This window comes from Stenella coeruleoalba (genome assembly GCF_951394435.1).
Source record: "Stenella coeruleoalba genome assembly, chromosome: 15".
Taxonomy (NCBI): domain Eukaryota; kingdom Metazoa; phylum Chordata; class Mammalia; order Artiodactyla; family Delphinidae; genus Stenella; species Stenella coeruleoalba.
The window spans coordinates 22,851,191-23,100,712 of NC_137161.1; the positions used below are offsets into that span (position 1 = coordinate 22,851,191).

General features: G+C 49.8%; 4 protein-coding genes across 24 annotated transcripts in view; all 4 read right to left on the reverse strand.

Moving 5' to 3' along the window:
• Positions 1-30,182, reverse strand: part of DLGAP4 (DLG associated protein 4) — a 200,710-nt gene extending 170,528 nt beyond the window's left edge. For both annotated transcript variants that reach the window (XM_079945267.1, XM_079945266.1), the window contains exon 1: positions 30,058-30,182. The gene's annotated coding sequence lies outside the window, so the exon portion shown is untranslated. The remainder of the gene's footprint in view (positions 1-30,057) is intronic.
• Positions 30,183-77,216: 47,034 nt separating this feature from the next.
• AAR2 (AAR2 splicing factor) lies at positions 77,217-99,825 on the reverse strand. 2 transcript variants are annotated; one of them, XM_079945396.1, is made up of 4 exons: positions 99,770-99,825; positions 95,878-96,686; positions 91,976-92,205; positions 77,217-79,025 (listed from the first exon to the last, which is right to left on the reverse strand). In XM_079945396.1, exons 2-4 carry the CDS (start codon positions 96,632-96,634, stop codon positions 78,858-78,860), a joined length of 1,155 nt encoding a protein of 384 aa, XP_079801522.1. In that variant the 5' UTR covers positions 96,635-96,686; positions 99,770-99,825; the 3' UTR covers positions 77,217-78,857. The 2 variants fall into 2 exon arrangements, with proteins under 2 accessions (XP_079801522.1, XP_079801521.1); XM_079945395.1 differs by lacking the exon at positions 99,770-99,825 and adding an exon at positions 99,538-99,662.
• Positions 99,826-102,798: 2,973 nt separating this feature from the next.
• Positions 102,799-229,470, reverse strand: EPB41L1 (erythrocyte membrane protein band 4.1 like 1). 19 transcript variants are annotated; one of them, XM_079943954.1, is made up of 23 exons: positions 229,330-229,470; positions 212,027-212,077; positions 158,137-158,327; positions 157,092-157,256; positions 155,070-155,174; positions 154,423-154,465; positions 151,030-151,105; positions 145,389-145,607; positions 142,967-143,054; positions 142,276-142,428; positions 140,931-141,028; positions 140,487-140,599; positions 137,710-137,858; positions 136,840-136,875; positions 134,280-134,462; positions 123,561-123,971; positions 121,701-121,805; positions 119,566-119,649; positions 114,984-115,070; positions 114,135-114,218; positions 112,057-112,137; positions 111,635-111,751; positions 102,799-106,259 (listed from the first exon to the last, which is right to left on the reverse strand). In XM_079943954.1, the coding sequence occupies exons 3-23, from the start codon at positions 158,311-158,313 to the stop codon at positions 106,251-106,253; spliced, it is 2,583 nt and encodes an 860-aa protein (XP_079800080.1). In that variant the 5' UTR covers positions 158,314-158,327; positions 212,027-212,077; positions 229,330-229,470; the 3' UTR covers positions 102,799-106,250. The 19 variants fall into 19 exon arrangements, with proteins under 19 accessions (XP_079800080.1, XP_079800093.1, XP_079800092.1 ...); XM_079943967.1 differs by having other exon boundaries at positions 119,566-119,646; positions 137,710-137,840; positions 140,487-140,662; XM_079943966.1 differs by having other exon boundaries at positions 137,710-137,840; positions 140,487-140,662.
• LOC307197987 (uncharacterized protein) lies at positions 124,486-128,163 on the reverse strand (the record flags this gene model as incomplete). The annotated part of the gene is made up of 2 exons (XM_079944583.1): positions 125,633-128,163; positions 124,486-124,524 (listed from the first exon to the last, which is right to left on the reverse strand). Exons 1-2 carry the CDS (start codon positions 127,664-127,666, stop codon positions 124,486-124,488), a joined length of 2,073 nt encoding a protein of 690 aa, XP_079800709.1. The 5' UTR covers positions 127,667-128,163.
• Positions 229,471-249,522: the final 20,052 nt, after the last annotated feature.

Consider the following 249,522-nt stretch of genomic DNA (forward strand, 5'->3'; position numbering starts at 1 on the left):
GGAACAATAAAACAGTACGACAGTCAGAGAATTAAAATGGGCACCTGGCTTTCTGCCACCCCAGGGGGCAATTTGGGGCGCAGGCGGGAGGCACAATTTTCACCTCCAATAGACATGTCAGTTCCAGACACAGGCTGGGATGGGATGGATTCAGAGAAAGGGACCACCCTGTGTCAGGGACTCAGCTGCCCCCGGGCCACTTTGGGGACCCTCACAAGGAGGGCTTCAGCTGCGTGTCCCAGCCCCCGTCTTGGGAGTCAGTGTCCCCCTCCTGTCCCCCTACACAGCCCAACACAAAGCCAACAGGCCCTGCCACTAAAATCTAATTGGCCCCTCACCTCCACATCCAGAGCCCCTGTCCTGATTTGGTCCACTTTTATCTCCCCCGAGAAACACACCAGCCTCCTACCAGGGGTCTCCATGTTCATCTGGGTCCCTGCAACTAAGCTCAAGCCAAATGCTGCCTCTACTGTCATCCCCTCAGATCTCGCCAGTGGCACCCTACCTCCTCTGGCACCCCCGCCCCTGCCCTCAGGGACACCCCCCTCTCATCTGTCCTGAGTGAGCCCAGACTTTCTCCACCGCAGGGCCTTTGCACAGTCCACGTGGGAGACCCTGCAGCCCATACCTCCCTGACAGGCTCCCTCACCTGGTAGAGCTCAGCCTCAACACCACCTCCTGAAAGCCTCTGATACTTGCCCCCCTCCCCAGACCCCTCCCATCATTCTTTCCAATGCTGGAGCATTTCTGTCAATTTCTTGACTGCCTACGCTCCACCTCACAGGTGAGATCCCTGTGAGGGTACAGACTGGGTCCAGCTTGTTGGCAGCTTTGCCCCAGTGCCTCGCACTGTGCCTGGCACACAGTAAGTGCTCAATCAATGCTTCCTGAACGATCCAGCAACCATGACCTCCCTGCTGTCTACTGAGCCCTGCCCTCCCTCCCTCCCTGCAGTCTAAGGAGCCACTGCTCCCCAAATATCTGGTCATCCTTGTGGGTAGCTGGGGGCGGTGGCTTTCTAGCCTCCCTGGGTTTCTTGCTCCTGAGGCCTCTACAGGCGGTTCCATGAGACTTCCAAGCCTTTGCTTTCACTGTAACGGCACGGACCAGGGAAAATGGTCTCCAAGATTTCGGATCTAGGTTTTCACCCATTTCGGATCTAGGTTTTCACTGGCCACCCCGGTGCCAGCACTGAGCTGGGTACACAGGGTCCAGGGCCTGGGACCCACCCTTGGGGGGCTTACAGGCCAGCAGGGGTGATCAAGCCAGAAAGATCTGTGTTACAAAGTGCCATGGTGTGATAACGCAGGGCAGAGCGGGGAGTGGTTTGGGGGCTGGGCCACGTAGCCACACGTTCATTTGGATCCTCACCCCACTACTCACTTGCTGTGTGACTTTGGGCAAGTGACCTCACCTCTCTGAGCCTTAAGTTTCCTCATGAACATGTGGGACCACTGCATGAGGAATCAAAGCCACAGCCTGGGTAAAGAACAGAGCACAGAGCCTAAAGCACTGTTCGTGCACTGGTGGGGGCTGCTGGTGAGGGAAGATGAACAAGGGGCTCTGAGAGAGGCAGGTGTGACTGCCTGAAGGAATCAGGGAAGGCTTCAGAGAGGAGGTGACATGGGAAATGTCTTGAAAAATGAACAGGAGTTCGTGAGGCCTGAGGGGAAAGCACATGCAAAGGGTGGAGTGAAGAGGGAGTGTCAGGGAGCAGACCCTCATTTGTAGCCCCAGCACTAGAGAAGCCTGACTATGAAAGCCTGGGCTGCCACGTCCAGAAGGGGTGGCCCTCCCCCCAAAGGACATCCGCCTACAGAGTTGGGTTGTTTGTTTTTTGCTTTTAGTGTTTTTTAAAAAAACTCCTTTATTAACTTCTTATGAAAACTTTCAAACATACACGAAGGCAGGGAGAAGAGCCACATTTATGTGGTGTATTTTAAGCTGGGTGAGTAGGTAACCCTGGCATGCGGGGCCCCCTCGCACTCTGACCTCTGCTTTCTGTCACTCTAAAGAGAGACCAGATGGCCTTGGAGAGAGGACAGAGGACTCTACTCAGCCAGCAGCTCTCATGCCCTCCCAACTCCTAGAACCAACCAGGCAAAGTCTGAACCAACCATGTTCAGACGTCAGAGCTGGAGGTAGCAGTTCTCTTTTACCAACTCTGGTGAAAAAGGAAAAAGAAAGAAAGTCTTTTCCCAGCCAGACTACATTTCCTGCATCTGAGAGGGTGAGAATTTGCTCTTGGAAGGAAAGAAAAGAGTCTCCTGTCTGGAGCTTCCTCTTTGAACCTCCATGAATATACATGGCGGCAGGCAGAAGGCTCTTTGAGATGCTAACAGGATACCTTACTTTGGGAAATTGGGGTCATTGGCTTTGAGGGGACCTCGAATGGTGCGGGGGGAGCTAGGATGAGATAGCAGGTGCTGGAGAGACTGGAGACCCGGGTGGCCAGCTCTGACCTTGGGCAACTCCTTTCCCTTCTGAGCCTCCATTTTCTCACCTGTGAAATGGGGACACTCCCTCCTGGGGCTGGCAGGGACAGAAGATGATGCTAAGTGACACACCCAACATGGCACCTGGTACACAGTAGGCGCCCAACACTTGCCGGTGCTTATTTCACTGAACCCAGAGCTGGGAGGGGCCACTGGATCAGTTAATAATGGAGAAGGATGGGATTGGCAATCCATCCGACCTGAGTTCAAGTCCTTGCTCTGCTAGCCACTAGCTCTGTGCCGTTGGGTAAGAAACATCACCTCTCTGCACCTCAGTTTCCTCATCCATAAAACATGAAGACTTCTGTTTACCTACCCTGGGTGCCGTGGGGATGAAAGGAGCTAAGATATACGCAAACTCTGGTCAACACTAACATACAAAGCCAATCTTATGGTCCTTGAGGTTCACGATCATGGCTTTGGCTCCTCGCTGTAGCCGAGGCCTGGGATGGGTGGGACAAGGCACGGGCCAGGCAGCGGAAAGGCTGCAAGCTGACAGAAGAGGGGCCTTGTAGATCAGCGCACTTCTCGGTGAAGAAGATGAGGCGCAAAGACTAGGAAGGACTCACTGGAAGGACGGGAACCCTTTGCCCTGCCCAGCTCCTTGATCTGTCCTTCATCCCCATGGTAACCGCACTCCTCAACCCTCAACGCCTCCCTGGTCAGTCTCCACACTGCTGGGATGACTGGCCCAGCCAGCCTCCTCATGGCGCCCCTCCTCCAGATAAAAAGTCTCATGAAATGCAAATCTGATCACGTCGCCTCCTCGCCCCAAGCTCTCCAACGACTCTGGCTTGACTCAGGGAAAAGGCCAAGTCCTTCCTACAGCTATATGCCCCCTTATTTCTATGACCTCATCTCCTGCTACTTGCCCCCCATTCTTCCCAGCCACATGCGAAGTATATGGAAGGTGCGATCTCCTTGGCACACAGTAGGTGCTCTAGAAACAGCCTTCGAATGACTGTGAGTCAGTAAGTGAACAGAAGTCAAGGCTTCCATTTCTGCCTCCGTCTTTAGTGACGTAAGGAACTCTGCTGCTAGAGAAACCCCCTCCTCTGGCCCCCCCTCCCTGGGGACAGAGCAAGTACTGGGCAGAGGTTGGGCAGGCAGTGGGCCAGCAGCCTGGGTGACCCCTGTCCGGCTCCGACTGCTGCTCTGACTGCATGCAGGGCTAATAGCTACAACTCCAGAGGAAAGTGAGTTAATGAGGAAGATTAATGTTCCCATGTTGCTCCCGTTCCCTCCACGGCCATCAGGGAGCTGGAGGAGGGACATCTGGGGCTTTGGGGCACCGGCCTCTGGGTGGTTGGGGTGCCTGACCCCACCCAGCCTGGCCACATGGCCTCTCCTACTCTTCTCCCTGACACAGGTGTCATCCACGAAGGGAAGGAAACCAACAGTAGATGCCACTGGTGTGCAGGCATTGGACATGGGGGCCCGTTTATTATTCACATGTGGAAACAAGTGTCCCCACTGGTCAGAGGGGGAACCAGAGGCCCAGAGAGAAGGCCCAGAGAGATGGGGTGGCCTGCCCAAGGGTCTCCAGCTGGGTTGAGCTGTCTCTCTCACATCTCTCATCTTGCGAGGGAGATGGAGCCCCACTTTGGACTGACAGTCCCCACCCCTCACCACCTACACTAGAGGCAATGGTGAATGGCTATAATAAGAATAGTAATAATAACAATGACAACAGCTGACACTTACTGTTCACCGGGCACTGTGCTAAAAACTAAACAGTCACTAAAGTCTCAACAACCCTATGAGACAGAGCCTCTTATGTGCCCATTTTACAGATGCAGAAACTGAGGCACAGAGCAGCAGAGATGCTTGACTGAGGCATACCGTAAGTGGACCTTGAATTCTATCTGCTCCAGCACCTCCCTCCACAGCCTCCTTTCAGATTCCAACCCAGGCTCTGGTCTTGGAGGTGGAGGACCGGTCACCCGGCCCTTCTCCAGCCCTGCCACTCCCACCTCTAGCCTGGCCCATTGGGTTTCTCACCCCTTTCAAAAGAAGTTTTGGAAGAATGACACACATTGTGTTTTAACTGCCATCTATTTTTTTCTGCTCATTATAAAAGCAATATTTGTTCACTGTAGAAAACTAGAAGAAAACAGAAAAGCATTTAGAAAATAAAATGATTCCTCTCCCAGAGATGACCATTTTTGATATTCTGGGCATGTTATTCTAGTCTTTTTATTTTCCATATATAATCATTATCAAAACATTGCCCAGCAGCACAAGATTTGCTCTGTACTTGGCCCTGTGCTGAGTATCTGGTACACATTACCTCATTTAACCCTCATATGATCTCATTTCATCCTCACTACAGCAAGATAATACAATGATTAAAATCCCAGTTTTATAGATAAGCAAATGTAGGTTCAGAGAGGTAAAGTAATATGTCCAAGGTCACAAAGCTGATCACTGATCCAGCCAGGTTCAAACTCACATCTTTTGGCTCTAATAATCTGAACTGTTTTCTTATGATAACTTCCTGGTGCTGGAATTGCCAGGTCAAGCATATGTAAAATTCTAAGCTTTTTAAATCCTAATTTAAAAAAATTCTATACCAACCTGTCCTAAAAAAAGGGGGTCTCAATTTGCACCCTTGTGGATCTGGGGCATGACTGGCCAGGGCCTAATGTCCTCCCAGCTGGAAGCCCCATGTCTCAACACAGAAGGAACCAGAAGAGATGCTGAGTCAACAAGTTAAGAGTTGTACCCAGTTACCTGACACCTTAGCCACTCTGTCACTGTGTACTTTGATCTTAGAAGCAAGTCCTATAAGGAAAACAGAATGCCCTCAAATGCAGGTATCCCTCAGCCTACCTGACAGGGAAACTAAGTCAGAAGTGGCTTTCCCCAAGTTTTCGGCTTGGTACTTCCTCTCTGTTCCTGAGTGTCACTCTATCATGTGAAAAACTGTAAACCTTCAGATCCAGTAAATTCAATGAATCCAAGGACAAGAAGTAGGAAGAAAACTATACCAAGGTAAATCATAATCAAACTGTTCAAAACCAGTGAGAAAGAGGAAATCTTAAAAGCAATCAGGTTAAGGGACTTCCCTGGTGGTCCAAGGGTTAAGACTCCACGCTCCCAATGCAAGGGACCTGGGTTCAATCCCTGGTCAGGGAACTAGATCCCGCATGCCGAAACTAAGAGCCCACGTGCCGCAACTAAAGATCCTGCGTGTCACAACAAAGATCCCGTGTGCTGCAACTAATACCTGGTGCAGCCAAATAAATAAATAAATAAATATTTTTTTTAAAAAAAGCCATCGGATTAAAAAGAAAAGTTACATACCGAGGAAAAAAGACAAGAATGACAACAGATTTCTTGCCGAAGATAATGCAGTGAGAAAGCAGGGAACGACGTCTTTAAAGTATTGAAAGAAATAAATCTGTCAACTTAGAATTCTATGTCTAGCAAAGATAACTTTCAAAAATGAAGGTTAAAAATAAAGACTTTTTCAGACAGAGAAGCTGAAAGAATTCATCACCAGCAGACCCACACTAAAAGAAAAGTCAACGTCCCTCAGGCTTCAGGAAAACGATACCAGAGAGAAATGTGGAGCTACAAAAAGGAATGAAGAGCACTGGAAATGGTAACTACATAAATAATATGTAGGATTATTTTTCTCATTATTTAAATCTCTTTAAAAGATAACTTACTGTTTAGACGAAAATAATAATAATGTCATGTTGTATTTAAAATATGTAAAAGTAAAATGCATAATATAATAGAATAAGAATGTAAGAGTCTTATATTATACATGAAGTGATATAATATCACTTGAAAGTAGATGGTGATAAGTTAAAGATGTATACTATAAACTATACAGGAATAACTAAAATAACAAAGCAAAGAGTTATAGCTAATAATCAACAAGAGATAAATAGAATTATAAAAACATTTAATTAATCCTAAAACACGGGCAGAAGAAGAGGAAAAGGGGAACAAAGAACAGACAGGACAAGTAGAAAACAAATAGCAAGATAAAAGATTTAAACCTAACCATATTAACAATCACATCAAATGTAAATGGTCTAAATACTCCAACTAAAAGGCAGAAATTTTCAGACTGGATAAAGAAATAGACCTAACTATATGCTGCTTATAAGAAATGCACTTCAAACATAAAAATAAAACCAAGTGGGTTAAAAGTAAAAGGATGGAAAACTGTAGACCATTTTAACACTAATTAAAGGAAAATAGGAGGGGGACTTCCCTGGTGGTCCAGTGATTAAGAATCCATCTTGCAATGCAGGGATGCCAGTTCGATCCCTGGTCGGGGAACTAAGATCCCACATGCCGTGGGGCAACTAAGCCTGGGGGCCACAACGAGAGAGAAGCCCATGCACCGCAACGAAGAGCCCGTGCAAGGCAATGAAAGATCCCACGTGCCGCAACTAAGACCTCAGGCAGCAAATAAATAAATATATTTTTTAAAAAAATTAAAAGAAAAGAAAGAAGAAAACTGGAGGGCTATATTTACATTAGAAAAAGTATGTTTAGAGGATAAAGAAAGTCATCTTATAATGATTAAGAGGTCAATTCATCAAGAGGAACAATAATCCTAAATATTTGTGTATTTAATAACAAAAGTGCAAAATATATGAAGCAAAAAGTGATAGACAATCCCCAATTATAGTCAGGGATTTCAATATCACTCTCTCAATAATTGATAGAACAAGTGAAACAGAAAATAAATAAGGATACAGAAGACTTGAATAAGACCATCAACCAACTTGACCTGACATTTATAGAACACTCCACCCAATAACAGCAGAATACATATTCTTTTCATGGAACACTTACCAAAATAGACCATACTCTGGGCCATTAAAAAAGTCTCAACACATTTTAAAAGATTCGATTCACACAAAATACATTCTATGATCACAATGGAATTAAAGTAAAAACCAGTAACAGAAAAATCCCTGGAAAATCCCCAAATATTGGGAAACAGAATAATACACTTCTAAATAACCCATGGGTCAAAGGGATATCAACAGGGAAATTAGAAAATTTTGAACTGAATGAAAATGAAAACAAAAACATCACATACCAAAATGTCTGGGACGCTACAAAAGCAGTACTTCGGGGACACTTTACAGCACGAAAGGCCTATATTAGTGAAGAAGAAAGGTTTCAAACCAATGACTTCTGCTTTTACCTTAAGAAAGTAGAAGAACAAATTAAACCAAACTAAGTAAGAACAAGGAAATAATAAAGATTAGATGGGAAATCAATAAAAAAGAACACAGAAAAGTAATAGAGAAACATCAGACACACCAAAAGCTGGTTCTTTGAAAAGGTCAATAAAATTGAAAAATCTCTAACCAGATGGATCAAAGAAAGAAAATATAGAAAGAGAGGGAGAGAAGACACAAATTACCAATGTCAGGAATGAAAGAGGTGACATCACTACAGATTACACAGATATTAAAAGGATAATAAGGTTCAAAACTTATTACAAAGCTATAGTAATAATGTTATAAGGATAGATCAATGGAACAGAATTAGGAGTCCAGAAAAAAAATAACCCTCACATTTATGGTTAGCTGATTTCCAACAAGGGTGCCAAGACCATTCAATGGGGGGAAGAACAGCCTTTTCAACAAATGGAGATAGAACAACTGAATATACACATGCAAAAAAAAAACCAAAAAACGAAGTTGGACTACCTCACACCATGTACAAAAAATTAACTCAAAATGGATCAAAGACCTAAATGTAAGAGCTAAAACTATAAGGCTCTTAGAAGAGAACACAAGTGTAAATCTTTACAACCTTGAACTAGGCAATGGTTTCTTATATATGACACCAAAAGCACATGCATCAGAAGAAAAAAATAGGTAAGTTCGACTTCATCAAAATTGAAAAGGACTACAAAGGACACTACCAAGAATGTGAAAAGACAACTCATAGCATGGGATAAACATGTGAAAATCGGGGACTTCCCTGGTGGCCCAGTGGGTAAGACTCCACGCTCCCAATGAAGGGGGCCCGAGTTTGATCCCTGGTCAGAGAACTAGATCCCACATACATGCCGCAACTAAGACCCGGCACAGCCAAAATAAATAAATATTTTAAAAAATGTGAAAATCATATATCTGATAGAAGACTTATATTCCAAAGTATATAAAGAACACTCACAGCTTAATAATATAGAGATAAGTAGTCCAATTTTAACATGGACAAAGGATTTGAATGGACATTTCTCAAAAGAAGACACAAGTAGTCAATCAACACATGCTCAACACCGGTAGCCATTAAAGTAATGCAAATCAAAACCACAATGAGACACCACTTCACATCCACTAGGATGGCTGTAATTAAAAAGACAGACAGCTACAAATGTTGGTGAAAATCTGGAAAAATTGGAACCCTCATACACGGCCGTGGAAATGAAAAATGGTGTAGTCACTTTGGAAAACATCCTGGAAGTTGCTCAAAAGCTTAAACACATCATATGAATCAGTGATTCCACTCCTAGATATATAACCCCAACATGAAAGCATATGCCCACACAGAAACCTATATCCAGGGCTTCCCTTGTGGTGCAGTGGTTAAGAATCTGCCTACCAGTGCAAGGGACACATGTTTGAGCCCTGGTCCAGGAAGACTGCACATGCCGCGGAGCAACTAAGCCCGTGTGCCACAACTACTGAAGCCCGCACGCCTAGAGCCTGTGCTCCGCAACAAGAAAAGCCACTGCAATGAGAAGCCTACGCACCGCAATGAAGAGTAGCCCCTTCTCCGCAACTAGAGAAAAGCCCACACGTAGCAACGAAGACCCAACGCAGCCAAAAATAAATAAATTATTTTTAAAAAACCTATATGCAATGTTCACAGCAGCATTATTTGTAATGGCTAAAAAGTGGATACAACATAAATGTCCATAAATAGAAGAATGGATAGATAAAATGTAGTGTATCCATACAACAGAATACCATTCAGCAATAAAAATGAATGAGGTACTGTTACCCGCTACAACTTGTATGAACCTTGAAAACATCATGATAAGTGTAAAAAGACAGTCACAAAAGGCCATATATTGTATGATTCCATTTACATGAAGTGTCCGAAATAAGCAAATCAATAGAGATGGAAAGTAGATTAGTGGTTGCCCAGGACTGAGGGTAGGGGAGTGGGTAGTGGGAAAAGGGGAGTGGCTTCTAATAAGGATACAGTTACTTTTGGGGGTGATGAAACGTTCTAAACTTGATGTGATGATTGGTGTACAACTGTGTACAATGGTATTAAAACCACTGATTTTTCACAATAAATGCTGGAGAGGGTGTGGAGAAAAGGGAAGCCTCCTACACTGTTGGTGGAAACGTAAACTGGTACAGCCACTATGGAGAACAGTACGGAGGTTCTTTAAAAAACTAAAAATAGAGCTACCATATGACCTAGCAATCCCACTTATAGGCATATATCCAGAGAAAAACATGGTCCAAAATGATACATGCACCCCAATGTTCAATGCAGCATTATTTACAATAGCCAGCACATGGAAGCAACCTAAATGTTCATCGACAGAGGAACAGATAAAGAAGATGTGGTACATATATACAATGGAATATTACTCAGCCATAAAAAGGAACAAAATAGTGACATTTGCAGAGAGAGACGTGGCTGGACCTAGAGACAGAGTGAAGTAAGTCAGAAAGAGAAAAACATATATCATATAATATCGCTTACATGTGGAATCTAGAAAAATGGTAGAAATGAACTTATTTGCAAAGCAGAAATAGAGTCACAGAGGTAGAGAACAAACTTATGGTTACCAAGAGGGGAGGAGGGTGGGATGAACTGGGAGACTGGGACTGACATATGTACACTACTATGTATGAAATACACAAACTAATGAGAACCTAATGTATAGCACAGGGAACTCTATTCCATGCTCTGTGGCGACCTAAATGGGAAGGAAACCTAAAAAAGAGTGGATATATGTATATGAATGACTGATTCATTTTGCTGTACAGCAAGAAACTAACACAACATTGTAAAGCAATTTTACTCCAATAAAATTTTTTTAAAAACATTGATTTTTATACTTTAAATAGGTAAATTGTATGGTATATAAATTATATCTCAATATAATATATAATAATAAAATTTATAATATATATAAATTATATCTCAATAAAGCTGTTATTTTTTAAAAGGGATAACAAAGGAATATGATGCACAACTTTATGCCAATACATTTGACAACTTAGATAAAATGGACAAATTTCCTTGAAGATACAAATTACCAAAGCCCATGGAAGAAGCTATAGGCAACCTGAATAGCCCTATATTTATTAAAGAAGTTGAATTTTTAGATAAAACTTTCCCACAAAGAAAACTCATGGCTCAGATGGCTTCACTGGTGATTCTAAACAAACATTTGTATGCTAATTCTATACAAACTCTTGTAAAAGACTGAAGAGAGGGAAATACTTTCCACTGCACTTTATGGGGCCCTGATACCAAAACCAGACAAACTCAATACAATAAGTGAAAACTACAGACCAACAGCCTTCATGAATATAGATGTCAAAATCCTCAACAGGGACTTCCTTGGTGGTCTAGTGGTAAAGAATCCGCCTTCCAATGAAGGGGGCTCGGGTTCCATCCTTGGTCAGGGAACTAAGATCCCACATGCCGCGGGGCAACTAAGCCTGGGCGCCACAACTACTGAGCTCGCATGCCTCAACTAGAGAGCCCGGGTGCTGCAAACTACAGAGCCCACACACTCTGGAACCCACGTGCCACAACTACGGAGCCCACACACCCTGGAGCCTGTGCGCCACAACTAGAGAGAAGCCCGCGTGCCGCAACGAAAGATCCCGCATGCCTCAAAGAAGATCCCATGTGCCGCAACTAAGACCTGATGCAGCCAAAAATAAATAAGATAAATAAATAAATCTTAAAAAAAAAACCCCAAACCCCTCTGCTTTACAGTACTAAAATGCTGTGCAATGAATATGATGTATTTTTTTTTTAAATCCTGGTACTTCCCTGGTGGTGCAGTGGTTAAGAATCCGCCTGCCAATGCAGCGGACACAGGTTCAATCCCTAGTCTGAGAAGATCCCACATGCCGTGGAGCAACCAAGCCCAAGCGCCACAACTACTGAGCCTGTGCTCTAGAGCCCACGAGCCACAACTACTGAGCCCATGAGCCACAACTACTGAAGCCCACGCACCCTAGAGCCCACACGCCACAACTACTGAGCCCACTCACCACAACTATTGAAGCCTGCACGCTCTAGGGCCCATGTGCCGCAACTACTGAGCCTGTGTGCTGCAACTACTGAAGCCCACTCACCTAGAGCCCATGCTCCACAACCAGAGAAGCCACCGCAATGAGAAGCCCATGCACCGCAACGAAGAGTAGCCCCCACTTGCCACAACTAGAGAAAGTCCGCATGCAGCAATGAAGACCCAACGCAGGCAAAAAAAGAAAAAAAAAAAAATCCTAAACAACATTTCAGCAAATCTAATTCAACAATATGTTAAAAGGTCAAGTGGGTCTCATCTTAGGAGTGTAGAGTTGGCTCAATGTTTGAAAATTAATCAATGTATTTCATAACAGAACAAAAGAGAAAAACCATGGGATCATCTCAAAAGACACAGAAAAAGCATTTCACAAAATCCAGTAACCATTCCTGGTTTTTAAAATTCTCAGCAAACTGGGAATAGAAGGAAAATTCCTCAACCTGAAAAAGGCATCTACAAAAACCCCAGAGCTAATATCATATTTAAAGGTGAAAGACTGAAAGCTCCCTTCTAAGATCAGGAACAAGACAAGGATGTCCACTCTCACCACTCCTATTCAACACTGCCCTGGAGTTTCCAGCCAGGGCAATAAGGCAAGAAAATGAAACAAAAGGCATCCAGACTAGAAAGAAAGAAATAAAACTATCTTTATTTGCAGATAACATGCTCACCTATAAAGAAAATCCAATAGAAGCCACACACAAAAAAGCTATTATAACTAATAAGTAAGCTTACCAAGGTGCAGGATATAAGATCAATATACAAATATCAATTTTTCTATATACTAGCTACAAACAACCAGAAATTAAAATTTTTAAATACCATATACAACAGCATCAAAAATATGAACTAGGAATAAATATGGCAATAGATGTGAAAGACCTGGATACAGGAAACTAAATTATTGCTGAGATAAGTTTTTAAAAAACACCTAAATAAACTGAGATATCTTGCTCATGGATTAGGAGGTTCAATATTGCTAAGATGTTCACTCTCAAATTGACTTTTGACAAAGGAGCAGAGATAATCAGCAGAGCCATAAGGGTTTTTTCCACAAATGGTGCTGGAATGATAGAACATTTATGAGTAAAATGTGAAATTTAATCCATATCTCACACTATATAAATTAACTCAAAATGGATCATAGTTATAAACATAAAACTATAAAACTTCAAGAAGAAAACACAGACTAAACCTTTATGATCTTGGACGAGCTAAAGATTTCTTAGATATGACAGACAACAACAGACACAATCCAGAAAAGAACAAATTGTTAAATTGGACTTCATCGAAAATTTTAAATGCCTGTGCTTTGAAAAGACAATGCATAGACTGGAGGAAAATATTTGCAAAGCATATATCCTTTATAGGACTTGTATCCAGAATACAAAAAGAACCCACAAAACTCAAGAGTAAGAAAACAGACAACCCAGTTTAAAAATGGGCAAGGGACTTCCCTGGTGGTCCACTGGGTAAGACCCTACACTCCCAATGCAGGGGGCCTGGGTTCAATCCCTGGTCGGGGAACTAGATCCCACATGCCTGCCCCAACTAAGACCTGGCACAGCCAAAATAAATAATAAATAAATATTTTTAAAAATAAAAGATAAAAATGGGCAAAGATGTTGTACAAAGAGACACTGCACAAAGAAGATATACAGATGGCAAAATAAGGACGTGAGAAGTTGCTCAACATCACTGGTCATTAAGGAATTGCAAATGAACACCACAATGAGATACTGCAACTATTAGAATACTTAAAATTGGAAAGATTGATGCTGCAAAGTGTTGGTGTGGATGTGGAGGAACTGGAACTCCCACACGCTGCTAGTGTGAATTTTAAATGGTGCACCCACTTTGGAAAACACCTTGATAGGTTTCTTAAAAAATTAAACATACACCAACCATATCGTCCAGTCATTCCTCTCCCAGGTGTTTACTCAAGAGGAATGAAAGCATAGGTTCATACAAAGATTTGTACACACAAATTCATAGAAGCTTTATTTGTAATAGCCCCAAACTGGAAAGAAGCCCAAATTTCCATCAACAAGTAAATGAAGAAATAAACTGTGGCATATCCACACAATGGAATACTACTCAATACAATAAAAAAGAACAAACTACTGATACATGCTACAGCATGGATGAATATCCAAATAATTATGCTGAAAGAAGCCAGACAAAAAGAGTACGTATAAGTCCACTTATATAGAATTCTAGGGAACACAAATGAATACTTGCCTGGGGATGGGGAGGGGCAAGAGTAGAGTGGGAGGGGGGAAGGGGGGAAGAGGAAGGCTTACCTAGGGCCATGAGGAGACTTTTGGGAGGGATGGATATGTTCATTATCTTGATCATGGTGATGGTTTCAGGGTGTATACATCTGTCAAAACCTATCAATTTGAACACTTTGACTATGTGTGATTTATTGTTATGTCAGTTATACCTCAATAAAAGCTGTTTTTTAAAAAGGAAAATAAATCAAAGTTACACTGGAGGGCTTCCCTGGTGGCGCAGTGGTTGAGAGTCCGCCTGCCGACGCAGGGGACACGGGTTCGTGCCCCGGTCTCGGAAGATCCTACATGCCGCAGAGCGGCTGGGCTCTGAGCCTGCGTGCCCGGAGCCTGTGCTCCGCAATGGTAGAGGCCACAACAGTGAGAGTTACACTGGAAGCGGGGGGGGGGCGGGGAGAAGGATTAAACTAGAATACTTTGACTGGTTTTTTCAACTTAGAGGTTCTATCATTTTTTGAGTCTTGAAATGCTAAGTCTCATCTGTTCAAGGATTCATAATCATTTATTTCCAGAGTATAAGCATACCTCATTCTGTCATTTTGAAGATAACTATACTGAGGTTCTGAGATGCATTGATACCAAGTAAGAGGCTGTGATGCTAAATCATTTCTCCTAAAATGTAACACCCATAACCTGAGATCGTATGATTCCATCGCTTTCTCCATCTCCATTCTTTTCTTCAAACACGCATGAACGGAGGAATAGAATGGCTCCTACTCCATCATTAGAATTTAAATCACCTCTCGCTTTAGGGAGCCACTGAACATGATGTTTCGGAAGAGTTTTAAGTAATACGGGGATGTGCTTCCACCACAGGCATGAGCAGGGAGAGGGAACAGAAGTGAAACACAGAGGCATTCTGGAGTGTCAGCCCACACGGAGAAGAAAAACCTCCCCGGACAGAACGATCAATGGGACATACCTCCAAAGCTACCGCAGACACCACTAGTGATTTTTGTTTTCATCTTTTTCCTTTAAAAATTTTTTACATTTTAATTTAATTTTTCATTCTTAAATGAATAGGCTTTGTTTTTTAGAGCAATTTTAGGTTTACAGAAAAACTGAGCAGAAACTACAGAGTTCCCATATATCCTTTCTCTTTCCTCCTTGTAGTTCCCCATGATTAATACCTTGCATCACTGTGGTACCTTTGTTACAATGGATGAACCAACATTGATACATTATTATTAACTGAAGTCCATTGTTTAAACGAGGGTTCACTCTTTGTAAAGTTCTATGGGTTTGACAAATGTATAATGTCATGTATCCACCACCTCAGTATCATACAGAAGAGTTTCACTGTCCTAAAATCCTCTGTGCTCCACCTACTCATCCCCCCTTCCTCCCCTCGAATCCTTGGCAACCACTGATCTTTTTACTTTCTCTGCAGTTTTACCTTCTCCAGCATGTCATACAGTTGGAATCAGACAGTATGTAACCTTTTCGGACTAGCTTCTTTCACTTAGTAATTGTGTTTAAAGCTCCTCCATGTCTTTTTGTGGTTTGATAGCTCATTTCTTGCTATTGCTAAATAATATTGCATTCAATGGATGTACCACAATTTGTTTATCCAGTCATCCATTGAAGGACATCTTGGTTACTTCCATTATTTTCCATTATATATACATATACCCATGAATCAAGCCATACTATATATACATTAAGGTTAGTGTACTCTACCACACATATGTTACACCTCAATACAAAACTTTTAAATATAATAATACTCTGTAGTCATTGACTCAGAAAGATGGCCAGCATCAAGGGGAAAGGTAGCTACAGACAAACAGGACTCATATGACCCTATTTATGCAAAATCGTCTACACATATGCATTTCACCTGCAGATGACTTCAAAACTATATGAACTAAAATTTATGAGAGTACTTTGTGTACACCAAGCATTGGCCTAAGCACTTTTTTACATCATTTCATCCTCACAACCGTCTTATGAGGTTGGCACCATTACTGGCCCCACTTTACAGATGAGAAGACCGAGGCACAGAGAGATTAGGTAACTTGATTGAAGTCAACTAAGTAAGTGGCAGGGTGGGATCTGAACTTAGGCCTTATGGCACCAGTGCCCATGCTCTTATGTAAACCCTGACCACAACCTGACCACAGCCCCTGAGGCTGCACACAGTCTGGTCCCTGTCACAACCCTCATGCTTTAACTCATCCTCCCTCCTCATCCCAACATTCCAGGCTTCTCCTCTTCCTTTCTCTTCCCTGAAAACACCACTGCCCTCACACTGCAGGGTTTGCACATTTGCCGTTCTCTCCACTAGGAACGTCTTCTCATCCCTCCAGTCTCAGCCCAAGTGTCACCTCCTCCAGGCAGCCTTCCAGACCCCCAGCCTGGGCTGAGACCTCTCATTTGCATCCATCGTTCCCATGACTCTCCCCTGTGGACCTCATCACTGTTCTACCTGCTTTTTGAGTCCCCTGAGAGTGAGGAAGTGTCTGTTTCACTCAGATCCAGGTCCCCTCTGCCCACTGTAGGGCCTGGCGTGGATTGGGCACTCAACAAATATTTGCTGAAGGAATGAATAAGTGAATGAATGAATCCACCTGCCAGGTCAGATCGACTTGGAGGGGGCTCTGGAAGGCTGACATCAAAATGTCGACGATGGTCACCACAGGGAGGTGGATTCCGGGGAATTTTTACTCTCATTTTTGTACTTTGGGGTTTATCTGGCTGGATAGTGTTCCTGGTGGCAGATATCATCTTCCAACCCCTCAGCACTTCCCCTGTCTGGGGGACCCCCGTCTGCCACCCTCCTTGACCCCTACAGAGTTCTCCCAGCTCTGCCTGCAGCCCCAGTGGGCGGTGTATTAATAAACGGAGGGAGAAGGTCACCCAGCTTGCAAGCTCCGAGCGGAGCCGTCCTTGACCCAGGTGCACATGAAATGCGCTGGGGGCGGGGGAGGTCGGGCGAGGGGGGGAGGGGGGTGGAGCCGCTTCACCGAGCGCTGAGCACGTGTGAGCTATTTCTGATTCCCACCTGGCCGGGCACAGTGCATCTGCCGCAGGAAGCCGCAGGAAACGGGGCTGCCCGGCAGGTAGAACCGCTGGCCAGCTACCCTGCACACTCATCACACCAGACCTGGCCACTGACCTACTGAAAACCGTCCCTTAGCTCTCCAGCACCCAGGGTCGGGGGGTGGGGGGGGAAGGGGAGGGCAAGACCCTCCACCTGGCATTTGAGGCTCAGCAAGGTCCCCGCCCACCTTCCTGCTCTCCACTCTCCCAAGTGCAGCCAGGTCCTCACTCAACTCCTGGCCTTTGCACGTGCTGTTCCCTCTACCAGGAATGCCTGCTCGGCCCCAGTAGTCGGCTCGCTCCCACTTAACCTGTGGGTCTCAGCTTGGAAAACTCCTCCAAGAAACCTTCACTGATCATCCCCCCAGCCCTTGTCCCAGCGCTGCCTGCTATCACAACACAGATCCCGATGACCTGGTGGCCTGTGATCCCTCTCCCAGCCTGTGATGTGGCCACCTTGTGGGTCCTCCATAGTCATCTCCATGTCCCAGAGTCCAGCAAGGGAGTGGCCCATAGCAGACACGAATCCACGTTTGCTGACTGACTACAAGAGGGAGAAAGTGCTCCAGGTGCTGAGAGGGACACAGGAAGTCGGGGACAGGGGAGCGGGAGGAGAGCCAGTGATTGAGTGTGGCTGTGACCTGGAGGCCGAGGGTAGAGAGGTGTGGTCCTGGGGGGTGGGGCGGCATCCACCGTCAGCTGCGGGGTGGGGCGGCATCCACCGTCAGCTGCAACCCCTGTCTGATGGGCTTGCCCTCCTCTAGCCAGCCGGCCCCAGAGCTCCAGGTACCAGGTGTGGTTGCCCGCAGGCCCCGCCTCCCCAGCCCCGACAGGCGCAGTGGACGTGGAATCTGTACAGAACAGAGCGTTCTGTCTAAATATATCTAATCCCAATACAGGACACACAGGGAGGGAGTGGGGGGCACGGTGGGCCTGAGTGCTGGGAGAGCCTCACTCACTCGCCCGGCCCACGGCCCCTGCCCCGGCAGGCGGAAATCCACCCTGGGGCCCAGGGCCAGGGGCAGGCCTGGGTGGGCTTTTCCAAGCAGGGTTCCCAATGCCTGACCTCCCCAAAAGCAGCTGCCTTGAATGTGGGCCACGCACAAACCAGGCCAGCAGAGGAGGGACCTGGGGGAGGGGGACACGGAGCTGGGGGAAGAGGCCTTGGTCCCAGGCAGTCCAGACTCTCCCCACCACCTTGTAACAAAGGCACAGAGAGGGAGGCAACTCCAACAGGGTCACATGGGGGTCTGGGGGCAGTGAGGGGTGGAGAACCCAAGTGTCTTGGCTCCCAGCCACCGAGGGCTTCTAGAATTCTCTTCAGCTTCTCCCAACGATCTTTCAGAGTGGGATAGCAGAAAGAGCACTGGGTTCAGAGTCAAGAGGCTGTGGTTCGGGACTTCCCTGGCGGTCCAGTGGTTTAGGACTCCGTGCTTCCACTGCAGGGAGCCTGGGTTTGATCCCTGGTCGGGGAACTAAGATCCCGCATGCCGCATGGCACGGCCAAAGCATAAATAAATAAATAAAAAATGTTTAAAAAGAGGCTGTGGTTCAGCCCCGTCTCTACCACTGAGGCCCTCAGGCAAGTCCTCTCTGGGCCCCTGTTTCCCCATCTGTAAAATGGCCATAAGCACGCATCCCTGTGTGTGCAGGCACTCTGCGCGTAGGAGTGTCCACTTCTTGGCCCTCCCTTCCAAGCTGGTCTCATTGGGAGCCCGGGCCAACCTTCTGTGAGCTGGTCTGCACTGGGGTGTGGGGAAGGAACGCCAGAAGCCTCCAGAGTGTGTGTGTGCGTAGGGGTGGGGGAGTCATGAGAGAACACAACAGCATCAGCTGCTTTTCCTTGACCACCTGCTATGTGCCAGGCCCCGTCCTACGTACTGGGTTGGCCAAAAAGTTTGTTTGGGTTTTTCCATAACATCTTACGTCACCTCAACGTCACACCAAGCCTCCAAGGCAGGCAGTGATGTGTTATCCCACGGGGAAGAGATGGGGAAACTGAGGCTCCGAGAGGTTTCTGTGACCTGCTGAAGGTCACACAGCTGGTGAGGAGAGCCAGACTCGAACTCGAGCCAACCCTCAGAGTCGGCTGACTTCCTCCTGTGGGTGCAAGAGCTCACTGGTGGCCACGCAGGGAGGTCCGCCCGTGGCTCCAGAAAGCCTCCCAGGGTCCTCAGGGATGAGGCAGTCGCCACCTTTCCACTCAGTCTTGCTCTTTCAATTAAAAACAAAAGCAGAAAAAAAAAAACCCAAAAAAACCCTGTTTACTGAAACAGCTGGACATCAACACTCGCTGCTTCATTCTTAAACAGGCACTAAGGCCCCACACAGCCGAGCCCACCTCCCGGCCCTCACCCGCTCTCACCCTAGGCAGGATGGCGCAGAGCCTGGATGCCGAGGACAGCTGGTCTGGGTTCAAATCCTGGCTCTACCAGCTGCTGGCTGGGAGACCTTCAGATTGTCACTCTCGCTCTCTGTGCCTCATCTCCCCACCTGTGAGAGGACAGTGGGTCCCCTGACCCAGTGTCACTGGCTGTACTGGAGAGACGGCCAAGGCCAAGTTCTGGCCCACGTCCCACAGGAAACAGCCAGCATCACTCTGGTTTAACCTATCACTGATGACAGGGTAAGATTCCCTAAAAAAAGATCCCCAGATTCCCTCAGAGTGGCTCCTGGAGATAGAAAGTGTGTGTGTGTGTGTATGTATGAGAGAGATCGTAAATGTTTATTATCATTTTAAGCCATTAAGTTTTGGGATAATTTGTTATGCAGCACCAGATAACTAACACAGAGGGTCAGCCTTGAGAGGGGGTAGAGGAGAGGGCAGAGAGCAACTGGGGGCTGGTTCCAGAGGGTGCAATTTATGTCTCCCAGGCTGGGCATGCAGGGGTGCCTTCCTCTCATGCCTCCCCCCGACCTCAGCCTTCCCTCTATGGCTGCTTCCTTTGACTGTTTATAGACACAAGTACAGATCAGAAAGAACTCCTCTAACCCACAGAGCCTACCATGCGCCAGCTCAAAGCTAAAGGCTTTTGGACTTCCCTGGTGGCACAGTGGTTAAGAATCCACCTGCCAATGCAGGAGACGGGTTCGATCCCTGGTCCCGGAAGATCCCATATGCCGCGGAGCAACTAAGCCCGTGCGCCACAACTACTGAGCCTGCGCTCTAGAGCCCGCGCGCCACAACTACTGAGCCCGCACACCACAACTATTGAAGCCTGCGCGCCTAGAGCCCGTGCTCCGCAACAAGAGAAGCCACCGCAACGAGAAGCCCGCACACCGCAACGAAGAGTAGCCCCCACTCTCCACCAACTAGAGAAAGCCCGCGCGCAGCAACGAAGACCCAACGCAGCCAAAAATAAAAATTAATTAATTAAATTTAATTTAAAAAGATAAAGGCTTTCACATATCAGTTTTCATTCAATTCTTTATTATGCCCAGTGCCTAGAATAATACCTGGCACATAATAGGTGTTTGTATTACTCTGTATGGACTGGGCAGCAGTGATAAATAGACCCCAAATTTCAGGGGCTTAAAGAACAAGAACTGTACTCCTTTCAAACAATTGGGCTTCTCCCCAGGTTGGCAAAAAACAGCTCTGGTGGGTCCACAAGCTAAAAGAGGGCGACCAATCAGCCAGCTCCCCACTTGCTCAGCCCCTGGGCACCCCCATGGCGCCCCAGATGGGCTCATGCAGCCACCGCCCCCACTCCTGGTTGGGGAGGAGACGCGCGAGGGGCCACGGTGGGATGTACGGGCTGGGCTCTGGTCTGAGGCACTTGCCACGTGACCTGGGCTTGACCCGGACATTTCTGTGGGACAGGAGCCTGAGGGGCACAGGCTGCCCCTGGTCACTGGGCGCAACAGTGCTTGGCTGACACCTATGAGCTGTGCACCTACTGTGTGCCAGGCCTCAGGCTGGGCACGGCTAGGGGAACCAAGAGGCACCAGCCTGGCCCCTGCCTGGAGGGCAGGAGTGACCCACGTGGGACGAGGATGAGGCCTAAGCCGAGTAGTAAATAACAACAGGAGCTCCTGAGCAAAGACTCTGGGGAAGGGTTTTCAGGCAGAGGGAGGCTGGGGGCCAGGGGACATGGTGTGCTCTGGGAGTCCCAAGTCCTTCAGCTGATCCGTAGGTGAGGGTGTGACAGGCGCAGGTGACAGAGGCATGGACTGCTCAGGGCTCTGGGCCGTGACAGGGTGTAAGGGGCCGGGTGTGGGTCTGGATCCATCTCTTTGCCTGTGTGTGGAGGGTATACGGGCAGGAGACCTAGGAGAGGGCCGGGACAGTCACCTTGACGAGAGGCCACGACGTGCTGAAGTCAAAAGATGCCTGAGAAGGGGACATGGGGCAGGGAAGGAGCCCAACTTCTGCTTCGTAGCCAAACCCCTAGTCCCACCCCAAGGGCTCCATGCCTAAGGCTGCCTCCCCTCCCCCAGCCTCCAGGAGTGGCCTTGTCATTTATCAAACCCAGCCTGGCAAATGGTTCCTGGAAGCCTCGGGGCTGCTGGCTGTGCGGTGGTGCCCCTGCCCACCCCCCCACCCCCAAAACGGGCTGCCGGCTGCCTCTGCCCCTGCCTCGTCCAGTGGCAGCAGAGGGTGAGGACACACCGGGTCAGCAGTCAGTCGGCTTTGGCCTCAGCCTCACCAGGCAGGCAGATGGCCAACGCTCCGTGCCAGTGCCGGGAAGGCCTGAGGCGTGGCCGGCCAGGAGAACACTGTGGGTCTGCCCTGCTCCAGAACCTTCTGTGGCTCCCCAGTTTCTCTCAGTGGGAAGCACCCTTGCAGGGGGAGCCCAAGAGGCTGGGAGGAGGGGCCCAGCTCCACTCTGACTTGCTGCAGAGCCTCAGGCAAGTCACTCAAACGACCTGAGCTGGACTCAGTGAGAGCCAAAAGCTTTCCCCAGGGACCCCTCAGGGATCCAACCCACAACCGGCCAAGTTTCGAGCCCCACCTGGACAGGCTGCTTCACTTCTCTGAGCCTCAGTTTCACTGTACATCAGCAGTGCACCGTGTGCTCCTCCAGGCCCTGACTGCCCCTCACATCGAGCTCCTCCAAGCTCCCTCCAGGCTTGAGACCCTCACGCTCCCCATGCTGCCCCCAGGTCAGGGCCTTCGCACCAGTTAACTCCCACTTGCAGGTCTCAGCTTGAGTGTCCCCTCCCTGGGGCAGCCCTCCCGGACCGCCCCAGCCTAGGGCAGATCTCCTTGTGCTTCTCTGCAGCAGCCGCGCCTGTCACTGATGTGCGTTTACATTCATCTGGGAGGCTAGGTTATGACCGCTGACCTCCCAAGCGGATCGTGGGCCCCAGAGGGCTGGGACCGGGGGCTCAGTTCACTGATATGTACCTGGCACCTGCTCTGGGCACAGAGCAGGCACCTACCATGTTGTCTGTTGAATGAATACTTAGAAAAAGAAAGGGAGAAAGGGAAGGGAAGTCCAGAGGGATGATAATATCTATCTCCCAGTGTTAGGAGGATCTGACAATATGCAAAAGGCCTGGCCTGAGCGAAGGCAACGTCACACCAGCCCCACACACCCAAACATACACATATCGCACACAGGGGTGGGAAGGGGCCCACGGGCGGCCATACCTCCCTGTCCACGCCCACACCCTCCCCGAGTGCCCTGATGAACCAGACAGACAAGGGTCAGATGCACAGACTGGCAGAGGTGGGTCTGGCCCCATGACCCGCCAAGACCACCAGGCTGCCCAGAGCCAACCAGCCTCCGTCCCCGCCCACTCTGTCCCTGGGAGGCCCTGCACACTCCCAGTCCTCCAGGAATCTCTCACACCCCAAGGTGGCAGGTTTCCCCCCACTACCAGGCATGAGACACTAACACCTTCTCCCTGCCATCTCACCTCAGCTTCAAGGACTGGAGCTGCAGCTCAGAAAATTCCCAGCACAGCCAGGTGAGGGCCCAGAGATGGGCCGGGGCAGCCTCAACCCCTCCTACCCCATCCCACTCCTCCTGCACAGATGGAGAAACTGAGACCCAGAGAGGGCATGGCGGGGGCGGGGGCGGTCATGGTCACCAGGCTGGCCTCTTGCCTGGGACTTTCCTGCCTTCTCACCTGGATGCCTGAGTCACACAGACCTGGCTTCAGATCCTCGCTCTACCCGCACCAGCTGTACAGCCTCAGTATCCTCGGAGATAAGATGGGGATGTTCACAGCACCTTGCCCCCTCACTGCGGGGTGCACACGTGGAGAACAGAGGTGGCAGAGGGCCCTGTCCTCCCACAGCAGGCCGAGTCCAGCCAGGACACCTCCCGAGTTGCAGGTGACCCCCTCAGAGCCATCACTGCAAAGCTGCCTGCTCAGCTCCAGTGTCCCAAAGCCCGGCTCTCACAGTGCACCCTGCCCAGAAAAGATAGGCAACCATGCCAGGGTCACACAGCAAGACCCCAGCATGCAGACACTTGAACTTGGGCCCTGTTCAGCTGAAACTCCAGCCCCGAGCCTCCCACCCCAAAGCGGATCTGGCAGAGCCAAGGAGGTGCCAGGGCTTGGCGGCAGCCGGAGGAGGGAGGGAGGCAGGCAGGCAGGCAGCTGGAGGTGGTGGGAAGAACCTTTTTTTCCCCTGTCTTTAGCAAACTCGGGTCCCCGTTTCCAAGCTGCGCTCCAGAGCCCTCAGTTGCTGCGTCACTGCACGCAGTCAGCCCGCAGTGGGCGGAAGGGGAGGCTCCCTCCCTCTGGCAGGGGCTGGGGGGCAGGGGGGTGGTGGGGAGCCAGGCAGAGGGTCAGGGGTGAGGACAGTGAAGGCTCCCTGACTGCTCCCAGAGGGAAGCCCAGCTGGATTCACCCCTGGAATCACAGAAGGCTGAGCTGGGAGAGCCTCGGAGACTTAACCCCTAGTGTCCCACAAATAGATGGAGACCATGAGGCTCAGAGAGGGGCTGGGATTCAGTCGGTGACACACAGCAGCGAGCTAGCTCATCACTCGAATTCCAAACCCCTATCTCCTAGCAACCGCAAAGCAAAGGCCTCCTGGACCCACCTCTGTCGCCACGGGCTCATCTGTCACTGCAGAAAGAAAAATGTCTGAACTAGAGGCCTAGTTCTCACTCCCCGGCCCTGGCACCTGGAAGCACAGAGACCCCCACCTGCACGATCACAAGCACCTCAGCGGGGTGTGGTTCTGAGCCCCTGTCGTGGGGCGCAGCACAGTGCTAGGTACACAGCAGGCGCTCAATAAGTGGTCTTGTACTCCATTTATGTGCCGGGATGCTGGCCCCATTTCTACATTGTCAAAGACAGAACCCGCCCACATCATGTGTTTTCTAAAGATGACCCCCTCGCGTACCAAATGTCGCTTCAGCCACTTTTGAAGTAAACTCCGGGAGACGGATCACCTGCACAGGCCTTCTTACGCTGAAGAGAGGAATACAAATGCTGTGTCTGCTTTCTGCCTCCTCAGGAGCACCCGCACCCCTGTGACTGGGCCCTGGGGGCTGCGGTGTCTCTGTGAGATGGGTCTGCCCCGTCATTGGACGGCCCCAGGAACCAAGCGCTTTGTTCTCCCTCTGTTCTGCAGTCATGGTCACTTCTCAGGACCCATGTCACCTCCCCGTCCCCCCCGGAAGCCGGGGAGATGGGCCACCTACCGGAACTGTGTGTTAGTGGCAACTAAAGGAGCTGGGACAGGCCACGGCTCTCTTACTAACAGCATGCTTCCCCCGGGGCCTCCAGCAGGGCCTGGGAGGTGAGGTGCTGCTGAGTGAGTGACCAGTGACATCAGGCGCTCTCAGACCAGGCTGAGCTCCACCTGCAGTGTATGTCCAGGTGCCCTCAAACCAGGATCTGGCTCTGCCACCCACATTTGATTCCCACGGCCTAATACCCGCCTTCCATGCCCTCCACCCATCACTTCTGTTGAACAAATGGGAGCTTTAGAATTTCCATAACACAGGGCTAAGACTAGACTCTAAACTCTAACCCACCTGGTTTCAAATCCTGGTGCCACCACTTCACCAGTTGTGGGGCATTGGACAACCTACTATAGCTCTCTTTGCCCCAGTTTCCTCGTCTGTAAAGTGGGGAGAGTAATCATAGGGTGGGATGGGACAAAAGGAGGGCCTGGATTTACGGTGCTCAGAGGCGGTGCTCGCTCAACAGAGGGCCCAGCACTGTGCATGGCTCCTAGGCGACGGTCACTGATGCTCTGTGGCATGAATGGGTGTTAGTCAATGATCCGTTGTCATTACTATTATCATCATCAACACCAGCAGGGATCCCCAAGCCTGGTTTTGCAACTAGCCCTGCTATAGGGTGTAGCAAAAATTTCCAAACAAAATTTGCTTCCATTCATTTTTGAAAAGGCCACGTCAGACAGCTCGGCAAGGAGGAGGCGGCATTGCGAAACCCAGCACAGAGGGATCTGGGCCCCGCTCCTCGGCTCGGGAAATGATCTGCGATCCGTGAGCAAGGGGGCCCTCGGAGCCGGCACCCCCAGGGCTCGGTCCAGGGGACTCCTGGGTTTATCCCCACTCTCTGAGTGACCCTGAGCAGCCACCCAACTGCTCTGAGCCTCAGTTTCCTCATCTGTCAAATGGAGACAATTTCTGTTTTCATGCGTACCCCTCCCTGGGGGTGGTTAGAAGGTGAGGGGATTGAATGTGTTCTGCAAGCTGTAGAGCATCGCGCACACCCTACAGGCCTCAGTCCTGGCCTGGGGCAACCCAGAAGACACTGTGGAGTGGGTGTGGGAGCAGAACAGGCTCCACCCCCCACCCCCCCAGAGGCCACAACCAAAGAAAATCTAGTCACCTGAGTTTTAAAGGGTTCCCCCCACAAGAGTCTGATGAAGAGGGGAGTGGGCTTGTCTTTGGTGCAACACAGGAAGCCCCTCCTTAGTGAGAGCCTTTCCCAAAGAGGGTGGGGTGACAGTTTGCACGGCAGGGGCCCCCTCCCAGCTGAGCCGGCCTCCACACTCCCTTAAACCATCAGGATCCTCCATTAGAAGGAACTTCGGAGCCTCACGCCCAGCCCCTCAAAGCCACCAAACCCCAATGTGGGACAGCCCTCCTCACGCGCAAAGAAGAGGGAGGGCCCCTGAGGACTCCCTTCCCGGGATGTCAGGATCACAGACTCCAGACTGTGGGTAGACGCAAGGCCCCTCTGAGTTCACCAGGCCCTAGCTTTCACTTTACTAAGGCAGTCCAGAGAGGGGACATGTCTCATCCAAGAGCACACAGCAAGGCAGCAACAAGGCTCCTGGCACAGGCTGGACACCCACCATGACAGTACATTGCCCACCTCCATGGCCAGCCTGCTCAGGAGGCCCCCTCCTCCTAGAAGGACACATACCCACGCCAACCCCAAGCCTGCCCAGCACTTGGCTGCCTCCTTGCCTCTAACCATGCAGTTCTCTCAGCCAGCAGTGCCCTTCCCCGCCATTCTCCATCGACCCAAATCCCTCGAATCCTCCACAACCCACCCCAGATCCAGTGTGTGTCCTCCAGGAAGCACTCCCTGCAGGTCCTAACTAGTGGCCCCTTCCCAGCACTCGAGCAGCCCCAGCCTCCATCCCTGAGAGGGGCCTGGCAGATGACTCGAGTTTACAGAGCAGGGCCCTGTGGGGGACCTCTGGGTCCCCATGCCTGGCACAGGGGTGGGCACTCAGCAGGCCTCAGGAAGCACTGGTGGCCCAAAGACAGAATGGAGGATGAGGAACTGGAGAGGTGAAGGAGCTGGTGGCCTAGTGAAAGAAAGAAGGGATGAACCAGTAAATAGGTGATGATGTGAGCAGATGAACTGATTCAGGAATAAATGCCTGGCAAGATGGGCACAGACACACCACCGAAGATGTAGGGTCTTGCCCAAGTGTGGCCCCTCACCCTCATGGAGAGCCTCTGGGGGCTCCTAGATGTACTGGGATTTTAGAGGCCACAGGCCCATCAGAGCCCAGCCAAATGCCTCTAGGTTTGCAGACCCAGCTGGAGGCCAGGAACCCACAGGGATGGCCAAGGTGGCGACTGGGACTGGCCAAGGGTCCCACCATACCCCACCACCCAGTCCTTGACTGAGAATGGCCTAGACCTGTCCTCAGCCCCAGGGGAATGGCATGAAGAGGCAGGCATAACCCTGGCCCTCCCCACACCAACCACACTGAGCGACATCCAATAATAAGGAACGGTGACTGGGTCAGTGAAGGCAGAGGTCCGTGGGGCTGTAAAGGTGGTGACAGGGACACACCTGGCCTGGGTACCAAGGAAAGCTTTTTTCTGGAGACCTGGATGATTAGTAGTAGTTAAGTAGGAAAATGAGGGGAAGGAAGGCAGGAGGTTCAGGCAGAGGAATCAGCATGTGCAAAGGCCCTGAGGCTGGAGGGAACCTGGCCTGTTCCAGGAACTGAAAGCAGGCTAGGGGGATCGGAGCCAAAAGGTGGCGGGGAGGGGGGCAGCGGTGCAAGATGTGGCTAGAGGAGTAGCGAGTTGGGGAAGGAGGCTGGGCTTCATCCTGGGAGCTGTGGGCATTTACTGAGTACTTACTGTGTGCTTAAAAAAAAATCTGCATTCATGATTTTATGAATTCACATTCCAGAATGTTTAAGTGAAAGTGTTTAAATGCACTGTAATCAGACAGTGCTGTTTTTTAATGCTTTTTTGAATGAATGAAACTATCAATCAATCAATCAATCACAGATGTATAGGAGGGTAGAGACCACCTGCCCCCATCACACAGAGTGCCCTATACAATTCCTCAGGGCCTCCCCATCACGGAGAAACGCTGGCACCGATGAAGCCAGTGGCCCATAAACCACACAAGAACCTAACGAGATGCCAGTGGGTGCCCCCGGTACATCCAGTACGTCACTGAGTCTTCTGAAAGCTCCAAAGTACACAATCTATCCTTAGTTTCCAAGTGCTGCACAGCCTGTCTTCAAAAACACCAACTCAGCTGCCAGGCAGCCTCGCGCTCAGGGCACAGCCCTCAAACCCACAGCTCCATAGCAAGGCTGGCACTAGCGGAATGCTGCCCCGGGTCCCACATAACAGCCGTCCATCAGCCCGCTCCACCCCACACCTCCTCTCCAGTCTAGACCTTGCCTTCCGTCCCCAGTGCCCAACACAGACCGCCTCCCCCTGACAAAACAGGGGCTCCTCGAGGGTGGGGACCACATCAGGCCATCACATGTCCCCAGCGCCTTGCACAGGCCTAGCCTGGCCTCTGATGGATGAATGAGGGGCGGGTGCCAGGGACACCACACACAAGCACACTCGCTGAAGTCCAGCGGCCGTCTCTCAGCTCCAGGAGGACACAGGAGTCCCGGCGCACCCCTGGCACGGCGCAGGCACGAGCACACACGCCTGCCCCACGTGCACAGCCAGTGTCTCCAGGAGCTGCTGGGAATACAATTGGCATCTGCCGCCGACTGGCTGCCAACAGCCCAGTTCCGGGGCCTGGCGGTGGCTCCCGACTCCAGCTACCAACGGGCTAGCCGGCTCTGCGGCCCCACCCAGTCCTGGTGCCCACAGGAGTCTGGCTCCGGCCCCTCAGGCCACCCTGGGGCCAGGCAGCCCACAGTCCCCCCTGTGGGACAGAAACTGGGCTCCTCCAACAGCCTCTCTGGGACGGTCCTGTACAATCTCGCTTCACCACCTCTGGCCTGGCAGAAGACACAACCCCCTCCCACCAGCGAAGGCCCAGAGGTAGAGGGAGCCAGGACCCCAGGGAACTGGGCTGGGCTGGGAGGTGCAACCGGGTAGAGCCAGGCCAGCCCAGCCTCCCTTGAGGCTGGGGACTGCAGCCCCCTCCCCCTCTGTCATTTCCACTTCCAGGCAGGTGTGGGTGCAGGAACCCTCCCCCCCGGTTAGCCCTGCTTTCCAAGCTTGAAGCTTCCCATTCTAGGGGCACCTCCTCCGCCCCCTCATCCCCCAACTGGCCTTCCCCATCCCATAAGCCCTTCCCCTATTTCATTTTTTTCCCCACATCAACAGTCTCTGGCAGCCCCTCTGCAACACAGGCAGCACCGAGGAAGAAGGGAGAAGGGAGAAGGGAGAGGGATGAAGGGATAGAGGAATGGAAGGATGGAGGGGGACTGGAGGCATTAGGTTTGGTCGAAAGAGGCCAGAGGCCATCACATGTCCAGGTAGCACATATCCCCTCCCAGCAGGCCAGGCACATCTGAACCCAGCTGGCCTCTCGGGCCACCTGGTCCACCCGCCACCCGCTCTGAACACGATCCCCCTTTCACCGTGGGGCGCCGCACGTGGGGGCCTCCAGTAGCCATGTGAGCACCCCCCCAGCCCAGGTGCCCAGGTCAGCCCGGCCCCTCCCGGGTACGCAAACAGGGAGGGGGCGCTATGCAGCGGGGGTGGGGGGGGGGTGGCCCCTGCCCCCTCCCCAGATGCCAGGTCCGGGGAAAGAGCTCGGTAAGGGGGTAGCCGGCCGGGCAGGCTCCCGGGGCTACTGAGGCGGGATCGGAAGCAGCTGGGTTGAATGGAGGAATGCCCGGGCCGGCCGGCCGGCAGAACCCTCCGTCTCCTTAGCTCCAAGGTTGGTGGGCAGGGGAGGGGTCTACCTGACCCCCCTGTCCACCCTGCTGATGGAGGGTTGGGCCGGAGGAGAGGCTTCCCAGCTTTGGCAACCGGTTGACAAGGGGGAGTCCGCGGGAAAAAGAGGTGGAATGGGGGCCCGGCCCCGGATAGAGGGTTCCGGGCCCAGCGCCACCGCCCCCCGGCTTGAGGGTCGGGGGAGACCTAGATTGGGGGATCCCACCCAGAGAAGGGGGCTTCCCAGCCGCAGAGCCGCCCCCTCGGTTCTGGGGCTCAGAAGACAGAACTGGCAGGGGGAGGGGGCTTTTCTGCGCCAGCGCCGCCCCTCGGTTTAGGGAAGTCTGTCCGAGAGGAGACCGGATTTGGGGGTCTTGAAGAGGGACGGGGCGCACCGGCCCCGGAAAGGGGGTCCTGGCTACCGCGCGCCACCCCCGCGCCCTCACCTGCGCCCGGCGCCCCGGCCGCCTCCGGCCCGCTCGACCGCTGCGCTGCGCCGCCGCCGCCGCTCAGGTCCGCTCGCAGGTCCTCTCGCCTAGGCCCCGGCCCCGGCCCCGGCCCCGGCCCCGGCCCGCGGGCGCCCCATGCCTCTCCTCTGACCGGCGCGGCGCCCCAGATGCGGCTGCGGGAGGAGGAGCCGCGCGGCCCCGGCTCCCCGAGAGCGGCGGGGAGGGGGCGGGGGGCGGGGGGCGGGGAGAGGCGCGCGGGGGAGGGGGCCGCGCGGCTGCGCCCAAAACCAGGCGCGGATGCAGCCACCGGCCCGGGGCTGGGGGTGGGGGGGCGCCGTTTCCAACGCCCACCCCCACTCACGCCCCCGCAACCCCGGGGGGGAGGGGGAGGGTCTCCGCAGCCGGCGACGCTGGGTCGCGCGCGAGCCGGAAGGGCGCTTGGAGATCCCTGGTTGGCCGCCCAGAGAGTGCAGGCTACTGGCACAAGGTCACACAGCGCGGGCTGCGGTAGCGTGGGAACCTGGAACTCCAGGCTGCAGAGTGGGTCAGCGGGAACGTAGGTTGACGAGCGCCAGCCCCGTGGAGAAGAGAAACTGAGGCCCACAGAGGATGAGATTGGTCTGGGCCATACCGTGCGAGTCAGGAGGCCCTTGGGATTCGAACCTAGGGGTCCTGCCGCTGGGAACGTGTGCCCCCTCCTGGTGACCTGTTTCTTGCGGAAACCTCTCCCTGGTGTCTTCTTGCCTATGGTAGCACGGGGGTTAAAAACAATCCCTGAAGTCGGATGGACCGGGCAGAGTACCCATCCTACCTCTCCTGAGGCTCTGAGATCAGAGATGAGAGACTGTTCTTTTGGAGCCCCAGTTTCTTCACCTAAAATGGGAACAACACTAGTATAGTATCCCCAACTGGGATCGAGGAAACAAGGAGATAATGGATGTTAAGCTCCTTGCTGGTGCCTGGCATTCAGTAAGTGTCAAATGAATGTGTTCACTCTCCCTGGCTCCCACATCTCCCAAGAATGCCAGTTGAATGCAGAGTCAAAATGGTGTTAAAGGTTGGCATTCAAGGCTCCTTACAAGCTCTTTTTCCGGCTTGATCCACTGCCCACCCACCCTGCCTCATCCTCATCCCAGAAACGTCTGTTCCAGTGCTTCTCTGCCTTTCCCTGTGTCTGCAATGCCTTCCCACCATCTCTGCCCGGCAAACTCCTATTCATCCATCAAAGCCCTGAGCAATCAGTCACATATCCCAGTTTCTCACACTCCCTAGCTGCCCATCCATGCCTCCCTTCTCCTTTCCCACTGCCTGGTCTAGGTTTGTCTCTGTCTTCATGGGCTCTGACAACTGTGGTGAGAGGATATCACTCAGAGGAGATGACACCATGAGGTCATGTTCCTTGGAGGAGGCAGCTTTAGTAGGGCCTGGAAGGAGAAGTGAGTCTGGAGTTCCAGGGGGAGGAAGGAGAGTGTGTGGCAGACAAAGAGGTGGTTTATGTTTGGGCAGAGTGTCAATAAGGCCACAGAGAATGTGCCGCCTGGAGCAGTTGGGAAGACCTTATTGTCTGAGCTGGGAGCCAGCAAGAGCCGAGGGCTGGGCAGTGACCTGGCAACATATGGTCAGGTTGAAGATGAGCAGGCTTTGCCCTGGAGAACACCTCACACAGGGGTCCCAGGAGACTTGTACAAGGATGTTCATAGCAGCGTCATGTGTAATAGTGGAAAGTTGGACACAGCCTAGCTATCCATCAAGCAGAGATGGGGTAAATAGTGATGAACTCAAGCAGTGGGAAAGCTCTCCACACCATGATCTTCAAAATAGGTGAATGCAAGCCTCATGCGTCCATGAAAAGAAATCTCAGAAAAACACACTGTTGATGCAATTCGTGAAAATTCAGAGTTGTACACTTATGATTCGTGTACTCTTTGTATGAATTTTATACTTCAATACAATAAAAAAATTTTTTAATACATCATTGGATGAAAAAAGCAAATTGCAGAGGGAAGACACAGTTTGATGCCAGATATATAAAGTTTGAAAACCCACAATACTATATATTGTTGAGGGACACATGCATATGTAATATAAGTGTATTACATAAAAACACACATGGCAGTAATAAAGAGCAAATTCAAGAGAGTAGTGACCCAGAGGGAGAAAGGGAAGGGAATGTGATGGGGCTTCAATTACACTTGAAACGGTTTATTTCTTAAGCTGGGTGGTGGGTACATGGGTGTTTGTTATGCTGTTCTCTAGACTTTGTTGTGAACATGAAATATTCATAATGTAATAATGCTTTTTTTTAAATTAAAAATAATTCTTTATTTATTTGTCTGCACTGGGTCTTAGTTGCAGCATGTGGGATCTAGTTCCCTGACCAGGGATCAAACCCAGGCCCCCTGCATTGGGAGCGCAGAGTCTTAACCACTGGACCACCAGGGAAGTCCCTGCTTTATTTATTTATTTTTTTTAGAAAGTCAGGAGATGCCTGGGAAGGCAATGGGGAGCCACTGTTGGTTCTTGAGTGGGGTTGTGACATGGTCAGTGGACTGGAAGGGGCAAGACTAGAAAAGCAAGGTCGTGGGGAGGCTGGTGTGACAGTCCAGGGGACAGGTGTGAAGGCCTGAGGGGGGACAGAGACAGAGTTATGGGGAGAAGGAAAAGGATGGGAGAGATTTAGAGGAATAAACAACTGGTGTGCTTAGGCAAGCGTCACAAACTTAAATGCTCACAGAGCCCAGGCAGGTCATTAAGCAGGCGGTGAGCATGGAGGTGTGGGGACTGTGACACATGGTCTGGCAGGGGCAGCCCCTACTCAGCACCAGCTGATTGTTGCCACGTAGAAAAAGAGGCCCAGTGGGGTTACAGCTTGTTTTTTTGAAGATAAATCAGCAATTCCGATTTTTTAAAATACAAAATTTTTCAGCTTTTTTAAAATGCAAAATTTTCCAAATTTTAAATGATGGAACTAAGTTGAAAAAAAAAAAAAACAAAACTCTGTGGGGGCCAAGCCATAAGGTTTGCGATCTCTTTGGTGAGGAAGAGCCTCCAGGAGATGAAATGAAGGGACAGCGACACCAAGTTTTCCTGCCAGTGAGGCTGAAGAGGCTCACAGCCTGAGCAGCAGTCGTGGAGGGCTTCCTGGAAGAACTGACACCGGGCAGTGAAGGGGGAAGTTGTTTCAGGCTGAGAGAATAGCAAGTGCAAAGGCAGGGGTAGAGCTGAGTGAGCCCAGAAGAGCAAAAATCACCAACAGGGCATTTCACAGAAGGGAAACATGGCCGGTAAACACGAGTTGCCTGACCTCATTAGTCATCAGGGAGAGGTAAGTCCAGACAGTGATGAATTGCCACTTTATTCCCATTCGACTGGCAAAAATGAGAAAGTCTGACAATACCAAGTGTGGGTAAAGATGTAGATCAGTGCAGCTCTGTTGCACACTGCAACACCACTGTGACCCAGCAAATCCACTCCTGGATACGTGTGCCCAAGAGAACCCTGCACACGTAGCCTGGGCCAATGCTTCTCGAACTTCAGTGTTCATAGGAATCCCCCAGGGATCTTGTTCAAAGGCAGGTTCTGATTCGGCAGGTCTAGGGCAGGGCTGAGGAGTCTACATTTCTAACAAGTTTCCAGGTGATGCCGACCCTGGAACACAACACATTTTTGAAGAGCAGTAGGAGAAATGCAGATGAATATCCACGGCAGCACTGTTCGTAAGATCAGAAAACCTGAAAACAATCCAATTATCAATTGACGAGAGAAGGAACAAATAAATAAATTGTGGTATAGTCACACACAGCCCTTAAAATCACAACTACACACAACATGGATGAATTCTCACCAACGTGGCATTGAGGTTTTTTTTTTTTAAGACAACATTCTATACAGTATACTGTTTAAAATAATAAGTGAAAACAAATAAATTGTATAGGCATTCATACATGTAAGAAGACTAAAATCAAAGAAACTAGGGAAGGATAAACTCAAAATTCAGAATATTAGTGACCTCTGGCAGAGAGCTGGGGGATGGGATGGGCTGGAGCACAGAAATGGATGTCAGATTTTGTTTCTGTTCTAGTTCTTGGGGCGGGGGTGGGTGGGTAGGGGACAGTGGTTCACAGGCACATATGTTGTGTTTTATAGTGTATTGTATTGTATTATGTACACAGGGCCGTGCATGGACCAATCCTGAGATTGTGTCATGAGCCAAGGATGCTGTTAACTCAATCATGAGTCCCTGAGGTCCGTATTTAAAAAGAGAGAGAGAAACTCATAGAGACAGAGACTCAAAGAGAGATAGAGAGACTGAGAGAGATGGGGAGAGTTGAGGACAGGCATGGTCCATTTGGGAACGTGTGTTCTAACCCAAGCACAGCACAGAGCGGTCAGGGCTCTGAAGGGAACAGAAGTTGTGGGACTGTGGGATGTTTGCCTGACCCAGCCAGGGGCCAGAAAGGGGTTATCATGGGGAAGAGGCTGTAGCAGCCTGGGTGTCAGATTCTCTTCTGACTCCTGCCATCAGGCCACCAGCTCAGACCATGCAGAGCCACAGACTTCAGGAAAGACCCTAGGAGAGGACAGAATGACTCAAACCAAGTGGAGAGAGTCCACTTGGCAGCAGGTAACCTCCAGCCTTGGGTAAAGACCAGCTCTGGTAATGACTAGATCCGAGTGGTAACCACATCTAGCTAATGATGAGTCTTGGCTTGTGACCAAATCAGATAATGTCCATATCCGTCAAGATCAGATCTGGGGATGCCTGGCCCCAACACTGCTCTCCAGGTCAACGAGGCATCTGGTCAGCCTTGGTCAGCCCCTGGGGGAAATGGAGAGGGAGGAAAATCCCAGGGCCCCTGCAGGCAGTGAGGGTTGGCCTCTTTCTCCTCACCCTACTGCATGCGATGAACCCTCTCTCCCCTACACAGCCCTTGGGGCTGGCCCCGCCTCCCCATTGCTCTGTCTTTGCCCTGGCTCAGCCTCTGCATCCCCTGACTGGACCACTCCAGCCTCCTCCCAGGACTTCTGCTCCGGTCTCTCCCTTTCCAATACATCCTCCACACCAGCCTCAGAGAGAACTTTCTATAAAACAGATGTGTCCCTCCCTTGCTCAGAACTCTGCATTGGCTCCCTACCACCTGGGGTGAAAGTTTGAACTGGTATTCAGCGTTAGCCTGGTATTCAAAACTCTTCACCATTTGTCTTTTGTACCCTCTCCTAATTCAATTCTGGTCAAATCCCATGACTCAGGTACAGGCTCTGCAGTTTCTCCCAAAGACAAGCTGTTTCACACCTCAGCCTATGCAGGTCCTTCGACCTGGAATGCCTCTCCCCCATTGGATACTCATCTTTTGAAATTCGACTCAGATGTCACCTACTCTGGGGAAACCTTCCCTAACTTCTACGCCCCATTCCCCATTCCCAGTTTGTCACCCCAAATACTTTATTTTTTCCCCTTGGTATTACCAAGCATTTCTTTCTTTCTTTCTTCTTTAGCTTTACTGAGGTATAATCGACAAATAAAAATTGTATATATTTAAGGTGTACAACTTGATGTTTTGATATATGTATATATTGTGGAATGACCGCCACAATCAAGTTTATTAACATGTCCACACCTCACATGGTTACCTTTTTTTTCTTCTGGTGAGAACACTTAAGATTACACTCTTAGCACATTTCAAGTATACAATACAGTATTGTTAACTGTAGACTCCCCAGATGCTTTATGATTGCAAAGACACACCATGCCTCAAACACCTTATAACAAATGGTTTTGCCACCCACCTTGGGGTCCAGCAGCAGACGAGGTGGACAGCTCCCAGACACTGGTCCACTGGAGGCACCCAACAGCTCTCTCCAATTCTTCTGCCTGATGGCTTTTTTTAAATAATTGAAGTATAGTTGATTTACAATATTGTGTTAGTTTCGGATATATGGCAAAGTGATTCAGTGATATGTATATTCTTTTTCAGATTATTTTCCATTATAGGTTATTACAAGATACAGAATATAGTTCCCTGTGCTATACAGTAACTTCTAGCTGTTTATCTATTTTATATATAGTAGTGAGTATCTGTTAATTCCATACTCAGAATCTATCCCTCCCTTTCCCCTTTGGTAACCGTAAGTTTGTTTTCTATGTCTGTGAGACTGTTTCTGTTTTGTAAATAAGCTCATTTGTGTTATTTTTTTAGATTCCACATATAAGTGATATCATATAATATTTGTCTTTCTTTGTCTGACTTACTTCACTGAGTATGATCATCTCTAAGTCCATCCGTGTTGCTGCAAATGGCATTATTTCATTCTTTCTTATGGCTGAGTAGTATTCCATTGTATATATGTACCACATCTTCTTTATCCATTCATCTGTTGTTGGGCACGTGAAGGTAGCTTCCATGTCTTAGCTGTTGTAAACAGACAGCATTTTCTGAAGTCACAAGAGCTCAAGCACAGGACAACTTGGAAATGCAGCGGAGTTAATGCCCTTAGGAGCATCCTTCCATCATGCGGTCAGGAATCTCCTCCTTCAAGGAGACAGTTCTGAGGCATCTTCTCCACTGTTCTTGGAAGGTCCCCAGCAGGATGGCATTCCAGTGGCCATGTGCTAATGCACACTTTATTGACTTTCTCTCCTCTCCTGTCTCACTCTCCAGACTCCCTCCCTCCCACTTCCTAGGATCACCTCCCAAATGAACTACCTGTGCTCAAGTCACTGTCTCAGGGGCTGCTGCTTTTGGGGGGAACCCAAAGTAAAACATACCTGTTTGCTTCCATCTCTTACATAAAACTGGATATAGCTCCTTGACGTCTGAGGCCACATTGAATTCACCTCAAATTGTGGCCAGCAATCTGGGTTCACATCCTGCTACTTGCATTGTGTGACCTTGACCAAGTCACTTCCTTGAAGACAGAGGCTCAGCAAAAGAAAGTAGGAGATTCCCAGACCGTTAATGAAATATATCCCAGGGTCGACGGGGGGGCGGAATATAGGACTTCACTCTTCCTTCTCTTTTCCTATGTTTTCCAATTTTTTTGAGTATTCACATATTCCTTTGCTTTGTTTTGCTTTGTCTTGATGGTGTGGAAGGAGTGTGACCTCTGGACTGAGCAAGCCTGGGTTCAGATCTTGGCTCTGTCACGTACTAGCTGTGACTAGGCAAGTCACTCAACCTCACTGGGCCTCAGTTTCCACATCTGGAAAATGGACATAAGCATGAGCACCTACTTTGCAGGGTGCTTGTGACTTTTATGATAGAAGCTCGTTGTAAACCACAGAGTAAATTGCAAGCCTGGGTTATTGTTGTCCCTGGGGCTGGCATCAAGCCTGGCATGGAGGAGGTGCCTGGGAAATGTCTGGAGAACACAAGGAGTGAAGCTAGTAGTGGAGCCCCAGGGTGTTCCTCATCTTGTTCATTCATTCATTCCATGCTCACTGATACCACTTGGGCCAAGCCCTATGCTGGGCACCGGGGATACACAGTTGTAGGAGGAATGTCTCTGGTCTCAGGAGCCTTGCCAGCTCCAGGGGAGACCCAAGAAAACCCACCATTCCCAGAGGGGCTCTGACCAACTGTCGGGGGAGTGTGGGAAGATGTCCGGGAAGAGGTAACTCCCAAGTTGTGCAGGACTTAGTCTGATGAGCAAAGGAAGGACAGAGTGTACATTCCAGCAAGAGGGGACAATGTACACTAAGGCCTGGAGGCCAGGCTGGGCCCTTGCAAGCCACTGTGGGCAGCTCATTGGGGCTGAAGTCTCAGAGTTCAAAGATGAAGCCAGAATGCAGCCAGGGCTGGATCATCACAACCTTGAAGTCCTCTGAGGAATCAGGATTTTCAGCTGAAGGTGGTGGGGATCTATGAAAAATGAGGACAAGACTGGGAAAGAATCTTTGACTTCCTTTGTGAACCAGGGCAACTCCTTTTGCCTCTCAGAGCCTCAGCTTCCTCGTCTGTACACTGGGGGAAAAAATATCACAACAAGGATGTTCTGAGGAGGGCTTGAAATGAAGTGTGCTCAGGGCCTGGCTGAGGAAGGCGCTCCGTTCATTCATATGAATGGAATGAATGGATGAGTGAGCAAACGAATGAATGAATTTCTGCCAGGTGCCTTCCCTCACACTAGTCTCAGCCTGGAACTCAGCCTCCTCCCCGCAATCCTACCTTCTCCTTGCCCTACCCCACTCAGTGGGGCCTGCTACTTGCCCACAGGCAAGAGACGAGGGTGGGGACTTTTCTAGGGTCATCAAGTGAGTCAAAAGCACAGCCAGGTCCAGTGTTCTGTCCCTTCTCTGTGACACCAGAAATGCTTTTTCTCTGCCCCTCAACATAGATTCACCTCCAGGGCCCGTCCTGGTGCTTTTTGGGACGGGAGGTGCTTGGGTTCCACCGTCTCCTTAAAGGGCCAGACCACCTGCCTCAGCCTCCCAGATGCCCGAGCTACCATCTGCTCCCACCAGAGCCTTAGCTCTTTTCCTTAAATAGTTCCTCTCGTCTCCTTGGAGACATCTCTCACATGGAAGAAAGGAAGGGAGGGAGGGAGGGACGGAGGGAGGAGGACGAGTTGGGTCCCGTTTCCTGAGTACCTACTGTGTGTTGGCTCTGACCCTCATCACACCCCTTTGACCTGGGGATCCCCCCATCCCTTTTCAGATGAGGAACTGAGGCATGGAGACCGGTGATCACAGGCCCCAAATTTCAGAGCAAGTAAGAGCACAGCCAGGATTTGAACCCGGGTCTGTAGGGTTCAAAACCTAAAGCCTGTGTGACATAAGGGGAAGGTGCATTTGTGCTGCCCTTACCCCATGTCCGAATGCCCTGGACAGGGCACTACCTATCCCCCCAAGTCACCCTCCCTTACATGACCAATTCAGAAACACTTACGGGCACCTGTCATATGTTAGGCCCTGGGCCACACGCAGAATAGGAAGAGTATCTCAGATGTGAATGGAACAAAGTCTTCTCCCTTGAAATAGAGTGTAGGGGGAGTGGGATGGACAGAAGGACATTTATTTCCTGTGCATACACCAAAAGCTTCGGGGGGACCATTTCAGCTGATCCTCTGAATACCGCAGTTGGTAGGATTTAAGAACCCCATTTTTCAGAAAGGAAACTGAGGCCCAAAGAAGTTAATTCACTTATCCAAGGATATACAGGGAGAAAGTGGTGGAACCAGGATAAAGTCCCAGATTATGCTAAAACTTGCTGGAATGGCCCCCCGAGACCTGAACAAGGTGCTGCTGTGAGGTTGGGAAGGAGTGGTAGCTGGCAGCTCAAGGACCCTTGAGTGGAGGGGGAGAAATGAAAGGATGTGGACAGATGGGTCTCAGCCCCTTTCTGGCCTCAGTCCTCTTGAGCCGTCTCCAAGGCTGATATCACCAGGGTATCTGACACCACCAGCTCAAGCAAAGAGGTGACCAGATCCCACCTTAGTATCTAGTGAATCCCACTCAAAGCATCTCATAGACATACCTCACCCCGTGGATATCTGGTCAACCCTAAACCCTTGTGTCCTAAACCCTAAACCAGCCCATCTGGTTGATCACACTAGTCTAAATGGTGGGTTTAAGAGGCAACTCTCACATCTGATGGTTCAGCCAAGGGGAGGAGAGGCTATTTCCAAAGATTTCTGGCAAAAGTGGGGTCACTGTCATATCAAAATGCCTGCATGCTGTGTGTACACCTTTCACTCTCCTACTCTGCAGTGCACTACAGGGGCTGACAACCCCCACAGCAGGCAAGGGAAGAAGGGAGGAAATGCTGGGTGGAGGGGCTGGCATGAACAAAAGGCAGGAGGCACAGGGGATTCAGGGAAAAGCAAACAGTTGAGTGCGGGTGCGTGTGGAGAGCAGCAGAGCTGAGGCCAGAGCAGGGGTTTGATCAGGAAAGACTTTGAGTACCAGGTGAACAGCTCAGACTTCATCTGGGAGGCAAAGAGGTGCTGTTACAGGGTTTAGAGGACAGGGAGGACGTGATCCAATGTTGTTTAATCGTGGCCAGTGTAGAGGATGGCCATCAAGAGAACGTGAGACTGGAGGCAGGGAGGCTAGTGCCGAGGCCACTGCAACCATCCAGAGGAGTGATGGGCCTAGACTAGGCTGCAGCTGTGGAAAGGGAGAGGAAGGAGATAGTCTGGAGAGATGTCAAAGAGACAGAATCAAGAGTTGTTGCTGATGGATCCTGATGTGGGGCGACGGGAGAGGAGGAGGCAAAAATGAGGCTCAGGTTTCTGGTGTGAGCGGCTGATAGGACAGCCTTGAGAGGCGAGGACTGGGCAAAAGGCAAACGGGAGGAAGGCCACATGGGCACCCGGGTCACGTGAGGGATCTCAGGGCACATGGAGCTGCTCCTCCTGCGGGCTCCGTAGTTTACAGTTTTCAAAGGGCTGTCGATCCACAGACTCCCTGGAAGCCACTGCCCGCCAACAACCTGTGAGGCCAACCCCATTTCTCTCGGAGAGAAAATTCAAGGCTCAGAGAGCAGCAGTGACTGATCCAAGTGGGTGATGGAGCTAGCTCTTCTGCCTTCCATACCCAGGCCTTTCTCCTGCACCCAAGGGGCCTCCCAGTCACCAGAGGTTTGTAAGGAGATGTCCAGAGAAATGGGAAATCAGGGGAGAGGCTGGGGCTGGAGACAGAGAGAGGGAAGGCATGGAGTAGACAAAGTCACTCACGGAGAGGGCATCGAGAGAGACAAGAAAATCACCTGGGCAGAACCTTAAGAATCGGCAACCTTCAAGAGTTGAGCAGAGTGAAGACTGCTGCCACGTCCTGCCCCCAGGCCACCGCGCACGGCCGTGTGTCACGCACCAGGACTTGCTTCAGACAAGTAAGCTCTCCCATTCATCAAACCAGGGATCGAACCCATGCCCCCTGCAGTGGAAGCACGGAGTCTTAACCACTGGACTGCTGGAGAAGTCCTTGGAGGTCCACTTTAAATTAAAATTCTCAGCTTGAATTTTTTTTTTTTTTGATGTCTCTGTTGCTGACTCTGGGCTCGCTCTTTGGTCTTGAAGCTGGGCAAGCACAGGCCTTGTAGGCCTGTGGGGTGCAGCCCAAGAGGTGCACATAAACGACCATCTTCCAGAGCCCATCTAGGAGGGATGAGAAACTGACAGTCTGGGTATCCCTACATGCAGAACCCAGCTCCTGCCTACGTTCCAGCTCATCTTGCCTGGCCTCCTCATCCGTCGGTGGGGCTGTGGCCTCCTCAGCGGCAGGTGGGGCTCCCAGCCAACAGAGGAGCAGTGAAAACTCTCACGCAGCATCTCCAGAGACCCTCTGGGCTTCAATCAACAGCTCAGGCCTTCCAGCCAAAGCTGATCGTAAAATGTGAAAGGATTTTTCTAGAAATGACAAGATGCTGTACATGGAGAGTTGGATGTTACTTGGTTCCTCTATTAGAAACAGTTCGGTTACCTTATTGTGAAAGTGAGTCCTACAGTATTTCAGCAAAAGGTATTCATGGCAAAAAAAAAGAGAGGCTAAAATGATGTGAGCAGAGAAGCAGAAGAAAGACCAAGAGACTGCTGGGGGGCCGAACTGGGGAAGGCCATGCTTCCAGGAGAAAGTGGCCAACAGTGTTGTGAAGTGAGGACTGTTTTTCCTGCGCTGCCCACACCTTGGGGGCTGGGGCAAATCTCCAAGGAGACTGTGACTGTACTTCAGTACTGTGGAGTGCTGGACAAAGGTCAAGGGTAATTGTTCTGGTCCTGGCTCTGCCACCACCTCTCAGGTGACCTTGGACAAATCCCTTTCTCTCTCGAGACCCCTGTTTCTCTCTCTATCTAACAAGAGGGCTCCAGTTTCTGGAAGCATTCCTTTATTTGTTCAACTAATTCAAGAAATATTTACTGAGAACCTGCTACGTGTCAGACACTGTCCTAGGAATTTGGGAGACTTCAGTAAACGAAAAAGATAACGGTCCAGCCTTCCTAGAGCATAGGGGACTTGTCAATAAGCAAAAAACATAATGCAAGACATGATACAGTTTATTAGGTGATTATAAGTTTTATGAAAAAAGGAAGAGAAAGGTAGATATGGGTAAGAGGAGTAGGAAGTGCTAGAGTTGGAGAATTGGCACAGATTATTAATTTTAAATAGGGTAGTCAGGTAGTGCTCACTGAGAAGGTAATATGTGAGGAAAAGAGTGAAGGGGATATGACATCCTTGCAGGTATCTGGGGGAAAAGCTTTCCAGATAGAAGGAACAGCCACTGCAAATGCCCTAGGGTCTGAGATACGAAAATCTTCCTATTATTAAACATCTAAAAATCCTAGATTAAAAAAAATATGGAAATGGATAAGTCTTAAAGAAAGTAGAGAAATCCTCAAATTGGGAACATGAGACCAATGAGAAACCCACACTGAAGCTGTGAGATGCCACGCAGACACCTACAGCTCAGGTAACACAAAGTCTGTGGCCCACACAGGGCAGAGAGCCAAATGAGTCAGAGACCATCCTGCATAAATTATGGATTCAGGAAGGGCTACATCACAGAAAAAAATGGTGAATTTAAAAAGAGATTCTGCCTCACAGAGGCAGGCAGCAAAGACAACTGTCTGTCTCAGCCTGAGATCTGTGTGAGCTTAAAGAAAAATCTCACCTGCGAAGGTATGGACATTGACTGGCCCTCACATGGCTTTTAGGTCTGAACTGTAAGTATTGATGAGCTACCAAAAAAAAAAATTCAAGCTGAGAATTTTAATTTAAAGTGGACCTCCAGGGACTTCTCCAGCAGTCCAGTGGTTAAGACTCCGTGCTTCCACTGAAGGGGGGCATGGGTTCGATCCCTGGTCGGGAACTAAGATCCCACATGCTGCGCAATGCAACCAATAAATAAATAAATACATAAATAAAATGGACCTCCAAATTAACAAAGCCGAAAGTTGGTTCTCTGAAAAAAGATCAAGAAGAGACAGAGGTAAAAAGATCACACAAATTATCAACATCAGGAATGAAGAAAGGACATCACTACAGATGCTACAGACATTTAAAAGGTAACAAGATATTGTAAACAATTTTATGCCAAAAAATGGATAATTTCATTGAAGTGGACAAATTCTTCAAAAAATATTACTTATTAAAACAGACACAAAAGAAATGACAGTTTTGAATAGTCATATCTATTAAGGAAATTGAATCTGTAACTAAAAATCTTACCATATTAAGACTCCATGCTTCCACTGCACGGGGCTTAGGTTCGATCCCTGGTTGGGGAACTAAGATCTCACATGCCATGCGGCGCGGCCAAAACAAAACAAAACAAAACTTACCATAAAGAAAATTCTAAACCCAGATGATCTCAGTGGTGAATTCTTTCAAATGTTTAGAAAATAAAAAGAATCAATTCTATAAATTCTTCTAGAGAATAAAAAAGGAGGGAATATTTCGTGACTTGGTTGATGATTTCAGCCTAAACTTGTTACCAAATTCTGAAAAGGACATTACAAGAAAGGAAAATTATAAGCCAATATCTCCATGAATGTAGATGCAAAACTACTAAACAAAATATTGACATAACAAATCTAATCATGTATAAAATCACAATACATCATGAACAAATATGATTTATTCCATGACTGCAAAGTTGGTTTGGCATTCAAAAATCTATCAATGTAATTCACCACTTTAATAGAGTTTGTTAAATAATCATCTCAAAAGATGTGGAAAATATATTTGATCAACTTCAACACCCATTCATAATAAAAACTCTCAGCAATCTTGGAATAGAAGCATTTTCATTAATCTTACAAAGGGCATTACAAAACCCTACAGCTAACATCATACTTATTGGTGAAAATCTGAATGCTTTTCCCTTTAGATTAACTGTCCACTATCACCATAGTTATTCAACATTACAGGCTAGCCAGTGCAATCAGGAAGGGAAAAATGTACAAAATTGGAACAGAAGAAGTAAAAATATCCTTATTCACAGATGACATTTTGTGTATGTGGAAAATCCAAAGACCCTACAAGCAAACTATTAAAATGAGTGAATTTAGCAAGATCTCTGTATAAAAAGTCAATATTCAAAAATTAGTTGTATTTACATGTATGAGCAATAAACAATTAAAAATAAAATTTAAATAAACAATACCATTTACAATAGCACCAAAGCCTATAAAATACCTAGTAATAACTCTAATGAAAGATGTGCAAGACTTCTACACTGAAAATTACAAAACCTTTCAGAGAGAAATTAAATAAGACCTTAATAAGCTGAGAAATATACTATGTTCATAAATTGGCACACTCACTATTGGAAAGGTGTCATTTCTCCTCACATCGATCTATAGATCCCAATCCAAATCAAAATCTTCTCAAGGTTCTGATAAGCACATTCTAAAATTTATATGAAAGTTCAAAGGACTTTCTACTGTAGAGACTATATTGAAGAAGAAGAATAAAGCTGTAGGACTGACAATGCTAGATTCCATAGACTCACAGATTCAGAAAACAAACTTATGGTTACCAAAGGGGGAAGATGGGAGGGGGAGGGATAAAGTAGGAGGCTGGGATTAACATATACACACTACTGTGTGTATAAAATAGATAATCAACAAAGACCCACTGTAGAGCACAGGGAACTCTACTCAATACTCTATAATAACCTATATGGGAAAAGAATCTGAAAAAGAATAGATATATGTATATGTATAACTGAATAACTTTGCTGTACACCTGAAACTAACACAACATTATAAATCAACTATACTCCAATATAAAATAAAAATGTTTTAAATCTTTAAAAAAATACTAGATTTCAGGGTATATTGAAAACTATACTTTGGAGGACTAAGTTCTAGAGTATATAAAACTCTAACAGTAAAAAACTCAACAGTAAAAAAACAATCCAACTAGAAAATGGACAAAAGACGTGAATAGACATTTTACCAAAGAATACATGCAGATGACAAATAAACACATGAAAAGATGTTCAACATCATTAACCATTAGGAAATGCAAATTAAAACCACAATGAGCTATGACTATATACCTATCAGAATGGCTGAAGTATAACGTAGCGACACCACCAAATGCGATCAAGGACGCAGAGAAACTGGATGACCCAGACATTGCTGGTAGAAATGTAAAATGGTATAGCTCCTCTGGAAAACAGTTTGACAGTTGTTGTTGTTGTTGTTGTTGTTTTAAATAAAGCTACACATGAACTCCTGGAACTAATAAGAGAATTTAGCAAGGTTGCAGAACACAAGGTTAATACATAAAAGTCAATTGCTTTCCTATACACCAGCAATGGACAAGTGGAATTTGAAATTAAGAAATTCAACACCATTTACACTAGCATCTCCCGAAAGGAATTACTTAGGTATAAATCTAAAAATATATATATACAAGATCTTTATGAGGAAAATTCTAAAACTGATGAAAAGAAATTGAAGAACTAAATAAATGGAGCGATATTCCGCATCTATGGATAGGAAGAAAACACTGTCAAGATGTCAGTTCTTCCCAACCTGATCTATAGGTTTGACACAATCCAAATCAAAATCCCAGCAAGTTATTTTATGAATATTGACAAACTAACTCTCAAGTTTATACGGAGAGGCAAAAGACCCAGAATATCAACTCAATATTGTTGGAGAAGAACAAAGTCAGAGAACTGACACTTCCCAACTTTAAGACTTACTGTAAAGCTGCAGTAATCAAGACAGTGTGGTATTAGTGAAAGAATAGACAAACAGATCCATGGAAAAGAATTGAGAACCCAGAAATAGAACCACATAAATATAGTCAACTGGTGTTGGAGTAAAGGGAATCCAATGGAGCAAAGGTAGTCTTCAAAAAATGGTGCTGGAACAACACCCACAGGAAAAAAAAAAAAAAGAGTATATACACTGACCTTATACCCTTCACAAAAATTAAGTCAAAATGGATCATAGACCTAAATGTAAAATTATAAAACTCCTACAAGACAACATAGGAGAAAACTTAGATGATCTTGGGTGTGGTGATGACTTTTAAAATACAACATCAAAGGCATGACCTGTGAAAGAAATAATAAGCTAGACGCTATTAAAATTAGAAATATTTGCTTTATGAAAGACAGTGTCAAAAGAATGAGAAGACAAGCCACAGACTGGGAGAAAATATTTGAAAAAGACATGTCTAATAAAGGACTGTTATCCAAAATATGCAAAAAATTCTTAAAACTTAACAATAAGAAAATGAAAAATCCAATTTACAAATAGGCAAGAGGGGAATTCCCTGGCGGTCCAGTGGTTAGGACGCTGCACTTTCACTGCCAAGGGCCTGGGTTCCCTCCCTGGTTGGGGAACTGAGATCCCACAAGCCTCATGGCACAGCCAACAATAATAATAATAAATAAATGAAAATAATTAAAAATAGGCAAGAGACCTGAACAGACACCTTACCAAAGAAGATATATAGATGGCAAGTAAGCATATGAAAAGATGTTCAACATCATATGTCATTAGGAAATTGCTCATTAGAACAAGGAGATACCACTACCCACCTATTAGAATGACCAAAATTCAAAACACTGAAAACACCAAAAGCTGACGAGGATGTGGAGCAATAGGAACTCTCATTTCATTGCTGGTGGGGATGCAAAATGGTGCAGCCACTTTGGAAGACAATTTCTTACTAAACTAAACATACTCTTAGCATATGATCCACCAGTTGCACCCTTTGGTATTTACCGAGATAAACTGAAAAGTCAGGTCCACACAAAAACTCCACACAAATATTTATAGCACCTTTGTTCATAATTGCCAAAACTTGGAAGCAACCAAGATGTCCTTCAATAGGTGAATGGATGAATAACTGTGGTACATCCACACGATGAAATATTATTCAGTGCAAAAAAGAGGTGAGCTATCAAGCTCATCTCGAAAAGACATGGAGGAAACAAACGAATATTACTAAGTGAAATAAGCCACTATGAGAAGTCTTCATACTGTATAATTGCAACTATATGACTTTTTTGGGAAAGGCGACTATGGAGACAATAAAAAGATCAGTGGTTGCCAGAAGTTGGAAATGGGAGGGATGAATAGGCAGAGCACAGAGGACTTTTATGGCAGTGAAACTACTCTGTATGATACTGTAATGGTATACATGTCATGCCTTTGTCCAAACCCATAGAATGTACAACAGAGTAAATCCTAATATGAACTATTCACTTTAGGTGATAATGATGTGTCAATGTAGATCCATAGATATAACAAATGTACCATTCTGGTGGGGTATTTTGATAGTGGGAGAAGCTGTACAAATGCGGGGGCAGGGGGTATATGAGAATTCTCCGTACTTTCCACTCAACTTGCTGTGAATCTAAAATTGCTCTAAAAAATAAAGTCTGTATTTTTAAAAAACTAAACATGCTATCACCATACAACCCAGAAATTGCACTCTCGTGGGCATTTATCCAAGAGAAATAGAAACTTAGGTTCACACAAAAACCTGTATATGAATGTTCATAGCAACTTTATTGATAATAGCCCCAAACTGGAAACAATTCATGTCCTTCACTGGGTGAATGATTAAACAAAAGGGTACATCCACACCCTGGAACACTATTCAGTAATAAAAAGGAACAAGCTATCGATAGTGTAACAACCTGGGTGAATCTCAAGGGAATTTATGCAGAGAGAAAGAAGCCAATCCTAAAAGGTAACATACTATGTGATTCCATTTATACAACATTTTTGAAATGGCAAAATTATAGAAATGGAGACTAGATCAGTGATTGCCAGGGGTTAGGGATGGTTGATATTGTGGGGAGAGAGTGTGAGAGGGAGGTGGATGTGGCTAAAAAAGGGAAACACGGGGATTCTTCTGGAGATGGAACTGTTGTGTATCTCGATGGTGGTGGATACATGAACCTACACGTGTGATAAAACTGTATAGAACTGAAAACATGCACACACACACACACACACACACAAATGAGTACAAAACTGGGGAATTCTGAATAAGATTGGTAGATTGTATCAATATCAACATCCTGGTTGTGACATTGTATTATACCTTTGCAAGATGTTACCACTAGGAGAAACTTGGTAAAGAGCACACAGGATCTCTCTGCATTATTTCTTACAACTGTATGAGAACCTACAATTATCTTGCAATTAAATGTTCAATTATTTTGCAATATATATAAATATCAAATCATTATGTTGTTCACCTGAAACGAATATAATCTTATATGTCAATAAAAAGTGAATTTAAAAGTTTAATTAAAAAATAACCTATAGTAATTAAGACAGTGTACCATCAGTACACAGATAGACCAGTAGATCAGGAGTACAGAACAGAGAGTACAAAAAACAGACGCACACATATATGAACACCTGGCTATTGAGGTGACCCTGAAATTCAGTGGGGGAAAGGATATGTATTTTTCAATTAAAAAATATTTACAAAAAAAGTATATTTATTTTTTATTTTCAATAAATAGTGCTGTCAAAACTGGATATCCGTATGAAAAAGCAAAAAAGATTTTTGATCCTTACCTCACACAAAAATTAATTCAAGATGGAGGATCATAGATCTGTATGTGGAAACTGAAACAATAAAAGTTCCAGAAAAAAATATGGATACATGTTCTGAAAATCTCTATTCCACAGCAATGCTAAAATAGAAATAAAGCCAAGGGGACAATTAATGGACTATTTCATGAACTTTAAGCTGTAGACTTCCAGGGCTAGAAGGGACCTCGGAGGTCAGTTAGCTCAAAATCATTGTTTGCTGCTGTGCACACAAGTCCAAGAGGATTTCCTGACGTGCCCTAACAGCACCAGCAAACCTTCAAACAGTGGACTAGAAGCAGTTACAGATCCACAATCTTTTATGTGCAATGCGAAAATCCAAAGAGCTCTGTAAACCGAAAGTTCTTTTACAGTTAATTGGTGGTTGACTCATGTGCAGGCAAAAAAAAAACTGACCTCAACTGATGTGAGGCTTGTTTTATACCAATTACTGTGAATATTTACATATTTTGCCGCAGAAATATCAATTAGTTTCATTAGAGGTGCTATCCCAGACAGAGTGGTGTCCCAGAGCTGATCAAGGCTGGCTCATGAGAGCTGCTTGTTAAATATTCAGGAATTTTGTGAGCCATTCAGTTGGTAGCTTGAAATCGGCTATGGTTGGAGTATTTACACCACAGAAATCAGAAAATGCTACAAATCAGGCTATTTTTTACTTCCAAGAGCCAGTATCAGTGCACCACTGCCCTACGCGCTGCTGGAAGTGTTACATAAGGTGGAAAATGCACCATTTTTACTTTTCCAATGAATTCCAATTAAGCCTAAGTTCAAAAAAAGGAGGGCAACAGATTTGGACACACACCAAATAGGATATCAAAATGGCCAATAAACATAAAAGGTGTTCTACAGCATTAATCATCAGGAAAGTACAAATTAAAGCCACGGTGAAATACCACTACGTCCCCACCAGAATGGCAAGCATTAAAAACACACAAGGCCAAGGGTCGGTGAGAATGTAGAGCACTGGGAACTCTCATACATGGCTTGTGGGAGGGTAAACTGGCACAACAATTTTGGAAAACTCTTTGTCCGTATCTACTAAAACCAAACATCCAATATACTCCGTCACCCACCAATTTCATTCCTGGGTATATTTATCCAATAAAAATAAGTGCTTGTGTTCACCAAAGGTAATATACAAGAATATTCACAGCAGCTTCACTCATAATAGCATTAAACTGGAAACAACCTAAATGTCCATTATCAGGACAATGGATAAGCGAATTGTGGTATATTCATACACTAGAATAGTACACAGATTCTCACAACATACAATAGCATGAATGAATCACATCAATGTTACATCAAGACAAGGAATCCTGAATTATTCCATTTGTATAAAGTTTCACAACTAATTAGTGATGGTAGAAGTTAGAATAATGATTCCCTCTAAAGTCTTGTGGACACTACTTTTTATAGGAAATAGTTCAATTTTTGAAAGTATAAAAGTTACAAAAATAAATTCTGTGGTGCTCCCAGGTGCTCAACAGAAACAAAACTAAATCCTCCCTGGAAGAAAATACCCTCAATCTAGTCTTCAGTGAATCCCCACAGATATAGGTCCAACTGACAATTTAAAAGATTCAAAGCATTCAAGAAACATGCCACCCTGAGCAAGACGGGAGAAACCACAAACAATGGAATCAGATCCCCAAAGACTTCAGATGTTTGTATTCTACGGTTGAAAATATAAAATAAATACATTCCATGTGTTTAGAGAAGTAATAGAGCCAGTTGAAAACATGAATATGGAGAAACAGACTCTCCCAAAAGAACAAGCAGATTTGAAAGAGAACCAGGTCAAACTTCCAGAAGTGAAAAATATAATAATAGGAATTTTAAAACTCTTAGAGAGAAAACCATAATTCAAAAAGACACATGTACCCCAATGTTCATAGCAGCACTATTTACAATAGCCAGGACATGGAAGCAACCTAAATGTCCATCAACAGAGGAATGGATAAAGAAGATGTGGTACATATATACAATGGAATATATGACTCAGCCATAAAAAGGAACAAAATTGGGTCATTTGTAGAGACGTGGATGGACCTAGAGAGTGTCATACAGAGTGAAGTAAGTCAGAAAGAGAAAAACAAATATCGTATATTAATGCATATATGTGGACCCTAGAAAAATGGTACAGATGAACCAGTTTGCAGGGCAGAAATAGAGACACAGATGTAGAGAACAAACGTATGGACACCAGGGGGGAAAGTGGCAGTGGGGATGGTGGTGGTATGATGAATTGGGAGATTGGGATTGACATATATACATTAATATGTATAAAATAGATAACTAATAAGAACTTGCTGTATAAAAAATAAATAAAATAAAATTCAAAAACAAAAAGATTTTGTTCAAACATCCTACACTCACAAAGCTCTTCCTGTCCCACCACCAGAGGTCTTGTGCCCTTTGATGCTTCTTCAATTTTATACAGACTTGTATTTTAATACTGTCATGGTATTTTCCATATTACACTGTAATGATCCGTTTGCGTGCCTGTCCCATTGCACTCGCCATAGACAGAGCATACTGAGGTCAGGGACCAGGTCTTACTGTGTCTGCGCCACCAGGGACCAGCCCATTTCAGAGAGGTGGGTCCCATCCCATACAGAAAGTAGGAAAGTCAGCATGAAAGGTGAAACATGAACAGTTAAAATTGCCCTATGAGATCCAATCAATCCCCCCGAACTGTGGCATTTGTGGTTTTGCTGTCACCACCCTTTTTGGTAGCATGTTCCTGTATGATGATCTGGAAAGTCTCATGGCTCAGCTCACGTTCCCTCAGGGGCAAACACCCACTGAGTGGAATGGCAGGTAGAGTCAATTGTGCTTTTAAAATTAGTTTTCCCTCTCTCTGTTTGGCTAAGGATATGGTTGAATTTATGCAAGTTCAATGTGCATATGATCCAACTGTACTGTTGAACAAAGGAAAGGACAGGTGGATAGGAGAGTAGGTAGGTAAATGGATAAAAGGATGGATGGTTGGATGGACGGATGGATGGATGGGTGAAAGGGTGGCTGTACTGAGGCAGGGCTGGTGCATAAACAAACAAAATAATCTCTGTTCCTCTTTGCCAGATCAAGCCCTGCCTTGTTACCTCCAGCCTTGTTGCCTAGACCTCAGAAGTCAACCTCAGTCAAGCTACTTATTGTCTGACCCACTCAGGCTACCCACCTCCCATTCTAGCATTCACAACGCTGGCCCCATCTCCACTCAGGGCGGCCACTCACTCAAACGGGTCTAATAGCTTTGACAGCCAACACCCACCTACACCCTACAGTAGCAAATGATGTCTGTAGCAGATCATGTGACAGAGGTGGACACAACAGCATTTCCAATTCCACGTGCTGTCCCATCGAGAGGTAAGGTCTATGTTCCTTTCCCTTGAAACTGGGTGGGCTTGTGATGATTGCAGAAGTGACACAAGGCTATGTGATTGCCAAGGTTAGGTCATAAAAGGTGCTGCAACTTCCACTTGGCTCTTTTGGGGTGCTCACTCTTAGAACCCCGCTGCCATGCTGTGAGGAAGCCCAATCTAGTCCAGGGAGAGGTGGCATGGAAGGGCCGCAGGTAGCTGATCTGGCTCACAGCTCCACTGAGGTCCCAGCCGACAGGCAGCATCAGCCATCAGACGTGTGAGTGAAGGAATTCCAGGTGATTCCAGCCTCCAGCTGGCGAGTCACCCCCGGCTACTGAGTCTTCCCAGAGGAGGCCCCAGACATAGTGAGGCGTCCATCCTCACTGTGCCCTGTTCATATTCTTGACTTACAGAGTCTGTGAGCATAATTAAATGGATATTGTGTGCCTCTAAGTTTTAGGGTGGTTTATTTTGCAGTAACAGTAACTGGAACATCCTCCCTCCACCAGCCAGGCCCTGCCTTAACTACTCTTGGGGAGGTGAGGGGGAGGGTCTGAGCCCTGAGCCGCCCTGAATCCCGCATCAGTCGCACCTGAGGCCCAGTGAGCACGGGGAGAGGGCCTCTACCAAGCTCTCCCTCCATGACTTTTCAGGGTGGAATGAGGTCGGCTTCCAGGTGTCCTGGATTCCCTACAGACAGGGGTCAAGACCAGGCTGGGGCCCCTGTTGATGAGACGGGGCTTCTGAGCAGGAGCTCGACTCCAGCAAAAGCATGTTCTGGCTCCATCTGAGACTGGCCTGGTTTGCTCCCAGGTTTTGTTCTTTTTAAAACTGGTTCACTCAGTGGGTATTTAAGACAAAAACCACAGGCTGATTCAAGGGGAAAAAATAGTATTGGGGTCTAGGAATCGACAGATCTAGGTTGAATCCCAGCTCTGCCACTTGCCAGCCGTATGGTCTTATAAGTTATATCACGTTTCTGGGCCTCTTCTGTGTAGTGGGGATAAGAATAGCTACCTCGTCATGGGTTTGTTGTGAGAAGAAATGAGATGAACTTTGGAAGGCACCCTACTCAGTGCCTGGCACACAGGAAGAGCTCTACATTTCAGTTACCTTTCCTCACTCCTGAGTGGAGTATAGCTGTAACCCATCTCTCTTCTATCCACAAGGCCTAGTTCAGTGCCTTGTATACCCTAAGCACTCAATAAGTGTATCTTAAATCAATGGATGAATTTCTCAAAGTCCTCTCAAGTCTTCTCAGCTCCTCTCTAACCTCAGGTCACATGATGACATATCTCTTCCCCAATTGACACTGACGTCCCCAGGGGCAAGGATACTCACTCTTATTCACCTTTTTTATCCTTTTGTATCCCCAGCATACAGCAGGTGCTTAATCGGTGATTACTAAAGCAAAGCAAGTGCCTTCCTGGTTCGGCACAGAGTCCTCAGTTCAGGATCCGCCTCGGGCTCCCGACAAGGGTTTGAGGTGAAGCTGCCACAATACGGAGCTCTCTGCTACCCGGCTTTCCATTTACCATCAGCTTCTCTTTATCAGAACCATCTGCTGACCAACACGTCCCCACCTAGCGCCACAGGCTCCCACATTTTTGTCATCACAGCCCCCATGATGGATGCAGTCCCTTGAGCATCTGCAGGCCCTTGACACCTCTCAAAAATTTTTGTAGGTCAGGAAAGCACACATGATTTTGGAGGGTGTCTTAGCCCACGTTTCCCCGGTGCAGATCCTGGATGAGGACTGGGGTGCGATAGTCTGCTTGCGACGAGGAGAATGAGCCAGGAAAGGGGGGGACGTCAACAACGGGGCTAATACTCAAGTTACCGCTGTGGGCGATTGTCCCGCTGAGGGGCGAGGAAGTCTTTCTCCACCACCCCTATCCCCCACGGTTGAGAGTGGCTCCTGGGGCGTTAAGGCCCCGGCGTTTCTGGCTGAGCGTGCCCACACAGTGGAGAACACCTTCGGGCAGAGAGGCCATCAGCCGGCACCTCCGGGATCGTGGGCAGGGCACACCAGCCCCTGATGGTGCCATATTCATACACGCCCTTTTGTCACAGGTAAGTGACGGCCAGCAGACATCAGTTACTCATGGCTTGAGGTACAGGTGAGAGGCGCCAGGTCCTGCAAGCTCCAGGTAACTCTATTCCTTTATCGTCCACTCAAGGACGCAGGTGAGCGGGGCCTCACAGTTATCTCTGTGACTCTGAATCTACTCAAGTTGATCATACTTAAAGTAAATCACTTGGAGAGTCTAGGACTTTAACACTTATTTGCATAACAAACCACAGATCCCAGTGGAGAGGTTGGAAACCACTGCCCCACAGGACAGAGATGATAATGATTCCCGAACGCCCTCTGAATCACCGAAGTTTGATTCCCTTAGATCCAATCTGCTTTAAGTGGGCTGCAGGCTCCAGCCCCTCTGATCTCTCTTCAAGTCCAAAGTCCCCCAGATGACAAGAGGAAGAGGCTCTTCCAGGCACCCCCCGACCCAGGCTGTGGCTTGCTGGGTAGCCCAGAGGTTTTGTAAGCAGGTCTTTCCAGGAAACCACCCTCAGCAGGAAGCCCCTTTTCTTGTCACTTTAGCAAAGCTATATTGTAACTAATTTTTATTTTTATTTTTTTGGCTGCATGGCATGCAGGATCTTAGATCCCCAGCCAGAGATCAAACCCATGCCCCCTGCAGTGGAAGCACGGAGTCCCAGCCAATGGACTGCCAGGGAAGTCCCAGTAACTAACTTTTAAACCAGGCACCCCCATGCTCTACTCATCTCTGGCCCAAGCACACCTTTCAAATCTTTTAATCACACAATAGTTTGCCTAACTTGTCGGTTATTTCCATAGATCAAAGAAGTAGAAATGAAGAATAAGAATGACAGATGACAGATGACAGAAGAATGACATTAACAGATGACCAGATCTCTTCCCTAGATTCCCCTTCAGTAATCTCGCAAACAAACTGTGTGACCAAACTGTGTGAACAAGATAACATCTAGAGGAAGATCACAAGTAGTCCACGAGCCTGCATGCAGGGGGATGGCGATGACTCTGACCTCCCAGCTCAGTGATTAACTGAGATTACTTCCCTTCTTCCCTTTAAAACTTTCATGGCCGAGCAGAATCTTCTGAGGTGGTTTTTGAGGGACATTGAGTCCATCATCTCCCCAGATTGCCGGCATTCTGAGTAAAGGCATCTTTCCTTTCTATCAGCACCTGTGAGTATTGATTTGGTAAGTGGTGAGCAAGGGGACCCCCGATTTGATAAGATTCTGTAGTTGTGCCCTGATGACTCCTCCAGAAGCCAGGTCTCCTCCAACCTGCTCCCTTACTTCTTAGCAGCCACCTGTGGATTGAGGCTTCTTGCATTTTCTAGACCTTTCCTGAACCCGTTTCAGGAAGGACCAGCTCTAAATAACAGACTTGCGACATGACAGTGATAATAACAAAGATAACAACAATGATAACAATACCTGTCTCCTTGAATCCTTTTTACAGCAAGGCAGAACACAGAGAAAATAGTATCTAACGTTTATTTGGCATTTTGCAGCCTACCAACTGCGGGCTCAGATACAAATAATTTACCAAGTGACCGTTGCTGGGGCCACAGAGGTAAACAAGGTGGACGTAGTCCCTGTCCTCATGGAGCCCACATTCTAGTGAGAAAGATGGACAAGAAGCAAGCAGTTAGACAAATCGTGATGATAAGTAGTAGCATTTGATGAGAACTTGCTGAGTGCCAACGACTGTGTTAAATTCTTTGCATGGATTGCTTCATTCAATCCTTACAACAATACTATTTTGAAGTCATAGTATTTTGTCCTCAATATACAAATGAAGAAATTGAGGAACAGAGAGGGTAAGCAATCTGCCTGGGGCCACACAGGCAGCAAGAGGCAAATCTGGGAATTCTGAACCCAAGATTTTCTGATTCCAAAACCCACATCCTCAACCAGGCTATCTCACCCCTTTGCTCTCTGCCCCTCAGTTTCTCTATCTGTAAAATGGAAGCAAATAATGGTAATCCCCTCGTAGCACTGTCGTGATTAACCAAGATAGTGATGGGAAGACTATGTAAATGGCCAACTGTGATCTGCTGGTTTTCTTATTCCTGGCTGAAGCTCTGGCCTCCCTTGCCTGCCCCTCACCCCTGATGGCTGCCTGTGAGTGGCCTAATACACTGCCACCTGGCAGGGCTCTTGGTTCACAGAGAAATCACTGCTTCCCTCACCAGCCCCCTAATGACAACATGGTTCTGTGGCATCTGTGCTGATTTAATTATAGATTAATCAGGAGAGCCAGGGCGGGAGCTCTCCTCTTTTCTCCAGCAAGCTGGAACGTGACCTCTGAGTGCACACACACGTGAAGGACAGAGGTGATCCCCCTCTGGCTCCCTGCCTCAGGGATGAACTGAAATCAGTCCTGATCCCTCCGCCTGGGGCTCGTGGTTCTCCCAGCACCACCTGAACTACACCTCCCAAGCCGAGTTCCCATCTCCAGGCCTTTGCTGTCCCTTAGACACCAAGACACCTTCTTATTCCATCCTGTCTCTTTACAGCCACATTTTCAAGGCTCAGCCTAAATGCCACCTCCTGCAGGAAGCCTTCCCTGATGCCCCAGCTGGGGTGGCTTCTTCCACTTCACTTCTGAATTTCCACAGAAGTTGATCTGGCTTCATATGAAAGTCCTGACTATTCCCTACCCTGAGCTCACCTCCCTCACAGGATGAGATCTCTTTGAGGACGCATGTCCCCAGAGCCCAGCAGGGGTTGGCATCAGTAAACTGACAGAATGAATAGTAAACAGAGTAAATCTACAGAAAAATTCCCACGGGTAACAAGAACCTGGAGCCAAGAGCCTGGCCTCCTTCCAGAGCCGCAGCCTCCTGAGGACCTGCTGGCCCAGGGAAGGGCTCACACATCCACATGTGTGGCCTTTCCTCAGAGGCTGGATGGCTTCTTTGGGCTTCTCCTGCCTTCTTGGGGACTGGCCTCCCAATGCTGTTATCAAGGGTATCAGCAGGCAGGCACAGGCTGGGGAGAAATACAACCCCCCCCTCCTTCCCCCACCAGAACAGACCTAGGCACCACCCTGCTGCTGCCCTATTTCTCCCTGGGGAACCAGACCAGATGAACGACTGCTCAGCCGTGACCATAATGATGATGGTAGAATGTGTTGATTGCATACACCGCTCCTACCCCATCCCACCCCACCACCGTGATCACTGACGTGTATTCTCTCTTTCAAGCCTTCCAGTGACCCAGGGCAGTGCCGTTATCAGCCCCCTTTGCAGATGAGTAAACTGAGAGGTGAAGCGACTTCATTAGCGACAGCAGAGAAGGACTTAAAGCCAGTTCGACTCCAGAGCCTGCGCCCGGTGACTCCCCACACAGGCTGTACCCTAGGCCACCTGCCTCGCTCCAGTCCGGGCCCTTGACCGCTGACCCTGGGGCGCCCTTGCCGCGGGTGGGATCCGTGGGCCCAGGCCGCTGCCCACGGCGCCCGGCACCTGGCATCCTCTCAGGTGGCATGAATGAACCGGCTCATGAATATGCAGGCAGGCCCGCGCGCACAGAGCGCTCTCGGCTAAATCTGATCACAACGCGGGATAAATTAAGCGCCAGGATAAATGCATTAAAAATCACGGTCGGAGGAACACGCCGTTCAGGGAGGGGTCTGTAAAGTGGGGTGAGGAGCAGTGGGAAAAGCTCCGCCAGGCGCTGCCAGCTGCTCCCGAAAGGCCTCAAATGAAGTTCCCTTCCGTGGGAGAGGCCCCTCCCCCCTCCCCCCGCCCCCCCCCCGGTTCCTATGGAAACGCAGAACGAGTTTAGGAGGGAAAATGCCTGGCGATGAGTGATATGGGGAGGGACCAAGAATAGCTGCTGGGGCTGGGATCGGGTGTCAACAGGGCCTCTTTCCTGACAAGGGATGAAGGGGAGGGCATGGTCCAGCCCAGCAGCAGCCCCCACCCCCTACCCCAAGCCCCGGGCAGCATCCAGAGACAGGCGTGTGGGGAGAGAACCACGTTGGTCCAGACCCAAGTTCCAATATGGGCGGTAGGTGTCCTTGGGTAATAACATAGTAATAATAGCAGCTAGATATCCCCAGAGCATTTGTGCAGTGGCCCCACAAATGGGGAGAGTGAAGCTCAGAGATGTGGAGTGACTTGTCCAGTGTCACACAGGGAGGACTGGGCCAGGCAGCCTGGCTCCAGGCCTCTCTCTTAGCCGCACCGCATGCCTGCGATGGCACCGCTCCGTCAAAACAGCGCTTCTTCTCGGGGCAAGTCTTGTTCTTTCATTCAGCAAAGATTTACTGAGCAATTACTACGTTGCAAGCACTTATTCTAGGCACTGGAAATGCCAGGGAGTGAGACAGACAAAGCTGCCTTCAGGGAGCATACTGCATTGGATGGAAATGGGTGGCTTACAGATTTCCTCTCTCTGGCCCAGACAAGGGGAGGGTTCCAAGGTCTAGGCCAGAGAAAGAAAGGTTTTGGGGAGCCCAGGACAGACTGGAGGGTTTCACAGAGCTCGGATGATATAAAGCCTGATTAGCGTTCGGTTGGCTCTGGGTGACAAGCGTGGGCTCTAAATCCAGCTCTGCTACCTGCTGGCTATGAGATCTTGGGCCAGTTCCTTAACCTCTCTGTACCTCACTTTCTCCATCTATAAAATGGGCATAATAACAGGAGGCAGGGTCAATGTTCCCCTCTCTGTGCCTCCAGCTCCGCACTCACCTGAGACTGTGGACAGCTGGAGAGCAAGTGTGACATGTCTGCATTGCTCTGAGGAGGGGAAAGATGCAGCCAGGATACTGCCAGTTGGCAGCTGGTGCTTAGAGACGGTAGGGCAGATGGGAGCCGCTGGCCTTGCAGGGCATGGGGGGCCCGGGGGGCAGGCCTGAGGGGTGTATGAAGGGGGTTGAGCTCCACCAGAGGCTGAAGGTCACCCTGGGCAGAGGAGAGAATGGGGGTGGCCAACACAGAAGGGAGGTGACACTGCCTAGCTGAGGTGCTCAGAGCAGGAAGGGCCAGGAGCTGCCCTGGACAGTGGGGCAGAACAAGGCGAGAGAGCGTGGAGGGGGCTCTGCCTAGAGCTTCCTGGCTGCTGGGGACCAGGCCAGCCCAGGACTTCCTCTCCTCATTCGGTGCCCCTCCATCCCTCATGGCACTGCTCTGTTCTCTGGGGTCTCGCTCTGTTCAGACTTGGGAGAGGAAAGAGCCATCTGAGAAAAAGACAAGCTTAGAGCCAACAGGAAAGAGAGGGAGAAAGAGAGGTGGGGGAGGAAGAGGGAGGGGGAGGAGGAGAGGAGAGGCAGCCACCCAAGAGAGGAGGCCTGACTGTTCTACAGATCGCGGGGCCTTCCCTGTAGCCCCCAGCAGAGCCTGGTCAAGCCTCTGTGCCAGCTTGGTGTTTGGAGTTACGGTCAGAAATGATGCAATATCAAGGACACAAAGCCCTTGACCCAGCAAGTTCACTACTATCGAGCCTAAGAATGCATGTGGACAAGAAGCAAAGCTGCTTCTCCAAGCATGTTCATTACAGAACTGTTCATACTGGAGCAAAATCAGAAATCTGTTCCCCAGCAGTAGGAAAGCGGTTATGCCGGGGTACATACCTACAACGAAATACTATGTGGCTGATACAAGTGACGCTGTGAATGTAACTTTACTGACATGAACAAATAGTCAGAATTTTACAAAACAGCATGTTCAGTGGAATCACATTATTTATATGTGTGTATACACACACACACACACACACACACACACACACACACACGTGCATGCACGCATATGAAAAAGCCTAGTGTTTTACAGCCAAATTCTTAACCGCAGCTTGGTGGTAAGAATCAGGGGAACTTGGGCTTCCCTGGTGGCGCAGTGGTTGAGAATCTGCCTGCTAATGCAGGGGACACGGGTTCAAGCCCTGGTCTGGGAGGATCCCACGTGCCGCGGAGCAACTAGGCCCGTGAGCCACAACTACTGAGTCTGCGTGTCTGGAGCCTGTGCTCTGCAACAAGAGAGGCCAGCGATAGTGAGAGGCCCGCGCACCACGATGAAGAGTGGCCCCCGCTCGCCGCAAATAGAGAAAGCCCTCGCACAGAAACGAAGATCCAACACAGCAAAAATAAATTGATTAATTAATAAACTCCTACCCCCATCATCTTAAAAAAAAAAATCAGGGGAACTTAAGGAGTTTTTTCATCATTTGTATTTTCTAATCTTTCTTTATCACACGTTCATTGTAGGAGGAGAGAATAGAGCTATATTTTGCATTGATCGTTTTTTAAAAAGTGTAAGTCGGGCTTCCCTGGTGGCGCTGTGGTTGAGAGTCCCCCTGCCGATGCAGGGGACACAGGTTCGTGCCCCGGTCCGGGAAGATCCCACATGCCGCGGAGCGGCTAGGCCTGTGAGCCATGGCCGCTGAGCCTGCGCGTCCGGAGCCTGTGCTCCGCAACGGGAGAGGCCACAACAGTGAGAGGCCCGCGTACCGCCAAAAAAAAAAAAAAAAAAAGTGTAAGTCCTTTGACCAGTCATACCAATTCCAGAACACTGTCCTAAGGAAATAATTAGGATAAACACAAAGATTTAACTACAAGAATCAATGATTCGTTGCTTCTCATGGGGAAAAAAAAGGGACATAAGCTAAAATTTTCAGCACTGGGGATTGGTTGAGTAAAGCGTGGTGTAGTCATATGTAGCATGCTACGCAGCCACTAAGAATCATGCTGTAGAAGCTCAATTGTTGACTAGGACAGATGTTTGTGAATATATGATTGGAAGAAAAAACAGGTTTTAGAACATTATGTACTGAAATCAGCCCTTCTTTCTATAATATGTGTTTGATCCAAAATCTGGAAGGATATATGTTTAGATGTTAATGGTTGTTTCACTGACAGAAGTTGATTATAGGTGATCTTAATTTTCTTCTTTACACTTTCCCAATTATTATACGATAAATATATATTACTGCATACTTATTATTACATATGTATTATTACATACAGAGTTTTAAAAATTAATTTTTGAACAAGCAAAAATAAATAGCCTATTCTGAGAGCTCAGACAGTGAGTGGTGGGCGCTGGACCCCATCCCGACTCCCCTGCAGGGCGGGCAGGGGCTGAAGCACCTGGGGAGAGGGCTGGGAGTGGGGGCAGCCAGCTCTGCGCCTGCCCAAGGAGACTCCCTGCGCCTGCGCTAGCTAAGGAAGCGCCCCCCCCGCCACCCCCCAGGCCTGCTCTCTGCCATTCACCCTCTGGAATTAGCTTGCAGAGACCGTTTTAGGAAGCCTGTGGGCGGTTGGAAGCAGCTTGTGAGCAGAGCTGGGGGCCGGCTGAGAGCTGCAGAGAATGAGTGCCCAGAGGAAGACAAGGCAGAAAATAAAGGGAAGCCAGCACCCTTTCCCATTTTTCTTTTTGGTTTGATTTTTCAAAAACAGTCTCTGGAAAATCCTTGCTTTGGTCCAAATGTTTCCTCCTCCATCTTCCCCCACCTCCTCCAGGCCTCCATAGATGGGCCAAGTCTAAGCCTGTGAGGCCAGGAGCAGGGTTCTGGTCTCAACACTTCCACTATCTTGCTGTGCAACCTCGCACCAGTGGCTCACCCTCTCTGAGCCTCAGTTGCCACTTCCGTCAAATTGGACTAGGATGGACTCAACTTTCTCTTCCCACTCAGAGGCTCTGTGTTTGAGATCCCATCCCAGGAGTGAGGCAGCTGGACCAGATATCTACTAGGCCTCCTTACAGCTCTAAGATTCTGAGATTTGTGCTGAGATCCTTGAGAGTCTAACATACGCTGGCAAAGACTCTGGATTTTGCAGTCCATGGGTCTAGAATGCAATGGTATGAAATTGCTAGGAGTCTAGTTCAGGTTCTAACGGAGGGGTTGCTCACTGTTCAATATCAAAGAGTGTTTCTGGGGACATCCCTCTCCTAGCCCCCCAGGCCGAGCGCCACATTTGCCAGCGGCTTGGGAGCTGTCTTCACCAGGTGGGGAACACACATTCACAGTCCTGGGCCCCTGCAAGGGAGACACATGGGTTCAGACCTCAGGTAGCCTCCTGAAGGAGACGTGGAAATGACAGCTCATGAATAAGGGCCCTCACCGTATGTGGGGCTGCAAGGAGTGAGTGGCCGTTTGGTAGCTGAGCCTCTGCCCTGAACCAACAGCAATATCTCCATTTACTCCACACCACTATGTGCCAGGCCTGCAGGCTACAGAGATTACTGGACCTAAGTGGTACTATGTTTATGCCCATTCTCCAGATGAGGCAGCTGAGGCTCAGAGAGGTCCAATGACTTGCCAAGGTCACAGAGCTAGAAGGAGGTAGAGCTAAAGCTTGAACGCAGATTACCTGACTTGAGAGCCTGCTGCATTGCTCTGCCGCCTCCCTGCAGACCCCAGCCCTGCTGGCCCCGGATGCGGAGTCAGTCATGGGGAGAGGCAGGAAATGGCTTCCACAGAATCAGACCTTCCAGAACTAGGACCCAGCGCACAACCCCCCGGCCTGCCCACCTTCCCCAGCCAGGGGGTCCACGTTTGTGCCTGCACGTGGTGTCTGCGTGGCTCCGGGAGGGTGTGTCTCTGTCTCTGTGTGGGTGTCCCTGTGCCCAACGTGTGTGTGCGTCTGATGTGTGTGAGTGGTTTGGATGTGGGTGCTGCTGCGTCTGTCCCGGCACGGAGCGTGTGAGAGAGACAGATGAGTGTGAGCTCTGCGGAGCCCGCGAGAGGAAGCCGGTGCCAGAGAGTTCCGGGCTATGCTCCCTCCCGTCCTGCTCGTAGGGGTGGAAGTAGAGACCTTCAGAGGTCCATGGCATTGGGCCCCTGAAAAGCTGCCTGTCCCCCAGGTATCCCCACATATTGCCAAATTGAACCCAGAGTCCATAGTCCCCATGCCCATTGCTTTCCCTGGCCCTCACACCCAGCACCAGCGGGGGAATCTCTTGGAGATTAGGATCCCACATCAGCCTTGGACTTGATCCAGGGAGGACCAGTTAAGCCCCTGAAAAAGGGCAGCTGGGTTCCAGAATCCCTGGTTCTGAGCCCAGCTGTGTGTTCACAGACAACTTTCCTTTAGCCTCTGGACTCCCCTTTCCTCTGCCCTGAATTGGGTCTGCTATTGCTTGTGTCTGTCTTGGGGGGGGGGGCGTGGTTTGAGGAGAAAGTCCTAGAAAAAAGGAGATTTGTGGTCAAAGAACTGGAAGAGAACTTCACAACCACCTAGTGAAGCTACTCTCCTGGTGGATATCTCTGTTAGCCCCATTAAGCTGCCTAGGTTTTACTTGCATACCTCTAAGAACGGAGAACTCACGACTTCCAAAGAGCCCATTCCATTCCGGGCAGCTTTAACTGTAAATTCTACTTCATACTGAGATTTTAGATCTGCCTCCCATAGCTTCACCCCACGGGTCTCAGCCCTGCCCGCTGAGGCCCATGAGGCTCAACATTGATCATTCCTGCTGAGGTCGGGGTAAGTCAGTACAAAGCCTTGTGGAGACCCTCAGGTCCAGAGGCTGTTTCTGAGGCCAGGTGATAGGTTGAGAACCTCAAAGACACGCCAAGCTGAGCAGACACGGGGAGGCCAAGGGCTGATCATTCTGTTAGGGGCTGATCTCATGGCTGAGGAGATGAGACTCCCCAGTCCTGCCAGGCCAAGGATGCAGGGTGAGGCCGCTAATGCCTGAGGGAAGCTTGGGGGTGGCTGCCTTGGCCGGGCCTGGGTCAGGGTCTCAGGGACAGCTCTGAGCTCTGGGGGTCTCTGGGAACCACGGCTTGGAGAGAAGGGCATGTGCGCATAGTGAACAGATGATGGGGAGGGGGTGTGGTTCCCTCCACAGCGCAAGGAGGCCGCCAGGATGAGCTATGATGTGTACAGGGAGCTTGGCACACGGAGGGCGCTGGGTGAGCACTGCTGTTAGGATATTATTCATCCATCCACCCATTCATTCACTCACTCTCCTCCTCTGCGCCAGGCCCAGGGCTGAGGGCTGGTGACCTGGAGATGAAGCAGGTGCAGCCCCACCCCTGTCCCCGAGGACTAGGCGGGAGGGGACAGACCCCGCTCTGGCGAGTCATCGTGCATCAGTGCACGCCCGGCACACAGACCCCGGCTCCAGATGCAGTGCACAGAAGGGGTTGTGAGCATCTTCAGCTCAGTGCCCTGCTTGGGGAGATGCCCTGCAACCCCTTATCCTTCAGCGACTGGGCACTGGGGTTTCACGGGAGCCTGGGGCACAGCCAATACCCTATGTGACAGAGGAGGAAACTAAGCACCGGAGAAGCGGAAGGACTGGTCCAAGGATTACAGCAGGGTTAAGACTCCCGACATGCTTGCAGAGCCGCGGCTTCCTGGTGGGGAACGCAGGTGAGAATGCAGATCTTGAGCTTGCGGCAGGTAGATGAGGCCGCAGGACACTTGCCCTACTGAGCAGCCTCAGCCCCACGCTCTGCGCTGCACAGGGCAGCTGGGATGCCCACCCTGACATGAACATGCTAGGTGACCTTGGACGAAGCCTCTGCTCTCTCTGGGCCTGTCTCCCCCTTGCCGTAAGACAAGGGCACTTCAACTGGATCGGGGAAAACAAGCAGATTTCCCCTCACATGTCAGCTTCCTGCATTGGCTGGGGCTGCTTGGGGCATCACCTTGAGAAAGAAAGGGTGTCATGATCAATTCGTCACATCTCCGGTGAGGGACCGGAGCGGCAGCGTGTGTCGGGGCACAACCTGTCTGGATCAGAGAATCACCAGGAGTCCCCACCTCTGGGCAGCATCGGCGTCGAGTCCACAAGCCTGAAGCCTCCACGAATGCCCGCCAGGGACCCTCCTTACTCCATGGGAGGCAGGAAACGCGTTGAACCTCTTTCTGAGGAGCACCCAGGGCATCGTGTGCTATGGCCCAGCCCTGCCCCCAGAGGCCACTGAGCCCAGTTGGCTTGTGATCTTGGGCCATCTTCACAGTGACACAGCCCTGATGCACGGCCAGTTCCCCATCGCCTTCCCCTCTCATCGATTCTGACAGACACTGCCTGACTTCAGTGTGGACTGAATACAAGTAAAGAGTCTGCGTGGAGGCAGTAAGAACTATACCGAGAGTGAAGGGCATGAGCGAGGTCTTCCCCTTGCCTTCCTGGTTCTCGGCACTGTCCTGGACAGATCCGGAAGAAAAAGACTTATTGTGTGCCAGGCACTCCCACTTTCTGTACTTCATTTGCTCTTCACTCTTACCCTGAGAGGTGGTTACTACCCCCATTTTACAGATGAGAAAACTGAGTCCCAGAAAGGTTCAGTAACCTCCCTAGTATTATCATTATGAGCAAGGCTGGAAGTCTGTCCTTTCCAGAATCCAGGTGTTTCCTCTTTCTAGCCAAATGGCCATCAGCTGGGTAATACGGTGATAAGAGCACCTCACCTGTGGCTCAAAAGGACCTCAGATCTAGTCCCAGCTGCTCTTTCGCTGAGTTACTGTGGGATGTCGACCATTTACATTGCCTCACTTGGTCTTCCGCCCTCACCTGTAAAATTGAATAGTTAAGTCTCTTCTGCTGTCTCAGCTCCCACCCAGCCCCCACTTCTGGTGCTTCGCCTTTGAGGCATATTCGAGAGCAAATGAGTGTGGGCCCGGGCAGGGTCAGGGTCTAACAATACCAGTTCTCCCACCAGAGGATGGACAGAGACCCCTGTGGGTAAGAATATCGTTCTCCAGCCACACAGAGTAGAGTAAAGTAGAAAAGTTGCAATCCACAGGCTTGCAAATGTGCTTTTGGTTGGCTTGCACAGTGTTGTTTTTTTTAATCTGAATTTGTTGCCAACACTTAAAAATAGAGAAGTTTCATATAAAAATCCAGGTTGCTGGCTTCTCTTGAAAAACTGGAAGCTTTGATAAGTCTGCCTTGAATTGGCCGCCCCGGGCCAGAGCTGGGGAGCAGAGGTGTACTCCCGTCCACTCAGCCACGGGCCTGCCTGACCCCTTGTCAGCATCCGAGTTCGTCTCCCCTGATGCAAAGGGTGAGACCATGGGCTCTGGAGTCAGGCCGGCCTGGGTTAATCCAAGCGGGTGGCTCAATTACAGTGTGACTATCAGAAAGTTCCTTAACTTCTCTGGGCCTGTTTCCTCGCTGGTGAAATGGGGATTCCCATAGTACTTCCTTCACATGGACGCGGCAAGTCTTCCATATGAAGGCAGATGTACGTAAAGCTGCTGCTATGGTTGAAGATGCTGCCTGGCACATAGTGAGCGCTCAGTAAATGGCAACCCTGGTCTCAATCATGGCCACCCCCTCCCGACAGGGGCCGCAGGGTCTGGAACAGCAGAAACAGCAGCCCTTGACGCCCTCCCCAGCCTGGCCTGGGCCCATCCTGGAGCTCTCCCTTGGCTGCACAAATGCCTGTGGGGTGGTGGCAATCTTGGCTGGGTGATGCATCCGAAAACAACAGATCGATAGCCACTCAGCACTCCAATGCCATGGCTGAGGCCCGCGCCACGGTCCAGGCTGCTGGCCAGTGAGTTCAAGCGCTTTCTGTTTAGGCAGAAAACAACTTACCATGTAACCTTGAATGAGTTCTTTTTTCCTCCTGGGATCTTGGTTTCACTAACAGCAGGGTCAGCCTGTGGTCTGTAGTGCTCCTTTGAGCTCTGACATCTTGGGAGTTTTGCAGATGGGAAGGCAATGAAGGTCAAAGCCTCACAAATGCAAGAATGAATTAGTCAGGAAACTTCTGGTTGCAAAGGGCAGGAACCTGTCACAAAGGGGCTTAAAGAAAAGAGGTATTTGTCTTTCTGCGACTGGCTTATTTCACTCAGTATAATGTCCTCAGGGTTCATCCAGCTTGTCACATATTGTAGAACCTCCTTCTTTTTTAAGGCTGAATAATATTCCATTGTATGCATATACCACCTTTGCATTATCCATTCATCTGTGGATGGACATTTAGGTTGTTTCCACATACTATTGTGAATAGTATGAAGTATCAAAAACAGTCAAATTCATAGAATCAAAGAATGGAATAGTGGTTGCCAGAGGGTCAGGGGAGGGAGAAATGAGAAGTTACAAGTCAATGGTCATAAAGTTCCAGTTAAGAAAGATGATTAAGTTCCAGAGATCTGCTGTACAACATTGTACCTATAATCAACAATACTGTATTTTACACCTAAAAAATTCTTAAGAAGGTAGATCTCATGTTAAATGTTCTTACCACAATAAAATAAAATTTAGGGAAGAAAAAAAAGGCGTTATTTTGGCTCATTTGAAGGAATCCTGGGGACTGTGGGCTGCAGGTGGTGCTGGATCCAGGTGTTCCAGTGATGTTGTTGGCTCTCTCTCTCTCTCACTCTCATCTCTCATCTCAGCTTCCTTCTGTGCTGTCCTCATCCTCTGGTGCAAGGGCTCTTTTTTTTTTTTATGGGTATGATGAGCCCTATTAGGTCCAGGTGAGAGTCCTCTACCACCATAACTCCAAAAGCATGCAGTATCTTTCTGCACCTTCCAGAAGAAGCATCCCAGGGAAGGTGACAAGTGGCTTAGCTGAAGTTATGTGTCTATCTCTGCAGGTAGAAGGATGGAATGAGGTCCCATGATTGGCACTCCTACCAAAGATGACATGGAGTAGAAAAAGGCTTCCTCAAAGCAAAGAAGGCTTGACATCAGAAGGGCGGTGAAGAGAAATGGGTTGTGCAGTCTACAAAACAGCAACTACTGGCCATTCCAGGGCCTTTAGTGCAGGGATGGGGCCTTCTCAAGGAGGGAGAGGTAATCTTCCCATCAACAAAGCACTGAGGATAGACTCTCCCAGACTACGAGGAAGTCGGCCCACTGTTCTGGCAGCGACACTTCCCTCTAATAAATTCTATCTTCTTTACATCTGCCTTGTGTCTGGAGATTCTTTTCCAACCCACGTTTGGACCACGACATTTGGTGGCCTGTACGGGTATCTCCAGGGGGGATCTCTTTCCTCACCTCCTCTCCTCATTCCTTGGGACCCTCTGTGAACAGCCAAGTTGCTGTGGAAGCAATGGAGGAACTCTGGCCAGGGCCACACCCTGGTGTGTTCCGAAGATTCACTTCACCCCAGTAACTGCCGCCCAGAACGGGTGAGGACCCCTCTGTCTTCCTTCTGACTGAGGGCTAGGCCAAAGGGTACCGTGAGGGCACGGGTCAGGCATTTAAAAGCCATTAGGGCGCCTGCCGCTTGAAGACTCCCGTGAAAGGATAAGGGGGTCATGGAACGGACCAGGCTATTAGCGAGTCTGCCCCCGTCAAGACAACTTCTGTGCAACATGAGGCACATCATGGACAAAGCAAAACACAAAGCCCCCAGTCCCTTGGCCACCGCCTCCTCAGTAGGGTTAGAAGAGGAAACCTCAGTCCTCTTTTCTGTTGCTTCTGCTTCTTTCTCCTAGGCTCGGACTGACTCCAAAGGACTCCACCACCTCTAGATCGTCCCAAGAGCTCCTTCCCGTCTTCTAACGGTGAGTCAATTTCCCGCTGGCTTCCGGGAATTCCCTTTTCTGGTCACTGGTGCCTTAGTCACACGGAAATGTCACTGAGACAAAGAGGGATGCCTTTTTGCCCATCAGTAATTCTCAGTACCCCCATTCTATGGCACTGAGGCTAAGAATGTGTTCAGGTACGTCTATCCCCTTAGACTCACAAATTGGAAGGAATTTGACCCAGACAATCTTAAAAAGAAGAGGCTTGGGCTTCCCTGGTGGCGCAGTGGTTGAGAGTCTGCCTGCCGATGCAGGGGACACGCGTTCGTGCCCCGGTCCGGGAAGATCCCACATGCCGCGGAGCGGCTAGGCCTGTGAGCCATGGCCGCTGAGCCTGCGCATCCGGAGCCTGTGCTCCACAACGGGAGAGGCCACAGCAGTGAGAGAGGCCTTCACAGAGCAGAGCAGAGAGGCCCGCGTACCGCAAAAAAAAAAACAGAAAAAACAAAAAAAGAGGCTTATTTATTTATTTATTTATTTATTATTTATTTATGGCTGCATTGGCTCTTCGTTGCTGCACACGGGCTTTCTCTAGTTGTGGCGAGTGGGGGCTACTCTTCGTTGTGGTGCGCGGGCTTCTCATTGCGGTGGCTTCTCTTGTTGCGGAGCACAGGCTCTAGGTGCAAGGGCTTCAGTAGTTGTGGCTCGTGGGCTCTAGAGCACAGGCTCAGTAGTTGCAGCACACGGGCTTAGTTGCTCCGTGGCATGTGGGATCTTCCTGGACCAAGGATAAAACCCGTGTCCCTTGCATTGGCAGGTGGATTCTTAACCACTGCACCACCAGGGAAGTTGCCATTTTCTTTTGTAATATGGCTTGGCCCCAATACAAACTGAGAGAACAAGAACAATGGCCTCTTAATGGGACACTAAATTACAACACGATCCTCCAACTTGATCTCTATTGTCGGAAACTAGGAAAGGATTCCGAGGTTCCATATATCCAGGCCATCATGGCCCTCAGTCAGAATCCGAGCCCAAGGGACTCCTGTCGCATGTGTCTCTCCATTACCACTTTAATGCCTCGCCCTCTCCCCTCTCCTCCTCCTTCAGTTTCACTACCTCGTCCCTCCGCATCTCCCCCTCCACCAGGTATCTTGGATGAGCCTTCTTGTCCCCAGTCTCCCCAGCCTCCTCCTCAACCTTCTGCTCCCCAACCCCACCTCCATACCTGGAAGCAGACCTTCCCTCCCCTCCCGACACTCGGTCACAAGCAGCCCAACGCTCTGAATCGAGTCCCAGTATGCTTCTCCTATGAGAGGTCACTACCGGAGACCTAGGTACTATCAGAGTTCAGGTCCCCTTCCCCATGTCTGATCTCTCTCATATTCAAGGGAAACTGGGCTCCTTTAGCCAGGACCCCTCCGTGTTCATCAGGGAATTCCAGGCCCTAACTATAGCCCTTGACTTAACTTGGCAAGATATTCATGTGGTCCTAACTACCTGCTGCTCTCACGAAGAAAGGGTCAGGATCTGGGCCTTGGCTCAGGCCTGGGCAGATGAGACACATGCCCAAAATCCTAATGAGAACCGAGCGGGGGGAGTCCCATGGGCAGACCCAGGATGGAGATACCAGGCAAATGAAAATGGGCCAGCAGGAGGGCTCACTAGGAGAAATTACATGATTAGCTGTCTACTAGAAGGTATGAAAAAGGCAATCATCAAACCTGTCAATTATAATCAACTCAGAGAAGTCACACAGGAACCCTCTGAGAATCCAGCCCTTTTTCAGGCCTGATGAGTAGAGCCTATGAGGAAATATACCAACCTAGACCCTGAGACCCCTGAAGGTCAGGCTATACTTGCAGTTCACTTTATAAGCCAGGCATCCCCAGAGATAAGACAGAAATTACAGAAACTAGAGCAAGGGCCACAGACCCCATTTTCTGTCCTACTTGACACAGCCTTAAGGTCTTCAACAACAGGGAGGAGCCTTCTAGGAACAGACGAGAACTGAGAGGAGGAAAAATTAAAACGTCACGCTCAATATATGGCTCTTGCCTCAGTCCCTCCCAATCAGGGACCCACGGGAGCCCCTCTCCCGTCTCAGAAGCCACCACCAACCTGCTACCAGTGCGGTCACCAGGGGCACACTGTCAGGAACTGCTGCACCCCACCACCCATTACGCCGTGCCCTTACCGTCGCCAAAAAGGCCATTGGAAGAGGAGTTGTCCCTCCCACCCTCAAGCGGGTAGGCCAATTCCACAACCACTCAACACCCGGGGTATTTCAGGTCCCAGCCCCCTGGGCCGAGGGCAAGGCCAATTGCCCCTGTGAGTGGTAACTGACTATCAGGATCAAGAACCGGATTGCACTCTAGATCTGGGGCTCCTGGAAGCAGATGACTGAAGGTGCCCGAGGCTCAGTCTACAAGCCCCTATGTTCCCCATAAGACCAGAGGAGCCCCAGGTAACCCTGGATGTAGCAGGGGCTACTGTAAACTTTCTAATTGACACTGGGGCTACTTATTCAGCCCTGACCTCCTTCTCTGGTCCCACTTGCCATTCTTCAATCCTCCTAACAGGGATGGGAACAGGCTCAGCTGGACTTTTAAACTCTATTTTCACTGCCCGACAGCTCTCTCTTGAACTCACACAAGAGACTGCCAACCTAGCAGCTCAAATTAACATGCTACAAGAGCAAATAAATTCTCTAGCAGGAGTGGTTTTACAAAATAGAAGAGCTCTGGACCTCCTAACAGCTAATCAAGGAGGGACCTGTGCAATGTTAAAGGAGGATTGCTGTTTTCTTGTCAACCAATCGGGCAAGGTCCAGACTCAACTTCGAGCCATTATTGAAAGAGCTGAGTGGATTCTACAAGGAGTCTCAGGGGAATTCGACTGGTGGGACTTCAAGACTAATATCTGGTCCTGGTTCTCTTGGCTAACCCCTTTCCTAGGCCCTATAGTGGCTTTTCTACTTCTACTAATCTTCGGGCCATGTATTTTTAACCTCCTTGTTAAGTTTGTCTCTTCCAGAATACAACAAATAAACCTCCACATGGTGATGCAACAAGAATACCAGCCAGTCAACACTCGTACAACGCTTGAACAGGCCGCCATCACTTTCCACGGGGCCCGCACTCCTCCCTAGATACACCCTGACAGAGCAGGCAACGGGAACCCAGGGCCCCATGAGGCCTCCGCTCAGCAGGAAGCAGCCAGAGAGTTCATTGTCCCTTCTCACAAAAGGGTTCCCCGAATGCTTGAGAGGCAATTAGGCAGTTAGGTAGATATGAGCAGGGTATACAACAGGGCCAAGGAATTGGCCCTATAAATACAGGGGGGAATGTGGTGCTCCAAGGACAATGGTGCTTCAAGGACAAAGAAAACCGGCCTGAAAAAGTTTCAGCATTACACTCCCTACCGGACGCTTAATTGCCCTCCCCATCATGTTGCGATGGTTACGAAATTGCTGAGCCCACGTGGGCGATGCCCACCTGGGCAACGGGACCTGTCCCAAATAAGGAAAGGCATATGCCCTGTCCCACTCCCACCCTATAGAAGGAAGGTATATGTGCCTCGACCAATCAGTAAACAAAATTTTCACCTCGGACCATTCTTTTGTTTTCTGGCTATAAAAACTGATCTATAGCACATGTTCAGGCTCGACTCTCCCAGACTACTAGGAAGTCAGCCTGCTGCTCTGGAAGAGACCCTTCCCTCTACTAAATTCTATCTTCTTTAAAAAAAAAGAAAAAGAAAAACCCAAAGCATTGCTGCACTTAGCCCCATGTTTGGAGCAAGGCAGTATAGGATCATGAACAAATGATTCTAGCCTTGGGAAGCAACAAGAAAAGCACTCCACATCACCAGACTGTAATGCCAAGGGCCAGATATGGGCGTGGTTCTGGCTGTAGATGCTGTGAGGGGATCAGGAAGGCTTATGAGAAGCCCTCGGTGGCTGAGGAAAGGAAAAGGACAGAGGCATGAGGCGGTAGTTAGGACTTAAAATCTGGAGAGGAAAAATCGAGAACGGATGTGAGGTGTGAAAGGTAGGAGTGGGGATGGATTAAGTGGGGCCGAGGAAACATGGTTTTGACTCTGGCAAAATACAATAAAAAACCGTAACACTGAGAAATACTAGAACAAAGTATAGGTTAGTATAAATTTCATCTTGATATGGGAATAGACTTTTCAGCATTAAAGCAGTGGGAAAAAGATCAAATCAAAAAGAACAAGCTTGGCATATTTGACATAAAAAAGTAAAGTATACATTTCAAAACATCATAAAATTAAAAGGCAAATTGGGGGAAATATTTCTAATATTAAGATATAAGACAAATGTATATTAAAAAAAAAGAAGATGCAAAAGAAAAATGGGCAGAGGCCATAAATAGACAATTTCCAAAAGGGAAATCAACAATGGTGTAGCCTTCTTCATTCAAAAATCGAGAAGAAGAGACACTCCCTCCATCCCCTACATCCTGTTCTCTACCTTTGGGCTCCTAGACTCAGAACAAAACAGCTTATTGATCTACGGAGGATGTCTGGGCATTAAATCAGCCCCTCAGAGGCCTCACATATGGCAGTAAAGCAAAGACCTTTTGCAAATTCAACAGCAACTCTGGCAGGACAGGGTGGGAGAGGCCTCTACTCAGGTGCGCCCCAGACGGAGCAGCCCCTCGGGGTCCCCAGTGATCCACAGAGTCTAGAAGCAGACTCCTTCTGGACCAGATGCAGCTCCCCCTCCTACCACACCCAGGTGCCACCTCGCCTGAGCCAGTCAGTCCATTGTACCCAAGGCCAGCTCCGGACACTAAGAGTCTGGGTGGAAACATTAGCAAGCTGTCATGAACCAAGAGGCCAGTGGGGCCTGCCCACCACCCTTGCAAGTGGCTGACACTGTCAGTTATCAGGCTGGCAGCCTTGGATCCACTGGTAATTATCACAGATTATGTAACCGTTCTTATTAAGGAGAGCTGTGTGGTGGCAGGGCCGTGCCGGACTCAGACAGGCTGGGATTCTGGCTCTGAGACTTGTGAGCCTGTGCCTCACCTCTCTGAGCCTTGTTTCCTTGTCTGTACGATGAGGAATGATAAGACCTTCCTTGAAGACCTACGGCTCTGCCTGAATAACGTGAATAAAGGATCCAGCACGTTCCCAGCAGAGAAGAGGGAGCACCTCCCCCCTCCATGCCGGCTCACGTTAGTCACCTCGAAGTCCATGGACATTCCCTGGTGGAGATGGGTGTGTGAACGCTTCTTGACCAAGACAAATTAGTACCAACAGCCCTCAACTCTGTGAGTCACGAGAACCCCCGAACAGCAAGTGTGACCCTCCTCAGCACTCGCTGGCAGTGTGACCAGAGCCTGTCGCGGCCCTGACTCATTTACGGCTTCTCAACAGAGCAATCGAGTCCCCTGCCTCCACCCCGACAGCCCAGAACTCCTGTGAGTTCCTCCCCAGCCCTTCACCATTGCCTCACCTGCCCTAAGGTACCATGGACATCTGGGAACAGGCAGGGCTGGCAGATCCCTGATGGCACAGTAGACAGGGGACTTGTAGGGTGGGGGTGGGAGGACCCCACGAGTCAGTATTCTGCCCAGATTCTGAGACTTCAGAGGCGAGGTTATCAGGCTAGAAGGGCCCTTGGAAGACATCCAGTCCATCCCTGATCTGAGTCATGAATAGCCCCAGCGTGCATACCTGATATCACTCTGATTGAGCCAGCGTCATCCCTCACCTCCACTGCACTAGCCTTCTTACTCGTCTCCCTGCTTCTACCCAGCCCCCTGCAGTCTGTGTCCAACAGGACAGCTGGTGACCCTGTTAAAACAAAAGCCACTCTTCTGCTTAAAACCCTCTAATGGATCCCATTTCACTGACTAAAATGCAACATTCTTACAACAGTCCCTAAGCCCTGGACAATCTGATTGCTCTGTACCCTCCAAGATGTTCTCTCCTTCCATTCTCTTCTTGATCACTCCACTCACACCATGCTGACCCCCTGGTGCTCCTCCAACACATCAGACATGCTCCTGCCCCAGGGCCTTTGCACTCACTTCATTTTGCCTGGAACACTTCCCTCAGATAACCACATGGCTCCCTTGCTCACCCCCTTCAAATCCTTGCTCAAGCGTCACCCCATTTAAATTGCAACATGTCCCCTTACCCTGCCAGGACTCCCAACTTCCCTTATCCTGCTCTATTTTTTTCCAGAGCATTTCTCACAACTAACATACTCTTCAGTCTGTTTATTACACTTATTGCCTGTCCCTCGCCCCACTGGAATGTAAGCTCCCAGGGGCAGGAGCTCAGAGAGTATTAGTTGGGTAGAGAAGGAATGAAGCCAAGCTCTGCCCCCTGCAGTTTCTTCCACGGGTCCCAGCTCTCCCTTCTAAAGGATGCAGAGACCTCCTCCTTCAAGACAGCTCTCCCAGCTTCTCTGCTCTTTGGTGTAGGTCCCACATTTTTCTCTGCTTCTCATGGGATGGCTCCCTCTCCTCAAGATGAAACTCCATCTGTCGGCATACCCTTAGCGGTGTAGAGTCCAGACTTGAGCCAGGTAAGAACGTCTGGAGGCGGACAAAGGGAAAATGGAGAAATTGTGCGGAGGGAAGAAGCAAGACAGAGATCCAAGGAAGAGACCCCTGTGGAGTTCCTTTCGAACAGGCGTCTGACGTTGGACTGGGAAGCCACCGACTTCTCCCACCTTCCTCCCACCGAGCATTTTAACTGACAGCCTGAGAACCCTGAGGATCCCTGTTTTCCAGAGAAATCTGTTGAGTCTACACAGGTGAGCACCAGACTGAGGACACAGGACAGAAGGCCTAGCAGGTGGGGGAGGGCTGGACACACTCCTCCCCCACCCCCCAGCAGGGAGCAGCTGATGTTACCTTGGCTCTCAACCCCATCTCAGCAGGGAGGCCAGTCCAGAGCAGGAGCCCAGGGTTTGTGGGGAGAATGAACCACCTCGGAGACAGACGTTGGATGTTGAGGAGAAGGGTCTACTGACAACAAAGACTGCCTGGGCCAGATGTGGTGAACTCCAAGGTGAGGCAGTGCCGTGGTCAGCGGGGGTGGTTCTGCAGAATCACAGGACCATGCGGCCCCCAGTATTAGCACGTGGCTCAGGTGAGCTGCCCAACTCTGTCCTGCTTTAAGTCTGGCGGACGTGACTCAGCGATGGCTTTGCCACGGCATCCTCTGCATTGCCAGCCCCCGTTTCAGCAGGGGATGGCATCTTGGTCAAGCCAAAGTCTGATTAGTTGGAGAAACCAACATGTCAGAGCACCCTGAGAATATTAAATAATATTTATAAAGGGATGACGTTGGGAAAATAATTGCCGATGGTAAGAGGCAATCAGCGGCGGGAACTCCTCCACTGCTCAAGTGGTAAGAAATTAGACGGACCGGGGCTATGAGCAGCGAGGGTTTGTCACGGGGACAGCAGAAGGGGTTGGAAAGTCGCTACCTCTGCTGATTCTGTTAATAGGATAAAGCAGCCTCGCAAACAAGAGCCAGACCCCAGGAGGCCTGCATTTGAGGGGATTTTAAAATCAGGCCAGCTCCTGCCAATAGCTTCACTTTTAGATGTGTTAGAACTGGAAGGGAGCTTAGAGATCAGCAACGCCACTGGTTCTCAGTTTTCAAGGTTTCTGCTTTCCAAAAATACTGCAAGTATTAAGTAATAATTAATTTGTTTTCACATTTTTTATTCATCAAAGACACAGAGGACTGCCAGCTGGGAGAAGGAGAAGACACAGCATCTATGTCACTCTAGCCCCCAACAAGAGACCTATTGTTTTTTTTTTTTGTCAGCCCAGCCATATTATCTCATGTAAATATAGTTTCCCTTTGAAAACATTTAAAACACAAGGTTCCATTTTTAAGTGGAGGGAGCCTGAAGGAGCCTGGAGTATCTTTACCAGAAATCTTCAGTCCAAGCAAACTCTCTTACTTTATACAAAAATACACTGAAGCCCGGAGAACGTAAGTGGCTTGCCCACGGTCACACAGCTGGCTGTCAACAGGGCCAAGGCTAGATCCGGGGAAGCAGGAAGAAAGCAAGCTGTCCTGGACATGCAAGGGTAGGGAAGGAGTAAATCACAGTAGTGAATGCAGTACTGAGTGCGGACCCTGGACACCAAAGGGCTTGGTTTGACTCTTGAGCTCAATCCTTACAAGCTGTGGGACCCTAGCAAAATGACGGAAGCTCTCTGAGCCCATTTTCCTATCAGTAAAATGGGGATAATAATAGCACTTACCACGTACTGTTGTGAGGATTAAGTGAACTAACAGAACAGAGCACTTATACATTGTAGCTGCTTTTCTTTAACCCATTTGTGTGAGTGGGCGCGGTTGGGGGGTGTATGTGTCTGTGCAGACATAAGACCAACAAGCTTAGAGAACAGGTCACATGATCCAACTTCCAGATGCTGCCCTGTCAAGGCCAGTGGGAGACAAATTGTCCCAGTGGAGCTCTAGGTACTAAATTGCAATGCTGTTACTTCTAGGTAGTAACTCAAAACTGAGTGTGCCTCAGAACCCAGGCTGCACCCAGATTCACTGCCTCCGAGTTCCTGTATGGTGGGACTTGGGAGTCTGAACTTTTAAAAATTATTGAGATATAATTTACACACCATAAAATTCACCATTTTAAAGCATACACTTGTATGGGTTTTTATGATACTCATAAGGTTGGCCAACCACCACCACTACCTACTTCCAGAACCTTGTCATCACCCCAAAAAGAAACCCAGTACCCATTAGCAGTCACTCCCCCTTCCCCACTCTCCCATCCCCTGGTAACCACTAATCCCTCTGTCTCTAAGGATTTGTCAGCTCTGGACGATTCATAAGAATGCAATCGTACAACATGTGGTCTTTGCGTCCAACTTCTTTCACTCTGCACAGTGTTTCCAAGGTTTGTCTATGCTGCGGCATGGATCAGGGCTTTATTCCTTTGGAATCTGCAATTTTAACAAGCTCCCCAGTAGTTCTGATGATTGGGCTTTGGGGAGAAAAAGAACAGCAAATTCACACAAGGTGAACCTTCTGGTTGCTATATAGATACAGGGCCTCAATCATTCCTGCAGGTGTGCCCATCTCAGAAGCCCTGCTGGTGACAGGAGACATCGCTGGTCACTTGCCTCCTCCAGAGCCTGCAGAGGTTGGGCAGGGTCTCCTGGTGCCCGGTAGGGAGGACATGTGCATCTAAGGACAGTGCCTGGCTGCGGTGGGAACTGGGCAGATGAACTATGAGACTCACACAGGGGATTTAGTCTCAACTCCAAGACTTTAATGTACGTTATGCTCTTGGAAAAACAATTCCAAGGAGACAAGTGGAACCGAAAGTCTTAACCGGAGGGGATTCTTATTCAGAAACCTAGTGTGAGCCGCAGCCTTGGGAGAGAGCAGCACAGGGACTCTGATCACAGTACAACAGTGTGAGGTCAGGGTGGCAGGGCCTGTGTGTATGATGCGCGGGCCCTCAGGACTCCCAGGAAACCGGAGCACCATCACTCCTGTGGCTGACAGCCCTACAGCAGGACGGGGGGTGGACCCAGGCTGACCAGGTCATCTCTGGAGCTCTGAATAAAGGCACAGAACTTCAACAGGGCCAAAGAAGCCTGTGCAAAGCAAGAACCTTTCTCTTTTGTCGTTGAATCTCCAGGTCATCAGAAACACTCGTGCTGGCTCTGGTGAGGAATGGGGCCATTCAAAGGGTCACCAAGGCCCACTTCTGGGTCTGAGGCCTCAGAACGGAGCAGATGGGAGGGGTGTGGCACTAGCAACGCCTCTGAGGTCAGGGGCTGCAATGATCTTGAAAGATTATCCACTGGGACCTCTGGACAGGAGAAAGGGACTTAAAGCAAAAGCTGACCACTCGTCAGATTCAACCCAACTGTCTTCTGTTATGCCCTCCCCAACCTGGGGCTCCAGGGTGGTCACACACCCATGTTTTCTGTGACGTATTCCCATCCAACAAGGGGCAGGCAGAAATCCTGGCTCATCTCCCTATTACCCTCTGATTAACTTTTAAAAAGTCACCAACTGACATCTCAGACTCCTGGGCACTCCAGGGTTTCTAATCGTTCTACGGAATAAACAATCGGTTCTCCTGGGCTTTTGGCTCAACTTCTTCTCTTCTGGGAGGAAGCAGGCTGCTGCTGAGGCAGGTCTCTCCCAAGAGCTCATCTGGAATTCAGTTAGGTTATAGCACCGAGGCCAGGCTGACGGCGAACCCACAAATGCGCCTTCTAGATGGGGTACAGCCTCGCTGGCACTGAAGGAACTTATTTATTGGTGAAGGAGGGAATTCTGGCTCCATCTTTGTAGAACCTGGCAGGGCTGCTGCCCCAGTAAGTCCCAGTAGGACAGGTGAATGGAGGAGCCAGGACCGCAGCCGTGGGGAAGGGGCCTCCTCTGGCTGAGAGCTTTTCCACTTAGCCAGTCCCCACGCCCTCGGGAAGAACCACCACCACCGGGGCGCAGTCCTCAGGCTCCGCCTCAAAGTCCCACTGAAACTTCTTGGTTAGGTGAGCTTGGAACTTTTCAGCTTTCTGCCTCAGGGTGGCATCCACGGCAACGCTGCAGGCGGATGAAAAGAAAACCTACAGAGAACAGAGGATAAGTCACTCCTGAGAACACAGAGGGGCTGAGAAAGCTGTGGAAATTTCCTCGTGGCGTTCAGCTCTCCAGGGTGGGTGGATCAGCCACTGCTGGCACAGGCTCAGGACACCTACTGTGCTCCCCCCAAACCAAGAAAGAAGGTCCAAGCCCAGCTGAGAAGCTCGGGCAGGACCAGAATGGAAAATTACTATCTTGGGCAGAGATGCCCCACTGAGAGTAAGGCCAGCGGGGCCATCACCCTGGCCCTGCTCTCCGGGGAGATCTACTGGGCACCTGGACAGTAACTTAGAAAAAGAGGCAGTAATCAAAACTACAATGAGATATCATCTCACACCAGTCAGAATGGCCATCATCAAAAAATCTAGAAACAATAAATGCTGGAGAGGGTGTGGAGAAAAGGGAACCCTCTTGCACTGCTGGTGGGAATGTGAATTGGTTCAGCCACTATGGAGAACAGTATGGAGGTTCCTTAAAAAACTACAAATAGAACTACCATATGACCCAGCAATCCCACTACTGGGCATATACCCTGAGAAAACCGAAATTCAAAAATAGTCATGTACCAAAATGTTCATCGCAGCTCTATTTACAATAGCCCGGAGATGGAAACAACCTAAGTGCCCATCATCGGATGAATGGATAAAGAAGATGTGGCACATATATACAATGGAATATTACTCAGCCATAAAAAGAAACGAAATTGAGCTATTTGTAATGAGGTGGATAGACCTAGAGTCTGTCATACACAGTGAAGTAAGTCAGAAAGAAAAAGACAAATACAGTATGCTAACACATGTATATGGAATTTAAGAAAAAAAAATGTCATGAAGAACCTAGGGGTAAGGCAGGAATAAAGACGCAGACCTCCTAGAGAACGGACTTGAGGTTATGGGGAGGGGGAAGGGTGAGCTGTGACGGGGCGAGAGAGAGTCATGGACATATACACACTAACAAACGTAGTAAGGTAGATAGCTAGTGGGAAGCAGCCGCATGGCACAGGGATATTGGCTCGGTGCTTTGTGACAGCCTGGAGGGGTGGGATAGGGAGGGTGGGAGGGAGGGAGACGCAAGAGGGAAGAGATATGGGAACATATGTATATGTATAACTGATTCACTTTGTTATAAAGCAGAAACTAACACACCATTGTAAAGTAATTATACCCCAATAAAGATGTTAAAAAAAAAAGAAAAAAAGAAAAAGAGGCAGTAGCTACCCCAGCTGGTACTAAGAAAGGCATGGGGGTGCTTATAAGCCCCTGGATCCCATAAAATCCCAGGCCCTAACCCAGTGAGGGTGAATTGCTGCTCTAATCTAAATGGGCCCCAGGCTGCCAATCTGAGGTTTCTATTCCCCTTAAAAGCTTTGTTTTTTTTAAATTGTGGTAATATATACATAACACAAAATCTACCATTTTAAACATTAAAAAAATTATAATTTAAAAGACTGTACTAAATACACATAATATTCACCATGTTAAGAGTATAGTCCAGTGGCATTAAGTATATTTACATTATTACACAACCATCACCACCAACCATCTCCAGAACTTTTTCATCTTGCCCAACTGAAACGACACCCATTAACTCCCCATTCCCTGCTTCCAGCCCCTGGTAACCACCATTCTACTTTCTCTCTATGAATCTGACTACTCTAGGTACCTCATGTAAGTGGAATCATACAATATTTGTCCTTTTGTGCCTGACTTATTTCACTTAACATAATGTCCTCAAGGTTCACTCATGTAGGGAGTGCCAGAATTTCCTTCCTTTCTAAGGCTGAATGATATGCCACTGTATGTAGATACCACATTTTTTCCCCACTCATCTGTCAATGGCCATTTGGGTTGTTTCTACCTTTTGGCTATTATAAATAATGCTGCTATGAACACGGATATAAAAATATCTCTTACAGAGTCATTGCTTTCAATTCTTTGGGGTATATACCCAGAAGTGGAGTTTCTGGATCATAAGGTAATTCTGTTTAATGTTTTGAGGAACCACCATACTGTTTTCCACAGTGGCTGTGTCATTCTACATTCCCATCAGCAATGAACGAGGGTTCCAATTTCTCTAGAATCTCTTCAGTATCTGTTATTTTGTTTTTGTTTGTTTGTTTACAATAGCTACCCAAATGGGTGTGGTGTCTCATTGTGGTTTTGATTTGCATTTCCCTAAGGATTAGTGATGCTGAATATCTTTTCATGTATTTATTGGCCATGTGTATATCTTCCTTGGAGAAAAGTCTATTCAAGTCCTTTGCCCTTTTTTTTTTTTTTTTTTTTTTTTTTTGCGGTACACGGGCCTCTCACTGTTGTGTCCTCTCCCGTTGCGGAGCACAGGCTCTGGACGCGCAGGCTCAGCGGCCATGGCTCACAGGCCCAGCCGCTCCGTGGCATGTGGGATCTTTCCGGACCGGGGCACGCGCCACCAGGGAAGCCCTTTTTGCCCTTTTTTGATCAGGTTTTTTTATTTGTGTTGTTGAGTCATCGAAGTTCTTTATATATTCTGGATATTAATCCCTTGTTTTGATGTTCTTTTAAATTCAGTTTCGTCTAATATAAACATGGGCAGGGGCAAACAGAATAATTTTCCCTACCTCTGGAACTCCATTCCAGATTGTCCCGGATCTCAACCGCTTCTCTAAGAATGACAGCAAACCCATTACTCCTTCTCACACTATTTTATTGTTCTCAAAGAAGTTTCATAGAGTAGTCCAATGGATCCTCACAAGGCCCTGGGAAGACACACTAGGATGCCTATTTTATGGAAATGGAGGCTGAGGGGAGTTAAATGGCTGGGTCAAAATTACCAGAAAGGAAGGAGCAGTTTTTCCCAGACTACCTGTTGGCTCCCTGCAAGACCACCCCAGACACAGCAGCATGAGGGTGAAAGCAGCAATCTGATCCCCATCACCTTCGTGTCACAGCTGGCCCGCAGGCCACCAAGGAAGGAATCTGGGTTCCAGGGGCCTTGACCTGACAAAGGTAACAGGTGTACTCTGCAGCTGCTTCCAGGGACAACACGCCTCCTAACCGCCTCTCACTGTCTTTCTGTTAGCAGGAGTGAGGCTCATGGTCAGTGGTCTTTGCTTGGAGACACTTTGTTGGGGTGGTAGCAGGGACTGAAGTGACGGGGAGGGGAGTTCAGAAGCAGAAGGTGGGGGGTTACAGAATTTAGTTTCATTACTTGGGAATCGACTAAATACAGGAGCAGGAAGCACAGCTACAACAAAATACCAGATCAATAACTAATTAGAGGGGCTGTGTGAGCTCACTGGTGAGAGGGCAGTGGGGAAGCCGGTGGCCTGTCCATAGGCAGCTAATGGAGCTTGCTCTGGAGCATTGAACGTGAGGCTGGCTGAACCCTGGGGAGGGGCCTGGTATGGGAAGCAGAGAAGCCTTGTTTCAAACAGCATTAGTGCTGGAGGCCCTGTGCACCCATGGGTCTGCCCCCAGAGGTCCTGGGGGTGGGGGCCTGCTGGCTGAATTAGCAAAAGCCTCTTCCTGTTCTCCCTCCTTACATGGTAAATTGTACTACTCTCTACACAGCCCCTCCTCTCCTGCCACATTGAGCAGCTGCCCAAACATGCTCCATTGCCTCTTCTGTGCCTCTACTCACACAGGCTTTTCCCTCTGCTTATAACACGCTTCTCCACCCCTGCTTTCTCCTCCTTCACCTACTAATTTCTACTAGTGACCCAAGCTCAGTTCAGATGCCACCTCCTTTGGGATGTCTTCCCAGACCAAAGACGGAACAGGTGCTCCTCTGTGCTCCCCCGGTGCCCAGGGTTACTTGGGACATAGCCTCACTCTCAGTCAGTAACCGTCCATTTACCATTGAGCTCTCCCAAGAGACAAGGAGCAACCCCAAAGCAGAGACTCCTTTTCCTACCTGCATCCCACTCCCCTGGCACAGAGTCTGCCATATAAAAAGGACCCATTGGATGTTTAATGAACAAAAGAACGAAGAAGATCATACGTTCTATGAAATCTATTTCTGGGTCCCTTTTGCACAGTGCCTGTACCAAATGATTGCTCGATAATTACATGATGGTGCTGGACAGAATAAGGGACTCGTCCTGGGGAGGACGTGGCTTATTTACCAGGCCCCTGAATGCCACCGGCTCACAAGCCATCTCCTTGTGACAGTTCTCTTATAAAAGCCCAAGGTGAAAGGAACTGCTCCAACCTCTGTTCCCCCAGGACTGCGCCTGAGCATCCCTTATGGCATTTCTCACACTCTGCTTGCATCACAGGGATCTGTGCCCCTTCAGAGTAGGGGTCACTTCCTAATTATCAATGTGACCCACACAGCAGATCGCCCAGGGCCTGGCATAGAGTTGGGGCCCACAGGATGCTCCCTGAATGGATATGAATGAGATGTAGGGATGGCCAGCAGTGAGAGACTGGAACAGGCTGGGTGCATACTCGTCATTCATCCTTCCCACCCACCTCTCCAACATCGCCATGGGGGTAACATCAACTAGAGGCAGGTATAACTGAAGGCTTCAGTCTGAAAAATAAGGCTTCTAATTTGAAAAGCACTATGTCCTTTTTAAAGAACTTGTCAGTCTAATCTTTACTACAAACTGGGAGGTAGGATAGGAAATTACTATTCCCATTGTACAGATAAGGATGGTGATAAATGCTGAGCAAGTGATAAATGTCAAGCAAGATCCAGTCCCAGTAGGCAAATCGAAAGCCTTCTTCCCTACCAAAACCTTCTTTTTGTCTTGACACAGACGTAATACATCCTTGATATTTTCAGCCGTGTCCTATGGGGAACCAAGGGGCTTGGAGACCAGGTGCTTCTGGAACTGTCCCTTCTGCAGGCCTCCAGGACCCAGGTCACAGCCTAGGTTGCCCGTTTTAAAAAACCAACTTTATTGATGCATAATTTACATACAATTAAATTCATCCATTTTAAGTGTTCAATTCGTTTTGATAAATGTATACACCCATGCAACCACTATATGATGTAATCAAGATAGGTATCTGTTTATAGCTTTTTCTTTTGGTATCCAGTCTATGAGTTTAAAGGCCCATATACCATCACAATCAGGATACTGAACCGTTCCATCACTCCAAAAATATTCCCTCACACTGCCCCCTTACAGATCAAATCCTCCCCTTGACCCTAGCCCCTGGCATCCATTGATCTATTTTTGTCCCTATAGTTTACAAACTTGTTATTTTAAAAATTCACAATTCAGAAGAGATGTTTAGACAATATCTGGTTTCCAAACAACAAGTTACTTTGATTCTCTTGTTTTTAGATTAATTGTATGCCTTCTTATATAAATTTAGTAATGATCTGGTTATTTTATTTACTTAAGTGAAACAAGTAAACTTTTTAAAATCACTGAGAAATGAATCATCTTAATATGGGAATATTAATCCTGGATATTTTAAAAATACTTTTGAAAAAGGATAATAACATTTCACAAACATCTGCACTTTAGAACTAAAAGCACACCCATTGGGTATTTTTCTTCAAATTAAAAAAAAAAGGTATTAATACTTTTACCATTAAGTCTATATATTGTAAAATTGTACTTTAGTCAGAAATGTGAAAGCTTTCTTTTAAACCCCAGTTAAATAAATTGAGTTCAGTCAGGTCACCTTGAGAAATTCAAAATACCACGGTAGATAGCTGAGTCACTGCTTATCCTATTTTGTGGCTAGACCAAAAAGATGAAATTTCCTAATTTTTTCAATTCCCACATGATTATTCAACTTAGAATGAAACTAGCCAGAGGTAGTACATTTTATTTCCACTTGCAGAAGAAGTAAGTGGTGTTAAAAGCAAGACTATCACTTCACAACAATTACGAAGAAGGCGAAAAGCAGCAGAATCATGTTTTCTGAGGTCAGTTTAAAGAATTTGGGATGTTTCATCTGGGGCTCTAATCATATATGGGAGCCCACCACAGTGGGCTTTAGAATCAAAGTTCAGCCTTGCCATCCACTAGCTCTGACAAACTCAGGCAAAATTATGTGACCTGCCTGTGCCTGTCTTCTCATCTATAAAATGGGATTATATACTTAACTTCTAGCATTGTTGTGAGGGCTAAATGAAATAATGCACAGTAAGTGTGCAGAAGTGATAGTTGATGGCAGGAGGTGCAGGAGTAGGCAGGTGAAATTTATCAGAGCTGGTGTTATGACAAAAACACAGGCATATGCTGTTTTATTGCACTTCTCAGGTATTGCATTTTTTACAAAATGAAGGTCTGTGGCAACCCTGCATTGAGCAAGTCTATCAGCACCATTTTCCCAACAGCATTTGCTCACTTTGTGTCTGTGTCATATTCTGGTAATTCTCAAAATATTTCAAACCAAAAACATTACGACTATACCTAGGAATAAACCTACCTAAGGAGACAAAAGACCTGTATGCAGAAAACTATAAGACACTGATTAAAGAAATTAAAGATGATACAAACAGATGGAGAGATAGACCATGTTCTTGGATTGGAAGAATCAACATTGTGAAAACGACTATACTACCCAAAGACTCAATGCAATCCCTATCAAACTACCAATGGCATTTTTCACAGAACTAGAACAAAAAATTTCACAATTTGTATGGAAACACAAAAGACCCCGAACAGCCAAAGCAATCTTGAGAAAGAAAAACAGAGCTGGAGGAACCAGGCTCCCGGACTTCAGAGGATACTACAAAGCTACAGTAATCAAGACAGTATGGTACTGGCACAAAAACAGAAATACAGATCAATGGAACAGGATAGAAAGCCCAGAGATAAACCCAAGCACCTATGGTCACCTTATTTTTGATGAAGGAGGCAAGAATATATAATGGAGAAAAGACAGCCTCTTCAATAAGTGGTGCTGGGAAAACTGGACAGCTACATGTAAAAGAATGAAATTAGAGGGCTTCCCTGGTGGTGCAGTGGTTGAGTCTGCCTGCCAATGCAGGGGACACAGGTTCGAGCCCTGGTCCGGGAAGATCCCACATGCTGTGGAGCAACTAAGCCTGTGAGCCACAACTACTGAGCCGGCACGTCTGGAGCCTGTGCTCCGCAACATGAGAGGCCGCAATAGTGAGAGGTCTGCACACCGCGATGAAGAGTGGCCCCTGCTTGCCACAACTAGAGAAAGCCCTCGCACAGAAACGAAGACCCAACACAGCCAAAAATAAATAAATAAAAGCCATTACTAAAAAAAAAAAAAAAAAAAAAAGAATGAAATTAGAACACTCCCTAACACCATACACAAAAATAAACTCAAACTGGATTAAAGACCTAAATGTAAAACCAGACACTATCTAACTCTTAGAGGAAAACATAGGCAGAACACTCTATGACATAAATAACAGCAAAATCCTTTTTGACCCACCTTGTAGAGAAATGGAAATAAAAACAAAAATAAACAAATGGGACCTAATGAAACTTAAAAGCTTTTGCACAGCAAAGGAAACCATAAACAAGACGAAAAGACAACCCTCAGAATGGGAGAACGTATTCGCAAATGAAGCAACTGACAAAGGATTAATCTCCAAAATTTACAAGCAGCTCATGCAGCTCAATATCAAAAAAAACAAACAACCCAATCCAAAAACGGGCAGAAGACCTAAATAGACATTTCTCCAAAGAAGATATACAGATTGCCAACAAACACGTGAAAGGATGCTCAACATCACTAATCATTAGAGAAATGCAAATCAAAACTACAATGAGGTATCACCTCACACCAGTGAGAACGGCCATCATCAAAAAATCTACAAACAATAAATGCTGGAGAGGGTGTGGAGAAAAGGGAACCCTCTTGCACTGTTGGTGGGAATGTAAATTGATACAGCCACTGTGGAGAACAGTATGGAGGTTCCTTAAAAAACTAAATCCCACTACTGGGTATATACCCTGAGAAAACCATAAATCAAAAAGAGTCATGTACCACAATGTTCATTGCAGCTCTACTTACAATAGCTAGGACATGCAAGCAACCTAAGTGTCCATCTACAGATGAATGGATAAAGAAGATGTGGCACATATACACAATGGAATACTACTCAGCCATAAAAAGGAACGAAATTGAGTTATTTGTAGTGAGGTGGATGGACCCAGAGTCTGTCATACAGAGTGAAGTAAGTCAGAAAGAGAAAAGCAAATACCGTATGCTAACACATATACATGGAATCTTAAAAAAAAAAAAAAATGGTTCTGAAGAACCTTGGGGCAGGAAAGGAATAAAGATCCAGACATAGGGAATGGACTTGAGGACACGGGGAGGGGGAAGGGTAAGCTGGGACGAAGTGAGAGAGTGGCATGTACATATATACACTACCAAATGTAAAATAGATAGCTAGTGGGAAGCAGCCACATAGCACAGGGAGATCAGCTTGGTGCTTTGTGACCACCTAGAGGGGTGGGATAGGGAGGGTGGGAGGGAGATGCAAGAGGGAGGAGATATGGGGATATATATATATATGTATAGCTGATTCACTTTGTTATAAAGCAGAAACTAACACACCATTGTAAGGAAATGATACTCCAATAAAGATGTTAAAAAAAAAAAAGATTACGACTCACTGAGGGCGCAGATGACGGTTAGCAGTTTTTAGCAATAAAGTGCTTCACTAAGGTATTTTCTTTTAAGACATAATGCTACTGCACACTTAATAGACTATGTATAGAGTAAACATGACTTTTATATGCACTGGGAAACCAAAAAATTCATGTGACTCACTTTTGGTGATATTCACTTTATTGTGGTAGCCCAGCACCAAACCCACAATATCTCCAAGGTATGCCGGTACTACAGACATCATTGTCAGAGCTAGTGTTTTCCCTCGAGAGTTAAAGGTGGACACTAGTATTTCGAATACTGGCAAGAAATGAAGCTGGAGAGCCTATTTAGTGGCCTATTGCGACTAAAAGTATTAAAAAAAACCAGGTTACATGACTATAAGCCTAAATGCTATGCAATCAGTAATAAGAATTCTTATTTTGTACATAATTCACTTTATAACATACTATTAAATTCAGATTATCCTTTCATTGGTTTTAAACAAATTATGATGACTCAAGTTGCTTCAAATAAAAGAAAAAACTGTATCTATTTTTATAAAACAAATAATTTTTACTCAAGCTAATCCATGGGATTTGTAAAAATCAGTGGCATCTATTCAAAGGGGCCTCTACTGGCAGAGGGCATTATGTCGCTGATTTTACACAAGCTAATGTGGCTGTCTTTAAGTGCTCACACACAAACACCAGTCCCTCTCCATGTGTAGCAGCCATTTAAACTCTGAAGTAAGAAAGCCAGTTCCACTTACTTGATGACCTGCGGGGAGAGCAGGCGGCTGGCTAAGGAAGGCTTTTATGGGCTGATTCATTCACTCACAAACACCCGGAGTGAGTGCCTGTGTGTAGGGTGACAGGATCTCACTGCCAAGATGGCATCAGTGAAACTTGCCATCAAAAAAGAGAAAAGTTTTGAAATACCCTTTCTGCATTTTGCCCATTGAAATCTGTGTCATCCTTCAAGCTCACGATCAAATGCCCCCCTTCACAAAAACGCCATTCCTGACTCTCTGTCTCCTCAAATCTCAACTCCAGCCTGAATGAACCAACCAACCCCTCTCTGGTGCTCCTAATGCCCTTTGACCAGACTTCACTGTTTACACCTGTCATAGCAGGGTCATCTGTTCACACTGCCACAGGAATTATGCACTAAAAACACCCCATAACACAAAGTGAGATCAGTGCTAGGCCTCAAGTAGGTGTTGCATATAACCAGATGAACAAAAAATAGGCGTCTGGTAAAAGCCCATGGCTCAGTGGGGAAGTCAGGCAGACAATATATACATTTCACAAGCACAGTCTGTGCAATATAATAGTGACACGTACAAAGTAGGCTAATAGTATGGAAAGGAGGGAGATATCAGGGATGGCACCACAGAGAGGGATGCCTAGAGGGCATCCTGTAGGATCAACAAGTACAGGCGGAGGGAAAATCAGGTTCAGTTAAGAAGACATGAAACATGGGTACAAAGTTTCAGTCGTGCCAGATGAAAAAGTTCTAGAGATCCTCTCTGCTTATAGTTAACAGTACTGTACTGTACACTTAAAAAATTAAGAGGGTAAATCTCATGTTACGTATTCTTTACAATTAAAAAAAAAAGAGGAAGGCATGGAACAGCATGGCATGTCTGGCAACTTGCAAGGAGACCACTGCTGCTGGAGTTGATGGTGGAAAATAGGGAAAGGAAGGAAAAGCTGGAAAACAGATTAGGAGCCCGATCAGAATGGGTATTATCACTTAGGTTTGGGCTTTTAACTTTTTAGGCAACGAGGACCACAGAGAAATAGAATCAGAGGTGCATTTTGGTGGCAGTGTGGGAGACAGATGGACTGATGGGGGTAAACATGGAAGTTGATAAACTCTGATGCAGTCTAGATGAGACCAAAAGGCCTGGGTTAGGAAAATGGTACTGCCTTCTAAAACACTTAGGGCTACCTGGAGTTATCTGGTTAATTCATTTGTTTACTTTCCCACCAAAATCTAAACTCCAAGTCAGGGACTCTGTCTGTCTTGCCCAGAGCTACATTTCCCATCCTAGAACAGGGCCTTGTATACAACAGGTGCACAGCAAACGCCTGCTAAATCAATGAAGAGATGCTTCTGCACAAGTCCTTCAACTTTCAGAGTTTTATGTCAGCTGCCTGATCACATGGACTCTTCCAACAGTATGCTGGTTTTAGAAAAGTGCTCTGTACCTCTAAGAAACAGGCTAACTCATATACATATTCCTCAACACTCTGAGAAGAACGTTGTATATAAAGAAAGGATGCTTAAAAAACAGGTGTTGAGGGGGCTTCCCTGGTAGCGCAGTGGTTGAGAATCTGCCTGCTAATGCAGGGGACACGGGTCCGAGCCCTGGTCTGGGAGGATCCCACATGCCGCGGAGCAACTAAGCCTGTGAGCCACAAGTATTAAGCCTGCGCATCTGGAGCCTGTGCTCCCCAACAAGAGAGGCCGCGATAGTGAGAGGCCAGCGCACCGCGACAAAGAGTAGCCCCCACTTGCCACAACTAGAGAAAGCCCTCGCACAGAAACGAAGACCCAACACAGCAAAAATAAATTAATTAATTAAAAAAAAAACAAAAAAAGAATAAGGTCTTTGAATGCAGAGAATGTGCTTTAAAAAACAAAAAACAGGTGTTGATATATTTTTTTTTAAGGCACATGTCCTGGATTTTTCCAAATAATGACATCAAATTTTCTTGGTGAAAAGTCCAAAGACAAAATTCTTCTAATCATCAGCTTTGCACACCCTACCTGGACATCGAGCAATCCAGCTGGGCCCTTTCTGCTTTGTAAATCATTGCTGGCAACAAAGCCTCAGCAATGAGAGCTCAGCTGCTGGTCATGCTGACAATGGTTGGACAGCCAACGACACACTGCGGCCCTCCTATGTTTGCACGACAGCACTAGGGCATATCACAAGGGCAGCACGTATTCCCGCTGCCAGAGGCCAGTTAGCAGGCTGCTGCCTCCTACTGCTCTGCAACCCATGACCCAGTAACTGGGGCGATTTCCCCTGCAGAGGAAGGCTAAAGGGATTTAATTTCTCTGTGATATCAAGAACCAATAAAAGGGCAGTTTTATAACTCTCATGAAGTGGAATACACCAGGCTCAAACCATCAGCCTGACTGACTCATCCCCATGGTCCACACAAGTCCTTCAACTTCAGAGGTTTATGTCAGCTGCCTGATCACAGGGACTCTTCCAACAGAATGCTGGTTTTAGAAAAGTATTCTGTATCTCTGAGAAACAGGCCCCTGATAGGTATGTCCACTAATGTCAATCAAGACTCTTTTCGGTGGGGGGGGGGGGGGGGCGGGGATCTACACTGTATTCGGTATGTAGGGGCATAAGCATAGGCCTTAAACCAAGACTCAGGCCTGGGTACAAATCCTGACTCTGCCACCTACTAGCTGTGTGACCTTATATTAATGATTTAATCTTTTTGAGTCTCAGCGTTCTCATTTGTAAAATGGGAATAATCCTCCCTGTCTCACGTGCTCCAGAGAGATTAAATGAGGGAACCCATATAAAGAGATAAGCATGGTGCCTATTAAATGCCACAGGCATTTAATGACTGTTCATTCCTTCCCTTACCATGGGTGGGAGTGAGAGGTTAGTGAATAGCCACCTTTTAAGGAGCAGGCCTGTGGGGGTCTCACACACAGTGAAAAAAAAGTCATGAAACAGAAAGTATGGAAACTGACAGCCTGCAGCTTCTGCCTCTTCTATACTTGAGAAAGTTACACAATGTGAGTGACAGAGGCTGTCCCAAGAACATAAAGGAAGCTAATCTGTTTGCAAAGGGAGGAAATAGCACAGGATGGAGATTGTAAGTTGTTTGAAGCTTCTTCCCTAATTATCACTCATAATGAAAATTTAATTGCTGAGTTAAAAGCAAATTTCACTTTTTCTGTCAGAGAATCTCTGAAGAAACTGGCACATTTTGTTTGAACAGGAAATCAAAGTTACTTTAATGCCTAAATGAGATCTAAGGAGCTGCAGATGTTTCCCTGGGAATAACTAGCTTCAAAACTCTGTCCTACTGGTTTGCAGCAACTTACAGCTACAGGGAGGCAGAAATAAAAACTGTTTTGAGCCGAGTTGCTCAAGGGGTGGGGCTGACTCAAATTCCAAGTACCCCAGTGCTAGGCACCTTGGGGGGCAAGGCGGAGAGAAGGAGAGAGGGTCTCTGGAATTAAGGAGCTTATAATCAAGTAGGAGAGAGAACCAGGGAACAAACTACTATTAGGAAACTGAAATGATGACAACTTGGCTCAGGAAAGAACAGCAAAAAAAAAAAGGTAGGCCTCCAAGGGCACTTTCACACACCCTGGCCTTAATTCTGACCCACTTGGGTGTCAGCCAAAAGCCTGCTCACCTGTAAGGTGCTGGTGAGGAAGTTGTCCTGGGAGACAATGTCCACAAAGAAGTCGGCGGGGATCTCACCAAGCTGGTGGTACAGGATGGAGATGAGGTTGACGTAAAGGGTGTGGTGCTTCACCATGGCCTCTTCTGACCGGCACAGAAGGTTCAGGAGCTGCTTCCAGTGCTCGAATGCCTCGTACACGTTCCCCAGCAGGAAGCATACAAAGGCAAACTGGAGTTCACCTGAAAGGTGCAGAGAGGAGAAATGATCCTGAGGGACAGGAGTACCGGCTGACACTACTAAGCCGCCAGTTCCACTGGGCCTCAGCAATAAGTGGCTTTCTATCCTTGTCACTCTTCCAGAGCCCGGCACAGGGTTTTGCACCTAGCAGCTGCTCAATAAAAGTTTGCTGAACTGCTATAAACTCAAGCCATGAGAAACCAAACTGGTTTTGGATTTCTGTGACATCTGAGTGCAAGAGAAGAGGCACACAGAGTATCTGCCTAGCATTTAACAAGTTTACAAATGTGTCCATGGATATTATGCCAAGTGGATCCCCAAACTGGCTGCCCATCTGAAATACTAAGAGAACTTGTTAAAAATAAAGCTGCCCAAGCCTCACCACCAGAGATCCTGGTTGAGGACAGATGATGGGGCCTCAGTATCTGTAGCTCTAACAAGCTTCCCGGGTGCTTCTGATGCACACGGTCTGCTTCAGGGTCAGGGAAATGCTGCATTACACCACATAATCCTCAGCCCAACTCCGCAAGGTGATCAGGGAAGGTGGTATTTGCCTCATTTCATAGATGAGGTCAAGCAAATTGCCCAAGGTCACACATCTAATGCTTAGCAACTGAACAATGGAAAGATAAAACAGATTTCTTTTTAAAATTTATTTACTTTATTCATTTATTTTGGGCTGCATTGGGTCTTCGTTGCTGTGCGCGGGCTTTTCTCTAGTTGCGGTGCGTGGGCTCCTCATTGTGGTGGCTTCTCCTGTTGCAGAGCACCAGCTCTAGGCGCATGGGCTTCAGTAGTGTGGCTTCAGTAGTTGTGGCTCGCGGGCTTAGTTGCTCCGTGGCATGTGGGATTTTCCCGGACCAGGGCTTGAACCCATGTCCCCTGCTTTGGCAGGCAGATTCTTAACCACTACGCCACCAGGGAAGCCCTAAAACAGATTTCTGTTGGGTGGGAACAGTCCTAGAGCCTCCCTGAACAAGAAAATTCATGAGTACTTGTTCCAGGGTTAGCCTGCCAGCCAAATTATTTTTCCTAGTTTAATCACAGGGCTCTGTGATTTGATCTCTATGAGCAGCCTGTGGTTAAGAGCATGGGCTCTGGAGCCAAAATGCATCGGTTCAAATCTCAGCTCCAACCACTTAGCAGCTGTGTGACTTTGGGCACGTTACTTAATCTGTTTATGCTTCAATTTCCTTATTTGAGGGTTGTAGTGAAGATTAAATGAATCAATATAGTATACATAATGCATTTAGCATAATGCCTGGCACAAAGTATCACTCAAGAAATCTTAGTTATTATTCCCACATTCCCACCAGATCCCTGTCTCAAACAGAGACCTGGTAATCCAGAAGCCATTGTCCTTGGGCAAGCAGCTGGGTCTCTAGTTGCCAAGATAAACTGTTGCTGATCAGAGACGCTCTCTCTGGCTTCAAATTTAAGGAGGGCTTCTGTGGTATATCTACGTGTGGGCCATAAAAAGAACAGATGTACTCAACACTAATACCTCTTTAAATGCATGGTGTCTGATCTGTCACCTCTGGAGACCTGGAAAAACTAGTTCTCTGTTCCTAGGCTTGTGGAACAAAGTTTGATTTGTGTGGATAGCTACCTAGTCTAGATATTTTGAACATTTGATCAGTATTTTCAAAATATAGTTAAACTTTCTATAGGTTAGAAAATTTAACCTTTTCTAGAGGTTAATGATTTGCTTCTTCGGTTGGCTTTACCTTGTTAGTTTGTGAAAATACGAGCTTATTCTCTGAATTTAGGGCATTTGTTTAAATTCATACATTTCTGGCTCAGTCTAAAATTAAATTATGAGATCAGAAATAATTTCAAAGGACTGTCATGAAGATACAGTAATCCCTGAAACAGACCTTTTCACAAGATTACTTTGAAGAACTGAAATGTTTAAGAGGTAGAAAACAGGATTTCTGTTCATTTTTTTTTCTGTTTATTTTTAAGCCAGAATTTCAAGTGTTACTTATTAAATGAAAATAGATACACCCCATAAAATGTCCCTTTTTATCAGCTAAGCCTATTATGTAAAAGGCCCTATATTCAAAATTCTCACTGATCTTCCAATAGAAAAAGATGTAAATATTGGACAACTTATACAAGAAAAAATATTAACAACTATTAAAGATGTGACAAATGTTCGCTATCACTAGTAATCGGAGAAATATAAATTGAAACAAGATGTCATTTTTCAACTATCCAGTTGGAAGAGACCTTTGCTAAACTGCCATATCAAATGCCATGTCAAAGGTGATGGGCAACAGCCTCACCAGCTGGCAAGGATGCATGACCTTCTCCTGGCAACATGCACACTCTGATCCAACAATTTCACCCCGAAATGTATGCAGAAGGGCACACAAGGACATTCATTAGACGCCACTTATAATAGGGAAAATAGGGACATCTTAAAGATCCATCAACAGGGGTTGGTTCAATTACTATGGAACATAAGTAGCCACTAAAGAGAAGTGACCATTTCAGTGACATGGAAAAATGTTTATATTAAAGCAAATTACAGAATAATATACTGTAGTCTTGTTTTTGTAAAAATATTATATATACAAAAACACATAATTGAATAAAAAAAGACTAAAAGGAAACACAAAAATATATTAAACTGAGAAATACATATAAATATATACCTAAAAGATGGAAAATAAGTACAACAAAGTGCAAAACAATGGTTATTTCTAGGTGGTGGGATTTGGAATTTTATTTTTGTTTTTCTTCTAGGATGAATATATGTTATTTTTTTGTAATAAGGGGGAAAACAACAATAAAAACTATGACAATTAAAAGAAAATCACTGGGACTTCCCTGGTGGTCCAGTGGTTAAGAATCCGCCTTCCAATGCAGGGCACGTGGGTTCGATCCCTGGTTGGGGAACTAAGATCCCACATGCCATGGGGCAACTGAGCCCATGCGCCACAACTACTTAGCCCACGTGCTCTGGAGGCCGTGCCCACAACTAGAGGAGAGCCCGTGCACCACAACTACTGAGCCCGTACACTCTGCAGCCTGCGTGCCACAGCTAGAGAGAAGCCCACACACCACAATGAAAGAGTCCACGTGCCACAACTAAGACCTGATGCAGCCAAAATTTTTTTAAAATAAAATTTTAAAAATTTAAAGAAAAAGAATTGGACCTTTAAAAAAAAAGAAAAAGAAAATCACTGTTCTGGATGAAGCCTTGAGAGAGTCAGGAGCAAACTGAGCGGGGAGGTGGGAGGCCCCCAGGAACACGGCTGGGCCTGGGAACCAGGAGCCCTAGGCTTTGGTCTCACTTCGACTACACCACTTAGCAGCCAAATCCTTTCCCTCTATGGACCTCAATCTGTAAGACGTGGTGGCAGGGAGGCTGGGCCACACCATCAGTACACAAACACAGGACTGTCTGTATCAGGTTCACCTACAGTGCTTGTCTGTTAGGTAGACAGAGAGATAAATTGCTGGGGCCCCAATCCAGATCTCTTGAATCAGCCTCCAGGGGTAAGACCTGGGGATCTGTATCTTTAACAAGCCTTCTGGGCAAGACCGCCTCCTAGCCAGGTTTAGGAACCACTGGACTAGATAACCCAAGATGTACTCCTTGTTCTCAAGCCCTCCTACTATATACACCTCCCCTGGCCCACTCTCAAAGCCTCGTTCCTCCTCACCTAGCACGTCCTGGGGACTTTGGGGGAACTGCTTGCTGAGCACGGTCTCCAGAGCATAGCTCAGGTCCATGCTGTGCCTGGTTATCTCGGCCGGCGTGGCACCTGCCGGAAACATCTGTGTGGGCAGCTCGGAGAACCGGATCTCTGTGCCGGGTCTGGGCTTCATCTCGGGCAGCCGGGCCAGGCCTTCCTGGTAGCTTTTGCACTCAGTGCCGCAGCGGGGTAGATTCTGCTCCACCCGGTCCTTGGTGTACTTCATGGAGAGCACAGGCAGCACATCTGAGAAGGCACAGATCTGCCGACTCTCGGGCTGGAGCTTCTCCACTGTGGCCTCGCTGATGAAGTTGGTTAGTGAGATCCACTTCTTGAGTGTGGCATATGGGTAAGGTCCCAGGAACTGGTCCAGCTCCTGGAGGTTGGCCCTCATGGCCTCCACCACAGCCTCTGGGGCTGGGGACAGGTCTACCTCTTCCTGGACTGCATCCCAGCGCAGGACCTTCAGCCCCCGCTGCTGTAGGCTAAGGAAGAAGCCCATACGGGGGCCCACCTCCCTGGGATTGGCCTTGTCCACAGAGCTGTAGTGGAGGAAGTGGATGCCTGGAGGGATCATCTTCACACCCCGGAACTTGGGCCCCACCTCCCAGGAGTTGTAGTCAATGCCAAACTCTGTCCCCTTGGGCATATTCAGGATGACCACAGTGGCCCCTTCAAAGAAGAGGTGCTTGGCAAGCTCAGGATCCATCTGCATGGCAGCCATGGGACCAGTGGTGAGTGACCAAAAAGAAAACTTTTCTAGTTTTCCAGAACAGCTGAAAAAGAAATATATCAGAGTTAATCAGAACCTGGGGAAGGATGCTTCATTTGCTGAGCATTCTCTATGTGCTAGATATTGAACTAGACCCCTGACATAATTATCTCCCTTAATTTTCACCACAACCCCGCATTGTTTTACAGATGAAGAAAATAAGACTCAAAGAGAAGAGGGGTTTTGTGTTTTGGTTTAATGAGCAAGAACCCTCACTTCACAGCTGGAAAGACATCAGTTAAAGAAAAGTGACATGTTCAAGGTCACAGAGGACCCAGTTAGAACCTGGGTACCCTGCCCTCCAGGCCAGTGTTCTTTCCACTGTTCACTCAGGATCTACTCTCAGATCTCCTTCTCACAACAGAGGATGAAGGCAGAGAAAGCTTGGCTGGTCCATTCTAACTATAACTCTGCCTAAACTGTCTTAAACTCTAACTCTGTCTAAAACCTATTGCTGGAGAGTCCCCAGAAGAGTTGAGAAGCACCCACTCAGTTTCCTGTAAGCCTCAGGGAAGGCCCAGAAATGGACCAAAGGTGGAAAGTGGGTGCTCAGTATCTAAAATTCACAAAAGGTTTGGGCAGTGAAAGAGCTTTTCAACCACAACCACACCCTTCTTCTCTTACTTATAAAAAACCTGAAGTCCAGAGAGTGAAACGACTTCCCAAAGGGTTCACAGGCAGTAGCAGCTCTGGACTGCTCACCCAGAAGGGATCCAGGAAGCACAGCTGGCCTTGGATCCGAAGAGAAAGACCATAGAACATTTATTTTGTCTACCTCTGAACTACCCATGAGGACACACTGATAAAACTTCTGTAAGCAGACACACACTGCCTCTGTATTTATAAGAATGGTTCCAGGGCTTCCCTGGTGGCACAGTGGTTGAGAATCCGCCTGCTAATGCAGGGGACACGGGTTCGGGCCCTGGTCTGGGAGGATCCCACATGCCGCGGAGCAACTAGGCCCGTGAGCCACAACTACTGAGCCTGCGCGTCTGGAGCTTGTGCTCTGTAACAAGAGAGGCCGCGATAGTGAGAGGCCCGCGCACCGCAATGAAGAGTGGCCCCCGCTCGCCGCACTAGAGAAAGCCCTCACACAGAAACCAAGACCCAACACAGCAAAAAAAATAATAATAATAATAATTAATTAATTAATGAAAGGTGTTGTTATAAAAAAAAGACCTGGCACAGCCAAATAAATAAATTAATTAATTTAAAAAAAAAAGAATGGTTCCAACATGAACTAATTTAAACAGGACAATTATCTAACCCTTTAGTCCCAAGACACCTACCTATTCAATTCAACAAATAACCCTGGAATGCCTGCACTGTGCCAGGATCTTTGCCAGGCACTAACAGAAACATTCACAGAGTAAGACAGTTACTGCCCTCTAGGCACTTCCAATCTAGCCAGACATACAAACAAGGCCCCAAAACTTCACAAACAGAAGGACCAGCTGCCTGTTTAATCCTTTTTACTCATTTTATTTAAACAAACAAAACAAAATAAAACCATGAGGAAAGGAAGAGCAACCCTTTTCCAAAAATGTTAAGGACATATTTTATTGTCTTAACCCAATACCCACCACAAATGACTCTCACTCTAAATCAGCATTATTTTTCCAAACTGAAAGTCACAACCTGTTAATGGGTCAAGAGATCATTTTAGGGAATCTCAGCCAGCATTAATTTTTTAAAATAAAAGGACAGAATTTTTAAAAATCAGAGTACATCATAAATATTAAAGCTAAGTACTGTTTTCGGAAGCTTTGTGTGTTTGAATGGACTCTTGGCCACAACATAAAATGTATTTGTTACTGTAGGTCACAATCAAAAAAGTCTGAAAGCCACTGCTCTGAATAATTTATATCATTTTCCTATTCCTAATCTTGAATTCAGAAGGTACTTAATAAATATTTGCTAGATGAACAGCTATCGCATTTAGAATAACTGCTCATCAATTAGCCATCTTCCCTGGTGGCATCTGTATGCCCCTCCTTGATAATGCCATTCCTTTCCTTCTATTTCCACCAGACTGTAATTCTCCTCATTATATCTTCAGCAGCTGGCACATGGCCTGGCACAAAGAAGATGCCTTGGGAGGCAGAAAGTCACATCCACCCACTTCTCTCTACCACCTCCTTAAGCTAAGCTACCACATCCCTCACCCAGAGAGCGATCGCCCCTTCAATCCCTTCTCCATCCAATAGCTGGAGTGACCTTCTCAAAGCACTAATCTAAGCATGTCACCACCCATACTTAATATCCTCTGAGAGGCTTCTCACGTGGCTCTTGGCAAACTAAATTCCTACCATGACCTACAAGGAAGGCCTGCGCGGTCTGGTCCCTGGCAACTCCTCCAGCTTGTGTCATACCATGCTTTCCCCCACACGCTCTCTGTTGCAGCCAAACTGACCCCTTTCAGACCCTCAAACAGGAGGCTTCCCCGATAGAAAACTCTTCCCTCCCCTCTTTCTCAAATCATTTTTCTGATCTCTGCTCAATATTCATCTCCTCAGTAAAGCTGCTTTGACCGGGTCTAAGTCAGTTCTCCTGTAATTCGCTCTCACGGTGCCTCGTATCTTTCCATGTCACTTATCACAGCTGCAATTTTGCAAATGTTAATAGAGGGCTGTCATCTCCAGGAGACGTGGGTCTTTTGTATCTCTAGCACATATTAGACACTTGGTAAACATTTGTTTAATAAAAGCATGATACCCATTTTGTAGATAAGAAACAAAGCCTCGGTTCGGAGAAAAGACCTTAGCCGAAGTTACAGAGAGTAGCTCAGAACCACGTCAGGCGGAGCCACGGCCTCCGGCCCGCAAGTTCTAAAGTTACGAAAAAAAGCAAGTTACCGCGGGTGCCCCAGGAAGTCCTGGCGACGGTGTATCTGGTGACGGTTTCTCAGGGAGCAAGGCCTGTAGAGACAGGTGGGTCCCACCACCGGCCCACAGACGGGGATGTCCCAGTCCCCGCTAGGTGCCCTAGTGCAGGGCCCTCCGCGATCCCAAGCTGGGAAGAGGGGTGGCCGGACCACACAGACAAAGAAAGCAGAGGAGTTAAAAGAGGACAGGAGGCCGCGCTCACCGACTTGGGTCTTGCCTCAGGCTCAGGCACCGCGGAAGCGCACCGGAAGTTCTCCCTCTCGGGCGCCGGACTGGAGCAATGGGAAAAGGGGCCGGGCGGATCTCTCGGTCGCGGGAGGAACGGTCCGCCTCTGCAGGTTCCGCCCCATCAAATATTGCCTTTTGCTACTTTTAGTTACTGGTTTTAGCTTCTGAACAGTGGATAATAACTTTCATCAAACGATGCACTTTATATCCCGCTCCAGAAACACATCCACCAGCCATGGATTTTCGGTCTCAATCAGTCATGGTTTCTGAGGCTGGGGTCAAGTTCATGGCTGCCCAGTAGCCACAGACAGAGGCTCAGTCGTGGTTCGGTTCAGTCGATCTCTATCCGAGTGACAGTGTCACAGCTGGCCCGTTATCACCCGGTCCCAGCTTCCAACCATACTCAGCTGTAGAGGAGAGCTTCAGAAACCCAGCCCAGAGAGAACCAGTCTCACAGCAGTAGTCACCACATCGGTCCCTCTAGCTATAACCACCCAGTGTCCTCCGACAGTGCGGGCCTACTATGATATCTCAGTCAGGCTGTAAACGCACCTTGAGGGAGGAAACCTGCCTGTCTTGTTCTCCACTGTTTTCCTGGAACCTAGCACAAAGCCAGGCACAAAGGCCCAGCTCAATACATATATTATGCATTTAATTAATGACAGTAATTCTTTATTAATTAATGGCTTCTATTTTGGAGCCTAGCCCTGTGCTGGGTGGTTGTATCAGTCAGGGTTCAACCAAAGAGGCAGAGCCAACAGGAGGTATATAAGAGCTTTATTACAAGGAATTGGCTTACATGATTGTGAGGGCTGCCTAGGTAAGTGCAAGATCCATAGGGCAGGCCACTTGGTGTATGATGTCTAATCCTTGCACTAACCCTACTAAGCATGCCAATCTGTCTCAGTCAAAATTCATCCCTTAGTGGGTTACAGACTAGACCGGGCCCTGCAGTCATGGTTGATCACAACGAGCTGCTGCTGGATTAGCCAGAGATGGCCTCCATCAGTCACAGTCATGCGTGTCAATCTGTCTGTCATGTCAGTTCCATTTCCTGCATGAAGCAGCTCAGCTCCCTCCCCACCCCTCCCCATTTCCAGCCTTAGGTGCTGAGCTCCTTGGTCTGTTTTCAGAGCTCCCTATTCTAGCAGGACTCACCATCTTCTGAGACTTCAGGGCACTGAACTATGGGCACAGGAGCCATAGGTGGTAGCTCAGGAATCCCAGCTGGTGGGTTGCATGTCCACCCAGATCAGGTTTCTCAACCTTGGTACTATTGAGATTCCAGGCTAGATAATTCTTTGTTGTAGGGCTGCTGTCCTGTGTGTTGTAGGATGTTTAGCAGCATCCCTGGTCTCTACCCACTGTATGCTAGTAGCACCTCTCAGTTATGACAACGAAAAATATCTCCAAACATTGCTAAATGTTCCTCGAGGGACAAAGTCACGCGCATGCGCGCACACACACACAAGTTAAGAGTCACTGATCTAAATGAATCAGCCAGGTTATTCCTAAGCAGCTTGGAGGCTGACTCTGTATTTATGGGAGACAGAGACACAGATCCAGGGTGGGTGGGAACCCAATGTTTGCAAACCTTGTCCTATTTCAGGACCCCAGGTGTGACACATAACTAAAGGAAACCGACAGGGAAAATTCAGGGAAGGATTCACAAAACTCCGGGAAGCAATTGCCTCTGACAATGGACAGGAGTCTGGAGAGAGTTGAAGAATTGCTTTTCACTGCATAGCATCTTGTAGCATTTAATGAATTACCTTTAAAAAGAAAAGACAGTATTTAGTGTTTGAAGTTATAGGGAAATGCTCAGGATTTAAGTCTTTAAAAGTATTTAGAATGGGGGACTTCCCTGGCGGTCCAGTGGTTAGAACTCCGGGCTTCCCCCGCAGGGGGCCCAGGCTCGATCCCTGGCTGGGGAACTAAGATCCCGCATGCCTTGCGTCACAGCCTTCCCACCAAAAAAAGTGTTTAGAACAGCATGTACAAGGTGACTTCAACTCTGATAAAATACATATACATGAGAAAAGACTGGAAGAAAATGGACCAGAGAGTTAGCAGTGGTTCTTGCTTGTGAGATTTGGGGTAGTAAAGAAAGGTGGTTTGGGGTGAGCTGTCTGGTAGAATGAAAGCAAAGTCCTGGTACATGAACCTCAGGTAGCCCAAGGGACACATTTAGGTTTCACATGGATTATGGTTTTTAAGTTTTAATATTCTTGCATTTACTTATGAAGACCTCCTTCCTTTGCCAAGTGACGCTAGTTTTTCATTTGTGGAAGTAATATAGTTTCCTTTTTAAATAATTTTTTTTTTTTTTTTTTTTTTTACAGAGAGTCAATTGAAAGAAAGATGATGTCAACGTTGGGACGGGTAGCATGTATGGGGTTATGGCAACATTTGCTGTATACATTATCCACTCGGCTCCCATGAAGGAGGATGTGGGAAAAGACCCCAATGGCGGTGCTCTTCTTTCAAGTGTGTCTCCACATACCAAGCCCCTCTGTGTCCTGGGTCCGCACGCCTACTCTTCCTGCTGCCTAGAATGCTCTCACCCAAGTTCTTCACCTTACTCGATCTTTCTCTTCACTCAGCTCAAAAATCATGTCCTCAGGGAGGCCATAACTGGCCACCTTATTTAAAGTGGTCTCCTTCAGTGACGATCCCCTTCCCTGATGCACTTCTTTCCTGGTGCTGATCACTCTGGAATCATCTCTGAGTGCTCACCTGTTTTGTTATCAGCTTCCTCCACTAGCCTGTGAGCTCCTGGAGGTCAGGGGCTTTGTCTTATTTGTTGTTGTACGTGTAAAGCCAAAGCCAAGACCTGGACCACGTTGGGATCTGCAAATATTTGAATGAAAGTGTTGTAGGTTGAATGAAAGTGTCCCAGTTGGGATCTCTCCACCCAGTTTTAGCCCTTCCCACGATGCCACCTTGTACTGGTAGCCTAGGTCAGAGACAGAGAGAGAGATGCCAAGGCAGTTTGTGGTTCAGCATCAAACACATTTATTTCACTTTTATTGAGTATACAAGAACAGAGAGCACACGCATACAGCACGGAGCACTGAGGTGGGGGAGTGCGGGGACAAGAGAGGAGAGAAGGGTGCGAGTAAAAAGGACCAGGACAGCATCGCAGTTGGTTGGGAAGGTGCTTTTGGAAAAAAAAAAAAAAAGTATATATTTAGAGTGATGTTGTTCATGCAGTTTCAGGCCAGTCTTGGAATGTGCTTGCAGGATTCAAAAACTGAAACAGGTCTTGGCACTTCCTATACCCTCAGATGGAAAAGATCCCAAGAAAGCAAAAGAAGGGAAAACAAAGATCTGTAGGCTGGCAGAGTGGCAAAAGGGCATGGAGACCCTCTGCTTTCTCCTCTTCGTTTTGCACGTGAGGAAACTGAGGCCCCGAAGCGGGAATGGGACTAGCTCAGTGGCACGTGGTGAGTTAGGGGTTGAGCCAGGATAGCCACCCAGAACTCCTGACTGCCCTCCAGGACTTTTTCCACCATGCTACATGGTCTCCTGGGTGGAGAGGTGGCACAGAAAGGATGCGAAATGTAAAAAGGAAAAGTAGGTTGAAGACAGACAAGACAAACGTCTATATTCCCTATGAAGAGGAGGATGGGGAGGAAACAGTGCCCTAGATTTCAGCTTTGCAGCTCCCCTCCTCCCTGCTGGCACTGCCTGCCTCTCGGCGGAAGGTCAGAACATCTGTGGGATGGAGAGCTCCACAAACCCTGGCTGGCCCACAAGCTAAGAAGCCTGGTCACATCTTCCCTGCCCTAAAGCCACACCCTTAGGGTCTGTAGGCAGGCACAGACCCAGAACAAATATTCTCTCTCTGAGGTATGTCCAGTGCTCTCGGGACACCTGGTTCCTGCAAAGACAGGGATGCCTGAGTCCAATTCCAGGTGGCCCGGAGAGGGCGGAGCCACTCCAGCTCTTGGCCCAGAAACGCTGGGGGCTCTCAGGCTGAGGAGGACAGGAACGAGGTTCTGTGGCTTCTCTCCCAGGACTGTAAAAAGAACCTGGTGCATTCGAAGTGTGCCTTCGCTCTCAGGGGGAGTTGGAGTGGGCCACCAGCCTGCCCCAGAGGGGATGTGGCTGACTGTGTCACCTGGGCCCCAGGTGCAGGGCTCTCTCCGCCCTCTCTCCATCCCATTTTTGCCCACAGAGGCAAACACTGTTCCGGTTTCTTGTCCTGCCTCAGGTCAGCACCAGTTAAGCAGCTAAGCATATGTGTCACCGGGGTAACTAATAAGCAAGCCAAGCCCCTCTCTGGGACATCCCTAGGCAATGTCTGATAATTGGAGAGAATTCGGAAATGTTCTCAGAGCGGTTAGAGATGTAAGCCTGGCTCAGGGCTCTTCCCAGGTCCCTCTGCTCCCCCCCACGCTTTCTCCTTGAGCCTAAGGATAGTGCCTGACACAAGTAAGTACTCAATAAATATTTGTTGAGTGAATTTGCCGCGTGCTTTAGAAGCAGGATGGGGGAAATGAAATGGGACTGAGAAAGTGAAGGGCAGTGTGGAAAAACTCCCTCAGAAGGGGCCTCATTAAGCTCAGGGAAGCATCTTGTGTCAAGTAAGCCTGGGAAGGCCCACGTGTGCCAGAGGGCAATGCCAAGCTTTTGATGGGGGTCTTCTCCAAGGGCTTCTGTGGTCTCAAGGCCATTTTTGGGACTCCGAGGGCACAGGCTCAGAGCGCAGACGCCGACTGAAGGCGAGGTCTCTAAAGCCAGGGTCTTATACGTAGATCCTCCTCGGCTTACTCTGGGGCAGGCGAAGCCGTTGGGAGTGCGGTTTTGACCTATCAGGGCCTGCCCTGTGTTCAGTCTCTACCATGGCTGCTTTGGCCCAGGAAGCAGAGAATGATTCAGACAGAATACAGGAGTGGTAAAGGAAAAGACTGGGCTGGGGATGTTCAGACAGCCAGGTGGAAGCCACCATCTTCCGCGGCAGCTGGGTATGTCACCTCCCTCGGGATGGGAGTCAGCTGTCACAATGCGGTCAGGAAAAGGCAAGACGTGGCAAAACAAAGAGAGATTGAGAAAGGAGGCGAGCCTCCTAGGGAGGCGGGGGCGCTGAGCCGGGAGACCTGTGCAGCAGAATCCTAACTCTGGACCCCACGCCTGAGCACAGACCAGACCCCTGGTTGCTACTGCCCAGGGGGAGAAGGCATCTTGAACCACACCCGTGTTGCTCCCTTCTTGCCAAAATCCCTGCCTCTCCACCTGGGGACCCCGCCCCTCCCCACCAATCAGTCAGTTACAAACACCACACACTGTATTTCTACACTGAACCGTCGGCTCCTACTGTGAGCGACCCACAGCCAGAGTCCGGGTCTCCTTGGCAGGGTCGGTTCGGTGAGATCTAGGAACCTTGGGATACATCAATCACAGTCAGATAATTATAATTTTAAAATGTCAGCTTCATACTTACCAGCACTGTTTATTTTAATATTTGTTTCCTGTTATATGTAATATACATAACTTAAAAGCACATCCGTACGAATCTACGAGCTGCACCTTCATAATGAGAACCCATAACACACAATGTCTACTTCACCTCCTGCGGCTTGGTTTCACATTCTTGCTTTGCTTTGCTTTTTCTCGCTTCCAGTGAGAGTCATCTGCAGTGGCCCTCAGCAGGACCAGGACACAGAAGGTGAGGCGGGGGTGGGGTGGGGAAGAGGGAGGAGGGAACCCAGACAGAAAATGACTGACAAGATGTGTGACAGTCGACGGGGAGGGGAGGCGGAAGAAAGGAAGGTGGATTTTGCAGCCCAGTGTCAAGACCCAAAAAATAAGAATCTAGTGTTCCTCCTCCTCCTTTCCGAGCAGGGACTTTTCTCTCTTGGAAAACGTTTGACGGGGCGTGTCTTGCTGCTGCAGCTTCTCTTGCTTGGCTGCAGAAGTGTTTTCCTTTGCATTTGAGTGGGCAACAGACGCAGGAGAAGAAGAAATGGGATGCTCGTCCACTGAATGGAACATGTAGAACCCGGGTCGCATTGTACTTCTACAATCAGCGCGGTCTGGCTTGTCTTGGTTGTTCCGCGGGGCTTCAAGGGGGGGTTGGGACAGGCGCGGCGGGGGGTGGGGGGGGCGGAGCAAGGGATTATTGTTGTTATAATTTTTTTTTCCTGAACAATCCCACCAATTCTTCAATTTGTCTGCAAAGGAAATGTAGGCGTTCAGATGTTGGCCGTTGCTGTCGGCCGAATGCTCGGCCAGCCCCGGCAGCAGTGCAAGGACGTGATGTTTCCTGTATATATATCTATATCTATATATATATCTATATATATATGCTTTTCCTTTCCCAGTCTCTTGTCAGGGACAGTACGTCGCAGCTGGGACGTCGGTGTTGAGTTGGAGAATCCAGAATGAAGGCCCCTTCTTTACGGTTCTCTGGCTTGGGTTGGACCAGAAACGCCAGCATCTCTTCACAGAGGTCAGGATTCCTGAAGCCAGAGGTGTTGCGGGGAGAAGATGCAAAGGAAGGAGGAGAACAAGAAGAGTTAGTAACTTTTGTCACTCATCTTTAAATACATGGCAAGAGGTTGTCTTCCCTGTCTTTACCGTGTGCCATTTATTATGACTAGGGAAGATAGAGTGACTTGTCCAAGGCCACACAGCTTGTAAGAAAGTGGCCGCTGAGAACTGAAGCCACCTCTGTCTGACTCTCTGACTCCAAAGGCCATGCGTGTTTTCTGGGTTGTTTCCAGGCAGGTGGTATCTTTTACTTTGGCTGGAAAATTTGTCCAAGTTTCCTTGAACACTGAAAGCTAAGATTATACTTGTTTCCTTTTGTCTTTCTATCTGCTCTCAGTTCTAAGAAATGTTTAGTCATGATTGCAGATCTTCTTTTTTTGTCTTTCCCTTCTGTTTGCCACTGCCTGCTGTGTCCTGGGGGTTAAACCCCACAGAGGAGTGTTTAAGTAAAGAAACTGGAGTCTGGATTCCAACTCAGGTTTGACTCCAAAACTCAGAGGTTAAGGGGCATGGGCTCTGAAATCAGACAATTCTAGTTTCAAATCCCATTCCACAGTCTACTAGCTCTGTCATCTTGGGCAAGTTTCCTAACCTCTTTAGACCTTAGTTGCTCCCTCTGTAAAATGGGTCCCACCTCACGAAGTTGTAGGGAGGATTCAAGACAAGGCTCAGCATATAGTAAGTGCTGAGTAAATACTGGCTGTTCTTATTACTATTGTTGTTAACTTAACCACATTTGATCTCATTGAGGGCAAGGGCTGTGTTTTACTTATTGTTGTCTTTCCAGGGCCCAACACCATGACTGACACACAGCAACTACCCCAAACCATTTAACAAGTGGCCTGTTGTCCCTGCCCTTTGCCGCTTACATATGGTCAGGTGCTAACGGAGTTGTAGAAATTTGATCCTTCTCAGCTCATTTGACAAATGGGAAAACCGAAGCCCAGAGGGTTCAATGACTTAGCAAGTTGGTGGCAGAAACAAGACGAGAACCCTAGGCTCCTGCTTTGGAATAGGTCATCCCCACCCCCATTTAATTAAAAATTTGAAAGTAAGAAAGCTCTGGGAAGCTGGCTGGATGCTGCCCTCTTGCTGGCAATGTTTGGGAGACAGGTCCTGCGTGGAGGAGATGGGCCAGTGAACAAAGATGGAGCAGAAGCCACACATCTGGCCTGTGAGTTGCAGGGAGAGAAGAGAAGACTCTAAGATGGGCGTGATTTCACAGTCACAGCAAGAACTTCAAGGAGGAAGAACTTCATAAAGAAATCTACTGGAGCAGGGACAGGTGTTCCTGGAGGATTCAGGGAGGGGAGAGAAGATGACTGGCAAGATGGATGCCCACGTGGAAACAGGGCCTCGTGCACCAGGCTGGTGATAGAAGTTTAGGGTCTGACTTGCTCAGGGCTCTCATCAACCCCTCAACATGACAAAACTATTGGGACAAGGAAGCAGCTTCACATCGCCGAGCACCTTCTGTATGTGAGATACCACCTGGTACATCATTGTTATGGACTGAATGTTTATGTCCCCCTGAAATTCACACGTTGAAGCCCTAACCCTCAAGGTGATGGTATATGGAAGCGGGGCCTTTAGAAGGCACTCATAAATAGGATGAGTGCCCTTATAAAAAGAGACGTGAGACAGATAACTTCTCTCTCTGCTCTCCACCACGTGAGGATGGCTGTCTGCAAACCAGAAGAGGGTCTCACCAGGAACCAGACTGGCCAGCGCCTTGACCTTGGACTTCCCAGCCCCCATAACTGTGAGATATTAAGTGTGTGTTGTTTAAGCCACCCAGTCTACGGTGTTCTGTTATAACAGCCTGAGAGGACTCTGACACTCATAGATGTTGTTTAATTATTACAGCAGCTCCAGTTTATAGATTAACTCCATTTTGTAGGTTAGAAAACTGAGGCCCAGGCAGATTCCTCTGGGCACACTTTCTGAGTCCAAAGCTGGGTGTGTTCTTGCTACTCCATTCTGCTACTTTCTGAGGATTTTTTCCTACAGTGCCGGCTTCACCTTAAGTTTCCTCATCGATTAATAAAGTACCTGCCCAAAACTCAGTGTACACATGATTCTGGGTTTGTGGGATATCTTCTAAAGCCCACAGACACTTCAGAAGGACCGGGGACATCTAAACAATACTGTATGATCATGTATTTTTCTGTTTATTACAGCAGAGTCCAAACGGGCAGCATTTTGTTAGCTTACTTTGTGTTAATAGTAATCATGGTCATAATTAACTCTTATCGAGCACTTACTATGTGCCAGGCACGGTGCTTACTACTGTAGATGTATGATCTCAGTAACCCTATGAGATAGATACTGTGAACAGTCAGCGTGGTCAGGAGATTAAGGCCATAAGGCAGCTTTGGAGTCTAACAGATGAGGTTTGACTCTCTAACCAATTCTTTGTGTTCCCAGCTCCAAATCTGTGAGCAAATCGCCTAACATCTCAGAGCTTCAGTTCCCTTCTTTGTAAAATGAATAAGCAGGTGACAGTACTGCGCCTAGTGCACAGCCAGGTGCCTGGAAGAGTGTAAGGACTCCATAAGTTACTGCAATTGTTACTATGTCATTGTCATTTGGCTGATGAGGCAACACAGGCCGAGAAGGTTAAATAGCGTGCTCAAAGTTGCTCAGCTAATAACGGTCAGGACTGAGATTCGAGTCAGGGCTACCATCCCGGGTGCCAAGATGCATCCATCCATCAAACCAACATTTTTCAAGTACTTTAAAAAAGAGTTTTCTAATTCAGAGAAGACCTTTCCCCCAGAATCAGTGAGTTTGACTATACTAAAAGTCAGAGGTGGTTCCTACTTGGCGATAACTAATGGGAAAGCAGGTGGGCAGAAAAGGCAAGGGAGAAACTTCTGTTTCTCCAGGACAACATAGCAAGGTGACCTTTACAGAAGGATCCAAAAGAGAGAGAGAGCGTGTGTAGTGATGCGTGGGACAATGGCAACAAAGAAAGGACTAAAAGAGGGGCGAGGAGGAAGGACCGCAAAGGGAGCAGTGAGGTGGGCAGATGTGAAAGACTGCATGGGGTGGGCAGGACGTGGAGGCTGGGACGAGAGCTCCAAATGGCCAGGGAACGCGGGCGGGCAGGAGCCTGGGGGGCTGGCTGGGATGCCCCAGGAAAGACGAGGAGGAGTGAGACGGGGAATGGAGAAGATACGAGAAGCTAGGAAAGCAAACACACAGTCAGAGGACTGTGCATAACTGGAAGGGGGCTTGTCCATCTCTTCCTTTTGCAAATGAGGAAACTGAGACCCCAATGGCCACACAGCCAAGTCAGCAGGATGGCTGGGAGTGGAGTCAGGTCCTGATTCCCAGCACAGAGCTCTTTGCATCAGTGGCTCCTACACCTGGCTGCGTATGGACTTCCTAAGGACCAACGTATAAATAAAGATTCCCAGGTCCTGGCCCAGCACTTCTAAGTCAGACTTTACGGCAATAGTTTTCTAGTATTTGTGTTCCCCAGCTGATACTGCCAGCCCAGCACCAGCTTGGCAAGTGACCTACACTCTACCACTCTGAGATCTGGGGGACAGAAGCAACAGTAACTGGGCAACTGACAGGACAGGAGTGACAATTTACTTGAAAGTCTGAGGAAGGCTGGGAGGCAGGCTCTGCCCGTGATCAGTTTTTACATCTTCTAGACCAGCGCTGTCCAACAGAAATGAAGCCACAGACGGAATTTAAAATTTTTTAGATAATAGATTTTCTAGACAGTATTTTCTAAATTTTCTAGTATTTCTGGTTTTCTAAAATTTTCCAGCTATATAGAAAATTTTAATTTCTAAATTAAAATTCATATGTTTTAATTTACATGAAAAAGAGTAAAAAGAAACAGGTGAGATTAATTTTAATAATGTATTTTACTTAACCCAATATATCCAAACATTATCATTTAACATGTAATCGATATAAAAATTACTGAGTTATTTTATACTCCTTTTTCCGGCACCTATTCTACCCTCAAGGTGCATCTCATTTCAGATTAGCCAGTTTCATGTGCTCAACAGCTGCGTGCAGCTAGTGGCCCCTACACTGCACAGCACAGAAAATCATTTCCGTCACTGCAGGAAGTTCAGTGCTTCTCCTTCTGACACGAAGGGGGTGGTAATCAAAGGATGAGAAAGAAACATTCTGTATCTTCCTAGAAAACACTGGGTTTCTTCATCAGGGAAGAGGACAAAAGGGAGACCTGCTGTTTGCGGGGGACTTTGAAATGCATTTATTTTTCATTGAGGTATACGGTGTGAAGTAAGTAAAGTATACCAATCTAAGTGTGGCGCTTGGTCCACTTTTACATACATACACACCCATGCAACCCCCCCCCCCCCCAGTTCAAGACGCTGATATTTCCAGCACCCTAGAAGTTCCCTTTGCGGCTCTTCCCTGTCAATGCCACATCCCAGAAGGAACCGATATTCAGACTTTGATCATCGCTGATTAGTTTGGCCTGGTTTTGAACTTCCTATGAATAGACTCACATTGTATGTACTTTTTGTGTTTGACTTATTTCATTCAATTCAATGTCTGTGAGATTTTGTTATTATCGGTCTGACCAAATTCAGTAAACTTCCAGACGGGCCAGAACCCTTCCCCGAATTTCATCTGCTAAAAGACCTCTCTCATTCCTCATCTCATTCCTCTTATTCACGAAGGCACTGATAGCCCTTCAGTGGAAAGAGTAAGGATTGGGGTCCCTAAGATTCTCGCCCCTGGTGGCCTGAGAAGGGTTTCCAATCTAGCAAGACAGATGGGATCGAGGGCTCTGGCCATCATATTCCTCCTTGGCATCAACTATACGTCAATTTAAAAAATTAAAAAATAAAATAAAATTGGCACAACATTGTAAATCAACTATACTTCAATTTAAAAAAAAAAAAAATTCCTCCCTGGCAACATCCAGTGACCGGTGATGGAGACAGAGAGTCAGGGACAGGAATGTGGCCCTGGGCCTGGCAGGACTTTTTCCGACTTCCAGCCTACAGGCAGTGGTCAGTGAGGGTACACTTGTCTCTGTCTGTCCCACCTCAGTACCCACTGTCAATCCTCTCTCCCCTGTTCTGACCACTTCTGGATTTACTTTTCTGGGTCTGGAGCCTGAAACCCCAAAGAAACCAAGGAACCAGCCTTCCTTCCCCTCTGCACTCTGATTCGTCATATCTGAGGGAGCTACCTCTCCACTTGGAGCCCCAAACCAGGAAGCTTGGGGAGGTCAGAGCTGTGCTGGGGACCAAGCCTCTTGGTGGGTCCTCAGATGGAAATGCCCCTCGGAGGACCTTGTTCTCTCCTCCATCTCGTGGCTGCTGAACCCCATGAGCCTCACCTGTGGCTTCTTGTCCCTCTCCTCTGGGGATGGGTCTGTTTCTCTGTATACGACAGCTTTGGTTACCAGCATGTCAGGATGCTGCAGTTTGGCCTCCTTGATGGCCAAAGCCAGGGCCTGGAGGAAAAGAACCGCAAAGTGAGGAGTCAGAGCATATGGAATACGGGAGAGGCCACGGAGACCAACAGGCCCCTCCAGCACACAGCTGAGGACCAGGAGTTAAGGGGAGAGGCCAGAGCTCAGGTCTTCTGGCTCCTTCTGACTCCCAGTCAGTGCCCCTTCCTTGAGGGCTTCTCCTCTGGACAGGGTCAGTAGGAAGTGGACATCTCTGCTCACAGATGCAGCCGCCCATGGGTAAACCAATATGGGGGCGCCTGGGGCCTGGGCAGTGCCACTGGGAACCATGCTCTGCATCCCCATACCTGGTCTTGATCGACATCTTCGTCCCCGGTGATGATGATCCGCTTCTCGATCCTCGTCTCAGAAAATCCTCCTTTCACAGTCTGCAGAGGGAGAGGGAGGTGAGGTCAGCCTTGGGTCCTGCTGGGGCAGCAGCCTCGACAGGGGACCGGTCCAAAGCATCCCTCAAGGGCAAGGCTGGAACCAGCAGTCGCCTTCTCTCCTGGCTCCCTCGGTTTTCTCCTTTTTCTGGTTTTGGGACTTCAGACTGCACATCTTGCCTGGCTGCCACCACTCCCCCAACTACCAAGCTGCCCCCTCTAGCTCTTCCAAGCCCGGTTCAAATGCTGTCACCCTGACCCTGGTGAGCGGTCCTTCCTCCGTCCTGCCTCGGTACTCCCTGAGCGGCACGTTCGTATCTCTCACGGTCCTGGGCCTCTCTGCCTTGTACTGACGTTGTGTGTGTGACCTGGCCCTGCTCACTGGGCTGGGGCTCACGAGGGCAGGGGCTGTGTTTTGTTCATCTCTGGATCCCCTCCTCCCCCACTCCCCTGTCCAACCTGACCAGGGCAGGTGCTAAATGCGGATTTGTCGAATGAACACATGAATGAAATGTGAATGGTGACAAGGTTCTACTTTAAATGACTTCCAACAATACTAGAAAACTGCATTGATGATGCTTATACATATGCTTAAAACCGCCACTGTTTTCCGAAGGGCTGGGGTTCGGGTGCAAGTTTAGAAGTAGAAGATAGGGCAGGACCTACTTGCTTGGCATATTAAAGGCGGGTGGTGGCTAAGGGAAACCCCAGCTGGGGTCAGGAGTGGACAGAAAGAAGAGGGGGGCTCCCAGGTGGCAGGGCTAGGAGGGACTTTGGGAAGAAGAGTTATCTGAGCTGTATGCAGTGGGGTGTGTGACGGAACACCTTCCCATAAAGCTTTCAGTGAAGTCATCATCGCTCACTGATGCTTTTGGTAGGAGTGGGTGCTTTCTGGGGACCGTGCTGCATGGGAGTGGGCAGGGCTGGGACAGTCTGTGCTCCTCAAGGGCCAGTGCTGCCTACCAGACTCCTCCTTTGGTGCTTGAGCAAAACCTCCAACTCATCCTGGCTCTCTGGCCTCTCTCCTCCAGGCCTCCATCCCTGCCTGGGCCCTGGCCACTCAGGCATGGACATGCTGGCCAGCCTGTCCTCAGCCCTCTGTCCTCACGGGCTAAGTCATGGCTGTCTCACCAGGAATGTCTCCCTTCTTTGGCCCCGCCTCTTCCTCCCCGCACCCTGCACCAGGCCCTCCATCCCTAGTCTCTCTATGGAGAGACTCTCTCTCTCTTCTTTCTCCCATCTGCCTGCACATCCTGGTGGACCTAATCTCCTCTCCTTAAACCCCTTTTCACTGGGTCACTCTCCATCTTGAAAACCTTGATGGCTTTCCAATGGCTCTCAGACTCAGACCCTCTGTTATCACATTTGTCCTGGGATCTGTCTTTTGTCTCTATTCTGCTTCCCCTACCTCCAGTCCAACCTAATTTCCCAGTTACGTCCCCTAGGTGCTGCTTCTTCCTGACAGAGACCACTTCTCCTGTTTCCCCATGTGCATTGCTTGCAGCCCCTCCAGCAGCCCTCAGCCCAGAGGCCAGCGTGAGGTTGATGCTCACTAACATTTGCTCAGTGAATGAATAAGTAAACACACGGTTTCTGTTCCCATCTTCCCCGTGGCTTAGAACGTCTGCATCCTCCCTCATGAGTCCGCCCTGGCTTTCCAAGACCCTATACAAACCCCATTTTTTCCAGAAGACCCTTCCTCATTCTTTGAGCCTTCCTTCAATCACCCCCCTCTAAATCCCTCTAGCACTTAGGATCTATAAGGCGCAAACGCCACGGTTCACAATTTCTTCCAAGGAGATGGTCTCATCCCCCCAGCCTGGCTGTCAACGCTGAAGGGCAGGTCGGCACCTAGGACAACCCTTATCACAGAACAAAGCTCCCAGAAACTGGGAACACCGCAGGTCTTCTCTGTCCACGTTACAAGGCAGAGCCATGGCAATGACCTTCCCGAGCCCCACAGCCAGGCTGGGGGCACACGACATCCTGCTGCTACTCACTTTGGTAACATGGGTGGTGGTGGAAGTGGAGAGGGTTTCCGCGGTGGCGCCGTAGGTGCTGGTGAGGACATCTTTCCCGATGATCTGCAGAATATAACCACCCCCCACCCAGGGCTCAGGTGAGGACACTGGACTCTGCAGGACAGGGGCGGGGGTGGGGTAAACCAAGGGAGGAGTCGGGGTGTGGGGGGGGTCCCATGAAGGTGAAGTTTGGAAGCCAAGATGCTTTGAGCCACTGAGTCTAAGAACTCAGGAATACTGGAATCTTCAGAATGCTAGACCCATGATAGCCTCAAACCTTGGAATCTAAGATTCCTAGGACCTGAGATTCCTGAGGTCCAGAATCCTAACAAGACCCTAGAATTTAAGAATCCTGGCATCTTACAAGAATGAACAGAGGGATCCAAGGTGGACACAGAGCCCCCCCAATCCCCCACCCTGTCAGGGCTGGGAACGTGCTCTCTCTGGGACTAAATGACGAAAACAACAGATCTGGAGAACACAGGAGCTGCAAGAGACCTCACGGCGACAGATGTGGGCGACTGAGGCAGCCACCAACAGAGCTGGGTCCAGAGTCCAAGCTTCTGGAGCCCTCGTCCATTGCTCCTCCTGGTCAGTAAGGAGAGCAGATGCAAAGCAGCTGTCACATCACAGGCACCACCAACGGATGAGACTCTAGTGGGGACCAGGGAGCCCTGTGGGCATCTGAATGTGATGCCGTTTCCTGGTGCTGCACTTAAAGGGGCAGTCTCCCACGCTCTACGCCGTACTTGCTGCAGGCCACCTGTGGACCCGCGTCCACATTCTCTGCCTGGAGTCCGCTAGCCTGGGTTGGCCCTGCCCACTTACCGGAGAAAGAGAACGGATTTCCGTGGCCACCGTCTGTGGGCCTGGGATCATGGCAGCTGCCCCCTTCCCGGACTTGAGACTGTTCTCCTGGGGAAACAATAGTGCTCAGAGGGCCAGGTCTCAGGTGGGCAGGCCCTCAGGATGGCTGGCGCACGTGGCCATGCAGCTCTCACGGCCACAAGGTTGAATAGTGCTTCTTCTCTCAGAAGCAGAGAGCTGAAGGCATCGTTCAGTCCAGTCTGCTCTTGTTCATCCCTCGCTCGCTCGCTCACACACGTGCTTACACACTTACCCACTCATTTAACAAACATTTACTGAGTGCCTGGCATTAGGGACACTGTGGTGAACAAGACGCGGTATTGCCCCCTGGAAGCACTAACAAAGGAGTCGAGACATCCAGGTTCTGGTCCTGGCCCTGCCACGTTCCAGCCACGTGACCCGGATGGAACCACTTCCGCTCTCGGGGCCTCATGGATTCACCTACATAAAGGGACCCCTGCAGTCTGTGTTCATCAGTGGTAACAAATGTCCCATCCTAGTAGGGGTGTTGATAACGGGTTGGTGGTGGGCGCTGTATGTGTGCCAGGGCAGGGGGTCTACAAGAAATCTCTGTACATTCCTCTCAATTTTGCTGCGAACTGAAAACTGCTCTCAAAAAATAAAGTCTTAAGAAATTTTTTAAAAAGGGGACCCCTGTCCCACTCTCACAGAGATATTATGAAGATAACAGAGGAGAAAGGGCTTTGCAAATGGAAATCTGTCAGGTTAATATAGGAGTACAGGCTGGCTACTAAGAACATACTAACTACTGTTTTCTGAGTACTCGCTATGTGCTAAGCATTGTGTTAAGGCTGCATGATCTCATTTAAGCCTCTGAACAACCATAGGAAATTGTTTTAATATTCCTCTTTTATAGTTGAGAAACTGGAAGGTCAGGGCATGTGAAGTGGCTTGTTCAAGCCCCCCGAAAGTGAGTGATCGAGTCTGGATTTAGACCCAAGTTGGTCAGACTCCAAATTCAGTGCACTCCTTCTGCCATGCCATTCTGCCCTTGGAACACTTGCCCTTGAGCCAGCTCTCCTGGTCCTACCTTGGAGTCTAACTGCTAGATACTCCTGGAATTGGCCCTAGACTTACTGGCCCACATCTGGAAGGGGCCCAGCTGCTGGCCTCTACCTCCTACTTCCTGCCCCATCTTAGGGATCAGCCTTGTCTGTCCTGGGGCCCAGAAGCTGTGTCCATTCTGCAGCTCCCCAGTGGGCTGCAGGGTAGTAGATCTGGACCTCTGCCTGCCAGGCGACAGGTGAGGACAGAAGCCCTCTGTCTTCGCCCCACCTTTCCCGGAGGCCTGCCTCCAGCTGAGGCTGTCGGTGGCCTGGTTACCTGGCATTCCATGCACAAGGCACTTACTTTCTCAGAGGCAGTCCCAGAATGTGGCCCAGCAGCAGGTCTTAAAAGGGCAGCCTTCTGGGCTCAACGCTTCCTTTCTCCCAGGGTAGGAAACAGCCACTAGCCCCTTTGAATCCTATTGTCCCTCCAGGCCCTTCTCCCCTCAAGCTTCTGCTTCTCCCATTGACCCCTCTTTCCCGGAAAAGCCTCACCTCCGCCTTCACCCTGATGGGGACACAGGTCATTCCGAGGCACCACAAGGTGCCAGCTGCTCCGCCTGCCTCTCCTGTATCTTCAGCCAGTTCCCTCTCCCGCCTCTAGGAGGCGCAGCCCCTCTCCGTGGCTAAGGTGACACCGCCATCTCCGCCCCCGGCCCTTCCTCCGGCGGACTCCGGGCTCTCCTCTTCGCCGCCTCCGTCTGGGACGCCTCAGCCACTCAAGGCTTCCACTGCCTCATCGAGGCCACTGTCCCCTCTCGCTTTATCTGTAGCTCGGATCTTGCTTGAACCCTAGACTTGCCTAGACACTTTCCCTGGAAACGTCCCACAGGCGCCTCAGACTCATCAGACCCAAAATGGAATTCGCTGCCTCCCACCCCCAACACACACCTGCCGCTAAAGAGCAACCCCCCTCTGTGCTCCTTGTTCCTATTAGTGCTTCTCGGACTTGAGGGGTGTCACCTGGAGGGCTTGTGAAAACAGAGACCACCCCCTCCCCCGGGCCCCGCCCCGGAGCTTTTGAGTCAATAGGTCTGGGGCGGGGCCTGGGAATTTCCTCTCTAACAGGTTCCCAGGGCCAAGCTCGCTCTCGGAGACCAGCGGGACTGGTGCGCGGCGTCGCGGCCCGTCTTTCCTCCTATCACCTGAACGTTCTACCAGTGACCCAATCCGGTACTTTCCTCCCTCCAGGCACCCTCAACCCTGACCTCCTGGTCAGCCTCCAACTCCTCGCACCCTGGCCCTGCCCCCACCCCTAAACTAGTTCCCTGCCTGCTCTTCCGGTCTCTCCCAGTAGAATGTGGGCTCAGAGATGCTGTCTGTCTCCCGCAGAGCTGGATTCACAGCGCCTGGCACACTACTTCACACATCGTGGGTGTTCAATAAATATTTGCTGAAGGAAGGAGGGAGGGAAGGAGGGAGGAGGGGAAGGAAGGAAGGAGAAATAAAAAAAGAGGCCCACGCCCCCAAGGGAAGGAATTTTTTGCTCCAGTCATGTCCCACACGGGCTGCTAGAGTAATCTTTCTAAAACACAGAAACACATATCTGATGACATCATGCCTCTACTTAAAAAGTTGAAGTGATTCTCCATGGTCTCCAGGATGAAGTTTGAACTTCATACATGGCATTCGAGGCCCTTCAAGCCCTGGCCCAGCCTTCCTTTCCAGCCTCTTCTCCCCCTGCCCCCCCCCACACTTGACATCTTGCTTCACTGACCACTTCCTTTCCCTAAATGCTATGCTCCTTCACATCCTTGCCTTTACATCCGCTGTTCCCACAGCCTAGGAGACCTCCTCCCATGACTGCACCCTAATTTATCCTTCAAGAATAGCTCAGATGTCACCGCCTAGATAAAGCCTTCCCCAGCTCCTACAGTGTCACTCCACACCCTATGCCCCCTAGGAAAGGCAGGAAAAAGTAACGGCCGCTCACATTTACAGACCACTTGTAATGTGCCAGGCACTCTTTGGAGGGCTTTGCATAGATTACCTTAGTTTAGCCTCACGTCAACCCTTTGGGAGATATGCTATTATTTCCCCTCACCCCATTTTCCAGAAGTGGAAACTGAGGTCTGGAAAGGTTTGGGTAACTTGCCCAAGGTCATCCAGCCAGGAAGTGGGAGAGCTGGACCTTGTTCACCACTGTGTGCCCAGGACCTAAACACAAAGGCACAGCCCACTAGATGTGCCTGTGATTATTATTTCGATGAATGAGTTCTAACAGGCAGTATCTTTTCTTCCACTCCCCATACTGGGCAGAGGAGAGATTAAGAAATGTTTTTAGAACAAATGAATGGATGGATGGATGGATGAGTGAATGAATGATATGACTGCCTGCTCACCATGGTACGAATTTACATTTAGCCCGATAAGCATCCTGATGCCACGTGGTGAAGGGGTGAGGGGAGAGGAGGAACTGAGCGACCAGGGGAGAGCGTGCAAGCTGATAACTGGTTTGGGCTTATTTCTCTTAAAATCTTTGTTTACTCAAAACCTTCCTGCTGGGTCGTCTAAATTAATGTAATTTTCTTCCTATGTGCATATGAGGGGTTTGGCAAGAGAAAGCATTTGAAAACAACCTCCCACAGCTCAAGACAGATCTGGCCCAGGCACTGATACCTGCTCGGCCCCAGCCCCAGCCCCAGCCCCACGCAGCCACTGTTCACAACGGTCAGGATGAGGGAGCAGAGCAGAGTGGTTGAGGTGGACAGTGGGGCTTCGGGAATCAGAATGCCTGGGTTTGACCTGGCTCTACCACGTATTGGTTGTGTGACCTTGGGTAAGTCACTGTACCTCTCTGAACTGCATTTTCCTCATCTGTAAAGGGTGGGAAAAAGAGCATCCACTTCACAGCTCTGGTTTTACCCCATGAGCACACTGCATGGTATCATAACCTGTGGCTGAATGCTAGCTGTGCTGTGTCATCATTTGAAGAATCTGATGTTACTGAACTCTCTTAAGAGCCCGTGAACCAGGCAGAATGGGAGTACTCCCATTTTATAGATGAGGACACCTAAAGACCTTCCTTCATGGGTCAGGCAGCAAATAGGTAGCAGAACCACAGGGTCCCTCAGGACACAGTCCCAAATCCTGAGCCATGGCTGCCAGGAGGATGGACCTCACTCAGGGAGGACTTTCAGGCACAACCCTCCTGTGTTGCCGACAGTCAGTTAATCAAATAGTACCGTCCTCTCTTTATCCCTGCCGTAGCTGAGATGGTCCAGATGACTGAGACTCAGGGATGCCACCTCCTACATCATTCAATTTGCAAAGCTGAGGTCTGACTGGATGCCCTGTGGCCAGTCAATAAAAGTTGGACTGTGTGTCAGACAATAAAAGTCTGACTGTGTGTGCCACACCTGATGCTGTGAGGGCGGATGAGGACTTCCTGCCATAGCTGGCGAGGTTAGCTTGTTATCTGGCCATTTCAGGGCCAATGGGGCTGGTCAGAGAGGGAGGTCTCCGGTCCTACTTACCATGGTGGTTGATATGGTCTCTGTGGTGATGGAGGGAGTAGTTGTTATGAACTCCTTCCCCCCTGGGGCAGTCCCGTCAACCTGCTGGCCAGAGGAGGAGTCGTTAGAGAGGGGAGAGAGAGAGGGAGAGTGCCAGATACGCCTGCAACGTCTGCCACCTGGGCTCGTGGCATCCCCAGGTACCAAGTGACGGGCAGCGTGAGCAGACATGCACTTGGGGAGGGGATGCGTCCACACACAGACCAAACTACAAAGGGGTCTCACAGGTCCTCCAGCTCATTCCAATCATTTTATTTCACAAAGGGAAAATAATCCCATATAATTTGATACATCCTATCCAAATTTCAATGCCTGTATTCTTTGACTGGGCGAGCCCATTGCTAGGGATTCACCCTTCAGGCATAAACTTTGAAAATTTCGCCAGGAAGTCTGAACAACAAAGTTCACTGCAGCATTCAACATTAACTGCAAAAGACAAAAACCATCACAGGTCCATTGATAGGTGATAAAGGCATGCTAAATCAGGATCCACTCCTAAGGGGGAACAAGGAGAGTGAGGTGGGGCCACATGTGCCAACATGGAGTGATCTCCAAGGTAAGTATTAAAAAAAAAAAAAAAAGGGATTTCCCTGGTGGCGCAGTGGTTAAGAATCCGCCTGCCAACGCAGGGTACACGGGTTCGATCCCTGGTCCAGGAAGATCCCACATGACGTGGAGCAGCTAAACCTGTGTGCCACACCTACTAAGCCTGGGCTCTAGAGCCCGCGAGCCACAACTACTGAGACCGCATGCCTCAACTACTGAAGTCTGTGCGCATAGAGCTTGTGCTCCGCAACAAGAGAAGCCTCTGCGATGAGAAGCCCGTCTACCGCAACGAGGAGTAGCCCCCAATCGCCGCAACTAGAGAAAGCCCATGCGCAGCAACATAGACCCAACGCAGCCAAAAATAAAATAAATAAATTTATTTAAAAAAAAAAGAAAAAAGGTAAAGTGTAAAAGAGAATGATCTCTTTTGTGTAAAAAATTTAAATACCTAGAGATATAAGAACGTATATTGGTATATGCATATATTTTTTTTTCTGGGAGCACTCAGAAAAAAATTCATTTTGTTCTGTTTGAATTTCATAACTGTGAATATTTTGTTGTTATTTTGTTTTGATGTCAATAGGGGTTACTGAGCTGTAAAATTTGGGGCCATTTTTAGTTTTCTTTGTATTTCTTTGTATAAAAACAAAACCAACACACATTACTAAAACAAAATAGATCAGAGACGGAGTAAGTTGCCCCGGGGTCACACAGCTTGTCAGAACTCAAGAGTCTCGACAGCTGCACTAGCAGCCTCATAAACCTCTATGCATGTTATAAAAGTGAGAGAAAAAAGTCTGGAAACGGCAGAGTTGCCCACATTTTGTAGATTTACATCTTTCCTTAGTTCTTAAGACAAAGACTGGTCTCCAGGGCAAAAGAGTCCCCAGCACTGCGGTTCCTCTGGCCAGAAAGAACCAAGAGGGCATCTATCAGACCCTTAGTCTCCATTTTCAAAGCTTAAAAACCACAAAAGGAACTTGGGAAATGCACTGTAATGATGCACCCGTGTCTATTTACAACAGCGTCTCCGGGGGACTGAGTATGTTTCATCTTGCTAAGACAAATGACATTTTATCTTTTTTTTTCAGTTTGTCAATGTGATGTGGAACCCCCGTGCACACACACGAAAATGACCCAATGTGAGCTGTTCTGACCCAAGCTGAATTGGGTTCTCTCTCCTCTTCCCCTGGGATATCTTAAGAACCCTCTCCACCTCCTTCAAGCGATCTGAAAGCCATGGTCTAATCCGCTAACCGCTAGTCCTTAGAACACTCCCAGGAGGATGAAGGAGACGTGAGCCTCCCCATTTTACAGATGGGAAAATTGAGGCTTTAAGAGGTGTAGTCTGCCCAGGATAAGAACCCGTCCCACCACCCACACCCGGAGCTCAGGGAGGACAACGAAGCTCAGAAGAGCATCAGGGTTAAAATGGTGGCTCCGGGGGAGCCAAGGTAGCAAGAGCTGGCCAAGGGGCTTGGCCATGACGGAGACCCCACCCTTAAATGCCCAGTACCTAGGCCCAGCGTGCACAGGAAGGCACAGGTTACCTGGGTGGTGTCCACAGTGGCAACTCTGGTCTGCAGTACAGCCTCCGGCTCGATCTTCTTCCTGATAGCCAGGCTGCTGACTGTCATGGTTTCCGTTTTCACAGGCTGTAGGCAGATGAGGGAAGAACACTCTGTATCTCAAGCCCCGGCACGACTCCTACTCACAGGCAACTGCGGCGCGGGGTCAGCAGGCTATCTCCCGCCACTGCCGCTGACCAAGTCTCCAGAGGGGGTCGAAGGCCAGGGCCAAAGAGGCCTGGTATGATGTCACAGACAAACAGCCCAAGAGGGGAGCCAGAACCACCAGCAGCGCCAGGACAGCCTGCCCATGACCCTGCCACCATACCACCTCATGGTGGCTGCATGCTGGGTTTCAGGCTACCATTAAGAGAACATTCACCATTCAATTAACATGCTCTGTGCCGTGCCACACACTCAGCATTTTCCTGATAATACGTAGTCCTGAATGACTTCAATGGTTATGCCACCACCTCCCAGCTGCTTTCTCTGAGCTGTTCTTTAGAGTAGGAGTCACACCTGGAGGCCCGGGGGGGCCAGGCAGGAGATGTAAACGAGTGAAGCGGGCTTGTTGAGGACCGGGGTGAACTGGAGAGCACATGGGGTCCACTCAGGTTTGGCCTGAGTGACCGAATCATCTGATTTTTGTTTTTTAATGATATAAAAAAAATCCCTGGATTTTATATTCAGTGTCCTGATTTTTAAATCAAAGTCAAAGAAAACACATCTGCTAGCCAGATTTGGCCCAGGGCCACCAGTTTCCCACGCCTCCTCTAGAAGTCTTATGTTAAATGATTAGTTTCTTCTGAGTCCTCCACAGAAGCTAGTTCATGGCTATACACACAGCAGGTGCTAACATATGTGAGCTGAATAAATGAATGAAAGTTAGCTTGTTGGGAGGGTGGTTAAGAGGGGATTCTTCTAGATGGTTGTAACTCGGAGATCTAGCCGTTCATTCAGTTAATCATTAGTGCCTGGAACGTACAAGCTTAGTGGAGCTGCCACCTGGTAGGAAAGCAGACCTGTCAGCCAGTAACCTGACTACTTGTGATACCGCTGGAAGCAGAAGCATTGCAGAGCAAGGGGGCGGAGCAGGGAGCAACACTTCTGCCCAGGGTTGTCAGGAAAGCGTTTGCTAGGTAAGTGCTATCTGAACTTGGCCCTGGAAGGTGACAAGTTTGCAAGGCAGAGAAAGGGAGGAGACACCTTCTCCAGAGGGTATAGCATGGAGTGAAAGCCCAGAGTAGACGAGCTCCTGTTTCAATGCCTGGAACGTGGGAGGGAGCTGGGGCTGGAAGAGGTGGGAGAGCGAAGGAAAAATGTGATCAAAGATCCTCTGAAAGAAGGACAGGGAGCAGAGACGCCCAGACGCAGTCTACCCGTGTCCCCCCCAGGTGATGACGGTTCCTCTTCTCTAAGAGTTTCCACCACTACCCCAAGACCCCAGGCCCTGGGGAGGGGAGCCAGGGCCGCGATCAGAAAACACCATCTGGCTTTCAGAGCAGGCGGCAGGCGCCCCCGTGAGTCCACAAGCACACGGTCTCTGCAGGTGCCATGCAACACAGACAGGGGGAGGAGGAGTCGCGTAGGACCAGACTGCCTGTCATCACTTGACCTCAGGCAAGAGACGGGGTCAGAGGGTTAAAGCGCCCAGGAGTGCACGTTAGGGGTAAACCGAGCTGCCGAACATGCGAGCACAGAACCATGCTGTTCTGCGGAGGGGCGGTCATGCAACACGGAACAGAGCTTCAGGCTGGTGGCTCAGTCTTCTCACACATGGCCCAGGGCCCTCTGAACATGCAGTGCCCGGTGGGCCCGGGTCCCGATGATGCTCCACTGTACCTCGAACTGGGGCATATCCGGGGTGGAGCAGGCCCGTCGGTCTGGGCTGTCCTCGATGCCCCCAGACTCATCATCCTGGCTCGGGCCCCGTTTGTTGAGATCCCGGGAGAACACCAGGCCCTCGGTTTCTGAGTCACTTTTGTCTCGGTCAAGCTCAGGCAGGCTGCGGGAGAAGTCTTCGAAGGCGCTGCCGTGGTAGTCGCCGATGACCGTGAAGTCAACCTCGGCCTCCAGGCTGGACGTGGAGCTGACCGTGATGCTGGAGCACTTCCGCTCAATGGCCAGGTGGTTGTCCTTCAGGAACACCGCGTCCCTCTCCTGGTCCTGGTCCTCGTCTCCCGTGTCACTCTCTGGGGCCCTGGGCCGTGGCGGTTTGACTTTCTCCTCGGAGCCCTCCCTCAGCCCTGCTCTCTATGGCCAGGTAAAATCAAAGGAATGGGGGTGTGGGATGTGGGGAGAGAGAGAGAGAAAGAGAGAAATCAAGATGGTGAATGACAGAAGAAATCTCGGGGCCATTCGATGCCCCAAATGGAAGAGGAGGTCAGGAAAAGAAAAACACCCCCGGAAAGGTTCTTTGACACCATAATAAGGTTTAAAAAAAAAAAAAAGAACACTTCTCAAGAGCGAGGACACTCCTTTCCGAGGGTCTCCGGCTGACGGCAGAAGCAAGTACAAAGCAAACATCCTGCCAGTTGGTCCTGGACAGGAGGCCCCATCCAAGGTTTGGATCTGGGAGCTTATCAGAAGCGGCACTGCGCACAAGGCAGGGATGGGAGCCCGGACCCCAGGCCCATCCGTGCAGGCGGACATCAAGGAGGCAAAAACCAAGGAGGGAGACCCAGGGATTCAGGACCACCCAGGACAGGGAGGCAGAGAGGCTGGAGCCAAGAGCTTTGAGGAACAAAGAGGAAGCCAACACGGTTTGTCAATTCCACTGAGTCTCCGTGGGAGGGGTCAGCATCGTCTAGAGGGAGGAGCAACACCGGGTAATTCGTGGGAGCTGGGCGCTACATCACTTCAACCCCGAGCTCCGTGAGTGGAGGTTCTGCTCCCATCAGTGTAATTGACAACAGCAGGCCAAGGAAGTGCTGGAGGGGGACCAGCAACTCTTGTCCGACATACATACCTCTCAACTGGCCTGTCAGGGATTAAACACCACACACATTTTGGGCTGTTTTACGACATTCTTTTTTAAGACCAATCTAAGCCCCACCCAATATTTTTAAAGTACTTGGCTTCAGGCTCCAGAGACTCGGTGCACTTAGAGATTCACTTGCTAGACAAGCCTCGCTTTAGCCAGCTTCCGGAAGGTTGAGAGGTGTGAGGACTCATTCCAGACAAGCCAGAGTTGAGCTGCCACAAGAGGCGCTGCCAGAGCAGGTGGGGATCTAAGGCAGCGATGCACCCTGGCCAGGCGAAGATGACCAGGTCATCAGGGCACCGAGGGGCTGCAGAGACCTGCGGGCCTGAGGGGCTGGTGAATCTCAGGTGCCCCCCCTTTCCTGGGGGATTCGCTGCTAAGCTGGTAACGTGCTTCTCTTGCCTGACCGCGTCTCCGGATTTGTTCTGGATTAGAGAAGACAGTTAGTCTTAAGGAGGCAGAAAGGAACTTGGCACTAGGACCGAGAGGGAGCCGGAAGTGAAGGATGGAAACCTCTGGACTGTCAGCTTCCCCAAGGCAGGAGCACCAGGGAAGGGAAAGGATGAAGGAAGATCGTTGGACAAGCCAAGCAAAACGGTAGGAACCCAGCAGGTGCGGGCAGCAAGGCAAAGCAAATGTGTAGTTTGCTGGAGGCGGTGCCACTTTCTCCACCGGCGCTGCGTGACCCTCCGGGCACCAGGTCACACCAAAAGCCGAGGGTCTGTGTGGCTAAGCTAACATGGGCCAAGCAGATGAACCCGTCATTCCGCCTGGGCTACGCTCAGGCCCGTTTAGGGAAAAGAACTCATAGGGATGGACAAGCAGCCTCTGGTGGCAGTAATGACGAGGGGCCACAGAAACATGCTTTTAAAGAACTACGCGGCATGCGGTCAGCTCCCGGGCTGGGGGCAGCATGGGGGCGGGGGCTCACGTGGCCAGTTCCCCCAGTAGCTTCCTCCAGTGTAGTTTCGCAGTCTGGACTGGGGGACACGAGCTCGACGTCCATGCATCCTTCCCGGGGGGATGGGGTAGAAATGCCCTCCCAGAAGTGTCTGGTAGCTGGCGGCATCATGGAGGAATGTGTGGCTTTGGGGGCAGCAAAGTCCTCTGGGGGCTGAAACTGAGCAAATCCCAGGTCTAAACGCCTACTCCGCTGTTGCTCGACCTGCCCCACAGAGGCCTCCGAAGACAACTCGTTTGCAAAGGCCCTGGTTTCACCCTGACTCGCCCAGCGAGTTTCAGCTCCGTGGGTCTCAAAGATCCGAATCTTGTTGGCCACAGAGGTCTTGCTAATATCTTCCAGGGAGCCCTCTTGACCCCCAGCCTGGAAAGAGGTCATCTCCTTTTGCTTCCCTGAAGGGAACCGCAACCCCTGGGCTTCTTCAGGGACAACTCTGGGCTTCCTGCTGGCGATGGGAGGGGCCCTGCGCTCACCTCCGTCTGGGGTCACAGCCAGCCCTACTCGGTCCTTGGGCTCCGGGCTCTCTTTAGGAGGATGGGCATGTTTGAGAAATAGGGGGGACTGTTCTCCAAAGCGGTCCCTGAGCTGCACAGGCTCCCCCGACCCATAAGGGGCTGGGCTTGAAGAAGCTTCCTCTGGAGACGTCTGAGCCGCAAAGGGACGGGGCGAGGTTGGGAGGGGGGTGATCACCTCCTCCATCTGAAGAAACGCTGGGGCCTTGCTGTCCTCTGTCACAGGTTCTCCTGTTTGGGTGTGAACTGGTCCCCTCTCTCTGGGCAGGAAGTTGCCTCTGTCCGGCTTGGCTGGCTTCCTGACATCGCTAGGAGGGATGGCCCACGGAAGGACACAGACCTGGCTGTCTGGACGCATGCCCCCTCCTCTGTGAGGTGAGTGGTTCCATTCTCCTGGGGGACTTTTCTCAGCCTTTCCCATCAAATCTCCACTCTGGGGGGCCTCTTCCTCTGCAGCTACTGAGGATGCTGGGTGGGTAGACTCTCCTTCCACCTCCCACCGGGCTTCGTACTCAGCAAACATCAGCCCTGGAGAAGGTCCCTTTCCGAGCTGCTTGACAAAGACCTCCAGGTCATCTGGTCCTTGGTTCCTGGGGGGCCCCGCCCCTCCCTCTGAGGAAGCTGAGTGGGCTTCACCCTCGTGGTGCTTGTTTCTGCCGACAGTGGCAGCAGAGCCCCATGGGCCTGAGGAGTCCAGCTCTGAGCTCTCCGTGAGCTCCTCCGACAGCTTCCGCCTGCTCTCGCAGCCAGGTGGGGCATCTAAGTGCTCCTCTCTCTCCTCCAGGGCCGGAGGGAGGACTTGGTCTTCAGACTCTTTCTCTCCATAGTTTAAATAGAAGCTTCTCTCTGCAAAGGAAGTGTCGGTTTCATCGCTCGAGTCGGCTCTGGCTTCTGTGTAGGCTGGGTCCAGCAGAAACGACCGGAGTCCTCCCGTGTCGGAGGCTGGAGAGGGGACATCCACCTCTGCAGGGCCAGTGGCCGGGGTGGCGGGTCTTCCGCAAGCCTGGAACTCCTCCCACTTCTGCCTTAGCTCTGCCGGGCCCTCCAGCTGATCCCTGGAGGCCCGCTGCTTCCTGATGGTTGCCTCCCCAGGGTCCACCCTGAACCAGGAGCCCTCTGGGAGCGTTCCTGCCAGCCTGCGGCCTGCAGCCAGAGAAGCCCCTCCTGGGCCTTCCCTGACCCAGGGGCTTTCCTCCCACACTGACTTGAAGCCTTCAGGGCTCGTGATCATTCTTCCTTGTCGCTGTGTGTTTGCTCCTTTGGCTCCCACCTTTTCTTCTGTGGCCATTTGAAAGGTGAACTTGTCCACCAGGACGTCTACCTTGGAGAGTCTGCCGTCAGCAAGCATGTCTGCGAGGCCTGCCTCCCTTTCTTCCTGCTGTGTGGCGGTCACTTTTAGGAGACTGAGTTCTTCTGGCCTAATGTACTCTCTTTCTATAAATACCCAATGCTCTGAACCCTGCGTTTTAATTGGAGCAAGAAGAGTTAACATGAAATATCAGGCACCTTAAGAATGGGTTCACTTTTTCCCTCCGCAAGAAGGGACCAAGGTCCACCTGCCCCCTTGGTCAAGGTCAGCTGGCTGGGGACAGGAAGGCAGGTCAGCCTCATCAAGGCTACTCTTCCCATCAAGGCACCCAACAAATTATCTACTGTTGCCCTCAACCACCACCCTAACCGGGTAAAATGGGATGCGGTCTCATACCCTCCCCGTGTTAACCATCGGGGAATGGAAATCCACAGATGGTCCAGGACTCTTCCTCTTTTAATAATAGAGCTGCCAGTGTCAGAGGGGAAAGTAGCTTACATCACATGGAATCTTTGAAGGCTAGAGCCAAAAGAACTCCTAAGACTTCCTGCAGTCCAATCTCCTACTTGTGCAAATGGGTAAACTGAGGCCAAGAGAAGGTCAGTGACTTTTTCAAGGTCACAGTCAGTCGAGTCAGGAAAAGAATGCCTGAGAGCCTTGCTGACTTACAGCCAATGGAATATGGGTCCCAACTGCGATCTAATGTCGAGTTGTCGGGGAGGCACTGAGTTAAGTTTCACAGGCCACAGCCTGAAATCGGACCTTTCTGCAAGCGCTAATTGGAAGGAAAGAGATTAGACCAAAATATACCAAACGACCAGCTCTAGAGGTTAGTGCCAGTCGCTGCAGTGGCTGAAACAGCTTGAACTCTGTGGGGTTCATTCCCAAAGAAACAAATACCAAGGCCTGTTCTTGGAGAATTCTAACAAAATCCACAGAAAGACTGGAAGAGGACTGACCTGAACATATCATAGAAGGTAAAGATCTAAATATCCAAGCATCATCACTGGTCCAAAGCACTGAGAGTACAGCACTGTCAACCATCAACAAAACAGCCCTCTACCTCCCCTAGAGTTTTTCAAGCAACACTTAGGAGGGAAGGATGGACTTCTAGAATTGTTCAAAAAGCAAGAAGGCCAGGAATTCCCTGGTGGTCCAGTGGTTAGGACCCGGTGCTTTCACTGCCGGGGGCCCGAGTTTGATCCCTGGTTGGGGACCTACGACCCTGCAAGCCGCGAGGTGCAAACAACAACAGCAACGCAAGAAGGCCAATGGGATTTAAATCTTCTCGAAACTACAGAATACTTTCACACAAAATCTTGATGGCAATCCAATATGTAACACAGATACAGGGCCCCCCCCCGTGGAAGTTGGAGGCCTGGGCTGCCCTAGTGCCCCAAAGTGCCTCCCTCCTTTGAAACCACTGCTCTGACCCAAGTCCCTCATGGCACAGATGTGGAAACTGAGGGCTGGGGAAGTAAGCACCGTGCCCAAGGTCAGAGAGTGAGCCAGTGGCAAAGGCAGGCCTAGAACCCGGTCTCTGATCCTGTGTCCTGTGAAAAGCTCCACGGTAAGATGTGCCGAAAACTGCGCCTGACTGCAGCAGGGGGCAGGTTCCCACGCGCTTGGGCTCCAATGCAGGTTATGACCCGGTGAGGCGTCTGTCAGATCCCAGAAGATCTGAAGGATTCTGAAGACTCAAGGGAGCATTATAAGCCCTCTGGCCTCCCCCACCCCTCCCCCTGCTCCATTTTAGCAAAATCTCCATGATTGTCAGGGAATCAAACCTCATTAAGAGAATCTTGCCAACAGGAAAGAGAGAGAAAAGGAAGGGGGGAGGTCCAGACAAAATCTGCGTGGGTTTCGGAGATTCTACTTCAGGTTGTTAAGCTTTCAGGACAACAACACTGCAACCATCCCAGAGGGAAGAGTTCTGAGAGCCTACAAAGCCTCCTTTCTCTTCTACTTGGGAAGCAGGCGCCTTTAGCTGCTCCCATTTCAGCTTGTACTGACACCATCAGCCCGGCAAGGATGGCCAAAGATGGTCCATGAGACCCCTTGTGGAACATTCCTGCCCACGTCTAACTAGAAACTAGTTTCTAGCAACCAGAAGCTTAGAAACTAGGTTGAGTGGGGTGGGAGCTGGCACAGAACAGAAAGTTTCTGCAGAAAGAAAAAGGGAAACATGTACTTATATTTAGTTACTATGTGCCAGGCAGTGTCAGCCCTTTGGAGAAGTTATTAACTTTAATCCAAATGGCGACCTGTGAAGCAGGTCCTGTTACCCTCATTTCAGAAGGGGAAACTGAGGCTCCCAGAGGGAAGAAGAGGCTCTGCATCTAACAAGTAAAAATCCTGAAGAGAGAAAGAGCCTGAACAAAGAGAGGAAAGCGTTGGCTCTCTGACCCAATTCACAGGATAAAAGATGTCAGGGAAGCCGCCGGGCCATTCTTTCCACTGAGCCAGGGGACCTTCAGTGCCTGCTCAGAGCACCCCCTGCTGTCAGCTGGAGCCACTGCAGCAAGACTGGCCGCGAAACGGGAGCTGGGAGCTGGAGTGGGGCCAGTTCTGTTCCCACACAAGCTGACAGGAAGAAAATCTCCAGCCAGGATTCTGCTAACCCCGGGCTGTTCAGGGTCCACCTGGAGCTCTGGGTTACATTTTGGGCCCTGCTCTTTACAGGAGACCCCCAGAAAAAGGGGTCCAGGACAAGGAGCCCTCTAGAACCCACGGGAGAAGCTGCGGAAGAAAGTGGGAGTTGGGGGGCAGGGGGGACGCTGAACTCTGAAGGGCCTTCCTGGAGGAGGATGCAGAGTGGGACTACAGGCGCCAGGGGTCAGAGCGAGGCCCACAGGCAGGTGACTCGGAAGGGCAGGTTATAATTCAATACGGAAACTTCCCAACACATGACTGAAGAAGACAAAATGGACTGCTGTGAAGAACAGGGAGAGCCCCCTTGTGGAACAGGCTGGACGGACAATTTTCAGGGATGCTGGTGAAGGGCGCATGTTGCCCTCCCAACCCTGCAACCCCCCAAGTTAGGGCACCTGTGCTTGGCTCTGCGCGAATCTCTGTGCTCCAAGGCACCACTGCTTCCCTGACCTGGGGATGCTGTTGACTCCTGTCCAACTTCTCTCAAGAGTGCTCCTAGCTTTGTTTTTAATTTTACATTTAGGAAAAATTCAGAGTAGCACTGTGATTTATGTTTTACCACTTACGTAGCTGACTCACGGCTCTCTTACAGTTTCAGGACGTTTCTAGCAGCTACAAAATTTTTCTCTGGGAATGGAGAATGGTATATGCCCTCTTACACACTATGCCAACAGAACAGGGTTGGTTATCAGAGAGAAGGAATTTTCACCCAGATGATCAATCGGTCCCTTCCAATCCCGACGGTCTATGAAGTCCCAGCAAAGAGGGAGGATGCAGCCCCCTGCTCCTGGGCCTGGATTCCACCCGGCATCCACGCAGGGGCACAGGAAGTTCCGAGGACCCTCGGCCTACTGCCATCCTGGGCAGAGAAGTGATGCTCTCCTCATTTAGAATGCTTGCCGGACCGACATCTGTACAACCCCAAGGATGCTCCCTGGTGAAACACACCCACTTTTGCCTGCCTGGGGACCCTGACAGACCCAAACTCCAAGGGGAGTTTAGAGAATGGAAGCAGGGGATGGAGGGGCTAATTAGTCACTGCTAGACCTTACTCAGGCTTCTGAACAGAGACAAGACCTCAGAGCAGAGGTATTTAGGTGCCATGATCCCTGGTCCCAAGCTTAGCAGTCAGAACCTGCCTCCAGGTCACCTGCCTCAGCGGGACCTGAGAGGTCATTTCTACCTGCCCTTTTTAAGCCAGAGGTGACTCAGACCATTCCGTCTTCCTTGAATGGTTTCAGTCCTATCCTTCCTGAGAAACCATGGATGAGGGACGGGCTGGCCCATTATGGACCCCTGGGACAGGGGACGCTCACTTGTCACAGCATGGGGCCAACATGAGCTACCCACTGCTCCCACCTGCAGGGCAGTCTGGCCCACCCCCTCAGCCCAGAGAAAGGGTTTTCTTAAGATTATTAGGGTGGTTCTGGGTGGGTGGGGAGGTGACGACAGTAACCTCAGGAGATGCTGCGAGGCTTTTCTGAGTGAACACTTCCAAGCCTGTGGCCGTCCCAGGCTCAGGTGCCAAGTCCTGCTGAGAGGTGTCCTGGGTCCTCTGGGACTGCAGGGGAGGCCCAGGGCCGGAGGAGAGGGGAAGAGGGAGGAAGGGAAGGAGAGACAGAGAGGGAGGGACAGAAAGCAGGAGAGAGACACACACACAGAGTCCGTGAATAGCCCAGCTTTGTAAATCCCGCATCCTTAGGTCAGGAAGGAGCCACGCCATGAGAGCCCATATTTGAATAAGGGATTCCAGTTACCATCAGCAGTGGCCCCAGGACTGTCCAGCACTTTCCAGTTTATAAAGTGATTTTATATCCATTATTTCACTCGACCTTCCCCACAGCACTGTGGAGTGGCAATTTTGGTCCCCTTTTAGATGGACTGACAAGGCAGTGAGGCTTCCAAGAAGTGACGTCACTCACCCAAGGACCCAGTCCAGTCCTTGGCGACAGCTCCTCTCATCTCCCAAATTTTCAAGAGCCTCTAAATGCCAGTGGGACCTGTAAGCCAGTTAAAAGGTCCATCGCTCCAAGGTGAGCTCCTGGACCACACTTCTCTCCAGCAATGGACTACACTTCTTGCGGGGAGGCAGTAGGGGGGATGGGAGGTGGAACAGACTCCACCTTTTAATGAGACGCATCTTCTGGCAGTTCCAGCTATCACCAGCAGGTGGGGCACCCCCATGCCAGGCTGCTCAGAGCATCTCAGCTCCCCGGAGTCCAGTCCTCCAGGGCCCAGCTTTCCTTTCTCTGCTGGAGTCTGACCCCTTTGGAAGCCTCTACATCCACCTCACCGACTTCAGGACTGACTAGAGGCCACTCTGGTCAAGCGTCTCTCGGGGCAGGAGGAGGGGCGTGTGTAACTGGATCACTAGACCAGCCCCATGGCCCCATCCAGGGTCTTCAGTGTCTTGATTGTGCCAGCGGTGACCACAGAAGCCCTCAGTGGGTGAAGAGATTTGCCCTCCTTCCATGGCACCAGACATAGAGGCCCCCATGGCATCCCTGACGTCGTGAATCACCGGCCAAGGAGCTACCACAGCAGCCTCGCTAGACAAGGCCCTGGTACCCGGCATGTTGAGGCCACGGGAGTGCTGATTCAATCAAAGGCTCACTTATTAGATCACAGCTGCATCATCAGTTTTCAAAGCTCTAAAGGGCAGCAGAGGCACAATTGACTGTCTCCTGAGCTTCATATGATTTGGTCTTGCTCCCAGGCAGCTGTGATTTAATAGCAAATACAGTGGCCTGGGACATAAGAACATTAGGTTCTGGCCCGTCTTCTATCAGCTATGACACTGATCAAGTCCTTCCCCTTCCTGAGCTTCCGTGCCCATGTGTAAAATGAGGACCTCGAGCCAACTGGGTTCCGAGGGTCCTTCCCAACTTTAAAAAGGATTCTGCTTTGAAATTAACCTTCTGTGGGAGAGTTCCAAGGCTCTCCAAATGAAACAATAAGTAACTCACACTGAGCATCTAGGTCTTCTGCTGCCCCCTCCATGTTTTATCTCATTGGATGCTCACAACCGTCCTGGGAACTAGGTGCTTTTATTATCTCTATCTAACGGAGGCTCAGAGGGGTTAAGTAACAAGCCCAGAGTCATCCAGCTAGCAGGCAGCAGGGCCGGGATTCAAACCCAGGCACGGTAAGGCTAGACCTCAGAAGGGTTTAGGACCAGGAAGCAGCAGCACTGGAGAGAAAACACCTAATATAAACGGGGGCTGGGCTTCCCTGGTGGCGCAGTGGTTGAGAGTCCGCCTGCCGACGCAGGGGACACGGGTTCGTGCCCCGGTCCGGGAGGATCCCACATGCCGTGGAGCGGCTGGGCCCGTGAGCCATGGCCGCTGAGCCTGCGCGTCCGGAGCCTGTTGCTCCGCAACGGGTGAGGCCACAACAGTGAGAGGCCCACGTACCGCAAAAAACAAACAAACAAAACAAACAAACAAACAAAAAACGGGGGTAAAGAGTGCCAAGATTTAGCAGTGCTAAAAGTACCAGCTTGGGATTATAAATACAGGAATTCTCAAGACCCTATCTTTCTCTTTTTCAATGAGAAAACACCCCATGCTTTCTACTCTGAAAGACAGGTCATGTGGGATCTTTTTCTGGAGCACCAGGAACAGCTCTGACTTTCCTAGAGGATCTGTTCCCTTCTGGTGGGCTCTGAGGATCTTCCTAGGAAGGAACCCTCCCACCATCTGTGTTTTCACAATAGGCACAAAAGGGTCTGGTTACTGGACAGAACTACCAGGATTCTTAAAATTTTGTGTGTGTGAGAATCACCTGGGGCACTTGTTTAAAATACTGATTCCAGGGCTCTACCTCCAAATACTCTGATTCAGTAGGTCCGAGTTGGGGCCCCAGAACCTGCATTTCTAACCAGCACCCTTTCCCCATTACACTCTGGCTGATGGAAGGGAAATACACCATACTACGGTGAGTCTTCTGAGTTTTTCAAGGTGGTCCCTGGGGCCCAGGTTCCAAGAGTGAGTGAATTTGTCTTCCTCAGCTTAACCTGCTGCCCTATCTCCATCACCACTTTACGCAGCAACGGGGCGTGGAGGGGGAGGGTAAGTCAGTACATAGCAACCTTCCCCACCGTCTTTACCCAAGGCCCCAGGTGAGGGGTTCGGGTGAGACCTACCTCGTTGACCTTCTCAGGGGTGCCCTTGGGGGAGGGGGAGGCGGGAGAGGAGGGTAGCCTGCGTTCCCGCTCCCAGTCTCGGTCCCGGTGGATCAGTTTGCTGTTGGGTTCCTTCAAGGTCCTCTTGAGCTCGTTGATGCTGGCCTGGTGCTTCAGCAAGACATCCTCTGGCTTGTCTAAGAACTTGGGTGTACAGAGAGGACAGTCAGGTATCAGAGGAACAGCTCCAAGAAGAGGATGCAAGGCGTGGTGAAAATGGTAATGGTCCCCATCACCGCCCTACATCAGCAAGGTGATTCCCATCCACGGCCCTGTCTCACCCTCACAGCGTCCCATAAGCCAAGCAGGGCAGGGATGACTAGCCCCAACAGGTACACAAACCACTCAAGATTAAAGAGAAGAGCAAAAAGCACTTGAGGTTAAGGAGAGGAGACTTCTGGCCAAGTACCATCTTTTCTTCTCCCCTGCCTGGCTCCTGGTCTTGGAACACCTAAGTCAACCCAAATCCCACAGGTCTGGGTAAGTTACCTTTAGTTTCACAAGGTGCAGAGGTGACTTCCCTATGGTTACAACCAAAGCACAGTGAGAAATCACCAGTCCTGTTCACTGGGCTGCTCTGGCCCACTGCTCGGCCTCCTGGATCCTGGTACCTACCTCTGGCCACGACTTGGACCACTGTGCTTAGCAGGATCCTCGGTCTAGGCCCCTCCTAGTCCAACGTGTGCCACTGCTCAGGCCCCGTAGGGCCCTTCTAAATCCAAGGACATCCAGAGAAATGTGCCCTGCTTCCACACCAGGGCCCAGGAAGAGATGATGTTTAGCGTGCTCTGCCGTGAGCCACTACCTTCCCCAACCACCCAGGATCTTCCAGATTCCTTGTGGGTACCAACTCCTCAAGGGCAGACAGGGTGAGATACAGCCAGACAGAGAAACTAGGGCTCTGTGGGGTGTTCAGGAAGATTAGAATCAGAGACCAGGAAGAAGGGAGGTAAGTCCCAAGGCTGGACACAAGAACCGAGCCAGGTACAGCTGGAGTCATAGAAGTGTCGCTATTAAATTGCCAAGTCGGAGCTCTGGGCGGTACAGAGGTACCCTTGCCCTTAGGTCAAGTGAGGACCAGCCTTTGCACGGGAACCAGCAGTAGTCTGCCTACTTCTGGAGGCAGGGCAGGTGCGCTGGCAGCCCAAGGACCCTTATCTGCAAAGCTGTTTGAGGACTCAGGACAAGAAATAGACAACCTCAGCTCATTATAAAGTCAGATCAGTGATTCTGGAACAACTACTTGGAAGGCAGGCTTGCCCTTGGACAAGGCTAGAGTTCCCCTGGGCTTATCTCTGGCATCCGAGGATCCACTATGATTGACTCCTAAGTTAACTAAGGAAGGAAACCGATGCCACTGAGGCTCTGCTTTCCCTCTAGTCATCTGTCTGTACCTCCTGCATCCCTTCCTGAGCAGCTGTCTCAGGACAACGTCTGTCTGAGAAATCAAACCCGATGGAGGGTGCACAGGTGGGTGGGTTTGGGCCGCCACAGACCTAAGATGTGGCTGGTGACCTTCCATCTTGAACCTGCCACACTGGTCCTGTGAGCATGTGGTGTTCCCCAAGGCTGAAGGGAGCAGTGGATCCTTGAAGGATAAGGGCCTGGGGGAAACCTAGTCCAAATGCCTTGCTGTGCAGATGGGGGACTGGGGCCTGAGGGGACTTTACCAAGACCCTCAAAGAGTCAGTGGCAGAACTGGGGCTGAAACCCAAGAGCCATGCCTTTCTGACGCCCCAGCCTCTGGCCTTTCCCTCAGCAGCCCAAGAACAGACCCATTTCTCCTGCAGTTAAGTATCGAAGGAAGAGTTGGACACCATGTGAAAGGGAAGGAGAAGTGGTTAGCACAGGATGAGGGTGTTGAGAGAAGCAGCAAACGGGAGGAGGAGGCTTTCCTGGCAGAGCTGGAGCAGCAGGGGCCCCGCCCGCGGGAGATGCACCTGGGGCTGAGAAGACAGATGTGCTCTGAGGCCCCTCCCTCCCCACACCCCCCACTCCCACATCTGGTTGCCCATAGATACAAAAAGAAGCTTGGGGGGGGGGGACACAGGGGACACAGATGCGGAGGCATGACAAGACAGTGGTACAGGGAGGAGAAGAGTCAAAAGAAGGCTTTGGGGTGGGAGTGGGGGGGTGGGGGATGGGGGTGGAGATGAGCTCAGTGAAAGCACAGAATGGCCTGGAAGAACGGGGGGACACAGTGGGGGATGGTCAGTGGGTGGGAAGCAAGCACGGCGTGGTCTGGAGAGGCAGAGCATGAAGCTGGGAAAGGGAGGGAGAGGTGGGGAGGGAGGAAAACATGGGTGGTTGGTTGGGGGGGCTGGAGTCTCTCGATGAGCTTAAGTTGGGGAGGGGGTGATGGAGGGTGGGGTTGGGTGAGGGAGGAGGATGGCCGGGAGCAGAGGAGAAGCTTAAGTTGAGGTGGTGCTGGGATGTGAGCCTGGGATGGATGGTGGGGTGATGACAAATGAGCTGGGGTGGGTGAATGGCTGGGTGGGTGGGGACAGGCCCCATGCAGTACCTCCTGCTTGTGCCTCGGCGTGGTTTCCTGCTCCGGCTAGCGGGACGTGGGAGGAGGAAAAGGAACCAGCAGGGTCAGTAGAGCAAATGGATTAGAGATACCGCGACTGGCCTGGTCCAGCAGGTAGCCCAGAGCACTCTGGGAAGCTGGGTGGGCCACCAGCAGGGCAGTGAGGTCGTCAGAAGGTACGGGGCGTGAAGCAGGGAGCCCAGGAAGGCGAAGAAGGGGGCGGGAGGCCTGGAGGCAAAGCGGCCCATCACACTCGGCAGATGGGACGTGGGGTTCTGGAGAGTCATGCTTCTTGCTGTCAGTGTGTGTTCAGGGGCTTGTGCTCCCAAGGTGGGGGTGCATGATGGAAACCAGCACACCCGTGTGTGCACATGCCCGTGTGCGTGCGCACGTTGTCTGCACGTGTGGGGGCATAACCCTATGGGCGAGGGGGTACACGTCTGTGAGTGAACACCTGCGAGTCTCAGGCCACGCGGGCCTGCGTGAGCGTGCGCACAGGTTGGTGGGAAATGGGGGCGGGCGGCAGGAACTTGAACCTCACCCTTGTGGCCTGCAGGGACATCCTATCATGGGTGAGAGGGGGCTGTGCAGATCCAGATCACAGGCAAAAGGGCAAATTAGAAGTGAGCAAGAGGAGGCCAGAGTCCACCAGGAAGGGTACAGGGTGGGCAGCGTGCCCCACTCCCACCCGCGGATTCCAGGTATTGAGCACGGCCCAAGAGCAAGGCCCCGTCCATGGTGCGCCGCACAGCAAGGGTGCCCGGCCACCGCTGAGGGCACCTGAAGGTCAAAGCTGAGCCTAGACCCAGGATCAGCCTCCTGACGCCCAGGTCAGAGGGTACGAGAAAGCGGGGCTCGTACCTTTAACTCCTTGATCTTGGTGGGGGTCCTGACCTCTCCCTCCTCAGCCTCTGACCGCCGCCCCCCAGACTCGCCATCCTCCTCCCGCTTGTCACTGTCAGGTCTTGCGTCGTGGTTCTCACTGACCGAGGCTGGGCGAGAGAACTCTGCTGAAGTGGGCAGAGACGGCCGGGCGGCCATGTGAGTCACCTCCCAGGCACAGGGAACAGGAGCCAACCCACCGCCCCCCCAACCATGCCTGGTGTAGAGCAGATACCACCACAGCCTCAACACGCTGGGGATAAGGAGCCAGTGCCCAGAGGAGTGGCGTGGCCTTCCCCAGGTCACTCAGGGCGTGAGAGCCAGAGCTACCTCCAGCGCCAGGCCCTCCCCTGATTTCTACAGCACTCGAGCCTGGGTTCAAATCTCAAATCCATCTCTTCTTGGCTGTGTGATCTTGGGTAAGTTATACAACCTCTCTGGGCCTCAGTTTCCTCATCTACAAACAGTACCTAATTCAGACAACTGGGAGGAGGAACAGAGAAGCTCATGTGTCTCAGAGAAGCGGCTGGCTCAGAGTGAGCCAATTCAATCAGTGTTGGCTCACAAATGTCTTTGTTGTGGTGGTCGTAGCAGATACTCACTTGACCGTTATTTAACAAGACACAGATACTGTGAGATCAGCTTTTATTAGTGAAAGTTAAAGTCCTGAGGTTTGCACATGATTTACCTTCTTTTTAAATTAGGGAGAAATCAAGGGGATCCCTGCACTAACGTCTTTCTCACTCACTGGCATTCCAAAGTCCTTTCCTGAACAGGAAAGAAAGGGATGGAATTATAGACTTTATAACAGACACTGGGCAAAACCCAGACTATGCCCAGGGCTTGTGTCTCAGTGGAAAAAATGGCTGGAAAATACTGCATTAAAATCATCAGAGCACAGATTATCCTCAGGATGGGCACAGATTTTTTTTAAAGAATAATTATCCCTTTTATTCATATATATCACTTGACAAACTGCCCATTTATGCACATTATTTCATTAGATCCACATAATACTCTGTGTTGATGGCTAGGATGGGAATTACTATCCCCACTTTACAGAGGATAAATTGAGACCTTGAAAGGAGAAAGGTCTCACTGGTAACCTTTCAGTGAATCAGGACAGGGACCCAGGCCTCCTGGCTTAGAGTCTGGGCTTCCTAGATAATGAACTTCACCAGTTCTGGGCCAACCTTTGCTGCCCTGAACAATCTGGGTTTCATTCAGCCCCCAGCATGGTAATGGGAGCTGCAGGGGAGGACAGAAGGACAGCACAGCCCTCTTTGCCCTTTGCTTAAATCTCAGCTCTCAGCACTGTACCTACTCAAGGAGAATAGGGAGCTTCCTGAGCCCCAAATGGACCCTTGCAAAACTGCATGTCCTCCGAACACGGCCAGGGAGTCCTGGGGCGGGACTCACCTCCATACTACTGGAAACATAGCAGACTCTCCTGATCCCCTGGCAAACTCCTAAGCATCCTTCAAGACCCTAGCCCAACCCTGTCTCCACAGGGCTGCTCTGTATTCTGTACACACTTCTCCCACCAGCTGAATCATGTTGGACGCTGACAAACCTACTATTCTGTGAGCTCCTCAAAGGAGAGGGCCATACTTATACTGAAAACCGTACCCAGGACCTAACACAAGGCCTGGCACACATTTAACACTAAGAAAATATTTGTTGCCTTGCCTGGAGGCCAGCCCCAATATGTTCTGGGAGCATCTGCTGGTCCCGCACCAAAGTCCCCATCTCCTACCTTCAAGCTACCCCCTACAAACCTAAAAGCAATAATAATTTATTAGTGGTCCTACAATTTATTAAGGTCCTACTATGTGCCATGAACTGTTTTGGGTGTGGCAGAGGTATTACTTGTTCAGTTCTCCCTATAACCCAATGAAGTAGGTATTATTCATTTTGCAGAAGAAGAAATAGGCCCAGGGGAGTTAAGCTGCTCAAGGCCTCCCATGCTTTCATTCAAATATTTATGGACCACCTCCTGCATCCGTGGAGCAACTGGTGAGTATCAAGGCTGAGGCCTAACTCTGCCTAACTCCCAATGCCCCATGTGGCCTCTGACCCTCTCCTATAAACTTGTGAGCATATCCTGGGAGAGTTCTGGGCCCTAAAGGGTGCCGAGTTAGTAGGATTAGGTAAAGGCCTGGGACTTCTCATGTTTACAAGCTCACAGCTGGTTCTGATGCCACATTTTGAGAAGCCCTGGTCTGCTTGATACAGGGCAATGTATGGCCAATTCTCATGAATAGTCAGGGCACCTATCAACTCAAGAGACACGGGGGCAGTGGAGACTAACATGCAGTTAGATGTCAATCAGCCCAGAGCCCAGTGGAACCAAAAAAATGATTGGGAACAACTCCTTCGCCTCCAGTAAGGCATCACCAGCTCCACACTGCAGTTACAATATACCATTCCGGAATGGTGACAGGCTGTGAACTGCTAAGCTTCTCGGGAAGGGGGCCCAGAAAACCATATGGCTGAACCTGGGACCCCAAAAGGCCGCAACTCAGGGAAGTTGTGAGAAGCCCAGAGTGTCAGTGTCACATTCCAGCAGAAGTGGTACCGTAGGCTAGACTAACCCACGGAGAGTCCCCAGATGCAGCAGTGCTCTGGGGCCACCATGCCGGGTGCAAATCAACTATGATGTGTTTACCGCCTCCACTGCTCATTCTACAGGACCCGGCATGCTCCCATCCCCCTCGACACGCCACTCTCCCCGCCACCTCCAGCGTGGGACATACCTCCGTCAAGGCTGCGGGACATGGTGTACCGTTTGCTGGAGGAACGCTCAAAGAAGGGCGCGGGCCGGTCGATGAGGGCGCTGGCCTGGCGGGTCTGTGCCTGGGTCCTCCCACTATACCGAAATTTGGAGCCCATCACCAGGAAGCCCTTGGGTGGGGGCTCAGGGGACACCAGCCTGCAGGGGAGGGATGGAGGCAAGGAGAGAGGATCAGATGCGCAACGCCAGGCCCAAGGCTGGACTACAGCTGGCCTTCCGTCCCGCTGTCCCACCACCTACGACAACTCTAAGTGGTCCAGAAGGTGAGAGACTTGGGGAAAGAGGAGGAGGAGGGCTTTCCTAGAGTCCCTACTAACTCCTCCTACTGACAAAACACAGCCGTTACCCATATCCACTCACAGCCTCGGCCTCAGCCCCTGTTACCACACCCCAGGGGCAGGCTCACCGGAAGAACGTATGGTGCTCAATGCAGACCTTCCACAGTCTCTTGGCCGACCGGTGATTTGGGAGCTTAAAGCCAATCGTGCTCTCAAACTGCTCATACTGCAAAACCAGGGAGGGTGGGTCAGAAGGAAGGCCTGGGCCCACTCTCACCACCAGTCCATCCTTTCTGAACCTCTTTCTCAGGCCTGTATGACTCTGGCCTGTTTGTTCATTTATTCATTCATTTAATCAATCACCTGGATTAAGCCCTTACTCTGTGACAGATCCAGAGCTAAGCAACAGAGACACCAGGGTGACCAAGACAGAAGATTCTTGGGGGCGGGGGGATGATAAATGGGTAAACAAGCTCATCTCTGATACTGATAGGGCACAAAGGAATGGATAGAGATGCGTGATGTGACAGGGAACGCCTGCTACTTTAGAAAGGGTGATCAGGGAACGCCCTCTACACAGGGGATCTCTGAGCAGAGAACTGGAGGATGGGAAAGGAACCAAAGCTGTGTGAGAAGGTGGGGCAGAGGATTTCAGGTGGAGGGAACAACAAATGCAAAGGGCAGGAAAGAGTTTGCTTATTCAAGGATCTCAGAGAAGGGTGAAGGGGCTGGAGTGCCCGTGGGCGTGGGCGTGGGGCAGCGGGGCAGAGGCACGTGGGAGAGGCAGGTGGCCAGAGAGAGTTAGGACTTGAGTCCAAGAGCTAAGGAGAGCTCTCAGAAGGTTCAAGTGAGGAGTGGGAGTGGGGTGGGTTTGACATGAACTGATGCAAGGGACTTTTAAGCTCTCTCCAGCAGCTATGAGGAAAATGGCCTGGAGTGGCAGTGGAGGCCGGGGGACCAGTGAGAAGGACAGTGTAGGGATGGAGGGGAGAGACGGCGGCTGGTGCAGTGGACAGAGGGACAGAAGCAGACGGGCTCGCGTTTATTCTAGAGGTAGAACCAAGCGGACTTTGTGATGGACGGGATGTGGAGGGTGGGCATGTTCATGTTTGCACGTGTGTGTAGTCGTGTGTCTGTGTGTATCTTCGTATGAGTACCACATGTAAGCAAATCAGGGACATGGACATAACATTCCCTGATCTGTATAACCTGAATATATGTGGTTTTCTTTATGCGTATACTCCCGTGTGCCTGTGTGTGTGTGTGTGTGTGTGTGTGTGTGTGTGTGTGCAGGCACATACCTAAAGTGCAAAGTCTATGTAGAGAGCCCCAGCAAAAGAGGACTGTCTCCCCACCCAGCACCCAGCACCTCCATCCATGTATCCTGGGTAGGAAAAAACCCAGGCCCAGCTGCCGGGGTCCCCTCCGTTTTAGCTGATCCTGGTGAAGAAGGGAGTTCCAAGGCAGGCTCACCTCCCCGGGCCGAATCTTGATGTAGAAGTTACTCCTCTTGTAGGAGATCTTGAGAATCTTGGGCCAGGCAAAGCGGTTGATCCTCAGCCGGTCCCGGTAGATGAGCAGGCCGTTGGCACAGACTCCTAACATGATGTCGATGCCCTCAGAGTCCTGTGTGAGGAGGGACCGTGGAATGACCCCGAAATCCCATTCTGAGCTCTGCTTGTAATGAGCCCTCAGGAGCAGGGTTTGAGCATCCCTGCTGGAGCCCCACTGACTAATCCCTCACAGAGCCATTTGTTCATTCATTTTGTCCTTTATTCACCCACTCACTTGTTCAATCATTTTCTCTATCAATCACTCAATCATTCATTCACCCAGCAAACAGTCAGGGGTACCTATGCATACTAGGTCATATGCTATATGCTCAGGATACAGAAATAAGTTAAGGCCTATGTCTTTCCCTCATGAAGCTCTCAATCTAGCGGTGGCACAGACAGATTCATAAATAAATATAATACAAGGAGAAATTCATAAGGGTCATGGGGAAATAAAGGGTTATGGAAGGTCAAGTTATGAGAAATGAGAAGAGAAAAGGCTTCAGGTTGGAGGTAGCACAGAGTCCGGCACACCAAGCCCTCCAGAAGACCCTGGTAGCTCCTCAGAAGCATGCCCCAGAACCTAGGGGAACCCTGGCACCCAGCAATACCTTGGCATGGTGCAGGTCTACTCCGTACATAGAAAGCTTCTTGGCGTTCTCCAGGAAGTGGATTTCTGCTTCTCCTGGGGTCATGCCCCTAAGGGAAAGAAAGTGATCGCTGGTGGCCGGTGGAAGGACCAAGGCCTGAGTCCTGCCAGCCAAAGATGACCGTGAGCAGAACCTGTGATTCCAGGAAGGCAAGCATTCTGGAGCAGGAGTGCGGCTGGGCCTCCCCGGTCCCTCACCTCTGCTCTCAGTGCCGGACAGTGCACCCCTAGCCCCCGCTTCAGCCCACTGAACTCTCATCTCCTGCCAAAGCTCAGGTCCAGCCTTATTTTCTCCAGGAAGCGTTCAAGGCCTCAGCCGGGAGTCCAGATTTTTGCCTCATTCTGCCACTGGATTAAATGGGGGCCATGAATTCTGTTTCTCCACGACAGTGAAACCACTGTGGATGACACTGCTTATCGTTATCACCCGGGGCTCCTAACTTATTACCCATAAAGGCTACTTTTCGCAGAACTTTGTATCAGAAACCACTTAATCGCCCTTGAGGAAAGGAGGAATCTCTCTCCTTTCTGAAAAGAAGAGTTACGTAACTCATCAAGTTCCTTCTTGGCTTTGGCTGCCAGGAAACTGTACACTCTCACAGCGTTTACTGAGTAACATGTATTGAGTACTACCTGCTGGTTACTGTTCCAAGCACTTTACATGTATTAATTCATTTGAATCCTCATAACAGGACTATAAGGTAGATATCGCTATTCCCACTTTACAGATGAGGAAACTACGGCACAGAGAGGTTGAATAACTTGCCTAAGGGCACACAGCTATTAAGTAGCAAAGTCAGGATTTGAATCCAGACAATGTGGCTCCATGGTTCACGTTCCCAGCCACTTCGTTGACATCTGTCTCATAGCCTCAGTTTCCTGTGCTCTGTCTACCTCGGGGAGTTTTTGTGCAGAATACCTGGACACTGGTAGTCCATCTGCTTTATGTCAAAAGAGCTGTTACAGCTGAAGGGATGGCCGTTAGGATTTCTCCAGCCCATATTGATCTGAACTTCCCCCTCTGAATTATTAGGACTCTTGCGAATCCCTAACACACCTTGCTGCCTACAACAGGGATGACAAAGAACCCAGGCAGACACTGCTAACCGGCTGCACGGTTTCAGTATCCTGCTCAACACAATACAACAGCAGCCGTTACTAGCCAATCAGAGTTGGTGTGCAAGTCTCTGAGAGACACATTTGCCACCCAGACCTCGTGTCCCATCACACCCCAGCAGGCTTTCTTCCCCACGCCCATGATCCCTCCACCTCTGGACCTGGGCCTCTCTCCAGATGGCCTCTCTCCCCAGGACGCAACCCTGCTCATTCCCTCCATCCTTATTAGCAATGTGATAATACCACCATACCCGCTCCCACATGCATAGCACTTTACAGTTTACAACGCACTTCCACGTCATTTATCACATTGGGTTCCCCGACAAGCCTGGACTTAGAGTCCAAAGTACTTCCAGCTTAAAAGGATCATTTAGTTCCAAGGGTCCCCCCAGGGTGCGGGTATCACCCTCACGGCAGGGATTTGGAAATGGGGGATGCATTTTGGTTGTTACAATGACTGAGGGGGTGTTATGGGCATTTAATGCCTGGGGCCCAGGGATGCCACACATCCTGCACGGTGAATTCTCCTGCCCCGAATACCAGTAGTTGAGAAACACTGATAATCTAAGTCCTTATTAGTCCTTATACAGGTAACAAATGGGGCTGATGGGTTAAACACCCAGCCCATAATCACACAACCAGTTAACTATCTTCTAACTCCTGGCACAAGCTGCTTTCCACTGCACAATCAACTACCCAACCCCTCAAATCACAGAGCAACAGTAATAGCCACCATGCAGTGTGTCTCTAATATGCACCATTTAGCCCCTCCAGGACCCTACAGCATAGGTTTTATTAGCGCCCCCATTAAACAAATGAGGAAACTAAAGCACAGGCAAGTGAAATGACCAGCCCGAGATCCTCCGGTTAGAAATAGACAAAGCCAAAAGGTGAACCAGACGGTCTGGCTTTAGAATGTAAACTTTTGAACTTTATGCCCGGAGACATCAGGACACTTACCCAGGGACACACAATCATTATTATCATCTCCAATTGGCAGTTAAAGAGACCGATTCTCAGAGGCCAAGGACAGGGAATTACCATACCAGTACAAGAGCTTAAGAACCTGAAGTTCCAAGCAGTCATTTAAGGTCACATAGCAAGTTACCATCATTCCCATCTGATGAGATGATGTGCTCTCAGACACACCTCACATCAACGGCAGAGCCAGGTGGGGTACTTACAGCATACGATCCGGTGGCCTAGCCAGGAAGGTTCTGGCCAACAGGGCAAGGAGCAAGGGGAGGACTGGGCGGAGGCCCTCTCACCTGTACGTCTTGTGCAACTCCATGATCCTTTCTTCCAGCTCCCGGGTCTGGTTAGGGGCGAAGCGGAGCTCGCTGACATAGTTGCCCACATGTTCCTCAGCATCATAGTCACCCAGCTCAGCCTGCACGGCATAGGAGCCCAGCAGGGCATGCGTGACGAAGGAGCAGGGCAGGCGGCCTGTGATGATGTCCGCCCGCAGCTGCAGGCACAGGTAGTATCTGGACATAGGGGAGAGCTGGCATGGGCACGGGGGCCACTCCCTCCCTAGATTACCCCAGGCACAGCTGCCCACCGATCCATCAGCACCAACTGATCAACGCTCAGCGCAGCAGAAGAGAAATGTTCCCAGACACTGGCATGTCGTGTGTTAATACTTTGGGTGTATCCTAGAAGATGGTTATGTAACATTTCGTGCAACGTTAAGCATTTTTGTTCATTTCTAAGTTTGAAGGATTTTTCCTACTATAGGAACATTTTCGATTTCTAACTCATTTTCAAGCTAAATTAGGACTGCTTTGCTGGTTTAACCATTTTTTAAAAATGTGATGTATTTTTAATTATACTATTAATATATTCTTATTGTGGGAAAAATGTAAACTTTAGAGATAATTCTAAATTTCCTCTTGATGTCCATTCTCAGTCCTAATTCCCTCCCCCAGAGGTCACTCCTGTTATCCCTGTGGTGTTTAGACCTTTTTCCTCCATGGACATATAGAAATGCATGTGGTTTTCACATGATCATCTCCATGGATGTAGAAAATGCATTTGATAAAATTCAACATCGATTCATGATAAAAACTCTTATGAAACTGCGTATAGAGGGAACATATCTCAACATAATAAAAGCTACTTGTGGCAAGCCCATAGCCAATATAATACTCAACAGTGAAAGCTGAAAGCCTTCTCTCTAAAATCTGGAACAAGACAAGGATACCCACTCTCATCACTTCTATTCAACATAGTATTTCAAGTCCTTGCTACAGCAATCAGTCAGGAAAAAGAAATAAAAGGTATCCAAATTGGTAGGGAAGAGGTAACACTGTCATTATACGCAGACGACATGATACTACATATAGAAAGCCCTAGAGACGCCACACAAAAACTGCTAGAACTGACAAATGAATTCAGCAAGACAGCAGGATACAAGGCTAACATACAGAAATTGGCTGCATTTCTTTACACTTAACAATAAAATATCAGAAAGGAAATGTAAAAAAAAATCCCTTTTATTTATTTTTTTAATCTATGGTTTTTATTTTTAATTTCTGAATGCATCCAAGTGCTTCAAAATTATTAAAACTGAAACATTATACAGCAAGAAAAAAAAAGACTTCTTTCTTGCCACCATGGAACAAGTTACCAATCCTCTACATGCAGAAGCTCCATTATTGCTGAAAAAATCCCTTTTAGAATAACATCAAAAATAAAATAAAATACTTAGGAATAAACCTGACCAAGGAGGTAAAAGACTTATATGCTGAGAACTATAAAACATTAATAAAGGAAATTGAAGGTGATTCAAAGAAATGGAAAGATATCCCATGCTCTTGGATTGGAAGAATTAACATTGTTAAAATGGCCATACTACCCAAAGCAATCTACAGATTCAATGCAATCCCTATCAAATTACCCATGACATTTTTCACAGAACTAGAATAAATAATCCTAAAATTTATATGGAACCATAAAAGACCCAGAATTGCCAAAGTAATCCTGAGGAAAAAGAACAAAGCAGGAGGGACTTCCCTGGTGGGGCAGTGGTTAAGAATCCACCTGCCAGTGCAGGGGACATGGGTTAGAGCCCTGGTCTGGGGAGATCCCACCTGCTGCGGAGCAACTAAGCCCATGCGCCACAACTACTGAGGCTACACTCTACAGCCCATGAGCCACAACTACTGAAGCCCGCCCGTGCTCTGCAACAAGAGAAGACACTGCAATGGGAAGCCCGCACAGTGCAATGAAGACTCAATGCAGCCAAAAATAAATAAATTAAAAAAAAATTTTTTTAAAAAAAAAACAAAGCAGGAGGCATAACCCTCCCAGATTTCAGACAATACTACAAAGCTACAGTAATCAAAACAGCATGATATTGGCACAAAAACAGACATATGGATCAATGGAACAGAATAGAGAGCCCAGAAATACACCCACACACCTATGGTCAATTAATCTTCGACAAAGGAGGCAAGACTATACAATGGGGAAAAGACAGTCTCTTCAGCAAGTGGTGTTGGGAAAGTTGGACAGCTGCATGTAAACCAATGAAGTTAGAACACACCCTCATACCACACACAAAAATAAACTCAAAATGGCTTAAAGACTTAAATATAAGACAGGACACCATAAAATTTCTAGAAGTGAACATAGCAAAACATTCTGACATAAATCGTACGAACATTTTCTTAGGTCAGTCTCCCAAGGCAATAGAAATAAAATCAAAAGTAAACAAATGGAACCTAAACAAACTTACAAGCTTTTGCACAGCAAAGGAAACCATAAACAAAACAAAAAGACAACCTACGGACTGGGAGAAAATATTTGCAAATGATGTAACCAACAAGGGCTTAATTTCCAAAATACACAAACAGCTCATACAACTCAATAACAAAAAAACAAAACAACCCAATCAAAAAATGGGCAGAAGACCTAAATAGACATTTCTCCAAAATGACATATAGATGGCAAATAGGCACATGAAAAGATGCTCATCATCGGTAAGTATTAGAGAAATGCAAATCAATACTACAATGAGGTACCACCTCACACCGGTCAGAATGGCCATCATTAAAAAGTCTGCAAATAACAAGTGCTGGAGAGGGTGTGGCAGAAAGGGAACGCTCCTACACTGTTGGTGGGAATGTAAATTGGTGCAGCCACTATGGAAAACAGTACAGAAGTTCCTCAAAAAACTAAAAATACAGTTGCCATATGATCCAGCAATCCCACTCCTGGGCATATATCCAGAAAAAAACTGTAATTAGAAAAGATCCATGCACCCCTAGGTTCACAGCAGCACTACTTACATTAGCCAAGACATGGAAGCAATCTAAATGTCCATCGACAGATGAGTGGATAAAGAAGATGTGGTACATATATACAATGGAATATTGCTCAGCCATAAAAAGAATGAAATATTGCCATTTACAGCAACATGGATGCAACTAGAGATTATCATACTAAGTGAAGTAAATCAGAAACAGAAAGACAAATACCACATGATATCACTTACATGTGGAATCTAAAATATGACACAAATGAACTTATCTATGAAACAGAAACAGACTCACAGACATAGAAAACAGACTTGCGGTTGCCAAAGGGGAGAGGGGGTGGGGGAGGGATGGAATGGGAGTTTGGAATCAGCAGTTGCAAACTATTATATATAGAATGGATAAACGACAAGGTCCTACTGTATAGCACAGGGAACAATACTCAATATCCTATAATAAACCATAATGGAAAAGAATATGAAAAAGAATATGTATATACGTATATATAACTGAATCATTTTCTGTACAGCAGAAATTAACACAACATTGTAAATCAACTATACTTCAATAAAACAAATTTTTTAAAATGCATGTAGTTTTGGTTCATGGGTGTTTTTACCATGTAAATGTTATCAAATGCTATATCTGCCCACACAGCTTGCTTTTTCACTCCCAACTATGTGCCTTAGAGCCCTTCCCATGTCAGCACACGTGACCCCTTTATTCATTTTAACTTCTGCACCATATTCCACTGTCTGGACTAACCTGTTTGCCAATGTTTTCTCAAAACTTTTTTATTTGGCTCCAGCTCTAAATGAATTGTCCAAATTGGTTTAAAAGAAACATTTCCAACCACTAGGCCATGATTTTTTTTATAACTTTCATGCACACTTGGATGATTTTACAACTTTTAGAACCATTTCAAAGCACTTTTTATTGCTTTTTAAGTTACTGTGTAATTTTTTTTAATATTCCAGTTCACGCTCAGCCTACAATACCTCCTTGCCCACTTTGCTATGTTTCACCATTTTTTTTTTCCAATGACTTGTTTCTTTTCCTTTTAAGTGGCTTTTACTTAGTATAGTTTTTACTGCTCCACGACATTATTTTGCAGTCAGAACTGAAGCTCTGGCCAAAAGCACAATACATGTGGCCTCAGTGTGTGCTCAGAGCCACGGCAGAGGCTCAGAGCCAGCAGCTGCTCAAACATTACAGGCATCGAGTGTGGGCTTATAAGCATATCATTCAAAAGTCTCCAAATTCAGAAATCATTACCAAACACACTGATCAGTCTTTCATTTCAGTCACTTTGTCATTCTGACCAGTTTATTTGGGTTCTAAATATTTTTGACTAAATCAGCTGCTACTACCACCCCATCCTCTGAGGCCAGCCACACCGGGCAGGGCTAACTTCCTTCCTGGTGTCCCTAGAGGCCAAATGTCCAGGGACCAGCACAAAGAGGAGAGGCACCAGTGGGCAAGACCAGGGGGTGGGGGCTGTATTGGTCTAAAGCTCTCAGCCCTTTCGGGAATGAAGTTTAGACCCTGCTGCTGCCACCTTGGCCCCAAGCTGACCTCAGGGATTAGAGCGGGGCTAATGAGGCCAAGGCCTCAGGTCTGATCTATTCCAGGGATATCTGTTTTATCTCCCAAGGCCAGAGTCCGTATCTTGACCTTGGCCCATTGCCTGGCAAATGGCAGAGATTAAGAAGGGACCCAATGGGAGACAGAGGACGGCTTAGTAGCTCCCTCTCCTGCCGTAGGAATAACTCCAAGCCACATCCTATGGTTGGTGGGTGTTTAGGGCCCAGCACAAGGATGGCACAGCCCCAGGATATTGTAAAGTAAGACTATCTCTTTGGAAGGGGCTTAGATAAAGAGAAAGGCCCCTCCCTGTTTTGGATTTCAGAGGCAGGATGAGCCCCATGGAAGCTCTCATCCTGAGAGATGCTTTGCACCCCCTTCTAATCGTTAAGCCTTGTTATCTACTGGCACTGAGGCACAAGGCCTGCACCTACAACCCACGTTCACCCCAGCAGCCTGGGCTTGCCTCCCTGGGGTGGTCACATGCCTCATTTGACTCCCGCTCGCCTGCCATGTGCACAGAGTAGCACACAGGACCAAACTCCCACTTGCAAAGGCACCTGTGTTCTAATCCCTCCTATCCCCAAAGTTAAAACCTGGCGGTCCAGCCAGCACATCGGCCTTCAGACATGTCTGCTTTATCCTACCCAGAGATGGCCCACCCCATGCTTTTGAAGAGTTTAAATTAGTTGCCAATATTTAAAAAGTGTGGTTTTTACTCTCAAATCTCTAGCTTCACTCCAACTATCAGGCCTGGTTCCCACATGACAGTGACTGCCCGAGCAGAACGGCAACTGTTTTAAGCGGCATCTGTCCTCTTGAATTCACACTGAGCCCCACTGTTCCCTGTGACACCTCCCCCTCTGAAGTCAAGGGTCAGTTGCCATCGACCACTCCGTTTGCATCACTTTCTCTTGCACTGAGTTGGCTTCCCTTGTTGATGCTGTCTGCCTGGCCTCAGTAGGCATCTGGGTTTGCAGCTGCCATCACGTACCCATATACCACTTTGTGTCTCCCAGGGCTCTGTGTCCATCCCCCTCCACCACCACCCCTCCCCAGCCCTCACCTTGTGATGTCTTCTGTCAGCTGGGCAGGGTCAGGGGGGTAGAACTTGACTGTGAAGGCAAAATTCCAGGGGCTGCCTGAGAGGAGAGGATGGAGGAGAGATCAGAGAGGCCCCATCTCCCCGGTGGGTGGCCCAGATGCACCATGCCATGGGCAATTTTTCAGTCTTCCCATAACAATCATCTTAGGACAATCCAATAAGAGAGGCTGGCACATTATTCCCACTTGACAGATGAGGAGACTGAGGCCCAGATTAACAGACTTGTGAACTAGCAGTGGGAAGGAAGGTAGAAAGAAAGAAAACAATGGTGCATGCCAGACATGCTGTTAATTACTTTACAAACATTGCTTCATTAAACCTCACAACATCCCTGTAAGTAAGTCCTTGATAATGATTATCCTCATTTTGTAAATGAGGACGGTGAGGCCCAGGCAGTAAAGTGGCCAGTCCAAGGTCACAAGCTAGGAAGTGGCAATGCTGAGGTTCAGACCCAGGCCACCTGGATCCAGAGCCCATGCTCTTCCCTCTACACCAAAGTCTGTGCCCCAGGACATTCATGGGAAGATAATTAATCTAGAAAATACCACATTAAACAGGTTTCCTAACTTTGGACTTCTCAGAGCCCTCACTCTGCTACTGTGCATTGCACCTCTTGAAGGGGGACATGCGTTCAAGAGTTCCCAGAATCCATCTGACCTGTTGCATCTATTTGTCACAGGGCATCCTTCCAGATTAAAGTTTCTCAGAAAACATGTTGCAAAACTCTGCCCTATATAATGGTGACTCCATCTCAGATGGCAGAATTGGATTATAAACAAGACCCAAAAGCAAATATAATGGGCTAAAAGTAACAAAGAACATTTCCCAGGGATAAATGTTAACCTCCACGTTTAGATATGAAAAATCAATGGTACACATTTACAAGGTAGAGAAAAATAAACGCTGCGGTTTCAGCTGGAAACAAGCTCTGCAAACCAAGAAGAGGGATGACCACTTAAGAAGAGGGGGGAGGGAGGAGGCCTTGATGAAAGGCCATAATCCGGAACAACGGTCAGACCACCCCTGGGACATTTTGGGCTCCATGCTCTAAAGGGACCTCTGACAAAGTGAGAAAGAGAGACCCATCCAGGGCAGGGCTGTGGACAGGAAGGGCTGGAGGCCATGCCATCACTACCATCCTGTCCCTGCAGGCACCACCATCTTCACCCTACAGCTGTCATGTCTCCAACACTTACTAAGTGCCAGTCGCTTGGCTTGCTAAGAACTTTACACGTGTTTTTGGAATTTAATCTTTATAGTGATCCTGAGGTAGACTTTCCTTTTAATAGATGCAGGTTTTGAGAGGTTAAGTCATTCTCCCAGGATCACCCAGCTAGTCAGCGATAGAAAACAGGTCTAGCCTCTGATCATATGACTCCACAACCTAGGCTCCTGACTGCAGCTGACTCCTTGGAAACAGCAGCCTCAAGGGGAAACAATCCCTGTCTCAAGAATAACAATGGGGGAGTTCCCTGGTGGCCTAGTTGTTAGGATTCCGGGCTTTCACCGCCATGACCCGGGTTCGATCCCGGGGAGCTGAGATCTCACAAGCCACACAGCACAGCCAAGAAAAAAAGAGAGCGAGAGAATAATGGTAACAATTAATAATAATAATAATGGCTAATACAAACTGCGTGTTACTATGGGCAGGCACCTTTTAGGTGTTGAACGCCTAATAACTCATTTAATCCTCACAACAACCCTAATGATAAGGGTTACCCCCACTTTACAGATGATGAGGCACAGAGCAATTAAATAACACGAGAAGCAGTGACGGAGTCAGGATTCAAATCCAGGCAGTCTACTTCCCGCATCTGTCCTTTTAACCATCACACCAGATTGCCTCCTACTATGTGAAGCACCTACTATGTGCTGGCTGTTGTCCACACTCACATCACTGAACCTTCATCCCCACCTAGTGAGGCAGTAATCACTAATCCACGTGCTAGGGAGATGCGGGAATGCAGAGAGGTGGAGGAATTGCCCCCAGTGCCCTAGGTGATGGGCCCTGAGATTTGGGAGGAAATATACCCAACTCTGAAGGCCAGGACATAAGGACTCAGGTGCCACCTTCAGAAGGTTGGAGTTGTCACAAATCAAGACAGTGGGTAAAAAATTGCTCTGTGGGGGCCCCAGAAGCCAGAACTGGGGTGAGTGGGTGGAGACTGCAGGGGTAGGAAGAGAGACTGTGGCTTTACTAAATAAAGGAGGGAGCCCTGCTCCTTCATAACCCAAGGGGATCACTTCTTGCCCTGGGGAGGGAGTCGAGACCCAAAGATTCTGTCAGCAGTTTCTCTTTTCTAAGGTCCTGGTCCTTCTCAAACACTCTCAGCCACTGTGGGTGTTCTGATTCTTTCAGGCATGAGAGCCAGGCCTCCCAGCTGGGCTGGGGTTCCTGGGGACAGCATAAAGGCCAGGCCTAGGACCCTGTTGGCCCCAGAGAGGGGGGCTCTGTCCGTGAGCATGCTTCTTTATCTCCAACTTACAGGAGGCTACAGCCCCCTCCTGCATAGTCAGCTGGCATCCCTAGGCCCAGCTGCCTGCTATCACGGCAACAGGCTTGGCTCTAGCTTTCCAGCCAGGGGACCAGGAAGCCCAAGCACACCCAAGGGGAGGAGCCCCCAGTGGAGGCATCACTGCCTCTAGGCTCCAAGTCCCCACTCACCGCATGCCCCCTGGCTGAGGCCACCTACCTCCCCCTTCTGGCGTTGGAAGGCTGCCCCGCCCCCCTCCCAACATGCCTTTTTTCCTCTGGGCCAGAAAAGACAGGTTTTTGGCTTGCTCATCTGTCTTTGACCCAGGCCCTGAAAAGAGTGCAGGATGGTGCCAGGGGGCCAGGGCTCAAGACCTGGCGTGGCCCATACCTCACTCTGTGATCTTGGGTAAACAACTGCCTCTTTCTGGGCCTCAGTCACCCATCATTAAACACAGGACACATTCACTCCTCTCAGTTGGCAGTGGCCTAGAGTACTGTGGGGACAAGGATTCTGAGCTGAGTCAAAGGTCACTGATCACCGAAGCCTGCACTGGCCCTGGACAGAAGGTGGCTGTTTTGAGGCCATCGGTCTGTCCCCTTCCCCTAGATGACTCTGCAGGTCCCTTCTAGGGCTGACGTCCTGAAGGCAGCTGTGATCCCTCTGCTAACCTGCTGGGTGACTCCTCTTGTCCAGGCCTCAGGCTCTTCATCTCTAAAACAATACCCTGCCTTCCCCAAGATGTGCCACACACAGCAAACGAACTCAGGGTCCGAACGCACTTCCCAAAGGAGGAGGGAGCAGCGCACCTAGGGCCCTCAAGGCCCGGAGCCCCCCCGCCACCTTCCACTACCGGTTCCAACCACAGCAAGCCACTCACTCCGGATCTGCTTCTTGATTTCCTTGGAGGGGTCCAGCCAGTTCTGTAGGAGAAGATAGAGTTCATTAGAGGGAGATGGAGGAGGGGACTTGGGTAGGGCTAGGAGAGAGAAACGTCCCGAAATGGCCTGCCAACAGCCCCTTAGCTGGGAACACCCTTCCCTGGTTGAGCTGTCTGGGTCCTTTCCCCTGGGACTGGGAGGTGAGGGAATGAGGCCTGGCTTCACTCAGGGTTTGGGACCCGGGGCCCTGGGCCTGGCAGTGCTTGGAGGCAGCACGGTGAACGGGTAATGCAGCTGCAGTGGGATTGGTGGGAAGAAGGAAACTCGGGCAGGAGTTTCCCAAGGGTGGGGAAGAGGGGCTGGGGGGTGAGTGCCTCAGCTCCCACAGGAAGCCATGCCACGGCTCTCCAGATACCCATCTGGGGCTGACTTGCAGGCCCCCAAGGAAGGGGCACAGGGGAGACAGAGAACTGAGGATGGACAGGGCAGGCTGAACCCTGGAAGCGTGCAGACAGAAGGTACCTAATGAAGATCTGAGGACTGATGGAAGCCATGGGATGTGGCCAGGCCAATGGGGGCCTAAGGGAAGAGACCCCCACCACCCAGGGCAGGCCTTCCAGTCAGCCCCGCTCCCCAGTCCAGGCACCTTCTGGCTGTCGGCATCACAGAAGGTCAGGCCAAAGTAGTCCTTCTCCAGGAGGTTGAGGTGCTCACAGACCAGGTCAAACAGCACCTGGCCCCGGCCGTGTTTCTGAAGAGAAGAGCAGAGCTGCCGTGAGGCCGGAACACACCTCAGCATGGGGCGGGGAGATGCCCCAGGCTCCACCAGGACGACCTGAAAACCTGCAAGAGGTTTCCAGCATCTGGGGAGGATCTCAGCACTCCTGCCACCCACCTGGTTCTGCTCTCCAAGTCCTAAGGAATCCTGGGGGGACACTAATGCCTAGCCCATCAACTGCCTTCTTCCAAGCCCTCCTGGGGCCCTCCTGTAACTCAGACCTGCTTGGAGGGAAAGCCAGCGTGGGGTGGGGGAGTGACTGATTTTTCCTCCCTGTACAGTGATTAGGAGAAACAGGCTAAGTTGGACCCAAGGAGCAGAAAACCAAAAGTCTGAGTTTTGAGTGTGAGAGGAAGAGACAAGCCACCTGACATGTGAGGGACACGGGCAGGGGAGGAGGGGAGGGCCTGGGACTCAGGGTCACAGCGTGACTGTCCTCCACTGGCCCCTCCCCTTACACTAAGGGAGCATCACCTCTACCCAGGCAGCAAGTGAGGTTCCACAGGGGCTCACAGAGCCTAAATCAGCCTCAGTTGCAAGCAGCACTGTTCAAGCCACCTTCTCCCCCCAACTCCCATCAGCAAGGCGTGGTACCTCTCTGAACACCACCTGGGCCTGAGGATTCAGAAGGACAAAGCCCAGAACCTGGCTGGGTACCCCAAACCCACAGGGGTGAGGATGAGCATCGATAAAGGGATCACGGGGCAGGGGGTGCGTGAAGCAGTCACTACCCAAAGAGGCAGCGGACTCCAGGGAGCGGGTGAGGTCCCTGCAAGGTCTGGCTAGGTCACTGGGGACTGGCACCAGGCCTGAATGTGGGGAGCAGCTGGGAAACCAAGGGATTCCTGAGCCTGGAGGAGAGCTTCAGAGAGAGTGGCCTCAGCCAAACCCTTACGCTCTTCTAGGGTAGCTGAAACAGCACCTTGGGGCCACCATGGGCAGGAGGAAAGAGGGAGAAGATATCCCTTTGTTTTGCCCAGGAGTAGGCAAGATGTCCACCCTGCAACCTTTCTATGGAAGAAATAAACATTAAAAAAAAAAACAAAACCCAACCCGGCAAAGACGACAGAGCCAGCCTCCCAGGTCTCAGAAGTCGGTCCCTTAAGACCAGGGATCGGGGGAGAAAGGGAGGTGGGTCCTGTAACTCTCAGCAGTAAAGCCACCCTCTGGACTCTTCCATACATGTGGATGGGCCAGGAATGGTGCCTGGACCGGGGCAGAACCTCAAAGGGGGCGAGTGAGAGCTTAGAATTCAGGTGGGAGTTCCAGCCTGTACAGGAAAGGGAGATGCTACACGTGGGACCAGGAGGGCTGATCCCAGAGAGGAGGTGTCTGCCCAGCCACCCACTGTGGGCCAGAGCCATGCCACAGGGTGTCTCCACAGCCTGGGGGGGAGGGTCCTTCCAATGGGCCACCTCCCTATGCCTGGGGGACGCCTCACCATGGAAGCCTCGAGTGACCAGTTTGTCCTGGTGCCCTGGATAGGGTACTTCACAGGGAGAAGCCTTCTCCACACCCATTATATAAATGAAAATGATTCTGGTTGAAACCTCAGCGTCTGCTGGGTGAGATGAAAGAGCCCAGGTCCTACCAGGCTATAGATCAGCCCCAAAACGGTGACTCCTTGCCGAGGTACAGCCACCCTGATTCCTGGCACCAGCCCTGTGCCTCGCCTAACACTATCTGCAATGAGAAGAGCCTTCTGCGGGCCTCAGTGCCACCATCTGTGCAAAGGAGGGCTGGCCGGGTCATCTCCCCAGGACGCGGCAGTCGGTCCAGGCCTCCTTGAAGAGTGGATGCCCTCTGGCTTGGCCCAGGCTGCGTGCGCACAGAGGCCTGTCCTGGCTCTGAGGACGGTCGACCAAGGACGGGGCCTGTGGTGCTCCCTACCTCCACCTCACACTCATACTCAGAGGCATCGAGCAGAGTGACTCGGCAGACGGCACTCTTGTATTTCTTGGCAATCTTCTGGGGCGACTTCTGGGCCTTGCTGGGCGTGGTCCTCTCCGACAGGCCATCGGCCTCCCCGAAGTCCTTCTCCTCCATGTCTAGGCTCTACAGGTCCAACCAAGGGAAGGGTTTAGTCAGCGGGCTAGAAACCATAGCTTTGCGTCCAAATGAGATGCAATAAGGATGCAGCTGGGGCTCAGACAGACCCCAAAATGAGAGCCACTGCCCCCTAAGACCCCCCAGGTGACCACGGTCAATGGTGGGTGTGTGCAGGAAGAGAGCCAGAGCTTCTGCGTACAATGGGTGGGCTCATACGAGGGGTCCACTGCTCCCCTGCAGGCGGGAGCTGTCCTATCTGCTGAGAACAGTGCATGAGCGATCAGGACATGGCCTCCTCCTCCTCAGTCTGTCACTGGGTCTAGCATGGGGCTGGGACTGATCTAGTGGAGGGAAGGGAGGCCAGAGCCCTGCCCACTAGTCCTAACTCTGTCACTGACACCCTCAATGACCTTGGCCAAGTCCCTGCCCTCTCTGGTCCAGCTGTGAATTAGGGGAGGTGTGAATTCAATGGCCAGATGAACCCCCAAGTCCTCTGTCTCTTTTTAGGGTGATGAATTTTGCTCTGCAGTCACCCTGGGCTTGCCCCGCTAGAAAGGACAGCCTTGGGGGATAGGAAAATAAGGTTGAAAGAACACCGATTTTCAAAATCAGATCTAGATCTGACTTGCACTTCTGTCGCTTTATAGCAATGTGACTTTGGGTAACTCACTTCATCCTGCTGAGGCTCTGTTTCCCCAAGTGTAAAATGGGGAAATCAACAGTTACCTTCTTAGGTCTCAGAGAATTAATTATAGAAATGAACACTATGCCCCCTGCACAGTGCTTGGCATGTAATGGGTCAATAATACATCTCAGTTTCCCTGTTGCCTCCCTTCTGGAGGACTGGCTGGGCAGGAAGAGGGATCCCGTGCTCTCAGGCACACACCTGTTCGGCAGGCCGGGCGTCCTGATGGGGCGGATGCTTCTCATTGGAGTTGGCCTCGGGATGGCCGTGGCCTGCGGGGGTCACAGGGGTAGTAGCTGCAGCGGCTGCCTCAGGCTGCTGCGGGGCCTCCTCCTGAGCCTTCTTCACCTCAGAATCTGGGCCTGTCTCTGTTGTCATGGTGACCAGCACGCCTGCATTGGCACAAAGGAGAGAGCACGTGATGGGGGAGAGGGGCAGCAGTGGTACGACAGAACGGTGCGAGGGGCACAGGAACCACACGTGGCGAGAGACAGATGGAGACAAACGGACAAAAAGCCACAGAGAGAAGGAGGAGGGAGGGAGGGAGAGACAGAGGAAGTGAGGATGGGGACAGAGTCATGAGAAGTGAGGGCTCGGTGGCAACAGCCGAGGTCACAGACCCCCACCCACCCTTGTGCCATATAGCTCCTCAGGGACTCCAAGCTCTTGGCCCAGGTCTGGAATCAGGGTCCTTCCTAAGGGCGAGGAGAGTCTCTCCAGGGGACCCCACTCTGCCAAGAGCACCAGGGACAGTCAGTGACCACCTCCAGGCAGGCCCTTGGCCAGGCTGTCTCTCCCACTACAGCACCTGGCACACGGTAGCCCCTCAATCAATGTGGGATAAATGGAACTCAACCCAAAGAGCCCTGTGCTCCTGGCCTTTCCAGCCCTGACATCGGACAAGGCTCTCCATGCCCCAAGCCTCAATAATTCCTGCCCCCTGACTTCACAGGGATGCTGTCAGGATGTACTTAAAGGGATAACGCAGGAAGGTACTCTTAAAAAACGCATAGCCCTGATGATGTCAAAGTCAGGCGAACTGGACTCGGGCCCCACATCTGCCACAAATGGGCCGTTGGTTGGTCTCACTAGGACTCATCCAAAAAGCGAGGGACTTAGAAATTATCTCTGCAACCGATTATGCTTATCATTTCCCCCTCAGAGCAGGAAGTGAGGAGCTTTCAGAGAATCAAGGACCTGTTGCCCAGCTGCTCTTTGGAATAAGCAAATTGCAAAGAGAGAAAAGGAGCGAGAGAAAGAAAGAAAGGGAGAGAAAGAAAGAATGGCATGGCCCCATTTTTATATTAAAAAAAATACCAATAACCTCAACAATACATCTTTGTGTTTGTACACATGTAGTAAAAGATCTGAAAGGATAACCAAACTGTTAAGAGAGGTTAATAATTCAGAAGTAGATAGAGGACAAAGAGAGAGGGCGGGATAAGAGAGGGAGCTTCATTTGTTACTTCATACACTTTGGAATTACTTGTATAATTTAAAAAATACATCTATATATTTTTAACCCATGTTGTTTGTTTGTTTGTTTGTTTGTTTTTAGGAAGGCAAAAGCACCCATTTCTGACCCCCATTGATCAAAACAAACCTCTCAAAAAAAAAAGAAATTTGGAGCTAAAACCGGGTAACAGAGAAATGAGCAGGAACCCGCACCCCTGAGTCTAAAGCCTTCCTCCGAATCCATCATACTAAATGAGAAAGATTCAGATGAGACTTGGCAGGTCCCTCCCTCACCCCACCCACCATGGGGCCTTGGATGGGCAGTTAGACAGACAGACACAGGATTCACCCTGGGCTGTGCACATGCCCCAAGCCCCAGCCCCACGTTTCCTTTTTATTCTTCAGTTTCTCCCCCTGCCTTCCAGGGGCCACCAGCCCCACCCAAAGCAAGGGGCACTGGACAGAAAGTCAGGGGCCCTGAGCACCCCACTCAGCCACCCAACATCTCTAGGGCCCTAGAGGGGTCACGAGCATCCTCAATTCCCACCTCGTGGATAATGAGTGGAACACTTTGTAAGCTGGAGCTCATAGCACAGATGAGAGGGTCTGTTGTTACAGATGCCGCCGTTAAGAAGATGAGGAGGAAGGGAAGGTCTTGGTCCACATTGCCTCAACCCCACCCAAAAATGCTTTCCACTCACGTCATTACCCCGGGCTTTAAGGGTATAATTTAAAGCCATAGTTAAATAAAGGCTCTCTGTTGCTTATATGACACTAAGTGCTGACTCTGTGCCAGAGCTCAAAGCAAGAAGAGCTGCTCAGGGGGGCTCACAGCCTCATGGTGTCAAACTGAGACATAGCTGCCTGGCTCTGGCTTTCTTCTAAGCCCTCACTGGAGGATATCAGCCATAATGCTAGATAAGGCTTACAGGGAAGAGCCCTTAAAATAAATGCCTGCTTAATTTTGCTTCAAAAAAAAAAAAAAAAAAAAAAAACCAGAACCATAGACTAATCTGTACGTTTTGTGCTGGGAGAAGCAGAATCCACATGCCCCTCATGGGTCCAGGGAGCCCAGCGCATCTGCTCCCACCTCTGCCTCAGTCTGATTTCAGCCCGTACTCTCTGAACCTTCCCTGGGCCTGCATCATCTTGGAAATAGCCGGGAGAGTAATCTTAAATAAATATCCCAGGCTTTCACCACCCAGGTCTCTAGCAGAGGCTGCTGGCACGACTGCCTGGTGCTGGGAGAACCTCAGAGGAAAGGAGCTGGAAGCCTTCTGAGATAATTAGTCTTCTCCTCTTCTTTTACAGGTGAGACACAGAGAGCAAAAGAGGCTTGAGTGGGACTTCCCTGGTGGAACAGTGGTTAAGAATCCGCCTGCCAATGCAGGGTTTGAGCCCTGGTCCAGGAAGGTCCCACATGCCGTGGAGCAACTAATCTTGTGTGCCACAACTACTGAGCCTGCGCTCTAGAGCCTGTGAGCCACAACTACTGAGCCCATGTACCGCAACTACTGAAGCCCGAGCGCCTAGAGCCCATGCTCCGCAACAAGAGAAGCCACCACAATGAGAAGCCCGTGCACCGCAACGAAGAGTAGCCCCTCTCGCTGCAACTAGAGAAAGCCCACGCACAGCAACAAAGACCCAACGCAGCCAAAAATAAATAAATTAATTAATTAAAAAAAAAAAAATATATATATATCATGGAAGGGACTTCCCTGGTGGTCCAGTGGTTAAGAATCCACCTTTCAACGAAGGGGATGTGGGTTCAATACCTGGTTGGGGAACTAAGATCCCACATGCCGCGGGGCAACTAAGCCTGCGCCCTGCAGAGCCCGCACGCCACAACTGGAGAGCCCATGTGTCCCAACTGCTGAGCCCATGAGCTCTGGAGCCCGTGCGCCACAACTAGAGAGAAGCCCACGTGCTGCCATGAAATATCCCGTGTGCTGCAGCTAAGACCCGATGCAGCCAAATAAATAAATATATATATATATTTTTTAAATCATGGAATCATGGAAAATTTTCACCAGAGTGAGAAAGCATGATACACAACAGTTTGTACAGATTGACCCTAGTTTGATTAATGCACACATATAGTGCCAGAAATTTCAGCCAAGTATATTAACTATGGTTGCTTCTAGAAGGCAGGTCTACAAATCATTTTTTTCTTCTTTCTGTTTAACTGTAGTTCTCATTTTCTTCTACTATACTTGGAGATTTCTTGAATGATTTAAAAAAAACTAGAAGTTAAAAAATAAATTTTTCCAATGCACATGGCCTGGTATGACAGGATGAGAAAGGGATAAATAAAATCTGTTTAAATTCTAAAAAAAGTTATGAATTAAAAAGAAAAATCACATTATTATTTTTTAAACCTATGATGAGATCCTTCTGTATCTCACAAATCCAGGGATAACGGCATGGTTCTCTCACTGGGGCACAGAATGCGAGCCAAGAACCTGGCCTTGGCTTCTACCACAGCCAGTCACGTGGGCACGGTGCTGCCCAGGCCCAGGTCAGCACAGACTGATGGAGCCCGCTGTGCGGTCAAGCCGGCCAGGCACCGTAGGGGACCCGGAGGGACATGTGCTGGTTCCCGTGGAGCTCATCGCAACACGGGAGGATGATACTCACCCAGGATGTGACTTAGATTTGCCAGTGTACATTTCAGCCTCTAGAAGATTCTGGGACCTGGTGATCAGGAGTATGGCCTGGAGTTCCCAAAGAAGACTTAGAGGGTAGGGAGTGCAGGGTGAGGGAGTTAGGTTTTGAAAAAAGGGAGAATCTAGACAGGAGATGGCAGGGAGGGCATTTGGGCTGAGTCACTACGCGGGCAAACGCCCAGATGTGGGAATAAGTAGGGCTGTGCGGAGGACAAGGAGGAGCCTTGACATCCTGACTCCTTGGAACAAGAAGGCTATAAAGGTGAGCTCCACCCAGCCTGGCAGAAGGGACAGGCTGGAATCAGGGAGAAGGGAAGGAGTGCGGTGGGGGGATGGGGGCTGGCAGCTTTGCAAGAGTCAGAAGTGTTACTCTGCTGGAAAGGGTAAGACTCCCATTGCTGAGCCACTGCGGGCCAGGCCCAGCATCAGGGACCCCATACACAGTCATCTCCTGGACCCCTCCATGCAGGGCAGCAAGGCAGGGGGCAGACCCAGGTCAGTCAGACCTAGACACGGAGCCCGGCTCCACCACTAGCTCAGTCTGGGACCTTGGGCAAGAGACTTCACTCCTCTGAGCCTAGGTCACCTCACCTATAAAACAGAGATAGTCTTCCCTCCCTCTCAGGGGGGTGATGGAGATTCAGGAAAATAACATAAAGACGGCACCCAATAAAACAACCCTGAGAGGGTCCAGAATTACAAGCAGTAATGGGAAGCCAGAGTGGGGAGTGGTCTGCGAAGCAGGAGTTTAGAAGTGGCCACCCAGGGACTTCCTTGGTGGTCCAGTGGCAAGACTCCATGCTTCCACCGCAGGGGGCACGGGTTGAATCCCTGGTCGGGGAACTCAGATCCCACATGCTGCATGGTGCGGCCAGAAAAAAAACAAAAAAAAAGAAGTGCCCACCCAGAACAGATGGATAGAGGGAGACAGAGGCCGGCAAAGCCTAACTGATGACACTAACATATGAAAACCCAAATGCACAGGATTAGAAAAGGGAAAGGTCAGCCAGAGAGGTAAATTCTGACAGTGCCTGCGCCAGCCCTGTCTGGAAGAGAGGGGCCCAGTGAGGCCCAGCATGCTTGCCTGGCCCCCTCTGGGGCCAGCTCAGCAGGCTGTCAGCCTCTGATGCTCTTCAACATTGCAACCACTGGCTGGATCCCCGGGTTTGCCTTCCGGAGTCACTAAGCAGCCTTCAGACGCTGTGGCTTTCTGTCTCGGTGGCCTGAAGGGGGAGGGTGTCCTTGCCCAGAAGAGGCAACATCCACTTGGCTTGCAGTTGTACCTCTCATTAAAAATGAATCGACCGGTTTATACATCAAGCTGTCCCACCAGGGTTCGCATGACTCAGCATCTCTGAGCCCAGTAAATTGCATTTGTTCTTTTTCTCCATCCCCACTTCCGTCCAGGTCCAAGCCACTCTCAGCTCCTGCCTGCATGGCTGCCCTACCTCTTCCATGGCCTCCCTGTAGCCACTCGGGCCCTCTTAGGGTTTATTCTCCACAGAGCAGCCACAAGGATTTCTTCAAACCTCCATTGGATGCCCTCTTTAAAACCTCCAATGACCTCCCATCAAAATAAAACAGAAATTCTTTATCAAAGCTCCGAGTCCCTGCACACAGCCCCTGCTTCAGCTCCCACTACTTCCCCACCCCTATTGCCACCATCACTGTGATGACGGTGTCACACTGGCTTTCTGTCTGCACCTCAGCCACGCCAGGCTTGCCCCTGTCTTGGGGTTGCCCTTAATGGTCCCTCTGCAGGGACAGCGGACTTGTCCCCTGTCTCTTGACATCTCTCACCTTTCAGATCTCAATCTATGTGCTCCTTGACCACTCTGTCTAAAGTGGGTCCCTCCTTCTATTTTTTTTGGTTATAGCTGGTTTTTCAGTTTTGCTTTATTTTGTTTTTGCCATTTTAACCATTTTAACCACTTTTAAGTGTAACAATTCAGGGGCATTAATTACATTCACAATGTTGTACAACAACCACTGCCACCTATTTCCAAAATTTTTCATCGCCCCTCAAACAGAAACTCTGTTCCCATGAAGCAAGCATGCCGGGTTTGGTTTTTTCATAAGTTCACAAACGGAACTTATACTGATTGACTGACTGACTTATTTCTTTCTATTTCTCCTCTAGAATATAAACTCCACAAAGACAAAAATTTATCTGTCTCAGGAATTCCCTGGCGATCCAGTGGTTAGGACTCTGCGCTTCTACTGCAGGAGGCCTGAGTTTGATCTCTGGTCAGGGAACTAAGATCTCACAAGCTGTGCAGCGTGGCCCAAAAAAAAAAAAAAAAAAATTTATCTGTCTCATTTACCATTTTCCCCAGGGCTTAGCGCAGTTCTTAATAAATAACAACAATAAAGCTAACATTTATAGAGTTTGCTATTTACCAGGCACTGATCTAAGCATGTTACATCAATTAACTCATTTAATCTTCATAGTAACCTATAATAGGTACTCTTAACATCTCCATTTTACAAAAGAAGAAACTAAAGCACTGAGAAGTGACGTAACTTGCCCAAGATCACGCAGCCAGTAAATAGTGTCAGAATTCAAACCCAGGGAGTCTGGAGTCAGAGGGATGGGCAGATGGATAAATGGAAAAACACATGGGTGATGGGTGGATGGGACACCAATGAGACAAGTCTAGAGACCTGGGCTGCATTCACCTCGGGAGCCTTTCTGGCTACCAGCCAGCCAGCCTGTCCTGACAACTTATCAGACCTTACGCAGCTGACTTTTCCATCCAAACTCCTGATTATTTTCCTCCTGATTTTACTGATGAGGACACAGAGACCCAAAGAGGTCTACCGATTTGCCCAAGGTCATAAGGTGTGCCAAGTCTCTCTGGCTTCAAAGTCCATCCCACTACATGACATTTCAGCAGCCTCAGGGGGTTCGTGCTGAATAATTTCTCCCAGGGGTGAAGCTGGCTAAGGAAAAACTTCCCAAGATTGAAAGGCAAATACACTTGGAAGAGCTGAATTCAAAATCGGGACCACTGTTTCTTGTTTCAGTTCTGCCACTTCCTATCTGATGGGCCTTGGGTGAGTCACTTCCCCTTTCTGAGCATCAGTTTCCCCATTTGTCAAATAAGGACGAGAGCTCCTGTCCTCCCACTTCAGAGCAGGGCTGTGTAGAGCAAGGATGTTTCAGAGAACAAAAGGACTTTGAAACACAAAAGTTACAGTCACGCTAAAGACAAGGGAGAGTATATCACAGATGTTTACGACATGTGTACCGGAAGTGTGTCTTTGCATACATACACGTAGCAATGAAACAGCATGGGGGCACACACAGCCACGAGTGCCCGTGGTCATGAACAATCACTCCCTAGCCAGGAAGGTTCTGTTCTAAAGCTGAGACACTGACGACTTCTACCCAGGTGTTTGTGGGAATGCTGAACCAGGTACGAACTAACGGTAGGAAGGAGTGGAGAGAGAAAGAAATGGACAGGGTGTGGAAAACACCAAAACAAAGAGAATGCTAGGCAGAAAGTGAGATTCTTCTGTTCTGAATGATGTTTTCAATGATCAGAGTTACCAGGATAATCCTTTCTTTGGGGGAAACCAGGGAGTACATCTTCCCCGTCCCCCTACAACCATCTCCTGGGCTGTTGGTCCTCATCTGCACCCCTAGAACCATGCCCTGCTCAAAGAAGCGGGAGGATGAGCCCTTGGACTACCCTTTGAACTCCCTTGCCTGCTAACCTCTGATTGCCTTTGGCCAATGGGAGTCACTGGCAGGAGGTCAGAGGGTGGAAGCAGAGAGGGACAGGGGTATATCTTCCCAACTGCCCTTCCTGTGGTTCTGGTGGTGGCTGAACCCCCCCCCCTCTGTGACAGCTCCTTGCTGAATTCTGGTAACACTATTCCCTCCCTCTGTTCATTCAGGCCAAAGGGAGGTAACAGCTTCTGTCACTGTGAGTTTGCGGGTACCCCTTGTGGGTTCCCTTAACCCTGCTCGCAGCTTTATTAACTTCTCCAAGTTGAAGCATCTGAGTGGAATTCTGTTTTCTGCCAGAATCTGACTGATACACCACCTGACCCTAAATAGATATACGAATTAGAGAGGGAGGGGAGGAGCAATTGGGAAGAGGCAGTCTAGTCTAGTGGTTAAGGATAAAATAGGAGGCTGGAGACCTTGAACACTCTCTTAACTTCCCTGTGACTCCGTGTCTTCATCTGTAAAATCATGATGATAATCTCACCCACTTCACAGGTTTACTATGAAAACAGAATCGGACCATGCCCGTAAAGCACTTACATGCCAAAACCCACAGTTAGTGCTCAAGAAATATTAGAAATTCTCATCTTGAGTTCTGAGTCTAAAGGCTCAAAGGTTAACAATACCATTCCCTTAGAGCAGGAATTTTGGGGGCTTTTTAAAGGGGGTTCTCTGTGTTACACAATTTTTCTACTATGAACATGTATTACTTAGGAGTCAGAAAAGAAAAAGAAAAGAATTAAAAGAAAAAACGCCGTGAGAGAGAGAGCCTACTCTCCTTCCCCTCTGGGGATGATGGTAATTGCCACCAGGATCTCCCCAGTACGGAACATTCACTTCCTTGAGTGACAATCTCCCGGTGGACATGAATGAAATGACCGCCTGTGAGGAGGGAGGAGGGGGACTGTGCCGCCCTACCAGCCGGTCCCCTAATGGAGTCAGAGGCGTGGAAACAGGAGCTGGGCCTGCAGTCATCCCCACTGATGCTCAGGTCCGCACACGGCAGTGGGGAGACGGCAATTTGTCAGAGGCCTGCGGTACCCACGGGCACCGCATTAAATAAAACCAAGCAACGTGAAGAGGCTGCCACCCGTCAGCACTGGCTTCTTGCCCAAAGGTTTCACGTGCCACCGCGGAGCCACAGACTGACGTGCAGTTGTAGGCCGGGGACCACATGCCCAGAACTGCAGAGTAACAGCATCAGAAAGGGGAAATGCCTCCCACTTGGACCACACTGAAGACTGCAAAGGCAGACAGAGATCTCCCTCTGGTGGGACATCCTCTGAGAGCTGGACAATGAGCTTCCAGGTTTCGTCTCCTGTGAGCTCCACAAGGGTCACCCGAGATAGGTAGGTTTATTCCCCAGGCAGGCTCAGCTGGCCAAGGTCACACAACTACTCAGTTTGAGTAGAGCCAGGATGTGGACCCAGGTCTGCTGACTCACAGCCCCATGCCCTTCCCCCTCGATCCTGCTACACCCCACCACCTCCGACTTGCTGTCAACCACGTAACCAAAGCTACCGTTGCTCTGGATGTAGAAATAATAACAGCAGTATCAACCTCTCCCACATGCAGGGTGCTTTACAATCTAAAAGATCCGTTTATTGTCATCATTCGCTTGGACCTCACCAATCAGCAGTTGGTGAGAGGGAGCACGGAGCTGAAGTTACAAACATGGGCTTTGGAGCAGTGTCCTTGCCTCCTCGGGTTCCGGGCTCCGCTGAGAAGGGAGGCGAGGAGGGGAAAGAAGACGGGAGAAGCAGCAGACCTTCCTTGGCAACGCTTCGTGATCTCGCAGTTTCTGAATCTCTCTCACTTGATTTTGTTTAAACACTAGGAAATTTCATTGTCAGCGTTATTCCGAATAGAGTAAAATTGGAAACAACTTTACATGTCCATCAACCCCCTGTTGATGGCCAAATGAACTAGGATTTATCCATTGAAAAATGAATTACAGAGGCTTCCCTGGTGGCGCAATGGTTAGGAATCCGCCTGCCAATGCAGGGGACAGGGGTTCAAGCCCTGGTCCGGGAGGATCTCACATGACGCGGAGCAACTAAGCCAGTACACCACAACTACTGAGCCTGCGCTCTAGAGCCCACAAGCCACAACAACTGAGCCCACAAGCCACGACTACTGAGCTCACGTGCCACAAATACGGAAGCCCTCAGGCCTAGAGCCCGAGCTCCGCAACAAGAGAAGCTACCGCAATGAGAAGCCCGCACACTACAAAGAAGAGTGGCCCCTGCTTGCCGCAGCTTGGGAGAGCCTGCATGCAGCAACGAAGACCCAACACAGCCAAAAATACATTCATTAATTAATTAATTTAAAAAAAAAGAAAAATGAATTACAAAAGTATTACATATCTATTGTGAACATTTTTGAGATGGATTTCATATACATTGACAGGGAAAGATGTCAGCCTATAGAATGAAAAAATGTACATTGTAAAACCATAATGCAAGCTATGGTCCCATTCTGGTTTGTATGTTTATGTAGGCATAGAAAAAAATTCCGGAAGGACCCGCATCACACTGTTATCATTGGCTACTTCTGGAGAAAAGGATTTTGGTTGGGGAGCCACGGAGAGAATATGCTTCTGAATTATTAGGATTCTTCACATAAATCTTTTGTAATTAAAATGAAAGAAAAAGGGGGCTTCCCTGGTGGCGCAGTGGTTGAGAATCCTCCTGCCAATGAAGGGGACATGGGTTCGAGCCCTGGTCTGGGAAGATCCCACATGCCGTGGAGCAACTAAGCCCGTGCGCCACGACTACTAAGCCTGCACTCTAGAGCCCACGAGCCACAACTACTGAAGCCCGTGCGCCTAGAGGCCGTGCTCCACAAGAGAAGCCATCGTGATGAGAAGCCCGCGCACCGCAATGAAGAGTAGCCCCTGCTCGCCGCAACTACAGAACACAACTAGAGAAAGCCCACGCACAGCAACAAAGACCCGACGCAGCCAAAAATAAATAAATTTATAAAAGTGGAAATGTGGCCTTAAATTCTGGTTTAAAAAAGAAAGAAAAAGTAAATATAATATTTTTTAAAAAAAAGGTTTGTTTGGATCAGTCATTTACTTCCCACAGTACCTGCTGTAATGCCATTCCTGCCTGTTCTCTTCCAATCTGTATCTATGGTCAGACCTAATTTTATACCACTTTAATCTGAGTGCTCATAGTTTTATGGGTTTCTTTCTATTTAACATTCGTTGTATCAGAGGGACTTCCCTGGCGGTCCAGTGGTTAAGACTCCATTCCACTGCAGGGGGCACAGGTTCGATCCCTGGTCGGGGAACTAAGATCCCGCATGCTACATGGCGTGGCCAAAACAAACAAACAAAAAACAAAAAACTTTAATTGCATCAGAAATAGTTCCACATTATTATATCATCATTATTACACAGCTAACATTCGTGGGTGCTTCACTGTATGCTAGAATGTGCTAGAATTCCCATGCTAAGAATTTTACATGCCTAAACCTAAAATCACTTAGTCTTCACGACAAGCTTAAAAGCAGGTACTTGGACAATCCATATTACAGATGAGGAAACTGAGGCTTAAGAAGATGAACTGATTTGCCAAGACCTCACAGTCAGTAAGGACAGAAACTAGACTTAAACCCTGGTCTGTCCACAGTCCTCGCTGCAAACCTCTCCATCCTACTCCCCTCCCAGGTACTGAGTGGTGAGTGAGAAGAATGCAGCAAGTAGAGATGAGGAGACCCAGGTCCTGGGTCTTCCTACTTGCATGACCTTGGACAAGTCACTTCCCCTCTGCTTTGTCCACTCAATCAATTCTTTCACCAGACAAGCATTTGCAAATCACTTAGCCACACGCCGAAGACAGAACAATGAAGAAAACATGAACGCTGCCCTCAAAGAGATGAGAGCCTAGCCTGAATCTCTTCATGCACGGGAAGGCTCTAACCTCCGTCCCACCTCTGTCACAGGGACATGAAATGAAATGAAGAAAGGATGCAAAGGAGCTTCACAAGTGCACAACTCCATAAGTATTTCTGTGACTGTTCACGGCTGCATATTATTTTATCCACTGGATGTTCCCAAACGTTCTCAATCATCTTCCTGTTGTCGGGCACTTAGTCCCAATTTGCTACTATTATGGGAGAAGTCTGATGGGGATTCATCCAAAGGAAATTATGCAAAAAGAAAAAAAAAAACACCAGATGCACAAAGACGCTGCACAACCTTTGGAATGACTGAAGGGAGACCAGTCCTTCATCTTAAACTCATGAGGCTGCAAACCAAATGCATGACCCCCACCCCAACCTGCTCCTCCCCCAACCACTCCAGGGGACATCTCAGTGCGGTTTCCACCTTCCTTCCTCGCCAGCCCTCAAGGTCCACAGTGCAGATTTTTTTTTTTTGCGAGGGGGGTGTTACGCGGGCCTCTCACTGCTGTGGCCTCTCCCGTTGCGGAGCACAGGCTCCGGACGCGCAGGCGCAGCGGCCATGGCTCACGGGCCCAGCCGCTCCGTGGCATGTGGGATCCTCCCGGACCGAGGCACGAACCCGTGTCCCCTGCATCGGCAGGCGGACTCTCAACCACTCACTGCGCCACCAGAGAAGCCCCACAGTGCAGATGTTTTTCCTGCAAGGCCGAGCCCACCCGTTACTTATGGTCCTTACAGTCGCCAAAGGGACCTTCCCAGACATGGTTCTGTCATGCCCCAAACGCGTGCCCCAATGCAGACCAAACACCCGCAAAGGTTCCGGCAGCCTCCAGGCTCCTTGTCAAGTGGAAACACCTGTGTCTGACATTTGAGCGAGACTAAAGGAGGAGGGAACTGATGTTAGCTGTGCCCCTGTGGTGTGCCAGCACTGCTCTAGGTCCTTTATGTAACAACCCTAATGTGGTCTCAATCAGATAGGTGTGTTTGTCCACATTTGACAGATGAGGAAGCGGAGGCTCAGATCAGCTAAGTGATAGCCCGAGGGCACGTGGCTAGTACACAGTGGAGCTGGGACTAGAACTCAGGTCCCGCAGATTCCAGAGCTTTGACAAAGACCCAAACACAAGCTGACTCTGAGTCACCTCCCAGCACCCCCCAGCTCCCTGCACCATCTCCTGCATGCACACCAGACTGCCCATTCTTCAAAGACACCCCTATTTCCCTCCCCTCTGATCCAGGGGAGTGGGTGCCCTTACCCCCACAGCTATCAAAATTCCACTTGGCCTTTGGTGCCCAGCACAAAGGCCCCAATCTCCTTGAAGCCTCCCCTGATCACCAGAATAGGAATCCACGCTGAGATAGGCCATAGGACCTCCTTTACCTCCCCTGTGTCATGTCCGTGTCTCTCTAGGCTAGACTGGGAGACCCTTGAGGAGAGGATGCTTCCCCAGAGGCCATATACGACCTGCAGGAGGTACTCAGGGAATATTTTTCAAATTGAACAAAACTGAGTATGACCTCTGAGAAGAAACTGTGGGCAGCTCACATTGCCATCAGGAATGTGGCTCTGACTCACACTGCCTAGATTTGAATCCTGGCTCCCCAACGACCGACCGAGCTGTGTGACCTTGAGCAACTGTCTTTTCTTGGCTAAGCCTCAGTTCCCTCAATCTGTAAAATGGGAGGAAGAAGAATTCCTACCTCAAAGGGTTTTGGAAGATTGTATGAGTTAAGCCCTTAAAGCAGGTGCCTGGCATGTAGTAAGTGCTCGATAAATGTTGGCTGCGACTATTCTTACCCACAAGCCTCCCGCCCACAAAGGAAGCAGTGCCAGCGTGCTCCCACCCCCACCGGCCCACCCACGCTCCGTCCCCTCCCCTCAGGGCCTCCTCTTCACAGTCCCAGCTGGTGCCCCTGCATTCCCTCCCTTGCATTTTCTGGTCACTGGGTTCCTATCAAATGTGGCAGGGGTGAGTGTCAGGGCCAACCAGCCTCAGAGCCAACCAGTCTTCCCTCGTAGCCAATGGGAGCAGGGAGTCCACAGCATTCCCCACTTCCGGGGGATCCTGGCCAGGAAGCAGAAAGCCACAGCCAACCCCTCTCTCAGGCTCCCAGCCAGTACCTCTCTGCCCCCATCCCTCAGGACCACAGGAGCACTCGGGCCACAGAGCCGCCCTTGCCTCGCAAGATCCAACACGTAGACCTCTCCACCTGGACCAGCCCTGGCACATCAGGTGTCTGGCTCTGCTGGACACCGGCCTGGTATTCCCAGACACTGCCCCAGGTACAATGCCATGGTAGAGAGAGGGGTTCTGGACTCAACCACCCACTTTCCAGCTGTGTAACCTCAGGCAGGTAACTTGATCTCTCTGAGCCTTAGTTACTCATCTGTAAAAAGAAGATAATAATAGCACCTACTTGTCAGGGTTGCTGTGAGGTAATGCAAAGCATTTACTGTCCCAGTGCATGGCATACAGTAAGTGCTCAATAAATGTCCTCACACTGATTGTGTAATCATTGGTATTACTCCAGATAAAAATTATTATCCTTTTTTTTTTTTTTTTTTTGCGGTACGTGGGCCTCTCACTGTTGTGGCCTCTCCCGTTGTGGAGCACAGGCTCCGGACGCGCAGTCTCAGCGGCCATGGCTCACGGGCGAAGCCGCTCCGCGGCATGTGGGATCTTCCCGGACCGGGGCACGAACCCGTGTCCCCCGCATCGGCAGGCGGACTCTCAACCACTGCGCCACCAGGGAAGCCCCTATTATCCTTTTTTTATAAATGGGGACACAGAAGCCCAAGAGGCTCACAAGGACACCCATGCTGGAGCAAACACAGAGGCACCTCCTACCTCAGCCGGCCTAGTCAGGAGACCCTCTCTACTGCCCCCGCATGCTCAGACCCAGAACTTGCCTGGGCACCAGCATCCTCTTGGCTCTGCATCCTCCCAAGAGGGACCAGGGCTACCAGCCGCCTATGCCTCAGCCCTGGCCCATTATCTGTGAGGCAGCCTGACCTTTCTTTCCTTCTCACCTTTTGGGGGCAAGGGCTGGGAGACCAATGGAAGGCACCTCCTAAGAGGCAGACTCAGGCTCCAGGCTACAATGCCCAGCCCATCAGAGTCCTGCGTATGGAACAGCCGCAGCAGCACAGAAGCAGGCATTTGGGCTGCAAAAACCCCAAACCAGTTAGAAGAGCTGGGTACGTTAGTGCTGGCTCTCTCACCCAGTTGCCTGTGACCTTGGACAAGTCATTCTTCCTCTCTAGGCCTCATTCAACGTTTCAATATTTACTGAGTGAGGACTACAGGACCAAGTATTCCACTCATGACGGTTCTGGGAAGCAGTCCTCCATGAAGCTCACAGACCTGGGCCCAGGGAATGGCCATGTGGCCCAGGAAGGGTTTAATAGGAATCATGCCCCCTGCACTGATCTCCTTCTCCAGGATTGCCTTGAGGGGCCCCTCAAGGAACCATGCTCTGCACATACACAAATCTGGTACATGGGATCAGCAGGCAGGCATGACCTCAGACTGGCCAGCAGAAGCCAGCTTCATCTCTGCACGGAGCTGGCAGAGCCTCCCTGGGCCACAGTGGCTCAGAGAGGAGGCTGGCACAGGCCGCCACTGCCGCAGGCTCCATATGGAGGAATGGGTGGGCAGGCGGGCACACAGTCGCCTCTCTTCTCCACACCCTTGTCCGGGACAGGCAGCACCGCGATTCTTCCAGGAGCTTCTGAGGGCATCATTCGCGTCCCTAGCTCTCAACCTGGCCCAGCTGCTACTGAATCTGGAAGACTCCTAATGCTGGGAGGTGGCGGAGAGATAGAGCAGCTGAACCCCACAGGGCCTCAGAGAGGTCCTAAACCCAGCCCTCTTACACTCCCACCTCTGGGTGCAGAGGAGGCAGGAACACACGGCAGTGTCTCTCCCTCACCAATGCATTCTCAGAGCTCTGGGGGGGGAGGGGGGGGAGCTGGGAAGCAAGGACCACGGCCAGTGCCGCAAAGGAGACCAGTATCCTCAGAACTCTTTCCTCCTCCTTGTCCAGCCTCCTACGGTCCCCAGGGACCACCCCCAGCCATAGCCCTGCCAGACAGTGGCCTTAGGATCTGGTAAGTACCCTGATGGCTGTAGTCACTCGCCACCACAACCATGCCTGCCCCCAAGATCCCAGCCTCTTGGGGCCCTGGATGTCCCCAAGTGTGAAGGTGCCAGACACAACTGGGACCCACAAGTCCTCTCCCTCTAACGGGTAGGGGAAGCCTCTGGTCAGGACAACACCAGGCCAGAACCTCAGTGGTCCTAGGGCTAAGTTCTATCCCCCCAGCTTTGGGAGACTCGGAAGGGAGGTGGGATGGGAAGTGAGCCCCGAGTGGGGAAAGGACTGTAACCAGAGGGTGAGGGTGAGGGCGAGAGCTCCCCAGCACCCCAATCTTCAGCCAAGAGACTGTCCTGCAGCATCGGAAGCCTGGACGGAGATATCCGGAGCGCTCTCGGCCTCCACGGCGGCGGCAGGAGTGGTCTCGGAGAACGGAGCGGGCCAGCCCAGCACCCAGCGCAATCGTTCATCCCTACAGCAAGCGTCAGCCCCCTCGCCTGCCCACCTCTCTCTCCAGGCCTCGGGGAGGCTGCAGACCTGGGAGGTAGGGAGGAACAGCAAGGACCTCCCCCGCACTGGTCGGAGGGCCAAGAGCCTGCAAACTCAGTTCCTGCCGGTCGGTCCCGACCTCCCCCAGGGCTGGAGGCTGGGCCTCCGGGTACCGAGCCCCTAGCCCCCCGTGCCACCTGATCCCCCGCACGTGCCTACCTGGGTCTGGGGGTCCCCATCTCGGGCAGGCTGGGAGGGGGGCGCCCCCTCGGCTCCTGCGGGCCGGCAGGCCGCGGGGCGGGGCGGGCGCGCCGGGCCGCGTTGGGCTCTGCGGAGCAGCCTGGTCCGCGACACCCCCGCCCGCTGATGGATGCCGACTGCAGCAGCGGCGGCGGCGGCGGCTCGGCGTGCGCCGGGGGCTGGGCACCGTGCCTATAGCCCCGGGCCTGGCGCCCGTCGCGCGGCCAGTCCCCGCCCCCGCCCGGCCTCTGCGCCCAGCCGTGGGGCAGCCGCCGCGCGCCTGCCTGCTCCCTCGCGGCGGCCCTGCCCCTGCCTCCGCCTCCTCCCTGCCGGTCTCCCTCTCCCTCTCTCTCAGGCTCCCAGGCCACCTCCTCCCGGGCGCTGCCACAGCGGCAGTTACCGGTCCACCGCGGGACTGTGCATCGGCAGCCAAGCCCGGCGCCTCCGCTGACCCCACCCTGGCCTTGGACAGCCCCTGGCCCCGCTCAGGCCAACCCCTGTTGGGGGCTCGGCGGGGGAGGAGGGGGCGGAGGGGAGAGGAAGAGGAGAGGATCCCTGACGCAGAAGGGGTGACTCAGCCTCAGCCCACCGGGCCCAGCCGAATACCCTCGCCTCCCCTGTAGCTCACAGCGCGGGTCAGAACTTCCCTGGGACTCAGCGCTCCTCCCCCACCGTGGAGGAGGTCATGCAAATGTCTCCTGGGATCCCGTGTGTGTATGTGTGCATTTGTTCATATGTGCTTCGGTGACAATGGCCATAAGTGTAACAGTGGGGAGTGGGTCCGTGTACAGATGTTTCTGGATGTGCATCCAGGCTCCAGGAAGGTGGGGTTGGGGGGTGGCCAGCTGGCCTGTGGCACTGAGGTCCTGGCTCAAAACCAAGTGAAGCCCTGCTCCTCCCCTCCAGCAGCGCTGTCTCAGAAAGCCCTCCAGACCAACTTAGGAGATCCACAGTGAGGACCTCCAACGGCCTGGGTTCTAGTCCAGCTCTGTCATGGGTCAACCAGTACCTTTGGGCACACTGCTCTCCTGCTCTGGGCCTCACTTTGCCAACAGTGAAAAAAGAGGTGGCTGTACCTATCTCTAGGGTTCCCAGTTTGTGGGGAAGTCCTGAGAGATGGTTGTGTAACCCACAACATGATCCCCAAAGATTTCTGCCCATGGGTCCGCATTTGCAGGCCACATGACCCCTACTCCCTAGCCAGCACCGCCACCATCCCAGGCATACACATCTATTCTTTCATTCTTCAAATCATTCCTGAGGACCTACTATGTGCCAGCCACTGTTCTAGGCACTGCAGAATCCACCACACTGGAAATTACAGAGGCCCAAAGCTGGGACGCCACCACCCCCTCCCCATGGCAGGCTGCATTTCCTTCGGTGTCAGCCTCACCAGTATCCATCTGAACTCCCACACTCCAGCAACAGGCAGCACCCCCCTCCATTCCTCTCTCCCAAGGTGGATGCTCCGTCACAGTGACCTTCCACCCCAGGTCCTAGTACCAACCCTAGGGCCTCCACAGAACGAGGCTATGCCCTCTCCCCAGCCTCCCTCAGAGAACCCAAGATAGCAACCATGTCCCTTCTCCCCACCCCCAAATCAAGCCTTCTCTTCTCCAAGTTAAATGTCACGCACTCCTTCACCAAATGTTCCCAAGACACAGCTTTCACCCTCTCTGGCGCCTTCACCCTCTCTGCTGCCCACTAGGCTCAGGGGTGGTCAGAGAGCAGAGAGCCGAAGGAAACCAGATTCTCCCAGTCCTAGAGAACATGCCCTCCCTCCAGACAGGAGACAGGAAGAGGGACAAACCAGCACAGGGCCAATTCCCAGAAGGACCAGAGTCCTGCTGGGCGGACTTCCCTGTAGATGTTCTCCTTTGCCTTTGGACTTTTCGCTCCCCAGCTTCCAAAATTCAGTTCTTCCCAGGAACTCCCCAGGCCCTCAGGAGTAAGGCCTTGCGCAAGTCACTTTGCCACTCTGGGGTGCTCTGCTTGAATTCAATTCACCACACATTTCTTCAAATGAATGAGTGAAAGGACCAGTAAAACTTAGGAGTTACACCAGATGGACTTATTGTTTCATACACACATCTGCTAAGAGATTTCTGACTGCCTGCTTCAAGTATTTTTATTCCAAATTGATTCTTAGCTTCCTCTGCTTGCCGCCTTTCCCGACCCTGGGTTCCTGTGAGCAGGACAGAGCTGCCCAGCCAGAGCCCTCCATTCCTCCTAGTTCAACTCTCCTTCCCTCAACCCTCCTCCCCTTCCTTTCTTTCCCCAGGCAGGAGCCTTCCCCTCCCTCCCCTGGGGCAGGACCACTTTCCCACCCTCCTCAGCTAGATGGAGCCTCTCACTTTCCCAGAAGAATCCAGGCAACACTCCAAAAACCAAGGCAGAACATTCTTCTGGTTTTATACCCGAAGGGCCCAATTCCCTTCAGGTCAGTGGGACCACACAGAAAACTGGGCTTCTTCTACTGTTATCATTATTTCTCTTTCTATTATTATTATTGGCTAACATTTCTATTAGCACTTTCTAGTTTGCAAAGTACTTTCATGTTCCATTCTCACATCTTGTCACCCCCCCCCCCATTTTATAAACAGGCGGTCTGAGGTCCAGAGCGGTGAGTGACTTGTCCAAGGTCACACTTGCACAGTAACACTGACTCTCTGGACCAGACATCTTCCACTTCACCCCACAATAACCTTTTCCAGAGAAATCTGATTGTGGTGGGGAAGGGGGGTGGGGGAACTCTCTGAAGAACACACGGCCCCCTGTAGGCATCAGTTGAAATCACTTCCCCAGTTACTTGGCTGCCTTCATTCCCAGGGCAGGGAAACTGAGGCACAGGACCAACCCAGAACCACATCTTGTGAAAGCCCCCATGGAGAAATGCTAGGGCCCCAGGTGCAGGATGGGAGCCTCCACCCCACCCCCTGTAAAGAGGGGCTCTTCTGAATTCGGCTTCCAGCCCTGGCTCTGCCACTTCTTCCTGTGTTACTTGGGTAGATGATTTGACCTCTCTGAGCTTCAGTTTTCTCACCTATAAAGTGGGAGAGATTCTTCCTGCCCTGCTTCTGTCGCTGAGTTGCTGTGATGGGTTAGCAGATGCTGGCAGAAGAGAAAGGACAGGACTCCTCATCCCCTCTCGGGTCTGCCTGGGAAGCAGGAGAAAGTCTTTCTTCTTAAATTTTAACTGGAGGGTACTTGATGGTGCAAAAGTGCTAGGATACAGGAAAGCCAGGAATAGGATGGAAGTGATGCTGTCCCTTGGCTGGGAAGGCAAAACACATGGTGTCCGCTACAGTCCCCCAAGGCCACTGGTGGGGCAGAGACCAAACAAAATACTCCAGCAGGCCCCTCCCACCCCTCCCCTTTTATCTTTCAGATGAGGAAACCAAGGCCCAGAGCAAAGCAGCACCTCGCCGAGGTCACCCCAGGTAGTCAGTGGTCTCACAACTCCCGGACACCAGGGGCCCCTTGATTCCTGGGTCAGCAGGGTCGGGTGGCAAGCACTCGTAGTGCAAGGATTTACTCTTTCATTTAGCAATCAGTGATGTGCACGCTGAGCCTGGGGAAGGCAAGAGGAATTGGGTAGCCTCTGTCCTTGAATTCGCCGTCAGTCCAGCGGCGGAGAAAGGCACACAGACCTGCACATCAGAGGGTACTGTAAGATGAATCACCACCACTTTCTGAGTACTAGCTCTGTGCCTGGCCCCAGTCACACATTTGTTTAATCCTTAGACCAATTCTTTGGCATCGAAATTATTAACTCCTTTCATAGCTGGAGTCACTGAGGCTCGGGGTTAACGACTTCCCAAAGTTCACCCAGCTAGTAAATGGCAGGGCCAGGGTGTGACTGCCAGATCTGTCTGATGCCAAGCACTGAGCTTCAACCCTTATGCTTTTCTCCCTGCCTCTAAGGCTCTGCTGACCCGTCAGAGAGCCACTACTCACATATGGCTTCTGAGCCCTTGAAATGTGGCTCGTGCACGTTGAGATGTGCTGTAAGTGTAAAATTCACACTAGATTTTAAAGATTTTTTTTTTAATTTATTTTTTTAGGCCGCGCTGCGCAGCATCATGCGGGATCCTAGTTCCCTGACCAGGTATTGAACCCGTGCCCCCTGCAGTGGAAGCTCGGAGTCTTAACCACTGGACCACCAGGGAAGTCCCTAGATTTTGAAGATTTAATAAAAGAAATGTACTATATCTCCTTAATAACTTTTGTATTGCAATGATAATATTTTGGATGTATTAGGTTTAATAAAATATATCATTAGAATAATTTCATCTGTTTCTTTTGGCTTTTTTTTTTTCACGTGGCTACCAGAAAATTGAAAATCACATATGTGGCTCGCATGTGTGGCTCACATATCTCTTTTGGTCAGCACAGGTTTAGATTCTCTGAGGTCCTAGCCCAGCCCATGGGGCTCAGAAAAGGGTTCCTGCGGGAGGGGACACCTAAACCAAACTCGGTTAAAGGCAAGGTCATGGGGAGGAAGGTATGCCAGGGCAAGAGAGCTGCAGGGCCTCTGGCTCTGGCCCCAGAGGGCGGCCAGGCCTGGGTGGGCTGTGCTGCAGCCCCAGGAGCTGAGAGCTGGGCCAGCTCGGGGAGGGAAGTTACCAAAGCCAAATTTTCCAGATCGGCGTGATCTACAGGCCTGGGAGGTTCTGCCTGACAAGGCCGCGCTCACTGATCTTTGGTGCTCTCTGGAAGGCCCTGCAGGGCAGCTGTGTCCGGGTGTAGGTGGAGGGGTGGGCAGCAATGCCCACCTGACGGGGACCTCCCGGCTCCAGCTGCCCCTACCGCCTCTCCTTCAGTCTCCTCCAAGAAGCCTCCCAAAGCACTACAGTCCCCAGGGACCTCGCCATCCCCTCAAACCTTCCAGCCCAGACCGTGGGAACTACACACTCCTGCCTTCGGTCATGCTCTGGCCTGGAATGATGACGAAGCTGCACAGAGGGTCGCACAGCACGAAGCACTTGTCCATCCTTCGTGTGGTGAAGAGTCTGGGGGCAGTGGTTACCTCCGGGGAGGGGGTCGGGGCAGGGACAGGGGAGTTACATTAATAGTACAGGAGCTGTGTGACCTTGGGCAGGGCCTAAACCTCTCTGAGCCTCAGTTCCCACCTCTGTACAATGGGGGTAATATCCGCACCACCTCTTCAAGCTCCCATGACATGAGAGAATGCCCAGGAAGGGCTTAGCAGGCCCCTGCGGTACCCTCAGTCCCTCCAAAGCCTCCAAAGGTCACCTCTCCTCCAGGAAGCTCACCCTCCGTGCCTCTGCCACCCAGTCTGTCCCTCCTCTAGCCTGCTGGGCCCACCACACATCTCTTGTCTCTACTTCTGAATTTGGAGTTCAGTTGTGATGAGGCCCTCTGACCTCTCCAACAAGACTGTAGTTTGTCAAAGATGGGAACCTTGCCTGTCCCTTCCTTTCCATCGCTCCTCCCCTTCTCCCTCTCCCAGCACTTCCCCCACAGCCAGGCCCCTGCACAGGGCTGCGCATCCCAGAGGCTCTCACAGCCCACTCTAGTGGCTTGAACACTTGGCCACTATCTTTGGCCAAAAACAATGTGGGTCGGATGACTGTGCATATTCTAAGGAGCTGGTCCCGCTCTGCTCCCTCGTGGGAAGAGCCTTCAGTGGCCACAATTCTCTGATGAAGCAACTCCAATCTCTCTGCCTGACTCTGCAGTCCTTCACAGCCTGGTCTCACCTGCCTCTTCAGCCTCATCCTCAGGGTCCCTGAGGGGAAGCTCAGTCAGACTCAATGGTTCTGAGCCCCCAGGGCGCGGCGGTGCTGGCACTGCCCCTCTGCTTTTGCAGAGCTTCTTTTCTCTCCCTGGGCGACCCTCTTTCCCTTTCCCACGATCATTCTTTCAGCCATCCTCCAGGAAGTCCTTCCTGATCCCCTCCCCTTTACAATAAGCCCTCCCAGCTAGAAGGAACCTCTTGGCCTCCCCCCTCCCCCCTACACTCTGCCCTCCAGCCCTGGGATGTGTGAATTGCTCCCCCCAGTGCCCAGCTCAAAATACGTGCATGGTGTAGGTCCCTGGGGACACATCTGCACTCTCAGAGCCAGAGGCCAGGGAGCAAGCCGGAGTCAGGAGTTCACCCAGGATGCCAGGACCCTGCCGACGCTGAATCCTGCTGACCCAAACTCCACCTCGGCTACATTTCTTAATGGATCTCCATGCTCCTGCTGCCCCGGGTAAATCAGCCCTCCCCTAAGACGTCTGGGAGCCATACTCCTGGGGCCTGAACATAAAAGATCTGGCCACGTTCCCACTGGATTCAGACATCCACCCAGCCTCCCATCGGGTGCCTGAAGTGTCAGCTGAGGTTTGCATCATCACAGCATCACAGATCCCTTGCAGTCAGAAGAGACCTTGGAGAGGATCACACTGAGGCTGAGAGCAGTGGGAGGCAACAGGAGAAAGGCTATGTGCGTTTGTCTGTGGTCCCCTGCGCCAGAAGATGCTGCAGCGACACCATCAATCAACATCACCATCGCAGAGAGCCTTTGGGACCCCTCTACGTGCTGGCACTGTGTCTAGCAATATGCGTACATTTTCAGTTTTTAATTTCTTACTTCTCTGTAAGGCAGAGATTATATATTCCACCTTGATTTTACAGGGGAGGAAATGAAGCTCACAGCAGATAAGCCATTAGTCCGAAGTCACACTGCTCGTAGGTGGGGGAACCAGGATTCAATTCTAGGTTTGCCTGATTCCACAGCTTGTTTGTCCACCATTAATCCTGCATACATTTGATTTAACACAAATTTACTCTAAAGATGCTGGCCATGCTTTAGTTCCTGTCTGGGAAGTAGTTACATAAATATGTGTAAACTTATGATCTGTGTACTTTTCTGCATTTATATTATAACTTCAATAAGGTTTATTTTTTTAATGTTTTTGTCCCAGAGATGAATCTATGCTAGAGATTTTTGGGGTGTGAAATACTCTTAGTCTGAAGCTAGAAAGCTGGGTTTTGTTTTTTTTTCTTTCCAACCATCTTTCCATTTCAATAGGGACTGTCCTAAAGAACTCATAAACCCCCAAGCCAGACCAGCAAAATTTCACCTGCTGTCTGTCCGCTGCTCAGACTACAAACATTTTCTTGCACTTACATTCCCAGCCCAGGTGCCACCTAGCCAATATTCAACTTCCAGGAGCTGGCACTGCTCTGCAGTTTTTGCAATCCTCTCCTCATCCACCCATCTGCCCCAGACAGCTAGACCAGCCGCTGCATCACTGTTAATCCCCAGCTTCATGAAATGGCCAGGCAGCCACGTCTGGATGTTCCCATTTCCTCGCACCAGGCCAGGCTGGGCAGAGAGAAGCCGTCTGTGTATGTAAACCCAGGCTTCTGCTTGGGCGGCTCTTGCCGGACTCTCCTGGCCAACTGGGCCCTCTGTGGCTTTTACCTTCCTGCCCAAAATAACCATTAGCTTCAGTGGTCCTCTGGGCACAAATCAGACTCTCGTGAGAGCCTGTGGCAGCTTGAAGACAGGAAGGGCACGTTATCCATCTCTGTTTCCCCAAGGCACCAGGGCAAAGGTTTGTGGGATTTATTGAGCGCCTCTGTGTGCCTGGAGGGACCTGTGTTGGGGGCATGGGCTCACTAGAAAACACGGTCACGTTCTCCGGAAGCTGAAAGTTTAAGGAAAGAGAGGAAACAACAAATCAGCCAACCGCAATAGAAGGCTAAAATGCTAAAGGTTGTCAGAAAGGGAAAAAATGTTTTGGGAGTTCAGAGGGGAAAGAAATGAGAGAAGAGCAGCTGTCAAAGAAAGCTTCAAGGCAGAGGTAGCATTTAGGTTGAGCATTAAAGGCAGGCCAGAAGGACAGTCCAGACGGAGGAGATAGCATAAAACGAGGCACAGGGTTGGGAAGTACAGGGGAGACTCAGGAAACTGGCCTTTTTTTTTTTTTTTTGGCCGCACCTCGTGGCTTGCGGGATCTTAGTTCCCCAACCAGGGATTGAACCCAGGCCCTGGCAGTGGAAGCGACAAGTCCGAACCACTGGACTTCCAGGGAATTCCCAGGAAACTGGCCTTGAATGACCCAGAACCAAGGATGCCCAAGGTTGAGGCTGGGGCTGGAATGGCATATAGTGCCAATGGGAGCCTCAAATGGCACACCAAGGGTTTCCTGCACTGTCCAGCAAGTAGCCACACGTGACTATTTACATTTAAATTAGTTAAAATGGGATAAAATGTAAAAGTCATAGCCACGTGTGGTTGATGGTTACCATATTGGACAGTGCAGACGTAGAACATCTCCATCACCAAAGCCAGTTCCACTGGACAGCGCCGGTACACACAGCAGAGACACCAGAAGACTTTGAGCGGAAGTACGACATGATCGGAGCTGGGCTTTAGGAAGATTAATTTGTCCCCGGTAAAGAGTAGGTACCTGGAGGTAAGAGAGGCCTGGACCCAGGGCAGGCACTGCAATAATCCAGGTGAGATCAATAACCACGTCTATTCCCTGGGCTCCTCTCTTCCTATCAGTGAGCAGGAAAGCAGAGAGCCATGGTTCTCAAAGTGTGGTCCCTGGAACAGCAGCATCACCCAGGAACTTCCCGGTATGCAAATCCTTGGGCCCTATCCCAGATCTACTAAGTCAGAAACTGGGGGTTCAGAGCAGCAGCCTGTGCTTTTATCAGCCCTCTCCTGATTCTGATGCGTGCTCCCGGCAGAGAGGCTAGGAGCCCACTCTGGTTCCAGACTCTACACCTCTACACCCTGGAGTCAGAAGACCTGCCTCCATGTCGTGCATGTCTTGGCTCAGCTGTTTACTAGCTGTGCTTAATCCTTTGTGCCTCAGTCTTATAAGGATTAAAGGAGTTAATACATGTATTTGTCTGAGAAGAGTGCCTGGCCTATAGGAAGTGCTCAATGAATGTTAATTATTATTATTATTATTATTATTTTTTTTTGCGGTAGGCAGGCCTCTCACTGCTGTGGCCTCTCCCATTGCGGAGCACAGGCTGCGGATGTGCAGGCTCAGTGGCCATGGCTCACAGGCCCAGCCGCTTCGCGGCATGTGGGATCTTCCTGGACCGGGGCACGAACCCGCGCCCCCTGCACCGGCAGGCGGACTCTCAACCACCGCGCCACCAGGGAAGCCCAATGTTAATTATTTTTAATCCTCGTGGGCCACTTCATCTATACTCCTACGGTACAAAGTGGAATTCCTCCCACAGACAATGGACCAGCATCTGTCTCTACGTGCCTGTCCATCATACAATATTCCTAGGCCCACTCCCCATCCCACCATTTACTTTTCTCCAGGCCCAGAGTGCCAGTTCTTCTCCCGAAAGGCAGGGGCACTTCCTGTGTCAAGGGAGCATTTCCACCAGGGGAGAATGTCAAGGCAAAAGGGGCAGATTTAATGTCCTGAGCTAAGATGTCCCGGTAGGAAGCAGGTCAGGAGATGCCCCAGGAGTCTTCCCCTACAAGACGACCTGCGAATAGGATGTCTGGAGGTGAGCACCCAGCTGCCCACTGCCACTGAAAGCCTCAAGCCTTTTCATTTGGACCCATGCCAGCCAAAAGGGCATAGGAAATGGTGCCTGGGGTTCTGTCTACTGCAGGTAGCTCAGTCCTGACTCGGGGAACTAGCCAGGGAGGACAGCGTCAATAAACCTGGTTTCTGATCTCGGCTGTGAGATCTCGGGCAGTCATTTTCCTCTTTGGATTCAATTTTCTTGCCTCTAATGTGAGGGTGTTGGACTAGTGTGTTCTTAACCTTTTATGGGTCATGGTTTCCTTTGAAAATGCAATAAAAACTGCAGAGCTTCTCCCAGAAAAATGCACATGGGCACACATCCAGACACACACACACACACGCACACACGCACACAGGCACACGTGCATGCACACACACACACCTTATTATGATTTCAAGCATCAAGAAACCTCATGAAACCCATGCATAGTTCACACCTTGGGTCCGTGGACACTTGGTTAAGAAACCTTGGCTAGATGGTCACTAGTCATCATGATAAGAAGTCAGCTATATTTGTATCTAATTTAAAGGAACCCTATGTTAAAATTTTCACCAAAAAGATGAGATGTGAAATGGGCTTTCATAAGATTCAGTTGTTGATCGGCTAAATGCTATGCATCCCTCCAAGAGCCTACCTCCACCCTTGTCATTTGGCCTTAACAGTCTCTCCACACTGTCCCCCCCAACTCAGCAGAGAGTGAGCACATGGTCCTGAAAGACACCCCTGCCCCACCAGCTGTCTCTGGCCCTTCCCAAGGAGTAGACAGATTGTCCCCGGCCACGAGAAGGTAGAAGAGGAGGAGTCTGGCCTCTTGTTACCCCACCCCAAATCCTTGGCTCAGATGCCAATCCCTAAAGACGCTCCAAGATGCCACCTCCAGCCCCCCCAAAACACACACACACAGCGCCACACCCATGCCCTCCCTCACACAGCCACAGCCAAGGGACCGCACTTCCAGACACTTGGTGGTGTGGCCACTTGGAACAGGTGAGGGTTATTTTTAAAGGCTGAGTGACAGGACGGGTGAGAGCCGTTCCACTCTGTCAGAGCTCCCGCTGCCACCACCAGCTCCGATGAATCACTACCCACTACGCGAATGTCCGCGTCTGTCAGCATGGCCAGACAGGCTGCCTTGGCTTCTGGAACGAATGCCTTGGATTGGTGACCATGCTGATCACACCAGCATGAGCCCAGGATCACACCAGGGGCAAGACGCCCAGCCTGAGCTAGTGCAGCCGATCCAGACCGACAGCCTCTCCCAGCCCAGCCCAGTCCAGCCAGTGCCACCAGGCCACCAGGGGCCTCTCTCTGCACAAGTCCTTTTAGAGTGGCTGTTGATACCTCTTCCCCTGCCCAGTCTATCTGTAAGCCACCCACTCCCACACCACTGCAATCTGGTTATGAATGGGCACCCAGTCAACCAGGCAGACTTAGATAGTGTCAATGCAGCCATCAGCTGGTTTCATCTTTCTGGAGTAAAGGGGCCCTTGGCAGTGAGAGTGCAGAGTCCCAACCACTGGGCCGCCAGGGAAGTCCCCTCTGGAGGGCACTTTGGAAAAGTGCATGATAAGCCTTAAAAATGTGCATACCTTTTCATCCAGAAATTCCTCTTCTATGAATTTATCTGTGAGACCAGTGGATATACTCAAAGATGTAGCCATAAGAACATTATATTATACAGGAGTCTTGTATACCAGAGTGAAGTGGAAATTTGGAATTAATATAAATGTCCAAAAATAGTGGGTATTTTATATAAATAGTGATAACACATATCCTGAAATACTATACAGCTGTTAACATATAGTGTCACGGATCTATATGATTCTATGTAATAACGTTCGTAACATAATGCAGAGTTTTTAAAAGCATATGGGACATGTGACCCAATTTCTATAAAGTATGTGCACGCATACATAGAAAAAAGAAAACTTGGAAGGAAATATTCAAAACATAATGTTCCCAGGGATTGTTTTATGATAGCGGAATTTCTTCTGTGCTTGTTTGGGTTTGGTTTTATTTCATTGTTTATTTTCTGCTGTGTGGATGTGTGTGGACATATATTATTTATATAAGAGAGGCAACAAGAAAGGCCCATAACCCTCAGCTCACTCACAGGTTCTGGCCTGAACCATCCTAGCCCTTCCTGGAATCTCAGCAGAGCCCTCCCGCCCCCCGCCACTTCAGCCACCACTCTTATCAAGTCTCCCTCTGGCTTTGAAATTTGCTGCCTTCCTCAAGTTGCCCCCTGGGATTTCACTAACCGGGGGCCCCATCCAGCCATTGCCCAGAGTCCCCTGACACAGGCCTCCACAGTGGAAGTCCCCTCCTCCGAGGCCCCCTGTTCATGAAACTCATGCAGACAGGGAGAGTCCAATCCCGGAGAGAGTGTGTCTCATTCTACAGTAAGAGAAATAATAATTATTATAATAAAGATAAGAGTGGTAGTGAACCTTCACATTTACACTTTGTCTTCCTTTTTATAGAGCACTTTATTATACACATTTCACTGAACCCTCCCAAAGGTTTGTGAGGCAGGCATTATTATACCCATTGTACAGATGAGGCCCAGCAAGTATAGCTGCACAACATTTGCCAAAGGTCCCAGAGTGAGTCAGGATTCAAATGCAGGTCTGAGATTGACACAAAAGGAGTTAAATGGAAGAACTGAACAGGTTACCCTGAGCCCACTTCTTAGGAGCCGAATTCTACAGAGCCCCTCCGCCCAGCTGAGCTCACAGTTGCTATACCACCACCCCCTGCCCAGAACCCCACAAAAGCCCTTCTGGGGCCACATGCCCTGCATCTCCACACCAGTCCATCATTCCCTTCCAGCTCTGGCAACGGGTCCTTGCTGCCTCCTCGGGTCTCCTAGCAACGCGACATCCTGTGGCGCCTCTCTCTCCACCTCTGGGCTCTCCAGCTTGGGCCTGTCTCACTGAGGGAGGGGGCAGCCAGCAGGCTCCTCTCACAGGGGTTGTGGCACCCATGTGTGGTAGGGGCAGGGAGAGGAGGAGATGGCATCAGCCTGCATGGCCCCCACTCTGGGCCTGCTCCCAGCTCCACACTTGGGGCACTGGCTCTGGCTGTACTTCCCTTTTCTTGAGCTCCTGACTATCTGCCGACTGGGACAAAAAAAGAAGCTGAATCCTAGGGTTTGAATTCTGGTCAATTCCGATGTACTTTTGCATTTCTGAAATACATGGAATCTTCCCATCTGAATATTAATATTAAAAATAGCAGTAATAAGTACTAGTCACAAAAGAGTTACTTTATTCAGTGCTCAAAACCACCCCTGAGAAGCAGGAGCTAGCATCCCCATTTTACAGATGAGGAACCTGAGATGAAATCTGCCTAAAGACACTCAGCTAAGGAATGCACGAGATTTGAACAAGTGTGTCTAACACCAAAGTGTATGCTCTGACCACCGTACCACGCCGCAGCTCTTAGAAATCATCTGGTCCCACCCTCTCACCACACAGATAGGGAAACTGAGACCCAGAGAGGGGAAAGGATTTGTAATCATCCAGCATTTACTTATTTACTGAGCAACTACTGTGTGTGATGCATGGAGCTAGAAATGTGAATAATAAACTATTTCAATTCCACACTGTTGGATAGATGGGCAGTGACTATTTACTGAAAATTGTCAAAGCTGAGCAATGGGTTCATGGAAGTTCACTATAATATTCTCTCTAGTACTCTTCTGCATGTTTGAAATTTTCCATAATAAAAAAGTTTTTTTTTAACATCTTTATTGGGGTATAATTGCTTTACAATGGTGTGTTAGTTTCTGCTTTATAACAAAGTGAATCAGTTATACATATACATATGTTCCCATATGTCTTCCCTCTTGCGTCTCCCTCCTTCCCACCCTCCTTATCCCACCCCTCCAGGCTGTCACAAAGCACCGAGCCAATATCCCTGTGCCATGCGGCTGCTTGCCACTAGCTATCTACCTTACGTTTGTTAGTGTGTATATGTCCATGACTCTCTCTCGCCCTGTCACAGCTCACCCTTCCCCCTCCCCATATCCTCAAGTCCGTTCTCCAGTAGGTCTGTGTCTTTATTCCTGTCTTACCCCTAGGTTCTTCATGACATTTTTTTTTCTTAAATTCCATATATATGTGTTAGCATACGGTATTTGTCTTTTTCTTTCTGACTTACTTCACTGTGTATGACAGACTCTAGGTCTATCCACCTCATTACAAATAGCTCAATTTCGTTTCTTTTTATGGCTGAGTAATATTCCATTGTATATATGTGCCACATCTTCTTTATCCATTCATCCGATGATGGGCACTTAGGTTGTTTCCATCTCCGGGCTATTGTAAATAGAGCTGCAATGAACATTTTGGTACATGACTCTTTTTGAATTTTGGTTTTCTCAGGGAATAAAAAAGTTTTAAAAGGACTATAGAAATTGATTATAGATTGACTAAAGAAATTGATTGATTAATATGCAAATTTTAAGTCTAGCTGGACTAGATAATCAGTAAATCACCCAAACTTGGGGATATTTTGCTCTGTTTGGTTTTTTTTAACCAGGCTGTCCCATTTTATAAATTTACTTATTTATTTATTTTTGGCTGCATTGGGCCTTCGTTGCTGCGTGCAGGCTTTCTCTAGTTGTAGTGAGCGGGGGCTACTCTTTGTTGCAGTGCGCGGGCTTCTCATTGCAGTGGCTTCTCTTGTTGCGGAGCACAGGCTCTAGGCACGTGGGCTTCAGGAGCTGTGGCACACGGGCTCAGTAGTTGTGTCACGGGCTCTAGAGCGCAGGCTCAGTAGTTGTGGCGAATGGGCTTAGTTGCTCCGTGGCATGTGGGATCTTCCCGGACCAGGGCTCGAACCCGTGTGCCCTGCATTGGCAGGCGGATTCTTAGCCACTGCACCACCAGGGAAGTCTGCGCTGATTGTTTTGAAGTTCCGGAAAAGGCAAGTGTGCTGGAACCCACATCATAGCCTCTCTTTCTCCATTCTTCTGTAAAATTCTCTGCCTCTGTGTTGTTGCTAGGAAACCAGCGAGCCAGGAGAATCCCACTCTGACTGGCTGGGCCTTCTCTCTTCCCACACTACCCCTTTGGGGGATACAGTGCCCCTGCCCCCAGGGGAACTGACCCTACCGGGCAGGTTTTCTGTGGATCCGCAACCACATGACGCAGAAGGAGATCCCATAGGCCACTGGGAGAGAGGCAGCTATAAATCCAGAGAACCATGATTAGAAAGCAAGTTACAGGCCTCTCTCTGCAGGTTTCCAAGTCACAAAAACTTCTTAATAATCAGAGGGGCTTTACTCAAGTTGCTCAAAGTTTCCAGAGAGGGTGAACACAGTCTCGAGAGAGAATAAACACACACAAAGCAGGAGAATGACAATGTGAGCACGAATGAGAGAAACTACACAGCAGAGGCAGAAAACGTGATGGACAGGTGGAGAACAAGAGGCCACTGGGAGGCAGTACAGCACGATGGTCAAAGACTGGCGGCAGGTCAGAGCTCCAAGCCCTGCTCCAGTGCTTCCCAGCTGGGAGACTGAGCAAATAACTTCGCCTCTCTGAGCCTTTATTGCAAATTGCAGCCTCCGCTGCAAATTGCAGATAATTCTATCACTGGATTGTATTCACGATACAGAGTGAATGTAGGCACTGAATGAGGCAAGACATGTCAGTGCTTAACCCAGTTCCTGGCACATAGTAAGCACACAATAAACAGTGGCTTTCAAAATAAGTGCTGGGCTTCCCTGGTGGTGCAGTTGTTGAGAGTCTGCCTGCCGATGCAGGGGACATGGGTTCATGCCCCGGTCCGGGAAGATCCCACATGCCGCAGAGCGGCTGGGCCCGTGAGCCATGGCCGCTGAGCCTGCGCGTCCGGAGCCTGTGCTCCGCAACGGGAGAGGCCACAACAGTGAGAGGCCTGCGTACCGCAAAAAAAAAAAAAAAAAAAAAAAGTGCTAACCGTCTAATCCAGCAATTCCACTTCCAGGTAAATTTACCCAAAAGAATCGAAAGCAGGGTCTCGAAGAGATGTTCGTACATCCATGTTCATAGTATTATTCACAATAGCCAAGAGGTGGAAGCAATACAAGTGTCCGACAACAGATGAATGGATAAACAAAACGCAGTATATACATACAACGGAATATTCAACCTTAAGAAAAGAAAAGGACGTTCTGACACATGCTACAACATGGATGAACCTTGAGGACATTATGTTAAGTGAAATGAACCAATCACAAAGGACAAACACTGTATGATTCTACTTATGTGGTGTATGTAGAGTAGTCAAAATCGTAGATACAGAAAGTAGAATGGTGGTCACAAGGAGCTGAGAGGAGAGAAGAGTAGAAAGTTATTGTTTGATGGGTATAGAGTTTCAGTTTTACAGGACAAAAGTTCTGGTGAGAGATGTGATGACGGCTGCAAAACAACGTGAATGTACCCAACGCTGCTGAACTCTACTCTTAAAAACGGTTAAGATGGTAAATTTTAAGTTATGAGCATTTTACCACAATAAAAAATGTTTAACAAAAAGTGCCAGTCTGAAAACCAAGGAAGAGAGTAAAAGACTAAGAGACCAAACTAGAGAAAGAACTGAAAAAGTGAGAGTATACTAATACAGAAATGGGGTGACCCAAAGAGGAAACACACACTTTGCATGCGCACCCTTGTAAAGCCATGGAGCATAAATGGAGGAATTTTCAGTAGAGACTTGCACCTCCAGGATGCTCAGGGTCTGCTCTCTATCCTCAATTCTGTCCCCACCGCGTGGTGCTTCTCGTCATCACTGGAGCACAAGCCTGTGGGAAAATTTAGCCTCATTCCTCCACCACTGCCCAGGATCCTCAGAGAAACAGGAAGGATCAAAGCCCAGAGGAAGTGAAGGAAGAAAGAACGTGTAGAGATGGCAACTTCCAGGCAGCAGAGCAGCATGTGCAAAGGCCTTGAGCTATGTGCTACATGTGGGGAGCACTGCAGGGTGGCAGGACCCTCTGGTATAATAGAGGAAAGTGGGAAGGAGAGAGTGGGGCAAATGGTAAAAGGCCTTTAGGGACCACCGACCACATGCTGGGCATTGTCCTACATCATCATCTCAGTAACCTTTAATCTTAACAGGCAGGTATTAGTGTTTTATGGAGAAAGAAATGCAAATTCAGACAGATAAAGTAACTTACCCAAGGAAACACAGATGGTAAACATAGATGGTAAACAGAGAGTAGGGATTTAAAAACCAGCTGACTCCTAACCTCATGCTTATTCCTTCAGCCCATGGGATACCAAGACATAAGACCAAGACCAGGATTCTACAGTCAGAATCCCAAATCCCACTCTATCCTTCACTAGCTGTGTGATGTGGAGAAAATTACTCAACCTTCTCAGCGTCTGTTTCCTTAACTGTTAAGTGGGAATGACCAAGCACCTGTGTCATATGGTTTTAAGAGAATCAAACATAATAACGCAAGAAAAGTGCTTTGCATGCGGTCATCCTAAGAAACACAAAGTAGCTTTTATTATTCATTATGCTTAGGCCTCTAGGCACCCGCCAGAGAAACCACACACAGACTTGCAGCCATTGTCTGTCCCTGGCTGAGGCTAGTGCAGTCTTTGGAGCAAAGGCAGAGGCCAGACCCAGACCCCAGAGAGAGCGAAGAGCCCAAGCTGGGCAGGAACCATGCAGGAGCATCAGGAAATGACCTCCTCCACAGTGTTCTTGACTCCGTGGTCCACCTCAGTGGCTCTGCAGATGCTCTGTGGGATGAAACCTGAGCAGTCTCCGTTCTCACGGGACTGGACATAATAGAAACTACCAGGGCTGCCAACTCACCTACCCACTGGCCTACACCATGGGCTGACCCCCACCCCACGGCAACTTCCGGAACCAGGTGACCTACGGTTGCAGAGCCTCAACACCAGGAAGGCCTTTGGAGACCATCTAATTCCATCCCTTGTCATACAGATGGGAACACTGAAGCCTGGAGATAAGTGGGAACCTGCTTAAGGTCATAATGTGAGCCAGCAGCAAAGCTGGAACACAACCCTGAGGTACCTGTCTCCCTGTTCTCCTGGAGTTTCCTATTTTGCCTTCCCTATTTTTTTGTTGTGTCAACTTTGTTTAAATATTAAAATTTCAATAGGTTTAGTCACCCCGATAAGCCTAACCCTGGGGTGTTCGCTTCATGGGAAAGGCAAGAACTTTGGGGACAGATATACCTGGGTGCAAAGCCCCGCTCCACCACTTCCCAGCTGAATGGGAGGGCAGCAGCTAAGAGCAGAGCTTACAGTCCTAGCTCTGCCACTTCCTGGTGGGTAAGTCCCTATACAATCATTGCTTCCATTTCCTCTTCTGTAAAGCCTCCCTCATACAGTCATTTGAATATAGAATGAGAAAAATATTAAGAAAGGACCTGGGGCTTCCCTGGTGGCGCAGTGGTTGAGAGTCCGCCTGCCGATGCAGGGGACACGGGTTCGTGCCCTGGTCCGGGAAGATCCCACATGCCGCGGAGCAGCTGGGCCCGTGAGCCATGGCCGCGGAGCCTGAGCATCCGGAGCCTGTGCTCTGCAACGGGAGAGGCCACAACAGTGAGAGGCCCGTGTACCACAAAAAAAAAAAAAAGAAAGGATCTGGTACAGTGCTTGTTCAATAAATGATGTCTCTTGTTAGTACTGCGATCTTTAATGCTATGACTGGATCATGTTGCCAGCAGATAGCAAGAAGGTACCTCCGTCTCAAAGCTCTTGCTCTCTCAGCTCCCCTCATGGAATCATGCAATGTTAAAGCTGGCAAGGGCCCCATTTTACAGGTAAATCGAGACCCAGAGGGAAATGACTAGCTCAAGGTCATGGAGCAAGTTAATGAGAACGTTGAATGAGAGCCCAGATCTCCTGACTCCTACGGACTTAATTCCATAATCACGAGCTCTTACTCTCCAGGCAGCTGTGTTTGTGCGTGGATTTGGGGGAAAGGGAGGATGGTCTTTTAGACCCCAAATACCAAAGTATAGCTGGCTTCAGCCAGAGTGGAACTAGAGCAGCAACCCTGGCATCATGGAAGGCCCAGGGCAGAAGCAAGGCGGGGTTCCGTGCTGGCAGACCAGGCCAGCTTGGCCAGCGGAAGGGGCACTAGAGGCACAGCTCGGAGTCCTCTCACCAGTTACAGAATAAAGTAATTACAGGATTAGGGATAAAATTAGTCACTTGTGTAATTATTTTGCTTAGAACAAGAACAGAAAGGGCTTTTTTAAAGAGTTGTTCCTTGGCCCCTCCCAAGAGTATTGCTGCAGAGACGCAGATGAGATGACCAACCACACACACAAACACATATACACATGGCACTGATGGTGCTTTTTGGACGGGGCTGCTGGGCTTCCTGTGCCTCACAGCAGGCCCACACCTATCCGTGAAGGCCAGGGGCTACATCCTCTGATGCTTACATTGTGGAACACCTTTGTCACATTGCAGCAGGGTACACTGCCTCCCCTCAGGGGCCTCCACCACAGAGAACCTGGTGATACGGTCTCTTAGGCCCCTCCCCAACTGCACCATAATTAGATCTGGGTTCCCCTGACCTTTCCTCCATCGTGGAGGTTGGTGGTACAATTCCAGCAGTACCTGGGGGTCCACTAATCCAGAGATGCCTCCAGAATTGGCCACTGTGGTAGGCAGAATAATGGCCCCCGCAATGATGACCACATCTTAATCCCTAGAATCTGTGACTATATTACTTCACGTAGCAGAAGGGACTTTGTACATGTGATTAGGTTAATAATTTGGGGATGGGTAGATTATCCTGGATTATCCAAGTGGGTCCAATGCAACCACAGGGTCCTTATAAGTAAAAGAGGGAAGCGATGGAGTGAGTGTCAGAGAAGGAGGTGTGACAATGGAAGCAGAGGTTGGAATGATGCCATTACTAGGAGGGGGCCACAAGCCAAGGAATGTGGGTGGCCTCTAGAAGCTGGAAAGGGCAAGGTACGGATTCACCCCTGGAGCCTCTACAAAGAACACAACCCTGTCGACACCTTGATTTTAGCCCCATAAGGTCCACTTTCAGACTTCTGACCTCCAGAACTATAAGGTAATAAATTCAGGTTGTTTTAAGCCACTACTTCCCTGGCAATTTGTTACAACAGCAATAGAAAATTAATACAGCCTTGGGACTTCCCTGGCGGTCCAATGGGCAAGACTTTGCCTTCCAATGCAGGGCATGTGGGTTGGACCCCTGGTCGGGGAGCTAAGATCCCACACGCCTTGTGGCCAAAAAACCAAAACATAAAACAGAAGCAATATTGTAACAAATTCAATAAAGACTGTAAAAATGGTCCACATCAAAAAAAAAAAACCTTAAAAAAAAAAAAAAGAAAATTAATATAGCCTTGGAGCCCACTTTTCCCTCCAGGATTGAAACCCTCCATGAAATTTTCTCCTCAAGGGCCAGCCAGGGAGATTCCTAGGGCCAGAACATACCCTGAGTCATCTCTAGGGAATAGGCCAGAGAGACACCTTTGGTGGAAACAGCACTCCAGAAAAACGGATGGTTCTGGGAGGAAAGGGAGACACTACCTTACAGCTTCGCTCGGACTCAGCCCCTCGACCACATTCTCCAACAAAGGGACACATCCCCGTAAGGCAGACCATCTGCAGGGGTAGGGTGGCTTCAGGGAAAGAGACTTCCCGGAAAGCAGAAGGCTGAGTGCTGGCCTCAGCTCAGTCTGAGTCACTAGGTAGCTTCCTCTCTCTGAGCCACTGTCACCATGGCTCAGCATCTATCAAGTGCCAGGCTGTGTGCTTCCACACTTTACACGGATTGAAAAGGCCCCACGATGACCTTGCGAGGCGGTCACTCCCATCATGCCCATTTTACAGCCGAGGAAACAGAGTCAAGCAGGTCAAGCGGGGAGCATGGTCTGAACCTAGGCAGCCTCACTCCACAGCCCTATTCTGCCCCCATCGTAGAGTGAATGAGGGGCTGGACACCAGGAACAGGTTCTGCAGACCTGAAAGGAATCCAAAGCGATTCCTGTTCCATCACCCTGAACGCTGGGGCTGTAAAGTGGCACAGCAGTTGGGCAAGATTTACTGAGCGCCTGAAAGGCACCCACAGCCTTTGACCCAGAATTCCCCTTCTGGGTCCCCACCCTCAGAGACATCATCTGAAATGAAGAAAAAACACTTTTAGGCAATATTCATTGCCATGTTATTTACAAGAGAACAAACTGGAAACAACCTGACTATCCATCAACAGGAAAAGGGGTGAATGGATCACGTATTTAACGGAATCCTCTGTAATGACACCGAAGGCGGTTTCGCATCCACCGTTAAGTGAAAACCACAGGACAGCCCTGAAGATGAACTGGGGAGGACGATGACTGTGTAAAAAAAGAGCTGGAAGGAAACCAAACTCTCAGCAACACTCAGGAGTCATTTTTTTCCTCTTCCTGTTTTCCAAAATCTCTGTACTGTTATTACTTTGCTCATTTTTTTTTAAAAAAGGGATTATTAAAAAACAAAAAACTGCAATGGAGCCCTGAGGACGCCACACACTGAGCAGTCAAGGAGAGGAGGGGGAACAGGCAAATTCGAGCCGGCCAGGGAGGTAGTGGGGAAGCTGGAAAGAAGGGCGTGGTGTCACGGAGATGAGGGAAGAGAAGGAAGTGGGGATCCCCGGGAGGCACCTGGGAGGCGCTGGTGACCAGATGCTCGTCCCTATGTCCCCAACAGCATTCACAAGGCAACCCAGGCACCAGGAAGAATCAGTCATCCACCCGCACACGTTCCCCACTGAGGAGTCTCAGAGTGGCCAGTGTCCCAGGAGCAGGACCTCCAGTGGAAACCAGGCACCCAGGAGAAGCAGCGATGCTCTGCCCCACGGCCATCCACTCCCAGCCCAGGCCCAGCAAAGCAGAGGAGGCTTCAGGTAGAAGAGCCCGGTCAGGAGTTTCTTTGTCTTCAGGACAAGGCACTCCTGGTCCACAACCACACACCAATTCTGCCACCTGTTTCCGTGGGGACCACATTCTACACAGGCACATACACGGGTGCACTTGCACACACACACACACACACACACACACACACACACACACTCACTTCTTGGGCCTTTCCTCAGCCTCTTTGAGACCCATGCCGTAGATGCTGTGCCTCCTTGGTGTAAGCGGACACCCAGCATGCCCAGAGTCACACCACCAGCCTGCTTTCTTTGCCTGAGAAGCCCCTTCCTCTGTCCACCCACCTCATCACAGAGCCCGGCAGACCTGAGCAGAGGAGGGAAGGGCCCCCAGCAGCGCGCACATCCCACTTCACTGTCCCATCCCAGCCTCCCACCACACCCAGGGCAGGCAGCGGCCCGGCCCAGGCGGCAGCTCCCACAGCCCAGTGGTGGCGCGAGGCTGGGTCATAGAGCTAAACGCTGAACCAGCCTCTGAAGACCAATGACCTAAGAAGCCACCTCTGACCATCAATCTAGTGAGTCAACAAGAAGCGGGGCCGAGTCACCCATTACGCCCTCGTTCTGAGAAAACTGACCTTCCTTACTGTAGCCCACAGTCCAGATGCAGGGGCCACTCTCCCAGTCAGCCTGTGGTAATGAGCATGGCTGGGCGAGACAAGGCCAGTACCAATTAGGCTGCCCCCTTTCCTGCCAGTGAGCTCAGACTTATTACTTTGCTCCATTTTCAGCTCATCTGAAAAATCCTTATCTGAGGTCCCTGGAGGATCTTGAAAGTGTTATTCAAACATTAGCTCTGACACGCGGCCTCCCCCACTCAGACATCAGCCGCCCAAGGCAACGCTTTGCTCCCTGCTTTTTGGCGCTGCCAGGAAAGACCAGCGGCTACAGCCTGCCACGTGGCACCACAGGCCCTGCCACCCCCAGCCCTCCTCGGTCTGGACTTTCCCCAGCTCCCTACCTTTTTTAGGGGAGAGACCAGGGAAGGGGACTCGGTGCCTCCTGTAGGGCAGGCGTGTCATCACGTTCAACCTTTGCAAAACCCCAAGGGTGGCATTACCACTCCTGTGTCCCAGATGCAGAAACTGAAGCTGAGCAACCCGACCGACGTCACCCAGCCAGCATGTAGCTGAGTTAGGCCTGGAACCCAGGACTGCTGAGCCCCAGGGTTCTTCCAACCATCCCCACCTGCCCCAGCCCGCTCTGCCCTGCCTGATGCTCCGCCCCACCCTGAGCAGAGATGGGCATCCATCGTTAGCTACTCCTTGGCATATTACCCCGAGCCTGGGGTCCAAGTGAAAGGGATGAGACAAGAGGCACTGCAGGATTTGGGGCTTCTGGGAGAGGCTTCAGAGAACAAAATTTTCCTAGGGGAAAAAAAAAAAAAAACAATGCTAAGAGCTGGTTGCAACTCCCTATTCTGCCCTGTATCTTGCATGGGCACCTACAAAAAAGAACATGATCAGAGCTCAACAAGAGGCCAGACGGGAGGATGGGAAGTCAAAGAGGAGAAGGTATGAGCTGTGTGGTCAGGGAAGTTGGAGCTGGAAGGACCGGAGAGTTTCGCCCAATGCCTTTGTTTTTACATACAGTAGGGAAACTGAGGCCCAGGGAGGCGAAGGGAACCGCCCAAGGCCAAGAGTGAGTCTGTGGCTCTGCCAGGTCCTCTGACTCATAGGTTAGTTTTCCTAGACCTGGAAGAATGAAGGGCCCGGAGCGGATGCTGCCTGGGATAAATGAAAGAGTGAACGAACAAGGGGACCCATCGCCGCTAGACCTGAAGGAGCAGAGCACAAAAACCTATGCGGTGCTTCCATGGGGACCGCAGCCTCGCTCTAGTCTCTCACCTCCATGGAAGACGTAGGCAGGAGGGAAGCCCCTCCATTCACCAAAGCTCAAGCTCTACCAGGAGCCAATCACAGCCCCGGAAGGAGGCGGAAGCTTTGGTTCCCCTGGCAACGCAGACAAAGGCCTCTGCTCAGCACAGCAATCAGCTGAAGTAGGATGCAGACTGTATTCCACCCCATTCAGACTGGGCTCTCTGTTCCTTTTCTCATAAGGAGGGAACCAACCCAATCCTTCTGGTTTTAGCCTCCGACCTCCAGCCAGGCCTCTGGACCCATCTCAGATCAGGAGGAGGAGTAGGGATGGGCCTCTTAGTTGGGGACTTAGGACAATAGCTGAGTCCTGCCCTGTCTGCGGGGGTCCTCTCTCACCAGGTGCGTGCCCCTGAGTTGGGCTGGGGCCCTGTGTGGATGTTCCTCAGCTCATCAGCCCCATACTCCTCTGAGAGGCCGTGCCAGCTGCGGAGCCACAGGAGAGCCTGGAGCTGGAAGGGTGGCGCCTGGTCCAGGCCCAGCTCCGGCATTCATTCACAACTGGACCTGAGCAAGTCTCATCCGCTTCCCCTTGGGGCCTCATTTCCTCCATCTGTAAAGTGTAAAATCTAAGACCTATGGTTCTTTGGAATGACAGCGCCCAGTCCACACTCACCAGAAAAATTACTGAGGGCAGGGCATAGGCAGGAGCTTACCTTACACCACTTTGGGGTTTTATTTTTTAGTTTTGTTTTGGCCACACCGCACGGCTTGCGAAATCTTAGTTCCCTGACCAGGGATTGAACCCGTGCCCCCTGCAGTGGAAGTGCAGAGTCCTAACCACTGGACCGCCAGGGAAGTCCCCCTTATACCACTTTTGAAAATTTGCCTGGCCCCCGGTCCAGAGCCTTGGAATACATAAATCATTCCACTCCCCGGAATTACCTCTTTGTACACACTTTGAGAAGAAGGAAGAAAATCACAAGAAAACTGATGGATGCTGAAAAACCACTTCCAGATAAAACCCCCAGCTTTGGCCACCTACAGGCCAAGCCAGCACCCCTTCCCTTGCCCAGTCCCTAGCCCAGCAGGGACGAGGTGTGCGCAGCATCCCCACAGAAGGCTCTCTTGTCACTCAGGGAGGAATCAATTATTCAGATTTTAGAAAGATTTTCCACACCGAGAGTCAAAACAAAAAAAAAAGGTTTTTTAGGAAGCTTCTCAATTCCCAGAAAAGCCAAACTATTGACATCCAAACCCACATGCACTGGTCGTGCTTTCAGCTCTACGATCCCTCAGGCACCTAGCAAGAAACCCTAAAAAAAAAGAGGAAAAAAAGATAGAAAAGGGAATTCCCTGGTGGTCCAGTGGTTAGGATTCTGTGTTTTCACTGCCGAAGGTGCAGGTTCAATCCCTGGTCGGGGAACTAAGATCCCACAAAAAAAAAAAAGAAAAGAAAGAAAGAAAGCCTGCCACCATCCAGGACACGGCTGCTCTCCCCACCCAGCCCCATACCCATCAGGCCCTGTGCTGCATCCTCTCACCCTTGTCACCCAATCTCTCATCTGTTCCCTCTTGTCCTTCCACATGCCCAAGTTTAGGCCCATCACTTCCCACCACTGCTGCTTGCCAACAGTGGTGAGGGCCACGCCAACAGCCTGCCCACTGGCCTCCAGGCCTCAGCCTTGCCCTTCCAACCCATCCTCCCGCCACCAGAAATCACATCACACCATTCCCAATATAACACCCTGCAGTGGCCCTCATCACCCTCCAGACAAGTTCCAGCTCCTGGCCCAGTACACATGCGCTGCAGGACCTGGGCCAGCCTGTGGTCCACTTTTCTTTTCTTGCCATCCCCAGCGTGCGCGGCAAACTCCCACCACTCCAAAGCACCCTCCTGTTTCATGCCTGTGCATTTTTTTGTTTGCACTTGTGGTTCCCTTTGCCTGGAATGCCCTTTCTGAAGCCCCCACTGTTGGATGGAGATAACAGCTCACCTTTAGCTCTCTGCTAAGCACCATTTCATTTATCCTCTCCAAGACCCTATGAGGCAGGTACTTAACGCAGCCTGTTTACGGCTGAAGAAATGGGATCAGAGATGTGAATGAAGCTGGCAGAAGTCACATGGTTGTTAAGGCGATGAGCCAGAATAGCAGTCCAAGCATCAGACTCTTAGGTGGCCCCAGTCCTCTGCGACCCCGGGAACAGTGTAGTGGCAACGTGGTATCAGAAAACACAGCTTGTTCCCGGCAGTGCTCTTTCTTTCTGGGCTTTGGGAATAGCCTGCCTCAGAGAGCCTCCGGAGAGGGCCCAGCCTGTTCCTCTGGGGTTGCCTCCAACCCTACTTTCCTCCAACCACACAGCACGACCTCTTCAAGTATTAAGAGTCTGAGCCCCCAGCTCAGAAGTAGAGCTCTACAGTTCCCAGAAATGGCCCAGCTGTGACTCCCAGCAATGTCTTTCAGGAAGTCCAAACTCTTTGGCCTAGCATCAAGGAATCACCAGGATCTGGTACCAACTCATCTTTTCTTTTTTTTGGCCATGCTGAGTGGCACGTGGGATCTTAGTTCCCCGACCAGGGATCGAACCCGTGCCCCCTACATTGGAAGCACAGAGTCTTAACCACTGGAGAGCCAGAGAAGGCCCCCAGCTCACCTTTTCAACCTTAATTTCCCACTGCATCCCCTGGCCCCATGCATGCGTGCTCTAGCCACAATAAACTGGTATTTACCATCCCAGCCATGTTGGTTGTCACGAAAAGCTGCCATTTACTGAGCACCTACTAAGAGCCATGCCCTGAGCCAGGCACTTAACTAGCATCTCATTTCCCTACAACTCATTCATTCATTCATCCAACAAATACCTACTGAATATCTACTAGGTGCCATGCAATGTGGAGCGAACGTGCTGTTAAAAATAAAAGACAAATGGTTACAAATTGTGGTAAGCGTTGTGAGGAATCGAGGCGGAGGTAGAGAGCAGTGCGGTGGGGCCGGCAAGGAAGGTGTCTAACTAAGCTGAGTTGTAAAGGATAAGAAGGATCCTAGACTGCAAAGAGCCAGGGAAAGAGAATTCAAAGCAGAAAGAACAGCACATGTAAAGGTCCTGAGGTGGGGAAAAATTTGTTAAATCAACGGAAGAAATAAATGACCAATGAGGAGATACACGACTGGAGAGGGGGAAGCAGAGACAGGCTCATTCAGGGCCCTGTAGCCATGGTAAGGATTTCAGAGTTTATTCTGGGAGCAGAGGAAAGACACTGAGTGACATGGTCTGATGTGTATTTTACGAAGACCACTCTGCCTGCCACTTGGAAAGGAGACTTGAGAATATAGATATAGTATGTAATGTATGCAAAGTAACTGGCACTGTAAATGTTAATCCTCTTTTCCTTCTCTCTCTCTCCTCCCTTCCCAGGCTGGAAATGTCCTCTTTAACTCCTATTCCTTCTCCTGACCTATACATTGTCATAATTTGAATTTTCTGAGGGTATAATGATCTGTATAGATGTGGACCAGCGAGAGGATGCAATGTACCCAGTGTCACAGAGCGGGGCTGCAGCAGTGGTGGACTTTTCCTGCCTTCTCTCTTCCCCCTGAACTGGACCCCCAGTTGATGTAAAAGTCAGGAGGAAGAGGAGGCCGCAAGTGCGAAGGCCTTCCCCCTAGGTTCTCCCCCAACCTCTTCATGGAGAAGCTCTGAAAGCCTGGTTCCCAGGCAATTATGGGCTCAGGATGGCGGGGTGGTGGGTGCCCTGGAGTAAGCCCCCAGTCTAGGTACACTCTCTCCCTCTGCTTGAGCCAGATAAGGGCAGGCCAGACTATAGATGGAGACGGGCTACTTGCTAGGATGCTGGCTGATCCTATCACCTTCCCCAGGAAACAGACAAGGGTTGTGGCCCTCATTCTACCCACTCAGGACCTGAGGCACTCAGTGTGCTATGACCTGCTTAAGGATGGAAAGAACATGGCAGAGCTTGAAATGGAATCATAGTATGTGGCTGTTTGAGGATTACTGAGCTGAAAACTCTGTTGTACAGTTGAAGACATTAAGGTCCAAGAAGGGGAAGAGATGTGACATGCTGAGTAAGTGATAGAGTCAGAACTAGGAGTCTAGGGCTTCCCTGGTGGCACAGTGGTTGAGAATCCGCCTGCCAATGCAGCGGACACGGGTTCGAGCTCTGGTCCGAAAAGATCCCACATGCCGCGGAGCAACTAAGCCCACGTGCCACAGCTACTGAGCCTGAGTTCTAGAGCCCACAAGCCACAACTACTGAAGCCCGTGCGCCTAGAGCCTGTGCTCTGCAACAAGAGAAGCCACCACAATGAGAAGCCCGCGCACCGCAACGAAGAGTAGCCCCCGCTCACCGCAACTAGAGAAAAGCCCACGTGCAGCAACAAAGACCAAACGCAGCCAAAAATAAATAAATAAATGAATAAATTAAAAAAAAAAAGAACTAGGAGTCTGAGCAGCTTCTGCTTTCCAGTTCCCCGTGCAGCCTCCCTTGAGAAAGATGGCAAAGGGGGCAGAGGTGGGTGGGGAGGGAGGCAAGGACAGGGCAGCACTGCTTCCTCCGGCGGCCCTGCTCCAGCTTGCAATCCTCCCACTGTTCATGGGTGCAGCAAAACCTGCCAAACCAGTGCCTGTGCCCAGGCCAAGGGGCAGAACCCAGAGCTACAGGGGTGTGACTAGGCTGCAGACACCAGGAGCTAAGCGGCAGGGAGGACACAGAGGCCTCTTGGCCTGCCAGCCAGGCCACACAGGCACTGCCCCAGGGCCAGGGTGGGCGCTCAGTGCTGAACTGCTCCGTCACCCGGAATCAGGCACAGCTGGGACTTGCCAGGCCTCCTGTGGCCAAACAAGGGCCTGCCCTCTGCTTCCCCTCCCCCTCTGGACTCTCAATGTGTCAGCTGTCAGTGCCACCAGGGCAAGAGACCCAGGAACTTATCTGGGAGACATGACAGGAGGCAGGGAAATGTGACAAAAATGACACACAAACACTTCTCCCCTCCCAACCACAGCCACCAGGATGAAGTCCCACCCTCTCTGCTCTGTTGGGGACACACATGCTCTACCCCTTGCTCTCCCCCAACCTCAGTAACCAAGACCCAGGAAATAGCTGAGCACAAGATGTGACTGTTGGAGGAGGGGGGCAGGAGATCGGCGTTCCTAGGTAGCTCTGCAGCACTGACACTCGGTGTGGACTTGGGAAAACCTGCCCTCTCAGTCTCCAATCTTGCCACCCTTCCCTTGGAGGTGCTAGGTCAACTCCATGTTTCAGGGAGCCTTTAAGTTTTGCTCTCACCCCACCTCCACCCCACCTCTCACCACCTCCTGCCCAAAGGAAAGCATAAGAGGTTAAACCCACCAGTATGCAGGGCCCCTGCTGGACAGGGCTTCTGTGTCAGGGGCTGCCTTGCCGGAATCTGTTCTGTCAGCACTAGTGCCAGCCGGGGACACGGGGCCCACAGGCCAGACTATTTGAGGGGCTGATGATTCTATCAACTTTTCCCAAGGGCTCAGAACCCAGTTCAGAGACCACTCCCAAGGCCTGCAAGACTCAGAAGCCAACCGCTTGGCAGGAAGGGACCCTGGCATCAGTCTGGGCTTTTGTAAGCATGGGACACATGGGCCAGGCAGGTGCCCTACAAACGTCAGAGACTGTTCTTGTATCTCAACCAATCCCCTCCCTTGGTAGACAGGGAGGAGGAGGCCCAGAAAGAGGCAGGGACCAGACCAAGGTCACACAGCAAGGCCATGGCAGAGAGGGACCCCCCTCAGCCCAGGGCTTCCAGAACCTACTTCCTCCCACAGCACATTTTCCCAAATTCAAAATCATGCATCCCACGGGGCAGCCGAGAGACACCTTCCTCGCCACTGCTTGGAAACTGCCAGAGACTGCTACGAAGTTCTGCCGTTCAAAACGGATCCTGTGTATACCTGCTCTGTTTGCCTCTGTGTCCTAGCACATTGGGCAGTGCCTGGCGTAGGGCAGGAACTCAGTGCACACTGGTTGACTAAATCAAGACTCAGTGGCGGATTGACTGGAAGCAGAATCTACTTCTAGGCCCCAGCCCTGGGGGTGGGGTGGGGAGCCGGAAACAGAAGCGAGAAACGGAAGAGGCTCAGGATCCAGGCAGGCTGCATTGAACAAGCAGGGACACTGTTGGCCCACAGCTTCAGAAATCCTGGGCCCCAAAGTGAGAGACAGGTTGCCCCCAATCACCCTGAATGTATGGACTTAAAGACCTGTGGCGGGGGTGCGGGTAACTTCCCTGGCGGTCCAGTGGTTAAGACTCTGCACTTCCACTGCAGGGGGCGCAGGTTCGATCCTTGGTTGGAGAACTAAGATCCCGCATGCTGCGCGGCGCAGCCAACATAAAAGACCTGTGTGTGTGTTTCTGTGACTTGGCAAGGCCACCAAGCCAGCCACTCTGTCATTTAACTCAGTCACTTGCTCCCTCACTCTCCAAAACTTATGCGGTAAAAATGAGGGTCAGTAACAATCGTCCCCCACTTCCCTGTCGGTGCTGCCAGACCCAGAGCTGACCCCCGTAACACATTTGGCCAGGAGTCGAGCTCCCAAAGCATGAAGACCTGAGCTAAAATCAGGGGCACGCCACTTCTCCTAAAACTCACGACTGCACTTATAAAATGGAGATGGGGGACTTCCCTGGTGGCACAGTGGTTAAAGAATCCGCCTGCCAATGCAGGGGACACAGGTTCGAGCCCTGGTCTGGGAAGATCCCACATGCCGCGGAGCAGCTAAGCCCGTGCTCCACAACTACTGAGCCTGCGCTCTGGAGCCCGCAAGCCACAACTACTGAAGCCCGCGCGCCTAGAGCCCGTGCTCTGTAACAAGAGAAGCCACCACAATGAGAAGCCCCTGCTCGCCACAACTAGAGAAAGCCCGCACGCATCAACGAAGACCCAACGCAGCCAAAACTAAATAAAATTTTAAATAAATAAAATGGAGATGGTAACGCCTTCTTAAGGAATGCTCTGAAAGTCACATACAGTGATGCGTGTGAACATGCTTTGTAAAGTGTCAAAGAGATATAAGAGATTATTCATAACAATAACATTGCCACCACTAGCCCCGCTGGCCCCCAGAGAATCCCAGTCTCTAAAGGTCAGTGATCATCATCATTATGGCCACCAAAAACTGATAGCAAAATCTATCAGTTATTAAACACTTGAATCTGTCAAAGGCAGGTTGCCTGCCTTCTCTCATTTGGCCTCCATAACCTCTGAGGCAAGAATTATTATTGTGTCCATTTTACAGATGGTAAAACTGAGGCATTGAGAAATGAAATATTCAAATTCACACCATAGGTGGTGGAGCAGGGACAGACTACACCCAAGTCTGTCTGAGTCTGGAGCTCCAGCTCATTCCACTGCCCCGTGGGAGCATGTCACCTTGCTAAAGCAACTCCCCATTTGCCAAAGCCTGACATGGCCCAAAGCAACATAGTCACTTCTCTGATCCTTGCAGCAGTAACCCTTGAGATGGGTAGGATTGGCTGATTTTGTCATCCCTGTTTGACAAATGAGGCAACTGACCCCCAGGAAAACTTGGCAACCATGTATCTCAACTCACTGATCATAGAAAAGCAGGAATACAAAGGACTGTGGAGAGTGGATCCCAAGGGGGAAACTGAGGCCTGGAGAGGGAAAGGGACCTGCCCAGGTCATTCGTTCAGACCTTTCCTGAGACCTTTCTTCATATGTGAGACACACATGTGAAGAAAGCAGTGTCTGCTCTTCTAGTTTTATAATGCTGCCCCCAACTCCACGGCTAGCTGCCCCACCCCCTTTGCATCCAGGGCCAGCAACTGACGCCAATTACTTTCCTAGTCTGAGTCTTAGTCCCCAACTTACAAATGGGGAAACTAACTTGGTCAGCAAAGAGTTCTAGAGGCCAAAACAGTTGCCCCAGGCCCCCATAAAGCCCAGGAAGCCAGTCTCAGCGCCTTTGTTTCTTGCTGCCCCCAATCCAGGGAGGTCTGGAGGTAGAGAACGTGCCCACATTGTATTCACAGAGTTGTGCAACCATCACCACTAATTCCTGCCTGCACCCCATTTATACTTAGCAAGTGCTGAGCTTCAAGCCCCAATGCTCCTAGGAACACAGGGCTCCTCCCTGGTTTGGCCCAGATGCCAAAAGGCCAGGGCGCCCCTGGAAGAATTTCTCTGGGGCAGAAGTGGAGCAAAATGTAAACACTCAGTGGACACTGTGTTCCACTTAGTGAAACAAAGTTGTGGATTTTCTGGGAAAGGGGCCCACTATATCAGGCCAGCCCAAGCCCAAGCCTTTTCCCAGCCTTGCCTCTGTAGCTGCCCTGAATGCAACGATTGTGCTGCCCCTGGCCTCAGTTTCCCCATCTGCTCCCTGGGCAGCAGGCTGAAACAGGTGCCTCCAACATTCCACAGAGGGATCCTCCCCAACAAATGTCTAATCTCATCCACCTTATCAGAAGATAAAGGCCATCCTCTTATGTCAGCCGAGGATTGGCAAGAGCAGTAGGCCAGGGCTGGGTTAGGGGATGATCAAATTCAGAACTGGTGATGAAGCTTTATTCTGCAGGCCTTAGGAAGCTTGGGAAAGTTTGAACTGGGGACATGACCCCCACAGACTGGGCCAGAAAGGGGGCTGTCCTTACAGCCATTAGCAACAGGAAGAAAGGTCAGGATTCCAGACACTGGTTTCTATCTTCTAGCTCTGCTCTGCCACTCATTAGCTGTGTGACCTTGGAGAAGTCACTTACCTTCTCTGAGTCTCAGTTAACCCATCCGCAAAATGGGGATAATTCTATCCTCCCTGCCTTACCTCTCAGGATTATGGGGGAAATCTGATGAGATGATGAATAGAAAAGCCCTTATAGGAAAAATATAAGGGACTTTGATTCTAGTCCAGGTGAAAAGCCATGGCGATGAAGAACACACCACCCACCGCAAGAAAAAATTCCCCTGCCCTTTTCTACCTCTTTTCCCCCTACAGCAATGCTGGAATCCCTCCAAGAAGGGTCGGAGAAATCCAGGGATCCCAGAGACAAGAGGGGTCACAGAAGGAATACTGGACATCTGCGTCTTGTCTGTCTGACATTTGTGAAGCCTGGCCCCCTGTCCCCGAGACAGCCCCTCTAGCTCTCAGGCAGGCAGCAAACCAGGGGAAATGGTCAGTATCCATGTCGGGGAGAGGCTGGGGAACAGACAGGGGAGCCAGAGTCAGCATTTCCAAGCCACCACTGTGAGAGGAGTTTCTGGGCAAGAGCAGGGAGGAGGCTGTTGTGGGTGGGAGGTGTTCCCCTGTTGAGTCTCCCCCACCTCCATCCCTCCTGCAAGAGACAATGATGTTACCTTTCATGTGACAACTGTACCTGTGTCACTTTCCTCCTCTGTAAAATGGGGGTGATAGAGCCTCTGACACGCCGTGAGTCCAGTTCAGTAAACATGCCTGTCATTCTCCCATCCTATGAAACCTGGAGGCTCCCAGTGCTGACAGCTTCTTCCCCCAATTTTCCACCTGAGTTATTTAAAGAAAAAATCTGAAGGCACTTTCAGGACAGAGCCCAGGCCCTGAGGGCGTTATCCATCTCCTGACAAGGTAGATGAGATCTGTTGTGTGTTGAAGGGGCGGGGGGAAGGAAAGGGGGCCTCTCCGTGGGTCAGAGGTACATGTTTCAGCCTGCTGGCTGGGGAGGGGATGGGGAATACTACTGCTCACCAAGGCTCTTAGAAACAATCCTGGTTCCTTGAGCCTGTGTTGCCTGGAGGAAAGGCTGACCCCTGGGCAATGGACCACAGGGGAGCACTCTTCCCATCACTCGCCACCAGGAATGAAGGACTGACACCTGTTGGTGCCCAGATGCCCTTGTCCACCATCTATGTGGGATAAAAGGTGAAGGATCTGGACACCTGTGTGCAGCTGGAGATGATCAAACTTCTTCACATCTCTGAAGAGAATAGTATGGAAGGAGGGGTCTTTCTGGGAAGCCTGAAAGATGGGCTAGTCACCCTCCCCAACCCCAGCTCTTTAGTTCTGGCCAAACTGAACCACTGCTGCTTCTCCCTTCCACGCCTTTTCCCAGGCAGCTCCTGGAGAGCCCTCCCTGAACCAAACGTCCCAATCCAGCTCCGTCCAAGGCCTAGATCAAATGTCCCCTCCTCCCGGAAGCACATTTTGACTGCTGTGCCCCACGCTGCCCCCCCGTTTCTCTGAGCATCAGTTTCCTGTCCCTCTCCAGTGGCAATGTGCACTGTTGACTGTGTCACAGCCAACACCTGCACACATTTATTTATTCCCCTCTGGGGGGCACAGGTGATTGCAGTGGTTTCTGGCACAGGCTCAGAGCTAGGCAAACCTGAACTCAAAGGCCAGCTTTGCCATTTATTAGCCACCTGACCATGGGAGAGTCACTTCTCTCTGAGCCTCAGTTTCCTCTGGAAAATGGGGGCAATAATAGTACCTACTCCACAGAGCTGTTCTTGCAATTAAATGAGACAATGAACATTAAGTGCTCAGCACAGAGCCTGGCACAGCTTGGGAGCTCAGTAATGTGACTTATTTGTTATGGTGACCCTTCAGGCAAGTTCACAGATGAGTTTTCTTTCTTTCTTTCTTTCTTTCTTTCTTTCTTTTCTTTCTTTTCTTTCTTTCTTTCTTTCTTTCTTTCTTTCTTTCTTTCTTTCTTTCTTTCTTTCTTTCTTTCTTTCTTTCTTTCCTTTCTTTCTTTCTTTCTTTCTTTTCTTTCTTTCTTTCTTTCTTTCTTCCTTCCTTCCTGCCTGCCTTCCTTCCTTCCTTCCTTCCTGCCTTCCTTCCTCCCTCCCTCCCTCCCTCCCTCTCTTTCTTTCTTTCTTGTTTATTTTTAATAATCTGCACTTTTTAAAAAAAAGAAATATTTATTTATTTATTTGGTTGCACCGGGTCTTAGCTGCAGCAGATGGGCTCCTTAGCTGTGGCTGACGGGGTCCCTAGTTGCAGCTCACCGGCTCCTTAAGTTGCAGCACGTGGGCTCCTTAGTTGCAGCCCACGGGCTCCTTAGTTGTGGCATGCAAATTCTTAGTTGCAGCATGCATGTGGGATCTAGTTCCCTGACCAGAGATCGAACCCAGGCCCCCCACATTGGGAGCATGGAGTCTTATCCACTGTGCCACCAGGGAAGTCCCACAGATGAGTTTTCTTTACATCTCCTGAAAAGCCTACCACAGAGATACACAACGGATGAATGGATATCTATGGAGGTGGATCTGTGTGCAACATAAGGAAGACTTTCTCTACTCCCAGAGCAGAATAACCTGGGCCTGGGCTGTCTCTGCAGATCATGAGCTCCATGTCACGGAGCAGCACGCAAGTAGATGTAGGATCCACTTGAACTGCTGACGGGAGGCAGTAGACATAGTGATCAGAGCGTGAGCTCTGAAGACAGACTCCTTGGACTTGAACCCCAGCTTCTCCGCTTACTCAGTGTGTGACCTTCACTAGCTATGCCTCGGTTTTCCCATCTATAAAATGGGGAGAGTAATGGCACCTACCCAAAGGATTGTCATGAGGATTAAATGAAATAATACATGAAAAACAATAGACCATGCTCAGCATAGAGAGAGTAATTCAATAAACATTACCTATTGTTATCATTGTTGATATTTGTATTACTATTACTGAAGAGAGGAGCTATGGTGCTTCGCAGGCCTATAAGCTACTCATTCTCCTATAACCCAAGATTCCGCTAACATGTGCGTATGTTCTCATGGCTCTGTCCACTCCCCCTTCTTCTGGTGTTAGCTCTGCTCCTCCATTTGCTACACAGGTAGACAATTGACCCAGGCCGGGCCACTATAGGGAACGTCCCTATCCCCAGCAACAATGATTGAACCAATCAGAGTCCTTCCCTTGGGTTGATATATAGATCCTAGAAGAAAAATAGTTCCCTCTTTCTGTTTGGGTTGCTAAGCTGGGGCAGTGGACAGCCAGTTCCTCATAAGGGCAGAGAGGAGAGACAAGCCGTGATGGGAGAGAGATGGGGAGTCTATCTGATTCTTCATCCTTCAGTTCTATGAACTGCCCCAGGATCCACTGAAGTCCACTTTGAAGTTCAAAGCCACTTTGAATAGAGTTTTTGTCATTTGTTTCTGAACAATCCAGGCCCAATTATACAGGCTCTGACCAAGACTTAGTCTGTGCTGGCCATGGGCAGGGCAGGGCAGAGGCAGCATTATGACTGCTCCTGTGTGTTCCAGCACAATCCCTGTCATCTGGGCTGCAAAGGACAGTCCGCAAAGCATGTTCTAAAGAATCATCCTGACCCAATGGCCTTCACACACTGCTTCCCAGAGCCCTGGGAATCTGCAGAGGCACCTCCAAAAACACCCACAGAACAAAGGGCAGTAAGGAGGGCAACAAGATTCTGTGTAAATTGCTGCGAATTCAACCACAGCAGTTCTGTCGCGAATGCGTACGTATCGGGATTCTGCTGCCCCCAGAGATCTGAAATACCTTATTCTAACGGACGCTCAGAAGAGTATTAAGAAGTAACCAAGACTGCTGTGTCTACCCCCATTCTCCAAAAAAGAAAACTGAGGCCCAGAAAGGGGAAACGATGAGGCCGAGGCCACAGAGCACGTCAGTGTCAGCGCACGCACTTGAACGCAGGGCTCTGGACTCGCAGGCCAAACGAACTCCACTGCACCAGGCTGCCTGTGAAAATCTATCATCTCTCACATTTCCTGTCTCCTCCGGTAAACTGATGGTAGTTAATATCTAGAGTCTCACCTTTCTCAGCTCTGACTCCTGCAGAGCTGCCTGCCCCTGAGCCTGGCTCCTTGGAGGGCTCCAGAAGCTCAAGGAACTTGTGGAATAAATGTATGAACCGACCGCGACCTTCCCCCTACCATGTACACATACACTCAGTTCCCCTTCTCCCCACCCATTTGCCCAAACGTCAGGGAAAGCCTGGCAGGCCCCCTCCTGGGAACTCCTAATCCACCTCCTCTGTCCTGGCTGTTCCGTGACTGTGGACAGAGGATTCCTTGTTCGCAGTGCTTCCTGCCCAGAGATCTCTGTGGGGCCCATGCGCTGGCAGGAAAGAGTCAAATCTCTCCTTTAAACTGGCGTTAAAGCACCTCTGTCCCTACCACCCCCGGGAGCAACATGCTCCCAGCTCTGTTAGGCATCTGTTCTACCTGCCCTGGCCTGGCTCAGCCCCACCTCAACGTCCATAGCCTCTGCTCCCTACACATACACACACACATACGCACACACACAGGAGAGTTCCCCTAGGTACAGAGGTGCCTCACATCTAATCAACAGTAAAAACCAGAGGATTCTAGAATGACAACATCACAGCCCTGGCAGTTGTGCTAGTAACCCCACAATGACATTTGCATAATACTTCACAATTTCCCAATCAGTATAACTTCATTGGCCCAGTTCCCTCTCCACACCCTCACCCTGCCAGTGTCACGGAACCCGGGAGGTGGAAAGGGGCTCTGACATGTCCCAGGCCAGCAGTTTGCAAAGTGTCTTGCACAGAGCCCAGGACGGGTTTCCGTCATTGTCTGAGGGCTGCTGGTGCTGTGGACTTAGCCAATTAGAGTCCCCCGGCCCACCCCAACTTCGACCACGGCTGCAATCCCACCCCTCTATTGTTTTGTACACTGAGATTCTCTGGGGTTCATTTGAAAAGGGGATTTCACTGCTGGAAAGTCTGAAAGCAACTCATTTACTCTGAGCCCACCTCCCCGCCCTGACAATGTATATATGACCCTGAGGCCAACAGAGAGGGACGTGGCTGCCCCAGGTCACGCAGGAGTCAGTGGCAGAACAGAATGAAAACACCCTCTTCTGAATCTAGTCTACAACCTCACAGTGGTTAAGCAAAAGAAAACAAGGTCTGCAAGTCAGCAGATCCGGCTTCCAGGTCCGAGGCCACCCGTCCCCAGCCGTGGTGGACAGATCAGCAATTTGGGCAAAGCGTGCTGCCTAGCACAGAGGTGCTTAATGAATACCCACTGCAGTCCCTCCTCAAAACAAGCCAAAACCAGAGATGACCCTCAGCACCGCCCCGCTTTTTCAAACCCACCAGGAATCTGTGGCCTAGACAAATCCTCTCGCCTCCCCAGCAGTAAAATATATTAAAACAGCCTGAGGGCTGAAAGACCAAATTTGTCCAACCCGAGCAAAAGAGCCAGGATGAGGCTGAGCCTCTGTAACACTCACCCCTGCTGCGACCACACCGGCTCCCTGGGGGTAAGGACGGCGGTCAGGCACCTGGAAGGAGGAAACGGTGTTAGCACCTCCGAACTGAGTTCGTGGACCCAGCGTGGAGCTGGAAACTGAGAGGCTGGCATTTGACTCTCTGAGGAACCTTTGGGAAGTTGCTGAACCTGTTACACAGAAAGGCCTGTGTGACGATGCAGAGCAAAAGGGAAAGTAACAAATATGAAACTGGAGCGGCCAGGAGGGGCCAGGCCATGAAGGGCCTTGGAGGCTGAGGTAAAGAATTCAGTCCTGAGTCTAAGAGCAATGAGAAACCATTGACCTGTAGGGTCGAGAATGGACTGGAAACAGGCAAGAGTAGCTTTAGGCATGTGAGTTAGGAGGCTGTTGTGGCTGTCTGGGGACATGTGACAAGGGCCCAGGCTGGGGTGGGGACAGCAGAGCTCGGATGAGGTGGATGGATTCCAGAGCTCTTTTGAGCGGTGGTATCTCCAGACTTCGGCGGTGGACCAGATCTGGGGGGATAAGGGAGAGAGAGGTCTGCCAACCCCTCAGGTGCCTATTTCATGTCAGTCCCCTGGTCTCCAGCACCCAGGACGAGCCACACCCATTGTTCTCTCAACCTGGCCTATCCTTAACTCAGTTTTCCCATCTGTCAAATAAACATGGTTGGGGACTTCCCTGGTGGCACAGTGGTTAAGAATCCACCTGCCAGTGCAGAGGACATGGGTTCAATCCCTGGTCTGGGAAGATCCCACATGCTGCAGAGCAGCTAAGCCCGATGCACCCCAGCTACTGAGTCTGCGCTCTAGAGCCCATGAACCACAACTACTGAGCCCGCCTCCACAACTACTGAAGCCCGCATGCTCTAGGGCCCATGTGCCGCAACTACTGAGCTTGCATGCTGCAACTACTGAAGCCCACGCACCTAGAGCCCATGCTCCTCAACAAGAGAAGCCACCGCAATGAGAAGCCCACACACCACAACGAAGAGTAGCCCCTGCTCGCCGCAACTAGAGAAAGCCGGCCCGTAGCAACAAAGGCCCAATGCAGCCAAAAAATAAATTTAAAAAAAATTTAAAAATAAAATAAACATGGTTGGACTCAGGGGTCCCTAAGGTCTTTTTAGCATTAATGTTCTCTTCTGGTCTAATTCACTCACAGAGTATTTAAGCCCCTTTTCAATCATCTTTAAGCCCCAACTGCAGGCCTGGCCTAGTACACAGTGGGCAGGATCGTTGGAGGGAGCATCCTCGGGGCCCCTGGAGTCACACACTTAGAACAGTTATCTCCAGGTGAGATGAAGTATTTCCGCTTCACGTAGAACACAAGAACTGAGCAAATAGGAAGACCACCTGGGCTGAGCTTGGAACAGCAGAAGCGGAAGCTGTGTGCCCGAGCAACTTGTTCCTGCCCCCGCTCCAGAGGCCAGCAGGGGCCTCAGGACATTGTCACTGCAGCTGTAACATCCATCACCCAGCGGCTTACGACCTGGTTCCCCATCCACTGTTTCCCAGAGCCCAGGCTCACCCTGGGGGCCAGGTACCGAGGGACCCGGGAGGCAGTGCAGGACAGTGGTTTAAGCTGGGGCTCTGCAGCCATGCAGACCGGTTTGAATTCTGCCCCCACCTCTTTCTAGCAAAGTGGCCTGGGGCAAGTCACCTCACTTCTCTGAGCCTCGGTTTCCTCATTTGGAAAGGAGTCATAGTGTCTGCTTCCAGGGCTAACGGGAGGATTAAATGAGACGCTACATGTGGAGAACTCAGCGCAGTTCCCTATCACAACAATCCAGGAGGAGTCGCCATTTACGGATGTGGACACTGGGACCCAGGGAGTTGAAATGACTCACTGAAGATCATTAGAGAATCAGCACAGGGGTGAGACCCAGAGCTCAGGGTCTTAACTGCCCGGTTATATGCTAACCATTTGGGTTCCTCTTTTTTTATTATTTATTTTAAAATTTTATTTATTTTATTTTTGGCTGTGTTGGGTCTTTGTTGCTGTGTGCGGGCTTTTCTCCATTTGCAGCGAGCGGGGGCTACTCTTCGTTGCGGTGCGTGGGCTTCTCATTGCGGTGGCTTATCTTGTTGCGGAGCACGGGCTCTAGGCACACGGGCTTCCGTAGTTGTGGCGTGCAGCCTCAGTAGTTGTGGCTCGTGGGCTCTAGAGCGCAGGCTCAGTAGTTGTAGTGCTCAGGCTTAGTTGCTCCGCAGCATGTGGGATCTTCCCGGTCCAGGGCTCAAACCTGTGTCCCCTGCATTGGCAGGTGGATTCTTAACCACTGCACCACCCGGGAAGCCCCTGGGTTCCTCTTTTTTAGATGAAGATGTTGAGACGAAAAAATTACAAGTGACTTGACCAGAGCCACAGAGGGAATTCATGGTAGAAGAAGGATTTGAACCTAGGCCTTCTTGATGAAAAATCCCCTGGTCTCCCCCACGGCTATCCAGAAAGTAGATGTGTGTGGAGAAGCTTCAGATTTCAGGGCCCTTTAAACCTGGAACAGGGACAAATGCAAATCTGGGCAGATGGAGTGAGGGTGGTGGTGAAGCTACCTTGAGAGGAAACCAGAAGGAGCGGGTGAAACAAAAGCCTCTTTCTCAGCGCTCACTGGGGACTGGGCAGGAGAGGAGGGGCTGACAAGCAGGGCCATCCGTCCCGCCAGGGCCGAGCTGAGGGCTGGATCTAAACAAACAGAAACAGTTCCAGCTTGGCCACCAACTTGCTGGCTGATCCTAGGGAGGTCACACACACACATACACACACTCAGGTCTCTGTTTCTTCAACTCAAGAATAAGACAGTTGTACTGAATGGTGTCGAGATCCCTTGCAGTTATAGAAGACTATTCATAACCATTTCTCATAAGCGCCAGACTCCTGGTCAGGCCCTGCTCTCACAAGCCCCAGAGGGGGACTCTTAACGCTGGCTCCAATATTCCTACAATAGGCATGGGAAGTCCTGCATTCAGGTTCTGGCTATATAGCCAGGTCACTTCCCCTCAACAGGCCTCACCTTCCTCATCTATAAAATGGGCACACATCTTTGCCTGATCACCTATAGAACCAGAAGACCCAAGGAGCTATCCCTAAAGGCAAGCAATCCCCACCCCAGTTCCCACCCTCAATCTCTTTTAACTCCTCCTTTCCCTCTGACCCATGTCCCATTTGGACAAATGGAATAACTGAATCCAAGCTGATAGATGCAACAGCACTAGCAACAACTCCCACAACCAGGAGTAGTAGTCACCACTGCCACAGCTAAGACTCTGCCGTGCAAATGTGCAGGCACTGTGCTAAGCGTGCACTTGGATTATATCTCAGGTGATCCCCTCCATCAACGAGATAAATCCCACCCTTAGCCTAGATTTACAGATGATAGACTAAGGTTCAGCAAAGTGAAGTGACTTGCCTAAGGTCACCCACAGAGCAAGTGCATAGCATGGCCACCCAGACAGGGGCTCTTCATCTGACACCAGAAGCCCTGATCTTATCTTTGAGGCTATGGAGTTATTCTGCGTAACATTCCACCATGGAGTGTGGCCCAGGTATGGGGGGTGGTGAGTGGGGGAATATCTCGACTTCACCTTCACCCCCAAACCTCCCCGAATAACTAGGCTCTATTTTCTTGTATGATTATTCAAATGTGTCCAACTCAACTTAGGGTAGAACAGAGCTGTCCAATCAAAACATAATACAAGCCAAATATGTAATTTAAAAGTTTCCAGTAGCCACATTTAAAAGAGTACAAAGGAGCGGGTGAAATTAATTTTAATAGTATATTTATTTTTTTTTATTTTTTTTTTTTTGCGGTACGCGGGCCTCTCACTGTTGTGGCCTCTCCCGTTGCGGAGCACAGGCTCCGGACGTGCAGGCTCAGCGGCCGTGGCTCACGGGCCCAGCGGCTCCGCGGCATGTGGGATCCTCCCGGACCGGGGCACGAACCCACGTCCCCTGCATCGGCAGGCGGACTCTCAACCACTGCGCCACCAAGGAAGCCCTAATAGTATATTTATTTAACATGTCATCAATATCAAAAGTATTATTGAGGGAATTCCCTGGCAGTCCAGTGGTTAGGACTCTGCGCTTCCACTGCTGGGGGCCCAGGTTCAGTCCCTGGTTGGGGAACTAAGATCCCACAAGCCTTGAGACCCACCCCCACCAAAAAAGAAAAAATCCAAAAGTATTACTGAAATATTTTACAATCTTTTTTTTCATACTAAGTCTTCTAAATCCAGTGTACACCTTACGCTTACAGCACATCTCGATTCTCACACTAAATTTTCATCAGATATTTACAGTGTCTTAGCCTTGACAATTGAAAAAGTGTTTGCACAAATCTAAGTTCACAAACATACACAGAAGTTTTCCAATAACTGGAATATTCTTTTTAATTTTTAAATTAACTAAAATTAAATAAGATTACAAATTCAGTTCCTCAGTGACACCAGCCACATTCCAAGTGCTCAGTAGTCTCACGTGGCTGGTGGCTACTGTATGGGGCAGCTCTAACAGTCAAGTCCTAGAGGGCGGGACTGGTGGCCTCCTTGGCCCTAAGCCAGAGCTAGGCCTCCCAAAATAAAGTTGAATGTCAATAGAGTGGTGTCTACTTATTCCAACCCCCTACGGAGCCTGATATTAATATCGGCCTCTGGTGCCTTTATACTTACAGCGCGGGTGACAAAGGGACAGAGTACCCATTGCTCAGATGGCACTATGGCTCCGAGAGATGGGCCATCACTCCAAGGTCCCCCAGGTTTGACCCACAGCCTGTCTGACTTGGAAGCCTAAGCTCTGTCCCTAAAGCTTGGCAGGGGCCCGGTCTGGGGCTCAGGCTTCTAGCCTTTGCCACTAAATTCCCTCCTGTCCCAGTCTAAATGGCAAAGAATGGCCCCTAACAGGATAACCAGTGAAGAGGGGAAAGGGAAGGAAGTGGCATGGGCTGCACTGGGTGACGGTCCTGCACACAGGGCTTAGGCCGCTAGGGTACAATTCCCAACCCTCCCCACCCCTACCCAGCAAGAGGCAAAGCCAGCAAGGTTCACTGGCTGCCTGCCCTCTGGGTTGGGTCTCCTAGGCTCGTCGCCATGCCCTCCCCCACATCTCACCCAAGAACACTCACCCAGAGGCCCCTGGACTAGGGCCAGAGCCTGTACTCACCTCCCAGGGTCACCTCAGCTGGAGTCAAGGGAAAGGATCCAAGGGGCAGTCCACCTCTCACCCCCCAGGGAGGAGGGGAGGAGCAGGCCCTGGCGGCAGATTCCAGAGTAGGGACAGGGTGGCAGGTATAGGCCAGAAAAACCTGGGCAGCTCCACCCCTCTCCTGGGGGGCACAGCTAGCAGTCAGCCCTCTCCCTGCAGCCTAACCAGGTGAAACTCTCGCCAGTTATTAGGTTTAACAATTAACTCTGATTGGTTTCCATTTCAGCAGGAGGCAGTTCCAGCAAAAAGTACCATCTGGGGCTTCCCTGGTGGCTCAGTGGTTGAGAGTCCGCCTGCCGATGCAGGGGACACGGGTTCGTGCCCTGGTCCGGGAAGATCCCACATGCCGCGGAGCAGCTGGGCCCGTGAGCCATGGCCGCTGAGCCTGCGCTCCGGAGCCTGTGCTCCGCAACGGGAGAGGCCACAACAGTGAGAGGCCCGCGTACAGCAAAAAAATAAAAAATTTAAAAAAAAAGTCCCATCTGGGGTAGATGGACTTGGAAGGGGATAGAGGGGAAGGGCTTGGTGTGAAGGGAGAAAGGGGTGTTTAGTGAAGCAACCCACTTCCTCCTTCTGGTCCCAACCTACCAGTGTGGGGCAGCTAAGGGGTGACAGCATAAGTTCTATAAGGTCACAGACAGCTCCTGGCACATAGTAGGTGCTCAATAAATATTTCTAATTAACAAATAAGGGGGTGGAGTGATGGAGGAGAAATGAAGGAAGGCAAAAGTTCACTTGTCCTGGGTCCTTGCTGAGACCAAGCTGGGCTGAGAACCAGGAGGGCAGCCACCCAGGACATGCCAGGAAATGGCTTTGAAGTCCCCCAGCCCTGGCGCTGCTCTTCCTAGCTGTGACCTTTGCAGCCCTCATTCTTCCCCATAAACAAGGGGTGACAGATAACACTACGGTATCACCTACAGGGCTGTACAAGGCCAGGCCCAAGAGGCTGGGATGCTCTGTGCCGCTGTAATATAGTCTTGTCTCTCGCTGCTTGGCAACAGCCTCCTCTTCTCAGGCCACCCCCTGAACTCCCCCACATCCCAATATTCCCCTGGATCCCACCTATGTGGCCCTTTTTCCTTTCCGGGAAGGAAAGCCCGGGATGATGACGGCTCCAGCCCACTCACATCCTACTCACCTGGGATCACACACACACCCTGGCAACCGACGGCTCCTAATTTGGCATTTGTTTGTCATTTACACCCCTCCTTGGGCCCCCTCCTCGGGCCCCCTCCTCACCCTCTTCCCCTAACCCAGGCCTACAAACGACAAAAGCCCACACCAGGCTGGAGCAAAACTCACTGTGGCCCGTTCACTCTGCGTCCTTGGGCGGGGCCTCCCGCTTCTGGACCTCTGCTTCCCATCTGTGTAATGTGGTGGTGAGGGGGCGTGGATTAAGAGATCGCTTCTCCAGATATTTAGAGATTCTGACATTTCTGGGATCAGTTTGCGTTTTAACTTCAGACAGACCAGAGTTCAGATCCTGGCCAGGGAAACAGGCAGCCTTGATATTATGAGAAAGACTCCGAGAACAGGCCCGCAGACGCCCGGAGCTACAGCTCACCCCTGAGCATTCTCAGCTCAAGCCTGGGCAGAGGGACAAAGGCCCTGAGGGCTCACTGGGCTCTCCTACCTCCACCATAAATCCCCAGCTTTTTATTTCTGCCCCACCTTTCCAGTCTTCTCTCTGTCGTTCTCAGTAGCGGCATCATGAGCTACCATTCCCCCAATTTCTTCTTGGTGAAACAAGGCTTGAAGCTCCCCCTCCATCTGGGGTGCTGACCCCAAGGCCCTTCTAAGTGGAGGTTCTAGAGCTGCCTCGGCTTCCACTCTGCCCTTTCCTGCATCCTGCCCGCATCGCTCCAAGAATGCGCCCCACTTTCCCATGCCCGGCCTGGCGCTCGCCTCCTTTATCTCCACAGGGAATACCTGTCTCCCTGCTCCCCACGGCCCCCTCCCACTTCTTGCCCATCCAGCTCAAACCTCCAGCACGGAGTCTACACTGATCACTCACTCCTCAAGTCACTCAGCCATGTCCCTCCCAGACACTGCTCCCCAGAGGAGAGGCTTACCAGCCCTATGTGACCTTAAGGCCCTGCAGACCAAGGAACTCCTGCAATTATTTGTCTCTGTCCCTCACCCTTGCCCCCCAGCACCGTGAGAACACAGTAGGTGCCTGCTAAAACAACGATAATAACCATTACCTGAAAAATAATGAATTATAATTGCTTATTGACCATTCATTCTTTACAATGCTCAGATCTCAGCATTTTACACGTATCATTTCAGTTCATCCTCCCAAGCCCCCCATAGACTTGTCATTCCTACCCCTTTGTCTTCAACTGAGGAAATTGAGGCTCAGAGAGGTGAAATGATTTGCCCAAGGTCACATAGCCAGGAGATGGCAGTCATAAGACTGGAATTTAAGTTCTTATCCACCGCCCTACTTGGCCTCCCTCCAATCCACACATAAAGGAGGGGATATGTGAGAAGCTGTGACCTGCCAGTGATGGGGCTATGGGGGTCCCATAGAAACCAGCCCAGCCCAGGGCCAGAGGCAGATTCCATAAATAAAACTTCACAACCTTCTATTAGGTACCTACTCTGTGCAAAGCCCTATGCTAGGTGCTGGGAGCACAGAATATTACATGAGACATCTGGAACTCACAATCTAGCAAGAGAGACAAGCCACGTCCCAGGATAAAGTCAAGAGCAAGCAGAACTTGTCCCCAGAGGAGACCCGATAAGGTGCTAAGGGAATGCAGAGGACAGCAAGACAAATCTCCCTGTGGGGTTGGGGACGGGAGGGCTCACAAGGTTTTGGGGGACAGAGGTTGGCATCTGAGCTGAGCCTTGACAAGGCAGGCAGGATTTCAACAGTGACTGGGGAAGGACGGGGTGTGGCATTCCTGGCAGAGATGAACCCAGGAAGTTGGGGCAAAGACACAGGTAAGCACTGGGCGTGTCCCAGGAGCCACAGCAAATGCATTCTCCAAGCCCCTCCCCTTGGCACTGGTCCCAGGTGTCTGGCCCTGAAGAGAGGCCACCATGAGCGTCCCCAGACTCCCAGGCAGCTGATTCATTCTGGTAAGCGGGCGTGGAAAGGGAGAGAGTGCTGAGTGCCTGGGCGCATGGTCTGCCAGAAGGGGCTCAAGGGGCTAGAATCCAGGCTCTGTACAGACTCTCTCAAGATGGGAGATGCTGAAGGGAGGAAGTGGCCCCACCAGAAGTGGGTGATGCTGGGGAGGAAACAAGGAAAGGGGCAAAGACTGTGAATTGGGCAGCAGTAGACCTGGCTTCCAGAACTACAGATCAAAGCTGCGTGGGACCTTGGGCTTATCCTGTCCAACCCTCATTTTTACAGCTGGGAAAACTGAGGCCCAGATAGGGGAAGAGACCGGTTCGCAGTCCCTTCGCAGCAGAACCAGCCATGTGCTGAGAGGTAGGAGAAATCTGCCTTCAATGCTTCACTCTGCCATGACCCCCCAGCGACCTTCTCCAGTCATTAGGCTCCCACTCAACAAAACAGCCCTGAAGTCGGCAGTTCTGAACTTTTCTGGGTCGTGACTCAGAGACTCACGTGGTGCCTGTGGATCCTTTCCCAAGGACAGGGAACACTCTGAGAATTGTGCATGCCGTTTCGGAAGTTCACAAACATCTGAGACCAGCGTTCCCCGAGGGCAGTCTGAGAACCCTCTGTGTCCCAGTCACCTCGACTGGAACCTATTAAAACAGGCTGATTCCAGGGCCCCCACCACGTGGTGCTCAGCCGCTCTCCTTTTAGCTGGTTCACAGATTGAACATAGAGAGGGCTCTGTGGCTAGAAGTTTTAAAGCCACTGCTCATTAATCAAGGTCCCTTCTGGTTGAGCCACCTGCTCAAGCTGGCCCTGGTCATGGTCATGGTCGTGGTGAGGGTGAGAGGAGGCCCAGCAAGCTGACTGCAGCTGGCTAGGTTCTGAATTGACGTTCTGAGATCAGCAGCCCTGCCTGGGAGAGAGTCCGGACTCCTGGGCTGCACTTGGGGCGGGAGGAGGGTTCCTATCAACCCCAGCCTAAAGGCTCTTTTCCTCTCTCCAGACTCTCACTCCAGCCCTCAGCCAGGTCCGGCTCCCTTCCTTTTCCTTTCTACACAACTCTGCTCCTGAATCTCCGTTTCCTGGCTGCAGCCTCTGCCTCCCTCCCCTCCATCACCGAGCCTGACAGAGGACCTCCAAGCCCCCAAGCACCCTTCTGAGGAGATAAAACTATCATGCTTTGCAGATGATAAGCTCATTTAATTGGGAGACTCAAGATAATCAATGAAGAACTGAGGTGGCCAGTGACAAAACAACATCTAAAGAAAAAGCCAAGCGCCTGCAGTCCTGCCCTGTTACCTGCTCTTGACGCAGCATCTCTCCAACAGGTGGGCAGCTGCCTAGAACCAGAGGGGCTCAGAGCCTTGTCCTTCCTCGTAGGAAGGCCAGTCCCTGATGGGGTGACAGCATAGGTTTAGGAAGCAGGAGACCCCACTCTCTGAGCCAAGAATCTGTTCTCCAAATTTGAGCAAGTGTGCATCCCTCTGTGGACCCCTAAACGTTCTCACAGCCTCCATCCGGGGCAGTATAGGAAAGACTCCAGACCACCTGTGGGCTTTGGCTAGATCTGGCTTTAAATCCAACTGTGCCACTTGCTGGCTGAGGACTGGGTAGGCCTTGGGCAAGTTATTTAGCCTCCTTTAATAAAGTGGGGACCGTAATCTCTGCCTCACTGGGTAGTTGCAAGGATTAAAAGACGTAAGGCGCATAAACCACTGAGCACGGGGCCTGGCACATGGTGAGCCAATAAACGTAAGCACTTGTTTATCAGTCACCAGAGCGAGCCTCTGACGAGGAAGACTCTAGGCTTTCTAATTCTTAGGTGGCCTCAAGCAACCCCCAAACCACCCACCGGAACTGGGTCTGGAGGCTTTATCTTTAGAGCTTTAACCCAGAGAGATGATGGGGAGAGAGAGGAGGGGGAGGTAGGGGAAGGGAGAGAAAGAAGACTGAGAAGAGGAGGGAGGAAGGGAAAGGAAAATCAAGGGTGGGGGCGGCCTGGCTTCCCCAGCTTGGGGGAAAGGAAGATGACTTCAGGGAAGCTGCCAACACAGGATAAGCCTTCTCTCCTTCCCGGAGCCTCCCCAGGCCCGCCAAGGCAAGGCTTAAAGGGACACAGTCTGCTGAGAAGCACCGCCCTGGCTGTCAGCAGGGACACTGAAGCCTTGGGTTACCTCCAGGCTCTGGCTCCCCACGCGGCTGCTGCCTGCCCATGACGGCCTCCTCCCCTGGAGCAGGCAGAGACGGCCAGAGCCAGGCTGAGAACAAAACCACTTGCCCATTCAGCCTGCAGAGGCACTACTCGCTCACTTAGGACTCAGGGACCCCCTTGTGGATTCTGATCCTGACTCAGCAGGACTCCCCCGACTGGGTCCCCACCTCCGGGTCCCATGCGGAGCCCTCTCCAGGCCTCTACCTGCCCCAAGGTCCTGCTTCGGAGGCTGAAGTTGCAACTAGGGAAACAGCACCATTCAGACTCTAAACAGGAACCACAAACGAGGTGTTCCGATTGCCACTGACCAGCTGTGTGACCTGAGGGGTGTCACTTCCCTCAGAGCATGTTTCCTTCCTCTGGCTAATGAGGGCAACGGAGGACGAGGAGTTTCTCTAAGGTTCTCCCAACTCCGACAGCAGCTATCCTGCTGGTAGGATACCTTGGAGCACAAAGGGGCAAAGAGGACTTGCCTCAGAAGAGGAGTGTGCCGAGCTGGGCTCTGCTGAGAGTGCCGTGGATGTGGCAATGGCCAAGGGTTATTATGAAGATGACGATTATAATTTAAAAACACAGCCACAAACTCTAAAGCAGTTTACAAAGAGCTTTCTCATTATCCCCTGGGATTCACAATCTGGTGACTTAAGTAGAGCTGGACGATGATTATTCATATTTGGCAGATAAGGAAAGTGAAGCAAGATTTAAGTGGCTTGTGACTTCCCTGGTGGCGCAGTGGTTAAGAATCTGCCTGCCAATGCAGGGGACACAGGTTCGAGCCCTGGTCCAGGAAGATCCCACATGCCGCGGAGCAACTAAGCCCATGCACCACAACTACTGAGCCTGCGCTCTAGAGCCCGTGAGCCACAACTACTGAGCCCATGTGCTGCAACTACTGAAGCCCGCACACCTAGAGCCCATGCTCTGCAACAAGAGAAGCCACCACAATGAGAAGCCTGTGCACCGCAACGAAGAGTAGCCCCCACTCGCCACAACTAGAGAAAGCTCGCACATAGCAACGAAGACCCAACACAGCCAAAAATAAATAAACTAATTAAAAAAAAAAAAGATTTAAGTGGCTTGTCCAGGCTACTAAGTGCAGAGAAGGGGGAGTCAAAGCAGAAGCAGTAATTACGGGATGCCTGCTGTGCGTCACCTCACTAGGCTCACTCATATCTGTTATCTTGACCAAGTGTCACCACCACAACCCGGCACTGCAGGTGCTACTGTCCCCGTTTCAGAGAAGAGGACACTGAGGCTGAGAAAAAGCCTCATGGCTGCTCCATTGCAAAGCCTGGATTGGGACCTGGGCTTGTGGGACTCCAAGACCTGCAGTCTTTTCCATCTTCCTGTATGTACTGAGTTGAATAGTGTCCCCCCAAATTCATGTCTACACAGACGCTCAGAATGTGACCTTATTTGGAAATAGAGTCTTTGCGGAAGCAATGAGTTAAAATAAAATGAGGTCATGCTGGATACGGGTGGGTCCTAAACCCAAGATGACTGGTGTCCTTAGAAGAAGAGATGACACAGAGACACACCAGAGAAAGGGAAGAAAGCCATGTGACAACAGAGGCAGATGCAGCTGCAAGCTAAGGAGCTCCAAGGACTACTGGCCGCCACCAGAAGCTGGGAGAGGGGCACAGAACAGATGCCCCTGCCACCCCACCTCAGAGCTTTCAGAGGGAGCCAACATTGCCAACACCCTGCTTTCTGACTTCTAGCTCCACACTGCGAGAGAATAAATTTCTGCTTTTTAAAGACACCCAGATTGTGGTATTTCAATAAGCAGCCCTAGGAAATTAATACACAGTGAGTCCATTGAGCAGCAGACCTGAGACTCTTAAATTCCATTTTTCAGATTCCCACTCATTAGGCAGCCTTGGAGGTTAATGGAGTCCTGGGGCCCATGGAGGAGTCCTTCTCATCTCTCCTTCACTTCCCTGGTTCAGGCTGGCCTGAAGTCCATCAGCTGGGCTTCTTCCATGTCCCAGGTGTCTAGCCATCCCACTGGGCCCTTCCATCATGCACATAAGCACCCTTTGAGCCCCGACTCCAGATGGACCATCCTCCCCCTCCACCCAGGCCAGCCTCTACCACCACCTGGAGAGCTGTGGTTTTGAAATGCAAATCCGATCCTTCCTGGCTAGCTTAATCTTCTTCCCTAACTCTTCACAGCCTGTAGGACCCAGAGCCTGTGCCAGATCCGGCCTCAAATTCCTCTTTATCTCCAGCCACTCACCCCACCTGTCCCCACCCCTCACCGCCTTCTGCTCCAACCACATGGAACTATTTGTATTTCCCCTAACAAGTCATGGTGCCTTTGCACATGCTGCTCCAACTACCTGGAAAATAAAATCCAGCCCAACCACATTTTCCTCCATGAACAGCCATACCTTGCCACCTTGTACATTGTCCATCTTTACAGGTCTGCCCTGCACACTCAGCCTGGGAACACTGTTGTATTCATTTCTGTCACTGTAGGCCTAGGGCCCAGTATGAAGGCATTCAAGAATGTTGAACTGTGGAGTAGCCATAACAGTAGCAATTGCTACCATTTACCAAATATTTACTATGTGCTCAGCACTGTGCCGAGCATTCCACGTATGTTACTTCATTTCACTCTCAAGACAACCCTTTGAAACGGATGCTATTACTGATCCTGTTTTACAGGTGAGAAAATGAAGACATGAAGTCACTTGTCCAAGTCCACGCAACTAGTAGGTAGCGAAGACAGTGCTCCATACTCTAGCGCCAGTGCTAGTAACCGATGTTAGGTACACCATCCATCCTAATATCCTCATTTTACAGAAGAGGAAACAAGCAAGAAAGGAAGAGTGACTTGCCCACAGTCAGGTATCAAGATGTGGACCTAGATCTTTAGATTCCTTATTCATTGTTCTTCCTCTTCTCATTCTTGCAGGATCTTAATCCAGGAGGACACAGAAAACAAGGTAGGCTGTATCTCCTAGAGAGCTTTTTCCCGTCTCCCCTAGAGCAGAGCCCAGCATAGGCCTGGCCACACAACAGGGGCTCAAATCTATAGCCAGGCGACTTAGCAGTAAAAAAAACCAGATGAATCTACTTCAACAAAGTCTGAAGCCTGGGGACTTCCCTCGTGGTCCAGTGGTTAAAAATCCACCTTCCAATTCAGGAGACGCAGGTTCAATCCCTGGTTGGGGAACTAAGATCCCACATGCTGCGGGGCAACTAAGCCGCGCACCACATCTACTGAGCACACGCCACAACTAGAGAGCCTGTGTGCTGCAACTACAGAGCCCATGCGCTCTGGAGCCCACACGCCACACTAGAGAGAAGCCCGCGTGCTGCAACTAAGATCTGACGCAGCCAAAAAAGAAAAGTATGAAGCCTGCTTAGATATTACAATGTCAGGCCTCGAGAGGACAAAGGGTATCCTTTAATACCATCTCCCATATTAGAAAGTCAACCATTCAACAAATTTATTGAACACCAGTCATAAGCCAGACATGGTGTGGTGGCACTAGGAAGACTGATAAGCAAGTTTGTGCCCAGATGGCATTTTCAATCCAGTGAGGAGAGACAAACAACTAACAAGTTCATGTATAATTACTTATCTCATAAGTGTTATGAAATACAGGGAGCTATAAGAAGGTATAACAGGAAAAACTGAGTTATCTTAAAGGAGTTGTTGGTGAAGGCTCCCCTGAGAAAGTGATTCTTCAGTGGAAATCTGAAGAGTGGGAGTTAACCAACATAAGAAGCAGGGGGGGCTTCCCTGGTGGCGCAGTAGTTGAGAGTCCGCCTGCCGATGCAGGGGACACGGGTTCATGCCCTGGTCTGGGAAGATCCCATGTGCTGCGGAGCGGCTGGGCCCGTGAGCCATGGCCGCTGAGCCTGCGCGTCGGAGCCTGTGCTCCGCAACTGCAGAGGCCACAACAGTGAGAGGCCTGCGTACTGAAAAAAAAAAAAAAAGAAGAAGCAGGGGAAGGGTGTGGTAGACGGAGGGAACAGCATGTGCAAAATCCCAGAGGCAAAAGAGCTCCTGCTGCCTAGATGAACTAAAAGAAGGCCAGAGTGACTGGTTTCTAGAGAGGTGGGCAGGCCTTGTAAATCAACGTAAGAAATGGAGAAACGAAGCAGAGCAGGGAAACCCCTTGCTCAGAACCTAGCCCAGAGCAGATGCTGTCAACAAGTCATTGAATTATTTTGTGAAGGCGTGATTTGTCCAAGATCACAAGGAAGACCTGGGACTTGAAGCCAGAACCTCTACTTGCCAGGTTAGGGCTGTCAGCTACTTCAGGTATGTGTGTGGAAGGGGGCAGGAGATGCTTTCCAGGTGTTTCATCCTATAGGAGGTTCCAGCTCCCTGCCTGCACCTCTCTTGAGCTCTAATGTGAATCAGGATTTCCTGTGTTTGTTAAAACATAGACTGCTGGGCCCCACCCCCAGAGTTATTGATTCAGTAGATCTGGCGGGAGCCCCAAGAATTTGTATTTCTAACTAGATCCTAGGTAACCCTGCTGCTGCTGGTGGGGTGACCATACTTTGAGAACCACTGCTCTAGACTAGAATATACGAGGGCAAGGAGGAGTGGTGAGTGGGGCCCATGGCCAGGATCCTTGGGAGCTAAAAGGGTAGATTCCTAAATCTGGGTAACCTAAAAGGGTAGATTCCTAAATGTGGGTAACAATGAGACAAACTCTAGCACTCTGAGAAAGGGAAGGGGACTCAGAGTCTCAGAATCCAGCCTACTAGCTGCTCAGCTAGGGAAACTGAGGCTTAGGGGGTTTAGGCCCTTATATAAGAGAAGCTCAATAAAAATGTGTTGAGTGAACAGGTAAAAACATGAAAGGTTTGACCAAAGTCCAAAGGAAACCCCTGCACCAAATTCCAGGGCTCCTGAGCTGCAGACCAGAGCCTTTCCTACCCTGGGAAAGGGATTCAGGAAAGGGGACAGCAAGCTCAGCTTTCCCCCAGCTTCTGCTGCCTTCAGTAGGGAAACATTTTTAAAATTGCAAAAATCTGCTGTTGGCCCCCAATCCTATCACCCATCCACCCTCCTTCCTTTCACACTCCCAGCTCCCTCCCTTTACACTCCAAATCCTGTGCACTTTATCCTGGCAAGCTGAGTAGCAGAGGGGGAGGTGAAGTTCTAGGGAAGAAGAACTGGAAGTGGAGGGTGAATTCTTACACTTGGATAGCCTTCTTCCAGAACACTTCCTTCCTCTTGTAAGAGTCTCGGTTTCTATCCTCATATCCAGTCTAATCCCAGTCTACCTACATTTCAGTACCAGCATCTGAAACCCACAAAGCCGGGGGCTAAATTTCCAAACCACCTTTTCACCCAGTTTTTCTAAAATAGGGTGGCCCTGGACAAAATTTTTCTATCCTATTCCAGTTGGCAGCAAAATGCCACTTATCTTGCAAACCCACATGCACAGACTCACTAACATACAAACAGTTTATGTGTACATAAAAACAAATATACTAAAACTCATTAAGAAACACATACACATAGACTTCAAGAGATGCATTATTCACTGTTCACTGATAAAATACATCTGCACCCCCAAATGCACAAGAAACACACACATGCACACATCTCCAAATGCATGCGCTGCACCGATACATGAAGAACGGAGTAAGACACACCCAGAGACCTCTCTCAAAGTAGACATCTGAGGGGGCGTTCCTTGGAGGGGGGGCACTGGCCCTTTAAGAGAGTGGTTCTCCCTCCTCCCTTCAGGGCACCTAAGGTGCGGCTCTACCCCAGGGAGCTGGGAGGGGTGAGGATGGGAGTGCGGCTGAGCTGGCCAGGCCCAGTCTGGCTCTGGCCGACTGTCCCCGCACCACGACAGGAAATGGATCCCTGAACCGACTGGGTCACCAGCCTGGGGACCGCTGTCTCCACCATCACCAACACACACACCCGGGCTCCAGGCAGGACACGCCCTCCGCTCCAGCGGGCACCTCTGTCAGCCCGGCTCCCTCCGGCCCCCGGGGTGTGGCCGCCCACCTGCCGGCAAGGAGTCTAGGCCCAGCGGGGACGCTGCCGCCGCTGCCGCCGCCCTCTGCCCCGGCCAGGTGCCCGGTTCCCGGCGACGGCAGCGCTTCGGCCGCCGCCCCCACCCCTTCCTCCAGGCTGTGCGGAGACAAAGCCGCGCACACGCACACGGGGGCTACGCGGGGCTACGCGGGTGCACACCCGCCCTCACACGCGCACACACGGGGACTCACAGTGGCGCGCGCGCACACACACACACTCCGCCACAGGTTCCAGCCACAAGCGAAGCCACTGGCACACACCCTCATCCAAATGTACACACACTCGGCTACACATTCAGACACACCCTCTCATAAACACATTCACGCATAGACGCGCGCACACACACCGCCCAGCCCAGACGCGCGGAGACACACAGGGCACACACCCTCTCACACACACACAGATGCACACCCGCTGCACACACGCACGCGCGCACACACCGATCATCCACTTGCACAGACCCACGGGCACACGCGCGCTCACACCCAGCACACACCCGGCGACGTGGACCCCGACACACATACCGCGCCAGCACTGAAACGCACAAACCGAGGCCCGGGGCTCCCGGCTCGGGCGCCCGCCCCCCGCCTCCCGGCTCGGGCGCCCGCTCCCCGCCTCCCGGCTCAGGCGCCCGCCCCCCGCCTCGGTGCTGTCCAGCCCCCCGGAGCCTGCCCGCCGGCCTGTCAGTACTCGAGGACGGGAAACCGAGCCTGGAGCCCTCGGTGATCACCTCCCCACACACACCAGCCCAGACGCGGCGGGGTCCCCGGGCCCCGGAGGAGGCGGCTAACCTGGCTGCGGCGGCGCGGCTTCCGGGCGCTGTCTGTCCTCGGTCGGTCTGTCCCGCGGCCGCTCGGCGGGCTCCGAGGCGCACTTGAGCTGCGCACAAATGCCCCGCTCACTCGCTTGCTCGCTAGCTCCCTCCCTCCCGCGGCGCAGCCCCCTCCCCGCCCGCCCCCCTCACCCGGTCTCCCCCCTCCGCCCCGCCCCGGCCGGCTCCCCAAGAGGAAGCGGCGGCGATCCCGGCCGCCGCGGCAGCCACGGGCAAGCGAGCGAGCAACCGGAGGAGCGCCGCCTGAGCCGGGGCCGCGCGTAGGGAGGAGCCGCGCGGGCCCCTGGGGAGAGGAGGAAAGGAGGGGGCTGAGCCCTGCGAGCCCGCCTGGCGCTGGTGACCCGCTGCCCGCTTCCCAACGTGGGCAGGCGCCTACCTGTGTCGCCGCGGAGCTCGGAGGCTGGGGCGAGCGGCGGGGCGACGAAGAGGAGACCCCACCCTGGGCCCCCTCGCCCTTCCCGTCCCAGCCCGGTGGGCTCGGGCCCCGCCCCCCGCCTCCTCCTGGTCCCCGCCAGCGCCAACCTCGGTTTTCCCTGGCCCAGACGCCTCGGCTCTCGGCCCGGTGCCCCGGGCTAACCCCACGGCCCGGCGCCCAGCCCGCCGGCCTCCTCCACCTCCAGCCCTGACCTGGCCGACGCCCACCCGCCTCCCCGCCGCCCTCCCATTGTTCCCGCGGCCCGAGCTCGAGGAAGACCGCGTCGCGCATTCCAACCCCACCTCAGGTGGCGATACCTCTGGACCCCTGGGGAGGGGACCCCCAAGGGCTGGACCCTGGCTCTGGGCGCCGACGCCCACCCTCCACAATCGCAGGCACGCCCAAAGTAAAGAGCTTTCCTAAATTAGAGTTAAAATCACCACTGCCCTTATAGGTGCTCCTTCAGGTCCTAGTAAAGACTGAGGGTGCGGGGGTTGGGGGGGGGGGAGGAACCACCCCAAGGTCAGCAAGCCTGAGATAGCAGCGAGGAGAAGGTGGGGAACAGATTAGGTATCCACATTACATAGAAGAAGAAACGGGGAATTCCTGCCCAGGGCTCCTGGGACAGGGACAGGCCCTCCAGAGCTGCAGGGAATAATGAGCCTGACCTCCTTTGTTAGATACTACATAAAACACAGAGACGTGGAAGAAGCACTTTCAGAGGTTTTACTGGATGAAAAGGCCTACTAAGTGCAGGAACTCTCACCTACTTTGTCCCACTTAGCCCTGACCGTGGTCCTATGCAGCAGCTGTGATCATCCCCATTTTATAGATGAAAGCGTGTCCTAGGTCTCTCCAGCAGGCAGCGCAGAACCAAGATGAAGCCCAACAATTATTCAAGTTCTTCACTGCGATCCCCCCTCCAGTATAGGATACTAAGTGCCAGGTGAGCAGCTAAGAACATAAGAAATCGAGGAGGGCAGGCCTAGTTTGGGCCTGGAAAGACTTCCACAAACTAAAAGAGGGCAGAAGTGAGGGCACTGAGACCCCAAAGCAGGACTGAGTATGGCTTGTCCAGGGGAAAATTATAATTAATCATGAGAACTAATCATAGCTAATGTGTTTGGAGCACTTACTGTATTTCAGGCACTGTTCTAAGAGCTTTACTTGCACTAACTCATTTAATCCTATAACAACACTGTGGGATGGAGGTTATTTTTTAGGAAACTGAAACACAAAGATATTACATAGTTTATAAAGTGGCAGAGCCAGGATCCAAACCCAGGAAGCTGATTCCCAAGCCTGCACTTAACTACCACAGGCCAGAGAGAAGCAGGCCTGAATGCGAGGCAAAGGCATTTGAATTCTTAGGGCACCCACCGCAGCATGACTCTTTACTTGCCGTCTTCTGTCTCGCTATGTGTACCCAGTACCCAGTACACAGGGCCTGGAATATAGGCTCATCTGTTAAACTATTGCATGACTGAGGCTGGAGTGCAGAGGGCCGTGTGCAGGGCTTGGTTGCAGCTCTGTCTGCTGTGCTGGGCATTTTTATCAGTGGTTTTAGATGAAGCAGAATAAGGCATGAAACGCTAATCATATCTACAGCCATCAGGAAGTTGGGAGCGCCCTCAAACACTCCAGAAACCAAAATTAGTTTCCAAAAGGTCTCGGCAGCCTTGGAGCTGAGCTGGAACTAACAAGATGAGGTACCACAAGGGATAAATGTAAACTCCTGCCCTTCAGTCCAAACCACAGCAGTCCCACAAAACTTTCTGGGATGATGGAAATGTCCTAAATTGGCATTGTCTGATGTAGTAGCCACTAGCCACCTGTGGCTGTTGAGCCCCTAAAATGTAGCTCCTACAACTGAGAAACTAAAATTTTAATTTCAATTAATTTTAAAATTTTAACTTTTTTTTCTTTTTAAGTACTTTAAATGTAAATTGTCACATGGGGCTAGTGGCTGCCATATTGGACAAGTGCCCAAAATACAGGGTAGAAAGAATCCAGATTAAGAGCAGTTCCGGTGAAAATGACTTACAGGTTTGAATTGACCTCAAGCTCAACAATGCAATGTGGCTGCAAAAAAAGAAAGAAGGAAGGGAGGGAAGGAGGAAAGAAAAAAGGAAGAAGAGGAGGGACTCCCCTGATGGCGCAGTGGTTAAGAATCCACCTGCGAATGCAGGGGGCACGGGTTCAATCCCTGGTCTGGGAAGATCCCACATGCCGCGGAGCAGAGCCTCTGTGGTTCTAACTCTGTTAGCCTCTGTTAGAGGTTCTATGCTGCCCTGGGCTGGACCACACCTGGACCACGGGGCTCAGCTCAGCCCCACGTTCTGAGGAGTACACTGTCACACTGGAGCAAGTCTAGAAGAGACCAGATGCTGAGGACCTGGATGCCATGTTGTGTGGTGAATGAGTTAACTATCCTTGAGAAGGTAAAGCACTGGAGGATATAGTGGCTGTCTCCAAACGTCTGAAGGGCTGTCATACAGAAAGGGGATTTGATTTGTTTCTTATCATTTAGGTCTAGTAAACAAAATTAAAAACTCTGTGAACCCCTAAGCCCCCCTCTCCATGTCTAATTCCTCTTTCTGTTCCCCTCAGCACTTAATCCACCCAGGACCTGGCTCATATTAAACACAGATTTGCTGACAAATGGATGTGAAAGAATTCCACTCAGCTCAGGTGTGTGGACATCCAGGAGGAGAACTTCAGCTTATTATAAAGATCTCTAACAGTCAACACGATCCAAGAAAACAATGGACCACCCTGGGAGTGATGAACTCCCTGCCAATAAATGTATTCAAAGAAAGATTGGGTCTTCAACTGGAGGCTGAACTAGGAATCAGATGACCCTTCAAACCGAAAAACGAGCAAGTTCTATTAGAAGGGGAAAGACAAGATCAAGGCCATGCTTCCAGACAATTACCTGGCTGTATATATAGAACAGATTGATATGAAGGGACCAGAGGCAGGGAGGACCAGTTAGGAACCATTGCAGTGGTCCATTAGGTGGCAGTGGGAATGGAAGGCCAAGGACAGGTGTGTGGTGACAGAAGCACTGGCCCTGGGCTGGAAGTCAGGAGCTGCAGGTTTCAGTTCTGCCTCTGCCACTAACTTATTGTGGAGTATGGGGTAAATCCCTCCCCTTCTCTGGACTTCAGTTTCCCCATCTGTGAAATGCAGAATAATCTCCAAGTCCCTGCTAACTCTGGATTCTGTTTATGGGAAAGAGATTATGAAGGCTAACTGGGAAAATGTAGTAGACAGCCTTTATACACTTCAAAGGAACAATATCACTAGGCTCATACTATCATTGTTATTACAAAGGCTGCCTCCCCAGAACTTGGTGACTAGATTGGTAGGAATGGACAAGAAGGAGTCAATGGACTGCATGTGTAGGGGGTGGGCTCAGGGGACAAGGACCTCTGATCTTTGGGGAGCGTCAGCTAACCTCTCTACTCCTCCCCGAAGATCTGTGAAGACAGCGTGCTGTGTGCTGTCACCACATGAACTGCTTCCTCATTCCTTTGAGCCACACCTCATACTTGGCTAAGGGAAGCAATCAGTTCTAGGAAAAGTTAGACTCTGTTCCCCTCCTTTTAATGTTCCCAAATGACACCGGTTGTGGTCCTTCCCTTAAATAATAAGTATCATCTATGCATATGAAAACAGCCAATATTATTGAGCACTGTGTGCTAAGCACTTACATAGCTTTCTCACCCTGGGAGGTAGCTCTAATTATTATCCCCATTTTATAGATGAGGACACCCGTGGCTCATGGAGATTCGCAATTTTCCCACAGTTGCATAGTTTATGAAGGGGATTCCAATACAGGTCTGTGTGATGTCAAGGCTGCATTCCTAGAGGCTTCTAACATTTTACTATGTATTTTTACAACAGCTTAGGGAAGAGGGCAAGATGAGTACGGTCTCTAGGGTACAGCTGGGAAAACGGAAGCTCGGAAAGGTTAAATTAAGTCACTTGGACAAGTTAGTAAAGGCTTTCAATGTGCAGTTCACACTCTTTCCTGATCTCTGTTCCTCTCCTATGACCCAGCAGTGCTTTCCTCCTTCCCTGCACCTTCCAGGGCCTCCCCAGTCTTCCTAGGCCTGATCGGTAGGTACTTGCCCAGACCATTTAAGAGAAGGACTTTTACTTGTCCTTTTTCTGGGGCATGGGGAGGGAGGAATTTCTGAAAGGCAAAAGTTAACTCCCATCTCCTCACTCACCACCACCAGCCCACACACACCCCAGCCCAGGGCCTTGAGGTGACAGTGCTGAAGGCTTAGAGTGAGTCACGCAGAGCTGACCTGCCAGTCACCGGAGCATCAGGTGCTAAGCTTAGGTTAGAAGGGTGGAAAAGTAGGCCAAGTGTTCTCATCCCCAGGAGCACGGCCCAGTTGCAGCTCAGGCCCCCCCCCCCACATCTCATCCCCAAATACTGCAAACCCCGGAGGCAGAGGAGACGTGAGAAATCAGAATGCATTCCCACCCTTCAGAGGGGATAGGACAGTGAGTACAAAATAATATATACTTATAAAAAGTGATGGGGGTACGTGGTGACGAATTCCAAGGAGAGAAGTTCACAAAGGAGTTGAGATCACAGTGGGTAAGTTGAACATGCAGAGGTAGAGGGGCACTCCAGGCTGCAGGAACGCACAGGCAGAAGCGCTAAAGCTTAGATGTATTTGCACACCATCTAGCAGGCAATAGGGAGGTATGGAGTGCACTATGGATTTGAGAAAGACTGCCTGAGTTTGAATCCTGGCTCTGTCCCTTCTCAGCTATTTGACCTTGGGCAAGTTACTTAACCCCTCTGGGAGAGATATCATTGTCTCCTATTATTTGCTCTCCCCCTTCCCAGTAAGCTTACACATTCTAGCCAGTTGCCATGTGACTCCAGAGGAAGGAGTACACTTCCCCAGACCAATGTCAGACTTGATCACATGACTTACTTTGGCCAGTGGAATTTGAGCTGGAGAGATATATGCCAGTTCTAGGCAGAAACTTGAAGAACCATTGCATGTTTTTAGTCTAAAATCAAACTCTTTAATCTCTGCCACTGGAATGGCATGACCTGGATGGGGGCTGTGCCTTCAGCCTGGACCTTAGAATGAAAAGATGCAGAAAGCAGAGCTGTAGCCAACACACAGCTGCCCCACAGCTATCTGTGTAATCTGAGGGAGAAAACTTTGTTGGAAGACACTGAGATTTGGGGGTTGTTTGTTATCACATCATAACTTAGCATAAACTAGTGATTTTAGTAGTACTTACCTCATAAAACTGTTGTGAGGATTAAATAAGATGATCTTGTGAAAAATGTATAACCATTTCATCAGAAATTGCATTATAAAATGATCACTCTGCCCATACATATATGGACATTTGATATACAACAGAAACGACATTTGCAAAAGCCTCGCAAAGGACGGTGTCACAGGTTGAATAGTATCCCCCCACAATTCATTTCACCTAGAACCTCAGAATATGACCTTAGGACTTCCCTGGTGGCACACTGGTTAAGAATCCGCCTGCCAGTGCAGGGGACACGGGTTCGATTCCTGGTCCGGGAAGATCCCACATGCCTCGGAGCAGCTAAGCCCGAGCTCCACAACTACTGAAGCCTGCACTCTAGAGCCCATGAGCCACAACAAGAGAAGCCACCACAGTGAGAAGCCTGCTCACCTCAACGAAGCATAGCCCCTGCTCACTGAAACTAGAGAAAGCCCGTGTGCAGCAACGAAGACCCAATACAGCCAAAAAAAAAAGAATATGACCTTATTGGAAATAGGATCTTTACAGATGTAATTAGTCAAGGATCTCAAGATTAACTCATCCTGGATTTAGAGTGTGCCCTAAATCCAATGACTGCTATCCATATAAGAAAACACATAGAAACAAAAAGAAGGCAATGTGAAGATGGAGGCAGAGACTACTGTGATGTGTCTACAAGCAAAGGAACACCAAGGATTGCTGGCAAACACCTGAAGCTAGGAGAAAGGCATGGATATTTTCTCCCTCCCCCCATGAGGAACCAACTCTGTCCACACCTCGATTTTGGACTTCTGGCCTCTTGAGCTGTGAGAGAATAAATTTCTGTTGTTTTAAGCCACCCAATTTGTGGTAATTTGTTATGACAGCCCTAGGAAATTAATACAGATGGATTATTTTTAAGTGATACTGAACAATTGGTTATTCATTTGGAAAACAATTAAATTGGATTCCTATCTCATAGCATACATAGTAATAACCTGTTGGATTAAAGACCTAAATTTGAAAAGCAAAACCTTAAAATCTTTAGAAGTAACTAAAGAAAATCATATTTAGGACTTCAGGATACAGAGGAATTTCTTAAACAAGACATAAAAATCACAAATTGTATTACTCCGGGTTATCCATAGAAATAGAACCAGTAGCATATATGTTCTATATATCTATGTCTATATCAATAGATAGAGAGATAGATTTATTATAAGGAATTGACTCATATGGTTATGAAACCATGTGACTCGGATGGGACTTGAACCCATAGGCCGGGACTCGAACTCAGCCAGAACCCACCGTCTTTTTTTTTATATATATAAATTTATTTATTTTATTTATTTGTGGCTGTGCTGGGTCTTTGTCGCTGCGCACAGGCTTTCTCTAATTGCAATTAGCGGGGGCTATTCTTCACTGTGGTGCTCGGGCTTCTCATTGTGGTGGCTTCCCTTGTTGTGGAGCACAGGCTGTAGGCACGTGGGCTTCAGTAGTTGCAGCATGTGGGCTCAGTAGTTGTGGCTCGCGGGCTTAGTTGCTCCACAGCATGTGGGATTTTCTCGGACCAGGGCTCAAACCCGTGTCCCCTGCATTGGCATATGGATTCTCAACCACTGCACCACCAGGGAAGCCCAACCTACCATCTCTTAATTGAGATCACACACTTGGTCTCTGGACTTAATGAAGCTCAGGTTCTTTATGTCTCATCGCAGAAAGAATTCAGTGAGAGACAAAGTGATAGGTAAGAAGTGGATTTTTTTTTTTTTTTTTGGCCGATTTGGGTATTCGTTGCTGTGCACAGGCTTTCTCTAGTTGTGTCGTTGTGGTGCGCGGACTTATTATGGTGGCTTCTCTTGTTGCGGAGCACGGGTTCTAGAGCGCAGGCTCAGTAGTTGTGGCACACGGGCTTAGTTGCTCCGAGGCATGTGGGATATTCCTGGACCAGTAATCAAATCCGTGTCCCCTGCATTGGCAGGTGGATTCTTAACCACTGCGCCACCAGGGAAGTCCAAGAAGTGAATTTATTCAGAGAGAAACACACTCCACAGACAGAGTATGGGCCATCTCAGAAGACGAGAGGCCCTGAAATACGGGTGGTTAGTTTTTATGGGCTGGGTAATTTCATAGGCTAATGAGTGGGAGGATTATTCCAACTATTTCAGGGAAGGGGTAGAGATTTCCAGGAATTGGGACACCGCCCATGTTTTGACCTTTTATGGTTAACCTCAGAACTGTCCTGGTGCTAGTGGTGTGTCATTTAGTATGCTAATATGTTACAATGAGCATATAATGAGGCTCAAGGTTTACTGGAAGTTGAATCTTCCACCATCTTGGACCTACTTGGTTCTAACTAGTTTTTGTCATGTCCTATGGCTATGTCATTCTTTTATTTTTAAATTTTATTTATTTATTATTTTGTATTTTTTAATTTTATTTTTGGCTGTGTTGGGTGTTCCTTGCTGCACGCAGGCTTTCTCTAGTTGCGGTGAACAGGGGCTACTCTTCTTTGAGGTGAGTGGGCTTCTCATTGTGGTGGCTTTTGTTGCGGAGCACGGGCTCTAGGCACACAGGCTTCAGTAGTTGCAGCTCATGGGCTCTAGAGCGCAGGCTCAGTAGTTGTGGCTCATGGGCTTAATTGCTCCGCGGCATGTGGGATCTTCACGGACCAGGGCTTGAACCCGTGTCCCCTGCACTGGCAGGCGGATTCTTAACCACTGCGCCACCAAGGAAATCCCGCCACCCTTACCTCTTTTCTTTTCTCTTTTATTTCCTGACCGCCTTCCTGCTCTGTGCACAGTCCCCTCCCTCTGAGGGCAAAATATGGGATAAAACAAATCCAAATCAAACAGCTTCTAGATCTCATCACAAGAAGCCCTCAAAGTGGGGTGGAAACAAGACGGGGAAGGAATCCTGGAGGCAGAGAAGAGGCTGCTTAGCGACTGCTGGTGAATCCACGGAGAGTACTGTGTCAGTTACCTACCTCCAACCCACGCCTAGCTCTTCCTTTTCCTGCCTGTGATCACAGAATTTTGAAACATCAGAACTGCAAAAGTCTTTGACATTCATCTACTCTCCGTAAGTTTGCCTCCATAAGTTTGCAGCTGGGAAAGTGACACAGGGGCACAGGAAAGGAAAGCAACTGGCTATGGTCACCCAGCAAGTCAGTGGCTGAGCAGGAACTAGAGTACTAGGCCTCCTGACCTCCGACCAGTGATTGCACTTTCACCTACACCACACGTGACCTTCCTTCCTGTGGTCACTAGTCCCTCCCCTTGATTCCTACCCACCAGGTTTGGGAGGACATCTAAGCATTCCCAATCTGCCCTCCCATCCCCCACCCCCCAAACCCCACCCCCGAGTGAGCGCAGGGTCCAGTGAAACAGGGGCAGAAGGGACAACCCACGTCAGAAGGGAGGGCCAGCCCTAAATCCTAGGGGCATATTTGGCAGTGGTGGGAATGGTGAAAGTGTCGCTCTGGCCTGCAGGGGGACCAGTCTCCTCTTTGGAGAGCTCCATTAGAAGCAGCCTGTGTTTCAGCAGGCCATCCTGGCGGGACCCCTCTTTGCCCTCCCAGCCTAGCTGGCTGCCTGGAGGACCTACCTCACTTCCCCAGCCGTGGACTTGCACAGAGGCCACCCAGGCGCAGGATGGTCCATGACTGCCGGGGGCGGGTGGCGGGGGGGGGGGGTGGCGTGAGGAGGAAGGGTTTCCAGCGGCTCCACTTTCAGTCCTGCTCCTCTGCTCCACAAAGGGCCACTGTCTGAGCACAGAGGGACCCTGGAGGGAGGCCTCCCAAGGTGCTCGGCAACAGGGCCGGGTTTCATCACGCTGGGCCTCCTGGCCAAGTAAACATCAGGGTAGGAACAGGCCCAGCAGTTTCTGCAGACAGGGTCCTGGCTCCGGGCTGGCTCAGTGGCATCCTCACCCAGGGCTTCCCTGAGACAATAAGGAGGGCCAAGGTCATTTACCCACTTTTCTCCAGAAATGGAGTCAGGATAAGGAGCTGGCTCTATCTTAGTCCACTTCCCATTGTTCAAGGAGCAGAGAACCATCCTATTCCCCTCTTAAGAAGTAGATGTTTTACAAGAAATTTTAAAATTCGTTCAGAGGGAAAAGACAGCTCCATAAGCTTGAGTAATCAGGGAAGACTTCCTAGAGGAAGTGTGATTTAGGTGTGATTCTGCCGCAGTGTGTAGGTGTAGGTAGAATCTCCACAAATAGACAGGAAGGAGAGAGGTATTTCAGACAGAGCACAGAACTGGCAAGTTGTGGTGTCTGGAAAGCAGCAGCATTTGGGGGTAAATGAAGAGACCTATCTGACTAGGGTAGAGAATTAACACAGGAGAAGGTGGAAAATAAGGCTAGAAAGTTTGGTTAGGAACTAAACCTCAACTAGGCTTAACAGCCATGTGGAGGAGTCCTTACGGTTTCCAAGCAGAGTGGTGATGAGGTTCTAAAGGCAAAATTTTCGAAAGCTTAGTCTTAAGACCTTACAAAAGAGGCCTCAGGTTGAGCCTCAGTCCTCTGGGAGAAGTTGGGCTGCTTATGGCCTCTCTTGGGGCTTGGTTTCTTCATCTTTAAAATAAAATCGTTATACCAGAGAATCTTAAGGCCCTTTCCATCTCTAAAGTGCGAGGATTCTCTAATGGGGCAACATGGACTATAGAAAATGAAGGAAGGAGAGGCCGTGGCCACACCCTGGACGCCTCTGGGCTGCATTTCTGCAATGATTCATCTGCTTAGAGCTGTCACTGCCACCACCACCGCTGCCAGGCACTATGCTAAGTAGTTCCTTTTTTAAAAAACTTCATTTTTGTGAACAGAAAATGCATGTACATACTGCAAATTTTAAGTCATAAAAAGATATATGTATGGTAAAAATAAATTTCCCTCCTTCCCCTCTTTCCAGCCACCCATTTCTTGTCCCGCTGTATCCTGAGCGTGCTTTCACAGATAATCCATGCATTTTTAAAGATTCTATAGATTCTTTTTCTTTATGCAAATGGGAGCATACTAGACACACCGTTCTGTACCTTGCTTTTTTGACTTGAAAATTCTGGAGATCTTTTTATATGAGTCTATAAAAGAGCTGCCTCATTCTTCATATGGCAGGACCATGATTTATTAAACCAGTCCCCTATGGAGAGATATTTAGGGTGTTTCTTCTCTATCATAAACAATGCATCCATGGATATCCTGAGCATACATCATCCAGCATATGCTGGAACAGGTCTACAGGACACATTCCTAGAACTGAACTTATGTGCTAACTTCTTTATATGACTTAATACTCTCAAAAAGAGTTTAAAGTGATCGTAATTATACTGATTATGCAAATGAGGCACAGAAAGATGCATGAACTCGCACAAGTCACACAGCTCTTACATAGTAGAGTTGAGATTCCAATGTGGACAGTCTGACACCAGAGCTAACACACTCAATCACTCCACTAGTGGTTCTGAAACTTTAGTACACATCAACGCCACTGGGAGGGCTTGGAAAAACATAGAGTACTAATAGTTTCTGATTCAGCTCATCTATGGTAGAGCCCAAGAATTTGCATTTCTAACAAATTCTTAGGTGATCACTCTTTGAGACCCACTGCGCTATAATAGCTCTTCCACCTTCAGCTGTTCACGTTGTCCAAAAAGAAAGCAATTGGTACTCAGTAACTGGCCATGATAGGACCAGAGTTGAGAGGCACAGACAAGGATTCCTGGAGCCCATCTATCTAAGCTCTTTGAAGGCCCTGCACAGTACCTGGCACATAGTATTCAATAAATACTTGTTGAATGAATGAATAAGTAAATGAGGTATAAGTACTCCATGCAACTTGTTGCTGTCTCTTCTCCCAGCCCCCTGAGAGCCCCTGCCCTGGGGTAGCTCCACTGCCCACACTGGCTGAGATCCAGCTTCATGTTGTGAGAGCCTGCTATGGACTGAATGTTTGTGTTCCTCCCCGCCCCAAATTCATATGTTGAAGCCCTAACCTCTGATATGATGATATTTGGAGGTGGGACCTTAGGGAGGTAATTAGGTTTGGAGGAGGTTTTGCAGGTGGGGCCCCCACAATGGGATTAGGGTCCTTATAAGAAGAGGAAGAGATCAGAGCTCCCTCTCTTTCTCCACCATGTGAGGACACAGTGAGAAGGTGGCTATCCGCCAGCCAGGAAAGGGGCCTCATCAGGAACCGAATCCACCTGCACCTTGATCTTGAACTCTCCAACCTCCAGAACTTTGAGAAACAAATGTGTGTTGTTTAAGGACTCAGTCTGGGACTTCCCTGGTGGCACAGTGGTTAAGAATCCGCCTGCCAATGCAGGAGACACAGGTTTGAGCCTTGGTCCAGGAAGATCCCACATGCCACGGAGCAACTAAGCCCGTGCGCCACAACTACTGAAGCCTACGCTCCTAGAGCCCATGCTCTGCAACAAGAGAAGCCACCGCAATGAAAATCCCACGCACCGCAATGAAGAGCAGCCCCTGCTCGCCATAACTAGAGAAAGCCCGCACGCAGCAAATACCCAACGCAGCCAAAAATAAATAAATAAATTATAGTTTAAAAAAAAAAAGAAGAACTCAGTCTATGGCATTGTATTATAGCAGCCCAAGCTAACTAAGACGGAGCCCTGGGGAGCAGAGCTGTTTATTTCCTCCCATCCCTCCCTTGGCTTATAATGAAATCAATGAAGCTGCTAGACCTCTGTTATTGAAGAAAAGGCAGCATCTTAGAATGCTAGAGCTCGATTGAGATAAGCTAGTCCAGTGCCCTCATTTATTATTGTTAATAGCAAGAGCTATAATTCATAGCACACCCATGCACTTGACATGCTTACTTTTTCTTTTTTTTACTTCCCTCTAATCTAATTCCCTGTATTTCCTTTCCCCTTATTCTAGTACACAGCCTCTTCTTCCATTCCATGCAGTTGATGTGGCCAGCACACACACACACACACACACACACACACACACTATGGGAAAGATTTAAATTCGGGAATCTGTGAGGAGACCTGAGCTCTGTGGGAGGGCCCTGCTGCAAGAGCAGCAAGACACTGACAGAAATATCCCACAAACAGGAAGAAACAAAGTTTCCAGGGTCATGCATTGTGGCAGCCACACACCGGCCCACCTCCGCCAGGTGCTGACTCCGTTACAGTATTATATCCCTGAGCTCAGGGCCCTGAGGACCCCGACAGCTTCTCCCAGCTGCTCCCTACCTGGCCTGGAATCCTGCTCCTGCTGCCTCCCTCTCCCACGGGCCTCCATCCTGGGTTCCCTTTCCTGTTGGCGGCCTTGTTATGGACACCCCCACCCCCCAGGCCAGACTTATAGCCGAAAATGTCTAGGCCCCAGGCCCCTGGACAAGTAACACTTCAGAAGCCATTTGTTGGGCAGCTGGAGAGAAGGAGGTCATCAGGGAGAGAATTTCAGGGGCCAAATCAGATTCAGTTGGTCAGCTGGACTTCAGGCAGCAATCTGACTCAACTGACATTATCGAATGTAGAGGAGGCGGCCGTCGGGCAGGTGTAGCCAGACACAGACGCTGTCCATCGAGCTGAGTCAGGCAGAGGTGGTCAGGAAGGGACAGTCAGGCGGACTCCGTCATTCAGAACCCGGCGCCTGAGATCCAGTTAGACTCGCACGGGCAGCCAGCACCAGCCAGCCGCAGCCTCAGCCACCGCAGTCTGGCAGATGCGGTCGGTCCACCCATCAGGCGGGCTGATCCCACCTGTCAGATGGCCAGGCAGGCGGGCCGCACCAGGCCCAGAGGCTGTGCAGTCAGGGTAGCCAGCCAGCTTGTCAGCCAGCCGGTCAGGGGACTCGGGCAGACGCGCGGGCCCGGCCGTGGTCACCATTAGCTGCTCAGGCTGTCTGCTTAGCCCACACAGCAGAGCTGGGGTCAAAACGTTGGCACAGAGCTATCAGTTAACGGGTCAGTCGGTCACAGAGGGCCTCGGTCAGTCAGATACAGCTTGTCGAGCACCGATGGAGTCCGGTCAGTCAGAAGCAGATCGACTCAGTCGACACGCCTCATCAGGCCCAGATGCCATCAGCCAGATAGGGCGGTCAGTCAGTCGGTCGTCACCTGCGGACGGGCAGACAGATCACGCGGTCTGGGTCCACCAGGCATCCATGAAATCTGTGTTCAGTCCGACACAGCCAGACAGACACGGATTATCCGGCAGTGATGGCGTCTGTGGTCACTGAGACACAGTCGGCCAGTCAGAGGCAGTCAGTCAGGCACTGATGGAATCAGAGCGCCGCGGAGGCCACAGAAGCCAGGGACTGAGGCCCGGAACCCCCTTCTGGGCGGAGCCTTGTTGGGGGCGGGGCCTCCTTGGGGGCGGGGCCTCGTTCTTGCACAGGACCGCCCGTCCACTCCCCTCCCGGCAGCCTTCGGACGTTGCCGAGACAGCTTCGGACTCGGCCGGAGTCGCTCCTTCCCAGCCCCCGGGGTCCCCCACCCCCGACTCCCGAGCCTGCAGAGTGGAGGTCCCGGCGGTGTAGTGGAGGGGCGGCGGGGTTGGGTAGGCTGCCCTCCGCACGGCGGCAGAGGCTGCGGCTCGCACTTTTGTCATCCCCTTGTACAGATGAGGCTGATTGGGAGACCAGGAACGACGCACGTCAAGCTACACAGTGACAGAGACCCAGAACCTCTGGATCCCTTGCTCCTCTCCAGAACCCTGCGTTCTCCTTTAGAAGGAATCAGATTTCCCCAGGCATAGGATGCATATGGAGAAGAGAGACAGCCCATGCAAAGAGGCTTTTAGGGTTCTTTGGGCTTACTTATGACTAGGGCGAACACTCGCCTTGTACCAAGCTCTGTAGTAACAGCTTCGTGTACAGTAATTCACTTGGGCCTCACAATTTTCCTTTGAGGGAAATAATGATGATTTCCTTTTTACGTATGGGAAACTGAAGCACAGAAGGGTTGGTAACTTGACCAGGGTCAGCGGGCTGTGGGGTGAGCCAGGATTGGAACCCAGGCAGCCTAACTCCTGACATTCACTCCTGGGCCCTCAACACACCCTCTGGCCCTTTCCTTGTGACCACCGAGGGCAGAGCATGAGTCCCCTTCAGCAGGCCTCCCTGGTCTGTTTCAGAATGCCCAACCCTGTGCATGAGGCTCCTGTCTGAGTCTCTGCTTTACGGACTAAGAATAAGGAGCTATCAAAACCAGGCACCTGGCCCAACCAGGGGGCAAACTATGGGACTGTCTCACAGAGTTCAGAGACGGGAAAGCCTGTGAGATGAAAGAAGCCAGGGCCAAGAGGCCACTGAAAGCTGTCGGTGGGGAACCCTATGAGCATGGCCCCTCAGGGGTTCAAGTTGAAAGATCTTTGAACAAATTCCAGCAATGTGAGCCAGGAGTTAGAAACACATCATGGGTCATAAACGCAAATGCCTACAAGGGCCAGATAGGTAATGAAAGTCATGAAAACAAGTCAAGTGACTAGATTGGCAAACTCTCCCCATCTAAAGGGGGCACTGCCTCTTGACTCCTGTCCGTCATGTTCTCAGACACCTGTTTTCTCTAGCCTTCTAACAATTGTTGGTAAGTCAATTAACATTGAGTCTCGGTTTTTCCATCTGTATAATGGGAAGGAATATTTGGCTTTATCTCACAGGGTGAAATATTATGGCAATTAAACATGTTTTTGTATGTAGAAAATATTTTGTGAGCTGTAACTTACTCTGTAAAGTGGAGGGGGTATGAAGAGGAGGTTGACTGAATATGTGTTGTACATCTGCTACGTGGTCTACGGGTTCTGACAGCATTCCTCTAGGCAGGGCTTAGCATACCTCTTGTAGAGAAGATGAGAATGCCCTTCAAGAAGTATGCTTACTGGGCTTCCCTGGTGGCGCAGTGGTTGAGAGTCCGCCTGCCGATGCAGGGGACACGGGTTCGTGCCCCGGTCCGGGAAGATCCCACATGCCGCGGAGCAGATGGGCCCATGAGCCATGGCCGCTGAGCCTGCGCGTCCGGAGCCTGTGCTCCGCGACGGGAGAGGCCGCAGCAGTGAGAGGCCCGTGTACCGCTGAAAAAAAGAAAAGAAGTATGCTTACTTACCCAAGGTCACAAGTTTGTGTATGATGGAGCCAGATTTAGAACTTAGGTCTTTCTGACTTCTACGGCCAGTCTCTTACAACAGTTGTTTTGCAAGGTGTTGCTTGGTCCCACCAGTTGCACTGAGATGATTTCAGGTGAAACCCAAATGAACAGTTTAAAAATAGTTATATAATTTTTGTTATTTTCAATTTTAGAGGAAGCTTATTGATACTACGGAAGTCCTAAATTTCACACAGCCAGACTGTAGTAGGTTGAATAATGGCCTCCCAAAGATATAGAGACCTAATCCCTGGAACCTGTAGATATTAATTTATTTGGGAAGAGAATCTTCACAGATGTGATTAAGTTAAGGATGCTGAGTTGAGGAGATCATCCAGGATTATCCAAGTGGGCACGAAATGCCATCACAAATATCCTTGTAGGAGGGAGGCAGAAAGAGAGGCAGACAGACACACAGAACAGCAGGAGACAATTCAACCTCAGAGGCAGAGATCACAGTGAGGTGGCCACAAGCCAAGGAATGCAGGCAGCCACAAGCTGGAAGTGGCAAGGACAATTCTTCTTTAGAGCCTCTGGAGGGAACACGGCCCTCTCAACATCTTTATTTCAGCCCAGTAAAACTACTACTGAACTTCTGGCCTCTAGAACTATGAGAGAATACATTTCTGTTATTTTAAGGTATCAGCTTTGTGGTAATTTGCTACATCAGCTACAGGAAACAGATACACAGGTCTACAAGTCTTCAAAAATTCATACTCCAAACCCCTAGTGTGTACATAACCCCCCCTTATTAAAAAATAAAATTATTTTTAGATAATTTTATATTTACAGAAAATAAATGTAAATCTCTGATTTACAGAATACAGAGATTTCCCATAGCACAGGGAGTTCCCATACACTCCTCCCCCAGTTTCCCATATTGCTAACATCTTACATGACTATGGTGCATTTGCCACAACTGAGAAACCAGCCTTGGTACCTTCCTATTAACTAAACTCTACACTTTATTTGGATTTTACTAGCTTTCCCCCTAACATCCATTTTCTGTTCCAAGGTCCCATCCAAGATATTACATTTAGTCTTCATGTCCCCTTAGTCTCCTCTGGCCTGGGACAATTTCTCAGACTTTCCTTGTTTTTCATGACCTTGACAGTTTTGAGGAGTACTGGTTAGGTGTTTTAGAAAGTGTCCCTCAATTTGGGTTTCTCTGATGGTTTTCTCATGGTTAGACTGGGATCATTGGTTTCGGTGAAGGATACCACAGAGGTGAAGTGCCCTTTTCATGACATCATGTCAGGGGTACATGCTATCAGTATATGACTTGATCACCTTGAGTACCCCACCAAGGTAGTGTTTGCCAAGTTTCTCTCCTGTGAAGTTACTTGTTTTTTCTCTCTTTCCACTCTCTGAAAGCAAGTCATTAAGGGCAGCCTACTCTCAGGGGGGGATTAAGCTCCACATCTTGGAGGAGATAAATTATTTGGAATTCTTCTATTAGGAAGATTTGTCCCTCCTCCTCCATTTATATATTTATTCAATTATTTATTGACATAAGTATGGGCTCATGGATATTTAGTTTATACTTTGGGCTGTAATCTGGTACTATGTTATTTCTTTTGTTGCTCAAATTGCTCCAGCTTTGGCCATTGGGAACTCTTCCAGGATGTCTCTTATGTCCCTTTGACACCAATTGTTTTGCATCTTGGTTACACTAAGATGATTTCAAAGTGGAACTCAGCTGATCTTTTTTTAAGAGTTGTATATTTACTTTAATAGATCTTAGGAAAACATAACCTGAATGTCAAATTGACAATTTCACAAATACCACTGAGGACAAGGCTAATGTAGTGCTGATTGTGCTAAGTGAGTCAATTGACAGAGAGCTATTAGGTAAAAACTGGTATTGATGGTACATAGGTATGGAGGAAGTTGTTAAGCTGATTAGGGAATGACTCAAATTTGAGAAACATCTGTACTAAAGCAGAACCAAGTCCCAGATTCAGGCAGTGATAATAACGATGAGGACTATGTGCTGCTTCTCTGGGACACACCCACACACAAGCCATTCCCAGGGCCCTGCTGCCAGGCAGACCTGTCTCAGTGCAGATGCGTGCTGATGTTGATAACGGCGGAACTGCGCATGCCCAGGCCCGGGACAGATGGATGCTGCACTGTTTCCCAAACGAGCTGCGTGGGTGGCTTGCAGCTCAGCACCATTCCTGCTAATGAGCTTGGAACCATTGGCCTAACAAACACGTTCCGTGTCACAGGCCTGACATGTGATGTTTCCTGAGGAGAAGTGCCAGGAAGGCTCATTATTTTTACTTTTTTTTCCCCGTGTTTCATCCTTAATCTGAGATAGGCAGAAACATGTGGCGGACTTAGCGGTCAGACCCGGTACACTCCTGGCTCAGAGTCTTGTCTGAGGTCTGCAGACCAGTCCCCCAGCCCCACTGAGGATGCTCAGCATTGAACTGGAGTATTTAGCTTGCCCTACTCTGCACGATCCTGAGCCCTGGCCAAGGCCCTGAATCTACCTCCTGGTTAAGGAGTGATGCTCTAGAATCTCTGGCCTGATCTGAAATAGAAAGCCCTTCAAGAAAGAAGTTTTTTAATTTCCCTGTTTCTAATCTGAACTATGGGTGGCTGCAGGCTGGTGTGTGCTCAGGCCTCTAAACCCTCTATAGTGCCTTCCCAGGGAGCTCTGGAGTCACATGACCTAGGTTAGAATCCTAGTTCTTCCTAAGAACTAGATAAGTTACATGGGCTCTCATCTCTAAAAGGAAGATAGGGACTTCCCTGATGGCCCAGTGGGTAAGACTCCGCACTCCCAATGCAGGGGGCCCGGGTTCGATCCCTGGTCAGGGAACTAGATCCCGCATGCCACAACTAACAGCCCATAAGCTGCAACCAAAAAGGTCCCGCGAGGCGCAACTAAGACCCAGCACAGCCAAATAAATAAATAAATATTTTAAAAAAGAATTAAGAGGCTATTAGAGTCACCCAGACTAGAGATATTGCTGATTTAGACTAGGTTATAGATCAGCACTGTCCTATGACTTTCTGCATGGTGGAAATGTTCTATATCTGTGCTCATACAGTGGCCACTAGCCACCTGTGGCCCCTGAGCACTCAGAATGTGGCTGGTGCAGCTGAGGAATTGAATTCTTAATTTCATGTCATTTTAATTAATTAAAATTTAAATAGCCTCCTGTAGTTAATTTCCAAAATATACAAACAAATCATACAACTCAATAACAAAGAAACAAACAACCCAATCAAAAAAATGGACAGAAGACCTAAATAGACATTTCTCCAAAGAAGACATACAGATGGCCAACAGGCACATGAAAAGATGCTCAATATTGCTAATTATTAGAGAAATGCAAATCAAAACCACAGTGAGGTATCACCTCACACTCGTCAGAACGGCCATCATTAAAAAGTCTACAAATAATAAATGCTGGAGAGGGTATAGCGAAAAGACAATCCTCCTACACTGTTGGTGGGAGTGTAAATTGGTGCAGCCACTGTGAAAAACGGTATGAAGGTTCCTTTAAAAACTAAAAATAAGAGCTACTATATGATCCAGAGATCCCACTCCTGGGCATATACCCGGAAAAGAGAAAAACTCTAATTCGAAAAGATACATGCACCCCAATATTCATAGCAGCACTATTTACACTAGCCAAGACATGGAAACACCCCAAATGCCGATCAACAGACGACTGGTTTAAGAAGATGTGATACATACGGTGGAATATTACTCAGCCATAAAAATAAATGAAATATTGCCATTTGTGGCAACATGGATGGACCTAGAGAATATCATACTAAGTGAAGTAAGTCAGACAGAGAAAGACAAATATTGTATCACTTATATGTGGAATCTAAAAAATAATACAAATGAATCTATATACAAAATAAAAACAGACTCACAGACATAGAAAACAGACTTGTGGTTACCAAAGGGAAAAGGGAGGGGGTGGTGGGATAAATTAGGAGGGTGGGATTAACAGATACAAACTGCTATACATAAAATAGATGAGCAACAAGGATTTACAGTGTAACACAGGGAACAATATTCAATATCTTGTAATAACCTATAATGGAAAATAATCTGAAAGTATACAAATAATATGAATATATAACTGAATCACTTTGCTGTACACCTGAAACTAACATAGTATTATAAATCAACTATACTTCAATTTTTAAAAAATAGCCTACTGGGTAGATGGACCTAGAGTCTGTCATACAGAGTGAAGTAAATCAGAAAGAGAAAAACAAATATCGTATGCTAACACATATATATGGAATCTAAAAAAAAAAAAAGGTTCTAATGAACCTGGGGCAGGACAGGAATAAAGATGCAGATGTAGAGAATGGACTTGAGG

Coding starts and splice junctions, on each gene's coding strand:
- EPB41L1 (XM_079943950.1), bottom strand. CDS start 158,313: ATGACAACAGAGACAGGCCCAGATTCTGAGGTGAAGAAGGCTCAGGAG. Junction 154,466..155,069: donor GTGATGCCGACAGCCAGAAG/GTGCCTGGACTG, acceptor CTTCTCCTACAG/AACTGGCTGGACCCCTCCAA. Junction 115,071..119,565: donor AGACCATATCAACCACCATG/GTAAGTAGGACC, acceptor TTGTTTCCCCAG/GAGAACAGTCTCAAGTCCGG.
- AAR2 (XM_079945396.1), bottom strand. CDS start 96,634: ATGGCTGCCATGCAGATGGATCCTGAGCTTGCCAAGCACCTCTTCTTT. Junction 92,206..95,877: donor AAGTCCCCAGGACGTGCTAG/GTGAGGAGGAAC, acceptor TGCACCTTTCAG/GTGAACTCCAGTTTGCCTTT. Junction 79,026..91,975: donor TCCTCACCAGCACCTTACAG/GTGAGCAGGCTT, acceptor TGTTCTCTGTAG/GTTTTCTTTTCATCCGCCTG.